Source organism: Colius striatus, chromosome 15, assembly GCF_028858725.1.
Source record: "Colius striatus isolate bColStr4 chromosome 15, bColStr4.1.hap1, whole genome shotgun sequence".
Classification (NCBI taxonomy): Eukaryota; Metazoa; Chordata; class Aves; order Coliiformes; family Coliidae; genus Colius; species Colius striatus.
In genome coordinates, this window is record NC_084773.1 from 955,453 (window position 1) to 1,235,060 (window position 279,608).

At 41.8% G+C, this 279,608-nt stretch overlaps 1 protein-coding gene across 1 annotated transcript; it reads left to right on the top strand.

Moving 5' to 3' along the window:
* The first annotated feature begins 19,474 nt into the window (after positions 1-19,474).
* On the top strand, positions 19,475-141,186 carry SLC6A11 (solute carrier family 6 member 11). The gene is made up of 14 exons (XM_062008171.1): positions 19,475-19,694; positions 24,076-24,210; positions 24,377-24,517; positions 25,919-26,009; positions 51,560-51,692; positions 76,180-76,314; positions 116,044-116,147; positions 125,154-125,278; positions 128,680-128,792; positions 130,169-130,306; positions 135,986-136,088; positions 136,950-137,050; positions 138,345-138,515; positions 141,034-141,186. The coding sequence occupies exons 1-14, from the start codon at positions 19,475-19,477 to the stop codon at positions 141,184-141,186; spliced, it is 1,863 nt and encodes a 620-aa protein (XP_061864155.1).
* Positions 141,187-279,608: the final 138,422 nt, after the last annotated feature.

The window sequence follows — 279,608 nt, forward strand, 5'->3', positions numbered from 1 at the left end:
ATCAATATTTTATAATAAATGAGATACTTTTGTTACAAGATGAAAGTAAGAAACATGTTACACAAGTTTACAATGTTTGTTTCCAATGTTTTGTTCCAAAAAACATTTGCACTGGATGCATGTTCATATAGATTCATCTGCTTCTAGGTGAGGCTCAACTTCTGCTTGGAGAGTAAAAAACAACCATGTGCCTTTTAGTGGGAGTGCTGGGACTGTGCAAACCCTTTCTGCTGGAAACTCCCAGGCTGAAAGGAAGGAGTGTGCCTGTAACAGCACTGAGATTCAAAGCAAGAATCTCAGGGGTGAGGGAAGAAGGTAACTTTCCAAAGGTCCCAGAGAGTTATGGGTGCATTTGCAGTAGGAAGCCAGTGTGCTAGAGGGAGTTCTGAGGTGCAAATAGTCTATACTTGATGTCTTGGTGGTGGCACTCAAATGCTCTAGTTTCACTTGAAGCAGTTGCACTCCTTGTGGAATCAAGATTGAAACTGCACACTGAGCACTGTTTTAAGTGCCTGACTTGTATAGTGAGTGCATGGACCCCTAGTAGTCACAGTTAGTTTTCTTCTAATTGAATGCCTTTTTGATGATACTAAGCTGCCTGTCCTCTAGAACATTGCTTCTCTTCCTGCTAAGAGGACAAATTGTGTTTAACTTCTGTTCCAATGATAAGCCACGTAAAACTTCTCTGCTTTTATCCCAGTGATCTAGCTACCAGTTGAGTATCCCTTTCTTGGTAAGAAGTACAGGAATGACTATAAAGATAGCAATTTCAATGTTTTCCTTCAATATGTTTTCTGGGTGCTTGAGGTAAGTTGATAGCTTGTGCCATAGCCCTCCTGTTCAGTTTCCACTCTGATATGCTCTGTCACTCGCCGATCCGTGCCCGCAGGCTTCAGAAACGCATTCAAGCTGGGTGTGACATATCCTCTTGGCTCTGGGAATGCAGAACAGACTTTTCTGATGATGTGTTCAGCTTCTAAAAATAACTACACTTCAGGTAGCTAGCATTTTTCATCTTTTGTTGAAGACTTCACTCTAAAGCACAGTAACATGATATAAAGCTCCCTATAAAGCTCCTCCATTTCTCCCTTTTGGAGACACACTTGGGGAATAAAAGCTGTGAGGATTAATCTAGCTCTAAGTTCTTGACCAAAAATGAATTAAAAAAAAAAAGAATTTCAGACATTTTCCTTCAAGGTGTTTCACTTTGTAACAGCTATTTATGAGCTCTGTGGTTCAATTCCTTGCACTCATTTAATTAAAAATGAATATAGATTACTTCCTGCGTCTCATCTCTGTAAGAGAAACTGGTGACTAGTCTGGGAAGAAAAGTCTAGAAGTTATGAGCAATGCCAATAAGCTTTATTTAGAAGCATTGAATGTGTGCCTACAATAGTTTCTAATCATTGATATTTTTGTTTGTTTGTTCCAGACAGTGTCTTTGAATATTTATATTAACTGTGATAATACAGGTTTCCATGTGCACATTCTCAATTATGGAGAAGTAACAAGGTTTAATGCTGCTTTTAAAACATTGAGATTTGATGTTTCTGTAGTCTGGCCATGCATACCAAAGCTAAGCAATAATTGCCTTGTCTTAGTGAATGCATCTCTCACAAGTTTTAATCTTTTCCTTGATGATTTCTGGTTTCTAAGTTTATTGTTTTGGGTTTTTTTAAGACTTTTGATTTCCATATCTTCCACATGCAAAGCTCAGATTATTCCACAACGAGTATTACAAGATATTTCCTTTGTACTAAATAAGATTATTTTCCCCAGAAGGCTACCAGGTATGTTTATTTCCATAATTTGGGTAACTTCTTTTATTAGCTGTGAATCTTCTCCAGTCCATGGGCATATCTAAAGAGAAATGGGTTTTGAAATGACTGAATATTGCTTTAGTCTTCTAGAGAGGTTTTCTGTGAAATGTAGCATTCCACTTAAATATAAGAAAAAACTATTTCACTATGAGGTGAGGGAGCCCTGGCCCAGGCTGCCCAGAGGGGTTGTGGAGGCTCCTTCCTTGGAGGTCTTCAACACCTGCCTGGACACATTCCTGTGTGACCTGATCTAGGTGACCCTGCTTCTGCTGAGGAGTTGGACTGGATGATCTCTGAAGGTCCCTTCCAGCCCTACCATTCTATGATTCTATGATTTTCCTGGTCTATGTTTAAATGCAGTCTTGACTTCTGGATTTCTAGTTCCACAATGTTCTTTACCTCTTGTTTTTAGTTCTGGAGAATCTCTGTGTGGTTTGGAATACTGATGAAACTATGTTGAACTGTACACACATCTCTGAGGTGGCTGGTCTACTTTTCCAATATGTGTGTGGGGGAAATCTGGGGAAAAAAAAAGTTAACACTTATATGTCTGCATAGGTTTGTCTGCATAACTGTTATTATCATAGAGTAGGTTCCTGCAAGTAAACTCTGCTTTTGTCTGGGCACAAGAACAACTTTCTGTGTTTTTTTACACTCTCTGTGTAATTTTTATTGTACAAAAGTATTCACTTCTTGTCTTATGGAGAATGGAGCTTGATTTAGTTCAGGACAGGGAATAATTATTTATAAAGCTCATCAAGCTACTCAGATATACAATAGGGTGTGGATTTAAAAAGAACATATCCCTCAAGTCCTGATCAGCATTAGCAGGATTAGCATTGTACATGTTCCAGAAGATTACAAGAAGCAAAATTCTATCCTTCTTCAAACTAAGAGCATCAAAATGAATGACTCCCATATACTAATTTTCAACAGTGACATTCTCTGTTAATCAGTAGTTCCTGCTGATCTTGCCCCTTTGCTGTGTATGCAAACTCACTGTAGGCAGAGTAGGAACATCTCTTGTCAGACTGCATTTCTTCATGAATCTCCAGAAATGCTGGCTTCTCACACAGTCTGACATGTGTAGCTGTCCCTGAGGTTTCTGTGAGCCTTGCTTTGTTTTCATCAGGCCTTAGCACAAAGCATCTACTTGTAGCTCATCAACAGTTCCTGTTGGTTGGTAGAATAGAGCCTGAGGCTTCCACCTGCTAGTCTTTGTTCTGATGTAGACTCTAACTCTGGTCCCACTGGCTTGTTGAATCCTTCAAAAATGCTTCTGACAATGTCTCATGGTGACAGACTGACTTTCTCCCTGTCTGTGCCATAGATCCTGATAATAGCATTGCTCCATTTGGTAATAATTCAGGCAACTTTTCACTCCTAGTGTTTATTCTTGCCTATCTCTTAGTCTATGCTGTTTCCTTGACTATAGCCTGTCCATTTTTGGCCATTTCACTTCCTATGTCTCTTTTATAACGTGTTGGGTAACTTGTCTGTCAGAAATTGGAAAGGCTGATGTGGAGGTTCATAAAAGTAGTAATAAAAGTATCTATTTTGAGCTTTCTTTGTTTGCCAAACCACATGAAAAAGAAGATGCTTCAACTGAGAGTAAAACAAGGAAAATTAGTAGAGCATGTAAATCCCCATGTTTCCATCAGAAGATATTTAGGAGCAATACTTGAAATACATGTGATGCTTTGAGTGTTGGTCTTGTTTGACGTTTTCAATCTAGCAATTTTCTGGTTGGGAGGTAAGTTTATTTTGGCTCTTCTGATTAAAACTATATATGTTACCCCGCTAGAGAAAAAATAGCTGTTTTTTGCTTATCCATAAACCAGAATATCACTAAGGCTGGGAATCAGACTGGTGGTGCTGCGTGGTTGCTTTTGCATCAATTCTTTGTTTCTTTTCTGTAGTTGGTGCATATTCCTTCAGGTATTAATCTGTCTTTATCTCGACCTAGTGAGGGGTTTTTTTTTTCTTGCTTTTGCTCTTCCAGTTTCCTTCCCCATTCTACTGGGGGAAGATGGAGCAAGCAACTGGGTAGGGGCTTATCTGCCAGGTGGGGTGAGCTCCCAGCAACTGATTTAACTGCAAACTATTAATCCAGGAGGACTGCTTTGATTACCTGCTCTGACCACTTTCCTTGTGATGAAATCTGTAGTACCAGGGATACCACCAAGAATTGCAGCTTTGGCAGTGCTGCTAAATTACTGTGTAATCTTTTCAAGATAGTTTAAAATCAGGGGTTTGCATTTTCATACACACAATCTGGAAGCAGAGTTAGGACCTCATGCTTCAGAACTCACTTTGCATTGGAGAGGAAAGCACTTCTGTAGATTGCAGCTTTACCTACTTGACCTGCTCTCAAAGTTGTTCTGCATTGTAATGCCCAGATTTGAATTTCTATCTCATGGTCTGAGTTTATCTCTGTATGATTGCATTTGAAATCAATAGTGATACAGTGTTTTTAAAAAGCTCCTTTTTTTCCCTCAATAGTATTTGCACAACACAAACTTGCCATAGATAGATCAAAGATTTTAAGCTACAGTAGTCTGAAAAGGCAATCTGTATTACAACTTTAATATTTCTATGCAAGTTAACTCAAAAATCCCTTTGATTGTCATTTGAACTAACACACTCAAAACCTTGATTAGTTTTTTATTATGCCAGGGTTAGTTTCAAGTCTTCCTTGTGTTGTTTAATCATATCTGATACAGGATGATGTAAATAATCTTATCCTCAACTTGAAAAGAGAGCAGAGTGGCACAGATTGGCTACTGGAAAATACCAGTTTTCTGTGTGTTTTAGCACAGTGATTCCAGGGGCTACAGAAGAAATAATTGTCTGTGGGCATTCTGAACACTTCACATCTGTGGATAATCTTTATATAACAAGAGACTTTTGGGTCTGAGTTGATAAGAAATCCAAATGACAGCATCCATTAAGTGTTTGAAGCTTTGGATTTTAGCCTTGGAAGGCTGAGGCTGCAGCTAGTGGTTCCTTGGAGGATAATGCAAAGGAAAGATGGGATTTCAACAAACCCGACAATTCCATGATGAGAAGCCCTTGGAAAAATAACTACAGAAAGCAGTCAAGGTGAACCTAATTTCTTCTTACAGTTCTTATTTTTTTCATATGTCAGTGGTGTAATTGGATAAAAAAAAATGAGTTAAAAGTATGTTGTTATGAGCACAAAGAACTGGGAATTCTGATGTTATTGCATTCTAGCTAATGGAATCTGTGGTTGTGTAGTTGCTTGGTTTAGCCTGTTACTAAGATTGACAGCAGCAACAAAGTGCACAGTGCTGGAGCACAAGCAACATTACTTCTTTTCAGTAATTTTGCTAAATGTGAAAGCGATAAACATAGAAGCAACTTGTCAGATTGGGAATCCAGTAGGAGGTGGGGGTGTTTGTGTAAAGAGACTGTCTGTAGTGTAATTGAGTAGACAAAGTGTATTCCTGTAGCAGTGTACCTACCAGAAAAGTGTTGGAGAATGTTAATGACTTTTAGTTGGTTTCATTGCCTGTGATATACTTTCTGGTCAGGGTGCAGGAGGAGGCTGGTTTCTACTTTTACACGCCTTTCTGTTTATAAACGGATGTAACGACATCCTAGGTGGTCCAGTGCTGTGTTTGGTTTGCATTGATACTTTTATCTTCCAAGGAAGTAGAAAAGGTCAAACAGTTAATGAACTTATTTTAGGGAATATCAAGTCCTGTTCCAGCCAGATATTCAGCTCCAACAACATTGGATTGCTGAGCCAAGGGCCCATTTTGTTGTCATACAGCTCCTGCTGAGAAACCCATTTTCTAGATAATAGTGACCACTCAAGAAGGGGGGACGGGGGGAGGGAGGATGGGGAGTGGAGGAAGGCTACTGCTTGGAAAGGTCTGTTACTGGAGCAGTGTTCAATAGCAGCATGTAGCAAGTAACTTTTGCTACACTACCAGCATTCTGTGATATCTGGTTGTATTGCAGCAAGCGGTTTTCAAGGAAGTGGGAGTGATGTGACCACTTCTTATAGCTGTTAACTTTAATTAGCTAATGTAAAAACCTCACTTACAAACAAGTATATCTTTTTACTCTGTCAACACACAAGAATTTGGCAATAGGAGGCTTTTCTTTTTAAAAATAAACTGCTTACCAAAGATTTATCAAGGAATGGTAGGTCTCAGCCCTTTGAGGGAAGGGTCAAACTGTTTCTGGAGTCTGTGAGATTTAAACAGATTCTTTAGGAAAGCTAACAGGGGAGAAACACTAAAGCACTTCTACTTCACTCAGGTAATGAATGCTTGTAGACAGAGAAGTTCTCTTTCCTGAGCACCCGTGCTATTACCTCTCACTAGTTTACTGTTGCAGATTGAAGAAGTAAGAGTTCTGCCTCCACATTTGTTGTCTGCATAGGCAAGGCTGTAAAACTAGTTCAGTTTTGGTATCTGATAGCATCCAAGCACTGATGTGAAAACTCAGCTTCAGCCACTGAGATGTGCCTGGTTTTGACACAGAATTTGCTGTCTGTACAGAATCCAATGGAAAGCTTATTAGATCACAGTATGTCTGGTCAGAGTTCATAGCTAGTAATGAAAATGAGCTAGTCTGGCTTGGTTTCTTTTTTTATCTGCCAAGAGTTTGTTCAGTTCTTATGAATTGCTCCTTACAGCAATTAGACATAGTGCTCCCAAGCTGAAAACACAAACACCCCCAAAATTTTGTGGATGAGGAATGGGCTTCCTATTTATAGCATGTTTTCCTTCTTTAGAATGCACTTGTGGAAATAGTTTGGTATAGTGTAGAAACACTCCCTATGCAAACAGTTACATTTAAACAGTGGTGCAAATACACAGCCTGATCTGGTACATGATGTAGTAGGTTAGTGGATTAAAAAAACTAGGTAATCTAAAGGGGAGGCTCATTTTAAGCCATGAGCTACAGAGCTAATCATATCTATAGGTATGCCTTGTTTGTGAGTATATTTTGAGTTAATCTCAAGTGAAGGAACTAAATGCAAAGTTTAAACTTAAGCTACCATTGAATTTCCCAGGATCTGCCTTTGGCCTCTGTGCAGTAGGAACTCCATTATCTGTCTAACAGAGTAATGTTCTTTTAATGAAAAGTACAAGGTTTTGAGCACATTTCAGATATTTCCTGATCTTAATAGTCTAAGGTATATAAACAACTTAGAAAGATATTCCCTTCATGTCAAATAATCTGCAAAGTAATATACAGGTAAGACCAGCTTAAATAATTTATTAATGGAATTATAATGCTACAGTTAAAACTGAATAAAAAAATAATTTAAGGATTGTATTTAGAAGTAAACTTACTTCATGATTTTTAATGTTAAATAGTACATTAAGTAATGTTAAAAGCCAAATAAAACTAATAGTTTAAGAAAGAGAATAATAAAATATTATGATCCAGATACAGATTTGAAATCAATTTTTGGAAAAGATGTATCTAATTACATTCGTGTAATTATGCCTTGCAAAAAAAACCAGTTTAAAATCGTGCTCTAAGAGGGAATTTCAAGCCTAAGTTTAATTAAAAAAAAGTGAAATACTGTCAGAGTAATCCAGCTGAGGAAGCTGATACAGTGGTTGTTACTCACCAATGTTGTTGATTATAGTGACAGTTTTCATGATCATAGAATCATCATGTAGGTATGAAGGGTGTCATGAGGCATGACATCTCCAGGATCCAGAAGGATTTTAAAACCTTGGGGGAACTGTTGCAGGGATGCCAGTGCAGGGCCACCAAGATGATCAGGGGAATGGAACATCTTTCATAGGAGGAAAGGCTGCGGGACCTGGGGCTGTTCAGTCTGGAGAAGAGGAGACTGAGGGGGGATCTTATTAACATTTATAAATATCTAAAGGGTGGGTGTCAGGAGGTTGGGACATCCCTCTTTTCCATAGTAGATAGTAACAGGACAAGGGGTGATGGGATGAAGCTGGAACACAAACAGTTCCACTTAAACATAAGAAACTTCACCTTGAGAGTGAGGGAGCCCTGGCACAGGCTGCCCAGAGGGGTTGTGGAGGCTCCTTCCTTGGAGATATTCAAGACCTGCCAGGACATGTTCATGTGTGACCTGATCTAGGTGACCCTGCTTCTGGAGGGGGTTTGGACTGGATGATCTCTAAAGGTCCCTTCCAATCCTACCATTCTGTGATAATTATTAACTGAAAAAAAATCTTAGAAGATATTTGAAAAAAACCCCAAAAAACTAGTGAAAAATTAACATTTATAGTGAGAGAAAGATGTGTCTTAATTTTTAGTTGTTTAGAATTTAATTGTGCAAGTTTTCTGATATAGTCCTGTAGCTAATCTTGGGAAACACATTGCTTGACTTCTCATGTCAGTAATACTGCAATACACTATAGTTTTGGGTTTATTTTGGCCATTATGTCCTACTATTGGTATTTAGTTTTCAGTGTCATACTTAGAACTGGGATGGAGTTTTCAGCCACTAGTTTTGCCATACTCCAGGGATATGTTAATGAGGGAGACCGTTATTGTTATTGAAAGGGAGTTTTATCAGGAGATATGAAGAACATAAATGTAAACAGAATGCTCTAGAATGCAACTCGTCAGATTTAATATAGAAATAGATGTGGGATGTATTTACTGCTAAAAGACCTAATTTAGAACTTGGGACACAGAAGGATTAAGTACCATCTTTTGCAAAATATAAGAATGGAGGTTTGGCACTGGTGCTGTTAATTAGTTATTCCTTTATTGTTGTTAAAGCAAGGTAAGACATTTCAATCAAAAAATAGAATAGGAAGATGTTTGTTTAGTGTAAATTGTAGATTCAGACAGATTTTTGGGGTATTTTACTCTACCTGACAATAGCTGATAATTATGATATAATAATGTCTTGTAAAACCATAGTCCTCCTTAAATTATCTATGGAAAAATAATATAAACCACAGAACTGAAGTGTATGTTAAGTTTATTGCATTTAGCTCCTGCCATTTCTTTAAATCAATGTTCTTGAATGGGTACTTTATGTTATAGTGAAGCTGTAACTTACATCTGCTTCAGTTAGAAATAGAATGGTGAATTTTGAAGGTGGTAAAAGTTGTTCCTGAGAGCTGCTGCTGTGTCGTTACACAGATTAGGTGCCATTCACTGCTATTTTGACCTTTAACATCAGATTTTGAATGCAGCTCAGGAACTTGCTTTGGCCTCTTCATTTTAATGCAACCCAAACGCTTCCTGAGTGAGCCATTAGGCAGCAGCCAAATTTTGTTTTAATCAAACGGTCTCATAGATGAGTTGTTTTCTGTGTCTGGCCAGGATTCTGATTTGCAAACATAAAAGAGGTCTTAGAACTTCAGGATGCTGTTAGCAAAGTAGCTCTGAAACACATACTTTGAGAAATCATGTAGAGCCACTCTGTTTAAAAAAAAAAGATGTGTATCCATGAGAGTGTACAGTGTGAACACTTTCATGGAACAATCAGGACAAATTTAGATCCATGTCTTGCTGGAGGTTGTCACTCAGCTTCCACTACTTAATATGCTGTGATACAATCATAGTTCTGCAAGAAAGGTCAGTGCAAAAAAACCCCAGTGTGCTTTTATAGTAACGTTTGGTATTGTGGTTTGTGTTACAGATTACAAAAACTGTGTTTAATAGGTGCAGTCTGTGTTGCACATTTATCATACTGTGAATGAACTCACATTATTATTCCTTTGTGTTGAATACTCAAGCAGCACACTATAAAGCAGCTGCCTCCGAAACTCTGTCTGTACAAAACCATGTATTGCACCTAGAAACTTTCTCTTAGAATGATGTTTCCACCTACTTTAAATGTCTCAAAGGATTGACTAGCTCAGCTGTAGAAGAGGGATTCTATAAACTGTTCCTTTTTCAAGGCTCTTGACAAACTCAGGATTGGACTGGTAAACTCTTAACAAACTTAGACTCAAATGGATTTGGTTTGTAAGTTTACTTCTATTTTAACACAAGCATCTGAAATACAGTACTTCCTTATCACTACTAACAAGGACCTGAAATGAGTTACATTAACAGCTAACTTCTGCAAGCTCTTACTGACTCTTTTAAAACAAACCTCAAGGGAAAGCACTTCCTGAATTCACAGAATCATAGAACTGTTACAGTTGGAAAAGACCTTTAAGATCATCAAGTCCAACAACTAACTTCACACTGAATTAAACCCTTCTATTCTATTATGTAAGACTATAATGTCTTTCTATTAGGTGTATAATGTTAGTGAGGAAATGATCACACTTACTGGAAAGATAAATGCACTTACAGATAGAGCCATGAGATATGGAGCCATATCTTATCAGATTCAGCTACTTCAAATTTACCATCAGTCAATTAGAACCATGAGATATGGAGCTATACCTTGTTAGATTCAGCTACTTTAAATTTACCAACAGTCAATATTTAAGATGTACAAAACCCTTTCAAACTGCAAAAAACTAAGCAAGTGACATATTCTGGCCCTCTTCATCAGAAAAAAAGGAGCCATTAGATGTTGAATGTGCTGAAAGGTTTGTTAATGTTGTGTTGGTCAAAAATGTCATTGTGTTTTCCTGCAGCATATTTTACAGCCAGTGAAAAGTTGAAAGAGTGTGATTGTGGATACCACTACAGATGAAATAGTTTTCCTCCTCAATTTTTACTCTTAAGTAGTATTTCACCTCAGCAACAGGTTTTGCAGAGTGCAAAACACACAATAATGCTCTCAAAAATGTTACACTTGTGAACAGCAGGGCTAATGAAAACCTGTTCTTTGTGAATATGTCACTGTCACTTATGCTCTTACACCTCAGGATGTCTGATTGCCTTGACTCCATCAGGAAAGATGTCCTTTTGTAACATCTGGTAAGGAGACTATAAGCTGCTGGTGACAGCTTTATTGGTATTCTCCCTGTTTTAGTTAACTAGACACTTGTAGTCACCAGGAAATGATGACAAGAATATTTATCTTTTAGCTGTGGATGACAAAGTCTATGCACCAGGCCTGGCATATACCTGTATTTTGTTGAAAGTGAATATCTAGACTATTCTATGTCTTGTCTCTTAGAACACTGAGGTGTTACTATTGCTGGGCATAGTGGGGTGCAGTTTTATGACATAAACTGCAATAGTCTCATCTACCAGATAAGTTCCAGTTTGAACCAATCACAGAGTATAAATCTACAGGTGTCCATCTGATGTCAGTTAACAGCTGACTTTTCACAGCTGTGAAGAGTATGGTAGTAAAAGGAGTTTCTTCAGCACTCAAGTACTGCAACATGATAAAGAAACTCCAAACCAAACATCAAATGAACCAAAACCAAATTAACAAAAGCAATATGTTCCTGATTAAAAATGCAATGGCAAAAAGCAAAGCAGTAAAAAAGTGCTAGGTGCATTTCAGCAGTGTACAGAAATGCAACTTGGCTGAACGTTCTGCAGTATCACATCATCCTGCTCTGCAGGAATCTTGTTGAAGGCAATTAATTGTTAATTAGCAATGTGCCAGTAGACAGTTCAAGAAAGGATTGTTTGCTGAGTTAGTCCAAGTTGTCATGTGTAATTTATGTGATAGAGGAGCTGCAGTAGCACAGTGTCTGTATGAATATATGAGGTGTGCTGTAGAGGATTTAACACACACTAATTCCTCTCAAACTCTAGATGTATCCCTGCTCAAATGCTTACAGTGCTAAGATGTAACCAAATACTGGATATGGTAGGGTGGATTTGATAAGAGCTGATCAAAAATTTTCAGGCAATTACTGACATACAGCTTCAATCTAAACCAAAATCCAATAAAGGAAACCTTTTGAAAATACAGGAGACCTCTTTTATAGTTGTGAGGCAATATATTGATGTTACCCTCCATTTCCAGTGCTATAAAGTACCAAACATAAAATGTGACTGAATTGAACAGAAATTTTGGGGTAACTTGTACATATTTCTTAGTATTTTGCATCACTGACAAAACAAAATCATCTTCCTTATGGGTTTACCTGTGTTTTGGAGCTTTTCAGATCTGAAACCAAACCATTCACATCTTATGACTGCATTTCTAATGGTAGCTTGCAGTCCTTCACTCTGATGGATTTTCAAGCAGCCTTTGGCAGACTGTATGCAGTGCTGCTGCCACCCTTCACTCAACGTGGGAATTGCAAAGGTTACCATATTTGTGAAGGACATTTAGATGAAACACTAGTCTTTTACTTCTGGGTGGATGTTATAGTTTAACCTTAGTAGACAGCAAAGTACCACAACTGCTCACTGTCTCCTCCAGGGGCATGGAGGAGGGAATCAGAAGGGTAAAAGTGAGAAAACTCATGGGCTGAAAGAAAGATTTTAATAGGTAAAGCACAGCTGCATGTGCAAGCAAAACAAAACAAGGAATGAATTCACTACTTCCCATCAGTAGGTAGATGCTTAACCACTTCCAGGAAAGCAGGACTTCATCATATGTAAGTGTTACTTGGGATGATAAATGCTGTAACATTGTCCTGCCTGTCTCTCTACCTCTCAGCTTTCATTGCTGAGTGTGATATCAACATATGTTCTGGAATAATTGGTCATTTGGGGTCAGCTGTCCCCGCTCCCAACTCCCCATGCACCCCCAGCCTCCTTGATGGCAAAGCAACAGGAGAAATAGAGAAGACTTTGAATAGAGCTTACACAGCATCAATACTTGCTAAAATATCTATATGCTATCAACATTGTCTTGGTCACAAATCCAAAACATAGCTCCATAACAGCTACTGTGAAGCAAATGAACTCTATCCCAGCCAAAGCCAGTATAGTAGGGAATTTACATAGGTCAGCATAGTAAGCTGTTGAACAGAACAAAAACCATTGATTTCCATCAAGAAGTGTTTCAGTTCCTTGACACACATTAAGAAAAAGCAAGCATAAATGAAGGCTTTAGAATCATAGAATAGTTTTGGTTGGAAGAGACCTTTCAGCTCATGGGGTGCAGCCTCTGTCCCAGCCCCATCACCCACCAGCCCATTGCCCTCGGTGCAGCATCCACCCGGCTCTGAAACTCCTCCAGGGACGGTGACTCCAGCAGCTCCCTGGGCAGCCCCTTCCAATGCCTGACAACCCTTGCAGGAAAGAAATAATTTCTTCTCATACCCAGCCTGAATCTCCCCTTCTGCAACTTGAGGCTGTTTCCTCTTGTTCTTTTGCTTGTTACTAGGGAGACCAGACTGACCTCTTACTATAATTGCAAGATGATTACATTTCTATGTTTTTTACTTTAACTATTGATGATTAGGTTAATTTATAAGCTGGAAAATGGGTTTTTTTGAGTTAATGTTCTATAGACTCAGTCTAAAGCTTGAAGTTTTGCAAAAATTGTGTATTAACACAAAGCCTGGGTAGATGGGAACATTACCTCTGGATGGGAGGAGATGATGCTTCCTGTTGGGTTCTCTCTTTCCCACCTGAGGTGCAGAGTTGTTAAGTTCTTTCAGCTTTGTAAATCCTTAAATTCTTCCCACATTAGCCTGGTGTTACCAGTGCACAAAGCAACTCCTTACCCTGCTTATTTCTACAGCAAGGAAGGATGCCTGGGATAAGATAGAGAACTTCAGCTGCCTACAGGGAGTATCTATAATCTGAATTCAATTTTAATATTCACTAAGTACCTTTAATAATACAAATCTGGGAATATTGGTATAGTTGAAAATGCATCCAGAAGCTCTGAGCACTAACTTTCCTCAGAGTGTGTTCCTTTTCCAGCTTGTAGCAGCTCCCTGTAGGTATGAGTTTGGCATACTGATGATACAGGTAGCTGCATGAAGATTGCAAGTTCAGCTTCTGATCTGGAAAAATGCTTACTGAGTAACTGCCAGTGGTAAGGCAGTTGTGGTGTAATATATCTGATTTTTTGAAGTCTCTGTTTGATTTCACTTGTAGATTAATTAAAACATCATTCCATTGGCATCTTCTCTTTTAGTGCTGTCATGCTTGGAGAGGTATTTTCCCCTTCTCACCAAACACTAGTGCATTTTACTCTTTATCTCTGTCTTGTTGGACACCTTTGGCTGCATGCATTTGCTCAATCACTGGAGGATGGTTATTTTTTTGTCAATATGTAGAAAAATGCTTCATATTGTCAGATAAAACCTTGACCTGACATTGAAGGGGGTCTCTGTTCAACTTGCATGGATGACTGCTAACTCTTGGAAGTTGTGTATAAGCCTCACAATTGGAGGTTCCCCCTAAGTGCTGTCTTGTCTGTAAAACTCGTGTTTAAAAAGCTCAAGGTGCTATTAACCACATTAGCACAGGTGTGTCTCCATAAAACACAACAGGAATGGTGCTCACTCATGTGTGGCAACATGACAAACCCATGATGTATACCACCCTTATCATGAGACATTAGGCCACCTTTGTCATCTATTAAAACACAAGCAATCACTCAGTAACCCTCAGAAAAGTCTGTCTGACAAGGCACCGAGGAACCCTTTCACAGCAAGATGCCTCAGAGGTGATCCAAAGATGAAGACATGTTAGCACAAATCTGCAGCAAAAGACTCATATTGTGGATTTTATCCCCACTCCTGTTTAGAAAATAAGATGGTCTAGAAGATAAACTGTGTGTAACAGATTATGGATCTCAGACTGACAGCTAGGGACAAGACAAGACCCGCAAAGAGCAACATCAATAGATGGAATATATGGTTTTCACAGCACTCTTGAGCTCTAAATTCAGCATTTCAGCCATTGTGAGACTTGAGTAATAAATTTGAGATGGATCTACAGTGATAGCTGTTAAGCCTTTCTAAATAGAAGCCTAGCAGTCAGTTGTTGCTTGCCTGAAAGTTGATCTGCAACAAAGAAACCATTTTTCCCCCATTGCAGAAAACTGAATAGGTACAAATTAAACAGCCTATTGCTTTTTGACTTAAGTCCAGTCTATAATAGCATAGCTAAAGGTGTCTGTCTTGTTCACAAATTGCTTCATGATCTTAGGCTCTTCATCCAAAATATTGTGTCAGATCACTATCAATAACGAAATTCTTATTGTATTTCCTAGCTTTTGTGTAGCTATTTACCTCTGAAGACTTTAACTTTGTGAAATCTTTACATAAGACTTGTGCAGACTGTGCTTATATCAAATCTAAACTGAAGCTTTTGAATCTGGAGAGGATTGTTGTTCCCTCCTCCCTTCAATTATATTTACACAGGGTTCTATATGGCTAAAACAACACAGGAATCAAGAGTTACAGTAGATAAATAAGGAGAAGAAATGGAACTAAACCCTTTCATCTCTGCAGCTCCAGAACATGACTTTTGCTCACATTGAACTATCTCATGAATGTTGCATTGATCTATTAGAAAATTAGCTCTTCTCATTGCAGCTTTAATCCTTATGAGAACACTTTTTTGGAGAGCTACTCATTGCTTCTTTTTCGTTTGTTTGTTTTAATTGGGAAAACTGCAAAAATCTGGAGGCATAGATGTGAGCCAAAAGATTACACAGTGTAGCAGAGCCTTCACTCTTGTCCAACTGTAGTTCCACAGAAAATGAGTCATCCTAACAAGGATTTCTAGCACAGGATAAGCAAAACATCCTGAGTTCCAAGGAAAGTTAGACATCCAAAGCATAAGAAGTGAAATGTGCAACTGTATCATGCAGGTTTCTTCATATTTCTTCATATTTCTTTATTCTTTCTGAATCATGTAGGTCTGGACACAAAAAGATTTAAACCTCACATTGGTATGTCTTAACACTCTGTGTTTCTGTGTCTTGAAAGTACAGAACAGTTACAAGTCCAAGAAAAGAATAAATGGAAAAAGAGTCAGAATATGATTGTGATAGTGACCAAAGCAGCTTGGGTACAGTACATATTCCTAGGTGCATCTGAGCTGTGTATTTCAGCATCCTAGCAGAACCCTGTGGGAATGTGGTTTTTATTTGGAGGTTCTTAAATTACTTCATTAGTTCCTCACTTTTGTTAATCTTAGTTTATAAATCTGAACAATTATAGTCTCAGAACATTTGATACTTCCCAGCACTTTTCTTTGTCTTTCTCTTTGGGTTTCCACTCCCACTCCTGACTACTCCCTACATGGAGTTTTAATTGTTCCCTTGAAGGTGTGGAGGTAAATCTGAATAAGGCAGAACGTGAATTGCTTCGTTAGATCACACCATTTTAATGTGGGAATTGAGAGGAATGGCCAGGAAACTTACTTCTAATGAGTGGATTGGAGGTGACAATTTTAAATGCTTCTGCAAACTGATGCTCCATTATCAGGAGTGGAGCAGACAGTGCAGAAGAAATCTACTTGAGCTTACACTACTTGATGTGTGATGCTGCTAGCCCTTGTACAGGACATGTACTAATGTTTTAGTAGTAGATATTGTTTTTGCTAGTAACAGTCTTCTGATATTGGTAACTATTACTCTCTCGTTTTACAGTATAGCCATTTACAAGGTTTGCTCTCATCCCAGTCACTGAGTTTAGCTCTGATTGCATACCAAGTGAACATCTCCCAACAGACTGACAGAAGCAGACATGGGGCTGTTTAGTCTAGAAAAGGTTTAGCCTGAGGGGGGATCTTATTAATACTTACAAATATCTAAATGATGGATGTCAGGAGGTTAGGGTAGCACTTTTTTTGATGGTATCTAGTGACAGGACAAGGATGGGATGAAGCTGGAACACAAACAGTTCCACTTAAATATAAGAAAAAATCATTTTACTATGAGAGTGAGGGAGCCCTGGCACAGGCTGCCCAGGGATAGTGTGGAGTTTCCTTCCTTGGACGTCTTCAAGACCCCCCTGGATATGTTCCTGTGTGACTGGAGGCTCCACCAGATTAAAGAAGCAGAGTTATCAATCCAGTTTAAAATGTGGCAAGTTTCATGTTGCTAACACTGTGCTGCATTTCAGTAAAGTATTCAGAAAGATTAGCAGATAGCAACTACTTCCATGAACTCCTCAGTTGGTAGGACACTGAATGGGAATCAGTGCAAGAATGCAGCAGCAGATAAAACACTTGTCTCCAGGAATTAATTGTTTCAAATACTGAACACATCAGAAGTGATTAAATGCCTTTTGCATCTGCCAGTCATCCTATAGACTGTTCTTTGGAGCAGGCCCCTTCAATTTGGTATCATTAGTCCGTTTGAAGAAGACTCATCTCTCTCATGTGTTGAATCATCAGCCAACTGTTTGCTGTCCCTTAGAACACTCTCAGGAATGGAATAAGAATTCAGTTTCAGCTTTGATGTTTGAGTATATCCTGTTCAGCCTGCTCAGCCTGGCTGCAATACAGAAAAACAATGCTTTTTTGGATCCCTGCTGAAAACTAGATGAAAAAAAGAGGAAAAAATGAAACAAGGAAAAACCATCAAAGTTGAGTTTGGTTTGTACAAAGCCAGGTTGGGAAAAATTGATCTTTTCCATCCTCAGTTAATGAATACCAGTTGCATTCAAAACAAAACACAAAAAGACCACCCAAAACCAAAGCTAGCATTGGTAATGGTATCTGTGGAGGATACCTTAAAAAAACCAATAATTCTACAGTTTTATCATGGTTTACCACTGAAAGTTTTTAATTTCACAGTATGACCTTGACTAGCACTATATATGTATGTATCAATAAGAAAAGAAATGACCTCATCATGACACCTCTTAGGTGGCAGTAGTTTAAGTGAGAGAACATAGGATGAGGTCCCAATGTCCCCTCTTGTGCTGTGTGTCATTTACAACTACACTTGTAAAGACTTCAACCATAGTAGAACCTGCAGTGTGTAAACACTCTGAAGCTGTGTGTATGGGCAAGGTTTAGTTTCCAAAGTCAGCTAAAGTGAATATAAAATCTATCTATGGGCATCTTTCCATTGTCTTCTGTAAATACTGCATAACAGTTTTCCTGTCAGTGTGAAGTTGGTGGAGCTGGAGGACAAGAGAGAGAGAACTCACATGGAAGAGCATGCTGGCTCTGGGACAGCATCCTCCAGCACTTTTAAATGGAATCCTGGATTTAAGAGACAGCATTCCAAAATATATCTCCTGTAGTTGCAGAGCAAAATGTTGGTGATGGTGGCTGCCATTGAGAGTTTGCTTCTGAGGGAAGACTTGAAGCTAAAACCTGAGTTAGGATTTGCCATGGAGGAGCTGTAGAGATGAATAATGGAGGAGGTTTGAGAAGCATGGGGTGGAAATTCTGTGAGAACAAGGGTGAGATTCTGTGATTCTGTGAAGTAACTGACCTACAAAACAAAACCAGGGGGTTTGGGGGGTGGGGGGAGAGGATGAAGAATATAAAATGGAAAAAAAAAAAAGATTCTATTAGAAACAAATTCTAATCAATATTTCTAATTGAAACAAGAGTCAGTGTACTTTTCCCCCCACCTATTCTTGCTTCTATTTTACACTTCTCCTGCTTGAAACATCCGGGCAGAATGCACTGCGTTCTCCCAGTGCAACTCGAAAACGTCCCCCCGCATTATTTCCACATTTTGCCAAATGTTCCCCCCCAACTTTTAAAGCCCAGCCTCTCCCGATCGTCTGCTTTCAGCGGGTTGCTTTCTTTTAACCCTCCAGGCCTGAGCTTCTCCGGAGCAGCAGGTCCCGGCGCCGGCTCCCCGCGGGCGGGCTCCCGCAGCCGCTGCAGCGCGGCCCCGGCAGGTGCGCGGCCGCCTCCCGCCGCCGGCGGCTCCTCCGCGCTCAGGTCGCCTCCCCCTCGCGTAAGCCGGAGCCGAGGGGGTGTGAGGACCGGGGCTGGGTACCGCCCGGTGCTTGGCCCCTAGTTGCTTTGCGCCGGGCGGGGGAGCGACGGGCTGGTGATGCTCGGATGGTGATGCTTGGAGGAGGAGGAAGAGGAGGAGGAGGGGGGAGCTGGCGGGACAGCCTGAGGTGGGCGGAGGGGGGGAGGCGGGTGTTATACCATCGCTCCGGGGAAGGCTGGGCATTTGCAAATTTCGGCTGCAGAGCTCGGGGAGCATCGTATCCCCGCCGGCCGGCCGGGCAGCAGCCGCACGAAAGGAGGAGGCTTCCCGGCTCCTCGTTATCCGCCGGATCTCCGCTGCCCCTGCCCCGTGCCTCCCGTGCAGCAGAGCGAGGAGCCGCAGCTCGTGGAGGTTCGCTCGGAGCCCAGCACTGAGATAGCGACCCTGTCCCTCTCCCAGCCGCGCAGGCATAGGCAGAGCCCTGGGTGAGTAGCCTGGGAGCATCCTTACTCCTCCAGGCAGGCCAGAACCATTCAGGCCCCCTTCTCCACATCCCTTTCTTCTGTTCTCAGTTGTGTGCCTGGAAGGTGCAGATCTCTGTCTTCTGGTAGATTAGGCAAGCTGAGACCTTTGCTCGGGGAGGGATTTTGAAAGTCTTTGCTATCTATGCTTTAATACAATGTTGCACTATGGAGTTGTCTGTCTCAACTTGGAAATCTCCTTCCTTTGTGTGTTAGCTTCTCTTCTGTTTTTATCTGTTTTCCCCCTTCATTTTCCCTTTTCTTTCCTCTTTACAACTTTTCTGGCCATATAGAGTTGCCTCCTCCACTTTCACCTGCCAATTTATGTAGGTAATAACAAGCCAGGGATGTGCTGAGGGACTTCTTTAGGCATTGAAGGTTTTTATTACTAACATGTGACTTAAAACATCTATATGTCTTTCTTTTGTTCTTCTCTAGGCTGAACAGTCATGACAGCTGAAAAGACTATTCCTATAATTAACGGCAAGCCAGAAGATGCTTTGGACCCAGAAGCCTCAAGCACCAACCTCGTCCACAGCAATGATAAGAAAGTTCATGAAAGAGGTCACTGGAACAATAAGGTTGAATTTGTGCTGTCTGTGGCAGGGGAGATTATTGGCTTGGGAAATGTGTGGAGATTCCCGTATCTTTGCTACAAGAATGGAGGAGGTAAGACGGTGTCATATGTGGATTTACAGTTTACCATAAACATGTGGCAAATAAACAGTTAGGAATGCTTTACAATGATTTCTTGCACTAGTGAGAGGTAGATACTCAGGATTTCAGTGCATCCCTTCAGGAGAGGGGAATATTAAGCATGTCAACTAAGAAAAAGGCATTGTGTTTCTCTTCCTGCTCTTCCTCAAATTTTATGTGACTTACTTTCATGAGTTGCTTTTGTGTTAGCAAATTGACATATTTTTCTCCTGTAAGATCTTTAACGCAGAAGCTGCCAGTGTTCTATTATAGTAGTACATTGTGTGTTTCTTCTGCATGTGAATACTGACCCAAGCATACTTAATTAAGTTTGTCAGATGTAGATAAGAATGTAGCATCTTATTTATCACAACAGTATGCTTTGGAGAGGGTGACTACTGGTTTGATAATGCTACTGAAGCTTACTTTTTGCTTCATTGTATGAAAATTTCTTTAACTCAACTACACTTTTTTCTCATTACTTTCCCAATCACTCCAGTAGAGTAGAGGAAGATGTAAAAGCTGCCTGTTCCTCGAAGAAGAGAGCAGACTCTAGAAAACTTAGGATAAGGATGTTTAATTGAGAAAAAAAAGCTCAGACTTAACTTCTACAGAAAGATAGTACTTGGTATGTATCGGTTGTAGTTAAGTCTAAATTAAGATATGTGACAGTTAAGAAGATGTATGTCAGCTGTGATTTGCAAAGCACTGAGGAAAGAAAAGTAAATAAAGACATTAGTTTAGAGTTCTGTAGACTAGATTCAACATTCTCCCCACTTGAGGCCTGAATCAGTGGTGTAGTGTAAGCATATAGGCTGGGAGAAAAACAATTTGTCCAGTGGCTGATATGCAAAGGTCTGTTCTTTAACAGATTTGATTGGCTAAAAATGCTGCACTAAATTTCATTCCCTTGTCCTTCAAAAGCTAGGCACAGTTATCTTAACACAGGAATGTTTTGCTCCTCTTTGCCTGCTGTTTCTAAGGCTAATACTGTTTATGCTCCTTTCTCTGTACTTTGGCAAAATTAAGATAACAAGAATTCCCGTTTCCAGAATGGTGCTACCAAGTACTGCTCTTAGTACATAGATATTAATATGGTGGATATGGTTCACAGGACAATTTCTTACTAATTGGCAAAGTTTCCTCAGAGAAATGTTGACAGAGGGAAAGATAGAAATATTTTTTCAGTATCCAATGAAGATTTCCTTACTCATATAGTAACCTCTATACACCAGCTTGTCAAAATGGGATGTTATCATTTCCTAAGGCTACAACATTAGGTAGAAAAATCTCTGGTTTGGGGTGGTTTGGTGAAAAAGGACTTATTTAATTCTATTCTTAAAGAATAGAGTGATGATTAAGTATGATATTTAATGTGTGTGGTTCAATTGGTCATCTCCTGACACCATGGGAGATTTGACACTGACTTCAGTTGTTTTCAATGAGGACTTGGTCTATGGCCTGGAATGCCATGCTGGAATTAGACCAGAGCTGGGCTTGTTTGATGCATTAGGTATAAATGGTGAAAACTTCTTAGTGTGTGGTAAAGACAGTGGTAAGGTGCAAGGCTAGTTATGAAATAACTTGCTAGATACAGAATGAATTTGTGTCCAGTTCTGGGCTCCCCAGCTCCAGAGGGACAGGGAACTGCTGGAGAGAGGCCAATGCAGGGACACCAAGATGATCAGGGGACTGGAGCATCTTCCTTATGAGAAAAGGCTGTGGGACCTGGGGCTGGAGAAGAGGAGACTGAGGGGAGAGCTCATTAATATTCACAAATATCTAAATGATGGGTCTCAGGAGGTTGGGACAGCACTTTTTTTGATGGACAAATAATGGGATGAAGCTGGAACACAAAAAATTCCACTTAAACATAAGAGAAAAACTGTTTCAGTGTTTCAGTGAGGGAGCCCTGGCACAGGCTGCCCATGGAGGGTGTGGACGCTCCTTCCTTGGAGGGCTTCAAGACCCCTCTGGACATGTTCCTGTGTGACCTGATCTAGGTGACCCTGCTTCTACAGGAAGGTTGGACTAGGTGATCTCTAAAGGTCCCTTCCAACCCCACCATTCTATGACTCTATATATCTAGAAGCAGTAGTATGGAGCTTCTGGAGTTTGACCTCGCTCCAGTACTTTGAGTCATAACAGATAATGTAGGCATTAGCTTCTATAATTTTAATTTGTTCTTATGGATATTTAGTGGTGTTTTTTTAAAGGAAAATACATTTCATGTTTAGAATTAAGGATTTCTTGAAATCTGTTTGCTATCTGGAAAAACTGATGTCCTCTAATTTCCATTACTTGTTGTAGAACTGTGTTGGAAAAATAGAGTAAAATGTAAACCTTTCACTTTCAACAAATTGCCATGTTGAACTTGCTGTGATTGTGTCTACTTGTTGACCAAGTCTGATTTGATGCAGGCCAGCAGTTTGCTCTTCCTATAAGGACTTTAAGCCACTTGCACAGCACAGAGGAACCACATTTCAGGTGCAAAGATTTCATTGTTTGTGAAACCCACACATACTGAGTTGCAGCTGAGATTCAACTACAGGCAAATTGCCAGGTTGAAGGGAAAGATCTCTCTTGATCTGCTGAGTCTGAAGAAAGAAACTGCAAATCAAAGCAGCTGCATGTAGTCATCTCAACTTCCTAATCAAAGTGACTGAAGCGTAACAGTTGTAGCGGTTTGTGGGTGTGCTGTGGTGTTTGGGTTTTGGTGTGGTTTTGTTCAAGATTGTGAATGGAATACCTTTTTGCCCTGTAGTTATTTTCCTGAGGTATACTCAGAAATATTTTGTTCATAGTTAATATTCTGGCAGAGCCTTAGAGAGTTATTAGAGAGATAACTGTTAAAGTGATGTTCATTAATGATCAAATTCATCTTCATGACCCCCACTGAAGGAAGGATATGCTGCTGTTGCTAATGCTCTGAAGAACTGATCCATGTGTGCACTGATGGAGAGCCCTGTGAAACACATCTTCCTAAGAAAAAAATGCATCCACCAAAACCTTTGTGTCTTTAGCATATCTTGTGCTGATTTGAAATGGAATGGATGGTAGGGTGCTTGCATCATTCAGTGAGAGCTTTACATTAAGTTAATTAATATTGTGGGATTGTTAGAGAGCAGTAGGTTGAGGCCTGGATACTACACATGATGTATGTTGTACTAACCTTTCTTTCCATAACTGTTGTTCATAACTATTTTAATATTATTGTTCTAATTAGACAGTCAACACTTTAAATTTCCTGCAGCTTCAGATAAATTATTCTGTACAGACCTTCATTGTGCTAATCTGCCTGATTAAAGCAGTAAAACTTCCCTGATTTAAGTAAAAATGGCACAATTGGTCATGTTGTGCTTTCTTGAAGGTATATATTTCCTCCCTTCTTTCAGTGTAAACCAGTATAGTTACTTTCTACCTCATCCTTTAGCTCATCAGAAAGCCTGAGTACTTGGGGAATGAGGAAAGAACTTTTTAATGCCTTATATGTTAATGAATTTTCTATGTAGCCAAAGGGCTGTGTTTTAACCCTTATTATTTAAGTTCAGTTTTATATGGAATACCTAACATCTATATTATTAGCAAGTGATGACATGCCCAGCGTGTCTTCTCTTGTTTCTTTGCTTCGCCATACTTCACAGTGATGTTCTTTAGGGGCTTTATCTAGTGACATGATCAGTCATTAAATAGCAGAGTGCTTTGCTGTGTTGTTAATTGACAACAGAAGATACATTTTGTCACTGTGTGCAGCACTTCAGCCTTGAATTGTACTATTCACTACCTGTGCTGAAGTTCACTGTCAGCATCTCAGAAAAATGTTGGTGCTTTATTATTTTCCTGCAATTTCACATTATTATTTCTAGCTGATAAGGCCAAGGCTGGCTTGCCTAATCTTGTAAGTAGTTCTGAAGTTTAACCTCATCATTCTCTCTTCATGATCCTCATCATCAGACTTATCCAAATAACATGCAAAGGACTTCTTGGATTTCATTTCTTCATCTCTGATTTCCTTAAAATAGCAGGGGAGAGATGACATTGTAGAGTGACTTGATGATAACCAAGGCAGAACTGTGTGGCTGAGCAAGACTATTATCTTTTCCGCATTTGAGACACATGAGCAGAATTTAGCCCATACTGAGGAACTTGTCTGATTGTCCTTAGTCTGTGACATTGGCTTGCAGGTTAACTTTTGATATTTGAGGTCAGGAGTAAATACTTTCTGCACTTTCAGCACAATGCTTGAGAAGTGGCTAAAAGGTAATCCTTCTTTTATTAAGAAAACCAATTTCTTACTAGACTGGCAAGGAACTGTACTCATTCTAACCAATACCCTCTCAATGTTTGCTTGCAGGTGCTTTCCTCATCCCATATGTGGTTTTTTTTATTTGCTGTGGAATACCAGTATTTTTCCTGGAAACAGCCTTGGGACAGTTCACTAGTGAAGGAGGCATTACATGCTGGAGGAAAGTTTGTCCACTATTTGAAGGTAACAGACAGTTCTGTGTCCTACTGCAAAAGAATACATTAACCTTGAAGTAAAACAAATTGTATCGAAATTGAAAGTGTATTAAAAGTAGCAAGCATTTGTTTTCAAAGTACCTGAAGAGTAAAGGTTTATCTATTGCCTCACCTCTTTTTTTTTTTGTCTCTAGGGATTGGATATGCTACTCAAGTTATAGAGGCACATCTAAATGTGTATTACATCATCATTTTAGCATGGGCTATCTTCTATTTGTTTAACTGCTTTACTACAGAGCTTCCTTGGGCTACCTGTGGGCACGAATGGAATACAGGTATGACCTCAGTAGAGATTACTGCTCTACCAATACTTCCAAGTAGTTGAGTTATATTTTACAAAGCTATTTTGGTAGAAAAGTCTGTGGAAGTGGGCCAGTCACGTCACACTACGCCACGATAAAGGAATCCTGGAGTGAAGACTTATTCATGCCTTTTGGTTTAGGTGATTGTATAAGCATTTGTTCCTGAAGAATATGTTAGATAGCAGAAGACTTTGGGTTTTGTTAATTTTGTAAGATAGTCTGGCTAAATCCCAAGACTCATTTGCAATCATATCTATTCTCCCTGAATACAGTAAGTGAATTCTACTGAAGAGCTTGTGACCTGATGACAGGTTCCAATCTTGCTCTTTTGCTCTAATGGAATCAGGAGTTTAAATGGAGAGGAAAATGCTAAACGTAGAACTTTGGATTTGCTTTTTTAATGCCAGATGTTGAGGGATAATGCTCATCAAGCTACTTCTGAAAATCTAGTCACATAAATAATCCTTCCTGCATGCAAACTAGCCTCTTACATCAAAGATGAGGTGTGTGTTTGTAAGGGCTTGCAGTATAAAGCTCTGCAGCTGTCCTCTCATTGATATTTTTTGTCTATAATTCTCTGCTTACTGCATTTGAAGATTACAAACATCTATGGGGTGGAATACATACCATTGCCCTTATGTCCATATGCCTGAATTTGTTGCATTTGTACCATATATTACCATCTGATTTCAAATCATGCATCGCTTGTATTGTCTTTCATGGGTTTTATTAATTGGTCATTATTGTGTTCTTTGAACACACTAAAAGCTCCCCTGAAATCTTGCAGTTCAGGGTGTGTGAAGGAGCTATCTTGGGCCCAATAGATGTGCAAGGCTGCAGTATCAGTTTTGGCAAACCTGCAAAGGAGCTTAGCCAATGCTGATTGCTGCTGAACTGCTACAGTGTCATAATAATAAACCAGAGTGATTTTTCACTTGCCATATTAAGACAAAGTGGAAACTTGTCGCTGGCAGTACTTCAAAACCCAGTTGTTACCATTGGCCCCTGAACCAGCAGTTGGAGGGGGAGCAGGCTGTGATTCCCAATCAATTGCCTCAGTTTCTCAAAGTGTCTTTCTTCTGCCTCCCATGTTTTGTTGGCCTTTGCCATTGCAGCGGTGCCTTTGGAAATTTTAACAGGAGAATGTAGTGCATTGTGTGGATATTTTTCTGGGTTAGGCCTGTGATTTGGTGATGAAATCACAGTGCTGCAGAAACAGCAGCTGTGGCATTTTAGTGCACCTAGAAATCCTTTAACCACGTACAGAAAATGCGTTATACAGCAGTGGCTTTGCAAGATGCATGAGCTAGAAGATGCACAAGAGGAAATGTACTTACATGTCAATAGAGCAAACTCTTTTTTGTTCTCTTATAGAAAACTGTGTGGAATTTCAAAAACTTAATATGAGCAACTGCAGTCAAGTCTCTTTACAGAATGCCACTTCTCCAGTGATGGAATTCTGGGAGTAAGTGCACATCAACTTTACATTTGGTCAGACTGTTTATTACCTTCCAATGTTTGGATCGTTTACACATGATTAGATACCTTGTAACTCTATAGCACTTAGCGTTGTGAGTTCAGCTGGAAATTTTCTCATACAGCCCAAGAGAGTGGGGATGAGAGTTTTAACTCTTTTTTAAGAGGATACAAGGAAAGGAATTCCATATCCTGAAAGAACATAGAACAAAATGTGCCACTTGCTTGGGAGCTTGGCTCCTGATGCTGGAGGAAAGAGCCTCAAACCCATACTAATGAGGAAGCAGAGGTAAAAGAAAGGATGATTCTAAATATTTCTTGTTTTTTCTGTTGTTACTTTTTTCCCCCAGGATGTTTATTCTCTTAGGAGCCTGAGAGCTGCATCTTCATCCTTGTTTGAGCTAATTAATAATTTTACTTTTGTGTCACAGAATTTTGAAAAGGACTTTGTGTTAGCTATTGAGCCATAGTAACAGGAGAGTTTAACTCTCTTGTGTCTCCTTGATTCTGAGTTCTAGTCAGAGTAATAAAGAGAATTATGCCTTTACAAAATATGGCCTGCTTTTGTGATGACACATATTCTTTTTCTCAGTATAAATATTTAATTAGAGCATGTGTAGTGGCATATTTGTTCCTTGCAGGGCACAGTGTGTGTCAAGAGAGTCACAGAAATGGGATGTTACTTTTAAACTGAATTCATCTCACAATTCAAAGTGCATTACAATATTCTGGGTTACTGAAATTTCTTGAGGGACATTTCTCATCTCATTAATTTCATTATTAAGATACAGCCTTATTCTGAGACTGTATTTTCAAAGCTCTGGTTTATGTTCAGGACAGCAACAGCTACACTTTGAAGGACCACAAATAAAGGCTACCATTGAAGTTAGAACTCTACATTGATGTAATTTTCTTGAATGTTTGTATGTGCTATTGTGTTTGCCTCTGAACCTCTTAGTCTTGCTACCTCTGTTACTTTAGCCTTCATGGGTGGTAGCTATTGCTTCAGTAAATAACACTGCATTATTTAAAAATAAAACACCCCAAAACCAACTTAAATCTGAACAAGTCCTGAAGATGCATACTTTCTCTGGTTAAAGTTGTTATTTTATTGTCTGTTAAAGTTTTCAGTCATCTCAACACCTAATACCTTAAAATAGACTTGCTCAATGCACTCTTCAGCTAATGTTTCAGAAGAAACAAGAGTTCCTTAGATGGTGCCTATTGTTGCTATGACCTCATCATGGTAACAGAAATATCTCATGGTTATCTTTGGGATAACTAGAACTAAGATTTCATACAGTTGGACTAAATGTGAACAGTATTTTTCTCCAGTACTGGCCTTATTTACCTACTGTGTTTATTTCCCTGTTCAATAATAACAAAACCACAGCAGTTGAAGGTGACTGCAGTTATCCATAGAAACAGGCAATGTTCAGTTGAGTTATACTAAGGGCACAGACTAGGTTTTATATGCTCATGTTTCTAGGGCTTTGGGGTTTTCTTGTTAGTGCTCATCTTTGGATTGTCCAAATTCCTGTGTTGATGTTATTTTGACACACATGCAGATACATTTTAAACTTATCTCCTTCTCTGAAAATGATGGTGAACAGATTCTTGGATTCAAGTTACAGTGCTTTTAAATCCTTCAAATTTTGGACATGTTAGCCTAACTTGATTTTGACTGAATTAGGAATGATTTCTGAGATTTGAAGGGATAATCAGATTTAGCCTTTTCTCGAACTTGTTTGCTGGTCTTGTGTATACAAAGTTGAAAATGCACACTCCAAAACTTTTAAAATCACAAAACCCAGGAGAGAAAGTAAATGTGCAATAATTTGTCCTTTACTTGAAACTTCTTTCTTTACTGTTCTGTGAACAAACCTTCTATAATACTAACATCTTACTGGCTAAAAGTAGTTTAAGATAGCAAAACTGAAGTTGCATAGCTTTTCACTCTTGGAAAATGAAAGTATTCTTTCTGCTAGGGAAGATATTTGCCTTGTTAAAATGTAAGTAGGTATGACATTGAATGACATGAATGTCCGTGAACACACTAGTTTAGGAGTGTCAGAATGAGCTTTATTAAGGATCTGATATACTGATTTGGTATTCCAATAACTAATTGGAATGAACACAAGTTCATTAAGTTATATGTCTTGAACATATCAGACGTATATGCCCAGTGGAGGTCTTTGTGTATAGTTGTGCAGTGCAAACCAGAGTAGTTAATATGAAGTAAATGTATTACTAAACTAGGTAATTTGTCCAGCAAGTCATCTTGTGCTCTAGATATAGATGTTACCAGAAATGTTATTTCACTTAGCCAGAGGTCTTGTTCACATGATGTTGTTTTAGTGCTTTATAAATTCTGGTTTCAGGAACCATAAATTTATTGAAAGACTCCCTTTGAAACAAACAGTAGAAGGAAGGCTGATGAGGTAGACTGCAGAGAGCAAATGCTCGTTGTTGTTCTCAGAACTCATGTGGATAGAGTGTGAGAATCTTCATTGTGGCAACAACCACTCACAGGACTGAGTTAATTTATATATCGATCAGGTTCCTTATAATTAATTCAGTTATGCCTGTGAAGGGAAAGGGAAGGCTCTAGGTTTCTTCTGAGCAACCACACCATTCAAAACCTTTACACTTTGCTCACTGCAATAGGTCTGTAACTGAAATTCCTCAATTCCACGGCCACGTAAATCCAATTCATTGTGTTAAAGGGTCAGCTGGGGGAAGACAATTTGTGGTTTGTGGTTGTTTTTCTTCTTTTCCTGGTCTGTTACAATCTATTATTGAGATAATCTGTGAACTATTAGTGTGGTTTTGTAAATAGTGATTCTATTTGCTTACTATATGTGATCTCATGTGTAGAACTGAATACTGCTTTTGTAAACTCTCAGGCTGTTGTTACATCTTTCCTTTGATAATCATGTCACATTACCATAGTCTTCTAAATTATACAATATACCTGTATTTAGATTTTTTTAATTTAAAAAACCCACCCTGACAGCACCAATGCTTAGTGAAGAATCACTATTTACACAAAGGCATGTTTTAGCACTGCTGTGTGTTTCTTTCAAGCCAGTCTAACAGTTGAAGGATATACAGGTTGCTGTGTATCATACAGCAAACTAGACTGGCATTATGTAGATTCCAGCAGAGGTTAGTAACAGAGGCACAAGTTGGATTTGGTTTTGTGTGTGTGCACACATGTAGATGAATACACAAGGCCCAGAAGGATGTCTTCTGGTTTTGAAACAGAGTGCCTTGCCTTGCCTTGCCTTGCCTTGCCTTGCCTTGCCTTGCCTTGCCTTGCCTTGCCTTGCCTTGCCTTGCCTTCCCTTGCCTTCCCTTGCCTTCCCTTGCCTTGCCTTGCCTTGCCTTGCCTTGCCTTGCCTTGCCTTGCCTTGCCTTGCCTTCCCTTGCCTTCCCTTGCCTTCCCTTGCCTTCCCTTGCCTTCCCTTGCCTTCCCTTGCCTTCCCTTGCCTTCCCTTGCCTTCCCTTCCCTTCCCTTGCCTTCCCTTCCCTTCCCTTGCCTTCCCTTCCCTTGCCTTGCCTTCCCTTGCCTTGCCTTCCCTTGCCTTGCCTTCCCTTGCCTTGCCTTCCCTTCCCTTGCCTTCCCTTCCCTTCCCTTGCCTTCCCTTGCCTTGCCTTCCCTTGCCTTGCCTTCCCTTCCCTTGCCTTCCCTTCCCTTGCCTTCCCTTCCCTTGCCTTCCCTTCCCTTGCCTTCCCTTCCCTTGCCTTGCCTTCCCTTGCCTTGCCTTCCCTTCCCTTGCCTTCCCTTCCCTTGCCTTCCCTTCCCTTGCCTTGCCTTCCCTTCCCTTGCCTTCCCTTGCCTTCCCTTGCCTTCCCTTGCCTTCCCTTGCCTTCCCTTGCCTTCCCTTGCCTTCCCTTGCCTTGCCTTGCCTTGCCTTGCCTTGCCTTGCCTTGCCTTGCCTTGCCTTGCCTTCCCTTGCCTTCCCTTGCCTTCCCTTGCCTTCCCTTGCCTTCCCTTGCCTTCCCTTGCCTTCCCTTGCCTTCCCTTGCCTTCCCTTGCCTTCCCTTGCCTTCCCTTGCCTTCCCTTGCCTTCCCTTGCCTTCCCTTGCCTTCCCTTGCCTTCCCTTGCCTTCCCTTGCCTTCCCTTGCCTTCCCTTGCCTTCCCTTGCCTTCCCTTGCCTTCCCTTGCCTCCCTCATTTCACTAGTACTACTAGAGCTTTTCTATCATCTAGAGTAGAAGGCTCAGCCTTTATTTATTTCCTACTGGAAGCAAATCCAATTCCACAACTGGTTTGAGGATTGCAAATAAAGACTTCAGCCTCTCTTCTGCAATATCTCTAGCTTTTCTTGCTTCTATGACCTTGACTACTCCTAAAGCTGGTGTTGAAGTCAAACAACAACTCACCCAAGTGCAGTGCTGACTGAAAGGATGTGTTGCAGTACCATGAAGCTTTTCTGGCTTGCAGGCTAGTAGTTAACTCTCCCTCAGTTCTGTGCTGTGGATACTGTTTCCTTACTACTCTAGCAGGTATAGATTCAATTCCCTACTTATCTGTAGCTATAAAATGGTTTAATCCTGCTGGAGAACCAGGAGGCAATGTCTGGAAGTTTGAGCCCTGTTTACTTGTTTCTGTGCCTAGAAATGTCTATCCCTGTTAATGTTTTAAGACTTTGTTGGAATTAGCAGACTTCCCATTGACTACAGGTACCAGTGTTGACAACTCTGGGAAAAATGAGGGGATTAAAGGATTTTTCACCTTCCTTAAAAAGATTTTGTAAACCATAGCCTTCAGAAGTTTCACATTCCGTCTGTGTTTATGGTTTTCTAAGGTAAACAGATGAATTAATCAAAACTCATGTTTTATTCTCCAAACTCTCTGATGCTTCATTCCAAAGGACAGGCAAGAGTCTGAACCTTTTCATTTCACATTCACACCCAGCAGTCAGTTGAAGACTGTTTATGGATTTTCATAATGTAACTTGATGAAAGGTTTTCTGAGAAAAGTAATATTCATAGATTCAAGGTGCAGCACACAGAACTCTTAGTGTTCAGACTTTAAACAGTTAATAATGGTAGTTGCAGTAATAACAGAGGTGTTGATAGTTTTGAATATGTTAAAGCAGTCCCATGAAAGAAAGCTTTGGCCGTGGATGAGGCTATATGTGTGTGTGTGTGTATATCTATATATATATGGCCTTGGAAACAGAATAGAGAGGAGAAGATAATCTACACTGTTGTTCCTTGTGCTTTCCTACGAGAGGAAATTGTCTGGCAGGTATAGTAGGCAAAAACCAATATGTCTGTGCTCTTTTGGCTGCTACTTCAGGCTGTCACCATGGTCAGGAATTTGAGGTTTCCAGTGCCTGGGAAGAGAGCTGGACAGACAGAGGACCCATGGTTTTGTGGTTGATTCCACCTCAATAGTTTTTTATTGGCTGTATAAAAACAACTTGGTCCTCTGTTAAAGAAGCTCTAGTAGTTGGCCTGTCATTCTCTGGAAGGGGTGACACATCCTTAGCATTTCCAAGTAAAGCCTAGTGAGAAAAAACATTGTTTTTGTCTAGGGAAAAGAAAAGGGACTGTTCTCAACAAAACTCTCTCCTTGCAAAGTCAAAAAAGACTTTTTCCTGTTCCATTCAGGCAGCGAATGACTGCAGGAGTCACACTGTAGTTAATCCCCACCAGGCTATGAGAAGTCATTAGCGAGTAGAGCCTGATGCTGCAGCTCTCAGTACTCAGAGACCTTCAGCACCTCTCGGAACTAGGCCCTTTGTGCATGTCGTGTGGAACATCGAGTTGTGCCAGACTTGCTCATTTGTGTTCGATTGGTAAGAGGCCATGTGAAAATTGCTTTTTGTTCAGAGTCACGTGAGCTCTTCACCTGGTTTTGCCTCTGAACCACTGCCTTTGCCTTGTTTCAGATGAAAGCAGTAAATGAGATAGGTGTCAAAATGCTAAGCTGATTTCTTAATATCAAGGGGTAAATGTTACCCTAAACCAGGCAAGTGAAAGCCCATGTCATTTGATTTTTGTTTTGAGCATTGTACATAGTACTTTTACTATAGAGAAAATAAAATACCTTGAAAGTGTCAAAGTCAAGTATTTGAGTATTAGGAAATGCTAGAAGTAAGATTGGGTGATATTAAGTTCACTTTTTTCTGAATATGCTCATCTTTAGTTGAAGAACTACCTCATATTTTGTCAATAGATGTGCTTTGTTCTTTCTAGAGGATGGTTAGGGAGCAAACGCTGTTTAGGCATTCAGTATATTGCTGTTGTTCTCTTTGTCCATTTTCTTCTGTTTAGTGGTTTCATTATTATTAGGTTTCTGCTCTGCTAACAGAGTTATTAATTTAATTAAGGCTTCCCAAGGTGCTCATGATGTCAATGGCTTTACAGTCATAGCTTTCCAGATTATTTACCTGTTCATTTAGCTTCACAAAGTCTCGATAGAGTAAAATCATTCCCATTTTAAAGGAAGGGGTCTGAGCTGCATAGAAAGTGCAAGTGTGAGTAAAACCAGTATTAGAAAACCAAGACTTTTTTTTTCAAGCTATTTAGCATTAGGGTTGCACAAATTTTAATTAATAAACAACAAAATGTGTAGAAATCAGCTTTGTCCAAAGATAAGTTAGTTACTGACTTCTGGTATCTTCAATTTTTTGTCACCTTTGCTCTAATGCCTCAATATTTAGAAGTCTCTCTTAATTGTATTTTGCTTGCAAGAAATTGAGTCCACATGCTCTGCTTTCATGAACGTGTTCTGCACAAGGTGGGAATTTCATCATCATCTTTGAAACTTGCTCTACTTTGCATAGAAGTTACATAATCACAGAGCATAGACTGGGATGTTAATATCTTGCTTCTCAGGTGATTTCCTTGGCCAGAAATTTTACAGGTTCCTCTCACTGTCTCAGTGCTTATTTAGATGGTTTAGATCAAAGAGGATACTTGAGGACAAGAAGGATCAAGGAAGACTATTCTGATACTTTATAGGTTAATAGAACACCCACTTTCAGTCTTTATGCCAACAACTATTTAATTGTTTATACACTACAAACAGAAGAGAGAAAGCTTTTCCTGAATCCAACTGCTGCAGAATTGCAGCAAGCTCGATAACTAAAGACTTCTTGGTAGAAAAGTTTGTAGCCTTTAGAGTAGAGGAGGGCTATGGCCTTGGGTTTTCAGCATGATGGGTGAGCTTTTTTGGTCACCTCCTATTCTAGTATCTTCTCTCTGTTTTTGCAAGTCTGCTCTTCATTCTCCTTATTTCTAATCTTAGTTCAGTACACTTTGAAAGGTCTATTCAGAGGAAATCTAGATGTTAGCATGCTTCTGAGACAGTGGTGAGCTACCTGTGGTCTTATTTCCTCAGCTGAGTTGTTACTCTCTGGTCCTGGCACCTCCATCACAATTGCTCAGCTTTAGTATCCTTCCCTAGGATCGCATCCAGTCCTTCTGTGACCATGTATATTTCCCACTGCTTTCTCTCCTTTATCTTGTCACTCATCCTAGTTTCTTTTCTTGGGTAGTTCAAGTTGTCCTTCTCCTGAAATCTGGTATTTTCCTGGTGTAACTTGAACTTCTCACCTCCAGCTGCCTAGTCTGAGTCATCCACCACTCCCCAAACTTGAATCTAATCCCAGGATGAGTCCCCACTGATCTCCAGTCTTGTCCATAAACGTTTCTCATCTGCTCCCTAAATTCACTGGCCAGCTACCCTGTAGATTGCCCTTTGTTCTGCTCATTGCTTCTCTCCCTCTCCCCAAGCCTATCTGTTAATGTGACAAAAACTGACCTCATTGTCCAGACAGTCTCAGTCCAATTTATCTTCAAGTCACCTGAGCTCCCATTCCTCCATGTGTTTTTTCCTTCCTGATATTTTGCAAAATGTGCAAAGTTGGTGAGTTTGAGTCCTGATTGATAATAAACTGAACATGAGCCAGTAATGTGTATATGTGGCCAAGAAAGCCAATGGCATCTTGGGATGTGTGGCCAGCAGGTCAAGGGAGGTTCTGCTCACCCTCTACTCTGCCCTGCTGAGGCCTCATCTGGAGTCCTGTGTCCAGTTCTGGGCTCCCCAGCTCCAGAGGGACAGGGAAGTGCTGGAGAGAGGCCAGTGCAGGGCCACCAAGATGATCAGGGCACTGGAACATCTTTCATATGAGGAAAGGCTGCGGGAACTGGGGCTGTTCAGTCTGGAGAAGAGGAGACTGAGAGGAGATCTTGTTAACATTTACAAATAGCTAAAGGGTGAATGTCAGAAGGTTGAGACATCCCTTTTTTTCTCTAGTAGGTAGCAACAGGACAAGGGGTGATGGGATGAAGCTGGAACACAAAAAGTTCAATTTAAACATAAGGAAAAACTGTTTCAGTGTTTCAGTGAGGGAGCCCTGGCACAGGCTGCCCAGAGGGGTTGTGGAGGCTCCTTCCTTGGAGGTCTTCAAGACCTGCCTGGACATGTTCCTATGTGACCTGATCTAGGTGACCCTGCTTCTGCAGGGGGGTTGGACTGGATGAGCTCTAAAGGTCCCTTCCAACCCCACCATTCTATGATTCTGTACAGCACTAGAGCATTTAGATGAAGGAATCTAGGAAGATTTTATCTGGATGCAGATGTAGTCTGTTGACGATGTGTACTTTTCTTTTCTTCTTTAATGATTAAGTTGTCAGGTTACTACAATAAATATTTTTTCCTATGCCTGTGTTTTGGGTGCAGCCAAAATTGCCATCAACACTTGTGAAGCTAATTGTAAAAACTTTAGTTTCAACAGTAGGAATCTGAATAAGTATATTTGTACCTGAAAACAGGTATTTATAATGGTTTTAACAATTAAAATTAATTATCTACTATTAGGAGATAACCTTTTATGTTTTAGAAAAATGACTTTAAAATATTACAAACACCCTTTCAGTGGTTAAAGCTATATAAGACATTAATCAACTTTGTTTTGGTTATGAAGGTACCATGAACAAAGTTTTCATTTACAGTTCTGTTTACTTACAATGATACTATTGCTTCAGATATAGTTCATAAAGCATTTACTTCAATATGTACTACTCAGAATGTCCTTGGGGAATTTGTATCATTCTGTTGCTTCCTGTGACAAAGTGTGTGAAGATTTTAGCCTACAGTATTGGCATATGTTATATTTCTGTAGCCACAATCATATATGAGCTATTTAAACTCCCTGGATTACACCATTGTAAAAGGTGTTGTTACTAACAGTTGGAAAATACATACAGAGAGCTGAGGGATGTGCTTAAACACCCATGACTTACATCTATATATGCATTTTTTGATACTGGAGGGAAAGAAATACTTGAGATAAGCACAGCTTGCTTTCAGGGAAATTTGAGATAAATAAAAACTGTGAAAGGTCTAAAATAGTAAAACCTTAATTGTGCCATGATGAGCTTGGCCAAATCACTCGATGGCAGAACAGGCCAAAATAACCAGGCATTTTTTTGTCTGGCTTTGTCAGGGCTTCATTGATTTCTCATAGATTTTTTCTGTTGTTGTTACTTATATGAGATGACCTCTACTGAGCCTTCTTTAAGTTACATCTGGTTTTGTGCAATTACAAGAGTGAGCTCATCCTTTCTGTCATTATGTGTAGCTTCATACACTTGCACCTAAGCCAACTTTTACATCTTCCAGAAGACTAAGAACAAGGAGTGACAATTTCTGCCTGAAACAAATTAGTCCCCATCACTAGCTTCCCTGAGGGGAAGAGCTCTCTTGTACATGACAAGCTGAAAGTTCCATTCATGTTTTCCAAAGGTGACTCATCCCAATAAGTATTTACTCCTCCGTTTTACCATGGGATTTGGATTTACTAGTTATGCAAACAACTAACATGTCATTCTGTTAAAAAGCTACAAAATTATAACTTCTCTTTTTGCCACAACCATAGGCCAAAACTTTCACACATTTTTTCTCTCCATTACTGAACAGTTTAGCAGGGAGGCTGGACTACACGATGTCTAACAAGTCCCTTCCAACCCTTAACGTTCTGTGATTCTGTGACACAAGGAAATGGGCTCAAGTTGCACCAGGAGAGGTTTAGATTGAACATTACTAAGAACTTTTTCACTGAGAGGATTGTTAAGCACTGGAATGGGCTGCCCAGGAAGGTGAGGGAGTCACCAGCCCTGGAGATATTCAAAAGACACTTAGATGAGGTGCTGAGGGATATGGTTTAATTTAATGCTGGGCCTGGTAATGTGAGGTGAATGATTGGACTTGGTCTTAAAGGTCTTTCCCAACCATTATGGTTCTATGTAACTCTTCCAAGGCGTATTTTTCGATACTTCTGGAATGCTTTAAATAAGTGTATGACCTTGTGAATAATAGACAGCCATTTTCAACTGTCCAAAAATGTGTCCATTAGCTTTGCTCACTGTCTTGAAATTGAGAATCTGATGGATCTTGGTGCAAGGGATTTTAGACATGCCCAGATAAGTCTGAAAACAATGTTAAACAGCAGTCATATTCATCTACTTCTTGACTGCCCCAGCACAGGTACTGTGGAAAGCAAATAGTTATATGCAGTTAAACAAGCCTGTAGTTCTTTTTGACTCCTGAGAAAGCATCATCACAAGTAAAATAATAATAATAAATGTTTAGTCACGTTTTTAATGGAATATTTTGAAGCATGGCTTTGTAGATTCAGGACATTTTTATTTTTACTCAAATGAAATGCTCAAAGGAGAGAGATTCTTGTGCAAAAAAAATACAGTGACCACAGACCAGAAAAAAATGAAACGACTGTTTTAATATTTTCATTGTTTTCCACTATATTCTTACATATCAGTAAGGAAATTGATTTGCAGTGTCAGGTGTTGCTGTGGAATTCCTCTAAAGATTACAGATGGGAAAGGACTGATATCTTCCCCAAAGTCCCTTCAGCAGCTAATTTGTCACGATTTCAACTCTGCTGACTGTTGGTGTTAGCTGACAAATGGAAAATGGAGCCAGTAGAATTTATCTTAGAATTAGAATACATTAGTGTTTACTTAGTTATTAATCACACTGTAAGTTGCAAGTGCTATAGGAGAGAGATATTTGATGAAGACTCAGTGCCTGTAAATGTGGACAAGGGACTTGAGACCTCCCAAAGTAGCTTTTCTCTTTTTTCTCTTTTGACATATCAGCTAGTCTTTATCTTTACCCTGTGCCCCTGCTCCTTTGCAGTTTCACTTGTGAGGTTTTTTTGCGACTAGGACTCAGCACAAGGCCAGTGAGTGGGAGAAAAATGTTGTCAAGAGTAATTTGATTTCTTTTTTTTAAAAGCCAATAACTGAACGATTTCCTATTGGCCTGTTTTGTGTGGAAGAGATCAGAGCTTGCCATCCCTCATTTGTTACACGAGTATGTAGGCAAGACCTCACTGTGAAGGAATGTGTTAAAAAATAATGGAACAGCTCACAATTTCTGTGGCCTGTAGCTCTTCTTTTATGAATATTTAATTGAGTGAACTACTGAGTACAAACCTAAGGGATGTCTAACAGGCTCAATGCAAATTTTGAGAGCCATCAGGTTGAATTACGTTTCTTCTAGGTGCTTTCAGTTCACAGCTGCTGCAGTGTGCTGTGTGCTGAGCTAATTTATGTCACTCAAAGTGAATAGAAAGGAGATTTTTGTCACTGTGTGGCCTCTTTAGAGAGGAGTAGGGGGAAAACTGCAATAAAGACTAAAGGAGTCATTGAGTAGAATAGATTGGGAGAGTACCAAGAAACTATAGAGCAGAGCTGAGTGGAACATTACAATAAAAAGTTATTTGTCAGGATTAAACTCAGACTTGGTTAAGAAGAAGTTGCCATGACTTCAGTGAAAGGTTGAAGGAGAACAGGTCAGGAACAACTAGAGGAGAAATGGAGTATTCAGTGTTTGTCCATCCCTGTCTCTGTCCCTCAATATAGATATACACAAACACATATGTATGTAGCTGCCAAGTAGTGTCATGTTGCATTCAGATAACCTAAGTACTGACTTGAATGAGACAGATTGACAGAAGAAATACATGGCAACATTTGCAACCAGTCCTAGACAATGTTGAGCAAAGTCTGCTGAGAAGTGTTTAACCTTTTAATTCAAGAAGAAATGTAAAAACAGTTAAGGTGGCAAAATCCAACCCTCTCAGAAATTTAAGAAGAAAGAACTAGGCTGAACAGTAGCAAATGTGGCTCAACAAGTAGTAACTCATAGTCATATGTATAGGTCACAGAAAATACACTGTAAAAGGCAAATATTTTAGAGGGAAAGCTCTAGAAAGGGATTCTCACTAATGTGACCACTGGGAACTATCTATCTGCTACTTTAAAAAAGCCAAGTGTGGAAATGAGTGGATTTCTAGGAGAGAATTTTTACAGTTTGGGAGAATTTTATTATAGTTTCTTTAATCTGTTTTATGTAGATTGTCCTCTAAAAATTGAAATACAATTTTCTAATCATGAAGTAATGATGGTTGGAGACTACAAGTAGCTATCCAGTAACATTTGCAAGGGTTATTTGTAGCACTTTTAGAAAGTTGTGGGTATATATCCTTTTCTAGAGTTTACAAGAAACATTAGAAAGAGAGGTTTGTACAATACACAGATTTTGGATGCTTTCTCAGTTATGAACATATGACTTGAAAGTGTCAGCTCATGCTGACTTCCAGGGAGAGTTCTGCACCCATACTCTGTGTTCATTTCAAAGAACATATACTCTTAGTGATTAAATCTGCTACCAAATGCAATGGAACATTACAATTGTTAACTTTATAGTCATATCCATGCCTGTTCTGAGGATGTTTCAGAGATTACCATGCTCCTGCACTGGGGGAAAAAAATCCCTGACACAAACAGCCCCATTTTTAGTTTCCTAAATATAAGAATCTAGAGGGAGAAAAAATACATAGTCTGAAAAGAATCCTTTCTTTTTAAGACATTCTCTCTCACAAAGATATACACCTACTATTTAGTAGATTATCTTTCTGTCTATCTAGAATCTCTATGTATTTTCTATATATTTACTATGTAATGGACATACAGGCTGACGAATGACCTGCTGCAGAGCAGCTCTGCAGAGAGGGACCTGGGAGTTCTGGTGGGCAGCACACTAAACTTGAGCCAGCAATGTGCTCTCATGACCAAGAAGGCCAACAGCACATTGAGGGTCATCAAGGAGAGTGTGTGCAGCAGCTTGAGGGAGATTTATTCTGGTGAGGCCTCATCTGGAGTCCTGTGTCCAGTCCTGGGCCCCCAGCTCAAGAGGGACAGGGAACTGCTGGAGAGAGACCAAGGGAGGGCTGATGAGAGGACTGGAGCATCTGAGGAGGAAAGGCTGCAGGAACTGGGACTGCTCAGCCTGGAGAAGACTGAGGGGGAACCTCATTAATAGTTACCAATATTTACAAGGTGTTTGTCAAGAGGATGGGGTGGTACACTTTTCCACTGTCTCAAGTGACAGGACAAGGGGTAATGGAAAGAAGACGGAACACAAAAAGTTCCATGTAAACACAAGGAAAAACATCTTTACTGTTGAGGTGAGGGAACCCTGGCCCAGGCTGCCCAGGGAGGGTGTGGAGGCTCCTTCTTGGAAGGTTTTCAAGCCCACCTGGACATGTCTCTGTGTTCCCTGATCTAAGTGGACCTGCTTTGGCAAGGAGTTTGGACTGGATGATCTTTAGAGGTCCCTTCCAACACCCACCATTCTGTGTTTCTGTGATATGGTATTAACATTATCAATACACTGCTCTTTCCTGTGGTGTCATCACATAGCCACAGCTCCACAGGTTAGCAAGCCTGTCCATGCAATAGCCAGTCATGCAGTACATCCTCTGAGTACTTGTCTCCTTCACTCCTACTAAGGTTTGAGATGGTATAATATGGATTCAAGCAGGAACAGAACCAATTTAATATGCAGTCTGGGTTATACACATCTCTAAATGTTGACATTCAGGCAATGCAATGTATATTATGTAGCACAGGGTGTGTATAAATATATATAGAATGTAGTATATATTGTTCTCTGGAGCTTACAGTCATATTTTGAGAGAACTTTTATATGTTCCCTCCTTGTAGAAAGGACTCCCACACATTTTTGTCAAAGTCCTGCACCAGATAGATTTTCTTCTAACAAGACTTTTTCATTCTGTGGATTGTTGCTCACTCAGAAAGTTTTCTTTACTTTATTTGGCAGCCTTTTAATCTGTAGTCCTGGAAACTGTAAACCAGGAGTTCTGATTTCTGTCTTCAAGCTGAAGAACATTTCAGAGCTTTGGTATCTCTAGTACACAGAATGCTGTTATACCAGTTATCTAGGGCAATATTGCACTTGTCTGTACATTTTCTTATGTCAAGAGGTAGTGAACCACACCAGAGAGAAGCAAACTTGGAAAACAGTGTGAGTAATAAGTGCAGCAATACATTGACTAGTGAAGTAACAAGAAAGCTCTTTTTATGTTCATTTTATTGGAATATTTTTTAAATTGTTGTTCTATATGTAATATATAAGTGCTGAGAATTTTACAGAGTAAAGTGCTAGACTTCTGCTTTCAGAGAGTTTTATATCTTTTAGCATGCAGCATAGATTTTGTAAGCTTACCATATAAGTACCATTATCAACAGTTATCTCATTAGTATGTAAGGCAGTGGAGAATGCTACCTCAAAGATTTAGCATCTTTTATATTCTAACACTAAAGTTTTTAATTCTTTATGAGAGAAAATCACTCAAAGAAAGGCGGGAATCATGTAATATCTATGACCTTACCTTTCTCTAGCCATTATTCCTTACTTTACAAGGGTTTTAGTGTGCTCAGCCACTAACCTGGAGACTATTGACTCAAGCAACAGAGCCTTCTCTGAAATACCACTGCTTGTATGTTTATGTACTACTATTAAAATAAGCATGCCTTCAAAAGCTTTTTGTTGCTCCTAAGCTGTTCCTTTTCCACCTTTGAGTTACATCATCTTGCTATGTGGATCAGCCTCTCTTCCAATTAGATAACAATTAGTGCAGATCAGACAGGCGCAGGGAAATGTTGCAGCTCCCTGAAAGAGATTTCGGCACAGGAAAGCTTCTGTGCTGTTCAGTAGACTGTAGCATTTTAACAGAAATAAAGGAGCAATTTCACTACTGGAGAGATCCTTTAAAGCTGCTTGCAATCACAGGAGTAGAAGCAGCACTGACCTGAGTGACAACTGGCATCACTGCTGCCTAGGAAGGGTTGCAGGGTCAAGTGAGCCTCAGCATTCCACTTTTAACATTCTCTAGCAGATAATAGGAAAGCTGTAGTGATTCAGACAAGAGGGAACAAATGTTCCTGGTGGTGAATCAACTCAAAATAGCTGTTTCTAATCCATTCCTGTAGTTCTGTGTTTGGTCACGGTCTGATCAATAAGTAATGTGGCACAAGCGTTAGGTGAGCAGCTGCCTCTGGTTTCTGACCAAAAGCAGTGTCACTTTAAACTTTTTTTTCTGTGTCCCTGGCAAACATGTCAGCCTTTCAGTGTGTCTGGAAGTACTGCAATTGTTATAGTTTTACAAATCAGGTTGATTTTGTGACAGTATCTACTTGAATAATCATCTGACAGTGCAACAGTGTCATTGTCTTTATGCAGATGCTTACCAGAATGTTGATTGCTGGCTAGCTCTCTGGCCTAGCAGTTCAAGCATCCACTAGTCTCAACGTTTTCAGAATTGAGTTAATATCTACTTGACTTTCTGCATGTTAGAAACTGTGTACTTGAATACTTTTGGGTATGAAATACAATTTGGAAAGAACTAAAGAATATTGACTACATGAAGTGCAGTGAGAGGAAGGTGAGAGTTTAGAAAACATGTCTTTGAAGAAACTTAAACTTACTTTGACAGAGGAATAGAAGATATCTGAAAGATACTGGTGCTTTTGTACTAAATTGGTGGGAGATCTGTAAGGCAATGGCACTCAAATATGCTATGTTTGTTGTACAAGGAGCTCAGTAACAAGGTTCACAAGGTAAATATGGACTGGGTCTTAAAAACCTGTAGGGATGAAAGAGACATACCAAAACATGTAATAGAAGGCCCACTGTACTGTTGCACTACTGCTGCTTAGTGGCTTCAATTTTATTTTCCTTTCAATCCTCACAGAATGCTCTGAGGACAAAGTCTGGCCCACAGTAAACAGGAACATTGCCACCTATGTTCCTGGCTGAACAGATACTGATGGAGAAGTGACCTCAAGAGGCTGCCTCCTCTGTTTGGGAGGGCTTTGATTCTGTTTTTGTTTTAATGAAAGATGTTTTGGAAAGTGCTCCAAATCAGAGAGAGAATATAAAGGAACCTTACTCAAATAGATTGAATCTATTCTTCAGCTTTCTAAATCATGAGATAATGCAATAAGTAGCCCAGTACATTCCTTTCAACAATGTGTTGGCAGCAGTTAATCCTCCTTCTATTCAAGAGCCTGGTACAGCTCCACATACTGGAACACTTTAATACAGACACTCTTTCCCAGGGAAAGGCAGTGTTCTCCCAGCTGATAATGTAGCATGGTAAGCTTTCAAAGTGTTAGTTTTCAAATTTGGATGGGAAGGTTACTTTTCAGCTCTGAATAGTCAGAAGTAGCAGGTATCTCATAATACACCCTTATACAGCAATTCCAGCAACGGAGGGGCCCTTCCTTCTGTCAGGTGTACTGAGCTACAAAGTTGAAAGTGCTTTAGTGCCTCCTCAAACAAATTAAGAACATTTTCTGTAAGTTTATAATACTTTTTGAAATAATTTCCTCATGGGATTTTATCTTTCTGGGTTTTACTGGGGCATGTGTATGCAATGGTGTTAATTGAAAGGACAGAGGTAACCGTTAGCAACAGTATGTTCCTGGAATGTAGGCAGCAAAAGGTCATTGCATGCTGTTCAGTTTCTTACTAAGTGTATTACTCTGTGTATACTTAAAGTCTGCTGATTTTTTTCTAGGACTCTTAAATCTTCCTGACCCTGTCCATGTTTAGTTGCTTTTATCCACACTTGCATTTTGATTCAAGTTAAACTGGATAAATAGGCTCACAATATTTGATACTATGTGCTGTAACCAGTATAAGTCTACACTCTATAGTAATAATGTCATGATTTTGTTCACCCTTGTGACCAAATAGCAGCTTTTCTGACAGCTAATAGGCAACATAAAGAATGCCACCATTCAGCTATGGCCTACTATTCCACTTAAATTTCTCTTTTATTCATTAGATTCTTGTAATGCTTAGCACTTTTCTTCCATGCTGAGAAAAAAAGTGAAGTAAAAGTCTTTCTTCAATACCATGTAGTCAAGCTATTCGTGTGACTCAGGGTAGTGACACCTTCAAACATGGTGTCTTTATGAGACACATTACAAATCAACTCTGGTTTAACTTCCATTTTCTATTTGCAGGCAAAATATCCTGTGTAGAAATTATAGTTTACTACTACTGAATTGAAACTCTTTCTCTGATTTGGGTTAACCTCTGCGATCCAAATTAACCCCAAATACCTACGGGGCTTGTTTCCCTCAGTGTTCTGTTCAAGATGTCCAAATGCCAGCAGTCCCCTGGCTTCTTTCCCAGGCTATTGGTTGGTTCAAGAAACTGAACAGCTGCGTATTCTTAAACAAAAACCATCAAAATCCCCTAAAACAGCTACTACAACAAAGCCCCAAACTCAATACCCACAATAAATCTTTCAGACTCTCAGCAATTTCTGCCTTCAATGAGATCTAAAAATAGTGAACAATTTGTATCTTCAGGTCTCTTTGCAGGACAAATCTTTTATACAACAAAGTTTCACAAAGTCTTAAGTTGTTGGCAACAAACTGTGTGCTGTTACTCTGCTTGAGATGGCTTGTATTAACCTGGGATCTTACTTTCTGTAGTAAGCCCAATGGTTACCTGCAGCTGCCTCCGCTTTGTTGTGCTGGCAACACTTTCAGTTATTAAGAGAACATTAAGAAAACCTTCCTGAATCCAATACTTTTTCCCCTAAGTGATCTGCAAGGTAAAGGAGCTTGCAATAATTCTTTGAAAGTAAGTATATTCAGGCTTTAGGCCAGTGACAGTAGTGAATTCTAGTAGTAAAGTTTCAAGCCATCCCAATGAAGTGTCTGTTAAGATATTTCTCCTCATTTACTTTGAGGGTGTTTTACTTAAAGATCCTGAGTTTTAATAATCTTGTGATATACAGATATATGGAAAAAGATGAATTATAATTCTATTTTTAAGGCAGGTATGAATCAAACCCACTGAAGTTAAAATGAACTCTCTAGATTCGACCTGTATTTTATGGTAGTGCTGTTAAGGACAGACACATGTGATTCCTTTTGGCAAAACATACGGAATTCAAGAAGTAAATCTAGGAGGCAATTACTGGAAAGTCTGCTTTTTTTAGAGTAGGCTTGGCACATAGTGGCACCTTTGCTAAGCCATATGACCACTGGTGTTATAATCCCTCCTGGGATGTTCAGATCTGACAGTTGAAAAGTTTTATCGCAGAGAAATGTCTTGAACTCATCCTTTAACTTGAGTTTCTGATTCTTGATAATGCAGTTATATAAACCAGCTTTGTCAATTATCTCCAGTGGCTTCCCTGAGACTGTCAGGCTCATGTAGTTATCTAAGCAGGGCACCTTGAGCTCAGAAAGTCACTGGGTTTTGGTTTTTTTCTTTTAGTACCACCCAATAATTGGAATAGAAAATCACTATGAGTTTCTAGTTTGCCTCAGAATTCCATTGTCTTATTTTACAAGAACATTTAGTTTATACTAGGGAATGTTTAGGGTGAGACTGAGACTCTCTGTTCAAGAACATTTTCACTTAACCAATGACCATGAGGTATTCACAACCTCTTCCCATTGCAACCTATATCAATTATGCAATGTGCATAAATCCCTCCCTTCTGCTCTGCTTTCATGTGTGCATTCACAGGTGATTAAACATTGGTGGAAACAACCTTCCCAGATTTGGCTATTCCTGCACATCTCACTGTAGGATCTCTCTTTTCCAAACACTTGCTGTTTCAAAACAGAGAACATGACTTTTCCTGCTGATTTTACTTCTCTTGCTCTCTCTCTGTCTTCTGCTACATTAAGGGGTGAGAACAGAGTAGTGTAGGGGATTTGCAGTGTTCAGAGAAGAAGAGGAAGACACAGTGGAAGCTACACTATCTCTTTTTTTTGTTGTATGTGTGGTTTATGCAAGGTCATGACAGCTTTTCCACAGAAGCTGAACTGCTGAGGAGCAAGAAGCTGTAATCAACATCATCATCCTCTGACCCCTGTATACATCAACCTCACATCAGCCTGACCTCTGTATACACCAACCTCACATCAACCTGACCTCTGTATACATCAACCTCACATCAACCTGACCTCTGTATACATCAGCCTCACATCAACCTGACCTCTGTATACATCAACCTCACAGCGACTTCATGTTTTAAAACACTCCTTCATTTTTAAAGTGTTCACCCATTTTCTTTTATTTAAGTTGGATAGTAAAAGAATAAGAGCAGAGATGAGACTGAATGAGATGGTAAGACTGAACTGAGGCTTTGTGAGCAGAATTTTGTGTTTTGAACGTGTCCTTCTTTGGAAAGCTGAATCTGTTGCTGCTGTTTGAGATGGTTTCAGCAGGAGAGCTATGGCCCTGGTGTTAGGGAGAGCTGCATTGTGTTTGCTGAGGAAATCACTGCTAGTCTCTTTCTCTACCTTTCATCTATTGTTTGTGCACATTTTATGTTATAGTTTCATTATAAGTTCTGAACTTGTTGCTGCTTACTTTCAAAGGGAGACAGTAAGCCTTTGTTCTACTTGAACAAAGAAAACACAAGCCAATTTACAGCAGTTCAGTCTATTTAAATTCTCATTATGGTGCTAACAGTTCAAGTGGATTGTTGTATTTTTTTAACTGGGAGCAGCAGGGATAATTGTGCTCAGGCTATTAATTTGCCATTTACTTTCCCTGACACAAAGGAATTGGGCCAAGAGTTTTGGATGGGTAAGGTAGGTGCCTCTGCTATTTGAGACTTCCCACAGAGCATTCAGAGAAGCCTGAGGGTTGACTTTCTTCAGACAGCTTCCAGAAATTGGCTGCTTTAAAAAATCCTGATCTCAAATCTTTGCTGACAACTGTGTTCTTAAGACAAAGTTATCTTTTGGTGTGTGAAAAAATAACAATAAACAATGAGAGAATAAGTTATAAATAACATTTAATTATTACAAAGTTATGATGCTATTAGGGAAGACCAACATAGTAATTTGAGTGACTGGCTGCTTGTCTTGGTTTTGTTTAGGCAGGGTTCATTTTCTTCCTGGTAGGCAGAGCAGGGCTGTGTTTCAGGTTTGTACTGAGAGTGATGTTGATAACACAGGGATAGTTGGTTATTGCTGAGCAGCACTTGCAGGGTCCCAAGGCATTTTCTGCTTCTCCCTCTGCCCTGACAGAGAGAAGGCTGGGATAGCTCAAGAAAGTGGGAGAGACTATAGCCAGGAGAGCTGACTCAACTAGCCAAAGCGCTATTCCATACCGTAGAATGTGTCGCCTAGTACGGAAACTGGAGGGAGTTGGCAGGGAAAGGGGATTGCTGCTCAGGCTTTGGTGAGCAATTGCATTGGGCATCACTACACTGAGTAAATGGTTACACTGACCAGATAAGGGACTCAAATGGGAAATCTCAGTCACTCAGGAATATTAAGGAAGGAAAAGATTTTGGAAAGTCACCAGAATGGGAGGTGACATCAAGGAGAGTGTGGGCAGAAGGTCGAGGGAGGTTCTGTTCCCCCTCTACTCTGCCCTGCTGAGGCCTCAACTGGAGTCCTGTGTCCAGTTCTGGGCTCCCCAGCTGCAGAGGGACAGGGAACTTCTAGATAGAGGCCAGTGCAGGGCCACCAAGATGACCAAGGGACTGGAGCATCTTCCTTATGAGGAAAGGCTGTGGCAACCGTGGGAGGATGTCATTAATATTTGCAAGTATATGAACAGTGGATGTCAGGAGATTTGGATATCCCTTTTTTCTATTGTATCTAGTGACAGGACAAAGGGTAATGAGATGAAATTGGTCACAAAAAATTCCATTTAAACATAAGAAAAACTATTTCAGTGTTTCAGTGAGGGAGCCCTGGCACAGGCTGTCGAGGGTGTCGAGGATCCTTCTCGGGAGGTTTCCAGCCCCACCTGGACACGTTCCTGTGTGACCTGATCTAGGTGGCCCTACTTTGGCAGGGGGGTTGGACTGGATGAGCTCTAAAGGTCCCTTCCAACCCTTACCATTCTATGACATATGAAGAGGCCCCACTGTATAACCCACACTGTGTGTAGTGGTTGTCACTACCGCTATACACGCAGAAAGTCCTGGGTTTGAGCCTAAGTGGAACCATCCTACTGCTGAAATAGATGACTTTGACAGGTAATCTGTTTGACAGGTGTGTTTGAGCCTCAGGTATGCCAATGTATCAGTCACATACTTCCATTGTGCTCCCTGTTTTGCAATATGGCAGCAGCACTGTGGAATTATTAATGAAGGCTTTCAACAGTACACAACTCCACAACCACATTACAAGACAGCTCAGTAAATATTGATCTCTCAATTAACATATTCATGGGTCTGGAAGTTGAGTGATTGTAGTCCTATGCACAACTATTGGCAGGAATTGAGTTCTGAGAGGTATCATGAGACTGGGCAGGTGACATTCATAGGGGAGTGGATGAGTGGTGTGATGAAGCTCATCATCCATACAGATGTGCACAAATCTTCTAGTGAAGAAGGTGTCAGCCTCTCCTAAGGAAATTTAGCAATCCTCCAGAGTCTAGTGCAGAGGTTCCAGGCTATCTGGGCTGGTCAGCTCATGTACAGAAACATGTGGGGTGTGTGTTACATGCAAGTAATCACTTGTAATGCTTAGCCCAGGCAGAGCGTGCTGTTAGTACAGCTCTACACCACCCAGTAGCTGAATAAGCTTAGAGGTTTCCCCATAATACTGGTTTTCATTACTGCAGCCATCTTACATGTGTTCACATCTCCCCATGTTGGAAAATTAATGCTACTTATGCATTACTTATTAATGCTACTTATGCTACTAACCTGCATCTTTAAGTCAAGATACTAATACTTCTCAAACAAAACCCACCAAACCAATGGTAGCTATGAACTGGAAATTACAGGTAATGTACACTTAAGGTGTCATGGTCTCACAATAAAGCTCAGGGATTTCCATCCTGCTGGTATGTACTGTGTAGATGCATCAACCACACATTTTACTGTGTGCCAATAGACTGAAAATATGCTCTTTCTCATCATAGGCTTGCAATGAGTGTATACTCTTTAACAATGTTTTCTTACTATCAGCAGCTGCATTTGTCAAAGGTGTTCCTCCTTAATCCTGACAGAGCAGAAACTTTATAGAGGGGTTGAGATCTTTGATCAGGTAGACTCTGCATGGGAACACTGATGTCCAAGTGAGGACTATTAAGTTATTTATTAACTAGTACTTTTCCATGACAGTAATTCATAGTTTGAGGCTTTTTAGTCCATGCATATAATCTTTTTAGTGAAAATCTTTCAGTATTTGAAAACGAAATAGGCCTCTTTGTTTTGTCATTAGGTTTCTGTGATGGACTGTTCACTCTTAACATGCTTAACACCATGGTTATCCAGAGCCTGTTGCCAGTACACACTCACTGGCCCTTTAGGATCAGGGAAAATACCTTCACCTGCCTCTAATGATGGAGTAAGAGGATGGAGAGAGACATCAACAGCTGGTGACATGGTGGGAAAACTGAAAGATCTGTCACCAAGGTTTTCAGATGCCCATATAGATGCTGTGGAATCTGTTCAGGCTTTCATACATTTCAAAGCTGCAGCTGCCAAAGTTTAATGCTTAGCTAAGACAGGGCAAAATGTAGCAGCTTAAAAAAACCAAACCAAACCACACACAAAATGCCCTCAAGCTCTATATCCTGAGGTTTCTTTTTCTTTTCCAATGAATATAGATGTTGCTGACCTTTCCGCTTGAAAAGGGCATAGGGGAGAGTGTTACATAAACTTTTTGCAATATAAAATGTTACATGCTTAAATGTAGAATTACTGCCACCTCATCTACATTTCCTCCCATCTAGTAACTAGCTTTGTTCTTCAAAGCTTCTGCCATCTTCTAGTTAGGAAGAGAAGTGATGAAAGGGATTTAATATGGATCATACTCAGCTAAGACCTGCAAAGAACCTAAACAACTGTCATCAATCAAACTGTGTTAGAAAATGAAGAGGTAGATTTTATTGAAGGCTGTATTTTAATCAGGATTGGGAGCAAATGTTTTAAATCTACAGTCTAGAATTAAAAAATGACACCACTGAGCCATAATTTATAGAATCATAGAATGGGGTAGGGTTGGAAGGGACCTCCAGAGGCCATCTAGTCCAACTCCTCTGCAGAAGCAGGTTCACCTAGATCAGGTCGCAAATAATTACACAGAAAGGTTGATGAAATAGATACTTAAAGTTCTTCTAAGCAGTGTGACAGATGTTTTGTAGGGTTTGACTTAGGATGGTGTCCAACCCCTTCATAAGTTCTCCTTCAAAAAGCAAAAAAGACTCCTGGAATTCTTAGCACACTTTGAATGTGAGGAGCATTACTTGCAAAAAACAAAACAACACAAAAAGTGGTATAATATGATTAAACAGAGTCTAGGCAATGACCTGTTACTGGGGAAAGCAAGAAGAACCCGATCAAATTCGTCCATGGGTAGCCCCAACATTGATTTGTTTTAGGCACAGACTTGAATTATATGATCATACTTTTTACACTCCAAATTGTTGACGTCAGCCAATGGCTGAATGAATTCAATGACTGAATGACAGCATTAAAGGCAAAAGGAAGAATTACTTAATATGGGCAATGCTAGGCTGGGGTTTTTTTAACTTAATAGTAATCTCTTTACAATAAAATATATTTAAGTAATTAATCATGTTATCTGTGTAGCTAAATGCACATTAATTACATTAAAATACAGTGATGAATATTATCATTACAGTGATTTTAACTATATCAGAGCACCTGTGTAACTCAAGTCATTTCTTTTTATTCACTGTGAGGGAGGGTGGTGTAAGTCTGGGGTCTCTGGGGCTGTGTAGGTAGTATCTAATACAGATTTTAGAGAAAGCTTTGCTCAGGATAATTTATGGAAGGTTCAGTGTTGGGAATTATGTGAATGTGTATATGTGTGCAAATAAATTTGTGGAATACATACATATGGAATGAGTCATGAGCAGTCCCCAAAGAGACTTGATTAAACTGATAAAACACATGAATGACTGAAATGATATATTCTGTACATGTACTAAGTAAATGACTAACTGTTTGCTTTATGTTGTTTTAAACCAACAAGGTGTTTTCAAATCTCTGAATGTATGGAATTTAAATCCCCATCAACTTCTGGCTTCACACACCAGTTAAATAACGCTTTCATTGTTCTGGAAAATGGAGATTGAAAAAATTATCTACAGAGTTTCTTTCAGGCCTAAGAGCAATTAGAAAATCTCAAGAGAATTCATGAAATCGTTGAGAGCTATAGGAATAAAGTTCTTCTCTTGCTTTTTTCCTCTTCATCCATACAACTAGGAGTACCCATGTTTTATTTATGGGCTGGTAAATAATTTACATTTCATTTAATCTGAGTGATTAGGTAAAGTAAAAATGAAAGGCAGAAAAGGACTTTGCATCTCCCAGATAAGAGCCTCATTCTTACATTAAAACAAAAATCAATCTTATGAATGAGATGCTAGACCAGCCTTCTGGAAACTAGCATTGAAGCCTGGCTCTGCAGGTTTCCTGTGAATACCAGCAATTACCTTCATGTTTCTGTTGCCAATTCCTTGTTTTAAGAAAATTAAAGAAACTCCTCATTCTCTTTGCCTTGTTTCCTAAGTCAGTAAATACTTTGGCCCTGGCCTGTGAGCTGTGAGGACTGTTCCTAAAATATATGAGGAGTTATGTTTTTAAAACTGAGTGAATATGGTTTCAAAGACATTATTTTCACACAGCAAATGCTGTGCCTATTTTTGCTCAATACTTTTCCCAAAAAAAAGGTTTGTTTTAAAAATAATAAATGAAATTTACAAAAATAAATGTCTCAAGGAAGAAAGAAAGGTTAGAACTTTGTTTTTTCTTGAAATAACAGTAAAATTGGGAAAAACCATTTATTAATGCCATGTTTTATTTTGGACTTATATCAGGTATTGATTCTGAGAAATTTGGGAGTTTTTCTTTGACTTCATGAAAAAGCTATTTAAAAATCTTTTTTATTTCATCATTTGTCCTAGAAAACTGAAACATTTCTTCATTTCTAGCCAGATATAAAATCCATTCAGACAATTCTGTCTTTTCCTTTTCTCTCTCCCATCCTAGCATGGTGCATTTTCAGTGATCAGGGGTACCCTTAGTTGAAGCTGATTTGGTTTTAGTCCAGTGTTTTATATGCAGTGCTGTTTTGCTTCAATATTACTATCTTTCTTTTTGTTTTCTTTTGTTTTTCTTTCTCCTGTTGTTTTGTTTCTCTGGGAAGACGAAGGGTGCTAGCTATATCTGATGGAATTGAACATATTGGCAATCTCCGCTGGGAACTTGCCCTGTGCCTCCTTGCTGCTTGGACTATCTGCTATTTTTGCATTTGGAAAGGAACAAAGTCTACTGGAAAGGTGAGGTTAAAAATTTGTGTACCAGCTGTATTATTATGACACTTGTGCTCCAAACCTGTGTTGTTATTGACATTTATTCAAATCAGAATGGTGGAATTTCACATGTGTTTTGCACTGCCGTAAGTAACTATGCATGGGGTTATGTACAATGGCATACCAGGTGATGAAGAATCATACTTTGCATTGTTCTGTTTTTGATGGTTTGCATTTTCCCTGATTCTGTTAGATGAGGCTGGCTATTTCTGTTGTGATCCAGTGTCGTGAAATAGAAGACTACTGACCAAACCTTGAGCCCAGAAATCAGAGTTGTGTTGAGTTCTGTGCATGAATTATCCAAAGTTTGAATTTTGGCCCAGACTGACAGGAGCTGAAACTCTTAGTGACACATATTTACACAAATTACACATATGAGCAGACAGAATTTAGAAACATAAGCAACCCACAGCAAATGTAAACTCAAACAAATGCAAATGGAACACCAAAAGAAGAAATGATGAAAAAACCTGAGAGAGGAAGATGGATATATTAGGGGAAAAAAAGAAACATATCTTGTATTCTTGTAACTTTTTAAGTGACTGTCATTTCATACTGGACAACCAACAGAGACACACTAATTCCCAGCCATGGAATGAAACATGGGATGATGGAGAGGTTGTCCCTGGGGTAGTAGGAGGTGTAGTTGTGAGGAGAATACATGATTAGTCAATTGAACAGACAGGAAAAGAGCTGTGCTTTGGAGTGAGGGAATGGGGGGCAAAAAATTGCTGTTGGAACTCAAGAATACAAGGGATAAAAAGGTGGTGGGTTGGAACATTTTATGCATTTCAATTCTTTCATTTCAATTCTTTAGTTTCTTCTTTTTATGCAGTTTCAATTCTTTACTACTTATTTCAGAAGTGTGTTTGGATTGTTTGTGTGTTTGTTTCTGCTTTAGTAGCCTACATTTATAAATGAAACGTTTGAAGTGTTGAGGTGGTTTGTTTGCTTGTGTTGTTTGGGTTTTTTTAATGTAGAAAATGCCAGAGTGAAATTTTTCAGCTTTCTCAACGACACACATCCTTCTTCCTATCACAATTTTGGCTGGAAATCTTTGCTGGATTCTGTCTTCATTTTCCAAATGTGTCAGTCAGTCTAGTACTGCATTTTTCATCTAAATATTTCCACACACAGACTCATGCAACCTTACTTTTATCAAGTCACTGTAGGAAAACTGCTGAGAAAGGCTGTCTAAGGATACATATAAGCATGAATAGTTTAGAGGAAAAGGGGTGAAAAATAAAAGAGAAAAATAAAGAGAAGCAAAGGTGATATAAGGGAATGACAAGATAAATGTCCATATGTCTTTGAAGTGTGCACTCCAGGGATGTACAGAAGTGGTTTAAAGTTGGTTGAGGAGCTACAGCTGGCAGCAAAGAAATGAAACTGAGCACAACTAATTTTCTTTTTTCCATCAGAAGCAATGTCTGAAGATGGAGATCTATTCTAGTGTACTATAATCTGACCCAAGGGTGGAGGAAAAAACATGCATTGCGTGCAAGGTTACCAAACTGTAGTGTGCTCAGGAAAAACAGCATTGCTAGAAATCATTTGCTGATAGTGATAGTCTCCAGTGAATTTTTGAAAGAAGGTATTTTACATTTCTGCCTTTCTGTGGTTTGCATACAGATTTTTATTCTTCATATACATATCACACGAGATTCCTTCAGTTGATACCATTTCCCCAGAAACAGATGTTGTGTTTTGGAAGTAATTAAAGGGAAATTCATCATTTTTTCTTTAAAGAAATCTATTTCAGCATGGTTTTGTTAACCATGACCCTGACAAAGTCATTTGAAACTGCCTGAGAAAAAACACGTGTCTTGCCCACTTGAAATGTGATAATAAGCTTTTCAACTAAGCAACAATAACTAGCAGTCTTGCAAGAGAAGTGTAAAGAAAATGGAATTATTGCCCAGCTTTACAAGGTTCAAGCTTAAAAAAAAAATTAGATCATGGTCCTGTAAGAAGCAGACTCATTTACATTATTTAGATTGTTTTATTCTGTGCACTACTTCTGTTTCCGAAATCACGAGGAGGCAGATAGCTAGATTCCTGAGTTCCTCAGGAGACACTGTGGTATTCACCGTTCTGTCTATGCATAGAATCATAGAATCACAGAGTGGTGGGGGTTGGAAGGGACCTTTAGAGATCATCCAGTCCAACGCCCCTGCAGAAGCAGGGTCACCTAGATCAGGTCACACAGGAACGTGTCCAGGTGGGTCTTCAGGACCTCCAAGGAAGGAGCCTCCACAGCCCCTCTGGGCAGCCTGTGCCAGGGCTCCCTCACTCAAACACTGACATAGTTTTTTCTTATATTTAAGTGGAACTTTTGTGTTCCAGCTTCATCCCATCACCCCTTGTCCTGTTACTATCTACTATAGAAAAGAGGGATGTCCCAACCTCCTGACACCCACCCTTTAGATATTTATAAATGTTAATAAGATCCCCCCTCAGTCTCCTCTTCTCCAAACTGAACAGCCCCAGGTCCCACAGCCTTTCCTCCTATGAAAGATGTTCCATACCCTTGATCATCTTGGTGTCCCTGCACTGGCCTCTCTCCAGCAGTTCCCTGTCCCTCTGGAGCTGAGGAGCCCAGAACTGGACACAGGACTCCAGATGAGGCCTCAGCAGGGCAGAGCATAGAGGGAGCAGAACCTCCCTCAACCTGCTGCCCACACTCTTCTTGATGCATCCCAGAATGCCATTGGATCCATTGCTTCTCAAGAAACATGCTATAAGGGTATTTTGTACTGATAATTCCTGTTTTCAGTTCTGTTCCTATAACTAGTAAGGAAAGCTTTTTACTAGAGGAGTGTGAGGCATTCCAATTGGTTTCCAGTGATACAATTTTTTTCTCCCAGGACACTAGTTCACTTTTTAGATGTAAGAATTTTAAAGTTCTTACACTTACCACTGATTCTAGATGAAGTCACTGGAAATCTGTGCCATTCCATTGCCTTCTCAGATCAGCTAAACAAAGAAAGAAAGGAGTCAGATGTTGTGGATTCTACAAATGAATAAAATGCTCATAAATATAGGAGTCAGAGCATTCTTCTGGGCTGCATTTTCCATATCTGATGTATTGGCACTTCAAAACTTCATATTTAATCTCATCCAACCATAGTCCTTCATTATGATCACAACAGATCACACTAGATTGGCCAATGACATCCTGGGATGCATCAAGAAGAGTGTGGGCAGCAGGTCAAGGGAGGTTCTGCTCGCCCTTTGCTCTGCCCTGCTGAGGCCTCATCTGGAGTCCTGTGTCCAGTTCTGGGCTCCTCAGCTCAAGAGGGACAGGGAACTGCTGGAGAGAGGCCAGTGCAGGGCCACCAAGATGCTCAGGGCACTGGAGCATCTTCCTTCTGAGGAAAGGCTGTGGGACCTGGGGCTGTTTAGTCTGGAGAAGAGGAGACTGAGGGGGGATCTCATTAATATTTACAGATATCTAAGTGATGGGTGTCAGGAGGCTGGGACAGCACTTTTTTTGATGGTATCTAGCAACAGGACAAGGGGTGATGGGATGAAGCTGGAACACAAAAAGTTCCACTTAAACATAAGAAGAAACTGTTTCATTGTTTCAGTGAGGGAGCCCTGGCCCAGGCTGCCCAGGGAGGGTGTGGAGGCTCCTTCCTTGGAGGGCTTCAAGACCTACCTGGACATGTTCCTGTGTGACCTGATCTAGGTGGGACCTGTTTCTGTAGGGGGGTTGCACTGGATGATCTCTAAAGGTGTCTTCCAACCCCTACCATTCTGTGATTGAATTTATTATCTATTTGTTCTTAGAAATATTTAAGTTTTACTTCTAGATTTTTATTGCAATATTTAAGATGTTTTTAAGCTAGCCTGCTCAATTTGCTATATACTTTAAAGCAATCAAACAATGGCAACAAAATACATTTATTCAAAACAGAGAATTTCTCAAAGTTTTATTACCTTTGAAAATATTTTCAAAGGAAGGTGTTTGTGGGACAAAATAGCTAGAGACAAGGAGGATAGGGGAAACAGAAACAGACAAAAAGAAGAATGGGAGAGAGACTTATCATCTTCATACAGCTGTGCTCTGTGAAATATTCAAGAGGTTGATTTACTCTTCCTCTCTGTACTCTGCATCCTAATGCACGGTGAAAACAAACCAAGCCTTAAAAAGATGTCATAAGCTAAAGCCATCATTCACCAACTAGCACTACCACACAACTCATCTACTCAGATGATGAATATTTAATATTTTAATATATTAAATCTATTAAATCCAACTTGAAGTTGAACTCCAAATGAAGTGCTTGTGACACTGTTAACGAGCTGCTTCAAACTTTTCCATTACTGTTCTTGAAAGTCATCACTTTCTTGTGAAACATTTTAGTTTCCCATTCCAACAGATGTGCAATATCAAGATAATTTTAGGTGATTCTAGAGGCTTCCAGGAGGAATGTATTTGTGCCTTCTCTGAAGATTTTGCCATTCATTATTCAGGGCCAGATCCGAAGCTATTTGTAAGCTAGCCTTTACATTTAGAATGTTGCATATACACTAAACACTTGAATAAGAAACTCAAAATCAAATGGAGAAAAATATGGCAAGATAATGTTATTGTAACGCTGTGTCTATATTGCAACTTCCCGAGCTTGATAATCCGAGATATCTTTCTTATACAGAAATATTTTCAGCAATTAGTATCAAATGCTTTTCATACTGAAGTGAGAATGTTGGAAGGCTGAAAGAAGTTAATTTTCTGAACATTTGAAGTATCATTCTAAACTCTGATCATTAGGACTTGGTTTTGTATTTTACTTTTGCTAGTTAGGATAATTCTGAGTCTTTCCATCACATATGTACCTAGTTGCAGAGTATTACTATTTTTTAATCTTCATGGCATTCTGGGATGCATCAAGAAGAGTGTGGGCAGCAGGTCAAGGGAGGCTCTTCTTCCCCTCTGCTCTGCCTTGGTGAGGCCTCATCTGGAGTCCTGTGTCCAGTTCTGGGCTCAAGAGGGATGGACAGGGAACTGCGGGAGAGAGGCCAGTGCAGGGCCACCAAGATGATCAGGGGTATAGAACATCTTTCATGGGAGGAAAGGCTGTGGGACCTGGGGCTGTTTAGTGTGGAGAAGAGGAGACTGAGGGGGGATCTTATTATCATTTATAAATATCTAAAGGGTGGGTGTCAGGAGGTTGGGACATCCCTCTTTTCTATAGTAGATAGTAACAGGACAAGGGGTGATGGGATGAAGATGGAACACAAAAAGTTTCACTTAAATATAAGAAAAAACTATGTCAGTGTTTCAGTGAGGGAGCCCTGGCACAGGCTGTCCAGGGAGGGTGTGGAGACTCCTTCCTTGGAGGTCTTGAAGACCCACCTGGACATGTTCCTGTGTGACCTGATCTAGGTGACCCTGCTTCTGCAGGGGGGTTGGACTGGATGATCTCTAAAGGTCCCTTCCAACCCCACCATTCTATGATTCTATGTAACATGAAATCTTCAAGTACCAGGGAACCAGTTCTTTTTGGGATTTTTTTGTTATCTGTTTATTAATCAGACTCAATGTCCTTGCACTTTAACCTTTGAGAAAGGGAAACAGAAGTTCCTCAGCTGCTTTTCCTAAACTGCTTGCTGATGGAAGTAATCATAATATTTCTTGTTATTTTTAATGAGAGTATGGGAGTTTCTTTCAGATAGTGATCAGTCCTCTGAGCTTATGGTGACTCTTCCATTGTAGCAACTTCACAATTCTTTTTGCAGTGGGGAGGCTGGCTGACTTAGAGTTACATAAAAGCACTATGGTAGTCTCTGTCTTATTCATTAGTCCATTCTTTTTATCTTCAAGCATCTTGCTTGCTTTTTGAATGCATCAACACATACCTGTCTGGTGTTAATATTGTAGGTTTACATTCCCAGCTTTGAATCTTTGTGATATAACTTATAAAAGCAAGCCATAAAGAAAAATGCCAAACTTGTAAAAGGGAAATTAATGTAATAGTGACTAACAGATTTGGATCCAAAGGCTGGTTTAGACATTGAGTATTTATCATGTAACAAATGCCATAAACTGCCCTTATCCATGTACACTGCAATTTATCTTTCTTATAAGACCCGTGTCAGTCTTATTGCAAAAACTTGGACCTCATGAACAAATAATGCAAAGTCTGCTGAAGACTTCAACAGGTCTGGTAGAAGATTATTTTAGACAAACATTGCCAAAAAGAAAGCTTCATTCTTACACAACAGTCATAACATTTCATATTGCCACATGAATATGTACTCCAATCATTTTCTTCACTTTGCCATGTATTGTATGGCAGTAAATTATATTATTAAATAATGGTTTGATTACAAAAATAAAGACAACAGAAAAAGCTTATGTTCCTTACAAAATAGTAAACTACATTCAGCTTTACAGTGCATTTCAATTTGTTCTCTGAAACTTTTCTGTAAAGTTTAGATAACATCAATAAGTTTAATTATTTCTGATATAATTTGCCTGCATAAGACTGATTTGAAAAAAAAAGCCAAAGTGGTTATCTGGAGGAAAATTGGTTTTTGGCTGGGAAAGTTTTAGTAAACACACAAAAAATCAATGTCTGCTGTAAAACTGTAGGTCATGTTTTGTCATTTTATGACTCAACACAAAGTCAACATTTTCTGATGTAAAATATTAAAAGAATATTGTTGTGTACATTTGAGACTTTGAGATTATTTAGTACTAGAATATCACACTGCTTGTAGGGTTTTATTGTCTTTATGAATGAGTTCTTTCTAGTATCATAAAAGTCTATAGATCTTTTGCTGGAGCCAAACCCAAATAGTTCAAAATCATCCTGATCTTAGAGTGTGCTAACTTTCTGCTGTTTCTCCACTTGATATACTTTAAAACTACAAGAGGAGAGGTTAATAAAAATAGAAGTTGATGCTGAAAGGTGAGATCAGGAAGGTTGTACTGATTTGATGCCAGAAAATGCAGAATGAGCCAACTCTTTCACAGGCATCGAGTGTCTACAAAACACTAGAGGAGTAGACCCAGGGTTAAGAGGCTGTCCCCTCTTTAAAAGGTGTAGATGTTGCTCTAAAAAATGTGCTTGTTTTTTCAGGACATAATCAACTTTGAAAATGCCTTGCACACTATATCATCAAGATTTCACTTGAAAACCTGCTAGAAAATGTTCATATGGTTCTGTTTATCACTTGATGCCCCTTTTCCCTCTGTAGGTACTCTTAGCCACAGCACAGAAAGCATTGCTGAAAGGTAGTGCTGTTCTCACATATGTTTATGTGCTACATAAGAAAAACCACTGATATAACAACTCTCTCTCCATAAATATGAGTTATCTATGATGCTTGATTAAATACTCCTAAAACAATAGACTAATAATTACACAGTATTTCCTCATTAAATGTTTATGACTTTTCTCCTGATTTATCATTGAGTGGCCTCATCCTGTCCATTGTACCTCTAAAAAAGACACTTTTGGGTTAAGAAAATAATTTGAAGTTCATCATTGTAAATGATTAGAAATGACTTTGCAAGCTTTTGTGGTGAGGTACTTATTGTATACAAACATGAAAGTATGAGGGGCTCTGATTTTTTTCCAGCTCTCACTTTCACTGTTGTATCTCACTTTTACCATGACATCACTGGAAAAGTTATAAACAGCTTAGCAAAGAAAGGAACTTCTTTTTCTGATTGGAGCAGTAGTATTGTTTTACCTACCACAAGTAACCAGGATATTGGGTTCAATAGATGTAAGTGATGGCATAATTTGCTCTTTTGCTCTTATGCTATTATTTATTTTCCTGTATATGTGCATTGTGTCTTAACTGGTAACGTTTTCTATAGTTCTTTTCTGCTTAATGGTTCTGATGGGAATCTGTCTCATTCTAAACATTACATTTGGCAAACCATTCACACAAAATCTCATATTTTTTTCCCAATATCAGTGTTTTATTTAAGCTTTACATACCTTACAAGGGGCACAAGCTGTGTTTTATAGCTGTGATGAAGTAAGATTGTTCTCAGTGGTGTCCAATGATAGGACAAGGAGCAACAAGTACAAGCTGGAACAGAAGAGGTTCCAAAGAATCACAAGGACAAATTTCTTCAGTGTTGAGGTGAGGGAGCCCTGGCAGGGGCTGCCCAGATGGGCTGTGGAGTCTCCTTCTCTGGAGACATTCCAACCCAGCTGGATGAGTTCCTGTGTGCCCTGCTCTAGGTGGTGCTGCTCTGGCAGGGGGGTTGGACTGGATGAGCTTTTGAGGTCCCTTCCAAGCCTTAACATACTGTGATTAATATGAAAGTCTTAAGCTGGACTTCATAAAATTAAGTTTGTAACTGCATAGCAGTCATTCTTTCCAGTTCTGACTAGTTTCTTACTCCTTAATTAGTTTCACTGATCAGTTTGATTTGATGAGCAGTGAAGGGCCAAATAAGTGCAAATTGTCAAGAAACTTTATGGAAGCCTATATTTGTTCAATGTGTTAAAAGACCAGAGATAAGATAGTAAGACATAGCCTGTTTGAGTGGGCCATCTTGACACAGACCTGTTAACAAGACCAGATAAATAGCTTGGTAGTTTTCACATTGTTAATCTTTGAACTTGATGGGCTGAAAACTGTAAGTCCAATTATAATTGATAAATAAGATGGCCAATAAAATGTACTAAAACATACTTACTTAGCATTCATATTTTAGCAAGACTTAACTAAAGATGTAGAGCCTTGTTTCTTTTTCTCTGTAGTGCTTCTCAAGACCTTCTATTGCAGGTTGCAGTTCTGATAGGCCTTTATCAATAAGTATCTGAACTGTTGAGAGCTTATTTCAAGAAATCAAACCCCTGGCTGTGCATTACTAGAGAGAAAAACATAAAGCTGTGACTGTACTGAACTATTGGTTACATTTTATTGCTATTTTTTTCTGTTGAGGAATATCCTGGTATTTATTTAAAATGCAAAATGTCAGCTGTCCAGCTCTGGCTGGTTGAGTGTAGTGTCATCTCTCACTGTTGAACCCCACATATTCCTCTCTTAAGCTCTTATTATAGCTTCCTATAGCCATGTCTCCTGCTCCACATGCATTTGCAGTGCTGGGGAGCGTAGGGTGATTGATGGGTATTTCACTGTTCATCCCCCAGATAACTTCATTACCCATGATGAGGAGTGTGCACTAATATTTTTCATTCCTGCCAAGCTCATATTTCTTTATATTTTGTGAATGATTTATATAGCTCTCAGGTAGTAGATATGTTTTCAATTTTATGTAGTACTTGCTCAGAACTTCAAGATTTGAAGACTTTTCTCCTTCATGTTGACTTAGATTCTGCACACCTTCTGCTGAGGCTGTCACTATTGGGAAGTATTCCCATGGCAAAAGACTGATCCCACAGAGCTTCTCACCACAAGAAATGCAGGGAGGGCCAAAGGCAGCCTGTACATGCCTGCTTAAGATAATAAATTAACCATGAGCCAGCAACATGCCCTCATGGCCAAGAAGCCAATGGCATCCTGGGGGCCTCAAGAAGAGAGTGTGAGCAGCAGGTCAAGGGAGGTTCTGCTCTCCCTCTGCTCAGCCCTATTGAGGCCTCATCTGGAGTCCTGTGTCCAGTTCTGGGCTCCTCAGCTCCAGAGGGACAGGGAACTGCTGGAGAGAGGCCAGTGCAGGGCCACCAAGATGCTGAAGGGGAATGGAGCATCTTCCTTATGAGGAAAGGCTGCGGGACCTGGGGCTGTTTAGTCTGGAGAAGAGGAGACTGAGGGGGGATCTCATTAGTATTTATAAGTATCTAAAGGGTGGGTGTTAGGAGGTTGGGGCAGCACTGTTTTCAATGCTATCTAGTGATAAGACAAGGAGTAATGAGAAGAAACTGGAACACAAAACGTTCCATTTAAACATAAGAAGAAACTCTTTCAGTGTTTCAGTGAGGGAGTCCTGGCACAGGCTGCCCAGGGAGGGTGTGGAGGCTCCTTCCTTGGAGGTCTTCAGTACCCACCTGGACACATTCCTGTGTGACCTGATCTAGGTGGATCTGTTTTGGCAGGGAGGTTGGACTGGATGATCTCTAAAGGTCTCTTCCAACCCCCTACTCTTCCATGATTCTATGATTAAGAAGGTTGTTTGTATGCAGAGCTCTTCTTTCTCTGTTCACAGACAGATCTCTACTTGGCCCTCCTGTAGCTCCCTTTATTCTTTTCCACTCTACACCTGTATAAAACCTGGTTTGGCTCCCTGGAGTGACGAGTTTTTCACTTGCATGCATGTCTATTCTGGTTCTGAGGTCAATTGCAGTGCACTCACTTTGAATCTAGGTTTAATGTCTTTGAAATATTTTATCATGCTATTGGCAGACCTGAATAGTGCTTGTTCATCTGCCTGTGGACAATTTTGTATTCAGTGAGAGAGGACCCAGTTTTACATCTCCTCCATAGCTGCAAATCTCTAGTGATGACAGAGCACTTATTAATTTACAGTTGTACAAAAAGGATTGGCTTATGGACCTAAACCAAGGAAAGTATTGAAGAGAATACACTGATCTTGCTGAAAATATGATCAGAAAGACAACTCAGTGTACCAAGACTAATTCACAGAAGTGGAATACCTGCTAGAATTAGGATGTTCCTTCTCTTTGCGCTGATTACCAGCAAGGCAGTGCAAGGTGTGCTCAAAGACTCCACATTCAGAGGTGGCCTTTTCATACCTTTTCCCCATCATTTTCTCTGCCCCCTCAGGAGTTAAGCTTTACTTGCCAGCAGTTGAGACTCAGTCACTAGTCCCAAAGAAAATTTATTTCTCAATAGCAGGCTATATAAAGGCCTTAATGGATTCAATGAGGCAGAAAGAAGGAGTAAAAGGACAGAAGAAGAAAATAAGAGAAAGATGTGTGGAAGAGAAAAAAAGAAAAGAACTGGAGCCCATTGTAGGAGCCCAGGAAAAGGAACTAGGAAGCAACGATTGTGTCTCCTGAAGTGTCTTTTGTTTCAGCCTAAAGTAATGGCAAAGAATAGCCCTTCATGGCAAGGCTTTAACACTCTGTCCAAGACTGATCTCTGTATTCAAAGAGGGAAAGTAGAACATTCATGAGATGCATGCAGAGTTCTTGCTCTCTGCCTCCTCTGTGGGAGGTTTTAAAACGGCTACTGCGATGTTTGTTTCGCTCTCCTGGGCACTGAGCATTTAAGGACACCTTGGATTTGTTAAAAAGTGAGACTTTTGTGACTCTCCCAAGGGTTTTCCTAAAGTTCTGTTTGGCACCTGGGGAAAGTATCAAATAGTAAACTTCAATCAGAGTTGTGTCCTTGCCATTTCACTCCTTCCCAGCTGCACCTTAGGAGCAAAGATCCACTTTCTATGAATACTTACTTAGACTGGATCTAAGCCCTGGTCCACAGCCCAGGCAAGTCAAAATTGTGTTTCAGTGCACTGAAGGACAGCTCAGGGCACATGCAGATGTGAGAGTTTTTGGGCAGAGAAATCATCTGATCTGTGAGCTTAATGTAGGGGGGATGGTGTGGGGGAAGGAGGGATGCAGGGGCAGAGAGTGGAAGACCAGCTGTGATGTTTGTAGCAGCAGTGCAGTGCAACCTGCTGAAAAATTAAAGGTGAGGCCAAAAAGAACAAATTAATATCAAGGCATCTCTATAAGAGAAAAGCATTGATTGGCTGAAGGTAATTCTCCATTGAGGTTGCTAAGCAATTTTAGCCTGTTATCAAAAATAAGTCCACTGACACAATTAAAAAAAAGACAGTAGAAATGTCTGAATTGTTTCATTTGTTCCTACATATTTCATTTCTCCTTTCACAGAATCTGCCCTTCCTTATCAATCATTTTACCCTTCACACCCCTCTTCCCACCCAAAACAAGAAAAAAAACCCCAGGGAATGACACCATACAAAAGAAAATCAAACAGGAGTCAAAATATAAGTGGCTCTGTTAGTTGTGGTCATTATTGATGCAGGCTAAAACTTCCAGGTGCATGACATGCTGCTTGTATAACTGTTGAGGCTTTATGAAGGTGTTTCACAATGCCATTTTACAAAAAGGCTTTGGTTGCCTCTGTCCTAGTCTCATGTGTGTACAGAAATCACTTAAGATATTGCTCTTGTTGGGTCTTGACATGTATTTGGAATATTACTTGCACTTTTTCTTCAGCAAGAGCCCACAAGGTATCTGCATGGTCCTTCAGCTTGAATATATAAACATTAGAGTTGGTATTTGCTTATAGTACTGACTCTCTTAGTGAGGCTTCAAGTTCATATTTCTTCAGCTGAAGTAGAATAGATAAAACTCCCTGTTTTCACACAGGTAGATTGTCTTCATCTGTTGCTAATCTATATAGCTTCAAGATCAGTTCACTCTTTGCATTTGCAAAGCAGTTTCTAGGTATCCATTCATATGGCTCTGTATGCAAAGTTACTTAGTATTCCATCAAATTACTGCCAGTGGGAAGACAGTCTCTTCAGTTTCTGCAGTCAGTATTGGGCAGAGTTTTGTCTTTATCTACAATGTAAAGATGTCTTTGTAGAAGACATTTTGTTTACAAGGCTGTTCTTGGGAGATTTACAAACTCTAATTCCTTATACCACCCCAGTGACAACTAACATGGATTGAATCCAAGCTCAGTCTTAAGAATGGGACAGCTTAACAGAATAAATTGCTTTGTAAGCAACAAAGGCAGCTTCAGGCGGCTGCTGGTGCCATGTTGGTAACTAAAACACATCCCCGAGAAGCGAGTTGGCTGCCATGCACCTGCTATTCACTTCTGCTGCTGAGCACTTGAAAGCTTGGTGTGGTTAAAAGAGAAAAGAAGAAAATCAAAATATCCTCTATAATCTCAGTCATGTCTTGTGTAAAGCATAAGGCACTGCTGTAACAGTCTGGCACAAAGAATTATCAGTACAAAAGACTTATTTGAGTTATTTCCAGTGGGTATAAAACAAGTTTGTTGCTGTCTGGGGTAACTAGCTGTAGTTCAGGTCAGTAAGAATTTCTGTGGTTTAGTTTTTGTGTCACTGATTCCTGGAGTGTCTTACTGAGGTTAGAATCTCAGTGTACCAAATCTCAGATGATCACAGTGAGATACCTTTATTCTCTAAAGATCTTGCCTTTACATCCACATAACAGGCAATCAGAGACCTCTGTTGAGCTGAAGGGATAATGAAGGAGCAGAGACATCAAAGCATTCACTTAAGATAGAGAGATAGAACTGTGACAGTAACATACTCTTTAAGTCACACTGTCTTCCAGCCTAATGGCTTCATTGTGTGATTCCTCTCATTTTTCCTAAGCATTGCATCACCTTTTCTTCTCAAACTGAAACTCAGCCTCAAAACATAAGTTACAGCCCACTGTCAGATCAGCATCCTACAGGACAGCCTTGAGGTGATTTGGAGGCTCATTAGTAGGGAATTTATGGTGTGATAAGCCTTTAAGTAAAATGAAGATGCAATTCACTGCATTATAACAGATGTAGTAGCTATAAGGAATGGAAATGTGGAGAGTTAGGATCTGGATGATAAGGATATTTGTTGGTTTACATGATATGGCATTTTGTTATATTTTTTTTGCTCTGATAGTTATACTTAATACACAAGTAGTACTGCAGATGCCTCTGGTGAGTATATTGCTCAGCTGTCACCGTCGTGATAAGGGCCTGTATCCCTCAGTGGATGACAGAACTTTATCTGTCATCCTGTGGCTAGACAAACACACACCTTCTTCAATAGTAAACAATAAGCTTTTTATTACTCTATATCCTGAACCTCTCAATAGAATTATGGAGTGGTTTTGTTTGGAAGGGACCTTTAAAGATCATCTAGTCCAATACACAAGAAAGTTCCTTTATTACAAAGATTAACAAAAGAGCTGTGAGTGTGCTGTAGGGATGGCTCTTTTACCTGTTTGTTTACAGAATACTGTTTTTTTTTTCCCAGCATTTGCTACACAAGATTAAACAATGCTGTGGTACTCTCAGAAAGCTGTGCAGAGCTGACTGACAAATGGTTTAGAGATGGCCACTAACATATCTGCTTGAGGGCTTGGAAGATCAACAGACTGCACATGAAGAAGAGAATCACATGTGACACTAGTGCACTAGGCAAAATTCCACACTCCTATTGTATTGCTGACTCCTGGTTTTAATATTTGCAATGATTTAAAATATCTAATGCATTCATGCATTTATTTGGTGACCTCTCATGTGCCAGCTGCAGTGTCTGATTCTCCTCTTACTCCTTCCCAGTTGAGGCCTATGTACAGATAGCATTCTCTGTTGGTCTTTGCTGACTGGCATCTTTTACCTTTTGTGGCTAGCTGAACAAGGAAACCTCACCTACTAATCCTTTTGGTAGACAGCATTGTATCCACTTCCCAGACTGCATGCAGTCCTCTTCTTTTTCCTGCATCTGTTTGAGTTTTTCCTACATCTGTTTTTCCTACATCTGTTTGAGTGGGGAGGTGTGTTGTTTTTTTGTTCATTTGATGGGGCTTTTTTAAGGACAAGAAAGGAAAATGAAGCAAGATAAGCAGCCAATCTAAGCTGGAGGTTGTAATGAATGTTCTGGTAAAGCTCTGTTTTACTGGAAAATGTTAATTCACTGAAATTAGTCACTTGTACGGGCAGCTAGTAATTAAGCGGGGACAACTCACCTCAAAAACCTAGTTTCATGTCCTCCAGCAAGGAATTAGAGTGCAAACAAACCTTTACTGTTTGCACTTTACTGTACTTTGGATCAGAGAAACAAGTTGGCCAAAAATTTTAAGTTAATTTCATTGCAGATTCAAGATATTACAAAGTTTTGTGTGACTGGAAAAACAACTTTTCTCCCGTTTTGATCTGTGCAACTTCATCTGCTCTACAAGCTGAGTATTTTTAACATATCACAGAATCTCAGAATCTCAAGGGCTGGAAGGGACCTGGAAAGCTCATCCAGTGCAACCCCCCTGCCAGAGCAGCACCACCTAGAGCAGGGCACACAGGGACTCATCCAGCTGGGTTGGGATGTCTCTAGAGAAGGAGCCTCCACAGCCCATCTGGGCAGCCCCTGCCAGTGCTCCCTCACCTCAACAGGGAACAAATTCTTCCTTGTGTTTCTTTGGAACCTCTTCTGTTCCAGCTTGTGCCCATTGCCCCTTGTCCTATCATTGGCCATCACTGAGCACAGCCTGGCTCCATCCTCCTGACATCCACCCTTTATGTATCTGTAAACATCCATGAGGTCACCCCTCAGTCTCTTCTTCTCCAAGCTCAAGAGCCCCAGCTCCCTCAGCCTTTCATCACAAGGTAGATGCTCTACTCTCTTCATCATCTTTGTGGCCCTGTGCTGAACTTTCTCCAGCAGCTCCCTGTCCTTCTGGATCTGAGGGGCCCAGGACACAATACTCCAGATGAGATCTCATGAGGGAATATGTCAGAACCTAGTGAGTGTTGCCTCCAGTGAGAGCTGGAAGGAATGTCTAAGGCAACTAAGAAATCAAATTCATTTGGCATTTTATCAGACTTCCACTTGTGCTTGTGTAACCTCAGTAACAGAACTGGAAATTGAGGTACTAGTAGAGGATACTTCTGGGATTGTCCTGTATCAGGAACAGTCACTCCACAGTAAAGGCTTTTAAAGCAAATTCAGATGTCTATGCATGTACGTAACTAATACCCATGTCTGGCTTGTTCTTGTGTAAAGGCAAACTAGAAAGCTTTCTCAAGTCTGAAAATCCTGGAAGGTTCTGAAAAGGAATGTAGCTTTGATTTATAAAAGCTTGAACTTTTTAAAGACCTTTTCAAATGGGAAAAAAAAAAACCCTCAGTTGATTAATTAGTCCTAATTTCTATTTAAAATTCTTCCTGATTGATTTTTAAAGTTGACTTTTACTTGATTAAAGAGCAGTCTTTAATTTTGAGATATTTGTGGCTCTGCAGATTCCCTAGTTGATGGGAACATAAACACTTTTCTTGCAGTGATGAGCTTAGCCAACATGCTGAAGTTTGCTCCCTCCCTATCAGTTCTCTCCCTGCCCACAGCCATAGGGCAGATCTTCCTCTTTGTGCATTTGAATGGTAACCAAAACAATAAATTAAGGTTATTCTTGTGGATATTTGTAGTTTCAGGATACCATGATTTCATTTTCTATTTTAGTTTGAAGCTGGCCCATTTCTGGTGGAGACAAAACAATGAATTTAAATCGATAGCTTCTTCAGGGTAAAAAAACCACCCAAAACAAAACACCCTTCCCTAAACAAAACACACCCCAACCTCTTGCATAGGTACTAGGGGCAATAATATCCTGATTTTAACACTGGATTTCTTCTTTTGTATCTACACTAGTGGAGCTCTATCTGCTTGGTGAATTGTAGTGCTCATTTTGCTAAAGGTTTTCTGCCACTGTCTGCAGAACACAAATTACACTGAAGACCTTGCCAGGCTTCCCAGAATTATTTTGGACATACTGTTTCTAAAGTTGTTGGAATTCTGTATTAACAGTATATTAACATGAGAAGTACACTGACAAAAGGATAGCATTGTCTTAGGCATGTTAGTGTTTAGAATGTTCTGGGGTGGCAGCCACTGCCCCCAGTTCAGTATCAGCAGCAAACTTGCTGACAGTGCCTCTGTTCCCTCAGCAAAGTCACTAATGAATAGATTGAACAGTACTGGTCCCAGCACTGAGCCCTGAGGGACTGCACTAGACACAGATCCTGCCCCATTGATCACAACTCTGTGCTTTCTTCCCTTCAACCAATTCACAATCTACCTCACTACCTGATTATCAAGCCCACACTGTCTCAGTTTTGCTGTGAGGATGCTGTGGGAGACAGTGTCAGATGCTTGACTGAAATCCAGATAAACCACATCCACTGCCCTACCACCATCTATCCACTTGGTTACATTTTCATAGAAGCCTCTCAGGTTGGCCATACAGGACTTCTCCTTGGTAAAGCCGTGTTGGCTGCTCCCAATGCCCCTCTTGTCCTTTAACTGCCTGCAGACAGCACCCAGGGTAAGTACCTCCATCCCCTTTCAAGGGATGGAGCTGAGGCTGACTGCTCTGGAGTTACCAAGCTCCTCCTTCTTACCCTTTTTGAAGGCTGGACTGACACTGGCTCTCCTCCAGCCCTCAGGCACCTCTCCTGTTCTCCATGACTTACTGAAGATGATGGAGAGTGGTTTAACACCAGCTCCTTCAGAGCATGCATCGGGGCTCAGGGACTGATATACCTTCAGATTGCTCAGCTGATCCTGAACCCAATCTTCATCAACCAAACACAACTCCTTCTTTAACCTGGCTTCCTCTGGAGTATGGGGCTCCTGAGAGCAGTCACCAGCAGTACAGGCAGAGGCAAAGAAGGCATTCAGGAGCTCTGTATTCTCTGTCACCAGGGCACCCATGTCATTCAACACTAGGCCTACATGGCCCCCAATGTTAGTTTTATCCACTATATATATGGAGAAGCCCTTCTTGTTGTCCTTGACCTCCCTTGCAAGGTACAACTCCAATGAGGCTTTAGCTTCCCTAGTTGCCTCCCTACACCCTCTGACAAGAGCCTTATATTCATCCCAAGTGGCCATCCCTTCCTTCCATGATCTATAGTCTCTCTTCCTCCCCCTATATGATCAGTTCTACTTTTTTAGATGCTATTGGCTTTATGATTAGTTTATTATTGAGCTGTGCATGCATATGATCAGTTCAAGAAAGAACTTGATTATCTATGTTTGCCATTATTTAGTTAGGCACTCATGTCACTGAATTAATGTAATAAAATCAACTGCTTCTACATGTTGCATAGGCATGCTCATGTCCTCATGATTATGTCTGAGCAGAGGGAAATTCTTTTCCAGAAAGTACATCTTAATCTGTGTCTTCCAGCTGTATGGACTGTGCAGTGTCTGCAGAACCACTGAAACTCCCTCCTACTAACACAGCAGTTCTTTTCTGAGGGAGATGTGGGGATTCTTCACTCTCTCACTGTATCCCAACACAGCGTTGACAAGTAGGAATAACCAAGGGCTTGTGTTGTGAAGTGCACCAGTCTAATAGTGTAGGTACAGCTATGTTTCAAGATACTTGAGATCTTTCAGGCCATTTTTATGACCACCTCTGCTTCTTTTTTCTTGGTAATCTAATGAATGTTTTAGAATCATAGAAAAATTATGAGTGGACCTTTAAGATCATCGAGTCCAACCACTCACCTCACACTGCCAAGTCCATCACTAAACTAAACCATGTTCCTCAACAGTTTATCTGTGTGTCTTTTAAGTATCTCCAGGGATGATGACTCCACCACCTCCCTGGGCAGCCCCTTCCAGTGCTTAACAAGCTTCTCAGTGAAAAAGTTCTTCCCTCCTCTGCAATCTAAACCTCCTCTGCCATAGCTTGAGTCCATTTCCTCATGTCCTGTCATTCATTACTGGAAAGAAGAGATTGACCCTCGGCTCACAATAACCCCCTTTCAGGTAGCTAAGAGGGTGATCACATCTCTCCTCAGTCTCCTACAGGCTGAACACACCCATTCCCTCAGCCCCTCCCCAGCACCCTTGTGCTCCAGCCCCTTCCCCAGCTCTGCTACCTGACTCTGGCCATGCTCCAGCCCCTCAATGTCCCTGGGGCAGTGAGTGAGGGTCCCAACACTGAACACAGCCCTGGAGCTGCAGCCTCACTACCACTGAGTACAGATGGAAAATCCATTCTTTGGCCCTGCTGGCCACACTATTTCTGATACAGGCCAGGATGCCCTTGGCCTTCTGGCCACCTGGGCACGCTGCTGGCTCATGTTCAGCTGCTGTCAATGAACACCCCCAGGCCCTTTCCCTTGGACAGCTTTCCAGCCCCTCTGCCCCAGCCTGTAGCTTTGCCTGGGGTTTGTGTGGCCCAAGTGCTGGACACAGCACTTGTCCTTGTTGAAACTCAGACAACTGGTGACAGATATTCATTTAAATGATCCTGGGCTATCTGGAAACAAAAGTAGATGTGGTAATTAGGTGGGAAATAATTTCAAGTAAAAGGTATTTAGAAAACCTGGTGCTAGTTAAGGAATATTTATGGGGAGAAGTAGCTCATCCTGTAGTTCACTCACTCCAGCCTGGACTGTGAGGTGCTGCAGTGCATTGATATTTTCATTGCTTTCCAATTTTAGCTGTATTCCCAGATTGCCCTGTTAGAGGCTGTTGGAGCACTAAGGTCTTCAGCACTGAGTCAAAACTCTGTATCTTTCCTCCTTTCCTTTTGAAAATGTTGACTACAGATAGATAGGTTTTTGAACACAGCTTTTGTTGTTGAAATGGAACTTGGGAAGTGCTGAAAAGTCCATAAAGTCAGACCCAATGTAAAGAGTCATTCTTGTCAAAAAAAAAAGGAAAATATTATTTTCACTCATTTGTTACTGTTGAAATGAAGCTTAAAAATAATGACTTGGGCTTGTTAATGGGTTTTTAAGTCGGGACAGATCTCCCTTCTACTCATTGGTCGATTGCCTTCACGTCCACATTGATAAAAATCAGGCCTTCCACATCTCTGATGGATAGAGATTTTTCCATATCTCAGCAAATGACTTCAGTGTGATGTGGTATTGGAAGTGTTTATTCTTTTCTGCTGTTATTGTGTCATGTAGAAGCTTCTGCTCCCTATGATCACTGTGCATTTAACAATGCTCTCACATACATTTATTGTCCTCTCATGGCTCTTTTTTTTCTGGCTCATCTTGCATTCCCAGTGAAATTTTCTTCTTTGATACTTAAATCTGAGCTCTCAAATATCATTACATTTTCTTGTTAGTTTTTTGACCTTCTTTCTACTCAAGTGAAACTGTCTGCAATCACACCTGGTTTAATAGCAGCTCAGAAGAAATTCTGCAGTTTGCAAGCAATCTGGTTGAGGGGACGATTCACAGCATTATTCTGCAGCAAATTTCCCTGTGGATAAGCAAAAAAAGAAAAGACCAAAGATGAAGCTGAATAAATCTATAAAACACACAGAAAAATTAGAAGCATCAGCCATTTTGCTGACTCTCTCCTGTCCTCTCCCCCCATCACATTTCATACAAACCTACTCATCTGGTATTCTGTTGGGTTTTTGCTTTAGTTTCTTTCTTTGCATAAGAATTTTCAGCTTTAAGATGTAGGCAGATATAGAAATTTATTCCTTCCTTTTGACATACTTTTAAAAAACTTGTAAATCAGCTGTCATTCCTTTCTACTCTTTTATACCCTTTTTCTTGTAAATCCAATTAACGTGGAGAACATCTCTCTTCAGTTGTCATTTGTATGTCTGTAGATGCTATAGTGTCATATCATGAAAAGACACTTTGGATGGAAAATCTCACAGTGTACCACGATGGTTGAAGAAGAAGTATTATTTTATAGTGTTGAAGTCTGCTGTTAGCATCTAGGAAGTTAGAATTTAGGAAACTGGAGAAGTATTTATGGAGCCAACATGTCTGAGGTAACTGGACACAATACTAAGATAATCAGGGGACTCATCTTCCTATGAGGAAAGGCTGTGGGACCTGCGGCTGTTCAGTCTGGAGAAGAGAAGACTGAGGGGGGATCTCATTAATATTTACAAATATCTAAATGGTGGGTGTCAGGAGGTTGGGGCAGCACTTTTTTTGATGGTATCTAGCAACAGGACAAGGGGTGATGGGATGAAGCTGGAACACAAAACATTCCATTTAAACATAAGAAAAAGCCTTTTACTGTGAGGGTGTTGGAGCCCTGTCCCAGGCTGCCCAGGGACACTGACCACTGTCTGGCAGTTCTGGTGTCTCTGCAGACACACACAGGTATTAACAATTTGGCCATGACTTCCATCAATTTCTTTTAAAAAAAAAGAGTTTTACATTCCACAGTTCATAGAAATTATAGAAATCACAGAATGGTGGGGTTGGAAGGGACCTTTAGAGACCATCCAGTCCAACCCCCCTGCAGAAGCAGCTCCCACAGGAATGTGTCCAGATAAGTCTTGAAGACCTCCAAGGAAGGAGCCTCCACACCCTCCCTGTTTAATCTTACATTTAAATGGAACTTTTTGTGTTCCAGCTTCATCCCATCACCCCTTGTCCTGGTGTTAGATACAAGAGAAAAAGTGCTGCCCCAACCTCCTGACACTCACCATTTAGATATTTGTAACTATTAATGAGCTTCCCCCTCAGTGTCCTCCAGACTAAACAGCCCCAGGTCCCGCAGCCTTTCCTCATGAGGAAGATGCTCCAGTGCCCTGATCATCTTGGTGGCCCTGCACTGGCCTCTCTCCAGCACTTCCCTGTCCCTCTTGAGCTGGGGAGCTCAGAACTGGACACAGGACTCCAGATGAGGCCTCACCAGGGCAGAGTAGAGGGTGAGCAGAACCTCCCTTGACCTGCTGCCCACACTCTTCTTGATGCCCCCAGGCTGCCATCGGCTTCTTGCCCACGAGGGCACGTTGCTGGCTCATGTTCAGTTTATTGTCAATCAGGACTCCCAGGTCTCTCTCTGCAGAGCTGCTCTCCAGCAGGTCACCCCCAACCTGTCCTGGGGCAGGAGCTTGTTCCTCCCCAGATGCAGCACTCTGCCCTTGTCCTTGTTGAACCTCAGGAGGTTCCTCTCTGCGCAGGTCTCAAGGTGGTTGAGATCCCACTGAATAGCAGCACAGCCCCTGGGGAATCAGCCAGTGCTCCCAGTTTGATGTCTTACTACATTACCTAGTTATCTGTATAAATCTTAGTCTCTTAAGGTTTTGATCTTTCAAATTCCAGTTCTTGGTACTTAACCTACTTCAGTACTTTGGTACTTAAAGCTCATGGCGGTCAATGAATTATCCATTGGATCTTTGGTCCTAATGTACTATTGGTTACACAGCTAAGTGTGCTTTAGAGCTGTTAGATGTCTAAGTAGATGCCTTTCCCCATACTTATAAGTCTAAAAATCTTTGTAAATTCAACTTTCAGTCATATTGCAATAGGAGAACTTGGTGCAAAAACTAGTATGCCAGAAATTTTTATTCTCTTTCCAACTGTCTAAACACTGGCATTGCTCTGACAAGGGTTTAAAAAAAGCATGGGAGCATTGGAATGCAAATTAAATACCAGGCAATTAAAGTCAATTAAAACAGGATGCAGTGTAATTAGACACAGTTGTGTTCACATTTATATTCAGAGAGGTTTGATGCATTGAAAGAAAAGAAAACAATTCAGGAAACTTTTAATGCCTACAGATGTGACGATGATACTAATAATGGCATTTCATTTTTGAAATGCCCCATCCTCCCTCACCTCATGAGCTCTTGAGAAGCATAACAAAATAAGCAACAGATACACTGGATGCAATGGAATTAAATGGCTCAACATACTGGAAGACATGAGCATCACCTACAAGTGGTTGCCTTCTCTCCCTCCTCTGAACACAATACAGCTACCTGTTGCAGTACAAGAGAAGTTTGCAGTTTCATCAGTCTTGTTAGCTGTATGAGCACTAGAACAGATAAACTGTCAACAATGTCATTTGACTCTGGAAGGCTCTACCTTTCTCACATACATTTCCTTGGTATCTCTTTCATTGTTGTTCTGGATATCTGCATTAGTATTTATTGTCAAAACTACTGAGCCAATTGCACTCTATTTATATTCTCTTTCTACATGGTAACCAGAAAGGAGGGAAAGCATTCATCTAAAGCTAAGGCACAACTACCCTCATGGTAAAAAAAAATACTCTTGAGGTTATTCTAGTCCTTGCAATAACATAATAAGTGTAGATGGGCTGTGGAAGGCATTTGGAAAAGCAAACAGAAAACTGAGGCATACACTCTACAAGCCCAGATGCTCTACGAAGGTGCCTGTACTTGGCCTCTCTTGAGCATTGAGATGAGTAGTTTCAGCTCTTCCTTAATAGAGCAGAGTAGGGAAATATACCCAAAGGAATCTGGGAATAAATCTGCCTCTGCAAAACATATTTACTTAAGTAAAATGTCTCAAGGCAGTGGCAGGAAGCACAAGCTAGCAGGCTGCAAAACACTCTAGTTAATGAAGCCTGATGCGATGACATGTTATTATTTAGTGTTATAATAGATAGGTGGAACAGGTACAGTACCATCCATGTCATCCAATACCTGCTGTCTGTCCTATATTAAAAGCATCTATTGATTTAAAGAAGTAGAGAAAAAGAGCTGGAAAACAATTGCATACAGAAACATGAAAACCATTTGCTAACTACTCCTTCCTTTCCACTCATTGTAAGACTCAGAACAGGACCATGTTGATTCCATGTGTTTCTTTTTTGCTTCTCATTAACTTATGATTCTTTTGAAACCTGAAGGTGGAGAGCAGTCTCTTTAGGACAAAATCTGTTTAAATTTGGCCAGTCATATCAGTTCACATTTGCACTAATAGTCAATTATAATAAATGTAAATCCTGGGATAAATCTTTCCATTTTGCATTTTATTGATCTATGAATTAATGAATTCAGGCTTCTGAGATCTATAGGAGTATAATAGCTATCTCCATCTCCTGGGAAAATCATGGGATGCTTACCTTCACCAAGCTCAGAGAGAGGGAAGTGTGTAAACATGTGTTGGGCAGACAGACACGTTTAAAGATCTGCCATATGCTTATAAGTTCCCCCATTTCTGAATGTACTAGCTGAGGCACACGAGGTGATTTCAAGATTGGGATTAAGTATTCAGAATGGGCTGAAAATCAAATTTTGGTTCATGAGTCATAAAAATGCATTTGAGAACCCTTTCATGGGGGCTTTCTCTGATGCATCTCTTTCGTTTACATAAGCATGAGACAGATAATGAACCTTTGAATTTAAAATGCATGGTTTTGAGGACTATTCAGGTTGTATTTTTCAACAAATGTTTCTCCCTGTTCTTACAGCTTGTTAAGTAATTTTAACTTGTGCAAGGCAGATGTGTAGGACTATTATCTCATGGCACTCAGAACATATTTCCCGAGGGTGCTTTGATAAGGGTACTACAGCAAATTGCAAGGAGATAGACGTAACGTTTAACCTTTAGTTTTGATGAAGGGTTTATTCCTCAAGCACAGACATGCAGGCAAAGCAGTCTTATGAGATGACAGTTTAGTAATGACTAGGTGACTGAGAATTCCTTGCATGTGTTGTTACATAATACATATAACTGTTAATTGCTATTCTGAGTCTGTTTCCCTGTATCTGTATTTGAAACAGCCCGTGGTACAGTGTACAGGTACACTACAATATAGTCCTGTCACCTGTCACAGAGAGAGGGTGAGGAACAAACTTAAAGAGAACTTCCAAACCAAGTATTTTAAAATGTTGACCTTTCTACAAGATATAAATAGCTTAGGAGGGAATATGGTTATAGGACAAAATTCACCTTCATGAACAAAGGCATCGAAAGTGCTTTTCCTCCAGAAAAGGATTGGATTTTTATGAAATAATCAGATGGATGTGGAGAGGAGGTGGTTTGGTCACAGTTGGAAGAGTATCTTTTGTTAATATTTGCTTCTTCTTGCCAGGTTGTATATGTAACAGCCACCTTCCCCTATATCATGCTGATGATTCTTCTGATTCGTGGAGTAACGTTACCAGGTGCTTCCGAGGGGATAAAGTTCTACTTGTACCCTGACCTTTCTCGACTGTCTGACCCACAGGTAGGATCATGGTCCATCTATTTGTTTTCCTCTCTGACTGGAAAAAAACTGCAAGGGTTTCTTGATATTTAACATTTGAATGCAGAGGATTGCTGGATAGTTGCTCCTTGTTAGAGGTTGGGAAGTGTGGATAAGACTTTGAAGCCATCACTACTTTCTTGTGTTGGAATGTATTGTTCTTTCAGTTGAAAAGTACCTTGGTTGATAAATCAGAACTTTCAGAGGTGTCCAGTTGCTGCTTCTGTTGCTGAGGGGCAAGAGCTTTGCCACTGGTTCAACGAGAACAAATTAAACTGAGTTTCATCCATTTTATTCCTCTTTGCTCATTCCAAATTTAAATCTCAGTCAAGATTAGTAGAGAAATTATTTATTCAGATGATTGCTTTCTTTGAAGCAGAAGTCTCTATATGCAATCAAGAAGGAATTAAGTATTCAGACCAGGAACTTTTGTCTTTTTTGTTGTTTCCAGAGTAGAGTTGAACGTGTAAATACTGGATTAAGTTGATTTTTTTTTCAGTGACAGATGAGTGCAATAAAACAGCTATTGTGTATCATTTGTCTGATATCAAAGTGGGAAAATGTCACAAGCTCTAAAAATCTGACAGGTCATAGACAGCATTTTACTTATCTAATTTGGCAACGTGAAAGACATTCTATAATGTTACTCCTAAGGCTGTTACAATACTAAATGGATCCTGAAACAGAGATAGAAAGCAAGTTTGGGAATATTTGTTAAAAATGATTTTTAATCTGCTTGCTGAAATGTGTCAGCTTATTTATTTTAACCTCTGCTTACTGAAAATGTATGTTTTATTGCAAGATACAGGAGAGGGCATCCTTCAGGTTATTGCTTTGAAGTGTCTGAAGTGAATGACCCATGTAAAGTTTACTTTTCAGAACTAATATTTCTATGGAAAAAACAGGTAGGAAGAAGAAGAATAATTTAAAATATAGACAATTTTAGCTGAAAATATAATTATTTTGCCACTTTTGGACTTGTTAATGTGTCCATCTTTCTATGTCAGTACAGACTTCCCATGGATGGGAAGTGCAAGAAGAGTTGCAGAGGTTGAGCTAGATGTGATCAGTGATGTGCTGTGGATTTCCAGTGCTTAGCTGTGGCCTCAGTTCACCTGAGGAATTAGCATGGGAACAGAGAAAACCAGGATTCTCTTGACAGACTCCCAGTTATTTGTTTGCAACTTATAACAGACTCAGACTGAAGTAAATATAGCAACCCAGTCCAATTTCAAGTGACTCTCCTGTGGCTTAACCCACTTTAGCAGAGAAGAAATTTGACTGTCATACGCTCGTCTGAGAACGTGGATGGCATCTGTTTATTTTGTCCTGTTGTATCTAATGTTTTGCTTCACTGGCAACTGAAGTTAACTATGGTCTTAAATAAGCCCTCCTGAAGTGCTCTGGTGCTACACTATGATGATTGCTCTCCCCTCCAAGTCTATTAACCTAGTACAAATAGGAGGTAGTCCTGCTGCTTAAGTGCTGACTCCTTTGCTTGGTCAGTGGTTTGCAAGGGGCCTGTTAACAGGATTTTACCCTATATGTGGATTTTTCAGTCACTGACACCACTGCTTCTGTTTGTCATTGAGGGAGGGCATGCTAACTTAACCAACATTATTGTCAGGCTACAAGAGGGTTTTTATATGCCAATTTACTATAGTGTTTCCATTTGTAAAGAAATGCATTGTTGCCATGACGATTTCCAAAGCACACAGTATTACTCTAAGTGCTCTGTGAAGTACAAAGAGCTGAAAGGACACGTGTGCATGTGTCATTTGTCCCACACATATAGCTCAGCTGATACTAGAGTGTCTTTTGGGAAAGCTTGATGGATTGCTTTACCAAGCCAACTTTCAAGGAGACTGCAACAGACACGTTGCCATGCTTCAGCCTCAGTATTTTAAGCATCTATTTGTAGGAAAGAAGCTGAAGTAGAACGTAATAGAGGTTGTGAACACTAATGCAGGTCGTTTTACAGTAGTATGTGTGAAGAGAAGGTTTTAGAGAATTCTTCTGATGAAAAAAAAAGCCATTTCATTGAAATGAAAAGATTTTGTTGAGAATATGCAACTGAACTTTTGAAGAAGGATTTCAGAGTTATGGGTGGCACCTCTGGTTGATTTTCATGAAATAAAGGAAGTTTGCCTTCTCAATCTTACAAATAGAATGTGCCACATCTCATTTCATTTAAAAAAATGAAAAGTGAAATAGAGTTGGGTCAGCTTCATTGCAGCTTTTAATGGTAATGAGATAGATATCTAGTCATTTTCCATTTTATGGAAGTGTAGAAATAATTAGTAGTGTTCCAATGCACCAAATTTTGCATCAAATAGCCACATTCCTTAAGCCTGTTCTAGAGATTTTTGCCAAGAAGCAAGTATTAGACAACTGAAGCAACATTGATGTTTGTGGTTTCAGTTTTCATCCTTACTCTTGCCCCTTTGGACTTACTCCACAATACCAAAGCATAATGCACATGTACTAGCAGAGCTTGTTTTCTTCTGGAGTTATGGTCTGTTTAAATAGCGTTCCAGGGAGACTACTGTATCTGTATTAGGGGAGCAGTATTTGAGCCCCAGTGCCAACTATGTTTACTGTGGATTAAATAAATTAAGTTTCTCTTCAAGGCTTGCTTCAGTTTGAAGTTTCTTCAACCTTTTGTCTTGGAGTAATTTGCATTCCATGGTTCATTATAGCTTTCTAAGCAGCTATTCATCTGTCTTTTCAGTTCCTCTTAGCTTTCAAGTGCTCTGTTCTCTATTTCATTTTTATACTCTATCTTTTCAGCAGACTGAATCCTCTTGCTCTGAAAATGCCATCTTTTGTCCTCTGTATCTGTAGAGTTCATACCAATCACTTTTCGTTGTATTTGTGGAGTACTATATTTAAGCTCAAGCAATGCTCTTCAACAGTAAGATCTCTTTAGCCTTCATGCTCAAGTTGGTTTGAAATACATATCTCTACATCAATCTGAAAAATCTGTTTATATCTTAAATACAAGGTCTTTCCTGAGTTACAACTCACATAAAAGAAGTATTATAAAAGTTAATGAGTTTGTTGTGGCTTTTGTGTGCAAATCTGAGTCAGAATATGGTTCTGGTTGTCTCTCAGCAGATTTAAGTCATTTAACATGTAAGTGTGCTCATGTGTGATACTCACTGCTACTTTTTTTTGGAAAACACTTTGTCTAAATTGGGATTTTACCAAACCTTTGTGCATAGGAGAGGTTAAACCAGTGAGGGACTAACAGACATAACAGTATGATGGATCAAAGGGCAGTATCACAGTGAATGATCTGGAAGATGTATGAACATATATTTGAACCCTGCTGTAATGGTGGGTTCTTAAATGAGGAGGAAAATGAAAATAAAGTCTTCTTGTTTATTTTGTGCTTGTATGCTACAGTGACTGGCTAAGTTCCTGTATTAATGAAGATATTTGTTACAGTGTCTGTAGGGGTTCACTGGCACACGGTCACTATTGTACTTTCCCCTGAAAAGTTGATGCTTACCAAAATGTTGACTATTTTTTATTTGGGTTTTGCAACTGAACAACACATGCAAATACATTTCTATGTGAAAGGAATACATGTTTTACTTTATCTCCAATATATTCTCATGTGAATGCTGAGCGTGATAAATGAATGGCAGGGCAAATTCCATATAAGATATGGGAAAATTGGAGCCATCATAGTTAGGATTGATTTAAAATCCCTCTGATCTTCCATTTGCACTGGGAAAGTGTTAAAATAGCACTAAAATTTTGGAGGGCAAAAACCTTTTTACGATTCACCTCTACTATCTCAGCCATGAGTTGAACTACTAGGTAGCTGTGACTGGGCAGGTGACTGCACAGAACTTCCAGGTGTTTTCTCCACACAATTTGAAAACAGATTCCAGAAGGACTTTTCCCAGAAATTTCCTTGGCATTGAAATCTGGTTTTCTGGCTTGTAGCTTGCTGTATCTTCCTTCTTGGAAATAAACACCAAACCACAAATACACTGTAGTGGGCAATCCCCCTAACCTGAAAAAAACCCCACTTACACTAGGTAAATCTTATAGGACAAAGATGACTCTTTTCCTTACATTGCTGTCTGTCTTGAAAATTTATTTCATAGAATCATGGAATCACAGAATGGTTTCAGCTGGGAGAGATCTTTAAGCTCATGGAGTGCAGCCTCTGTCCCAGCCCTATCAACCACAAGCCCATTGCCCTCTGTGCAACCACCTCAGAAACCCCTCCAGGGACGGTGACTGCAGCAGCTCCCTGGGCAGCCCCTTCCAATGCCTGACAGCCCTGGCACCAAAGAAACTCCTCCTCACATCCAGCCTGAACCTCCCCTGGTGCCACTTGAGGTTGTTTCCTCTTGTTCTGTTGCTTGTTACCAGCGAGAACAGATCAACCCTCATCTGGCTCCAGCTTCCTTTCAGGTGGTTGTAGAGAGTGAGAAGGTCTCCCCTGAGCCACCTTTTCTCTGGGCTCAACAGCCCCAGATCCCTCAGCTTTCCTCATCTGAGATGTGCTCCAAATCTTTTCCTAGCTTGGTAGTCCGCCTCTGGATCCCCTCCAGTACCTCCATGTCCTTCTTGTAGAGAAAGGCCCAGAACTGGCCACAGCACTGGACGTGCAGCCTCCTCAAAGCCGAGTTCAAGAGAATGATCACCTCCTTGCTCCTACTGACAACAAGCTCCTCCTGTGTTTTCCTGTGTGGCACTTAGGCTATGTTTTCATGGTCCATGTATTTCCAGAGAAAAGGAACATTTCAGTGCATCTGCTATCTGTTTTAGATTACATCTAAAAAAGATGACTGTTTTAGATGACAATTGCTTAGAATAAATGCCCATTAAATACTTTTTCTCCCCTGAAATAGTATTTTTTCTTGTATATATCTTAATTTTCAGATTAGCATGAGTTTATTTTGCTACTTATTCACTCTTTCTTCAACATCATCTTAGTATGTTTGAGCATCTATATAAAATCACACTTCTGAAAAAGATGCTGCTTGCCAAAGCTGTAAACAATTGCTAGCTAATTAGACTAATTATAATATGCATATGTGTGAAAGACATTTGGGAATAATATAGGTGTATAGGTTCTTTTCCAAACTGGGAAAGGATTTGCCAATTTCTTTTCCCTTTTAATTTCAGTGTTTAATAGTGCAGGGTTGTTTTAGCAATGAGAGTTGCAGGAGTAATGCCGCTCTGACTCCTCACCAGGATCTCTCGTCTTAGCAGGAGAAGAAATAACCCAGATAGATTCAGTTCTAGTACATGCAGCCTTGGAAGCCAGCAGCTATCATAATTGTATTGCCACCTTGAGGCCGAATGAAACTTATGTTTTCAAGGCAGGAGAAAATAAAAATGGTCTCCAAGCTTTAAAAGTGGACTAAACTGTTGCAATTAAATAGAGTCTTAAAGTTCTGTTTTGTCTCTCTTTTCTTTATCTTTTTTTTTAAGGAAAAAAGTAGAAGGAATTGTGATTTCAGTTTTGGGTGGTTTACTGCTCTAAACCTGGGTTTTAGGTCTGTGCTGTATCTAAGCATTACTGAGCCTTAAAATTGAAACCTAAGAATTTTCATAAACTGATACCTAATTGCTGGAGAACTTTTTTGATGCTTTTGTTTGTTTGGAATGTGATGAGTGAGAAACATGCAGCCTAATGAGAAATTTACCTCATAGGATGAGTTAAATAGTGGACACCCAACCTAGATCTCAAGCATAGAACTCAAAGAAAGGGTTGAGAGGCTCATCGCAAATCTTACCAGCCTTTCAATACAATTAAGTCTAGTAATACCTTATGCAATTTACTGCATCTTTCACCATTGTAAGAACTTGTGTAATCATTTAAAAAGAGGAAAAAATAGTAGCAATGAGTGGAGGAAGTTGCCCAGTTCACATCACACTCGTGCAGTCCTGTTGGCAGCTGTGCAATTTGCTCTTCTTTTTTCCCTATCATTTTCTTCCCATTCTCTGTATTCTTTGCTTCATCAGGTGTTCACTTTCTGAAACAGACAGTTGTGGTGCATGAACATGGGAATTGTAGAACACTTAAAAGAGAGTGAAATGCCAGAAATTCATACAAAGGCACAGGTATGAAAACTCAGCTGGGTTTACTCTGTATAACCACAACTCCCACTCTACCAACAGATCTTTGAACAGTCAGTCTTTAATCACTGAATCACAGAATCTTAAGAGTTGGAAGGGACCTGGAAAGATCACCCAGTGCAACCCCCCTGCCAGATATGAAATTTCAAGCCATTCATTCTATGAAGGAAACAAGTATTGCTGCTACTTGTGAGGCTCTCATGCTGCTGTTAAGTAGTAATCCCCTACTCAAACTTTTGAAATTCAACCTTAGAATCATAGAATGGTAGGGATTGGAAAGGAGTTTTAGAGATCATCTAGTCCAACCCCCCTGCAGAAGCAGGATTAACTTGAATTAACTTGAATGAATCTCCTCAAAGCCTACAGTTTGCACCATGCTTACAAATTGCTGAGATTTTCAATTGTTAGGTAAGCACAGGATATAGACTGGTACCATGTTTAGAAGTATTTTGCTCTAGAGTGTAGTTTATAATCTCCACGATGAGGAACTATTGCACTATGCACTATGGCTTTGGCATTATAAATGGTTTATGTGGTTTTAAAGACTATTCTTTAGAAGACCAAGAAATTGCTGTAATGTGGTGTTCTTGCTGAAAGGGAACAGGTGCTTAACAAAGCCATAAATCTCTCCTGGGATAGATGCTATTCCCATTTCTCTCAAAGAATGACTGAAGGCATGCCAGTCTTGTTCAACATCTTCATCAACCACCTGGATGAGGGGACAGAGGGACCCTCAGCAAGTTCCCTACTGGCACCAAACTGGGAGCACTGGCTGATTCCCCAGAGGCTGTGCTGCCATTCAGTGGGATCTCGACCAGCTGGAGAGTTGGGCAGAGAGGAACCTCCTGAGGTTCAACAAGGACAAGGGCAGAGTCCTGCAGCTGGGAAGGAACAACCCCATGCACCAGGACAGGCTGGGGGTCGAACTGCTGAAGAGCAGCTCTGAAGAGAGAGAGACCTGGGAGACCTGACTGATAAAAAACTAACTATGAGCCAGCAACGTGCCCTCGTGGGCAAGAAGCCAATGGCAGCCTGGGATGCATCAAGAAGAGTGTGGGCAGCAGGTCAAGGGAGGTTCTGCTCCCCCTCTGCTCTGCCATATCTGGTGAGGCCTCAACTGGAGTCCTGTGTCCAGTTCTGGGCTCCCCAGCTCAAGAGGGACAGGGAACTGCTGGAGAGAGGCCAGATGATCAAGATGATCAGGGGACTGGAACATCTTCCTTATGAGGAAAGGCTGTGGGACCTGGGGCTGTTCAGTCTGGAGAAGAGGAGACTGAGGGGGGATCTTATTAACACGTATAAATATCTAAAGGGTGGGTGTCAGGAGGTTGGGACATCCTTCTTTTCTATAGTAGATAGCAACAGGAGGTTGGGAGGTTGGGACATCCCCCTTTTCTATAGTAGATAGCAACAGGACTAGTAGCTAGCAACAGGACAAGGGGTGATGGGATGAAGCTGGAACACAAAAAGTTCCACTTCAACATAAGAACAAACTGTTTCAGTGTTTCAGTGAGGCAGCCCTGGCACAGGCTGCCCAGAGGGGTTGTGGAGGCTCCTTCCTTGGAGGGCTTCAAGATCCACCTGGACATGTTCCTGTGTGACCTGATCTAGGTGACCCTGCTTCTGCAGGGGGGTTGGACTGGATGAGCTCTAAAGGTCCCTTCCAACCCCCACCATTCTATGATTCTATGATTCTATGCCTGGGAGCACGTTTCATTTCACCTGCTCAAAGGAACATCCATACTGCTGTCTTGCAGTGATTCTGCACTACAGTGTTGGGCACACACATTTCAAAAAGTACAGGCTGAGGACATTCAGGATCTTCTCCTATGACAAAAAAAAGTGCTCTCTGTGGTGCATGAAGGACTTTAGCATTTGTTCACTGCAGAGGTCATTACACTGTGCAAAGATTTTGAAGTCTGTGGGAAGGGCTCCATCTAAATTGAATACACAATTGCTAAGCTGTTGGAGCACATGAGTGACTGTGACATACCTTTCTATGCCTTTGTATGAAACCCTGGGGTTTTTTTTCAGCAGCATAATATTGTGACTGTTCTTTAGCAAATGTGATTTCAGAAGCCCAGTGCTTGCCTTGCAAAGTTATTACAAGCCCTGAACAACTAGTTTTCTGCCTCTTCCTCATGTTTTTTCTTGTGTTTCTTGCTACTGCTACACAAGCAAGAGCAAGCTGTGCAGGCAGCAGCAGATTTTGGCAGTTAGAAGAGACCTGTTGAAAGAATGAGGTCATTTCATAATTTCACTGGGATTTCCAGGCTCCATGAAATCTCTTCCAGCCATTCCTGCAACCCCTTAGCAACCTTGGCAATAGAGAGACATCATCTGGGTATTAGGAAACCTAATTGCACTTTAATATTAGACTTTATGGCTGGTACAATGTGCCACTGGAGGGAGACAGGATCCACACATTAGCTCAGTGTATTGGCATAACAGGGAGAGATTTTTTTCACAGTTCTCAATGATGGCACCTGAAAAGAAGTACAAAATCATCTTGAAGAGCCATTTTGTTCAAAAATTAATTACCATTCTCAGGACTATTTTGAGGAATTGCAAATCCTACCAATGACTCCAGCCTGTCAGCTGCTCCACAAGTCAAGTCTCCCAGCAGGAAAAAAGCTCTGGTTAAAAACTCATTTGTTTTAGATAAGATTAAAAACTGGTGCAAAAAAACCCCAACAAAACTATGTGAAATATGGATGTTAATAAGGGATAAGGGACCTTTTGCACAGTGAAGATACTAAGTGAAACAAATCTTCCACACTGTTTCTGGGACAGTCACAAGTGGGTATATGATGCCATATAAATAGAGTCAGTGGAAATACATAGTTATTTTAAGAATTGCTAAGAGGATTCTTCTTAATCCTGTTATTCCAGAGGAATGAGAGTAAGAAATGACACAAAAAAAGATTCCTACACTAGTGGAATGATGCAGAAAATCTGTTACATACTGTTTAAAAAGTTGAGTGTTCCTAAAGGTTGCTTTTTGAAAACCTGTACAAAAAAATGTGTTCCCCTAGAAAGAGAGGTTCCCCCTGACATTACTGAGACTCTCTTTATTTCCACCTGAGAACTAGAATAACAGCTGAATTCTCAAAACAAACCAACAAAAGGAAGACTGGGCAAGCATCTGCAGAAAAGGAATGATGGCTACAATATATTGTGTACACAAACTGCCATTGGACAGGTATCATGCTGTAGGGGTTGACCCTGAGCCTGGAAAAGTCTCTGCCTTTCACAGTACATGGAGTTGGTTCACATACAGTTTTTCCTGAGTAGTCTAGAGGAGATTGTTACTGAAATTCTCCCCTAAAGTTAGTTTCTGAAGTAATGGAAATACAAAATGAGGAGAAGGCAGAAAGGAGCAGAAAATGTTCCTTCCTCCAGGGTGGAATAAGGAGGCTGGGGACTGCACTGAGCTGTGGGCTGTATAGTCATCTCACAACTGCATGTGCCTTTACTGATGCTCTTCCTTCTTTCTTACCATGCTTTTCATATCCACTAGCATATAGCTTGCATGACATTTGTGCATATATATGTGATTTATTTGCAAGGGTAATGTGAGAAATGGAGAAAAAAGTGATAGAAAGTGAGGAAAAGGAAGGTGGGAGGTGACTGGTGACATTGCTGGCACACTGCCCTAATGGATGAGGGAAAAGGAGCTGCCTCTCCCATGATAAACTGTCACCAGCTGCCAGGCATCTCACAGCAAGGACCCAGACCCAGAAGAGCAAATTGGAAAGATGAGGAGATGTGTGTATTGGCAGCTGTGCCTTTCTGATGTTATCTACTGTGAATGTCTATGCTAAATGGAGTGTTATCTCCTTATGGATAAAGTAACTCTGTTGTGTTAGTATAGTTTTTGTTTAGGCCATTGAAGCTACATTGATTGTCAGCTTACATAACATTGCATAATTGTTTCTTCCTTATGTTTATAAAATATTTACACACACACACACATATATATACACATACTAAAGCTATGTCATAAGAACTGGCCATGCAGGTGAATGGCAGAATGGGATAGTCAACATTTTATTAACTTCAGGTTCTGCTGTAGTGCATTAGATGACTTGGGGATAGAGTTCACAGTTTGTTCTCTGAAATAAGACTCATTCTGACATAAGAAGACTATTTCTCAAATAAGACTCTTATAAGAAAAAAATCTACTCCTGTGTTCATGTTAAATTTAAAGCCAGAAAAGTAATACAGGAATCCCTGCAAAGTTAATGAATATTTTTAAAGATCTCTTCCTTAACTGTGTTCACAGTCTTAGATTTCCATATGTTGACATGCTTTCCCATATGGATGTTTAAAGACAACTACCTTAAACACCGAGGCTCAAATAAACTGAGCATTCTGTGACCATTTGCATGAGAATCTTGGCTGCAAGAATGTTTTTTTATGCCATCAGGGAACAGAGGCAACAACATGTTTTGTCACACCACTACTACCACCAACCAAAGCTACTCCTTCAATATAGGACTGTAAATAAGGATAAGGAATCATAGAATGGTAGGATTGGAAGGGACCTTTAGAAATCATCCAGTCCAACCCCCCTGCAGAAGCAGGGTCACCTAGATCAGGTCACACAGGGACATGTCCAGGTGGGTCTTGAAGCCCTCCAAGGAAGGAGCCTCCACAACCCCGCTGGGCAGCCTGGGCCAGGGCTCCCTCACCTCAGCACTGAAAGTGTTTTTCCTTATGTTGAAGTGGAATTTTTTGTGTTGCAGCTTCATCCCATCACCCCTTGTCCTGTTGTTGGCTACTATAGAAAAGAGGGATGTCCCAACCTCCTGACACCCACCCTTTAGATATTTATAAGTGTTAATAAGAGCCCCCCTCAGTCTCCTCTTCTCCAGACTAAACAGCCCCAGGTCCCGCAGCCTTTCCTTATATTAAAGATGTTCTATACCCCTGATCATCTTGGTGTCCCTGCACTGGCCTCTCTCCAGCAGTTCCCTGTCCCTCTGGAGCTGGGGAGCCCAGAACTGGACATGGGACTCCAGACGAAGCCTCACCAGGGCAGAGTAGAGGGGGAGAAGAACCTCCCTTGACCTGCTGCCCACACTCTTCTTGATGCCCCCAGGCTGCCATTGGCTTCTTGGCCATGAGAGCACATTGCTGGCTCATGGTTAGTCTATTATCAAGCAGCACTCCCAGGTCCCTCTCTGCAGAGCTGCTCTCCAGCAGATCACCCCCAGCCTGAGGTTGTTGCATGAGGTTGTGCAAGAGGTTGTTCCTTCCCAGCTGCAGGACTCTGCCCTTGTCCTTGTTGAACCTCATCTGTCAGTCACAAAGAGAGGTAATAAAATACATCAAGTAAATTTGTTCCAAACTTATCAGGAAATCACCAAATGTTCATGCAGTTTGGAATATGGGTTGACTGAGCTTTCCTTTGCTTGATTATTGTCAACCCATGGGAACTTCTCAGAGGACATTTGAGTCAAGAAGGTGCAGCTGAACTTCTAAAGAATTGGTGGCAGAATCTGGTTCTGTGTTCACATATTGGTACTTAAACAGAAAAAAACCCAAAACATTTCACACAGACCAAAGCTTTAAAAAGCAATTTTATTTTAAAGAGGTGTTTTCCTTTTTCCTTGTTGCTATTATTATCACATTTTGAAACAAAATCTTGTTTAGGAATTAAAACCCAAATGCTTCATTAAAAAAAAACAGAGAAATAACATTTGGCTTCTCCAAATAACCTTTCAGTTTTTCACCAAATGCTTTTACAAATCTACAAATATTGTAAATTAAACTGAATCTTCATTCTTCTGAGAAATTGAGCATTTGACCACTGCCAATACTTCAGTAGCCCCCTGAGTGTCAAGGAGTGCAGGCCTTGAATACAACACCTAAATGATATTTCATTAGCACCCTTTTTTTTGTCTTGAACTTGTTTTTACTTCAAGTTTCTGCCAGCTCTGTGGTATAAATGAAAGGATTTCATTGCCCAGCTCTCTTTAAAAAGGACTAGGCTCACAGCAGAGTTTTAGTGAACATTGAGTGGCTTGTTTACTAAAATTTGCCAGTTGGGTACCCAGTTCTTGTCACTCTAAAAACAACTCATGCTTTAAAAATACACTAAATCCCTCTGTGTAAAATAATAAAACAACATGGTGACTCTGAGGGATGTTCACAAAAAGATATAGTGAAAGCTGGTACTTTCCCAGCCTGGAGGTCTAAATAACTTGTTTATCCATCTATGAAGGTGAGCAGAAAAAAGGTAGAAAATGATTGCAGCAGTTAAAGTGCTGAAAAAGGTAGAGTTGGTTACACTAATCTTTTGTTACTGTCTTATGGAAGAAGGTCAAAAAGGTGACACGTGGTTAGAGACTACAAACTGCAGTGATCTATATCTTAATCTTCACAACAAAGTAGATAAGGTGGTTCAGTCATCATGTTTAGCTTTACATGCCTAGCTGGCACGTGTAAGCAAGGTTACAACGTTGTAGATTCCTCTGTCATCACTGGAGGGGAGACAGTGCATTGGAAGTGTAGTTCAGTCACCCACCATCTTCATCAGTCTTATAAATTCCTTTTTGCACTGATTCTGTGCAGGAGTTGGAATGACCACAGCCACACAGCCAGAGCAGAGACACGTTCCTCAGCTTCAGTGAAGAAGGCAGAGGCTAAATAACGCAGGGACTAATTGACTCTCTCAGATATGTTGAGACTGACCAGAAGACCAGTATATACCAGTAGTGGGATATCACTGATAACTGTATTTTTGAGTTTATATACTTGCAGGTTTTAAAGTAGTCCAGGTCACAAACAGGTGATATGTATAGCCAGTGATAGAGTCAGTAGTTAACACAGTTTGTCAAACACAACTCCAATTGGTCAAATATTAAAGTTGTGCATTTGTTAGAGAGAGGTGGTTTGTTGATTGATTTGGTTTTTAGGGGTTTTTTTATATACAGTGGCTTAAATTTTCACTTAGGCTGCATAGTCATACAGGTGCCAGTAGAAGAAAGAACTGTATATGTATTACAGATCCACAGAATGGTAGAGATTGGAAGGGACCTTTAAAGATCATCCAGCCCAAACCTCCTGCCAAAGCAGGTCCCACCCAGATCAGGTCACACAGGAACACATCCAGGTGGGCTTTGAAAACCTCCAGAGAAGGAGCCTCCACACCCTCCTGGGCAGCCTGGGCCAGGGCTCCCTCACCCATCAGTAAAGAAGTTTTTACTCAAGTGGAACTTTTTGTTTTCCAGCTTTCATCCATTACCCCTTGTCCTATCACTTGTTGCCCCATCCTCTTGACAAACACCTTTCAAATACTTGTAAGTATTAATGAGATCCCCCTCTCAGTCTCCTCTTCTCAATTTTGAACAGTCTCAGGTCCCACAGCCTTTTCTCATAAGAAAGGTGCTCCAGTACCCTCAGCATCTTCAGCTGAACAGTGGAAGATTAAATGAGTTGGCAGCAAGCAGGGGAAGAAACAAACAAAAGTGCAGTCCCTTTTTGTCTTCTTTCCACCCTGTTGTATTAAGTGCTGTAGATTGAAGGTATCAGAGGCAAATTTTCCTTCAGGTGGAGAAGGATCATGAAAAAAGTGGGACAGACATAGCATCAAAGATATTTGTGGGTTAGAAGGACCTGTACATCACTCCATGCTCCTGCATGGGTATAAGGAAAAATACCTACCAGCACATCAGCTCTTTGAACATTTCAGATAAGCTTTTGAAATGAGCCTAGGAGACCAGCAGTACAATGTTTGTTTCCCAAATTAACTTCTCTAAGAAAAATCTGTCACAGGGAAAAGATGACAAGCTTATGCTTGAAGGTCTAAAACAAATTTGCTTTATTGGTTTGCCTTTCTCCATTCCCCTTAGCATTTATTTAGTTATCTAGGGGAATCATCCTGATTTTACATCTGTTGAGCCCCTTATGGAGCTGGCCTTTTTTAGTAGCCCCTTAACTAGTGATGTGAGGTTCTTTAAGCTGTCAGGTGGAGTCTCAGTGACTTGTAACTGAGAACAACCAGAAAACCCCAAATGCCCCTTTAAAAGAAACCAAGCCAAAAAACAAACCAATCAAATTTAAGATCTGAGATTTATTGCACAAGTTGCTGCTCTGGGCTTGCTAGGCAAACCTCAGAGATTCTTGGCACATAACCCTGGGTAGGTGCCAGGTTCTTAGTTTGATTCCAAGCAAATTCCAGCTACCATTCACCAGTAATTAACTCTGAGACACATAGTCAGAGGGTACATAACAAACTGATGATCTTTGCATCAATGCAATGGTGCCCTGCCAGTCACTGAGCTATGGCAGTGCTCATTCATCCCCAGAACCAGATTTATCCAAGTCCACAGAAGAAGTCAACAGCCAGTTCATTTACCCTACTGTAGCAGACCCAGTTCTTTCCTGGGAGTCTTGGTCATGCACCCTTGGTAGCAGTACTTGCTGTCTATTGCAGAGACCTCCCACATCTAGCTGGCCATCAGGTTTTGGATTGGAGGCTTCTTGACTTGCATGCAAATTAAGAGTGTGGAGAGAGATTAATGTAAAGCTTATTTGTTCTATGATTCCATAAAGTGTCTAAGTTAATGACTCTTGCTTGCTCAGTACTTAACCATTGATGAAATTCAAGGAGGAAAGGCTATGAGACAAAGAAACAGACTTTTCTGCTTGTGAATGTGGAGTCTTCAAGACTACAATCAACTAATATATATGGTTTCATGGCATGCTTGTATTGAGGAGACAATGCTCAGTATTCTGAAGCAATTTACTATTGGGCACTGCTGACACAGAATTGATATTCTAAAGGTTTGACTGTAAGGTAACCTTAATGGATTCTTACTTCTGCTTCCCAGAATCGCTGTTCTGCTTTAACTGAGAGTGATTAGTAATACATAGCCTTTTGTTTGAACTCATTTGAGTTTGTTGTACACAATGGAGCCAGATCCATTCAGCCTTAATTGTTGCTTAAAGACATTTATTGACTTTTCATTTCTACATGCTGCTTTGGTTTTCACACAGGCAGCTCTGTGTATCCTTGACTCATTCCTGTTACTTGACTTCTACATTCAAACAACTGGATAAAATTATTTATGTTTGATCATGATTTTACAAAATGGCAGAAAGGCACCAAAAAGTTCCACTTAAATATAAGAAAAAACATTTCAGTGTTTGAGTGAGGGAGCCCTGGCACAGGCTGCCCAGGGAGGGTGTGGAGGCTCCTTCCTTGGAGGGCTTCAAGACTCACCTGGACACGTTCCTGTGTGACCTGATCTAGGTGACCCTGCTTCTGCAGGGGGGTTGCACTGGATGATCTCTAAAGGTCCCTTCCAACCCCCACCATTCTATGATTCTATGAAACACCAAAGCTGCACCAAAGGCAAGAGTCAAGATGCTGTGACCTTGAGAGTTTCTCTGAGAACTCCAGTGGCAGAGCAATATAGTTTAAAGCCTGTTGGTTACCAGTGACCTGCAACCAGTAGATTACCTGTCAGGGCTAAGGGAGACAGTGGGACTCCCAGGCAACCTGGGCAGACAGGGCAAAAAGAAACCCACTTTGGAGAGTGTTTCCATTGCATTATACTCAAGTCATTTGAACACATAATGTTATATAACATTTTGATACAGTTGAACTAACCGGAATGCAATTGGAATGTAGCCATCCTTTTGTTATGTATTTACATCCAGATATGTGCCCTTTGCACATAAGCAGCTAAAACAAAAAAATGCTCGTGTTTGGCTGTCTTGGTAGGAATTTGAATACTTTCCATTCTATTGTCTTAAGTCATATTAAACAGAAAATGAAAATTCTCAGATGAAAAGAGGATTTAAGAAGGTTTAGTAAAGTAGTTAATGCTCTAGATTAACTATATGGCTTTTCTGAGCTTTCTGGGGCAATTTTTGCTGAGGTAGGATGGGATTATCCACTCTGGAGCTTTGTTGAAGGCTGAGTCACTAAAATGTGATTAAATGATAATATCATTACACACTGTCTTCTCTGTCACTTTGGATTCTTGACCTATATTGTCAGTGACAATATTCAACCTTGCACAAGATTTCAGTTATGATTTCAGTTACCTATGTCTTGAGATTACTATTTTTTAAAAGGATAATTAACTTCTAATTGTGCCTTTCTTACTTCTTCTGCCTATCCATCCAGGTTTCATTGTGTTTGTGAAAGGTGATATTTGTTTATGTGGGCAATGTGAAAGGAGTGTTGTCTTCAATTAAGCATTTGTTTGTGTAACAGAATGGTAGGTACTAAGTTGTCACTTGGCACCTTTGATTAGTTCATTAAATACTGGGTTTAGTCAAGGGATTTTCTAGAGACATTCCAGTTACATTTTAAAACCATCTTTCACTTTTCCTTTTGGCCTTTAGGCAATCCTGATTTTTCAATAATAAATAAGCTGTAGTGGAGGTACTCCTTGGATGGTGGAAGCTGTACCACAGTTCTGGTGATATTATAGGCAAGTAGTTACAGCAGCTTTTCCGAGAACCATATTGTATTTGTGATGCTCCTTAGAAGACTGATCTGCTTATTAAACAGCAACAGCAGCTCCATAGGGTAGTATATGGCCAACAGTCACTGGTGGAGGGGTTTTTTTGGTAGAAAAGTAAGAAAAAAAGACAGCTTTTACACACTGTCAGACCTGAAACTAGAGCACTGCCCTCCTGGTTCTGCAGCCAAGGCACCATTCCCTGTTTGACTGGCAGTCAGCCAGTAGCTCAGGAGGTCCTCCTGGAAGCCTGCCTTGGGTTTGGCAGAACTCTATGAAAATGGAGATGTAGTGGGTTTAGAAAAATACAAAAGAAAGTGCTATTTCACACAATGAATAACTAAATGGTGGAACTCCCTGCTAGAGGATGTGGGAGGCCGAAAGTATAAATTCATTCATTTAATTACAGATAGGTCAATTGTAAACTCTTAAACATAAGAATTCACGTATAACCTGTGGTTCCAGCTTGCTTCTGCAGGAGAATTTCTATCCAGCATCTACTGGCCAGTTCCCTTTCCTGGGGTGGCCACTCTGCAAGCACAGTCTCCCTTGTCCCTGTTATAAAATGATGGAGTATATGCCAGTTAGTACACGCTTGTTCAACTAGAGAGCAACACATTAGTGGTTACAGACTCATAGTGTAACCAGTATCTTTAACCCTTTAATAGCAATTCTTTGTCATTTTCATTATCCTGTGCATAGTTTGGTGGCGAAAATCATGTCAGTTGTTTAGGCATGGAAACATAGTAGCCCTTGTTTGGGTACTGGCATTATCATGTGAGAGATTAAGAGAATTCTAGAAATGAGTGTGAGAAAACATCTAGATGGTGTTAGTGGAATGGACAGTCACAATGCTAATTTTTTCTGCAGAGCAGGGAGCATTAAAATCAAAGAATCATGGAATCACAAAATGGTGGGGGTTGGAAGGGACTTTTAGAGATCATCCAGTCCAACCCCCCTGCAGAAGTCTATTCACCTAGATCAGGTCACACAGGAGTGTGTCCAGATGGGTCTTGAAGACCTCCAAGGAAGGAGCCACAATATAAGATGAAAACAAATAGGTAGTAGACCCTGTAGCCCAGTATGCTGTCCCCAGCAGTGGACCTAAGAGGATTCCTAGGGGTATATATCTCTCTTGGACTCTTTGGACAGCCAGACATTGTCAGCCTAGGTGATTCCCTGAGGTCTCTGTGTCTTTTCATGTTCAGAAATCCTTAATGGGTTTCTCTTCCATAAACACTTTTAGTAACCCCAACATCCCTTGGCAACAAGTTCCACGGGTATGCTAATTGTATCAGGAGGAATTAGCTCCTTTCATTCCTGTTGAAACTTCATGTGGTGATTGAAGTGTTCTTGCACTGGAAGTAACAGTGAATAAAGTATCCCTACTCTTTCTTTTCTTCTCACATATCATTTAACTGCACTGACATCCCACCTCAGTTTAAGAAGTCCTAGCCCAGTCATTCTCTTCTCATACAGCAACACAGAACAGTTGCAGCTTGCAGGTATCTTTGGACATCTTGTGCTCCAACCTCCCTTCCCAAAGCACATTTGACTAGAGCAGGTTGTTCAGGACCACAGAATCATTCATGTTGAAAAAGACTTTAAAGGTTAAGTCAAACTGTAAACTTAACATTGCCAAGTCCACCAAGGACCATGACCAGTTGGATTCCAAGTATCTCCAAGGATGGTGACTACATAAGCTCTCTGTGAGCAGCCTGTCCAATGTCTGATTGTTCTCACAAGTGTTTTCTTATGTTTTAAATGGAATATTCTGTGTTACAGTTTGTGCCCATGGCCTCTTGTCCTTCCATCAGGCACCAATGAGAAGATGGTGGTTCCCTCTTCTTTCCTCTCTCCCATGGAGTATTTATACACATTATTATGATCCATTGAGCCTTTTCTCTGGCCTAAACAGTCCCAGCTCTCTCAACCTCTCCTCGTGTGTCAGATGCAACAGTCTCTTAATCACTTTTGTAGCCCTTCACTGGACTTACTCCAGTAAGTCTACGTGTCTCATGAACTGAGCCCCCAGCACTGAACACAGCAACCCAGACATGTCTCAGCAGTGCTACACAGGGAAAAAGGATCATCCAGCTCTCTTTATGTGCTGGTAATGCTCTTCCTCATGCTTAGCCCAGGATGCTGTCTTTGCCCCAAGGGCACACTGTTGACTCACAGTCAGCTTGTCCCCTTGGACCTTCCAGAAGGTTGTCACCTAGCCTGTATGAATATATGAAGTTGTTCATACCACAAAATCCAAAGCTATTTTGGGTTATCTGTTTCATCTTTTTCTTAGCCCTTTCAAATTCTTTTGTGACTAACCATAGTGAGAACTTCAGAGTATTCAAGATGTGGACAAATGATGGATTTAGTCAGTGTTATAATGTTACCTTTCTTAGTATTCCTTGTATTTATTCCTTAATAATGCCTAGCACTTAACTTGTTTTCTTGGCCACTGCTGAGCACTATCACTGAGCACTATCCACTGGGAACTATCTAACATAACCACAAGATAATACTTCCAAATCAACATTATCATCCACTAGCCCATCAGAGTTACTTTTTCTTGTATAAATTCCTTGAAATGTCATTGAATTTTATCTATAATTTAAAAAAGGAGAATTTAAGCCATGCCAGCTTATAACATCTACCAAAACTAGCCATTATTCCTACAGGTCTGTGTGACTCCTTATCATTTCTCTTTTAACTATTACCTTTGCTGGTCTAGTTAATTGAGTGTCTCCTTTATCAGTGACCTGTGAAGAAACTGAGCCCCAGAGGCACAGATCACTGCAGTATTCCACTGATGGCCTTATTCTTCTGTAAAAATTATTCCTTTACTCTTTTCTGGTGTTTTCTATCTCCTCATCATTTATTTTTCCAGCTATGACTTACTTTCTAAAACCACAGATGCTTGATTTTCTAATGAGCTTTTGGTGACAGATTTTTTCCAAGAGACTTTGGAAGATCAAACTAGCTGTCCACTTGCAAAAATCTGGGAGCAGTAATCTCTCTTGGTTGAGGTTTATCCTTTCTGTAGTTCCTAAGCTTTACCAGCAGCTTCTGCCATGTTTGTCGTGCCAAGTGTAGAAGGAACAGAAAGAGCAGAGGGAACAGACTCTAGAAACAGAGATCAGTTCTGCTCTGTTCATGTGATAGGAGCTTGATTTGTTTCTTAATTTTTGAAATGCAGCTGCTGGTGGCACAAGTCCAGCAGTTGGGCCACAGTCCAATGTTGAGATGCTCACCCATGTCACTATGCCAGTGTAGTTGAGAAGGGGAAATATGTTCTTCACCTCTGGGCAAGTCAACACTGCAGACTTTGCTTAATTTGCCTTTGGGCCTCTATGCTTTTGGTAGTGGCTGGAGAAAGACAATGCTATGGGTTAGGAAGCAATGACGACTGCTCTGCTTTCCATGAAGAGTCAATAGACAGATCCTTTTCTTACCATCACTTCCTGACTGCAGTCACTGAAAAAAGGTGATGTGAGTAGAAACTGCATCCTTAGAAAATATCACTGAGACTCAATGCCATCCTTCCCTGTGGAGCTGGAGAAAGGCAGCCATGTAATCTGATCTAATCTAATCTGAGAAAGCAGGAATCAAACCTTTGATGCCTCGATTGCCCCAAACAGTCTTGAATGCTGCTGTTACTGTAGAAAATGAAAGAATAAACAAACAAGAAGAAAATATTATGATTATATTTGAAAAAAGAGCTGTGTCTACTCTGTTCTTGCTCTGCATTGACAGTGTCTGTCAATCTCAGCACACTCCAGGGAAGACAGCAGGGTCATTATTGCAGAATGCAGCCTGGGAAAAAATGTGGTATTGGTCCATAGAGCCAAATCACTTTCATATATCTCTTATGTATATCACATCCTATATATCATATATATGTGTGTCTCGTATATATAACTTATCCAATATGTATATATTGTAACCCATATATCCCTTTCCTATATCTTTCAAAGAGTTCTTTTAATCTGGACTTAATGAGATCTTTGTGTGCATATGCGGAGACAGAATTAGACCTTGGGCATGCATTACATGCCAAGTCTTGATCTTGTGTCTTCAGACTGACTTAACCAGATGGTGCAGTGACATACACAGGGAACTTCTCTGTCTTTGTAACAGTGCACACAAGTGTAAAATCTCTATATATGCTTATTTTGCCATAGTGGCTACAATTGTCCTCATCTAAATGCCACCATTAGAGTTCCTTCTGCAACATATTTGCAGTCAGGAAAATCTTTCATGTCACAAAAGGGATTTTGGAAATGCATAAAATATAAGGAATGGAGATAAGCTTTTTCTGAGATAAATGTTTATTTCCTACTTAGAAAATCTGAAGACATTCCTGAGGGATATTTTTTATTTAGATGAGAATTTCTATCAGAAATTTGATGATTCCAGCTCAGCTCAATTTTAAAGTCTTCATAATGTAAGGGATCAGTGGTTTTTTCCTTTAATTTTATGCTGTGTATGTTGTCCTCAAGCCCACAATTTGCCAAGTGCTAGGCTGGAGTGGTAGAATGTGTATTAACTCTTTACATATTTCAAACTTTAGCTTGATAAATAGCAAGAAGAGCAAAGCAGCAAGTCTTTTGGTTGCATTTCTTGTTTTCAGAACTTGGATTCTGTAGAAAACTTCTTTCAAATCTTGGCCCTTGAAAATCCACAGGAAAATGTCCATTAAATTTGGTACTCTAACATGGCAGAAGCTTTCATAGAATCACAGAATCTCAAGGGTTGGAAGGGACCTTGAAAACTCACCCAGTGCAACCTCCCTGCCAGAGCAGCACCACCTAGAGCAGGGCACACAGGGACTCATCCAGCTGGGTTGGAATGTCTCCAGAGAAGGAGCCTCCACAGCCCATCTGGGCAGCCCCTGCCAGTGCTCCCTCACCTCAACACTGAAGAAGTTTCTCCTTGTGTTTCTTTGGAACCTCTTCTGTTCCAGCCTGTACCCATTGTCCCTTGTTCTATCATTGGCCATCACTGGCTCCAGCCTCCTCACAACCACCCTTTACACTGTTTTCAGTGAACTGTAAAAACTTTAAAGCATTCCATAGTGAGGTAGAGTATTTTTTTCTTCTTCTATCCTGACTTTCCTTTTCCTTTTTGTTTTTAAATACTACATAGTGCTAGATGTGAGTTTTCCTTAAAAAGAGAAATGTCCATATTGTGAAGAAGACATTAAAAGATATTAGAGGTGAAATACATAACTCTGAGTAGAACCTTCAGGACTTAAAACAGTCTGGGATCTTTAGCTCCCACAGTTCCCACTGAAAATCACTGAGGGCTCCTGAAGACCAGAGTTTGTGCATTTGATATTGGTGTAATGCTTTTAATTCTTCATATAAATGACAGAGAGAAAACAGGCTTCTCAAGATGGTATTTTATCCCATTCAATGGTTGACTTTCAAGAAGGGGCCAATCTCTCTCCTTTGGCTACAGGTGGAGAGTACACTCTTAATTTCAGCACTCATTAGACTCTAATCTAGGTGGCAGACAGACCTTGTCACCATAGCTATGTTATAGTCACTAGCTGGAGGGGGCAGGACCATTGCCTGACACAAACCCTTTAAAAAATAGAGATAACTTTTGTGGGAAGCTGATGCTTTAGGTGCAAGTGGCTTGTTCTATGGGCAGAAGTTCTGTTTTCTGAACATAAACTGAGTCCAGACTCTCTTCCTTGCATCATATTAGGTGTTAGAGCAGGGAGAGAGACTGTGAGCCACTTTTCTGCCTGCTCCAGGTAATAGTGTTTTGGCTTTGTTCCAGTTCAGATACGCATGGATAGCTTCTTCAGCCCTGTAGCATAGCATCCCCCTTGCATGGATGGAATAGTTGTAGCCTGCATATGGCCATAGTGGTTTTTTACATTGAAATTTGTTGTGAATCTACTGAAAAACTAGTACAGACTCACCTACACTAAGCAGCCATGTTACTGTGGAACTGGTTAGTGAACACACATTGGAAAGGAAAGGGATCACTAGAATGCTGCTACCTTGTTCTCAGGACCTTGACAGTTCCACTTCTGCCTAAATGAAAACCAGTGTTGTTTAAAAAGTATCTTTAAGCAGTGATGTTACAGCCTGTCTGCCTCAGGTGCAGGTTTGCACAAAGCATAAGGCTTTTTGTGGTCTAGTACAGTGTTCAAAGATGAGGGAATCCTTCTTTCAGGAAACCTAGCCTCTGTTTTTAGAGTGGTTCATATGCAGTTCAATAAGGTTATGTACTTTGAGTAATATTTAGTATGTGTTCTAGTTATTACTGGGTATGAATAACACATGGCACTGGGTTACTTCATCAGTACATTTGAAACCTTTGGATCAGCATTCTACAGCAGTAACTGTGTAAATAATAACACATACACAGTACACAACATTTTACTTCTCAATCAAACTTTGCTTCAGTCAGGGTTTGTGTATTATTTTAGCATTCATCACTGGGTACTTTCATGGTGCCAAAATTGCAGAGCTGAATGGAAATCTCCCTTGTGGAAAGCTCAGTTGAATATGAGGTTTAAGTTGCTTTCAATAAAAAGAATTCAAGATCAAATAATGATCATGCTTCTATTACTGTATTTTCTTTTACTTCAAACTCTGTTCTATTATTAAGTATTCTGAAGAAGGTTGCTTAAAAAGAATTCTTGATCATGATTTTTAAAGGAGCTTGATTAAATAATATCAAACCCAATGTTATACAACCTAAGTACTCTTTCCTCTTAATTTCCAAAGGAAGTGAATTCTTTGACTAAAGATTCAAGACCAAAGCATTTACCCTTTTAAAAAATTTCTCCAGTGTTCCTCAGGCTTTAAAGACACTGAGTAAGAATCTTAAGAAAATAACAGGAGTAAACAAAGAAGTTATCAGAGAAGGATTCATTTTGTCACTCTGATATTACAGTCAGACAGCTGTATAATAGTAATTAGGTACTTATCTTGACAGTATCAACTTGCTGAGAGAGTATGGAATCCTACTAATAAAGTAAATATGAGCCAGCAATGTGCCCTCATGGGCAAGAAGCCAATGGCATCCTGGGATGCATCAAGAACAGTGTGGGCAGCAGGTCAAGGGAGGTTCTGCTCCCCCTCTGCTCTGCCCTGGTGAGGCCTCATCTGGAGTCCTGTGTCCAGTTCTGGGCTCCTCAGCTCCAGAGGGACAGGGAACTGCTGGAGAGAGGCCAATGCAGGGACACCAAGATGATCAGGGGATGGAACATCTTTCATACGAGGAAAGGCTGCGGGACCTGGGGCTGTTTAGTCTGGAGGAGACTGAGGGGGGATCTCATTAACATTTACAAATATCTAAAGAGTGGGTGTCAGGAGGTTGGGACATCCCTCTTCTCTATAGTAGATAGTAACAGGACAAGGGGTGATGGGATGAAGCTGGAACACAAAAAGTTCAATTTAAACATAAGGAAAAACTGTTTCAGTGTTTCAGTGAGGGAGCCCTGGCACAGGCTGCCCAGAGGGGTTGTGGAGGCTCCTTCCTTGGAGGTCTTCAAGACCCACCTGGTTCCTGTGTGACCTGATCTAGGTGACCCTGCTTCTGCAGGGGGTTGGACTGGATGATCTCTAAAGGTCCCTTCCAACCCCCACCATTCCATGATTCTGTGATTCTGCTATGTTTGCTAAAACTTTTGTCTCCCCTTCACCCTAAAAACCAACCCCAGGGCTCTATTTTCTGGGAAATGTAAGGCAGATAGAGTACTTGAAGAAAAATAAAGGCCTTCTAAACATCTGAGTTTGGGTTCAGAATGCTCCAGAAATTAGTCAGGATGACTTCACTCATCGATCCCTCTGTGCCAATGAGTGCAAGTATTTTGAAACTCCTCTGACTGTCCATAGATCTTACAGTGTATGTGAGACCCACCAAGTATGTCATTCTGAAAGCATTTGGTGGTAGTGTCTTAGCAAAGAGGAACACTAATCAACACCCTCATTTTAGAAATTAGTTAACTGCAGTTCCTGCATTCATTTCAAGAATGTGAGCATCTTCACTTATCAGTTATAGGAAATGACATTAAGCTTGACTCGACTTGCAAACATGCCCCAAAAAAGACCTGATGGAGTCTGGTGACTCTAGGCCACTGAAAATACACTCTCTATTGAAAAGAGAAAGAAAGGCAGTGGCTGTTCTTTGTGCTTTTTCATATCATGCACAGAAGGAGAAAAATGCCTGAAGTTTTATATAGTTCAGCTATATGAGAAGGCAAAACTTTTGCCGCTTTTAAGGTGTGCTACAAGAGAGCTAAACAGCACAACTGGAATGTGTGGGTGCTCTGGTAGTCCAATAACTTCTGGACTGCTGGACAATTTTCAGTAACCAGGAACTGTCAATACAATCAGGCTTCATGACAGGGGAATGATGGAGCCCAGCCCGCTGACCTGAATTCTCTGTGCGTTCAGTGTGCTATTACAAAAAGTGAGTCAGTGAAAAACAGATGCTGCTCCCAAGAGATATTGAGATTTAATGATATTTTTGCCTCTTATCAATACCTTTTCAAAAAAGGTTTCCAACTTGCTAAATTTAAGCTCCCAATGTAAAATTTCTTATCGCTCAGACACAAAAGAACTGTTTCAGTCGCTCAGTCATGGTTATTTTTCTCCCCAGAAATTGTGCTCATAGAATCATAGAATCACAGAATGAGGGGAGGTTGGAAGGGAGCTTTAGAGATCATCCAGTCCAACCCCCTGCCAAAGCAAGTCCCACCCAGGTCAGGTCACAATCCTTATCATAGGTCACAATCGGGTCACAATTCTCATCATAGCGACATAAAGGTTTTTATACCAGTCAAATCTCTTGATTATTTCTGTGTATCTTATACTATCAGCCATCTCCTTAGGTTATTTTCCAGAAGTAAAGTAATGGAAAACTGGTATTTCATGGGAAAATTCTATGTTATGAAATAACTCTCTCCCTACATGTGTTCTAGGCAAGAGTTGTAACTGTTGTCTGTAAAGGAGAACATGCAAATTGTATCATACAGTCAGTTTAGGGCTCACTACCACTGTGGATGGGGTTTTTCCTTTGGGCAAAGTTGGACTGTTAGTGTTTATTTTCAGATAAAGATAGGCCTGGCCAAACATTTGTTCTTTTATTTGATTTTTTTTCTTTCTAAACATGAGAAAAGAACTATAAAAATGATTCCTGGGATGTTGTACATCTGCACAGAAGAAATCAAGCGAGGCTTAAGTTGGTGCTCTTAAATCAAAGTAACTTCTTTATCAAGGAACATCAAGCAGCCATCTGTTATTTCTCTCACACCTTGAAATTTCTTGGATGGTCAGGACAGGATAACTAATAGGCATTGAAATACTACTTGGAAACAGCAGCTCCAAAGGTTTCTGCCTCAACAATGCTATTTCACACACCTGCAATTCCTCTTTGTGATGTTAATTTGTGTCAGATTAAATGTCTGAACGGGTACCCCGAAAAGGGTGCTTCCCCAACAGTGTGCTTTTACATCACTTGCAGGCAAAACAGGCTTTCAAGTCTGTTTCACTGTGGAAAACTGAAGTTACCTGAGCATTTAGTGTGGTGGAATTCAGAGTCTTCTTGAGATTTGAGATGCCAATGAGAAATGGAGATAATACAGAGGTTAGAAATGGAAGTATTCAAACAAACACCCCAGCATTAAATGTATCTGAGTCTTGTGCCATTCAGAGTGTGGGTGAAGCAGGAGACACAAGTTATTCTCTTAAGATATTAGTTCACTGTGCTGCAATTTCATGAAATAATAGATTTACATCTGAGAGTTGTTACTTTCTGTTGTTTCTGTAATGATGTTGAATTGGAAGCAAAGTTGTGTAGATGGCTGTCCTCAGCAACTTGTCAAGTTAAAAGGAGACAGTTAGTAAGAAACTGGTAAAATAATGTTACCAAATGCAGTATGTTTAGTACCTTAGTTCTTGCAAGGTAGGGATTAGTTGGGGTGGCAGTTTGTGTATTGTATCCTGCTATCAGAATAGGCTGACTGGGAAGTGAATCCAAAGCCTCTGGTGTCTTTCCTGTCTCCTGTTGTACCATGCTGAGTGGGGTAACTTTGAGGATGTCAACTGTCAAATCCACAAAGTGCACTGAAATCAGTTTGGAAACCAAAGGCACTTTTCAAAAACCCACAAAGCCTTGCACTTTGCTCACTGCCCTTCCCTCAGTCACACATGCAGACCTGCAGTCTGAAATGAGCGTTCAAGCCCCAAGTTATCTCAGGTAACACTCTGCAGGGAAGAGGGATTTTTAGGATATAGAAGTAATCATTTCTTATATTAATGAAGATACACCCTAACCTGTATGAGCCCACTCAGGATTATACAAATGGGGAGGTACAACAGTACTTTGTGGCTGCTAGTTCTGGAATCACACCAAGGCAATTAAGATACCTCCTAAGTTTGGGGTTAAGGAGTTTAGGAAATTAAACCAGTCTCCTAACAAACATTATTTCAGCCATGAAAAGCAGTCAGAGTGAGTGAAAGAATTCTTCCCCTAAGCCCCAGAAGGAATCTCAGTATGCTTTACTCCAGCAACTGACTTTTGACATTGGCTGGCAACACAGAAACATACTACTGGTGTGGCTGCTGTATTGAGAAAAGGTCCTGTTCCATTTTAACAGAGTGGTACTTGGCTAACAATGATGCCTCTGAAAATTAGCATTTAAATATGTGTAAAGTAATCTGAGCTATAGAGTTGGTCTCCAAAGGCAGCAATGAATAAACAAAACTTCAAGTATTTAGGTCCTTCTCCCCCTCAGCTCACCATTCTCATAATGAATATACTGTATTCATCCTGTCTGTAAGTAACATTAGCAGAAGGTAGGAGAGAGACTGCCTAGCAACCCACAGAGATCCCAAAGAGAGGTGGAAAGGAAGTGATTTTCATGTAATTATTCACTTCTACAAAAGCTGTTGTCAGGTAGACACTAGAAACATAGCTGGTTTATTATTCTCCTAACCTACTTTTAATCTTTTGAGAATCACTACCATTAAAGAGGGGGAAAAAAGAGCTTAATTCAGCCATTTTCTGCCTGGCCGTTTAAGTTGTGTTTTCCTGCTCTAATGAAGGCTCTGCTTTCAGGAGCTGTGTTGTTTAGAAACCCCTGGGTAGTAAACTTCAGAAACAAACTAAGTCCTGTATCCAAAACTCAGCTTGCTTTTCTTTTTTCCCTGCTTCTCCACAATACACGGTTCATATTTTGTTTTGGTTTGGTTTCCCATTTAATTACCTTTCCCATTGAGTTGAGAGAGCATCTATTTATTTATTTATTTCCCAAGAAGGCGTCTGGGGACATGGGGCAGGGGCTAAAGGGTTTATTTACTTTAGGTAATACAGTAAATACAGTTGGTGCCAGCATTCTTGGATCCATCAGGTTCTTTTACTCAACTTTTTTGAACAGGGGGACCCCAGCTTTGCCCTCAGCTGCAATTCCTTGGAGTTGGCTGAGGCTGCATGGAGATAACAGGGATATTTTAGTACTGCTCTTGCATCTGGATGAGCCTAGAAGGGTTATGCCTCACTTGTAAAACATCATACTAAACTCTCTTTTATGTGGATGACTGTCTGAACAAAGTTACCTGAGGACAGGGTGCATTTTCAGTAAATAGTCTGATTTATATCCTTATTTTTCACCATCACACCTGTAGCATAGGTTCACTAAGTGCAGAATGGATAACTGGAGACATTGAAAGCTCTGTTTAAAGATGTATATTTAATGGAGGATGTCAGCAGATTGGGGCAGCACTTTTTTCTGTTGCATCTAGTGACAGGACAAGGGGTGATGGGAAGAAGCTGGAACGCAACAAGTTCCATTTAAGAATAAGGAAAAACTCTTTCAGTGTTTCAGTGAGGGAGCCCTGGCCCAGGCTGCCCAGGGAGGGTGTGGAGGCTCCTTCATGGGAGGTGTTCAAAACCCACCTGGACACATTTCTGTGTGACCTGACCTAGGTGGGAGCTGCTTCTGCAGGGAGGTTGGGCTGGATGAGCTCTAAAGGTCCCTTCCAACTCCCATCGTTCTGTGATTCTGAGTCATTCTATGAATACACATTGAATTACTCCTGAACTGTAAGAGGCAGCAACATTCAGAGTGGTTATCTTGACAGCAGTCACATAAGTTCTTAGAAGCTTTAACTTCTGTCTTCATTCTATTCAGAAAAGTTACTTTAGAATGGCATTGTAAGAGTCTGGTTTGCTCACTGGTTGTTCCAAGATCTCAGTTTCAAGCGGGAAGCTGTGTTTTCCTAAAGTGAAAAGCTTTTCTTTGTGAACCCCTGGGGTTAACTAGTTTCATTTTGCAAAGCAACTTTTTGTCTGATTTCTAAATAGATGTGTCTTTCAATTGGGTGTAAAAGATTTGTACATTTGTTTTTAAAACTACACACACATTAGGATCAGAAAATAGGTCCTTTTGGGTATTTTGTAGTCAAACATGAAAAAATATGTAGTTACAATAACTGTGTTGATTATGTGAGTACATTTAAATACTAAAGTTTATTCTTCCCTGTTTGTTTTTGTCTGCAAGGATTGATAGGAATAAGGGACATTATCAGTGTACTGCTAGACAGGAAGGGAGTGGGATGTATGCAAGGAATGTGTTTATTCACTTAGAACATCTCCATCTTCTGAGAGTTTGGGTTATTTCTGAGGAGAAACCAATACTTTGAACTGAAATCTGTATTTTGTGCAGTTGCACAGAACAGGCATTCAGCTGATTTTTTTGTCATCTGCTATTGGAAAAAAAAAATCATTTGATTACAAGAGAGTGACTAGAGAATAAATGAAAATGGTTCATTTTCATGCCTTTGAATGCAAATTTCAGTTGATGGCAATGAATTGTCTAGAGTATAATCATGTGCACTTATTGCCATGCAATCTAAAGCCATGGCACATTCCTGCTCCCTATGACTGCTGGGGCAAGACGTGGGTGCTTTGGCCTCTTCTCTTTGCATTTGACAAAGCATTCTGTGTTGAAACTGAAAATCCCCCAAGTGAATTTCTGTCTGTCTTTTCTAGTGGGGTGACAGGTGAATGTTTAACATTCTTCATCATGGTTAGCATATGTGGACCAGAGGAAGCATCAAACACATACTTGTTGCTTTCCTTCCAGTGTGTATATATCCAGCCTCATAAGCAGCTCTACTTGCCATCCTGGTGCTCCCTCCTGCTATTGCCAGCCATGCTACACCATGCCAAATGGAATACATAGTGATGTAGTTGAGTGTTCTTCATAATGAGAAATTTGGGGAGAAAAAAATTACTTCAGTTGGAAAAAGATCAGAAGTAAAATACTCAATCCTCCAGTGCTTCCTATTTTAACATTTTCCTTAAAAGATACATCCATCCAAACATAAAGATGTCACTTGTAGTAGAGGACTGTAATAAATGGCAATTTAAGAAATGGCCTGGGAATGATTCTTAGAGTTGCATGTTAACCTACACTGGGTAGGCACACTTCAATCTGTAGAGTAATTCTTAGTTTCCTAGTGTCTTCAGAAGTTCATCTTGGTGATACTGTCATTTGTTTAAGAGACATGAGATCTAAGACTGGAAAAAAACCAGCCTTGTAAATAAGAAATTATAAAGCTCTCTCCCTAGGAAACTTCAGGCTATGTGATACTTTCCTGTGACAGCAGAGAGTATGTGCTCTCTATGTTCCTCATATCAAAACATGATTTTGAGTAGCGGTCCAGTGGTCCTGCCATCCTGCTGTTTGCTACAGCAGAACACTTATGGTGAGGAGCCTCTGCATGTGCAGGATTTGTGCATTAACAAGTTCCTCTGCAGGGAAAACTGTTCTATAAGAACTGTGGTTTGTTTGTTTAATATAGCCAAGTTATTCATGCTCATTTCATATGCACAATCCCAGCTCTATTTAATAGTATCAATGGAAAATGAAGGCCTATTAATCATGAGAGGAAAGAAGGGTTCCAGTCTGACCTTGCAACAGGGTCAAGATACCTTAGGAGAATCTGTCCATCCATCTGATTGTCCTCTGGATTGCATTTATAGGCTCACAGCACGAGCACCTGACAGCAGAAAGGTCAGCTTGATTTTAGTTTCAGCTCCTATTCAGTCAGATAAGTCAGCTAGTAACTGTAAGCAGTCTTTAATGATGAACTGAGGGAAAAGAAAGAATCAGACTGAGATGAAAGGAGAAGGTGAAATAGGGACTCTTGGTTTGTTCCCAAAGTTGTCAGAAACTTTGGTTTTCATCATATTTTACTCAGTGCTGATATTTCATTTTCCTAGTTTTATGTCAGAAGTTCTTAGATTTGCTCTGACCTGTTGTAGCAGTGCTTGGAGCTGTAGTTGGCATTGCCAAAGGCAGCAGCTCCTTTGATGCTCTTCTCTAATTCAGGTGTCAGGAGGGGAGGAAGGAAGACTATGTTAAGGCACCAGCTGGCAGACTCTTTTGAAGTGGTTTGATTCTCCAAAAGTTCCTAATAGTGCTCATAATCAAACATGTTGTAAACTCCTTCATGTCCAACAGTGATACTCTTTAAGTGCAGATGATGCTTCAAGATTAAAACCTAACATTCTTACAGTTTCTTACAGTCCTGTCACACCTAAACCAAGACAATAAATGAAAGGATGTACAGTCCTTTTTCCAAAAGATGAAGCCAAGATCTTTACTTTGGGCACACTGTGTGAGCTCCATTACTGGTTTCCAGGCTCCATTTGCTGTCCATCTTTTTTTCTACACTGTATATGTTTTTACTTTTGGGGTTTTTTTTGTCTGATCTTGACTTAATCCTCTTGTTGTGGGTTCCTCCACTCACTGACTTTGCCTGCCTTTGATGGTACATGAAATATCCAGATAGCTTCACCGACTTCCAGGGAGCTGGGATGTGCCACTATGGACACACAAAACATGTGCTTTAGAAACCAACCTGAAAATGCTAAACCTCACTATCTGCTATGGGCAGAGATGTTCCACAGCTGTAGTGCATGTTTGATGTTTTCCACACACCCCCTACTTATTGTGAGAGGCACTGGCACATGGACATTGAACCTGCCATGATGGAAGGACTCAAACCCTGGTAATGCACCTATTGAAGTCTGTTTGGCAGCAGGTGACTTTATCCAGGCATTCTTGCTGTTGTGCAAATCTGCAGCCAGTCTATGCCTTTACAGTCTAGGCATTTACCTTGAAATTTCACTTATATCCTGACAGCAAAGGCTTTGTTTTTGAAATTCTTGTTTGAAACCAAAAGCAAACTTCTTTTTAAACACTGCCAAGACTCATCAAAAGTAATGCATAATTTAAAGAAAACTGTAAAGTGATTGCTCATTCTCTGATAACAAAAAGTGAAATCAATGACTATCAGCACTTGGAACATCTAACAAGTGAGCCCAGCATTTAACTGGCCTGGGAGATCTCCTGTATTCTCAGAGTGTTTCATTATGGAATTGTCATTAACCACTCTGTAGTTAAGGATGCTTTGAGCTTTGCAGCTGAAGTGGGTGTTCAAACTCACTGTTAGGAATAATAATTTAAAAAAAAGTGCATATTTATGAAAGTGCCCCATAGGGATGCATATTTCAGCCAATACTCAGGCACTGTGTGGCATTAATCACCTTGATTTGGATAAGAACACTCCAGGAAGCAAACTGTGTGTGGATGCAAATATAAGCAGCCCTTACTTGTTTATCATTTCTAACAGGTCTGTTAACTGTAGGCCACAGGAAAAGTCAGGGAAAGAGAAACAATATATAGGGTTTGTTTAACAGAAGAATCCTCAAGGTGTTTGTTGTTCTAGTTATGTATGGGAAACATGGATGTGGCAGGGTTTTTAGGTCAGCCATTACATTGAGAACACCTTAAACTGGCACCTGAACCAAAGAATCATCTGTGAAATATAATGCAGATCACTGCAAAAAGAGAATGGATGATGTGTGTGTTTACACACACAGACCTCTGAACCTGCAATATGTGAGCACCCAAAAGCACACGTGTAAGCTCAGACTAGTACTCAGGACCCACAGCTACTGCTCAATGTCCTTGCTGGCTCTGTGAGTTCAGACAGCAGTGCTGTTGGGAGGAAATCTTGACAGAATCACAGAATATTAAGGGTTAGAAGGGACCTGGAAAGCTCTTCCAATGCAACCCCCCAGCCAGAGCAGCACCACCTAGAGCAGGGCACACAGGGACTCATCCAGCTGGGTTGGAATGTCTCCAGAGAAGGAGCCTCCACAGCCCATCTGGGCAGCCCCTGCCAGGGCTCCCTCACCTCAACAGGGAGAAAGTTTTCCCTTATGTTTCTTTGGAACCTCTTCAGTTCCAGCTTGTCCCCATTGCCCCTTGTCCATTGGCCATCACTGAGCACAGCCTGGCTCCAGCCTCCTGACACCCATCCTTTATGTGTTTGTAATCATTAATGAGACACTTCTGTGACAGGTGAGATACAGCTCTTGTGTCAGGGCCAGTTGCAGTGACACTGACAATACTGTTTTCCTGTTGATATAAAGCTGGGAGCCTTACTCTACAGCAGCTGTATTCATTCCTGTTACTTTTCTTTGTGTGTAACCAGGCATATGCTTTATTGTCTCTTCAGAGCTCTTCTGGGTTTTCTTGGTGTAAATCCCATCATATCTTTCAGGCCTATATGTGGCCTTTCCTATTTGGTGCCACAGTGACAATAGCAGTAGTGTTCCACACAGTGGTTATTCTCATCTGTTAACTTAGAGCACAAAAAACTACCTTCAAATCAGGGTAGATCTGTGAATCATCCACCAGTATTCACACAGATGGGCATAGAGACAAACGTTTGAACAAACAACTATAGGAAATGGTTGAGCTGATTTAATGTTGCACTGGGTCCTTCCTAAAAAATCCTGTTCTCTTTTGCTTTTCCCATTTTTACCATTCTTTGAGCAACAGATTGAAAAATTAAAGCACAAACTGGTGTCTATCCCAAGAGCTTCTCCACCCAGCCCACAAGCAATGTAGGGTGACCAGGTCCTGTCTTCTTTCAGGGCTCAGGCACACAGGTGGGAGATGCCTGGCTGTGGATTTGAACATACAACCTGCCACAAACACCATTTCCAAGCATCACAATTTCAACACTTGCCTCCCACTTCTGCCCAAAGTGTTCTCCATGTGTATTTGATGCATATATCCTGTGGGCTAATACACAGAGACGTGCACAACGAGACAGAACAGTGACATTCTATGCATAGCTTCCTAGCTGAGGTGTAAAAGGAAGGTTTTCAGGTGACATCATGTTTTTTTTTAAAACTACATATTTTTAGGTGGATCAGGCTGAAAACAACTACTCAATTTTCCCATGTTCCCTAGTCATTAAACAATTTTATACCTTCAGACTTACATTCAGAGATTTCTCATGACTCTAAAAGCTTGTGGAGGTGCCAGTTACAGTTTACTCTTGGAGATGTTTCCTTCAGTCACAGGAGGATACCGTGATAGGTGTGTAGTAGTGTATAGTAAGGGATATAGAAAGTAAAGGAGGGGTACAAAGTTAGAGAAAAACCTGGAATCTAATGCTAGTCCTTCAGGTGTGCAAAGACTGAGGGGAGATCCCATTAATATTTACAAATATCTAAATGGTGGGTGTCAGGAGGTTGGGGCAGCACTTTTTTCTATAGTATCTAGCAACAGGACAAAGGGATGAAGCTGGAACACAAAAAGTACCACTTAAACCTAAGGAAAAGCTATTTCAGTGTTTCAGTGAGGGAGCCCTGGCCCAGGCTGCCCAGAGGGGGTGTGGAGGCTCCTTCCTTGGAGCTCTTCAAGACCCACCTGGACACGTTCCTGTGTGACCTGATCTAGGTGACCCTGCTTCTGCAGGGGGGTTGGACTGGATCATCTCTAAAGGTCCCTTCTAGCCCCCATCATTCTGTGATTCTATGATGATGGAAATAATGTCAACATGTAACAAACTTTCCCTCTGCCTTATTCAGGGGCAGCATCAGTTAGACCCACTTCAGAACAGCTGTGCAGTATTTTGTTTTATTCTTCTCAGCCATTGCTTTGCCCTCTATATATGCTGCTTATCATTTAGGCTGATTGTCACAAAAACAGCTCTGCCTTTCAAAGTGACTTATTTCTGCACTATGTGCTTCATAAACCTCAGATGTGTTGTTTTCAGTGTATGGCATGACCTCATCTTACTTAAGTGAAGATATATAGTGATTTTCCAGTGAGAGGCCGTCAGTCTTTTGGGGATTTTCAGTTTGAAGTAGGTAGACCAGACCTTGTGGTTTTCTTAAATCATTCCAGACACGACTTTCATTCACCTTAGTTGCAACAGGGAGTGCTCAGTGTTTTTGTGCTGCAGTTCAGACACCCATTACATAAGGACTACTCAGCTAATGAACATTTGATGAAGGGTTGCTTTAAGAGATTTATGGACATAACGTCACACAGCAACTTTACAGCAGAGACAGGAGAAGAATGTAATTCTCTAGAGCAGTGTTCTGTTGTCTTCACTACAGCACATCCTCCTTCTTCCTTCTCTGTTCTTCTTCATTCATTACATGTGCTACAATCATAGCAACAAAAGGAGTGAGTGATCCTCCAGACAACAGGATCCTCTGTTCAACAAGCTCGATTCATCTCCCTGGGCAGAGAGATGAATAGCCATGTAAATGAAGATTGTGTCCTAGACCTACACACAAGAAGGCCAAACCAAGGTTACCCAGGCAGACTTAATATCTGGGTGTTGCTAGCTTTTGAGAGCTTGACTTTGCAAAACAGTGCTTTCCCTTTTTAGTAGAAAAAGTTCTTTTTGTTCTGTTTTGTGGAATTGTGTTTGTACCACCACAAGCTCGTCATCAGCAGGCCACAGCTGAGACCACTGCTTGTGAGCTAATGGTGTGAACCAGGAAAGCTGTGAAGTGTGAGAAAGCCTCCAAGTGCAGCTCCAGGCAGAGACAGCTCTGCTTTGCTTGTGGCTCAGAAAATGGGAAGTGGAGAGACTCTCAGTCTCGCTGTCATGCCTCAGTTTCCACTTTGAGAAAGCAAGCAGTGCCTTAGAGCTGAGGCTTGTTTACTTTGCCTTCTTACTTTGGGAACACAGCTTCATCACACAGGCTCACTGAATGGCCCCACTTGGAGGCAGCAAGCATTGTTTCTGTACAGGAGTTGTGGCAATAGGTGTGCTGATGGATTCAGAGTTGGCCTTTCCCTTCTTCTAGCTTGCCTGTGCTGTTGCTAACGTAATACTGGGCCTAGAATGACTAGAAAATGCTGTAACATGGGTGCAAATATGAAAGCACAATCACCATAAAGGTTCTGTGTTTTGGCACTTGGATTTTTAAAAGATTATGGTACAATAAACAAAGGTTTTGTGTTTTAATTGTAATCAGATTTTGGCATGGAAACATTTTAAGTATGAGATTAAAAAAGTCAGAAGAAAAGCTTAGCTCTGTCTTTTGAGGTAGGAGCTATAGAAGGCTATGAAACATTTTCAGTCCCTGTATTTATGAAGGTATACTGCTGACTTGACTTCAACACACAAAGTTTATAAAGCATGAACAGAATGTTCTCTGGTATGGGACCTTCTTCTGGAATTCATTCATGCCAGGAACACATCAAGCCCCATCTCATTTCAGAAAAACCCTGCTCCTTTTGTCCCAGCCTTTCACCAGCTGCTGGCTCCAGAACCCTTGCATTGCAGCTTACTGCCAGTGTCTCCTTTGTCTCTATCCTTCAGAATTTCATTGTTCTTCAGAATCGTGCTACATTCATTCCATGTACTTGGAAAATGTTACAACTTCCAGTCAAAGCCAGACACTGCAAATTCAGGGCTCTCAGAGATAATCAGTAATGCTTTTGTTGCCCTAAGCCAGATGGATGACACCTGCACTTGTGAGTGGTATTCTACAAGAGCCCATCTGCACTAGAAGTTTTAATGAGAACAACTTCCCCTGAGGTACAGTTTATGAATGACTAAGACTGGGTGTGACAGACTAATAAACACTTTGTGTACCTCAACAAATTGTCCAACCATGAATGAGTACTGCAGTCTGATGCTAAATGTCAAATGGTCTCTAGCTGTTGGGGCACAAATATGAACTGACCTATGGTATTAATTGCATGGCTTTAAAACATTGACACCTCTGGGCTTGTGACAAAATGCAACAGTTAATCCATCTCTCATGTTTTCTTTCAGCTGCCAAAAGTCTACCTGTGGTTTCTAAATTTATTCCCCAATTTGCCCCAAATTTATTCCCCAATTTGCCCCTTCCTTGATCAATTGCAGATGTTTTTTCCCATTTCAGAATCTTGACATTGAAAAACTAATAGTCATCACCAATTAAACATCACTGGTTCTCTGAGTGTACATCCCAAAAGGAGCTACACTGCTTCTGTCCTTCCATTGAGTAAATAAAAGTACCTCCTCCTTTCTTATCAAACCGTAGCAGTACGTTCTAGATTAGTGTCATAGAGTGCAACAAAAGCAAAGGGCTCTTCACTCTGGTTCAACCTTTACAGCATTTGTGAGCTTACAGAATGTTTACTTCTCCACATGTATTTGCCACTTTTTGTGTTGAAGCACTGCCAGATGTCACATTCTTTAGAGGAGACTTGTTTTCTGTGAAGGAAGCGATATGGCTTATGGCCAGAATTTTCTCTGCTTTTCTAATGAAGTACACAGGACCTTCAGAGGGATGTGCTCTCTGCTCCTCTCCTCCAGCAGCTCTATTCTTCTTTGCCCCCATTTCCACTAGGACATGCTGTCCAAAGGATAACCAGACTTCTGGTGTATGCCAACAGGAAAGGCTACTGCTCATCTAACTGCTATACAGTGTGCTGCAACAATACATTGTGCAGGAACTGAAATGGAAGGAAGCAGCATGTTCTACATGGGCTGATCCAGTTTCCTGGCTTTTGTTTGTGCTTAAGAAGACCGTGCATTTTCAGTTGACCTATGCTACTTTCAGCTTTTTGGGAGCTTCTGATCTTGTTAAAGAGGCTGTCTATCAAAAGACTTTCTCTGCCCAGTTTTTTCCTTACCAAGTGGTGAAACTTTGCGATGTAATCAGCTGTATCTTATTCAGGATGACAGCAATGAAACCATTTAAGCCACTGATGTAAATCAAATGTGATCCTAATGCTATTCCTAAAGAGAAACACTCGTAACAACTTCAGAGACCAAGGTCTCACTTAATCACTTGTAAAACAAATACATCCACTTGGTATGTTTATATTTGATTGCTATTATTAGTATGGAAATCATTACCTGCATTACTTCTTTCCTGTCTCAAACTACAGTAGCTAATGGTTGCACAGCTATTGCCTCTGGTTATCAGTCAGCATTTTGTTACTTCTCTGAAAAGCACTTCAGTTGCTCTGCTTTAAAAAACCTTAGAGAGCTCATTTATCCCAGGAAACCAAGGGTCAGAATTTATTGGATTGGAAATAATAGTGTGGCTGTGCAGATGTGGATTGTTCATGTTTCTTTCGTGGCAAAATCAGGAGTTAAAGGAGTATATTGACCTATGTTGTCCTCTAGTGTTAATGCACCTAGGCTCCACTCAAATGAAATGAATTGTTTTGTTAGTGTTTTAAAAGTGAAAAATATCACATGTTATATTAATGTTTTGAGATTTCTCTGGGGAGAATAATCTCACTGTGTTAGTTCATATTTCCGCGCCCCCTTCCCCCACTTTGGTTTACAATGTCATTTGCATAACTTTAAGATATAAATGTTAACATAATTACATTATAAAGCTCCTTACTTGCTAAAATCTACTTCCTTGCCAAACTCTGCAGGACTTTTGTTTGTCAATTGCACAGTGACCAGAACATCTATGTCCTGGTGCCATTAAGTGCTGTTAACAAAAACCTTTCCCTGGATAGGTTGTCTCTTCTTGCCTGGTTTAATTTATATATTATCTACAAATGGCATAATTTTTCTTTAGAGTATCTTTAAATAATAAGTGAGAATGAAATACATACAGATGATTCTGTTTAGGTTGCAATTACAAACATGTTATAGTGTTAATAAAACCACTAAAGAATTTATACTGGGTGATATTCTTTTCCAGAAAGTCTGGGTCTCAGACTAAGTTAAACTTCTAAAGGTCAGCTGAGTTACTCCTTGTTTTTACCACTGGGAATGAAAGGGGATTGTAAGTAACAGCTAATGGCACCAAACTGGGAGCACTGGCTGATTCACCAGAGGCTGTGCTGCCATTCAGCAGGATCCGGGCAGGCTGAGAGTTGGGCAGAGAGGAACCTCCTGAGGTTCGACAAGGGCAGAGTCCTGCATCTGGGAAGGAACAACCCCCTGCACCAGCACAGGCTGGGGGTGACCTGCTGGAGAGCAGCTCTGCAGAGAGAGACCTGGGAGTCCTGGTTAATAACAAACTAACCATGAGCCAGCAACGAGCTGTCCTGGGCAAGAAGCCAATGGCAGCCTGGGATGCATCAAGAAGAATGTGGGCAGCAGGTCAAGGGAGGTTCTGCTCCCCCTCTACTCTGCCCTGGTGAGGCCTCATCTGGAGTCCTGTGTCCAGTTCTGGGCTTCCCAGCTCCAGAGGGACAGGGAACTGCTGGAGAGAGGCCAGCGCAGGGACACCAAGATGATCAGGGGACTGGAACATCTTCCTTCTGAGGAAAAGCTGCGGGACCTGGGGCTGTTTAGTCTGGAGAAGAGGAGACTGAGGGGGGAGCTCATTCATATTTACAAATATCTCACTGGTGGGTGTCAGGAGGTTGGGGCAGCACTTTTTTCCATTGTATCTAGCAACAGGACAAGGGGTGATGGGATGAAGCTGGAACACAAAAAGTTCCATGTAAATATAAGAAAAAACTGTTTCAGTGAGGGAGCCCTGGCACAGGCTGCCCAGGGAGGGTGTGGAGGCTCCTTGGAGGGCTTCAAGACCCACCTGGACATGTTCCTGTGTGACCTGATCTAGGTGACCCTGCTTCTGCAGGTGGATTGGACTGGATGATCTCTAAAGGTCCCTTCCAACCCCTACCATTCTGTGATTCTATGACTTTTCAAGTTGTGACTTAGAAAAGGTTTGTCAGACACTATTGCCCTGTACACTTGCCTCTGAAAATTTGTAGTCAATGTATTCATGAAGGTGATTCCTTCTTCATCTTTTTAAATCACTCTATTTTAATAACTCTTTCTGTCTCCAGGTGTGGGTGGATGCTGGTACACAGATATTTTTCTCCTATGCGATCTGCTTGGGGTGCCTGACAGCCCTGGGAAGTTATAACAACTATAATAACAACTGCTACAGGTAATATCTTCCCCATTCTATTTTTACATTCATTTTGAGGGGTGGAAGTGTGCACATACTTAACTTCACTTAGAAACTTCCCTTTTCCTTCAGCTACCTTCCTGAGCTATCATAAGCACATGCACGTGTTCTTGTAGAAGACAAAGAGTTTTTATAACTGTTTCAGAGACACTCTTCCAAAACTGGGTGTTTTCATCCCTTTTGAACATCTGACCCTTGCACAGCCATAAGCCACTCAGTACACACCCAGAAGGGTGTATAATATATGGAGTTTCTATACATGTAAAGTTGCACATGTGAAATGTTTCATTGTATAATGTCTACCTGCTTTAAAAGAAGAACCCTACACAAAACTGTTATGAAAACTCACCTGAGTTTGGTCTGTGCTCTGTTATTTTCCCCCATAGTTTAGTGTCTCCTAGCTAGAGTAGAAATGGGTTTCATTACATTGCTTATCTTTATAGAAATCAGTGAGGAGATTGCTAATGGCTTCAGTAGGTTTAGTCTTCCTTGGATCAATGTCACAATGATATGACTCACACAAGACCCCCATTCCATTTTACTGGCATGGGCAGGAATATGAGCACTAGTTTTTAATTCTGGCATCAGTAGTTATTGAATTAGTTTCCCTACTATTCAACAACCTTAAACACAAGACAGTAAATGACAGTTTGGTTGTACTGACTCCATTATGATCTCCAGACAGAGAATTCAAATTTCATTTTTCTGTAAAGGAGATAATACAGCCCAGAAGCAAAAGAAGCCCTGACTCACTACCCCCAAAGCCCCAAAACTCTAAGGATTTAAATTTTAAGATACAGTTTTACTTTTGAGAGTTCAGGAGACACCTTTAGAAAAAGAATGGGTTTGTGACCTTTCTCTGTCTGCCAGAGAGACACCAAATAGCAGGACCCTCCAGCCAGAGAGGGAATTGGAATGCTGAAAACCAGACATGAATGTGTCCCCTGGTGCAATGTCTGTGGAGCAATTAAGTGTTCTTTGCCATCTGAACATGTAAAGTGACTTAGTACCAACCTAAGTTACTCTCTGCTTGACTATGACAGCCAAAATTCCATATGTTTTGTTGCATGAAGCAATGGAAGTCCCCTGCAATCTTCAGTGCTGACTGACAGGAGGTTGTAGTGAGGTAGGGGTTGGTCTCTGCTCCCATGTAACAAGTGGCAGGACAAGAGAAAGTGGCCTTAAGCAGAGGAGGTTTAGACTGGCAATGAGGAAGAACTGTTTCCCTGAGAGGGGTGTGAGCCCCTGTGCCAGGCTGCCCAGGGAGTTGGGGGAGTCCCCAGCCCTGGAGGGATGCCAAAGCTGTGGAGCTGAGGTGCTGAGGGCCATGGGTTAGGGTGGGCTTGGCAGGGTGAGGGAGTGGACTCAATGAGCTTAAAGAGCTTTTCCAACCAAAATAATACTATTGATGATGTTATTTTTCAGAGTAACAAGAAAGATGCCACAACAGAGGCTAATGAATGAGTGACCAAAGTGTCTCCTAATTAGCACAAGGGATGCCTTAACAAGGGTGCTAATGCTTTTCTCATTTAGTTTTATTTCTTTCCAGTCACATTCCATTTAGAGACTATTCTGTCATTGCCTCAAGGACTACAGCAATCTTTTTACTAGGTTTTTGTAACTACTTACAAAAAGCAGGTGGCTTGATGTGTGATCAGAGAGCTTATGTAATTTTCCTTCTCTTCCTCAGCACACTAGCTGAGGAAGAGCTTGTGAAGAAAGAGTTCAGCAGCTCTCTTTTAAAGCACCTGAGGAAGATGCTGCAACAGAATGCTTTTCACTGGATACAAGCTGTCCTCTAACAAAATCTTTTCACCTATTTCCTGAGTAGGACAGATTTCATTGAGTGCCAAAGTATGATTCTTAAGAAGGCTGAGGAAAGGATCAGGACAGAAGTTAATTACAGAAAGCATCTGAGTTAAATAGGGCTGTAAACAGAGCAAGACATACAAAGCAGCTATGCAGTGGAAAGTAGGATGAAATTGGTATTCTAACCAGCTCTTAAAAAAAATTGAAAGCAAGTCATGGATTTGCCTTTCTCAATACCCACAACGTGCTGTCTCATTGTGACATCTACCACCACTCTTTTTGCACTGTCTTACTGATTATTATTTCTTCTAAGGGGCAGCTGCACTAGAAAACATACAGGTGTTTTAGTGGGATATGGGAGAATCTAAGCTGCACATGGGTTTTTCTTCTTAGTAACCTGATCTCTAATCCATTAACATGGTAAATGAATTGCAAACAAGTCATTTCATGTCTTTCAACTGGAAATGGATTTTTAATGTTTCTACTTATATTTTGATGTAATATATTCATATGGTTCCACTTCGGATTTACAACAGTTCCTATCAAAATTGACTCTTGGGAAAAGATGAAATTAATGGCAATAGCATCAGCTGGCAATGCTTTCTCCATATACATAAGAGAACCTGGGAGTGTTAATTGACAGCAGCTGAACAGGAGCCAGCAGTGTGCTCAGGTTGCTAAAAAGGCCAAGGGCATCCTGGTTTGTATCAGAAATAGTGTGACCAGCAGGGCCAAGCAGGTGATTGTGCCCCTGTGCTGGGGAGGCTGCAGCTCCAGGGCTGTGCTCAGTGCTGGGCCCCTCACTCCCTGCCACAGGGACACTGAGGGGCTGCAGCTCCAGGGCTGTGTCAGTGCTGGGCCCCTCACTCCCTGCCACAAGGACACTGAGGGGCTGCAGCTCCAGGGCTGTGTCAGTGCTGGGCCCCTCACTCACTGCCACAGGGACACTGAGGGGCTGCAGCTCCAGGGCTGTGCTCAGTGCTGGGCCCCTCACTCACTGCCACAAGGACACTGAGGGGCTGCAGCTCCAGGGCTGTGTCAGTGCTGGGCCCCTCACTCACTGCCACAAGGACACTGAGGGGCTGCAGCTCCAGGGCTGTGTCAGTGCTGGGCCCCTCACTCACTGCCACAGGGACACTGAGGGGCTGCAGCTCCAGGGCTGTGCTCAGTGCTGGGCCCCTCACTCACTGCCACAGGGACACTGAGGGGCTGCAGCTCCAGGGCTGTGCTCAGTGCTGGGCCCCTCACTCACTGCCACAGGGACACTGAGGGGCTGCAGCTCCAGGGCTGTGTCAGTGCTGAGCCCCTCACTCACTGCCACAAGGACACTGAGGGGCTGCAGCTCCAGGGCTGTGCTCAGTGCTGAGCCCCTCACTCCCTGCCACAGGGACACTGAGGGGCTGCAGCTCCAGGGCTGTGCTCAGTGCTGAGCCCCTCACTCACTGCCACAGGGACACTGAGGGGCTGCAGCTCCAGGGCTGTGTCAGTGCTGGGCCCCTCACTCACTGCCACAGGGACACTGAGGGGCTGCAGCTCCAGGGCTGTGCTCAGTGCTGGGCCCCTCACTCACTGCCACAGGGACACTGAGGGGCTGCAGCTCCAGGGCTGTGCTCAGTGCTGGGCCCCTCACTCACTGCCACAGGGACACTGAGGGGCTGCAGCTCCAGGGCTGTGTCAGTGCTGAGCCCCTCACTCACTGCCACAGGGACACTGAGGGGCTGCAGCTCCAGGGCTGTGCTCAGTGCTGAGCCCCTCACTCCCTGCCACAGGGACACTGAGGGGCTGCAGCTCCAGGGCTGTGTCAGTGCTGGGCCCCTCACTCACTGCCACAGGGACACTGAGGGGCTGCAGCTCCAGGGCTGTGCTCAGTGCTGGGCCCCTCACTCACTGCCACAGGGACACTGAGGGGCTGCAGCTCCAGGGCTGTGCTCAGTGCTGAGCCCCTCACTCCCTGCCACAGGGACACTGAGGGGCTGCAGCTCCAGGGCTGTGTCAGTGCTGGGCCCCTCACTCACTGCCACAGGGACACTGAGGGGCTGCAGCTCCAGGGCTGTGCTCAGTGCTGGCCCCTCACTCACTGCCACAGGGACACTGAGGGGCTGCAGCTCCAGGGCTGTGTCAGTGCTGAGCCCCTCACTCACTGCCACAAGGACACTGAGGGGCTGCAGCTCCAGGGCTGTGCTCAGTGCTGAGCCCCTCACTCCCTGCCACAGGGACACTGAGGGGCTGTAGCTCCAGGGCTGTGCTCAGTGCTGGGCCCCTCACTCACTGCCACAGGGACACTGAGGGGCTGCAGCTCCAGGGCTGTGCTCAGTGCTGGCCCCTCACTCACTGCCACAGGGACACTGAGGGGCTGCAGCTCCAGGGCTGTGTCAGTGCTGGGCCCCTCACTCCCTGCCACAAGGACACTGAGGGGCTGCAGCTCCAGGGCTGTGTCAGTGCTGGGCCCCTCACTCACTGCCACAGGGACACTGAGGGGCTGCAGCTCCAGGGCTGTGCTCAGTGCTGGGCCCCTCACTCCCTGCCACAGGGACACTGAGGGGCTGCAGCTCCAGGGCTGTGTCAGTGCTGGGCCCCTCACTCACTGCCACAGGGACACTGAGGGGCTGCAGAGCCGGGCACAGAGCTGGGGAAGGGGCTGGAGCACAAGGGGCTGGGGAGGGGCTGAGGGAATGGGGGTGTTGAGCCTGGAGAAGAGGAGCCTGAGGGGAGACAGGAGCCCTCTCTGCAACTACCTGAAGGGCAGTTGTAGGGGGATGGGGGGTCAATAACTTCTCTACAGTAATGAATGACAGGACAAGAGGAAACGAGCTCAAGTTGCCCCAGGGGAGGTTTAGATGGGACATTAGGAAGAACTTTTTCACTGAGAGGGTTATGAAGCATTGGAAGGGGCTGCCCAGGTTGGTGGTGGAGTCACCATCCCTGGAGATAATGAAAAGATGCATAGCTGAGGTGCTGAGGGATATGGTTTAGTTTAGTGTTGGGCTTGTGGCAGAGTGAGGTGAGTGGTTGGACTCAATGATCTTTCCAACTGTAATGATTCTATGATGATTCCATGAGAAAGTTGTACTCATATTTCCTCTAAATTATAGCAAGCAAAGACTTCCTAATCCATCCAGATTTTAAGGGCTGGATTACCTTCAGACAACCTCAAGAGACGGAAGAGGCAAATGTCCTTGCTTAGCATTTGCAGCCCCACTGCTGTGTGCTGAGCTGCACATCCACAGCACCATACAGGTGTGTGACCCCAGGGGTTGGCTGCTCTGGTGCTGCTGTGGTGCAAAAGAGAAATGAGTGATTCCACACACTGTCAGGAAATGAACAAAGCTTTTCAAGAAATGAAGATGTGTCTTCTATCAAGCTTCTAGCTGAAGAGGAAAAAAGGAATGGGAATTGGTCTTGAGAGGATCCACAACAGTAAGGGTGTAACTGAGGGGTTAAAAAAGGCTCTATGGCCTCTTCTCTAATCAGAGAAGCTCCTTAAGGAAGGTGGAATCAATTTTCAGCAGTGTCTGGCCTGTCAGGCAGGGAGAGGATAAGGGATGCAGGTCTTGGGGATAAGGGATGCAGGTCTTGAATTATTCAGGTGATTGGCAAGCATTAATTTGGAAGAATGTGAACTATTCATAAACATTTGAAGTTTTCCTTTCATTTAGAATCAGTTTGGGCTTAAGTCAGGCTCTGCTGCCTTCCTACCAAGGATGCTTATAAAAAATTGATGGAAAATCAATGGATCCAGACCCTCCTCTCGGGTTTCCTTCCTGTAGCAGTAAGAAAAGAGACTGATCTACAGGTTACACACTTCTATCTAAGGGAAAAACAAAACCCAGGAGTTGAGTCATTAGTAAATTTTCTGCAAAGATTAAGGAAGAATGGAAATGAAAATCAGAGATTATGGTTTGATAATTTGCACCTACACCTGCAACTACTTTGTACCGTGGCACTGTTGTTTGTGAGTCTCCCCTGTGAGTGGAGGAGTGGCTGTTCTCTCACAGATGGTGTACTTACATAGCATTGCCTAGCTTCAACCCCTTGGGCCCTGCCCTTGGATTTTCCCTTATGAGGAAGCAGCAGAAACTGCCAGGGGCTCTGAATGTGCACAGGGAGAAGTCTGTCTGCACTTCAAGCCTTTTTCTCATGGTTAGAAAACAGCAGCTCTCAAATGCCCTGCACCATACCATCCACTAGAAAAAAAAAGAATCTTGTTGTTTAGGCTGCATTTGAAGCCTGGGAATTATCTAAAATAAGTCTTATCTGCAGAAAACAGGCTGTTCCAAATATCATCATCATAGGACTGGTGAGCAACTAGATCCATCACACTCAAACAGTATGTCTTTCCTCCTGCCTATGCCCCCCTCCCTGCCAGGGATTACAAATTACACCTTTCTGACATCTCTTATCGACAGAGTTTCATCACATTGAACTCACCAGCTTCTTAGGTGAGATAGGCTGGAGTGACAATCTCTCCAGAGCTACTTCAGCACTGAAATGCTCTGAGAAGAGTGCTTAGGAAGAGGATCTTTTTCTGTGTTTTATTTCTCTGCAAAGCACAAAGAACCCCATGCTCCTGGCTGCTTTCTTCTGGATTGCTATTTTGCTTTAGTGCTTCCAAAGTGTGTAACCAGTCTGGCTGTGCCTCACTAAAGGAAGGAATTTCACATGAAAAGCATATGAATAACATAACATGAAGCACCTGAAATAACAGGTTAGAATTATGACCATTTTCAGAAAGTTAAAGGACCTACTTACCCCCACTACTGAGCAAACAGTGTTAGAAACAGTCCATGCACAACAGAAGTCGACCTCTCCGTGTCCAAGTTGTGATCTTGAATGAATGAGAGTATTCATTCTTTTCCATTTCTGGACAAAATATGGCAATTTATAGATGGTATACCATATTGATTTTTGTTTTCTCTATGAAATGATTATGGAAACATAAAAGCATTCTCAAAATTAACTACAGATATGGTGATGGGAGAGAGACAAAGCCTTCCTGGGCCCAGTGGTTGTAGTTCAAGTGATTGCACATTGCAGTATGGAAACATTCTGCCATTTAGGATGTACGTGTCTGATGGTAAGGTGAGTCAAAGTCAGTGACAGGAGAGCTTTGAACAGATGTGAGAGGCAGTGCAAGGAAGGAATAAGATGATGGAACTTGTCACCTCACCTTCAGCTTACTAAACTGATGAGATAAAGCTACGGGACAAAAAACATCAGATGCAACAAGCAAAAGGACAGAGGAGTTACCAAAGAAGAATGTATGGCAGGACTTCAGAGATATAAATCATCTCTGCTTCTCCAAAAGACACTACAAATCTGTGATAAAGATGGGAATCATTATTGAAGATGTGGATTCAGAACCAGTTGGATTTTACAGGGTCATTTCTTCTGATGGATAGCTTGCACAAAAATGACCTTCAGAGCCGTAGTAGGATGGGAATAAACCAGACTATGGTATAGGCTTGAGAGAGCTACAGGGCTCACCTGGTGTTTCAGTGTAGAAATGCTAGTTTACTTTCAGGCATCCAGGTTAGATTATTGCTTTGTCAAGTCTCTCACAGCAAACACACTTAAAAGGCTGACTGTCACGATAGATAACGTTCTAGCTCAGCCTGAAGTGCTATCTGGAAGCAGGGTGAGCAACGATATCTCACTGTGCTCTGGGGAAAGAACACACCTTTCTGCAAGAGTATTTTCTCTTTTTAAAAAGTGATTTACTGTTGTGGCATTTCCAATCTGACAACAAAAAATATTTCTTTATCTTGGCTTTGTAATTGTCATTTCTTGATATGTTGGATGAGATGAGTGTCCCTGCACTTCACCTATTTCTTAGACACTTTTTTAGACATGAACATGCTTCTTAAAACATGTATGGTGCTTTTCATTACTGCTGCTTCTTAAAAAGGGCTTATAAACCCAACTGGAGAGTTGGGCAGAGAGGAATCTAATGAAATTCTACGAGGGCAAGTGTAGGGTCTTGTATCTGGGAAAGAACAACCCCATGGACCAGTACAGGCTGGGGAATGAACTGTTAGAGAGTTGTGTAGAGGAAAGGGACCTGGGGGTGCTGTGGGCAGCAGGATGAGCCTGAGCCAGCAACGTGCCCTCGTGGCCAAGAAGGCCAATGGCAGCCTGGGGTGGATTAGAAGGGCTGTGGGCAGTAGGTCAAGAGAGGCTCTGCTCCCTCTCTACTCTGCCATTCTGAAACCACATCTGGAATAGTGTGTCCAGTTCTGGGCCCCTCAGTTGCAGAAGGACAGGGAGCTGCTGGAGAGAGTTCAGTGCAGGGCCACAGAGATGATGGAGGGGAGCATCTCCCTTGTGATGAAAGGCTGAGGGAGCTGGGGCTCTTCAGCTTGGAGAATGGGAGACTGAGGAGTGACCTCATTCATGTTTACAAATAGTGGTTGTCAGAAGGCTGAAGGCAGGCTTTTCTCAGTGATGGCCAATGACAGGACAAGGAGCAATGTGTATAAACTGGAACAGAAGAGGTTCCAAACAAGTACAAGGAAGAATTTGTTCCCTGTTGAGATGAGGGAGCCCTGGCAGGGGCTGCCCAGATGGGCTGTGGAGGCTCCTTCTCTGGAGACATTCCAAACCCAGCTGGATGAGTTCCTGTGTGCCCTGCTCTAGGTGGTGCTGCTCTGGCAGAGGGGTTGGCCTGGATGATCTTTCCAGGTCCCTTCCAATCCTTAAGATTCTGTGATTCTGTGATTTCATATGGATAGATATGGCCAATATACTGTAACTGGAATAGAAATAGCTGAGGTCTGAAGGTGGGATTTTTTTTCTAGGAAACAAACCACTACCATTTCTATATCCTTTACAACCAGTTCATATCCCCTGGAACATATTATTACAACTACTGTACAAAAGCTCTTAACACCATTCTTACAGAACTTTTTATCTTCTTTGAAAGAGTCTACTGAAAAACAGTGAGTACTAACAGGTTTGCAATTGAACCAGTTAAAACACAGGCAAGGATATTATGATGGTATCTTCCTGCTCATGTCTGACTAATTCCTCTGAGGCATAGTATCAGCTCAGAGCTTATTCTTAATGAGCAACTTCATGTCTGTTCCTGCAACTTAGGGTTGTCTTAGCCCTATGGCTCAGTCTGTGAAAGAAACCCAGGCTCTGGAGATCAACTGCAGTGTTTTTTATTTATATTTTCAGAGACTGCGTCATGCTCTGCTGCTTGAACAGTGGCACAAGCTTTGTTGCTGGTTTTGCTATCTTTTCAGTTCTTGGATTTATGGCTTATGAACAAGGCGTGCCCATTGCAGAAGTTGCTGAATCAGGTAAGTTCCAGAAGCAGCTTTCTGAGGTCACAAAAGATGCCCAGAGATTGCTGTCAGAATACTTAGTCTTGTCTTATGGATGAGTTGAGTGCTTTGCAGCTAGCTTTGGAAAAATCCTCCTAAAAAGCTGTTACCTGACTCATTAGAATAACTGCTATATGAACAGTCTGTAACTTTTTTTTATGGTCATGCATTTATGTGTGTAAAAATATTAATGTTACCATGCACAGGGCCAAATTCATAAAGTCAAGGAGCTATTGTAACACAAACTTACTCCAGCTGATCATCCAGAAATTGTTTAGCAGAGATAAATTGCTCAGTTACACCCTCGAGTGTTTTATCCTCATGAAAGCAGCATGCAGTTCTCTTTACAGGAGGCAGACTGAAATCCAAACAAATATTTGTTCCTTCTGAAAAAGAAAAGAAAGATGTTGCTATAACAGTAATGAGAAACCAGCTGCTTGGGGGAAATCTTTGGAAGCCCTCTGAAGTCTGTCTCAATATACAAGGTCCTGTCCTGGGTTTGGCAGGGATAGGGCTCTTGTGCTGACCTCACACTCCAGAGCAGTGGCACCAGCCAGTGCTCCTTTGCTCTGCCCCTTTGCTGTCCTTACAGCTGCTGCTTCTGTCCTTCTGTTCTGTTCCATTGTCCTTATCTCAACCCACAGAGCTCTACCTTTTCCTCCTGATTGTCCTCCCCATCCTGCCAAGGTGAGGAGGGGTGAGCAACTGTGTGGTTTGGTTGTTGTCAGTTGGGTTTACACTATGACAGTTCTGTTTGGCACCCAATGTGGGGCTTGAAGGGTTGGGAGGAGGATAGATCTGACCAGAGCATGCTGGAATTTATCATACAGATTTCTCACATTAGTTAAGCAAGGTAGCTGGTCACAATGCTCATCCAGTTGTTTACATGGTGATGGTATGCAGGCTCTTTCCTGCTCTATGTGTTCCCTGCAGTGCCCTTTGTCACCTCAGGGAGAGTAACGAGGACCATGATTCTGTTCTATTAGATTCTTCCAGCTTATGATATGATTGTATTGTTGGTTATGAGGCTTAGCTGGTATTTGTATACAGCATTGTTGTCACTCCCATACCTCGGGCTTTTCCCTTTAGAATTCATTAGTAATGTCACTCAACCTATGGAGAAGGTAGGGAGGGATACATTCTCCCACCCTTTTACCTCCCTTTTCTCCTTCTGGCTAATTACAACAACATTTGAGAAGTTTGGATGCTCATCTCAATCATCCTGCTTTTACTGTTATGTCTCCTGAATAAGTTTCACATCTTATAGAATCATAGACTGTTTTCAGCTGGAAGAGCCCTTTCAGCCCATGGGGTGCAGCCTCTGTCCCAGCCCTATCACCCACCAGCCCATTGCCCTCAGTGCAGCATCCACCCAGCTCTGAAACACCTCCAGGGATGGTGACTCCAGCAGCTCCCTGGGCAACCCCTCCCTTTGCCTGACAGCCCTGGCAGCAAAGAAACTCCTCCTAAAATCTTGCTTAGGGTTGTAAAATTTGTTAAGAGTTTCACCCAAAGATCTGCCCCAAGGCTGGATAGTAATGAATGGAATGGCATGTGGGAGAGTATGAGCAGTTATCTAGACAACTTCTTATCTCTTGTGGTTTGGAACTTCACCCTCAAACAACTACAAGACCCTAATAGAGTGACAGAGTATTTGAAAAGAAAATGTGGCAATTCCAAAGTGTCACAACTGACCCCACTGTGCTGGGCTCTGGCTGGTATCTACCAACTACTGTATCTAGTGACAGGACAAAGGGTAATGAGAAGAAGCTGGAACACAAAAAGTTCCATTTAAATGTTAAAAAAACCCTATTTTACTGTGAGGTGAGGGAGCCCTGGCCCAGGCTGCCCAGGGAGGGTTTGGAGGCTCCTTCTCAGGAGGTCTTCAAAACTCACCTGGACATTTTCCTATGTGACCTGATCTAGGTGGGATCTGCTTCTGTAGGGGGTTGGACTGGATGATCTCTAAAGCTTCCTTCCAACCCCCACCATGCTGTGATTCTATGATTCTGTGTTTAGGCAGCACCATCAGGGGGAAAGGGAGAACAACAGACCAACAACTACCCCAGCCTCAATGATATGCACTGTAACTACCCAAATCCCAGCAACAGCTCTTCAGCACTTCTATGGATGTAACATCTTGAAGCATCACATAAAACTCAACAGGACAAAAAGAAACAGGAGTGCTGCCCAGAAAGAAGAGCAGTATAGTGGTGAACTACTGAGAAGGAAAATCTTTCATGAAGTTAGTTAAGGTTAGCAGGAAAACTTCAAAGCAAGTAGAGCTTCACTGACACTGTTGTAGAAAATGTTTCTCCTGTCCTAAAGCCCCCAGGAGAACTGGCTTATACTATTACAGAAACTGTAGAGAAAAGGTTAAAAGACTACAGCAACTCTGGAAACTATAGGGGCTTGTAAATACTGTGTTAAATAGCAGTAGAGTGTTGACAGGTCAGCACTGGAGGTACTGCAGCAGGAGCACAGAGGTACTCCTTTATCAGCCTTGTGATACTGCTTTTGTATCCTTACTTTGAGAGCTGGGTAACTTCAATTAAGGCATATGGGCTAGGTGAGAAGTTATTTTGGCAGATCTGAGTAGTTGCCAATGCTATTGCAAAGATGTTCTGGTTTAAAGATCTCTGTCAATACACAGCCAATGGATTAATGTTATGTACTAGCAGCAGGACTCAGAAATGTAAAGCAGGCTTTGAACAAACAAGTAGACATTTGGCTTGCACCATGTCTAGCCTCCAAGATGTAAGTTCTACCACTAACTGCACCCTTGCACAAGTTGTTAGCTACAGTGCTGTCTTAGGGAAAAAGAAGTGACTCCAGAGTGATATAAGTTACACAAAGCAATCACAGGACCACATGCTGTTATTTATTCAGGCTTGTGAATCTCGCTGTACCTCCACACAAAGAAGAAGGAGAATGTGAAGGACAGTGATGTCTTGACCTTGGATGTGCCAAGCAAGCCTTTGTTAGTGATTAGCCTCATCTCCAAATGTTTAGACTGTTTGTAGAGACTTGGGTTTGTCTAGGTCTTTAATCCTGTGTGTTGCTCCTCTTATCTGCCATGGAAGAACAGTTGTGGTGGGTTGACCTCTGCCTGCAGCTAAGCACCCACATGGCTGTTCACTCACTCTCCCACCCCTATGGGATGGGGAAGGCAGTAGGAAAACTGAGAAAACTGGTGGATCCAAATAGAGACAGTTTGTAAGTGATGCTATGCAAGTGCTGTCCAGCCAGTGCTGCTGTCAGCAATGCTCTTCCACCTACAAATCCAAACTGCTGCACAGGCTGTTGTGAAGAACATTGACTCCATCTCAGCCCCTGGACACAATATAACCTGTTTCTTTTCGTTTCTTCCTTTGCAGGACCAGGTCTCGCATTCATTGCTTATCCTAAAGCTGTTACCATGATGCCTCTTTCTCCTCTGTGGGCAACTCTGTTCTTCATGATGCTTATATTCCTTGGATTAGATAGTCAGGTATGAAACACTGTTTGAATACTCTGTCACACTCCCTAGCATGGGGACATCACCATCCTTGATGTAAACAGCATCTAGCCCAGTGAAAGAATGAACCTTAATTTCTTGCTTAAAACCACTGAGTCAAGCTTCTTATTTTTAAATCCTGGTTATGAAATGCTGGAGATTCCTTTACAATTGACTGTGCACACTGATTCAGGCTGACTGCAGCTTTAGTTATTAACATGGAAATCAGTTTCAACTTAAATACAGCTGGTTAAAATTCACAGTTCAGTAATGCACCAGTTTGCATTAGCACCTTTAGCAAGTCACAATTAACTTTGAAACTGAATATTAGGCAGTGATAGAATCCTATGGTGTAGTATACTTCAAGATACCATAGCAAGAAACATGGGTCATATTCTGCAGGTCATATTCTATGTAGGAAAACACAGAAGTTGCCCTTCCTATGTGGCCATCAAATTGTGAAAGCTGTCACATGGCAAATACAAGGCAGCTGGTGTTTCAGCATGCAGCTCAGCTCATGGCAGGCTTTGGTTCAGAAAGGTTATGATTGCATATGGGAGAATAAAGCTCTTCAGTACCTATTTTGCATGACTTTTCCAATCATTACATTTGGCATTTTAGTAACTGCTCTTTTTTGTGATCTATCCATATCCAAATTTTTAAATCTTTTTAAAAAACAAACATTTCCTGGATTTTACCCTGGACTGTTCCAGTGAAGCAGATTTCATATTGGCTATGCTTGGGCATTAATTTTACTGCCTATTTTGGAAACCTTGCACCACAGCCCTGAGTCAGAAGCCCAGGCCTCTGCTTGCTGCTGACTTTTAAAGTTAGTAAGAATATTCCTTCCCTCCTTCATTGGATGTACTTAGCTTGGGCACTTCACAGCTTTGTTGAATTCCTCTCTTCTGCAAAATGGAGAGAATTTCTCCCAAATCCCTGCAGTTCATTTGGCAGTGCTTGAATGAGCATAGCACTGCATATCATTCCTTTGAGTGACAGAAGTGCAGGATGCTCAGGGCGAAGTTCTGCTGCCACCCTATGAACTGTTTGTACATTGTTTAAGTCTCATTCAAGCCACATTTGAAAGATTTAATTTTTATCTAATCCATCTGCTACAAGGCACATCCATTCTGAGACAATGATTGTGGATTCAGCTGTGTGGATTTGGTGGTGATCTGGAAATCCATCGCTTTGGGCTCTTTAATTCTGCAATAACGTTCCTCTCAGCTTGAGCTTCTGCTTATAGAATGTCCTCAGGGATGAATCTGAGGAGAGAGGAGGATATTTGAAGTGTTCTGTAGCAGATCCAAACCCCAACAGTGGATGAGGCACGTGTCTCATTTGTACTTTCCTGTCCTTTGTTCTAGTTTGTGTGTGTGGAAAGCATCGTGACAGCCGTTGTAGATATGTACCCAAAGGTTTTCCGGAGGGGCTACAGAAGAGAGCTCTTGATTCTTGGCCTTTCCATTGTGTCATACTTCATTGGCCTAATCATGTTAACTGAGGTAAGATAAGCCTTGTACTACTACAGGGGGAAAAAAAAGAAAGGTGTTTCTGTTTATAATCACAACAGATGAAATGCACAAACATTTGCTGTAGACAAATTTCACTGTCAGGAATATGACTAGAAAATACTTGAGAGACTCTTCTCGACTGCTCTGTAGCATTGGAAATGTGAAATGTATCTCAGTTTTTCAGCTGAGTTCAGGAAATATTTCAGTAGACAAGGAAATTCCATCTGCTTTGCACCAGCCAACCAGGTACACTGGTTGTGGTTTCTGCTTCCATACTCTGGGCAGACCAGTTTGAAAATAACTATGAATTATGTTTGATACCCAGCCTGGTGATGGACTCTGGGACCCTTTGGTACTTTGTAAGGGGTATTCTGGCTGCTCAGTGCTGCCTTACACAGAGAGTTGTGTCAACCATCTTCCTCTCCTTCACATTATTCTCCCAAGACAGGAAAAAGTGAGGCAGAGTCCATACTCTGCCCATATTCTTCTGCTTGCTGGGCCATTAGAGCCTCCCTGTAGCAAGAAGCGAGGCAAAGAAAGAAGTTTCATATCTGAGGAGCTGTAGAATTAAATGTGTAAGGAATGTTTCTCTGAGGGAGCCTGGCTGTGCAAACCATAAAGAGCCACATATCTCTCCTGTGCAGCAACCTTAGGCAGGATCTCCCAGTGACACAGTCTCCCAGGACTTCATGAACTCACCTGGGGTCACTGACATTCCCTCTAGAGACCCACAGTACCTGGAGCATGTGCTTTGAAACTGAGCAAATTTCACACCAAAAGGATGTTAGGCAATTGTGAGCATGTTATCCTGTTGTGCTCTGTGTGAAGGCTTTCACAACAGATAGAATAAATCAAATAGTCAGAATATATCAGCTTTAGATACACTTTAAAGGAAAGAATAACTAAAGATGAGAAGGAAAGTGGAGACTAGGACATAATGAAACTTTTTTTTAGAGACAGTTTGTGTGAGACTGATAAGTTACATTCCTCTGATAAGAGGTGTGACACTGAATGAAACAAATGCAGTTCAGCAGGTTTATACACTTCAGTGAAGACAATCAAAATTCACCACAAGAAAAAGTAGTAATTTTATGCAAAAGAAAACAGCTTGTACAAGTAACTGGACAAGGAGGAGATGATGGCCGCTGATGTTAAAAGCAATTTTTGGTGGAGTTACACAGTCAGGACTTGATAGCAACTTAATCCAGTACCTGTAGGTGACTTGCTACGAAAACAAGTCACATATCACAGAATCACAGAATGCTAAGGGCTGGAAGGGACCTGGAAAGCTCATCCAGTGCAACCCCCCTGCCAGAGCAGCACCACCTAGAGCAGGGCACACAGGAACTTGTCGAGGTGGTTTGAATGTCTCTGGAAAAGGAGCTTCCACAGCCCATCTGGGCAGCTCCTTGCAGTGCTCCCTCACCTCAACAGGGAAAAAGTTTCTCTTTATGTTTCTTTGGAATCACTTATGTTCCAGTTTGTACTTATTGGCCCTCGTCCTATCATTGAACATCATTGAGAACAGTCTGGCTTCATCCTCCTGGCATCTTGGGGACATCAAGAGTGTATCCAGCAGGTAGAGGGAGGTTCTGCTACCCCTCTCCTCTGCCCTGATCACGTCTCATCTGAAGTACTGTGTCCAGTTCTGGGCTCCCCAGCTCAAAAGGGACAGGGAACTGCTGGAGAGAGGCCAGCACAGGGCCACCAAGATGATCAGGGGACTGGAGCATCTTCCTTCTGAGGAAAGGCTGTGGGACCTGGGGCTGTTTAGTCTGGAGGAGACTGAGGGGGGAGCTCATTAATACTTACAAATATTTAAAAGGTGGATGTCAGGAGGATGGGACAGCACTTTTTTTTTTTTCTGTAGTGTCCAATGATAGGACAAGGGGCAATGGACAAAAGCTGGAACACAAAAAGTTCCACTTAAGGAAAAACTTCTTTACTGTGAGGGTGACGGACACAGGCTGCCCAGGGAGGGTGTGGAGTCTCCTTCTCTGGAGGTTTTCCAAACCCACCTGGACATGTTCCTGTGTGACCTGATCCAACTGGACCTGCTTGAGCACGGGAGTTGGACTGGATGATCTTTTGAGGTCCCTTCTAACCAAAACGATGATAATATCAGCAAGGGTGTATCATTACTGCCTGTAGGCACATCAGCCATGTAGCAGTGGCTACAAATGTGAACTGTTTGTGTAAAAAATAAATGGCACCTGCTCCCTCATGACCAGTCCAAGGTGTTTAGACTGATCACAAATAATGAGGCTGAAAACCAATAAAGATTTCTCTCCATCAGATAGTGGTGTTCTTGGAGTTTTTCTAATAAAATAGTTCTGGCTTTAAACTGGAATTCAGATTGTCAATTGGTTTAGGGAAGCTTTGACACAGCTTCCTGTGAGAACAGACATCAACACTGGTTGAATAAGAATTCCTTCCAGATATTTGTCCTTGTAAGCTGAGCATTGAAGCAGAGAAACCTTACAGGGACCAATTTGTCTGTAATGCTTCTTACCCTCAGTGAGGTAAATGACCTTTCCTATGTAGGTGGGGGGGAGTCTTGGAATAATTCCACACTGAGAGGTATTTTATCTAGAAAAGAAATACAAGCATGAAAAGAAATACAAGCATGAGGAGCTGAAGAGAAAGCACATTCTTCAAAATGACAGGAATACCCTTACAGGACTTTTGTGGGACTGTTTTCCTTACACTGTATTGCCTTGGTTGATTTATCTCTAATTCTCCAGTTTGCTGGACCTGATAGTGAGTGAGTTCTCCGTAGCAAAGCTTGTGAGATTTTGGGGAGCAGTCAGCTGACAGAGCTGGCTAAAAGCAATGTAGCTAATTGCCAAAAGAAGCATCTGCATTAAGAGGAGAGGAAAAAGAAATTACTTAATTACAGATTTTTTACTTCAACATTGTTATAGTGGGCTGACATTCCCCATTGCTTCTACTGTAACTTTTTGCTCAACAGAAAGCTCAAAGGACAGAGAAACCCCTTTTTCTCAGTATTGCTAGAGACCTAAGTTATTACTGAGAGATGTCACTTATTTCCATCATGGATCAGGCAATCTCAGCAGCTGTGATCCCATACAGAAAGGACACACTGAGGGAGAATGCCTTGCTCCATCCTTCAGTAAGATGTCAAAGCATTATGCATGAGTGAGATTTCCAAGGGTAAATATATATCTCAACTCTGTCCTTAACTTCTCTGGCATTTATAAACATATATTCCCAGATTTTCTTTCAGACTTTGGATGAAGGAACTGAGGCACTGTCAGCAAGTTTGCTGCTGATACTGAAGTGGGGGCAGTGGCTGCCACCCCAGAGGCTGTGCTGCCATCCAACGAGAGCTGGACAGGCTGGAGGGTTGGGCAAACAGAAATCTAATGAAATTCAACCAGGGCAAGTGTTGAGTCTTGCAGCTGGGAAAGAACAACCCCATGGGCCAGTACAGGCTGGGAAATGAACTGTTAGAGTCGTGTAGGGGAAAGGGACCTGGGGGTACTGTGGGCAGCAGGATGAGCCTGAGCCAGCAATGTGCCCTCGTGGCCAAGAAGGCCAATGGCATCCTGGGGTGGGTTAGAAGGGCTGTGGGTAGTAGGTCAGAGAGGTTCTCCTCCCCCTCTCCTCTGCCCTCGTGAGATCATATCTGGTCCCCTCAGTTGCAGAAGGACAGGGAGCTGCTGGAGAGAGTTCAATGCAGGGCCACAAAGGTGATGGAGTGGAGCATCTCCCTTGTGATGAAAGGCTGAGGGAGCTGGGGCTCTTCAGCTTGGAGCAGAGGAGATTGAAGAGTGACCTCATGAATGTTTACAAATAGGTAAAGGCTGAATGTCAGGAGGTTGGAGCCAGGCTGTTCTCAGTGATAGGACAGTGACAGGACAAGGGGCAATGGGTACAAGCTGGAACAGAAGAGGTTCCAAAGAAACATAAAGAGAAACTCGTTCCCTGTTGAGGTGAGGGAGCGCTGGCAGGGGCTGCCCAGATGGGCTGTGGAGGCTCCTTGTCTGGAGACATTCCAACCCAGCTGGATGAGTTCCTGTGTGCCCTGCTCTAGGTGGTCCTGCTCTGGCAGGGGGGTAGGATGATCTTTCAAGGTCCCTTCCAGCCCTTGAGATTCTGTGATTCTGAGATTATTCAGAAAAGGTATTTTACCTTACAGGTAAACTTTCTCCTTCAGGTCATTCCCTAACAGCATTAGTTTTGCCAAAACAGCATTAGCTTTGCCAAGTGCTTGCTTGGACACCCACCCAGTTTTATATACAATAACTTTGAAATATTCTTATGTTCCATAGGATTTAGAATTTCAAGTCTAGAGAGTCCATCTTAACTCATCTTCACTGAGTTAATGCAGAGTAAAACAGGGGGAAAACCTAGGTATAGTTTTTATTTATCTTGCTTCACGTTATTAGGGTTCTCTTCCATTTGAAGAAAATGATCTGAGCTGTAACAGATGAAATGTACTTCCAAATAGCATCACATTTCAACTGAAGAGATGATCTCAAGCTCCCGTTTCCTTCACATAGCTTTCTGCAAAGAGGAAAGTCTTGGGATTCCTTTATATTAACAATGATCTTTTGTGAATCTCCTCCTCATTATTGTTTCAATATTGAACATGTATGTGACAGATAATTAAGTATCTTGCCTAGAAAGTAGCGTAATATTATTCACATAATCACATTAGGTTATCCATAATGTTATTAATTGAACTCCCCTCACCTTGCCTGGAGGCAGAGGAAGCCAGTCAGCTCCCTGAACAGTTCTGGCTGTTGTAAGCAAGAGAAAAAGCACAGGAAAAGAGGAAAAGGATTATGTGACAACTGAAACAGCTGAGTCACAGTCAAAGTGTAAGTGAGGGTGTCTCAGTTAAAAGCACACTTACCTTTTTCATATTGTCTTCTCACGTGGCACCACTGGATACAGAGCATCCCAGATGGCTGATGGCACAGTGTGTGGCTGCTGTGCTAACTCAGGACAGCGCCTGCTTTTGGTTCCTCTCTGGAAGTGCAGATGTTGCCACTTTAAAGTCATCTGCAAAACAATTTTTAACTTGTCAGGAAAACATTTTTCCAAAGCTGGCTGTGGGTTAGGATGATTTTTATTTCCCTTTCTTTTTGGTCAAGAAATAATGATTCATGTAAGCAATGTGGCTTAAAGGTTGTGAGCTACGTTCAGATGTTGTAGGTCAGTTTACTCCTTTGAAGAGTGATTCTAATAGCTTCAGATTCTCCCTTCTTTCCCCACATTTTAACTAATTCTTTAAATATTAACAGCACAGACATAAAACCAAGACCCTGCATCTTCATGTGCAATGATCTAAAGTTTGATGTGGTAACAGAAGAAGCTGAAAAAGAAGAGTAGAGACGGGAGAGCACTTTGGAAACGAGTCAAATGTAGTTCTCTCAGCTCCAGGACTTACTACCTTAAGGCAAAAGCACAGCATTCAACTGGCACAGGAAGTAATCTTTAGTGCTATGGAAGAAAAAAAGATGTCACAATTACAAACCAAGGAAAACTGTACATTCTTTGTTTAAGAAGGATCCAGCTTTAGTGGGAAGATTGCCAGGGAACCAACAGATTGACCATGTAATTAAAGCCATATTTGCAATGAAATATTCCTCCTCATGCTAACACAGTATTTTTTTGCCTTCTCCTGTTTTTGTCTTTCAGGGTGGGATGTATGTCTTTCAGCTCTTTGACTCTTATGCAGCTAGTGGCATGTGCCTTCTTTTCGTTGCCATATTTGAATGTGTCTGCATAGGCTGGGTTTACGGTGAGTTGCTGAAGAACTGCTGTGGTTTTGAGTTCTCCTGATAGTTCTCTATTGGTGTAAAAACAATGGAGTCAGACCCTCCACATTCCCATGCCCTAACAAAAATCAGGAATGCCCTTTTTTGCCATAATAACATGGATAGTGGAATAGATTTACTTATTTTTCCTCCTTGGTCCTTGTCAGGACTGAACCCCTCCTTCCATCCCCAAGGAAGTCCTTAGCTGCCTTAGACAGCACAGGTGCCAATAAGTCTTTCTTATCTCACAAAGTGTCTGTGTGGGGCATGTTCCCTTCCACTTGACACTTGGGATCAATCCAGGGAAGCTGGAGTTCACGCCTCATTAACACAGCAGGGCCATAGCAGTGTCCCTGGCTCTGCTGTTTGTATCTGTCACTAAAGTCAGGAGAAAACCACCAGGGTGCTGGGTACATTCATGATTACACCCTCAAGCATTTTATGCACATGAAGGAGTGACAATTTTCTTCTGTAAAACAACATATGAAGCTCAGCTCACACGTGTCCCAGCCATGCAGGGATTCACACGTGAGCTGTAGTGTGTGTATCCTCATTCACTGGGCTTGCTCAGACTGTGAGTGACCAGAAGCCATTTCTGTTTGACAGCTAGCCCACTCCTATGCTTTGTGTTGGTCAGTAGGCAGTAGGCAGTTGTAGCAGTAGGCAGCAATCTCTGCCAGCCTCTGGAGCAGAGGGCAGAGATGTGTTAGGGAACAAGACAGCAGCTTTGCTCTTTGCAGCTCTGCCAGAACCAACGTTTGTCTCTACTGTTTTAACCACTGACCTATACAACCTCTCACACATACACTCTACATCTACTTTCTGTTTGGGATTCTTTTGGACAGGCAGCAATCGCTTTTATGACAACATTGAAGATATGATTGGGTACAAACCACTGTCACTGATTAAATGGTGCTGGATGGTCTTAACTCCAGGTATTTGCGCAGTAAGTACAGAGTATCCAAACGACTGGGTTTAGACATGAACAGGGCCTTTGGTGAGTGTTTTTAGAGTTCTACTGCTAATAATAACCCACAACTGCTGGGAAAAAGGCCTGTTGATTTGCAGCATATGTTTTCATTAAAAACACTCTGTAGCACCTGCAAAAACTGTTAAATAGTCTGTGAATTGTGAGACATCTTATTATATAAAATCATAGGAAGAAAATAAACTCAGGGCTGTAAATGGAGATTTTTTTCACTTCATTGCTTATGTCTACCTGACATAACTCAAGGTCTTCCAGACTTGTACTGGTTATCTTGCAGCCTCCCATTTCTTCTCTCTCTTTATGTGAGTAGTCATTTTTCAGAGAGGACAGGATGTTTTTACTTCTAGCAGAAGTACTAGAAGAGGCTGAGAGCAGGTCCCGTATGCCTGAAGTGGAAGGAATTTGCTTCCCCAGAAGCTAACAGTACTGGTGATAACTCTGTCGGTCTGCTGTGGCCAGGGATAAAGTTACAAAAGGAAGATGATCAAGTTGCCTATAAATTTGATTCACAAGTATATGAGGATTAGATACAGAAACCTTTTGGTTGGCCACTGTGTATATGAGAGCAGCTGCCAAACCACAGATGCTGGGGCTCCTGGAGAGCCACGTTGCCTTGAGCTCTGCCAATTCATTTGCAAAGTTGACTCATTTTCACCAACCCCAAAATGAACCTGGTACCACTTGCTCTTGCACACTCTTCTCACCACTTTGGGGAGAAGTACACGGCAATGTTTCTATACTGCATACCTTTCATAACATTTCCAACTGCTCGATTAGACACCTGTCGAGTTCAGACAGATCTATTTGAGCTCTCATGAGGATGAAAGAGTTGGCTTGCAGAACTCCAGACAGTGGATTAAGGCACCTTTGAAAATTTTGTCTTTCCTTTTCTCATGGTGGCAGGTTGGAGAGAACACAGCTTGTGTTTCTTAATCACAGCTGGTTCACGGTAGCAAAACTTAATCTTTCCTGCCCAGGTACTGTTTGTCATCAAAGTGCAGGTTTTATTGTCATCAAGAGGTAAATAGGGTTTAAACATGAAAGGTTGTTCGTTTCTGTGGAAGCTACTGAGATACGTTATTTAAGCTGTAGAGAAAAGAAGACTTTGGTGGTTTGTGTTTTCCTTGACTGAACAGCTTCCCTCTGCTTTCTGTGTGCATGAAGATTGACTTTGCCTAAGCAGCAACCATCTTCTCCTTACAGAGGCAGTGTCTTTTTCCAAATACTACTAATGCATTTCTGTTTATTTCAGGGAATCTTCATCTTTTTCCTGGTGAAATACAAGCCTTTGAAATACAATAATGTGTATATATACCCTGACTGGGGCTATGGCATAGGGTGGATGATGGCACTCTCCTCCATGATCTGTATCCCTTTGTGGATCTGCATTAAACTGTGGAAGACAGAAGGCACTTTCATGGAGGTAAGATATATTTTCAGATCAATTATACTAAAGAAAGAAGTGGGAAGGGAGCATGAATCCTTCACCTTCATGAAGCTAAGCACAGTTTAATCAAACCAGCAATGCCATGTACCTTTGGCAGCTTGGAGTAGGCCTCACAGACACTGGTGGAAAGAGATGTCTGAATTTTCTCTATTTTCTTCTGAATTTCTCTCTGTTTCTGCCTTTTTTGCCTTTACTGACCTCAGCCTGTGGTAAACTAACCAGTACCATCACTTTAAGGTGCTCTGTTCCTGCTCAATTACTAGCTTAAAATGTCTGTAACATCAGCTAAATCCCTCAAGAAGGTTTGTACCAGCCATTCAATAGTCAGCTGCCTCCTTTCTATGGTTTTGGTAGCTATGTTTGTGCTGCCAGGACTTTTCTCCAGGTGCTGGGTAGCAAACACTCACATAGGTTTACTGGGCAGGTTTCCTGATTAGAGTTCTCTAAGTGAGAAAAACAGGCAAAAGAAAATACTCAGTGCAACTTACTAACATTTGGTATCAGGTTCTCTCAGGTCCAGGCTGAGATTAACATTGTTAAATCTCAAATGTAATGTCCAAAGAAAGATGGTAGAGACTGTTATAATGGACAAACCTTATTCAGCTGGTTGAGATTTCTCATAGTCCAGGAAAGTCTGCTTCTGTCATCTGAAGCTCCTTAGACTAGTACTTTAGTCTCTGTACTAGTACTGTAGTACTGTAGACTAGACTACTGACTTTTACTAGTCAGTAAAAGTAGGTATCCCAGTGTGTTGCCCAATGTTTTGCCAAATGATGGGGGGCAGCTGAAAGGACACAGACATCAATAAAAACATTAATCTTAGTTTAATGACCACTTTAAAAATGATACAGAAAATAAGATAAAGCATTCAATCACAACAATAAGCTATGTAACTCTCTTAAGCAGAAACAAGCATAAGTGAGGTAGTGCAGCTAAACATTACCACAGGGGAATAACCATAGTGATTAAGAAAGACACATCAACAACTGCCCTAATATGTGACCATCATTCAGATCTGCAGTCACTGGGGAGCCCTGGTTGCAGCAAGGAGCAGGAGAGCTTGTCCCAGCAACTGGGAGCTCCTACACTGTGCCTCTACTCATAGGGGAGATCTCCAAAGTCCTGAATAAACAATACATAACTTCATTGGCAGAATATCTGGCTTCATCCTCCGTTGAGATATCACCTGAAACTTTCCCAAGGCTTCAGGAGGAACCACGGGAATTTCCTTATATTCTGGGTTTTTTCTTCATGTAACTTTTAACCGAGGCTGATCATCTTTTGGACTGGATGATCTCTAAAGGTCCCTTCCAACCCCTACCATTCTATGATCCAGTTTCCCAGCCTTGAACACAGCATCTGTACACATAGGAACAGATACATCAAAGCAATAAATAGGTTCTCATGGACATTCTAACTATGCCCTTCACTAATACTTAGGGACTTTATTCTCATCAACAATTGTATTCCATCCAAGCTACTTCTTTGGCTAATAACCATGCATATTTCATTAATGCAACAGTTAACAGTAAAGAAACTACTGTCTGTAAGATTGTAGCAAGTGCAATTATGGAGGCTTAATCTGGAGGCCAACTATTATTTGAAGCCTGTTTCCCAGACCCTGGCATATCACCAAATATTGCCACTCCCTATCTTAATAGAGAAGAGATTTTATTCAGTCCCTTTCATACTTTCTCAGTCTGATATTTGCCAGAATCATACCTATGTGAAGAGTAAACCAGTAGGAATGTCTGTGTCTAGGGTGCCTGAGGATGATTGACTTGTCTCACAGTGTATAGAATCACAGAATGGTGGGGTTGGAAGGGACCTTTAGAGATCATCTGGTCCAACCTCCCTGCAGAAGCAGGGTCACCTAGATCAGGTCACACAGGAACGTGTCCAGGCGGGTCTTGAAGCCCTCCAAGGAAGGAGCCTCCACAACCCCTCTGGGCAGCCTGTGCCAGGGCTCCCTCACTCAAACACTGACAGAGTTTTTTCTTATGTTTAAGTGGAACTTTTTGTGTTCCAGCTTCATCCCATCACCCCTTGTCCTGTGACTGGATACAACAAAGTGATGCTTCAACCTCCTCATGTTACTGCTGTAGAAGAGAAAGCTCTCAGTTGAATGCACATATTTTCTTTCATTCATTGTTGTAGCTTAACACACTTCATCAGACTCTCATTTATTCTCTTTTTTCAGTGTATATTCTTTGACTCTACCATTAGGAACAACATGTCCCCAAATAAGAGACCCTAACAGAGCATTGTGCTGTGTTTGTTCATGGAAGAAAACTTGAGATCAGCATGGAAAGTCACTTTAACTTTGTCTTTGCCTTCATCCTCCAGCCTTTGTTCTGGTGTGGTTTGTAAAGAACTGTGTGGCACTGTAACAGGGAAACGAGAGGCAAAGGGGGGCTTATAGCCAACCTGTGTAACAATTGTGTGTCTTTGACCAGGGAAAAGGTAATGATTTCCAATTTCTCAAATTCTCTAGAAATTCAGGAAGTTGATTACACCTAGCTCAGACCTGAAAATGAGAGGGAAACTTGGAGGAGGAGCCTACATTGCAGCAATAAACGACTGTGACGCCAAACTGAAAGGAGATGGCACCATTTCCACCATTACAGAAAAGGAGACACATTTCTGAAAGAACTGTCTTTTGGGTTTTTTTTTTGCTTGTTTTATTTGTTTTTTTATAAATAAATAAATAAATTCACTTAATTATAGAAGCTTGTTTTGCACAAACTTTTATTAACCAGTTAATTTCGAAGTGAATATTGTATACTTGTTTAAAAGTGATTTTTTTAAATTACTATATAAGTAATGGTTATGTAAAAGAGAAAGAAACAGTATTATATGGTACCTTAGTGATGACTCCTTGTAATATAGTGACTTCAGTCCATGTTTTTTTAGAAGTTAGAGGGACCTGTATAATGTGCTGTAAATCTTTTCTACTTGGATTTCTGTCAGGTGTAATGTTGTATGGATACCTGTGTTCTAATCTGTAAGCATTTCAGACCATTTCAGCATTTAATGTATGTATATAAAGGAGACCAGAATGTCCTTTTGTCTCTATTGGAAGAAATTGTGAGGGGCTGGGGGGATGACTTGTAACTGCTATCCCATGTTACTGTCTACACGTGGGCTGTACCCACAGGTACTGAAGGAAGTCATTCCAGCCAGGGCCTGTGGCTTTGGCACCAAGGTCAGCCTCCCCTGGGCCAGTGCTGTTGCCAGGCTGAGGTCTGCACTGAATAAAGCTGCTCTTTCAGGGAGACCTTTGTGAAGCCAAGAGGAAGCACCACCACCTCAGCTGCTCTCATTACCTTCCCCCCACCCTCTGTTTGCTTCCTTCCACGGGTCTGAAAGTGTGGTGGAACTGGCCCACTTCTCAGTCACTTCTTTTCTGGAGATTGGATGGAGAATATTTCACAAGAGCTGTGAATTTTGCTGTTTATCTCTTAGTGGTCTCCAGGAAACCTCTACATCTTTTTCATTTACTTTCTGGGTGGCCAGTACTTCATTTTGGTCAACACTTCTCATCTCCTGGAGTGAAATGTGTTTGTCTGTGCTTTTGCAACAGGAGATGAAGGTTTCTTTACATACATGGATATGTTCTGAGTGCAAAAAGAAAGAGCAGGTTTAGAGCTCTGCATGCCTTGGCCTCTCTATCTGTTTGCCAGTCTGTTTCTCTGTACAACTATTCACTCCTTTCAGAAGAAGTCAAAGAATCACAACATGTAGCAGTCTATAGCTTTTCTCATCTTCAAGATACTTCCCAGATACTCTCAGATTAGGCATTGATTCTTCCACCCTGAATGATGTCAAGGCTTGCACTGAAGTCAGAATGGGAGCTATGTGGTGGAACAGGTCAGAGTCACCGGTCCTTCATCTCTACAGGAGTCCCCAAGGGTAGTTTATATACAGTGCAGATGAAGGAATGAAGACAGGGATGTTGTGGCTTCTCTGTTCTGCAAAGGGAGCTGTATTGGGTTTGTGATATCAAGCCCTTTCATTGTATGAACCCATCCCCTGCGATATAAGATAGATTTTGTACATGAACCCAGCTGATGAATGGTTGTTACCATGAGGTGTGAAATGCTAGTCTCCGTACCAGAAACCCTAGACTGTCTCTTGCATTGGTTCTTTTGTTTTTCCTACCAATATTCTAAACACTCATTTGTTCTGGACAGCTTGTTTTTTTTCCTTGTCTTGTTTTTAATTGAATGGCTGTTTGAGAAGCTGGGGAGGAACATGGCACTACACTGCACAGTAGTGATGGGGAGAGATAAGCGTCAGCCTGAGACAGCTCTGATGACATGTCATAAAATCTGCTGTCTCCTCTGCAATTCACAGTCACTGAAGCTCAGATATCAGCATCCAGATTTGCTAGAAACAAAAGTGGCTGCTGGCTGCCTTCAGAGGAAAACATTTCACTAGAAGTCACTACATCTTAATACTACATGGAACTGTACATGTGGTCAGTATTTCTTTGAGATTTTGCCTCCTACAAAAGCATCTCCATAAAATCCCTCTGTATCAAGTCACATCATTAAATCTAACAGATCTATTTCATTTGACTTTATCTTATTTGTATGGGTTTGTTTGGTAAGGTAGGAGTCCAGGAGATAACATCTCTACCCCAGTTTTACCTGAACCCTTGTAAGTCCTGTGTGCCTTTGCATGTCTCCATGGGTAGGTGTTTAGGAAAGGACGTTTTGAGGGAGTCTACCTGTATGAAGGTACAGAACCATCAGCTTGTGAATGCTGGACTGCCTCACAGGGAGTCTTCAGCTTGGCAGCCAGAACTGGCAGTTACCAATGAAAATCCCAGTCCCATTGGAGAAAGATAACTTCTCAGTGCTCCCAGAACTGAAACTGCAGATTGAGTTATGCACAAGGAAGCAACTGGAAGCTACATTTTGATGCTGAAAAAATGCCCATTCCAAAACCTAGGAACAGATAGTTTTGAAAGTCCTAATGAGTCACAGATATTTCTGATCCAGTCTCCCTTTCTGGTCTTTCTCTCCAGCCACCAGAGTTGCAGGTCTAAGTCTCCAAAGCCACATATGGACTTTGGATTGGCTGGGTTGCCTCCCAGAGTAAACATCAGCACATTTTCTTATCAGTGAAGGAGGTGCAACTGTTGGTGGGACTGTTAAGTTGCACTTGGCCTTGATTTCAGACATCTTTAGCAGTCAGGACTCCTGATGGATGTTTACAGTACAGTGTGCCAAGAGGTGGAACCCAGAGCTGGCCATCCATAAGACAGGAAAGGAAAATCCCAGACAAGTCAGGATTGCCCTTTGCATCTCAAACTCACACTGCTGTGGAAAGAAAACTTGACTTGTGCATTTTTAGCCTTGGTGTGCTTCAGAGGGTCATACTCATCCAGATATCTCCACAGGAACAACGTGCTCTCTGTGGAATGTGCTTCCTATTCTGCTGCTATGAGCCATTTCACCTGTAGCTTTATACACATACATACGGTTTGGCATGGTCTAAAGTATGATACAGTATCACTAACATGCTGTGACTGTACATGTGTGCATTTAGTATCTGATTTGTTTAACACTTTACTGATTTTCTCTTTTTTTAAAGAACTATTTTTTCTTTGGTGGGGTTGGGATGTGGGAGGGTGAATTTCCTCATAGTATTTGCCTTTTGTTTGGGTTGGTTGTTGGGGGTTTTTATTTGAAACTATATGAATGGGACAAAATGCAAGAAAACCAGCGATATCATGATTTTTTTATGCAGTAGAAACAATATTGCCCTTTTCTGAAATACCTGCAGTAGTATTGCAAATAATAAAGTAAAAGTGAACAACCACTAAGGTTTATGTAACATGTTCCACAAAGAACTATTCTGTTTGGTTTTAAAGGGCACAAGAGTTGGTGTGCTTACTTGTTTTCAAAAATTAAAGGAATTGGGCAGAACCTGTTGTGTGTATTTTAGTTTATATCCATGCCTTTATGTGACCCTTACCCAACAAATGAAACAATCACAGCCACCTTTGTTAGAGCAGACATGTCCCTTAGTGTTCAATGGGGAACTTGAAAGAAGAGGTTTAGCAACTTGTTTAAGCTCATCCAGAAGAGTTTCCCGACCTCACATCTTAATTTCACTGTTATTTAGTAGAAATCCATGTTGCCATAAGAAAATGCCACTTTCCTGCCCCTGCCCCATCTCTCCCCACTGCTGGCTGTGTTTTGTGTTGCTGCCAGTGTTAGGAGAGCCTTGTGAAGAGCCACTGCAGGTACCCATCCTGCTCAAGCTTCACTCAACAGAAGCCCACAGTTAGTTCCCTAACTGCAACTTATTACCTTGCTGCACCAATGCTGGTGCTGCAGGGACACGACACAGGAAGGTGATTTTTGTGTCCCACCTGCTATACAGACATTATGCAGGATTAAAATAACCTTCTAACCATGGTCACGGTCACAGGCCAATGCTTTGTCCCTTTGATGATCTTCTTTACTATGATTTTAGGCTTTTGTGCTTTTCTGTACACCTGGAGTGCTGCATTCAGCTCTGGGTCCCCCAGCATAAGGAAGAAATGGACCAGAGAAGACCAAAAAGATCACCAGAAGGCTGGAGCACCTCTCCTACGAAGACCGGCTGAGAGAGTTGACGTTGTTCAGCATGGAGAAGAGAAGGCTTCTGGGGAGACCTTTGAGCAGCCTGCTAGAACCTAAAGGAGCCTACAAGAAAGCTGGAGAGGGACTTTTTACAAAGGCCTGGAGGGTTATGGCAAGGGTTAATGGCTTCAAACTGAAAGAGAGCAGGCTTAGATGAGATATTAGGAAGAAGCTCTTCCCTGTGAGGGTGGTGAGGCACTGCCACAGGCTGCCCAGAGAGGTTGTGGCTACTCCATCCCTGGAAGTGTTCAATGCCAGGCTGGAATGGGCTCAGAACAACCTGGTCTACTGGAAGGTCCCTGGCAGGGGAGCAGGAACAAGCTAATCTTTAGAATCCCCTCCATCCCAAACCATTCTATGATTCTTATGTCAGTGTACAGGGAAAAACGCTTGCTTTAGTACAGGATCCACTGATGAAACACCCTGATATTCTACCCTAAGGCACTCAATGATACAGCAGCCTCCCAGGCAGCAAATGAACCTCTCTTCTGAAAGGCTGTTTCTCATCTTGATTAATGAAACATGGCATAATAAGGCAAATGTTCTATGGATTTTGACAAAGCCTTTCAGTTCCTCTCTGACTGTACCTAGTACTCCACCCAGCAGCAAGGATACCAGAGAAAGGACGTGTGCCCTTTAGCCCAGGGTTTGTGTCTCTTCACCTGCAGCAACAGCCCATGGCAGACCTAGGATCCAGTCAGGCAGCATTACAAGGTTCTTGGCCCAGATTTACTACTAATTATGGAGTAAATTTGAACATAGCAGGAAATTTGGCCTCACATGTTGATCGCTCCCTGCTCAGGGGAATACCTGAACTTGGTCACCCTCAGTGAGGCTACAAGTTTAGTGAGGGCTTCTAAAAACATTCCTCTCTGGCAAGACCAAGAATCCCCCAGTGGATTATAGAGTTGCACACTTAGATGGAAGGACATGTGCAAATTTGCACAAATATAGGTTTAAAGAGGAGGATAAAAAAGCGTCTGAGGTTCTCTTAAAGAAGGTTTCGAGGAGACTGAAAAGCTTGAGAAGTCATAATACACAGCTACTCAGACTCCCCAGATCTGTATGGCTACTAAAGGGTGAGTGCTAACAGTCCAGCTCTTCTTTCTAAAGCTACTCCTAAAACAGAAAGTATTCATTACAATGTAAGACAGCAAAACAGACCAAGGCTTGGGTGTTAATTTGAAATGAGGATCTGAGGGAAGAAATCACTCATCCCTTTTCTTACTTACTTTCAATTTTGCAAGGATCAGATCCTTCATCTTTTTTAAGCTCTGCTAAGAGCTGCAACCAACCAGCCTTGATGAGCATCCCCTCAAGTCAACCCAAACTCCAGTCACACTCTTTGTTGTCTGGCTGGGCTCACATTGATTGCACAAGGATCTTCTTGGGCTTTCAAGCTAATTTTCTTCATCTGCCCTCCTCAGTTGCCTTGATCCTCACCGGTGCTTGCCAATCCTGCAAACAGAATAGCTTTGAGCTAGATTGCTCATACTCCCAAATCAGAAGCCCAAGTATGACACATCATCTTAAGTGGAAGGAGCAAAAATGTTTGCATGTTCCAAGAAACATCTCACCAGCAGTTGTTTCTAGTGCTATTGTAATGCACGCTGGAAGGGGATCCTTCTACATCGTGGTGAAGCCCATGGCTTTTAAAATGAGAGTGTCTTTGCTACTGTGGTATTCCAGTTGAACAATAAAAGAAGCATAAAGGTGCCCAAGAGTTCCTTCCTATAAATGGTCAGTGACAAACTATGATGCTATGCTTTCTGTTTCTGTCAGCTTGCTGTAACACTGTCTGTGAGCCAGCTCCACTGGCCATTCCCAGCACTTGCTGCAGCTCTAGAAGCACAGCAGCTTTTCTTTAATACTGTTGTAAAATATCTTACCAGAGACACTTGGGAGCTCTGGTTAATTTTAATTAATAAATTAAAACACATATTTCTCATACCATACACAGATGAATCATTCCTCTCCTCTTCCCAAGGGGCTGAAGACTGTCTGCAATTAAGGCACGGCCATGCTCAAAAGCACAAACTACAGCTATTTGGGCTGACATCTCCAGGGCCAGTTCTAAGTTTGGTTGCAGCCAGTGACGTAGAATTGAGCTGAATTCTGATTAGCATTGGTGTCAGGAAGCCTTGGCACCCTCAGGCAAGAGCAAGAGGTAAAGCAGATCAAGGCAACACAAAGCATGGTAGAGACACAGCCAAGACATTGTACCACTTGTGCCTCCACCAGCCCTGCGCATTGGCAAAAGTATGACGTGGTTTATTCATATGTGACATAAGAAGTCAGAGCTGGTTTTGTGCTTACATCCTTCCCTCTGTGAATCAGCACAACCTTGCTTGTGAGCAGCTGCTGCAGAGCAACACCCTGATTTGGGTTCTCTGTAAGCAGGGATGTCGAGCCACTGCTTCTGTCTATTCCAGCCCTACATTTAGCTTGTTCTCAGATTAATCTGGGAGAACAAGTGTATAAACGTCAACAGAAATATGTCAAAGAATTATTTTGGGCTTTATCAGGTTGTTTGGTTTTAATTGGGGGAAAAGGGCCCTTTTCCAATGACATTAATCGTCTGTGTTGAAATGTAGGCAAATAATAAAAGACAAATACCATAGCAACAGGTCAGTAAGCAGAGACCAAGAGAAAAATAGGCTATTAAGACAGGCAAAGGACAATTAATCTCTTTATATTGTCTGCAGGGAGGAAATAATAGTGTATTGGAATTGATATTTAAATCAACTTTTAACATTTTCTGTGTATTTTTAGATATTCTTTCCAGAAAACTAGCCCAGGTTATGTTTAAAGTCTGGGCTTGTTTGCCAAGCTTTCTCCTCAGACTTCATGGAAAATATCTTGGGTTCTTGTAGCACAGGCTGCTGCTTCTCCTCCTCTTCCCCAACATTTAAGGTCTGCTTCTTCCTTAGGCACCACTTTTCTCCTTCTCTACACAGCTGTGATTTCTCTTCATCAAAGGTCAGAATACAACCTCTGCTTCTGCAGGAGCAGGAGGAACTGTTGGCATCAGAGGCTAGTAGCTGATTGAATGAATTAAGAGTAATTGACAACCCATGGTGACCATGATAGGGGCAGGAAAGTGATATATGAGAAGGTAGGGAGCTAGAAGGAAGAAGGCTTGTGGATGTGCTGCTGTGGGGTGCTGTTTTGTCTCTTAGGACTACCTGTGGGTCTCACCTGTCTTCTTCAAGCATTCAGCAGGTAGAGATTATCAAGTGTGGGGTGGATGACAAAGTTTTGTTTCAACTGGCATTATACTTTCTAGAATTAGTAGGTTTTTCATATATTTCTGGACTGGATTAGAAGCTTTTGTTGAGGAATGATCTGAACTGGATTTAGCTTAACTAAATGTGCAGGTTGTGTCTTGGTTATTCCCACTTGTGCCAAATTCAACCTCTCAGCTCGTGTATTCTCTATCTCACTCATGTACACTTTAAATTGCAAGCCTGCTTCATGTATTACAGTGTTGTTGCTGGTTAAGAAAAATCCTGTTTAAATCATTCCAGTAAGTGTTTAAAGTTCTTTGGAGTGAAAGGAATATTTTGTCAAATGTTCTCAAAACCCTGTATGTTCCAGCTGGGAACTGTAATGCTTAGTCTGGTGTTGTCCTGTTGTACATCACCAGCCTGTGTGGGCCTGGGTGCCCTCTGAGTTGGGATATCAACACAGTGTGAGCACAAGCTTTTACTTTATCTTTTCTGCTGAAGGGCTTTAGTTCACCTATATTTTTGTAGTGTTCTGGGGCTTTGTTTGAAAATATCCAACAATATAATAGCTCTGTATTGTTAGCTCTGCTTTTGGAACAAGTATGCAGGTAGAATGGGGTGAAGGTACTGAATATCAGAACTACTTACTACAAAAAAGCTACTGGGGCAACTTTATGGACTAACAGAACTGTGTGAGGAATATCTAGTGCTGTCTCACACTGGGGTGCTGCTTTCTTACAACAGCTATTGTTCTTCGTTCATGTGCAGTTGGCTGAACCACAGACCACTTCTTCCTAAGATGGAAATAATGAATGAAATATCTGACTTAATTTCCCCTGGCTGAAACTTCTAGTTCAGAACTGAAATCAGAGAAAGTAGCTTATGATGTCAGCAGTGTCTCTGCTGTAGTGTGTCGAGGAGCCTCTTGGGAAAGGTTTTCCTCGGTGAGGCTGAAGAGTAAAAATCTTGGCTAACAGCAGGCTCCTTGGCTGTTAGATGCTCTGGAAAGGTGCTTCTGAGCAGCATTTTGGTGGGGCAGCAGGAATAGCTTTTGCTTAGAGTTGGTCTAAACCCAATGAACCTATGGTTGGTACATAAAAGCCATCTGTGTACCCTCTGTTTGCAGCAGGCAAGCAGAATTTGGTTCTCTCATAGTTTTTTTTTTACCAGGTCTTGACATGTACTTGACACAAACCACTTCAGGGAATTTGATGTGCCAGTCCTTTCTGTAGTTGCAGCCTGTTTTGATGCAATTCTGCTTCTGTTCACCAAAAGATGTGGTTTGTGTATCATTAGGTGGCAGCACACGCCTACACAAAAGCAGTTTGTTCTCATAGCTCGCCAACTAAACCGTGGCACAAGGAGTCAGCAGAGGTTTCCTTAGACCCCCAACCCCCAAAGAATGTGTTTATGGTCTTTGCAGAGACATTGTAAGAATCTCTCTTTATTAAATAAAAGGTTTATGCTGAAGCTGCCACTGTGATGTTGGAGTTTTCAGCAAAGCTGCAGTGATACAGATGTTTAAGATGCTGGGAAATAATGTGTGACATAAGGAGAAGTGACAAGCCCCAACAAATCCTGTGGAAAAGAGAAGCTGGATGTGTGTAGGAATATCTTTTTTGCTTGGTAGCTGAGAGGCAGTACTACCTTATCCAAATTATCATCTTAAGCAGTTGTAGTGTTCTCAAGAGAAAAACCTTTCAAACCATTTTCTTTAGAGCAAAATGAAATTGATTTCCATGTGAAATAGAGAAGACAAAGAAAAACTGGATGTTGTACTTCAGACAGACTAGTAGCAAACAAGGAATCTGCTTATCCAGAAACAAGCAGTGAGGGGCACCACTGTGACTTAAAAAATATAAGGAAATATTAGCAATGTGGTCACTTTATGCTCTTATCTGTGCCTGAGAGATGGTCTAGATCATAACACAATCATCTGTGTTTTGTTGGATAATTCTCATAGTCGCTCTTCTCTCAGTCAGGTATTATCTGTAAATACCTGTGGTGTGGCACAGGCTGTGGAACAAGGCTCCCAAGCCATGTTGTGAGACTGATGAGCTTTTTGGTACTCACCTGTGTGCCTGCACTGAAGGCATCTTTCTGAAGGATGCTGTGAGGTATCACCAGTTTGTACATCTGTGCATGTAAAATGCAGGCATCAACTGGAAACATTAGCCAGTGTTAGCTCCTGCCAAGATGAGTTTTTTCCAATTGCCCAAATCCTCTGCTGTCAAATAGTTAAAGCTACTGTGTGTCCCTTAGTCCTCAAAAATTGTTAGATTTGTACTAAGACAGATGGAATTAATTGCATCTTACATGTATATAGTTTTTACCACAAAGCAATTTCACTTCAGCACTGCTTGCTTCTATAGATACTCATGGATGTTGATCTCTACAACAGTTCTCTGACATTCCACGACCACAGTTTTCTTATTAGCAGTGGAAAGAAGTGAATTTTAGACTGTACCAACCGAGGTAGAAGGGAAGTATCATCTTGTCCTGCATCCACCACTGTTAAAATGCAGCTAGAAAGATTTTTTTCATGTGGTCACTCATTCAATTTGGATTTTTTTCAAGTTTTTTACATTTCTAAATGTAATTAAAATACGAGTTGCTTCAGGCCTTTGGGAAGACTTGTAGAAAACTCTTATGGATCAATGGGTCTCAGAGGAACCATATTTCAATTGCAAACAAACCAATCCCCCTCAAACAACAAAATCCTCTTCCCCCCCCCCCATCAGTTTACCCAGCAAAATCAATTTCTTTACGAGGTCACTCTTTCACATGAATTATATGTATGGGACTGTTGCTCTGATCATACAATTACAGAATCCTTCTGGTTGGATCTAGTCCAACCACAAATGTCCAATTGCCTGGACCTCAAAAGTCAAATTTAAATTTGACTTTTAGTCCTCATAGTTCTTGCTCTGTCTGAATCCTGTGAAGTATTTCTGAAGAATGTCACAGAGTAAAGTCCTATACACAAAACTAAGATGCCTTCACTGTCAACCAATCCTCAGTGATGATTGCGGTTCCTAGATGCTTCCTTGAGTGTGAATTACAGAATGTTAGGGGTTGGAAGGGACCTTTAGAGATCATCCAGTGCAACTCCCTTGCAGAAGCAGGGTCACCTAGATCAGGTCACACAGGAACATGTCCAGGCAGGTCTTGAAGATCTTCAAGGAAGGAGCCTCCACAACCCCCCTGGGCAGCCTGGGCCAGGGCTCCCTCACTGAAACAGTGACATAGTTTTCTCTTATGTTTAAGCAGAACTTTTTGTGTTCCAGCTTCATCCCATCACCCCTTGTCCCGTTGCTAGCTACTATAGAAAAAAGTGCTGCCCCAACCTCCTGACACCCACCCTTTAGATATTTATAAATGTTAATGAGATCTCCCCTCAGTCTCCTCTTCTCCACACTAAACAGCCCCAGGTCCCGCAGCCTTTCTTTGTATGAAAGATGTTCCAGTCCCCTGATCATCTTGGTGGCCCTGCACTGGCCTCTCTCCAGCAGTTCCCTCTCTCTCTGGAGCTGAGGAGCCCAGAACTGGACACAGGACTCCAGATGAGGCCTCACCAGGGCAGAGTAGAGAGGGAGAAGAACTTCCCTTGACCTGCTGCCCACACTCTGCTTGATGCATCCCAGGGTGCCATTGGCTTCTTGCCCACGAGGGCACGTTGCTGCTCACGTTGAGTTTATTATCAGTCAGGACTCCCAGGTCTCTCTCTGCAGAGCTGCTCTTCAGCAGTTCGACCCCCAGCCTGTTCTGGTGCAGGGGGTTGTTCCTTCCCAGCTGCAGGACTCTGCCCTTGTCCTTGTTGAACCTCAGGAGGTTCCTCTCTGCCCAACTCTCAAGCTGGTTGAGATCCCACTGAATGGCAGCACAGCCCCTGGGGAATCAGCCAGTGCTCCCAGTTTGGTGCCAGCAGGGAACTTGCTGAGGGTCCCTCTGTCCCCTCATCCAGGTGATTGATGAAGATGTTGAACAAGACTGGCCCCAGAACCAATCACTGAGGAACCCCACTGGCCACAGGCCTCCAACTCCACTCTGTGCCATTGATCCCCACCCTCTGGGCTCTGTCATCCAGCAAGCAAAATCAGAGAATTAATAGTTGAAGCAAGCCTCCTCTCTCCTGTGAAATTCAAAGAAGATATCATTAATACCTCTGAACACAGATTGGTATACAGATGTGAGGTGATGAGGTGTATTTGATGAGCAGCAGGCAAAGCAAAAGTGGAATAAGGTGCAGATACATATTTTGAACATGTGTGTAGGGATATAAAGGAAAAGCTTCACTATGTCTGTGTATTCTCTGTAAAGCAGACTTGAAAAGCAGCTGTCAGAGAGGAAAAAAAAAGCCACCTGAGGTTGGACAGGGTGTTGCTAAAAAGAAGCCAGTGAAGGAACAATTCACACTGAGGCTTTGACTGAAGAACCACAGAAGTTAGTGGGAGGTTCCTCATTAAGGCAGTTGTGCAACTGGACCCTTGGTGGTCTGTCAAGGTCCTTCATCTCTATGAGAGCTGTTTGAAACAGCTCATTAAGACATACTGGTTAAAACTCAGCCTTCCTTCAAGACTCATTAATGCTTCCAAGTTTAATCTGGGACCAGAGTCCTGAGCATCTTCAAATCATCTGAATTGGTTTGTCACCTCTGACTAGGATTTTTCTTTCAGACATGAATAAATATGTATTTCTTGAAAAAAAAATCCATGGGAAGGTAATTACAGTGCAGTTCTGAACAGAGAGCTTGATCTGCAGTCATAAGGAGCCCTTCCTTCCATCACTGCTTATAAACAACAGTCAAAGATGGTGATGATTCAAAGCTCCAGACTCACTCTGCCTTTCTTCTGACAAGCTTACCCATTGTTTCTGATGTGTGGACTGAGAGCTTTGTGGCATTTTGGAACGTTCCCACTGCACACAGTATGTAGTGCTGTTTATTTGAATACCCTCATTCCTGTGGCAGCCACTGACTCACGAGAAAAAGCTAAGAGCAATATTTGGCATTTGTTGCCTGTGCAGCACGATTTGCCTGGTTCATTAACCTTCTTTATGTAGATGTAAATTCGGAGCCTGACATGGTTATTTTTGGAGTGCATGTCAAAACTAGATTTGTCTGTCTGACCAACATTTGCTTCTGAAAATGTCTAAAAGGGCTTCAGCGACTTTTGTCTTTTAAAGGAAATGTTGTGTTGTATGTTAAGCTGTGTCTGGGTTGTATGTCTGAATCTGTAGCACTTGTAAATATACATAGGAAAAGCAGGAGACAAAGGAGAGCATGCAAAGATCTCTGTGATATTATCCCCTACCTGTTTTACCAGACATAGTTTCTGCTTGTAGATTGGAGGAGGCTGAACATAAATTCTGGTGTCACTTGTAAATGGATTTGATTGGCTGTACACATGCAAGCATAGATAAAGAAGGGGGAGGTTTATCTTCTTGTAATCATGTGAGAAAAGGCTCTGTTTATGCTTTTGTGTACATAATACAAAGTTCAGCAACAACTAAATGAAGTCCTCATGTGCTACAGATTGCATATGTGATGCTGGTGTGCACAGTCGTGCTTTCCCTGCTGCACGAAGAAAGTTTGCAAAGGAAACTCTTAATTATTATGGAACAACTGCATGCCATGCAGTGCTTTACCTGGGGCATACCAGGGCCTCTTTTGATGTACCTAAAAAGACTTCATTTTAGGCCTGTGTGAGGCAGCTGATGAACACGCTGAAAGCCAGGGTGTTTTCTACTAAGTGATAGTGTTGGCTGATAGTCTGCCTGTTGGCATTCTAGTACAAAAACTAAAGAGTGATGGGGAATGAAGCTAAATGCAGTTGTTGACTGATCACCACTAGTGCTCCCCAGGACTCAGTGCTGGGGCTTGTTCTATTGAACATCTTTATCAATGATCCAGATGAGGGGATTGAGGGTACCTTCTGTAAATTTGCTGATGACACCAAGGTGGGTGGGTGCATAGATCTGCTTGAGGGCAGGAGGACTCTTCAGAGGGACTTGGACAGGCTGGAGCAATAGGAAGAGGCCAACTGTATGAGATTCAACAAGGCCAAGGGTAGGGTCCTGCACTTGAGTCACAACAACCTCAGACAATGCTACAGGCTTGGAGATATGTGGCTGGAAAGCTGCCTGCTAGTGTTGATTGACAGTCACCTGAACCTGAGCCAGCAGTGTGCCCAGGTGACCAAGAAGGCCAAGGGCATCCTGGCCAGTATCAGAGATAGTGTGGCCAGCAGGACCAGGCCGGTGATTGTCCCCCTGTGCTGGGCACTGGTGAGGCTTCCCCTTGAGTGTTGTGGTCAGTTTTGGGTCCCTCACTACAAGGAGACATTGAAGTGCTGGAATGTGTCCAAAGAAGGGCACTGGAGCTGGTAAAGGGGCTGGAGAACAAGTCTGCTGGAGAGCAGCTGAGAGACCTGGGGTTATTTAGGCTGGAGAAAAGTTGTGAAACATTGGAACAAGCTGCCCAGGGAAGTACTTGAGTCATCATCCCTGGAGAAATATCCAAGTCTTATAAGTGTGGTGCTGAGGGACGTGGTTTGGTGGTGGGTTTGGTAGTGTTAACAGTTGCACTTGACTGTCTTCAGGGCCTTATCCAACCCAAATGATTCTGTGATTCTATAATAGTTCTACCAACCCTCAATACTTTTTCCACATTTCCCCCTCCTCCTGTGTGCCACAAACTGTGGGGAAGGGAGGAAGAGAGAAATATCTTGGCTTCTTACATTGGTACTTTTCAAGGTTTCATCTCAGGGTTTGCTCTGATACAAGCTCTGTCTCCCCACTCCAGTGGCGTCTTTGTTGGAAAAGTTGCATGTTGTGAACGTTGACTTTCCACCTCTCTGATGTACACTCCTTTGGCCTTGGGCTCGATTCATAAGTGCACTTTTCCTCTCCTCCCCACAAAAGAAATTGAATTAAGAATTAGACCCTCAGTGACCTCTCTTCCAGAAACACCACACAGTTCAGTAGATGTATCAGTCCCCTGCTAGACTGAGTCTCCAGCTGCTGCCAAGGTGCAATTGGATTTGTTTCACCTCATTTTCTATTGTGACCTTAAAACTGACCCCTTGCTCAAAGAGTCACTTGGGTTTCTATAGCTCTGCGGTAAAAATGTTTTCAGACTACTTGGAGACCAAGCTAGGAAGAAAATGTCCCACATAAGCCTAGGGAGGATGTAGTTTTCCCTGTGATTTAGTATCTTAATGGGAGAGGTTAGTTACAAAGATCTGAAAAGCTTTCAATATCTGAAATATGAACACAGTCACCTCTGCCAGTCTTGTGTACTGAGGCAGATATTCCCTTCCTATCTCTTCTTATACTGCTTGGACTACCAGTTAGACTGAGGGTCTGGACCCAGATAGAAGTATATTCTCCATGTCAATACACAACTTGTTTCAAACAACTCTTTGCCAGATAGAGCATGGGTCTGCCAAGCTGCTGCCCAGAAGTATGCTTTAACTGTGATCTAACATTGAAGTAGGTGAAGAGATTGTTGCCTGTTTGTATGTGCTAAATAAAACACCAAATAAATCTTCTGCATGGTTATATTTAAGTAAGAAGTTGCACTTTTGTTGGAATGACAACACATGCCTAAGTTGGTCCAACGCCTCCTTTCTGGTATGTGACTTCTACCTCCACATTTGAGCTTCTTGTATTTTAAGTGTGCTCTGTGTGGAGAAGGGCAAAAAATACCTTTGAACTGGTTCTGTGTGTCTCTGTTGGGTTTTTTTTGACCAGCAAAGAATGAATTTAGGTGGGCATTCTCTACTGCTCACAAGACAGCAGCTGCCTTCCAATCAATGTCAGCTTGGCCTGCAATCACAAACAGTTTTTCTTGTGACAGAACCCTCCTGCAAGTCCACCCTGACTTACCCTGTTACGTTCCTTTTTATGGGATTTAAGGAAAAGATGTGTACAAGGGTCTATTTTTGACCCTTGATTTTTGATCCAGCTGTTCTTACATTAAAAACCTGTGTAAGAAGACATAACGTTTTCTCATGTTCTAATTCTGCAGTCCCTGCAGAGTATCTAGTTATTTTATAAATGCATATGATTAGGATTCTGTGAGGTGACAGTCTTAGAAATCACTCAGAAGTGGATACTTGAGCCATGCTTTTAAGAAGTTTCAGGTATCCACAATTTCCATATAGTGGAGTGTTCTGCTTTTCTCAGCACTAGCAGGCTATTTACATCGATACATTAAAAATCAATTAACATATCCTACTTTAGGCAATCCAGTCTGATGTCTTCAGCTAATATATCTCCTTCTAATGTTTCAGTTATTTATATGATCATGAAAGGAAATGTTTTTAAAGCTGGTAGTACAACTGGATGGAGAGCTGGCTGAATGACAGAGCCCAGAGGGTGCTGATCAATGGCACAGAGTTGAGTTGGAGGCCTGTGGCCAGTGGTGTTCCACAGGGATGGGTTCTGGGGCCAGTCTTGTTCAACATCTTCATCAACCACCTGGATGAGGGGACAGAGGGACCCTCAGCAAGTTCCCTGCTGGCACCAAACTGGGAGCACTGGCTGATTCCCCAGAGGCTGTGCTGCCATTCAGCAGGATCTCAACTGGCTGGAGAGTTGGGCACAGAGGAACCTCCTGAGGTTCACCAAAGGGAAGTGAAGGAACAACTCCGTGCACCAGGACAGGCTGGGGGTGACCTGCTGGAGAGCAGCTCCAGGAGAGGCACCTTGGAGTACTGGTTGATAATAAACTAACCATGAGCCAGCAACGTACCCTTGTGGGCAAGAAGCCAATGGCAGCCTGGGGGCATCAAGCAGAGTGTGGGCAGCAGGTCAAGGGAGGTTCTGCTCCCCCTCTGCCCTGCCCTGGTGAGGCCTCATCTGGAGTCCTGTGTCCAGTTCTGGGCTCCTCAGCTCCAGAGGGACAGGGAACTGCTGGAGAGAGGCCAGTGCAGGGACACCAAGATGATCAGGGGACTGGAGCATCTTCCTTCTGAGGAAAGGCTGTGGGACCTGGGGCTGTTTAGTCTGGAGAAGAGGAGACCAAAGGGGGATGTCATTAATACTTACAAGTATTTGAAATCTGTATGTCAAGAGGATGAGACAACTCTGTAGTGTCCAGTGAAAGGACAAGGGCTGATGTACAAAAGCTTGAACACAAGGTTTCAGTTAAAAATATAGGGGTTAACTACATGATTTTTTTGAGGTCCCTTCCAAACCTTAACGTTCTACAATAAGGAAAATCTCTTTATTGTTGAGGTGAGGGAGCCCTGGCCCAGGCTGACCAGGGAGGGTGTGGAGGCCTCTTCTCAAGAGGTTTCCAAACCCACCTGGACATGTTCCTGTGTTATCTGGTCTAGGGGAACCTACTTGAGTAGGGGGTTGGAGTAGATGATCTTTAGAGATCCCTTTTAACTCCCACCATTCCATGATACACAACTAGAGATTTAGCTGCTATATGCTGCAACAAGCCAGAAACATTTCTGTGCCACTGGATGTCACTCTAACAAAGCTCAAAGTACTTTGGCCATGTGAATCTTTACACTTCCATTTTGAAACAGGGAGAAGCCTGTGAAATTCTGGATTCATCAGCAAAAGCAGGAGAAAAGTTTGCAGAAGTTGCTCTATTACCTATCCATGAAGCCACTGATGTATCAAGTGTTACACTGGCCAAAAGGCACCTAGGTTTGGGTTTGTTTGGTTTTTATTTAGTGAATAACCAGGAATGACAAACCACTGGGTTTTTTTCCCCAGGATTTCTTTTCTAGAGTCTTACTTGGTTGCTTGGGTTGTTTTGGGCTTAGAAGCTGAATGTTCAAGTCAATGAAATCCAGTGCTCTCCTCAACTTTCCACTTTCAAAGTGTGACAAGAAGTTGTAGGTCAATTTGTCAGAGGATAATTTAGCTTGGGACCAAGAATGCTGCCATTATGAACTTCACATGTAAAATGTCTCAGTACAAAAAGAATTCATCCAAGGCCAGAACAATAAGTAATGGCATTAAGCTGCTGCATGGAGAACTTGAGTCACTAATCAGCAAAAGCTATAAGTGGAGGATGGACTCTCTTAACAGAGGTAGAGAAGAATCCTCTCAAGGTGCTAGGGAGAGTAGAAAAGAGCTATATCCTCCACTGTGAAAGACTGTAACAATAACTTAGATAATGTGCTGTAAATTATCCAGGTACAGCTGATCCTTCCTTGAGACACAGTGACATCGTGGTCACATTTGTTGTGACTCTACCACTCTTTGCATTCTGTCTAGCCCATGTAAAGCACTGAACATGTTTAGTTTCACAGATCAAACTACTTCTCCCTCTCTCTTTCACCTTAGCAGGAACAAAGTAGTTGTCTTCCACCATCCTTTTACATTTGATATGAAAGAGCCTGGAAATGTTTGCACCGAGGGTACAGCCACCACTTTAAATACAATTACTAGTGCCTCCTAAAATATATCTAACACCAAATATACACAGCTAGAAAATCCAGCAAGTGCCACTAAAATATGTACCTGCTATAGCAAGCAGGAGAACTTTCTCATGTGTCACACAATAGAACAGGATGGCAGGGTACTATGACAAATTTAAATGGCATAATTAGTTGACTGAGACATACAACTTCTCATTTAAGTTTGCCCTACTATGGGTAGTTTTGGCATGTAGCAAACCATTTCCTCACAAATGTTCATACAAGAAGAAATCTCAGAGGGATCATTTTAGAAATGGGAGTTTGGGGCTCTTTTTGAAGAGGTGATAACAAATGAGGTCAGGATGAGGTTTGCATTAGTGATATAAGCTAGCTTCAGTATACTGAAGTATACCATTCTTCTTTGTCACAAATGACCTGCAGTTGCCTTAGTGGCTACAAGGGAAAAGCTGTGAATGCCATTACCCAGCTCATCTCTGTGAAATCAATGAATGTTTCCCTGATGATACATAAATAGCTCGACCCTTCTAATAAGTATCAGGAAGGAGCCTTCATTTTCCCCATGTGCCTCTTTATCACTTATTTAAATGGGCAGAGAGTCCTCAGACATTTACAGATTTCCAAAACCTCATTAATACAAAATGCCAGACACACAGACCTCTACCCTTGGCCAAAACCCCCAGCTCTCCTCTCTGCCATTGCATGGGTGATGGCTGCCATAGAAGATGGGAGTTGGATGATGTAGTTCTGTAAAAATTTCCCCTGAGATTTTATACTTTCTCATTACTCAGCTCATGGCCATGAGATGCCCCTACAGAAGCTATCTGGATTGATGTGATAGTGTCCACTAAAACCACTTACACCCATTTAGGAGGATTGGATAGGTTAGACTCGGTTTCAAAATGAGGTTGTGAGTGAATATGGCAAGAAGAAATGCTGAGAAGGGAGCAAGATGTGCATGTCACAGCCTTGTGAATTGGAGTAGAAATGTGATTTGACTTGTGATTTTTTTTATATAGTGTCAACTTCTACCCCAGGTGGGGAGAGATTCAACTATTCAAACTGGAAAGAATGAGAGGCTGCTGACAAATTCCTCTGAAAACTATCAAAGAGCAGTGGGGCTTTTTTTCAGGGTTCTGAGATACTCTCTTCCAAACACCTCACTGCTGAGGAGCTGGGGGTAGTATTTACCAATACAAATTCTTCTCAGCCAGGAGTGACACAGTGCACACTTTTTTTTCAGAGGTGTTCTGTTTTACTCACTGAATAACGTCCTCATTTACTCATCCACGTATTAATACCTTGCCTCACTTTGGCAACTTCCTCCCTAGGGTGCTAGAAAGGTTCTATCTTTTCCTGCACCTCACCATAGTGTGATTAAAACAGTAATAAAAATAAAACAAAAATTAATCTGCAACAGGTAGTTGTGGTCTATTTCAAGGTATTTTGGTTATTTTCTTGATTAGAGGCTTGATTATATTGGCTGGTTGTTGGCCCATTTAATTGCAAGTTTTACAAACCACAGCTGTCTCAAACTAGTGGTCATGAGTGTCATTGCAAATGACCTGCTTGAGGCAGTGATGGGAGTCCTTACTAGCAGTCCTTTTAGGAAAAAGATGAACTGCTTGCAGCAGTATTCTCCCCATGCAAAATTGCAAATGGAATGGGTTGTTCTTTGTGGGACACAGCTCTGATTGAAGCCTTAATGATGTAGGAGAAACACAAGAGACACTGCCTGAATTTTGGTCTCCTCGGGTCTAATTCATGCATGAGACATGATCTGCTATATTCATTAGGTTGGAAAACTGCTCCATCTCTAGTGAAAACACAAACCTTGGTCCCACAGAACAGAAAACAGGTCTCTCATAATGTCCAACCTGGTTTGTTTCTTAAAATACTATTTATAATGTCCAACCTGGTTTGTTTCTTAAAATACTATTTATGAGTTTAAAAGATTGACTTCTCCAACTTGTCTTTACTCAAGGCCTTATTTAAAGGGCTTTATACAACTGAGTGAGGATTGCCATTGATCTTAAGGGAGGCTGTTCATTTGTGAATTGGAATGTGTATTGTACTTGCCAAGATTTTTACCCAGCTTCATATATTGGCTTGGTAATAACACCAGAGCCTTGGGCCTGTGCAAGTAGTTTAAAGACCTCAGCTCCATCTAAACAGATTTCTAGTGTACATAAACATCCCCTGAGCTGGGATTACAAACAAAGCCAGGAAGGAGCCAAGGTGAGGCTATTTTCTTCTTGAGGCAATGGATTTGCCAGCTCTGCTAAGCAATACCTGTCCTCATGCATATATTTATTTTCATCACTCTCATAAATCTGGATGAACAAATCTCCTAAAAAGAAATGTGCAGGGTGAGTAGCCTGAAAGGCTTTCCATGAAAAGTTTCTGGTGACTTTAAGAAAATCTGCTTAAAAGATTTCATGAAAATCTTCCTGCTTAATCTAGTAGAGTTCTTAAAGCAAAATGGTGAGATTGTGCTCCTGGGCTAGGTTTAATTTTCCCTCTGCAGTGGATTGTGAAATGTTTGCAGGAGAGAGCTCTCCTGGTGAAGCTACAAACTCTGTCCTCAGCTCCATGTAGTTAAAAGATTATCAGGTTCTTGTGCAAATTTATGATCATGCCCATGTGGACTGAGGTTATTATGATTACTAAATTTGCCTTATAATGTCTGAATCCCTGTCAAATCTGTAACCTAAGAGCCTCCTGTGCACAAAAAAATCATAGGATTGTAGAATGGTTTGGGTTGGAAGGACCCTTCAAAGATCATCTAGTCAACCAACCCTTCAATGAGAAAGGACATTTTCCACAAGACTGGGTTTCTCAGAGCCCCATCCAACCTATCTTGAACACTTCCACTGATGCTCTCTGGGCAAAATGTTCTGTTGTTTCACCACCCTCATTATAAAACAACCAAACAAAAACCAAAAACTTCTTCCTTTAGGAAGGTAGATTGTTATCCCTTGTCCTACTGCAACAGGCTCTGCTAATTTGGAGATCATCCAGTCCAATTCCCTGCTAAAGCAGGTTCTCCTAGATCAGGTCACACAGGAACATGTTCAGGTGGGTTTGGGAACCTCCCAAGAAGGAGCCTCCACCCCCTCCCTGGGCAGCCTGGGCCAGGGCTCCCTCACCTCAACACTGAAATAGTTTTTCCTTGTGTTTAAATGACATTTTGTCTTTCAGCTTTTGTCCATTACACCTTGTTTTGTCACTAGACACTACAGGAAAAGGTGCTGCCCCATCCTCTTGACAAAGACCTTTTAAATATTTGTAAATATTAATGAGATCCCCCCTCAGTCTCCTCTTCTCCAGACTGAACAGCCCCAGGTCCCACAGCCTTTCCTCAGAAGGAAGATGCTCCAGTCCCCTGATCATCTTGGTGTCCCTGCACTGGCCTCTCTCCAGCAGTTCCCTGTCCCTCTAGAGTTGGAGAGCCCAGAATTGGACACAGGACTCCAGATGAGATGTCATCAGGGCAGAGCAGAGGGGGAGCAGAACCTCCCTTGACCTGCTGGCCGCGCTCTTCTTAATGCCCCCAGGATGCCATTGGCTTCTTGCCCATGAGGGCACGTTGCTGGCTCATGGTTAGTTTATTATCAACCAGTATTCCAAGGTGCCTCTCCTGGAGCTGCTCAGGTCACCCCCAGCCTGTCCTGGTGCATGGGCTTGTTCCTAGATGCAGGAGTCTACACTTGTCCTTGGTGAACCTCATGACGTTCCTCTCTGCCCAACTCAGCCTTGGGCAAGGACTGTACAAAAAGTGGGAGACTGAGCTGCACTTTCTGTAGTTATAAATCTCAAACAATTAATTAATGATATCTATGTGTATTTGGATGCATATGAATAGGCGTGTGTGAGTATGCATATGGTCAGAGGGCCATGTGTGTACACACATGTGCTGCATGGAAATGCAGTAATTTCCTATCCACAGCTGTTTTCTCTTTAATGATGCTGAGACTGAAACATCTCTTACTCTTGTTTGTTTTCTCTCTTGTTTATTTCTTTAAAAAAACCCCAAACTTAATCTATGGTGCTTGAGGGTTTGATACTGATGATTCTGATTTTGAGTGAGATCTGCTCTACATACAGACTGACTTGTGAATGCATTCTGCAGTATTCCAGGAGCAGTGAGCCCAGGAATCGTGAGCACTGTAAGAACTCACTGGAATTTTTCTGAACTGGTTCAAATCAGACCCAATAGAGCCTTACTGTATTTAAATATCCCATTTCCAGTTAAAAGTAGAAAGTGATAAGCATTAGGAATTGAAATATCCTAATTTTAGATCCTTGCTATGCACACATATAGAAAACAACATTGTCCTTTAAAAATCTTTCTGAGTAGAAGCCTAAACAGAGCTGAAAGGTTTTGGCTGGTTTTTTGCTTTGTTGCAATGGTTTGCTGGTATCTAATTGTCCTGTCACTCTGATACAATGGGAAAGGTGTTGAGATAAACACAGTAAATGTGAGGTTATGCAGCATGGAGTGCAAACTGAAAGTCATGCAAGTCTGAGCCTTGAATGCCTGATCCCAATTCAGAAGGCATTTAGCCTCATTTTTTTTCTTTATTACAAGTTTGTAGTTATTTGTGGCTTTAGAAAGAGATTTCACACAGCTCTTATCAGTGAGAGGCTGGCAATCATGCATAACACACTGCATTCTTCCAAAGCACAAATATTGGTTTTGGTAAAGCACTTTATATTGTGTTGTAACACTTCAAAGTAGAGCTGCTTCTCTTAATAGAAGGAAAGAGATCATAGACATTTCTTTTGTCCTTTTTTCACTACAGAAGTTTTAGAACCTACAAAAGAAAATGGATTGACTTTGCATTGTGGTAAAAGTTAGATAGTTCATTTCTGCTTGCTGTCTGAAGCTCATACCAACCTGCAGTTCTAAATTTTGCTGCTGAAGTCAATAGTGTCTTTAGGCTACTCACATTGCCTGAGAATCAAGCCTTTCAACTCATCATGTTGACCAGTTTAGATGTCTTCATAACTTAGCACACTGTCAAAAATGAAGTGATATCAAAAGATGCTTAGCCAGTCACATGTGTGAGATGATGTGCAAGATGCAAGTTTTGCTTAGGCCCAGGAATGCTTGATCAGTGACAGCTCACTTGCCTAGTGACTCCAGGTAACCTTGGTTTTTTTTCACTTGCTCTGAGTCAGCATGTTGCCCATGATCTCATCATTTCTCTAACATCTTCTCGTTCATGTTGGTGCTTACATTAAAGCTGTTTGTGGAAACCTCGGGAGCCTCAACCTGGGATAGTGTCAGTATTGCATTGCTGTGTAACAGTTACATGCAGTTTTCATTGGCAATACTTGAGGGATTTCTTCCCTTCTTAGAGTAGATCTTCCAGCAGCTTCCCTCAAAAAGACAGTTGTGATTCTCTGGCCTCTGCCCACCACAAAGCAGGTACTGCAGAAGTCGTATGAAATAAGTCTAATAACTTGTAACACAAGCTTTAGAGGATGAGACTGAATGAAAAGCCCCATTAATGATGTATTAATTACTGCCCTTGCTAAGCTATTCTAACAGCTGATTGCTCTCTTGTACACTTACAGTGTAAAGTAATATGATTGTGGTTACATCTCCTACTCTAATTATAGGAAGGAGCATTTATAGCTCTCCAAAGTCCTTTTCAAGTCAGATTTCTTTGCTATTTGAAGTATTGATTTTCCTTTTTCAAATCATTGAGATTTTTAAATGGCAATTGATGTCAGATTGAGTGACCTGCTTTGTGGCAGGTCTTACAGAAAACCAACACTGATCACTGGCTAGCAACAAATACTTTGATTCCATCAATACATCCCAGCTCTGTTACAGGAGCCATTCTGCATGGACAAATGTCAGTCCTGTGGTATTTGGGCTACCTACAAATATGCCTAATGTGTGTCAGTATGGGGAGGAGAAGCAAAAATCCTAATTTAATCCTTGAAAATAAGCCAATAATTTAATAGCTACAGAAACCATAATTAGAACTCATTAGCTGTTAATAATGTGTTTAGAAGACTCTAAGCATTACTGATGGTGAGCTATCATCCACCTGACTTCATTTAAATGCCAGACAAGCTTTGAGGATTTGTGCAAGAAGATTCAAGGTGACAGTGGAAAATCTAAGAGAAAATAATTTCCTAATCCTGCATTTCCTCTTATTTGACCACAATTCTTACTACTAGATCTTTAACTGGAAAGGTTCCTTTTCCAAACTCCAAGGGATTCACTTCTGAAGGCTGAAGTTACAAAGCACAAGCCTTCATTAAAGGTTGTTCGACTTCTCTTTGATACTTGTTCTTCTTTCTGCAATGCACATCATTTTACTAATACATCTTCACTGCAACTTACAGGTTAAATCTTGAGCTACCATAATGGGATCAACTGCCTATATCATAGAAGCATTTAGGAGTTTGTGTTGAATCTTCTATGAACTTTTAACAACAAGAAGTTATTTTAGTGAACCGTGCTCCCTTTACTTCAGGAGCCTTTGCCTGAGAGAGGTGGAAGGAGATGCAACCATCATCCTGAATGTAGAGGTAGATAACTGAGCCTGTGCAAATGTAGAATATAGAAGTACCCCACTGCAATAGGATAGATTAATTTCTTGGTGTAAAATTAGCATAATAAAGTAATAAACACATGAAGTACAAATTTCAAACTCACAGATGCAAGTAGGATTGCAAAGGTTGCTTTTTGTCTGTGATAAGGAGTTTCAGAAGTACTCTGAGCAGCACCTGGGGGCTCAAAACATCTTTATAGACGTTACAACCTAGGACCATATTACTCAGTTACAGCTGGGAAACAGTTACAGGTTGGTGTAAATACCAGACACATTGAACATGAGTGCTGGAGAAATGCCAGGAGGTGTTCTAGCAGCAGTCTTCACCTGTCAGTGGCAAATGTGGCCACCTACACTCATTACTTAAGAACGAAGAATTTTCTCTTTGTTCATGTGAAGCCAGAAGAGCATTAGATTTAGTAGCCTACCTGTTCATCTCAGTCAGAATAGCTTCACAGGAGAAAAGTCAGAAGAGCAATAAAACAATGTAGGTCACTGAGGTGGCTGCATGTCCTTCTCTTTATAAGATGGTAACCTACACAGTAAACGTTTCCTCTGTGTAATTGGCTGCTCTCCTTGTAATGCACCAATATCTCAAGGCTGTATATACATATTTTCAAAGTAGACTTGTCTGTTTGTATTGGTCTCCTACAGAATTAAGATGTGGTGCTACATCTATTGTTAATACTCATGAAACAGTTGAGCAGATGCTCTGTGTGGGGTTTTTTCTTCCTACCCCTTACTGTAGTTGCTTATTTAATTATACTTTTTTCTTCCATGGAAAGTGAACATAGGTATCTTTCTATCTAAGTAGATGGTAGGTGGGAAGAAGAGACCTTTCTGTTTCACTTGGAAAAGAAAGATTGTGAATTGTCTTGCCTAACAAGTCAACAATGCCTGCATGTGCCAATCTCAGTCATATAGGAAGCAGCTTTTACCATGAGGAATCATAGAGCTCCCAGGAAACGTTGCTTATTGATGACAAAGCAACTTCTTTAAACATTTTGCTATTTTAAAAAGTTCATCTGGCAACATATTCAACAGTTTTAAACCTCTCCTCTCTGTGTATAAACATTCTGCTTATGTGAATCTTGGAAAGGCTTCAAAAAGGCTGCCTAAAAAGGCCAAGCAAAATATATTGTGCTTTTAGAACAGTAACTGTCATGAAAGCTAGACTAAAAGGAAGTGTGAAACAAAATTTAGAGCTGATATGATGATCAAAAAAGTCCACCTGGATGACTTAACATCTATAGTGCCTCTTCTCATGAAGAAAACACAAAGGAGGTTGTGGTAAAGTAGGAGTCAGTCTGTTCTCCCAAGCTACAAGTGACAGGACAATGGCCTCAATAAATGGCCATTAATGGCCTCAAGTTGTGTCAGGGGAGATTTAGATTGGCTATTAGGAAAAATTCCTTCCTCAAAAGAGTTGTCAAACATTGGAACAGGCTGCCCAGGGAAGTGGTTGAATTACCATCCTTGGAGGTATTCAAAAGATGCATAGATGCAGTGCTCCGGGACATGATTTAGTGGTGCACTTGATAGTACTGGGTTAATGGTTGGACTTTATGATCTTAAGGTCTTTTCTGAATTAAACAGTTCTGTGATGCTGTAAATATGGCATGTAGTTTTTGCAAGAGGACCAAACCACTTAGTCAAAGTCACGATTCTGTTGGATCTTCAATTGCAACTCAACTCGTTGCTGTAAATAACAAGTTGATGCAGTATAAGACCAAGGCTGAAGGAAACTAGCAACAATGCACCAAAAGTAAAGACAGAAATTAACACAGGATTCTGACAGTCCTTTGTATCTGGAAAGCATGATACAGAGTCCTTAAACTAAATCTATCAGTAACTAACATGGAGATCCTCCATAACTTGTGTACATTAATAACTTGAAGCTTTTGAGATTATTGGCAGTTTCTTAACCAGGACAAAAACCTTTCAAGCACCTGGTCCATCTGAACTATAAAAGCAAGCAGGGCCTACAGTGAACCAAGAGATAAATTTACTTGTACTTCAATATTTCTCCCCAAGCTATTTCTCTGACCTAGAAACAGCTTTTGACCGATCAGTTGTTGCATTAAGTATCCAGTGGTTGTGGAGAAAATGATCCACTCACCATTCCCTCTCTATAATTCAGAGAAGTGTTGAAGTAAAGTTTTATTTCTGGAAATGTATAATCTTCTTACATTAGCCTTCTGCCTTTGTGGAAAGGATTACTTCCAGAGAGTAGCTGGGTCTGTGACAGGTTTGCAAGAAGAGAGTGGCACGGGTGGTGTGTGCTCCCAAATTGACTCCCCAGTTGCTAAGTAACAGATGTTCAGCTTTCAAGTGAGTGGAAGCAGCTTGATTGTCTGGCTGAAGGAAACTGCTGACTTCTGTGCAGCGTCCTTGGACAGCCTTTCTGAAGGGTTTAGTAGTGAGGAAAGCCAAAATCTACTGCTCTGAAAATAAATGTCATAGATATACATCAATATAACATGCTTTAAGTGTGTTGTTTAAGATATTGTATGTGATACATAGCTCAGGTTCTAATTAAGCCAAGGGAGGTTTAGATTGGACATTAGGAAGAACTTTTTCACCAAGAGGGTTGTTAAGCATTGGAAGGGGCTCCCCAGGAAGGTGATGGATATATTTGAGAGGCATAAATGAGGCACTGAGGGATATGGTTTAGTTTAGGGATGGGCCTGGTAATGTGAGGTGAGTGATTGGACTCAATGATCTTAGAGGTCTTTTCCAATCACAATGATTCTGTGATTTTCTGTAAGCAGCAACACCAGGACAATGTGGTGTCTCCTTGCATGGGAGGGAAATAATTGTTCTGCAGAGGAGGTTGGTGGTTGAGCACTGTGTTTTCCATAGACTAGTCTTAGATGCCAGGCAAAGCTGGCAATGCTACATTTCTGGAGCCTGGGAATGTGCACCTTTTGATTGCAGGCACTTCACTCCAACTCTGGCCTTGAGTCACATAAAGTGTGAGAGTTCTTACCATGTTGATAGCTAGTTAAGCTGTTAGAATTTATTTAGGAAAATGTGTCTTGGGTCATAGTTAAACAATGTTCACTTCCTAAAACTCTCCTATGGTAAGTGACTCTAGAAATCACATTCTTTGGATGTCATTGATGCTTGATGCTCTTGATTAGCTTCCATTAACTGTCATTTGTAACATCTTGATCCAGATAAAAAAAACTCTCACATTTCTCCATAGCATATGATAATATGGCATCTTCTTGCAGCAGTGTGATTGAGCTGGTATCTCTGCAGGACACCTCTGCAATTGCTATTGTTATCAATCATCCACTGAAGGCAACAGGTATTGTTCATCAGGGCATCAGGTCAGCTCTTCCTGAGAGTCCTCATTTACAAAATGTAATGATATCATGGGTTTTAGCAGAAAACTTTTCAACTGAGGATTTTGGGGGTTTGTGGTATATGAATGCAAAACTAACTTTTGAAGCTATTCCAGTAGGTAGTTAACCTCACCAAAACCCAATGTAATATAGATCCCAAGTAGAATAGCAGCTCGCTCTTCAAGGTGATAAAAGATTTGACTGTTGCACTCATTTTGCAGCAAAAGAAAAGACATTGGGGCTTTGTGAAATGTGAGATTCATCTAATCCTTTTATCTTGGATTGAAATCTCATCCTACAACAACATTCAGATGATTGAATCAGAAACAGCTGCAAAAGGAGGAAAGTAAGCAGCTTTAACTCTGTGGTGGGTAAAAAGAAACTCTTAACAGGTTTTTGAAGACATGAGTCCATCCTTAAGTGAAATAACAAATCAGCCATCTATAGCTCCAGAAGAGAAATAGAACTGAGTTTTGCAGATCTGTTGTCCTATTGCAATTCCAAGAAAATAAATACTTAGCATAAATACCATGTGCACAGAATAGTGCATGTACTTTTTGTGGTGCAGGGTCAGCTATTTATTCCAGTTTAGTGAAACACTTCAGCCAGCACCTCGTCGTGTTTGATGTGTATGTGAGAGAAAGGGCTTTGTGCTAACCCAGAAGAAATGCTAACTTATCTACTACTATAGTAAATTGATCCAAAGTTAGAAATTAATATATGATAGACTAAGGTCTATGGGCTTCACCTGAAAAATCACACTGGTGAATGGACTTTGACTCTGAAGGCCTAATGTAAAGTACATTGAAATCACTGTAAGGGAAATGGTTTTTTAGGCTGTAGTTGTGGAAGTATACAATCAAACTTCTCCAAAGACTGTGCTGTCAGCTATCTGAGAGTGAGAGATGGAAAAAATATCTTAAAATTAATCCACAAGAAAATACTGTGCAGGATAAATGTAACTTGAGCAAGATGATTGCTCTATGTCCATGCTCAGGAAGAACCCAGACCATTCCTTAGAGCAATTTCCAATGAAACTGTGATTCATTTTGTCTTTCCTTAGCTACAAAGTTACCTATGACAAGTTGGTTACTTCATATTGTTTTGAAGAGCAAGGGGGTAACCAGCACTGACTGATGTTTAGTTGCATCTTTTGTCTAACAGCTAAGCAGGAGTAGCTGTCCCATAGTGCTGTTCAAAACCCTGATATGCCCATTCAGATGTTAGACATGGAAGTATACACAACCTGTAAGTTATAATTTGCTGTATCTTTTGCCCCAAGGATGCTTTGGACTATTCTCTAGCATACAATTGCAATCTCCATTTTCTCTAGACATCTACTGAGAAATTGCTTCCAGATCTTGGATATGAAAAAAGAAAGGAAGGGAAACCAAACATCTTGAACAACCAAGTCTTTGGGGAAATGAGCATTTTGTGGCCATTTTTCGATTTGTAAAACAAGAGCCAACATTATTTCACAAGCAAAGTATCTCCAGCTGAGCAAAACACTTGAGTATATGCTTAATTTTAAGCACATGAATACATCCACTGGCCTTCAATTACTGCTATGCATTACTATGTAAAATCCTGAGCTCTTTTCTCAGAGCTTTTACTTATTTCTTCTAATCAGGCAAGACTCCCAATAATTCTATAACACACTTGAGGCATTATGCAAGCTATTTATAGATGCTTTCAACAGAAATAACTTGGACAAATCTATCATGCAGCGACTTCCAAGCAGCAGCAGCAGGGTGCAAAGTTCTCTCTGCATCTTCTCCATGAATTACAGAAGAAATTGAAGGGATAAGTCAGGCAACTTAAAATCTCTTAGGTGTCTTGTGTGCAGCTGACAGTAACATGCTGATGGGTAGAGCTGCATTTGCTGGTCTCTGCCTGAAATGCAAATTGTATTTGCAAAATACAGCCTGGTTTGGAATGAGGAGGTTTCATATCTTCAGAAGATAATGGATGTATTTATCTAGAACAACCTAGTATAAAAATAAATTTCTAGTTCTTTTATTTTGGCACAGGAACAATGAGATGTGGGATGAGGAAATAGAGCCTGAGAAACTCTGTATCAACTGCTCCCAGCTGAGCCCAGGGGGAAGCTTGCAAAGTTGTATGCTCCCGAATTTTCCAGTCAGGATTTGATCTAAAAATGTTTGAAAATGTATTTGTTTTCATCTTGGGTTCCTGAGGAAATGCATCTCATGAGGTTTTGTTGTTCACTTTTTCTCATCATGCCCTCAGTAATCTTTGTACTCAGTAAAGTTCAAGTAGATGTGATAGAGGAACAAAGCACTTAAGACATTATATTCTTTAACAATAGCATCATTAATAGGTTGGCTGTTCTCTCCTTGCCTACTTCTTTTCAGAAACTTTACAGGAGTTTATTCTATTTTTTCCCAAAGCAAAAAGCTGTACTGCCATGTTTTGATATAAGGAAGCCAACATGGAAGAAAGGAATTAAAAGCCTTCAGTCATGAGAAACTCTTGATTCCTTTTGTGGCATCAAAGCAACCAAACGTGAAAGAAACTTTGGAAATCACAGCCCTAAAATTGCCATCATTTTTGTAATGTATCTCAGATCTTAACTTACCACCAGTTTCAATCCATGCAATAGTATTCGTGGGAGAATGGGAATATCTGTTCCACTGAATAACCCTTCCTTCACTTCCCAGAAGTGAACAAATCACTTGTAGGGGGCTGAGTAACAAATGCTCTAGTTTGCTTCAAATTCTTTCCCACTCTTTCAAATTCCTTTATTATGAATGTATTGATATCTGGCAATTTAATGGGACTTTGGTTTTGCATTTCCAAGCATTTTGGCCTTTTTCCCTAGCAAGATCCTTGGGCAGTATCAGGCTGAGGCTTTAGTTTGGTTGCTAGATTTATAGTCTTAAAGTTGATGTGAACTGCATGCTCAGAACAGTTAGCACATCAAGGAAGCCAAAGTTCACTCCTGAAGAGATTATAAAAGGTGAAGAGCATGTAAAGGTCAAATTTGAATGAAAACCCATTTGACTATAACATTTGAACTTTAATTCCTTTCATACTTCTGTCATGACCTTGCCTAAAGGAAGGTGATGGTACGCTTGTCTTCTGCTGTTTGTAATGCTGGTGCTTGTCCATTCCATTGCAAACATAGTGTGGTGAGGGTTGGAAGGGACCTCAAGAAATCAGCCAGCCCAACCACCACCTAAAGCAGGTTTGCCTTGATAAGTTGGCACATCCATGTGTGTTTGGAAACCTCCAGAGGAGGAGGCTCCACACTCTCTCTCTGCAGCCTGGGGTAGGACTCCCTCTCCTCAACACCAAAGTAGTTTTTCCTTGTGTTTAAGTGGAATTTTTTGTGTTCCAGCTGTTGTCCATTACTCCTTGTCCCGTCACTGGACACAATAGAAAAAAAATGTCGCCCCATCCTCTTGATAAACACATTTTAAATGCTTGTGTTAATGAGATTTCCCTTTAGTCTTCTCTTTTCTAGGCTGAAAGCCCCAGGTCCCACAGCCTTTCCTCATAGGAAAGATGGTCCAGTCCCCTGATCATCACCAGTAGTAAGATGGAAAGACAGAAAAAGTTTGCAAGACATATCACCATAAAAATCAATGTTTTTGTTAGGCTGATTTCACTGAAAATAGAGGCAGGGAAGGTTCTAAGTTGCTAAGGACAAGGCAAAACATGAGCTTCGTATAAAACCATCTTTGGACTTTATCTCTTTGCTCAGGTGCCCTGCTTCAGAGAAGACTGTTTATGACATCACATTCTGCACAAATGGTCATCTGAAATGTGCTGAAAATTTCTGATGCTATTCAGCTACTGGTTGTGCATTTAAACTAGCTGTAGGATTGTCCATCTGAGAGCTGAAGAGTAATTTATCCAATTTAGTATCTTTCCACTCAGAGCAAAGCAAAGTGTAGGGAATTCCACAGGACACCTACTGATGAAGAATAGTGGAAAGCATTAATTATGGAATGAAAATGATAACTCATTTTCTCTCATCATTAGCCTTTGCTTGTATGAATTAGGAATAATTACAAAAAGGAGTGAAAAAAGAAAAGGGGAAAAAGAAATGATACAGACTGTGTATTGACACTGAGTTCAGTACGACTATGCTTCTGTACTATAAATGAGCTACCTAGTCACAATCTGTGTCCAAAACTGCATTGGAAAGGATCCCAAAGGAAATGTTTCATTCTAATCTTCCATCTTTATATATGACTTGATTAGCAACCTGAGCTGAGCTTCAAGAACAAAGGCAAGCCCTGGTCCATAGAACTGACTGTCGATGCTGTGTGCTTGCTATTTCCTTTGCTGGGATTCCATCTGTTGGGAGCTCAGTGTTGCCATTCAAAAGGAGAACCATGCACAGACCCGAGGAGAGTGCTTTACAAGAGCCACTCCAGTAGTCTGGACTCATCCATACCTGCTTAAAGTACTTCATTTCAAACAATCCAGCCCCTGAAAATTTTCAGGCCAGTGCCTACTGGTCACAGTATGCCCATGGTGCTGGGCTGTGGAACAGCATTTCTGTAGGCAGCAGCTTGGCAATCATTGTTATTTCAGTCCCTGTGAAATGAAAAATAAAGACTGAGAGGCATTTTAGGTACTTTGCTGAGATACGTTCCAAGAGAATGTGACCTGCGTAGGTGTGAGAAGGGAAGCTTGGTATCCCAGAGGGATGTTTTTGTTTTCTCAAGAAAGAATGAGATATCAACTACTGCTATTAACATAGTTGTGCAAGTGAGTGAACAGGAGTCATGGGACTAGAGTCCTGAGCTATCCTCCAAGGATCTATGCAGTGGAGTTCTAGTAGTCACTCCTCTAAACATCATGACATGTTGGGATAGATGCAGGTGTAATCTTAGGACACCCAGCAGAGCTTATCAAATCCCTGTAATGTTGGCATGACCATAACAGTTAAATTCACATAACTGCTGTCTGATATGTAAACAAGGTTGGTGTGTACTGATTGTGTCAGACTTCTGCTTAAATCTGGTGCATGTGCTTGAGTTCTGGCTGTGCTGGACTCACATATGTAGGATTTGGTGATGTGTATCTCCTAAGATTAACTCTTAGGGGAGAGATCAGCAAATGCCTTTAAATCTCATCCAGAAAATCCACAGTCGCATGTTCACTTGGTGCAGAAGTAGACACTCTGTGAAATAAGGTAGGGAGTTGAGTCTCATTTGTGTTTGAATATAGGGGACTGACATGTGAGTAATCCAAACTGCCTTTTCACCCAGCTCCTGCTAGTTTCTCTTAGTTTCACCTTTAGTTTCTCACTTCCACCTGAATCATAGAATCACAGAATGGTAGGAGTTGGAAGGGACCTTTAGTGATCATCTGGTCCAACCTTCCTGCAGAAGCAGATCCATCTAGATCAGGTTACACAGGAATGTGTCCAGGTGGATCTTGAAGACCTCCAAGGAAGGAGACTCCACAACCTCTCTGGACAGCCATTCCTCTTAACCAGCATCTGAAGCCATCCCACTTAACCAGCATGTGCTTGGTCCTACTGCAAGCCTGAGTTTTGTGCTACAGTGTGTTTCTTCAGCCCTGAGCTTGCACTCTGTGCCCCCAGAAAAAGCACTGGTTGTAGCTTACCCTGGCCTGCCAACAGCTGACCCTGCAGCAATGATCACAAGCTCCTGCTTACCGTGAGCAGAAAGGGACAGGCTGTGGCGTGGATCCTGCAGTGCTCACTGCTTCACTGGGAAGGCAGGATCAGTCCTTGTGTTTTAGATTGCTGTGCATCTTGAAAGCATTAAAGAGGTGACAAAAATCTCAAAGTGGTCTTTCTCTCTCATCTCCAGAGGCAGGCTCGATTCTGTGTGCTCTCTACAAATGATGTGCATTTAAGTATGACATGTACTCGGTGTGTTAAAATTCTTTAAAAGCCATGAAATGATTCCTATATACATGCCTGCATAGAAGCACATACACCACTTCACATGCAGACACTAAGAGCCCATTTTACTTTCCAAATAATGCTTTCAACCCCGAAATCAGGCACGCATTTTAGTCTCCACTGTAATTATAATCAACGTTGTCTTCTAGGAAGATAAAGAGAGAAGAGTGGGAATGGGGAAAAGGGAAATGTTACAAGGCTGTTCATTAGGGCTTGATGTATTTAAAGAATTTACATTTTTAACCAGTGGCAAATTTACTTCACACTAGATAAGCTCTGAGGATCCTTTGGGATAAACAGCATGAAAGCTGTCATTTTAGAACAATCATCTATTTTCTGTTTATTGAAAGTTTGCTTTTTTTACCACGGTGTTTTGTGCGTGGCTGGAAATATTTGTTCCAAATGATAATTGTCAAAGAGCTTCTTCTGCTTGGGATTTATTTGTTAGAGAGAGATGCTTCTGTTATGAAAATAGAGGGAGAAGTGCCAGTTGATTTCCTTGGGCTGCAGGTTGCAAGCTGAGAGGCTGCCTGCCTTCCCTGTGTCTAGGTGGAAGGTTCTGTATCTGTGTGCCTACCAGCCACATGCAGAGGCAGGAAGGAATACCTGCCACAGTTAGATGGGGAGAGCTGTGGATGTATGACTTTGATGTCTGTAATTGAGGTTTGATGTCATGGATGGTCAGTTGTATCCCATGAGAACCAATTGATTCCCATGTGGAATTAGCAGATGGTCTCATTCTTCTTCTTGTCAAACAATACTTAAACCACAGTCACTGCAGAGCCAACCTGGACTGGCTCTTTAGGGCCCTTTGGTTTGGAATACATTTTAAATGATGCATTCTGACATCAGCTTGTAGAGGGGCATGTTCACAATCTTTTACCCCTAGCCTTAGTCTTGGGTCAGAAGCATGGTGGCCACCCTGGAACTGTTTGACACGGCAGCGCAAAGTAGAGCGAACTGAACCTTTACTTCTTTCCCATTGTGCTGAAGTTTGAGCAAGAGTCATCGCTATGATGTTCCTCAGACACCATGGCTAGCACTCAGGTCCTGTCTGTGTGTTTTCATGCATTTGCTGGGCTTAGAAATCCTAGTTGCTGAAAGAGATGCACATCAGCAGGTTCTAACTGTTCTGAAAGAAAAAAGCCTGAAATGAGACTGCCTCATATGTGAACAGTCATTAGGGGGTGCAAAAGTGTGAATGTCCTAAAATTTGCTCAAGCACAATTAAGACACAGTGCTAGGATCTATGTTATATCATGCTGGTTATTTGTTGATCTATAACTTACTGTCTCTAAGTCCCATTGATACTTACTGTGTAGACCATGGGAGCTGAAAGCACCAGGGGTTTTGTCCATTTTTTTAAGCTTTTTAATATTAACTGTGGAAAAATCTTTATGAGCCCAACAACTATGACTTCTGTTCAGTCCAGCAGAGAAAAATGAAAAGGAATTAAGTTCCCTTCTCAACTCAGTAACAACTTTTCAGTAGGGTATTAGTATGTTCTGACATGACATTGGGGAATGATGGCTCAAGAATTTACCACTTGCCCAATGATATTCTGCTTGCTTAGAGACACATTATTTCTGTGCTTGTTTTCAGTCTAGATTTAGGTAAGTCCACTTGCATACCAATATGCAATTCATGGGCTTTACACTCTTTGTTGCTACTGTGAAGCTGTATTCATAAAAACCATTATCAAGTTTAGATGTCTTTGGAGCCCTTGTCTTAACCTGAAAGACTTGCTAAAATATAGTCCTTCCTCCTCTAAGTGTATTGTTCAACTGCTTGTTTGGTTGGTTTTGGATGCTGTGAACTGTGACAATACTTTCTTAACTTTCCTGTTTAACTGGTAAATGTAGAACATGACTATTACACTTAGTGGTTGTTGATATAGGCTTTCTGAAAGTCACCAGCAGAGACTGCATATAGTTGGTCTTGTTGTGTGAACTCTGAAATCACACCCAGCAATGGTTTCATTGCAAATAATGACTTTTGTGTAGATTTGAGAGGATCAGTAAGATTTCTGATGCTGTTTGTTTGAAACCTGTGGTTCTTTCAATGGACCCATTGCTATGTGTTGCTCCCAAATACCCTGAGCTGACAAAATAGTTACACATTTTGGAAAACATTGGCTTTCACAGCAGTAAAAGCATTAATTAAATTGTGAGGTAAGAAAACAGGGTTAATAGTGTCTGCCATTATCACAAAGCATCCTTGAGAACCAAATATCAATGCGAAAATCAGTAGCGGGATGATCCCAGCAGGCTTAGTGCTGTTGCTAGGCAACCCTTCACATTAGCTTTAAGGCACTTGTGCTGTGATATGATTGGGGTAGAAATCAGAGTCACTGCTTTCTTTAGAAAAAATAGTAATGAACATGTTTGGTGGTGTTTTGGGGGAGAGCAGTAAGGAGACTCATCTAATATGTACTGCAGCAAAATGCAAAGCATAACAAGAAACATTACTGTCTCTGTCTTCAGATAGGATTGTTTTACAGAGGACTTGGGATGTGGCCTTTGACGTGCCCTTATCTGAATAGTGTTGAAAACAAGAGAACTTTGTTATTTTCCAAAGAGGAAAATTGTAGAGTCACTGTGCCCTGCTTACCAACAGACTCACGGACAAATGGGAACTGTAAACGCTGATGTATTCTTCATGGAGATTATTCCAGCCATTGGCAGGTGATAGAGAAGCTGTGATTTACCTCTGAACTGCAGCACCTTGTACTAGTCTCACAAGTGTATACTGTAGGCAACATAATGACTTTGGCCTGCCTTCCACTTTATACGAGTAACACGCTGCTCTCAACAACTAATTGAACTGTGGCACAGTTCAAGCTAAGTTCCTTCATCTTTTTAATACTTCATTTTCTTTTTGTCACATCTCCTTCATGATGTGCTCTTAACAGAGTTTTAGAACCTGGGGTGCATTTCATTGCAACTGTTAATCCTGTAAAGTCTCATCCTTAGCTAGTTAGAAAAGCTCTGCAAACTGTTGTTGTAGAACAGTAGTGAGGTAGGTTTTCTGCTGCAATACATGGGAAAGATTGTCAGCCTTTGGATACACGTGATGAAATCTTGAATCCAGGGACAAGCCAAAAATTTGAGTCACAAGTGACAAGGGAATACTTAAGATACTTTCTTCTTCATCCTTTTAAGCCCAAGTCTTTAAATTCAATACTATTTTCTACAATGACACCTCTTTTACTGGAAAACATGAAGGATTTTCAAAAGAGGTTGAAAATCATTGTTTCAGTGAATAGGTTCAATCTACTTGTGCACTCTCTTCCTCTGCAGGGACAGTACTTTCAACTTTGCTTACATGTTAGCTTCTTCTGTTGCTGGAACAGTGAATGTTTTGCTCTCTACCTGGACATTTGTGAATCAAAAATTATCACAGAAGGCAGTTATAATATCAGATCTTTATAATATCAGACATTTCCAACTTAATTTAGACATTTTAAGGAAAGTATGATCAAAGGAGCATCTATTTTTCTTTTTACTTCATGGATGGTGCTTTGGCATTACGGTGAGTCTTTGCTATTGCTTTGCCAAGAGGCTGTGACAGGAGCCTGTAGCCAGCTTGCTCCTAGGAATCCTTAATTACCATCAATGATCTTTACAGGAGAACTGAGGATTGCTCCTGCCTGAAGCAGATTTGTCTATTGAATGCTGGAGATCTTTTGCTACGGTGAACTTTCAGTTACTAGAAACATGTTAGAGCTGAAGCTCTGAGTTTGTTACAAATGCCTGCAGCCATCCCATCTTCTGTAGCCCTAAGAAGGTCTTCACTGCCTTTTCTTTAAAAAGCCATTGAAACCCTGGAGTGTCAGGCTGCTGATGGAGCTGATCGAGCTCTGTGTCCATGGCATGGACCAGATTCTTCTCTTACACAGCTAAATTTCTCAGCTTTCTGATCTTCCTTGCTACCTATAAAGAAAGAATCCGTTTGTCAGCGGATTACTGCTAGCTAATTGATGCTACATTGCATTCCAAAAGAGAGCAGAGCTGTAAGACTTCATAAGGACAGCCATGAAAGATTTCTGTACAAAATAGAACACATTGTTAGGTAGCAAGATTTAATGTTCATTTCCTGACCTTCATCCCTTTTCTGGCTTTAATTGCACCAGAGAATATGCCCTAGTAGCACACAGAGCCCCAGCTACGCCCTCGGCGTTCCCTGGACGTGGCTCTGCTCCTAACAGGGGACTGACGTTGATTTTGACAGCTTTGTCCTGTAGGATTTTTGTCCATGCACTATATTTATACACTCTAGTCTGTAAGCCACAAGAAATGCTTGCAACATGAAACTCTGCTGTCTCGTGTGACGGGAGAATCAGCAAAAGCGTCGGTTCGGTGATTTGAAAGAAAGAGCGAGTGTCCCACGTCATGCTTTGAACAGAGGCAGGCAGGCAGATACTCATACAAGCTGTTTGTCTGTCTCAGGCAGACATGCTGCATTGTATTTTGTGTTTTAATACTCAGAGAGGTGAGTGGTGTGGGCTCAAGAAGCCCTGCAGGCCAGTGTGATGCACTGTAAAATGCCATGGCAAATGCTGGTGCCATTCTTGCTGTCAAAGGAAGAGGTCTGGTGATGCTGTGCTCTTCAGATGGGGCACTCTACTCTGGATGTCAGGTTTTGAATGAGGTGGGATGTCAGGAGTTCTCTGTGTGAAATGAAAATAGACTCCCACATACCCTCACATAGCTGAAGACAGCAGTACAGAAGAAAGCTTAAGTAAAACACAGCAGGCCTACACAAAAAATCTTGCTGTATTTTCAAATGAATAAACCCATGGGTCAGAGCAACGTGTAGCTTTGAAGCTGGAAGTAGCTCTCTGAGCATTGCTACTGAATGAATGGGATGTGACTGGGGTGAGTATGAAGCAGTTTGATAGACTGAGAGAACTGGAGCTGAGGAAATCAACATTTCTGGGCTGCATAGAGACCTTTTCCCATTTCTTCAGCGTAGTCAAGTACAGTATAATGGCCTGTCCAGAGATGTACTCTCCTTCCCAGGTTTTACAAAGACTGGCTATGAAAAGATTTTGGATGTGGAGATTGTATGGCCAGGAACTGAATTTGTGAGCCATGTAGCTACAATGAACAGGTTTAATATATTCCTGGTGTTTGAAACTAGTCTGGGGCAGTAGCAGGATAATTGAAATGCCTTTCACTGATTGGTTTCAGTCAAAGTTTTATCATGATATAATCAGAGTGAAAATAACTAGGATCTACCTCAACATATGAGTAGGGGCAGATGAGTGTAATGGCATGGAGTTCATTTTTAAGCTACCTTCACACAACACAGGGACAATTTTCTCTTGTCACTCCTACATAGTCTTCTAATTTGTTCTTACCAAGCTGTGAAATCTTTTGTTCCACATCTTCACTCATGTCCCATGCTAAGGTGCAGGCAGAACCTACTGTATGTTTTCAAGTGGACTACAAATCTACAGAAGAGAGCCTCCTCTTCTCTTCTCTTCTCTCCTCTCCTCTCCTCTCCTCTCCTCTCCTCTCCTCTCCTCTCCTCTCCTCTCCTCTCCTCTCCTCTCCTCTCCTCTCCTCTCCTCTCCTCTCCTCTCCTCTCCTCTCCTCTCCTCTCCTCTCCTCTCCTCTCCTCTCCTCTCCTCTCCTCTCCTCTCCTCTGTAAGCAGGTGAGCCAGTCTGCTCCTACTGCAAAAGAAGCCATGCACACCAGTGTGTCTTATCACTTCACTGTTTTCCACATAGAAATACTTGGGTGAGAATATAAAGATGACAGGTAGATGCATGGGAATGCAGTGATTTGCCAGGCACACAGAGCACTTCTCCAAAAGACTCCACCTAGCAATGGAGTTGCTTCTGAAGTTGGTTGAGCAGGCCAAGCTGGAGAGAATGAACTGAGGAACTGGGGTGACAGAGGAAAGGAACATATTAAGGTAAAAGCTGATTGTTTAAAAACAGGTTGAAGATTTGATCAATTTTGTCTTGTTATCTGCACAATATATGCAATGTATGGAATTTTCCAGGTCAGATCTTGAGGTCTAGTCTCTAACTTTTCCCTAGCAAACTAAGAAATTCTGTCCACATATCAAGTAGTAGCTGAAGATGTTCCTGTATCTGCAAGTATGTCCCTCAGTAAAAAAGAAATCAATGAATAATAAAGTCTTTCCCTGCTTTGCTTCTGTTACTGTCCAAGGGTATAGCAGTTCAGCTCTGCCCTGTTTTATTCTGTGAAGTGCAGAAGAGCGGTAACAGAGCCATCAACATTTGCCAGCCTCTATGTTCAGTTGACCAGTGATTAAAAATCAAGCCAAGTTTCTTCACAGTGCAGCAAAATCCACAGTGCAACAGCATTCTGACTGCAAAAATCAAGAGAAAAGGTTAATATTAAACTCACAGTTGAGAGAGGAAAGAATATTAGAGGTGACAGGTTGGCCATGAGCTCTGCTTTGAGCTCTGGTGGGAGGGGGAAATAGAACAAGGTTAGTTCTAACCTTGAAATTAACCTTCTTCTATTTTTTTCTCCTGCCAGAAGAAGGCCTACAGGCCAGGATGTCACCTCGAATTCTTTGTGTGTATTTCAAACACATCCTTTGACCCCATTTTTATGGTTTAGTCTGTGGAGTTATCCAATATAAAGCAGCCGCTGTGCTGATTAGTCTGTTTCACTGGGACTAGAGGAAAGACTAAATATTAGTTGCGGGTTGCTTTAGAATTCTTGCTTTGTTTCAGCTGAACCTAATTCAGTTGTCTAATATTCACCATGCTGTTTTTTTTTCCTGTGGCCCTGCTATTTTTTTTTCCCTGGCTATTTGTTCCTTCTCATTTGCAGTAATCTGATTTCATTTGTTCAGCTCTTGGCATAGTATCCTAATATAGTCAGCTGCTGCAATGAATATGTGGAATTTCTGCAATCTGACTAAATATCAATAGACTATTGAACTTTTATATTATGCATCCTTGTAATCAAGTCAACTGCTTGAGAATTTGCACATCTATGCATCTAGATGTGGAAAAAATAGTCTGTGTTCGTGTAATTAAAGTCTATGTCATAACACTTACACACAAAAGGGCCAAATTAAGGTTTTGAAGGCAAGTTCAATTCCAGCACTTCCTCTTTGTTTAGTGCTTGACTTTGCAACCTGAAAGCCATTTGTAATGTCACTTTTTTATTCATGATATCTGCACAAATCTGAAATGCAGAATTGTCTGAGGTCACAGTTCCTGGCTGGTGAGGTCTTTGTTCACTACTGACACAATTATTAAAGGTGTCAGTAAGGGAGAGGAAGAAAAAGCTCTACTGAGCTTTCTCAGTATCAGCTTTGTAATAGGATGGGAACTGTGAGGAGGCAACATCAGAGACCTGAGGGAACGATGGAGGTAGCACCAGATGGAATAAAGATTCTACAGTTAGAACAAAGTGGGGACTAAGGAAGCATAAGTCTGGATAGAGAGACAGGTAAGGAGAAAGAGAAGATAGTATCAGTGAGGTCAGCCCCCACTCAAAATCTTACCTAGGTTATTAATATTCTGGTTCAAGCTCTGATATTGCTCTGCTCTCTTAGCTTCCCTGCTTGCTCTTCATCTGATTTTGTGAGCCACTGAGGACAAGAATTGCTGTGTGTTTGGTGCCTTGGAACCCCAATACAAAATCCCATCTCTTCAGCTGAGATGCAGCAACATTGTCCATGGAAGACATAAAAGGAAAGGCAGGTTGAGACTGAGCTGTGGGACCAGCTGCAAGAATGTGGAAGACAAGATCAATATTAAACAAAGAAAAGATGTTTTCTGTGTCAGAAATGAAGTTGGTCAATGTGGGGTGAGAGAGGCTGAAAAGAGATGGAAGAGAGGCTTTGAGAAAGTGTTTGCCACTATTGAAATATGAACAATCAGAATTGTAGCAGAAGGGCATCTGTGCTTGAATTGGGCCATTCAAATAAAGATGTAGAAATCATAAGTGAAATAACAAAAGATAAATTGTAGAGGTGACTTGACTTTTGGCTGTATAACTTCTGTTGCTAATTCTGATCTGGGACACACTTGAGCAATTTTCACTAACAGGTTTATGTTTGCTGAACACTTCTGCATCAGGGGCTTACAAAAACAACAGGCAACTCTCTCCTTCTTAGGAATGGAAGATCAAAGAACATTTGCTGACCAAAACACAGAGACCAGAGCTGTATTTCTCCTTCAGATTGCTCTCAAAAGTGAAGCAGCAGCTTGTGGTGTTGGTAGTTTACAGCATCTCATGACATACTGTGGTTGTTTTCAGGGGGGTGCGTGGTGGTTTGGTTGAATGGATGTCTTTGTGCAATTCATCTGGAATGACCACAGTGTGGTGGCATGTTCCACACGAAACAATTCCCTTTCTGCATACTTCTTTATTTAAATTAACCATGGAATAACTGCTAAAACAATGACATTTCTAAGTCTATGTGCTACCTCCTCTTATATTATGTTCTCTTTCTACCCAGATGCTCCATTTTTCCAGTAAGGCACCCAAGCTAACTGAATATGTCTCAAGTCTCTAACCTAGAGAATAAACTTCCTAATTTTTTCCTGTTATTCTTGTCCCCAACCACACTTGTCAATTATGTCAATCTACTAAATTCCACCAAAAGAAATGCTCTTTTTCATCTTTTGCTGCTCTCTTTGTATATTCATGCCATGTCTACATTTTCTCAGCCTTCTTACATAAATAACAGCCAATTCTTTCTTTCAAAGTGCTCAGAAAGTTGTCCATAGCTTTATGCTTCCCTGATGGCTATGTCCTCCTTCTACTTCATTAATAAACCTGTGCCAATGCCTGGAAAAGGAGAAGACAGGAGAGTTTTGAGTGTGACTAGTAACATTACAATCCATGATGACTGCCCAAACCACAAGGCCATCCTTGTTTATACTCACTCATAGGATCTCTGTCCTTGTGTTCTTAAATCCAAATTTCCACCTAGGCCAACAAAAATTCCCAGGCCAAACAAACTGAAAAAGTGATGAAATAAATGTCTTTGGGCCACTTCCACACTCCAAGCAAGGAAGAATCCAGGTGAAAATGGAGAGGAGTGGAACTGGGTATACTGTCTTGTCTGCAGCTAAGGGAACTTAGAGCACAGGGATGTTTTCTTGCCAAAAGTCAGATGTGCATTGCTGGATTTTTAATATCACCAGTAGAAAATGTGCCTTTGCCACTAAGAATCAAGAGTCTTGACACTCTATATGTCTTGGCTTCCCACTGTGTCTCATTTCTCATTGAAATAACTCGTTGTTCTCTCTATTCTAGCACAAACACTAACCTCACCAAGCCAAGCATCTCCTCCTTTCTTTTTATCTGAGTCAAATACTGGAAGTGGGAAGAAGAAACAAATAGAAAAGTGAGTTCAGACATGCAGGTTTTGTGGAGCATATATGACAAAGGAAGACCAAGGCAAAGAAGAAACAAATGCTATAGAGTAATGCGTGAGTTACTGACACAGCTTTGTGCCTCACAGGTCCTGTATCCCTTCTTGCCATGTACTTCTTATTCCTTCATGAAGACTCAAGTGAAAAGGCATCAGGTAACAAACACAGACAATACCCAAACTCCTAACCAGGGATCTGATGACATCACTAGCCTGTGGTACTGCAGCTGCATAGGCACTTGACAGCTTGTGTTGTTTGGGGTTTTTTTTGGGGGGGGCTCAAAACTAGGGTAATTTCTCAGAAATGAATCCTTCTTACCAGCTACAGGATCATTTCACTTGATTAGCATTAGCACCTAGTAGTGATTACTTGCACCTTCTGCTTTACCATTTCCTACCTTTCAGTGCCATAGCCTCTATTTCAAACACTTGAGTCTCTTCTAGTATCTGACACACTCACTCTCTTCCCCTTATTTCATGCTCTAGTTTGTTTTCTAATTCAGTTCTGCCATGAGGAGCCACTTCCTCCTTGTGATAGAGAAGCTGTAATGATAATTGTCTTTTGCAAAGCAATTCAAGGTAACTAATCAGAGTAATGATAGCAGCAGCTGCAACTTCTAATGAAGCTACAGACTCAACCCCATGGTAATCGTTGTCTTGAAGAAAGAACTTCGGTCCAATAAATTATCATCAGTGCACAATGGGCTCTTTGTCACTTTTGGGGGAGAGCACAGGAGTTCACTCATTTGATGGTTGTCGTATCAAAAGGCTTATATTTAATACTTGCAGAACTAAGCCTGCTATCTGAAGCTGCTACCTTAAAGTTCCATCCTTAAAGCAGTGGACCATGTGCTCTGCCAAATGTACTGTGCCAGATAGTTTCAGCAGCTCTCACTCTCAGAGGCTCACAGAAAAGCACGCAATACTTGCAGCATAATTACTGCAAATGCCATGAGGGCAGAGCTCATTTAGGGCACACAGGAAAAGCTGATAAATGATCAATTTCTTAACTGGAATAACTGGTGGGTAAGGTAGGAATGGAAACAGGCAGACTGGAAAGCACTACTGAATTTGGAAACTTATGTGTCTGAACTCTGGCTTTAAAAGTGGAATGATAGTTGATAGCATCACTGAAGAAGTGTCCTCAAAGTTATTGAGTCCTATGTTGCACTTAGATCTTGGACTTTGAGCTAACTTTGCTTACTTAAAGAGCTGCCCCCACGTGTTACCAGACAGCTTTCCTGTCCCTCATCTAAAGCCACATTGGGCATTTGAAATATGACTTGCTTTCAATTCAGAAAACCAAGTGGTACTTTCTGCCAAACACTGGAGCAGACTAAGGGACCACAGCAAGAACCCCAAACACTGTGGTCCCAAATAGTTCACCAGCAAAACTGCACTGAAAGTTTCCCCACAGTCAGAAGCCCTGCAGAGGGTGGCATTTGATTCTTCCCTCAGTGGTACTTCTGCACTTTGTATGAGGCTTGTTTCCAGGGGAGGTTCAGGCTGGATGTGAGGAGGAATTTCTTTGCTGCCAGGGCTGTCAGGCATTGGAAGGGGCTGCCCAGGGAGCTGCTGGAGTCACCGTCCCTGGAGGGGTTTCAGAGCTGGGTGGATGTTGCACTGAGGGCAATGGGCTGGTGTGTGATAGGACTGGGACAAAGGCTGAACTCCATGAGCTTGAAGATCTCTTCCAGCTGAAATGATTCTATGATTCCATAAGTGTCATGAAGATGGAAATACTGTATCTTCTATTTGTGTATATTGCCAGATTCACAGCCCAGATTACATAAGTGCTTCATCCCTGGGTTATGCATTGGGCGCTGCACTTCTGAATGATGCAGCACAGGGTGCTACTCTAAATGCACACAGGGACACATGTCCTTGCCTATTGCAGGCTCAAGTGATTATTTCTTCTGCATTGCCTTGTGATGATGAACTTTCTTTGAAATCCTAAATGAGGCCATTTCCAGTGTAAACAATCTGTCTTTAGCTGGAGGTACCTACAAAAATGCTTTGAGGAAGTTCCTACTGCTCTTTCAGTATCATGCTGAGAATATTTTGTGCTGTTCCCAGCAGATCTTACTATTATTTCTGTAAATATTTGCTCTGAGGAATAGCAAATAAAATTTGGGAAGGCTGTAAAAACATTATTCAAAATCATGGTTAATATTCAAAGAATGTCCTTTTGAGTCACTATCTGCTCTCCCCTTCCCTCCTTTTTGCTTTCTGGTGCAATTATGTGTGAATCTGAATTCCATTTCTACATCAAAAAAATATGACAGGTGTACATACACCCAGACAAGCATATCTCTATTATTTGTATAGCAGCTCTCTCTAAGGACTGAATGCTCTCTTAGCTGCCATACATGAACAGAAGAAAGTACTTTTTCCAGAGAATGTACAATATAGTGACAAAAGGCAATATAATGTTTAAATAGTAACCAAGAGATGAGGTGGTCTCTATTTTGTAGATAAAGGATGAGAAATAGCTTGTACATGATTACAAGATTAATTCCAGACCCAGAAACCACAATTCAGTCTTCAGTTAAATCCAGTAATGGTCAAGTGAGCTGGTGTTAGTGCATTCCTTTCTGTAGCAGGCATGATGTGCAAGTGAAAAAGATCATAGACTCATAGAATGGTCAGGGTTGGAAGGGACCTCTAGAGCTCATCCAGTCCAACCCCTGTGCCAAAGCAGGTCTCACCTAGATCAGGTCACACAGAAATGCGTTCAGGTGGGTTTGGAAACCTCCTGAGAAGGAGCCTGCACACCCTCCCTGGGCAGCCTGGGCCAGGGCTCCCTCACCTCAACATTGAAAGAGTTTTTTCTTGTGTTTAAATGGAGCTGTTTGTGTTCCAGTTTCATCCCATCACCCCTTGTCCTGCACTAGATACAATAGAAAAAAGTGATGCCCCAGCCTCCAGAAATCCAGGATTTAGATGCATGAAGGGGGAGCAGAACCTCCCTTGCCCTACTGCCCCCACTCTTCTTGATGCCATTGGCTTCTTGCCCACATGGGCACATTGCTGCTCATGGTTACTTTATTGTCAACCAGGACTCCTAGACCTTTCTCCTGTAGCTGCTCTCCAGCAGTTCATTCCCAGCTTGTCCTGGAGCAGAGGATAGTTCCTCCCCAGGTGCAGGAGTCTGCACTTGCCCCTGTTGAACCTCAGGAGGTTCCTCTCTGCCCAAAATGAATGTAATAATGAAATACATAATAATAATAATAATAATAATAATGTTAATAAATGATATAATAATTTAGTGCATTCCATTCAGTCAGTCTGTAACATCTTGTGTACAAGATCACAACAATCCATACTTTTAAGAAAAGTTCTTTGATTTATATTTAACATTTACTTATTTTTTTAAAGCATCTTGAATAAACTTTTATAAGCATGAAACTAAACTAACATCCATGAAAATAAATTGAAGAAATTTTCACTCTAGAATTTAAGTTTAGGCACAGGAAAAAAAGGTCTTCTCCAGTGAGGTGATCCAGCCAAAGAGCATCAGGTTTTGAATTTCCAAATCCTGAACTAGCCACTTCACAAAGTGCACGTCTTAGAAATTAGATTTTAATAAGCTTTAAAACCCTGATTGACTTGTTGAATGTGCAACTTTTAAAGATCATGCTTTCCAACTTTAAGAACTGCTGTTATCATGGTTAGAAATTCATTTAAGGTCCATAATGAAAGACGAGATTCCCATATAATCACTTTGCTCCAGTAGATGAGCTTTGAGAACTACACTGCAAATGCAAAACTCATGATATTCCATGAAGCCTGGCAAGGCTTGTGAATTAATCAAAGAGATCATTGATAAAAGGCTTGCTATTGCTTAATGCTAATCACCATTTATCTCTTTGCTGGGAAAAACTCATCCCAAGAGGAGGTCAGAAGCTCCACTGCTATCCAAGGAGCTATTGCTGCTTACATGATAGCTAATGCAACACCCTGCCTTCTACTTACATTTGCTTTAAAACAGATTGAGCTCCACCTAAGCTCACTGAAATGTTTCCTTTTCTGAGGTCTGTCTCCTAATTCTTTCTGTCCACTCTGCAGCTGCTCCCACCTAGGTGTTTGTGAATACCTGTTGGGGAACAGTGAAGAAAAGGATTTGGTATCCTGAATTAACCTTTTCACCACTAATATCTGTGATTCTCTTTTTGCCATCTTCTCTCTCCAGTTCTTATAGCAGCTCCCTAATTACAGCACTAGTGTTAGGATGAAGGGGTTTTTTAAGTGTTCTGACATCTTCCCAAGTCTGGTGAACAGATCTAATAATTAGACAAAGGGATTTTTCTGCTCCTGCCCACCCGCAGCTCCTTCTCTGACTGCTGCTTGCGGTTCTATTATTATCTGGCCTATTCCAACAATGTTCTTCCTTTCAAAGGATTTTGAAGAGTGCAGCAAAATATCACGGAAATAATTCAAGTGTATGAGCTAAAGTCAGAAAGAAAGGACAATGGACCTTATGTTCATTTCAGCACATAAACAATCCCAAAGAGCTTTGTGCCTTAACATACCATTCTCTAATAACATAATAATTGTATGTGCCTATATTTGGAGCTACAATGAAGCCTTTGCTTTGTGGTTATTCCTACACAGAGATTAAATTGAGATAATTTCTGTGGATAAATAAGCATTGTGTTAGTGATTTTAATTTGTTTTTAATATATTCTGTGTAGGTTCTACTGGTTTGATTTACCTGCTTGGAGTGTTCAGCTGGATATTTTCCAACACAGAATATTTAACACTCTTAAGTTTTCCAGACTAGTACAAAGAACATATTGGATTTATTAACCATCAATATCTGTAATGTACATTTTATGTTAGAAGGTAACAGTTTCTAAGTCTTTCCAAAATATCATAGAATCACATCTGCAGAAGCAAGTCCACTTAGGTTGCACAGGAACATGTCCAGGCAGGTCTGGAAGACCTCCAAGGAAGGAGCCTCCACACCCTCCCTGGGCAGCCTGTGCCAGGGCTCCCTCACTGAAACACTGAAAGAGTTTTTTCTTATATTTAAGTGGAACTTTTTGTGTTCCAGCTTCATCCCATCACCCCTTGTCCTCTTTCTAGGTATAACAGAAAAAAGAGATGTCACAAATGGAGGGAACCAAGCATGTAAAGTCTATTTTTTAATGTTGTTTCAGTTGTTTAAATGTTGTTTTGCTTTGTAAAATAGTGTATTATCCAATGAAGCAGAAAGATAGAAGTGTATGAGTCTACACGTTGCTCTTGTCCTCAGCAGTGCTACCTCATCGTCATATGTCACAGTGCACTGAACCAATACAGGGAAGTTGCACTCTGTCAGGTGTCAAGCTTGTAATTCCTCCACACATCAGTGTAGGAGGGAAACAAACTAAACTCCAAAAGCAGTATTTCTTATTTCAAGTGATGTCATAGCTCAAAATATCACAAAACTATCAAGTAGGGAAAAGTATCAGCCTACAGTGCATAAAACACAACTGCATCCTTTCCTCGTTTTACAGACTGTTTAAGCTGGATAAAATATTAAGTACAAGGAAAAGAGTAAAAATCTCTTGAGTCCAGGCTTGTTCTTATTTCAAGCTGTCCAAGCCTGGTCTGATTCCAGACACAAGCCAGGTTTTTAGGACAGAAGTTGCAGGAAAGATCAGAAGTCGAAAGAAGAACTAACTTTTTTCCAAGACAAAAACCTGACACATAGAAGTGTCTTTATTGCATCATTTTCAGCAAGCTGAATAGAAATTAAAAATTAAATTGTGGGGGCAGAGGAAATCATGCAAAAACTTCATGTGCCATATAGAGACGAGATGCTATTTTGAACTAAAATGAAAGAGACCTTCCCCCACCACTAAAGTGCTGTTAAGTGATGCAATTCATTACTAAGAAGAGTTTCTAGAGACCAGGTTGTCTCTGATTCCAGTCTATCTAGAGGATAGAGACTGGTGGTGTCAGAGGAAAAAAAAAAACAGGCCCTTTCCTCACCTGGAGATGAATTATCTACATGATAGTAAGACTTAGCTAGGTACCACTGGCAACTCAGCATCTGAAGATGACATGAATGGATTTGCAAGGAGCTGTGAGTACACCAAGGCTTATTAAAAAGGGAATGTCCTTCAGTATTCTGGATTGGAGAGCAGAATGGTGCAGTTGGTAATTGTAACGTGCTTTTTAGGAAAAACAGGCTGGGAAGGTGAGGTAGTGGAGTTGTTCTTTATGTGACAGCAACTGGATGTATTGAGCTCTGCCCAGGCAGGGATGAAGAGTGAGTCAAAAGTTTATGGGTGAGAATTAAGGGGCAGGCTAATGTGGGTGACACTGTTGTGGAAGCTGACTACAGGCCATCTAATCAGGAAGAGCAAGTGCATGAGGCTTTCTACAGACAGCTGAAAGCAGCCTCACAGTCACAGGCCTTGGTTCTCATGGAGGGTTTCAACCACCCTGATATTTGCTGGCAAAGCCACACAGCTGAGCACACACAGTCCAGGAGGTTCCTGCAGTGTGCTGATGACAACTCCCTGACACAGGGGGTTGAGAAGCCAGCAATGGGATGTGTGCTACTGGACCTTGTGCTAACAAATAAAGGTCTGGTTGGGGATGAGAAGGTTGGGAGAAGCCTTGGCTGCTGTGACCATGAGGTGGTGGAGTCAGGATCCTGTGTAGAAGATGCAGGACATTAGGAAGGATTTGTGACCCTGGACTTCAGGAGAGCTGAACAAAGATACCTCTTCAAACACCTGCTTGGAGGAGGTTCCTGGGCTAGGACTCTAGAAGGTAGAGGTGCCCAAGAAAGCTGGTCAGGCCTCAAATACCACTTCCTCCAAGCCCAAGATTGGTTTGTCCCCACAAGTAAGAAATCAGGAAGAGGAGGTAAGATGCCTGAGTTCCAGAGAGTTACTGGAACAATTCAAATGGGAGAAGGAAGTCTATCAAAAGTGTAAAAGGGGTCTGGTCACTTGGGAAGAGTATAGGAATGTTGTCAGACTATACAGGGGTGTAGCAGTAAGCCTTTTGGAATTAAATCTGGCAAGGCATGGAAAGGGCAACAAGAAGGGTTTCTTCAAGTACATTCACAGCAAAAGAAAGACTGGGGAGAATGTGAGCCTGCTGCTGAATGAGGAGGGTACCCTGGTGATGGAGAATACAGAGAAGGGAGAGCTACTGAATGCCTTCTTTGCTTCAGTCTTTACTGCTAAGACAAATTTCCTATTGAGTAGTCAGAGAGGGTGTGGACACTGCCCTTCACACTGTCCCATTCAGATCCAGCATCACCTATTTTATGTTCCTTTGTGCTTTTGATACCTTATCTTCTGAGTTTAGTTTAGCAATTTTTGGCTTATTATCATGACAGTAAGCAATGTATTTAATTTTGCAGATACTTTATAAGATTGCAGTTGCTCAATGGCTCTCTAGGATAGCCACTTAAAATGCTGTTTCTGATGTCTGTCCTGTGACACACACTCTTACAAAGCATAGAGCCCTGAAACTTCAGCTTAGACAACAGCAAAAGACTGGATTGTTTTTGCTTTGGTTGCTTTAAGTACATCTTAGTGCTTCTTTTCAGTGAACTTGGCAAAAATTTGCTTTCCATTCCTCTCGTTTATTCTTTGCCTTTCTAATTAAAACCTTTTACAAGGCCATTCTCTTCTCATACTTGTTTAATTCTGAAACTTACCATATTAAAAGAAATTACTAATGCATTTGGATTTGTATCTAGTAATGAAATGCAAAGCTTTTTGCTGTGGTGGCCTTCAGGTCTCTAATTTTTAGTTTTATTAGCAGAAGAGCTAACTCCTTAGATAACTGCCTAGTATGACTGGAAATGAACCTAAACTCTCTCTTAGAGTTTTTCTGTAAAATGTCTCAATCTTAAGCTCTAAATATAACCCTAGGACATTACTAAGCTATCCTCTTTGGCCACCTCTGTGGGCTACTTCTTTAAGGCTTTGGATTTGAGAAAGTCAAAGGTTTTTCTAAGTGTTATCCAGCTGCTGCAGGTAACCCATTTGCAGTTTTCAAAGGTTTTAAAGCAAGAAAGTCCTTCCCCTGCCCTCCCTTGAGGAAATCCACAACATGTACACTTTACACTTTAATGGAAATACTCTCAAGGGAATAAAAATACAGTCTCAAGGAGTTTGGGCTGTATGCTAAGGTTATGCTTCCAGAGTGATTTCTCTATTTTGTTCTTTAGTTATTGGGATTTTTTTTCTCCATCACTTAGACTGAGATGAACTAGGATTCATTCTTCTTTAACAAATACAGACATGATTTAAAAGAAAATAGACTCAAAAGGCCAGAGCTCTCCCTCTCTCACCGATAGTTCAGTAATACCTAGGAACCACATGTGAGAATGAAATTGCTAGAGCAGTAAAAGAAAGTCATTTTATGTAAATGTACTGATAACATGTCTTATTTACAAAGCATCTATCTTAGTATACTGTCTCAACCCCCCTGTCAGAGCAGGACCACCTAGAGTAGATCACATAGGAACTCATCCAGCTGGGTTTGAATGTCTCCAGAGAAGGAGGCTCCACAGCCCAGTGGAGTGCTCCACTCCATCATCTTTGTGGCCCTGGGCTGATCTCTTTCCAGCAGCTCCCTGTCCTTCTGGATCTGAGGGTCCCAGTGTCCTGTTTGTGATGAGATTTTAAACAAGACCAAAAGAAAAAAAGAGATGCCACTGTGTGTGTGACAGAAAGGGCAGGATGTGTAGTGGGATTTGCACTGCTAAATGACTTCACAATGTTTTATTCAGGTATACTGAGGCCAAAGAGGAAATATCTTCCTGTTCTCTCATCATATATATATAGATTTCACTTCAGGCATCTTACTGTACATTGCACATTGACAATATATACATCTGGCCTGGCTTTGAGGCATTACACAGTCACCCATGTCCAGGAGTTTACCTGACTGCAGGGAGATTCATTGCCTCTCAAGTTCCCTTAGGTACTAGAGGTTGAGACACAGTCCTTCATGGAAGCTGAAGGTGTCAGGAGGCTGTGCACATTTCTACTTAGTGCACATTTCTATTTAGTGATCCTCTGGTCCAAATAGTATATTGATTTTATTTCACCACCTAAACATTTGTATTTGCTCCCCAACAAGGTGTGCAGTTTATACATTGCATGGAGTTATTTGACAATGTTTGAACAAGCATCCCCTACTGTAAATCTCAGTTCCAAGTTTCAGCTGTTTGCTGCTAAAGTTCACTCTCATATTTCAGTGTACAGGCACTTGTGATCAGTATTGTTACTTTTTGTATCTTTAGGTGCTTAGACCATCTACAGTTTGTCCTCTCTACAGGTTAACTCAAGGTAATAGACATCAAAAATAATTGGTAAAAACACTAAACAAACTCAAAGGGTGACAGAGGAAGGTGTCTGTGTGTGCTCAGTTTAACACCAAACCACCTTCACATAGCACCAGGGAAAAGATCATGGACTTGGTCTGAAACTCAAGTGCAGAAAGGCAGTGGATTGTGATTTCATTCACAGAAGGTGTTACCATAGCTTAAACTGACATGTCCAACACAAAGATTTAATTGCTGTGTTGAATTTGCACTTTCTATTTGCCAAACACCAACGTGGGAAACGAACAATGAGGAAAATTGTCTCTCACTCTTTCTCATTAGCAGCCACTATCGTGCTTCAGGTTGTCTTTGCAGAGACTGCTTGTAACTTGTGTTTCAGTCTTATGTAATAATACCAACAGCAGCTTGTGTATGTACCTTACAGGGGAGCCTGCTACCTTGTTGTGCTGTGCCTTTTGCAGGCATTGGCACTAATAAGCCTAGATCAAGATGGTAATATGATGCCAGTGTACAGAGACAAATAGCAACAGAAATTGCCAAGAAATAGAAAATTGAGTGATTTAATCCACAGTTCTCACTACCATGCAGAGCTTGCAGATGCAGCTATGTGAAACCTCTGTGACAGAGCATGAAGCTATTTGTTGGTGACATGGTTCTTACTTCACAGTAGCCTCAGAATAAGGAAAATCAGTCTAGTTGTTTAACATTCCTCAGGGTAACTGATCTTGAGTTCATGCTCCACAGGAATTACACAAGGCTAGGGCCTTCTGTGGACACTTATTTGGGTGCAAATTTGCTTTAACTTATTTCAGGCATGAGTATAGTCTGGCTTAAATATATACCTTCTGTGTCGATGTTCTTCTATGCAGAGCAGGTTTCAGCTGAACTTTGGTGCTAGGAAGGATATTTAATTGCTCATATGGCCTTCATTCCAGTCAAGTTTTGCAAATATATATTCATCTTATTGTGTCTCTGTAGGGACTCCCAAGACCAAATGAAGAGGATTAGAGAATTACATGGCTGGCAGTAAATTGAGAAAGATACAAATGCCTTTGAGCACGGAAATAACCCACCAAGACCAAGTTAAGAATCTGGCTCAGAGTTCAACAAGACTTGACTAGGTAGGAAAGTTTCACTTTTTATGCTTTCAAAGTGTTTCTCTGGATGTGAAAGCCTATGGGAGTATATTGGACAAGTAAAGTGGATACAAGGGAAAGAGATGTTGAGCTTGAGGGAGAGCTGGTCATTACACTTGATTTCAGACCATTAATTTCAGAAAAATCAGAAAAGCATAGTTATGGTGGGTTCTTTCTGCTTTTCCCTAAGTCAGTTTGCTTAGTCAGGCTATGATCCACTGGGCTAACCACTGCCTTCCCCTGTGCTCCTAATACTTTGTCCTGAAGAACACATTCATTCAGCTGTCTGAAGCAGTGTTCATATGCAGTTTCAGGAGGACAAATCTGTTCCCAAAGCTAATAGACCACTTTAGTTGCTCCCTTCCCTGGTGTGATAGTTTTCTCCTCCCGCTGCCTGTGGCATTTGATCAGTGTGTATACATGAGGACAACCTCACTGCTGTTCTATACTTTGTGAATTGCTTTAATGCAATTGTCAGTGGTAGGTGTGACAAGACAGAAGTGGACTGAATGCTGATGGCAAGCTTCTACAAGCTCTGTCACCAAATATACTTAGGAACCCAAAGCAGTTAGAAGACCAAGTCTTCTCTGAAGTGCATTAAACAGAGCTTAGCAACACAGACACGTTTAAACAGCCTTTGACGCAGATGTGAGCATTCTCTGATGTAATTGGAACCTGAGTTGCTGCTGTTAGCATGGCTTGAATCCAAGCTCCTTAGACTTGCCAAGCACTGGGCTTCTAATTAACTCCAGCCCTGCTCTGTGTTAATGCAAGTCTACAAGTTCTACATTCAAGCTGTGCATGAACAGCACATTGGGCTCTCCTCTCTCAAAAGGCAGCATAGAGGCACCAGTGAAAGAGTTTCTGCCTGGGTCAGAAGAAGTTTGGGAGAGCAGTGCTCAGATTTGGGCAGTCTCATGGAGAATGATGGTATGTTCTGGAGGCCTCAGCAACTGCTGCACAACTTTCAGCAGCAAAGCCCATGATGGGACACAAAAGACAGAGCTGGTTTGTTTGTTTGCTTCTTGCCTTGATGTTGATTTTTTCTTTCCCCCCCTGCTATTGCCCCCTTTTCCATGTTTATGCCAAGTTACAGATATTTTGTTTCAACTGTGATATACAGCCATTAAAATTCATTTTTGACTTCAACACAAGGAAAGTATTAAGTGAAATTTTCCTCATCCTTGATGGAGTTCAATTTTTTCGTAGCCTATCAGTGTTTCTCAGACAAGCCAAGTGTCACATTGAGGCACAATTTACATATTCATTAAATGATTTGTATTCAGGAGCATTGTTTGATGTTTTCTGGACAGTTTTTCATACTAATAAGTGTTTAACTCTAGAGACTATGCAGGTAACCTGAAAAATGAAAGCCTACCATAATTTTTTGCAAAATACTACTTGCAATTCCTAAATAAACAAATAAAGGGGCTCTGAATTAGTGCATTTCTTTGTTTTATCAAACAGGTTACTTGAACAGCAATGGAATACACTTTTAAAAAAGAAAATCATTAGGAATCTCCTTGTTTCTCAGGGGACATCTATTTTTCCTTCTGCTTCTTGGCTGTAGATCAAATAGATATTGGACCGTTGTTTTTGAGCAATAGCAGGTTCAGCTCTAAGCTTGATTTCTATTACTATTTCTCATGCATTGAAAATGTGCTCTTTTGCTCCTCTAGCTGAATTACATTTTGATTCTCAATGTATACATTTGTCAATCAATAAGTATGTTTGCCAGAAAATGGACTCTGTCTCCTTTATTGTCGTAACTAGATTCTCTCATTTTTGTATGTTAAACACTGAGTGGAGTGCTCAACTGGTAATGCAAGAGCCTGAAGTGCTGACTCCTCCATGGAAGCACTTGGGCCTCACCAACCCCAGGCAATGCTGAAGACTCAGGGCAGAGGGGCTGGAAAGCTGACTGGAGGGAAAGAGCCTGGAGAGTGTTAATCAACAGCTTGCCCAGGTGGCCAAGAAGGCCAAGGGCATCCTGGCCTGTATCAGAAATAGTGTGACCAGCAGGCCCAGGGCAGGGATTGTCCCCTGTGCTGGGCCCTGGGGATGCTGCAGCTCCAGGGCTGTGTCAGTGCTGGGCCCCTCACTCACTGCCACAGGGACACTGAGGGGCTGCAGCTCCAGGGCTGTGCTCAGTGCTGGGCCCCTCACTCACGGCCACAGGGACACTGAGGGGCTGCAGCTCCAGGGCTGTGTCAGTGCTGGGCCCCTCACTCACTGCCACAGGGACACTGAGGGGCTGCAGCTCCAGGGCTGTGTCAGTGCTGGGCCCCTCACTCACTGCCACAGGGACACTGAGGGGCTGCAGAGCCGGGCACAGAGCTGGGGAAGGGGCTGGAGCACAAGGGGGCTGGGGAGGGGCTGAGGGAATGGGAGTGTTGAGCCTGGAGAAGAGGAGGCTGAGGGGACACAGCAGCACTCTGACACTCCCTGACAGGAGGTTATAGAAAAATGAGAGTCAGTCTCTTCTCAGTAACGAATGACAGGACAAGAGGAAACAGCCTCAAGTTGTCCCAGAGGAGGTTGAGATTGGAGTTGGGGCAGAACTGTTTCCCTGAGAGGGGTGTCAGTCCCTGTGCCAGGCTGCCCAGGGAGCTGGGGGAGTGCCCATCTTGGAGGGATTCCCAAAGCCATGGAGCTGAGGTGCTGAGGGCCTTGGGTTAGTGGTGGGCTTGGAAGGGTGAGGGAGGGGTTGGACTTGATGAGCTTAAGTCTTTGCCAACCCTAATGATTCTATGGTTCTAAGCCAGGTGAATTGTAAAGAACTAATGGATGCCATTAGGAATTCTTCTGCCCAGTGAAGGCTGGTGTCTGCATCCTCCCAAGCCCCAGTGGGTTTGCTGTGAGTGTGGCTGAGGCAGCACTGACAGAGCTGGCTGCAGGGCCTTTACTCTTAGCTAACTTCCCAGAGTGCAACCGCATCTCAATCAAGACCCACAGCCTCAGCCCTTGAAAGGAAAGAGTAGCTCTCCCACATGTCTAGTCTGTTGAGCATTTCTCTGAGCCATACTGTTACCCAGCAATAGGTCTGTGAGCAGTAGAAGATAGTTGTTACATGTACTCTCTAAGGTTTTCTACTACATAGTTACACAACTGTGCTGTGACGTGGAACCATCCATGCAAAAGTGCATATATTGTGTGGGTCTAGTATGAAAATGAGCCCATGAGGAACTGAATGTTCTCTTTACTCTTTCCCTCTTTGCCAACACATGCTAAAGGCCCATCCTTGCCTGAGATTCTTTGGGTGGAGCAGTGCCAGATGGACAAGGTATGCCACAGCAACCTGTATGAAGGTGGGTGCTGCCTGGAATGGCCAGGCAGCAAGGACTGGGTTGAGGGAGCTCAGTAAAGCATGGTAATAGAAATGCTGGTCCCATGCATGCTCCAGCAGAGACCAGCTCATCACTTCCCCATGATGCACTTCTGACCTTGAGTTGAAATGACAAGAAGTCTTAGGGAAACAAGGCAAAGAGAAGCAGCACTACGAAGCACTTTGTGAAGACAATGTGCTGTGGTAGAGGGAAAACCCTGTGCTGTTCCTTGCACACTAAGAAGCATTCTGAGCACAGTCCATTTTCAAGGGAAATCAAAAAAGCAAAGTAGTTTAAAACATGCAAGTTAACAACCTTTTCTGTGATCCTTTTTAAAGGCATCCCCACTATGCATTATCTTGTTTTGTGGTTGGATCTTTGATGAGAATCCTACTCTCAGGAGATTTATCACACAGAATCCATGTTGCATGTGAAGTTTTATGGTTGACTATACCTACACTTTGCACAATGTGCTTGAAGAGCCATTTTAGGAACAGAATGGACAGTTCTTATTATTGAAGTTGAAAAGGAGGTCTGAGTGAATCCTTGGGAAAAAAACAGCTTATTCCTAAACTGTTCCACTGACTGGTGGAGAGGGGCACAAGCCTTGTTTTCTCTGTTTGAAGAGTGCAGGAGTTTTGCTTGTTGGTTGTAATTAATTATGAGAAAAGGCTGAGGGACCTGGGGCTGTTTAGGCTGGAGAACAGGAGACTGATGAGTGATCTCATTAATAATTACAAATATCTAAATGGTGGTTGTCGGGAGGTTGGGATATCTCTTTTTTCTGTTGTATCTAGCAACAAGACAGGGGGTGATGGGAAGAAGCTGGAACACAAAAAGTTCCACTTAAACCTAAATTAAAGCTATTTCAGTGTGAGGTGAGGGAACCCTGGCCCAGGCTGCCCAGGGAGGGTGTGGAGGCTCCTTCATGGGATGTTTTCAGCCCCACCTGGACACGTTCCTGTGTGACCTGATCTAGGTGGGACCTGCTTTGGCAGGGGGGTTGGACTGGATGAGCTCTAAAGGTCCCTTCCAACCCCCACCATTCTGTGATTCTATGATTGGGGTCAATCTGTTCCAGGGCTAATGGTTAAAAGTAGCCACTACAGAAAAGCTCAAGAGCCCTTGTTGTTCATTTCCAGACTCCAGCTTTTCCTTACAAGGCTTGTAGGGAATTTCCTTGTGTAAGGAATTATCTCATGCTGGAGAGTTCATAGAACAGCCCTTTGTGAAATACTTTCAGCTTAAACAGAGAGGATAGCATGATGTTGCTGAGTAACTGTCAGAAGACTGGAAGGTGGCAAACAAGACAAAAAAGTGAGTGTTCTGCTCACAGAACCCAAAGAGCTGTTTCCTACAATACCTAACTCTGCAGTGGCATTTGCTGCTGTGGGAGACTGAGCAAATTGGGCAGGACTCTTTGTGGATCCACAAATGGACTAGCCAAATTCATAGGGAAGTGTTGCTGACCACTGAACAAATTGGGTTCATACAAACTTCAGTTCAAGACAGACCAAACTGACCTTAGGTATGTATTACAAATACCCACTGGATTAGAGGGGTCTTTGGTCTGGCTCTGGGTAGCAAAGCACGTGAGGATATTTAGGGTCTGTATTGGCATGTGCACATATATAGGTCTGCCATGGGCTGCTGCTCATAGAGTAGAGTCAGGACAAGATGATTTCTTGATGTATTCAACAGGTCAGACTGGGTGCTGTATAGGGTTTGCCAGAACCACACACATTTTTGTCTTTATATGTGTGATTAAATTCATCTGCTTTCAGCAGCAGTGGTTCAATTTGCATTTGCAATTATATTGATTTTGCATGTAAATTAGATACCTGCTTTTCACACACACTCACAGATCTATTTTTTACCTTGTGATTGATGGGAAGTGAGGGCCTCCTTTCAGAAACAGGTTAGTGGTAGAGGAGGAAAGTGCCAAACATAAAACCTCTTAAAAGCCTTTTATTTGGTTGCCTTCCAAACCACAACAGCTGCAGAGCGTGATTAACTTCATGTGGTGTCAGTTGCATTTTTATCCAGCTTTATTCTGTGTTTGTTTTCTCTCAGACATTTGTCCTTGCTGAGACTGCAGCTGTGTGTGCCCTGTGTGGACCTACCACTACAGACATTTCCCTTGGGGAAGGAAGCCAGCCACCCAGGAAGGGGAACCTCTCTGCCCTTTCCTGCCTCATGATGTCTGTCACCTTCTCCACTGTGAGCCCACTGAGTTTTGCTCCACAGAAAGGACAACTAAATGCTAACATCTCCAAGTCACTCTCTTCAGGTAAGACCTCTCTGAAAATGTCTTTGGTGGCCCATGGAAACAGATTGCAAAGCAAGCACTGTGTCTTTTGGAGTAGGAAGGTGGAACAGTGTGGCACTTGTGACTTCATTGCAGTCAGAGGACTCAAGGTGTCATTCAGCCCAGACTCTGAGTTGCATCCTAGCTAGCTGTACTACATGATAAAAGGTGATACTGTCACCTTGAAGAAGAGGTTGGAACAGTTTTTAGTCCAAGCATTGGCTCATTGTCTGCCCTGGGTTTCTTACCTTTCTTTGGAACAATACCCTTTTCTATAGTTAGTGTGGGACTGTGATGTTTCACAGCTGATGTTAGAATCTGCCTAAAAAAACCCTTAGGAAAACTCGAGGAGGCTGTATGGGACTGGGCATTCAAAGACCTGGTCTAGTTCTGTTCTGGAAAGAGCAAATCATTAACAGCTTTCTGCCTCTGAAAAGAAAACCAGATACAGAGCTTTGCCCAGGTTGTTCTGAGCCCTTTGGAAGCTCTGAGAGTATCAGTGCTACACTGTCAGACTGGAGCAGATAAAGGAGCACTGGTTCCAGGATGCCATCAGGTCCCACACATGACAGCAGAGCTACCATCACTGAACTCTCCTGTATGTGCTTAAGAACACTTAAAACTGCAGCCTGCTTTTTAAACCCAAATGATGTTCCTTGTTGCAGCTTTCAGTGTGAGCAGGTAGGGATATGGAAGTGGTAGGTGGGCTGTGTCGGAATGACACACTCCCCAGTGTGCTGATGGATTGATGGAGCTTGCCAAGTCTGATGTCCAAACAGTACAGCAGTTGTATAGAAGCAAGTCTGTCGATCAAGTCCTGGGCTTTTTTCAACTAGGATATCTCTGACTCTCTGGAATTGCTGTGCTTTTCAGTCTATTCTGTATGAAATGAAGTGGCAGGCTGCTGCTTTAAAAAGTGGTGTAATATTCTAATCTATTCTCCTGCTCCAGTCTGTCTTTCACAGCCACACCATGACTTTGTTCACTCCATCTTTGTTCTCTCTGACTGAAATGCTGTCACTGTAGAACACAGAGCAGGACACTGTTCTCCACAGCAAGCATATATTTGAAAACATGGCTATTTAATGACACCTTCATCACTGAATAAAAATCTTTCTTTCAGCTTTTGGTACAGTTCAGAGAGCTCCATGTTTTCACAGGTCTTTTGTCAACTGAGCTCCTCAGCACAACCCCTGCTACACTTACGTTACATTCACCCACTGCTCTGTTAACATCTCATTAAACTGCACCCCAACAGTGGCTTTCTCCTTGCTGCTGTAAGGACAAATGTTTGAAGAATAATAACTTATATTTGCATAACTCCACTCATACAGACATCTGAGATAAGAGCTGTTCAGAACAAACAGTAGCAGCTACACAGTCCAGCTGAGGGTAGCAGGAGAAAATGAGGTGGGAGTGACTCAGGGATGGTCAGAGACTGACTCAGAGCCTGACAACAGTTACTTTATTGGAGAACATGCCATTATAGTTTCATGGAGCCTATGTTAACTCCTTTCCTTCTACATTTCAACTTCATTTGTCCTTGCTTATCAACATAGAAAAGTGTTTACTGGATTTCCTTAAATGTTTCAGGCAACAAACAGCAAATATTTGCCTTGGTACTGCCAGCTTCTCTCAAGCTTTCATGACTACCATGCACACAGGTCTGGAGCAAAGTGTCCATCAAGGAGCACAGCAGTACCTGCCTGTGGCAAAGAACAAGCCAACTACCAGACCCCTGTAGGAATAAATAAGCTCTACAGTCCTGTCTCATTGTGGACACACAAGACAATATCTTCTCTCATGCACACCTGCCTTTCTTATTTTTGTCCTGCTCGTGAGCAGAACTGCCACAGCTGTGAACATGAACTCTGAGTTCACTATAGCCTCTGTGAGGAATGTCACGAATTCTAGTGCCCAGCAGGCCCCACAACTTTAACTGGAGGTTCAGGGAGTATTTGTCTTTTATGTGAGGATCTTTAGGATCTTTGATGCATCAAGAAGAGTGTGGGCAGCAGGTCGAGGGAGGTTCTCCCCCTCTCCTCTGCCCTGCTGAGGCCTCATCTGGAGTCCTGTGTCCAGTTCTGGGCTCCTCAGCTCCAGAGGGACAGGGAACTGCTGGAGAGAGGCCAGTGCAGGGCCACCAAGATGATCAGGGGACTGGAGCATCTTCCTTCTGAGGAAAGGCTGTGGGACCTGGGGCTGTTTAGTCTGGAGGAGACCGAGGGGGATCTCATTAATACTCACAAGTATTTAAAAGATGTTTGTCAAGAGGATGGGGCAGCACTTTTTTTCTCTTGTATCTGATTACAGGACAAGGGATAATGGACAAAAGCTGGAACACAGAAAGTGCCACTTAAGAAAAAACTATTTAAGTGCTGAGGTGAGGGAGCCCTGGCACAGGCTGCCCAGGGAGGGTGTGGAGGCTCTTTCCTTGGAGCTCTTCAAGACCCATCTGGACACATTCCTGTGTGACCTGATCTAGGTGAACCTGCTTCAGCAGTAGGATTGGACTGGACGATCTCTAGAGGTCCCTTTCAACTCCCACCATTCTGTGATTCTGTGACCTCTAGCTCATCCATCTTTTTACAGTAGAGAAAACTCTTATAGCAGAGTATCTGCAAAAACAAGAACTGTAAAACTGGTTGAGGCCATTCACTGGCCTTTCAACTGAGACATGGCAGTGTCAAGCCAGGAAGAGCTGGTATCACTGACAATACCAACCTGCATTTAACTTGGCTTTGCTCTACCATGAGTTAAGAACAGTGTTTTGAGTGTGAAACACACTGGTGCTTTCAGTGGCATTTTGGTGCTTTCGGTTACATGTGTCCTGCTAGACTATCTGACTGGGTCCGACTGTGGAACTCAAAGAGACTGGTACCATTTGGCTGGTCAGAAACAAATGGTGACAAAGAACTGAAATCCTCTGATCACAACTTTTAGTCCTTTCTTTTTTTGGAGTGTCCTGTTCCCAAGTCACTGAGTGCCCTTAGGCATTATGGTTTGAAAGGCTTGTGTGTCGTGAAGGTCTCATGGGTTGATCCTCAGAAAACTAAATCAATCTACACATAGGAAGATTTCTGTAGATAGCAATCCCTAGGAAGCATTTTCTTTGCTCACACCTGTGGAAGAAGTTAACAGGATTTATGTTCAGAGCTTTCTCTTCTGCTGCCTGCCTTCCAAGCTGTTCTGGCTTTGCTTCCAGCTCTCTCCATCTTACGTCTGCGATGCTGAAGCTTTCCCAACTCTCTCCTGTGTTATTTCACCCTTCCTCTCATTGCATGGAAGTGAAGCTGCCTCAGAACCTCAGGGATCATAGAGAGCAGACAATCCCTTAAAAGAGCACGCTATCAGACATGAAAGAAAGGTTGCCTTCCTCACTTGTTACCTCTGAAATCACCACAAACAAGTGTGATCAAAAAGCCAAGAGAGCAAGAGGAAAACCAGATATTTTGACTGTAACAGTCAGTGGTCAGGGTATGTGGGATTACTGTGACACAGTGCCTGCAGAGACAACATTTTCTATTGTGGAGGGTGGGTCAGTACTTGTTTCCTTCTTCAGCCTGACATTCTCTAATACTGATTAGGTCTTTCTAACTGCTGAAAGTACGAGAAAAGTCAAAAAAGCTACCAAAAACAAAGGGATTTCCCACTCCATCTCACTTGATTTGCAAATGCTTCAACTTGGATTTTTGCAGTAACAATAGTTTATAATTGTGGAGTTATTTCAGCCAAATACATTAGTGTGCATTAAATTCTCCAGCTTCTTATGCTCCCTTAGGGGATGCTGCAGACAATGTGTTTCACGGATGGGTAAACCGAAGCTGCAGAGGAGGCAGGCAAGCTGTACAGTTGAGATTATAATGCCAGCATCTTAGGTTCTTTCTCCTTCCTGGGACTTTAATTCCTTTTCAGAGCATGAAGTGAATTGAGGGGAAAAGCCTTACCTTTCACACTTTTAAAGACAGTATGATTTTGTAACACCAAACACCACAAACAGTAGGGCAGCACAGGGCAAAGCGCAGTGAGAAGCAAAGGCACAGGACATTGTCTACCTCAGCACCAGAAAGCAAAAGAATATTTCCCTCCTGTTTCATTTTGACTTGATTTGACATCTCATTTCATCCCAACATCTCAGGAAATCACAGTCCAATTTTTCTATGTCATAGTGTAAGCTATAAAGAGCACTATATATGTTTTGCATGTTTTGATTCAGAATAGAACAGAGTTAACATTTATAGGCTTTGCCTAGCAGGGGCTGCCTCAAGCATCAAAACTGCCTGTTAGGTCCCCTCCCAATTAAAACAAAACTGGATAAGCTTTACTATTCCTGTGTTCTGCTGCCTTTTCACTTGACTGAGCATTACTGAATGCTGTCTCTCCGTCAGTCACATTTCATCTCATTCTTTTGCCTCTAGCTCTTTTGGTCTAGAATTGATTTTCTCACCACTTTAAGCAGCAACTGTGAGATCTGTATATTGGTGCATTCCTTACAGCTTTATACAGTGATGGTAGTGGGCTACATCCTACATGTAGCTGCTGAATGTCTTTATTCCCCTCTTGAAGGTAACAGAAGCTACAGACACTCCATAATCTTAGTGGATTCTCAGAAGTTTGCATAATGAAATCCAATTGTGATGCTTCTAGCAAATGTTTCCATGAGTGTGTAGGCATATGTATGTATAAATACATACAAATGTGTACTGGCATGTGTGCATCTGCATGGAGAGATGCACATGTTTCCCAACTGGAAAACTTTGCTTTGTAAATAAGGTTGTCAGCCGTGGGAAAAAATATGAAAAGCTCTCAGTCCTTCAGACAAAACTTAACAAAAGTGCATTCCAATCATGGTCTGTTAGTTTATTTTCTAAATAACTAAAATAATCTCTGATTTAATTTGTGATGTGAATAGAAGAGCTGATTTCTGCACCATCTTTCATAGGAGTTGCTCAAAGGCCTTGTATCACTGTTGTTATTTTACTCAGGTAAGCTGTGCCTTAGACATCCTGCTGCAGTCCATTCCCTTCTCTAAGACAAACAGGGCCTGTGGTATTGTTATGGCTTCCCTTTGGTGTGTTAGAGAAGCTGTGACACTTTAGGTGGTTTTGACACAGTAAAGAAAAGAAGTAAAGGCTAAAGTGTAGAAATGGACTAACGTCCCTCCTTGAGTTAAATACTCAATGCCCAGGACACATCACCTCTGTACTCACCTGGATGAGTTCCTGTGTGCCCTACTCTAGGTGGCCCTGCTCTGGCAGGGGGGTTGCACTGGATGAGCTTTTGAGGTCCCTTCCAGCCCTTAGCATTCTGTGGCATGTAGATTTATTCACGTAGCATCCTTTAATAACTGAGTTCAAGATAAAATGAGGATTTGAAGTTTATGTCCACTCCAGAACCATGGTGACTTATTCAAATATTTGAAGTATTAAAGGGAAAGCAGTTTTGTCTCTGTCAGAATGCCTACATCCCCCCACTAGTCATATTAGTGCAGAGGTCCTGCAAGGAACCAATCAGGTAGATACAATCCAAAGGGGTCAGAGACAGGCAGCAACCCAGAGTAACACAGAGAGCCCCACTTGGCCATATGTTTCACTAAGCCATTCCAAGGAAATAGCTTTTATGCAGAAAGTGTCCTGAGGATGATGTCTTGAGCTTTTGGCTTAGTAAATGGAAAGATAGAAAAACAAGCAGTGAACATAGCTTATGTCAAACACAAGTAATACAGAGACAACAAAAGGCAAGAGGAATCTTTCTTTTTCTCCTGTATTTTGCACTAGCTGAGATACAGAGTATCAAACAAGAGTGGTGGTCCTGCCTTAAGCTTTCCAGATCTGTCTCATTCTTGCTGCCTGAAGCAGTATTAGCCCATTCTGGCTCAGTGCTAATTTAGACCTTCTAGCTATAACAACAGTGGCTGGAAGAACAGCTCCTGGGTAGCCCTGTGTGGGCACGTATGAAGCAGTGTCTGGGTATGTATGCAACACTCAGGTTGTGTATGTGTGTGCACATAAATACTTGCAGATACAAGGAACAGACAGGCAGAAATATTTGCTGGTATGGTGTGAAAAGAACAATGTGAGTATCTCTCAGAAGCCACTTAGATTGCTTGAAAGGTTGTACGATTGCTCTCCAGCAAGAAATGCTTGCTGAATTTGGCAGCTGATTTACCTGTGCCCTGCTGTTTGCAGCACTCAAGATAGAATTCTTTCCCCTATATTTGTTCTAGATTCATCATTTTGACGTGCAACAGCATCCTTTGAGTGGTATGTGGAGCCTTCTTTCAAGAATGAGTGAGGATATCTGCAGGCAGCTGGGGAGTGTGTGTGGGAGGATCGTTTTTGTTTATTGACTTTTCAGTGTGCTGAGGCTTAGCAATGCCAGAAGAAAAATATTACCAAGAGTAGGGAAAGTTTGTTGAACAAAATGTATTTCCTTTGACTTCATATTCCTGGCTGCAGTTCTGCATGTAACTGCCCTCACTTAATTCTAGTTAATGCCACAGGGGGCTGGGCCTCACATTGCTACTACTGTGTAAACTTGATCGCTCTAATGACATAATGATGCTGTGCATTAATTTCAAGCATCTCTTTGGATAGTGGAGCAGAGCAAACTGTCCTTTCCCAGTTAAGATGAGGAGCAATAAGGGTTTTCTAGAATCAAATATGTTCACTGCAGTGAATGTGGTCTCGTAATTGTCATTTTTAGTTGTAATCATTCTGTTTACAGAAATCTTATAGAAATGACCTGGAGACTAGGGGGAATAATTGAAAAGGAAATCTCTGACAAACAACAATGAAATTCAAAGGTTGCAGTTGGGGATGTTTATGTGCCTTTAGTGTTTCTATGCATTAACCTCATTCAAAATGCATTTTCTGAAGAAAACAGTACCATTGACACATATCTTTTTCCTTCCACTAGAAACATATACTTCCTACTCTAACAGCTGATTGTTTATCTGGACATCATCAAGTGCCCAGGTAGATCATCAGCAGTCCTGAGTAAATTTTTAGAGCATTCTTCCCCATTCTTCTTGTTAAGATCTGTAAATATTGTAACAGACCAGGAGTTTTTGCTCTATAGCACCTTTAGGAAAACTGGAATTTCTCATAGACTCTTTGGGCTTCAGGTGCAGCATGTCTTGCAGTTGCTCCTGACCATACAGACATGGGGTTTTTTCCATTTCAGGAAAGAACTGCTGTAATAGAAAAGATCTGGGTGACCCTGCTTCTACAGGGGGGTTGGACTAGATGATCTCTAAAAGTCCCTTCCAACCCCCACCATTCTATGATAAATGCTCCTTTTTTTTCTTATTTTCTTATTTTTTTCCCTAAAAATTCATTTCATCCAATTGATGTGAATTCCCTTTTTAGCAGCAAAAGATTTCTCTCTTTTGGTACTGGTTACAAAGTATTGCTTCAGCAGCCCGTACAGTTCTCTACTGTAAGCACAGCTTGACTTGGCACCAATTGTGCCGTGAGGTCAAGTCATAATTGATCTCTTTCATTTACTGAAAGAAATTGATTAATAAATTATCTCAACCAGACTTAGATTTGTCTCAAATTTACAATATAAACATTTCTGTATCAGATATTTCATAGAATCATAGAATGGTGGGGTTGGAAGGGACCTTTACAGATCACCCAGTCCAACCCCCTGCAGAAGCAGGGTCACCTAGATCAGGTCACACAGGAACGTGTGCAGGCGGCTGTTGAAGCCCTCCAAGGAAGGAGCCTCCACACCCCCTCTGGGCAGCCTGTGCCAGGGCTCCCTCACTGAAACACTGACATAGTCTTTTCTTATATTTAAGTGGAACTTTTTGTGTTCCAGCTTCATCCCATCACCCCTTGTCCTGTTGCTGGCTGCTATAGAAAAGAGGGATGTCTCAACCTCCTGACACTCACCCTTTAGATATTTATAAATGTTAATGAGATCTCCCCTCAGTCTTCTCTTCTCCACACTAAACAGCCCCAGGTCCCACAGCCTTTCCTCGTATGAAAGATGCTCCATTCCCCTGATCATTTTGGTGGCCCTGCACTGGCCTCTCTCCAGCAGTTCCCTGTCCCTCTGGAGCTGAGGAGCCCAGAACTGGACACAGGACTCCAGATGAGGCCTCAGCAGGGCAGAGTAGAGAGGAAGAAGAACCTCCCTCGACCTGCTGCCCACACTCTTCTTGCTGCATCCCAGTATACCATTGGCTTTTTGCCCACAAAGGCCCATTGCTGGCTCATATTTAGTTTATTATCAGTCAGGACTCCCAGGTCTCTCTGTGCAGAGCTGCTCTTCAGCAGCTTACGAGGCTTTCTTTGCAAGGAATAAATGGTCTTTTTTCAGAGAATGTTTTCATTAGGCATCAATTTTAGATGAGAATCAGGATGACATGAATTAGATCCTAGACCCTATTGGACCTCTCAGCTTCCTCTGGCTATTAAGGGATCTAGATGATTCTTCACAAGGACATGTCTACATTTAATCAGATCAATGCTCTCACTTGTCTCAGAAGTAGCATCTTGTATTCTCTTTGCTGCAAATGCTTTTGGTCTAGGTGAAGTAAAAATGGAGCTTCCATGACAGCTGCATTGTTTCTCCTAAGATTAGTTGTTTCATATGTAGTTCTTAGAATCCTCTGATGATATGAAACTAATAAACAACAAAAAAAAACCCACCACCAAACCACAAAACCCACTAAAGCACAATTGAGTTGCAGAGGCATGAGATTAATGACACCTGCCAAAGCAATTGCCATGGCTACTGCCAGCTAATTTACAATCCCCTCTCATGGAACATAGGTCACTTAATCCAGAATCCTGCCCTCTGTAACTCTGTATTTCATGGACTTGTTCAGAATATGAAATTGCTCAGGAGAACCTTTTATGGAAGGGGAGAAAATTGTGCTCAAAAATAGGAATCACAAGAATTATTGTCTCATGCCATGAGAAACAGCCTTGCCTCAGGCAGCATCCATTCTATTATCTCTGACCCCATATGAAGTTCAGCATATATTACAATTTCTCTAAACCTTAAAATACTTCAGCCTCACTAGCAGTTCAATTAAAGTTCATCTTGTGGCAACTTGAACAATATACTAGAAAATAAAAAGTAGCTCCCATTCTTCCACAGTTTACTGCCCTTTAGGGACATTGGGATTTAAGCACTGGTTTCAGACACAAATTTTTAAGATATTGTTCCTCCTTAGGCTGATTCTCTGATGGCATTTCATTACTGCTGTTTCCTGTATCCTCCTTCATTTCCCACAGGAGATATCACTTTTCACTGCCTATCCCTAGGAAATTGTGAGGCCAACAAACACAATCTTCCCAAATTAGAAAGGTGGGCAGCAAACTAACAAAGTGCCCTCGTGGCCAAGAAGGCCAATGGCATCCTGGGGTGGGTTAGAAGGGGTGTGGGTAGTAGGTGGAGAGAGGTTCTGCTCCCCCTCTGCTCTGCCCTGGTGAGACCAGATCTGAAATAGTATTTCCAGTTCTGGGCCCCTCAGTTCCAGAAGGACAGGGAGCTGCTGGAGAGAGTTCAGTGTAGGGCCATAAAGGTTGGAGGCAGCTTGGAGGAGACTGAGGGATGATCTCATTAATGATTACAAACACATAAAGGATGGGTGTCAGGAGGCTGGAGCCAGGCTGTGCTCAGTGATGGCCAATGATAGGACAAGGGGCAATGGGCACAAGCTGGAACAGAAGAGGTTCCAAAGAAATACAAGGAAGAACTTCTTCAGTGTTGAGGTGAGGGAGCCTTGGAAGAGGTGCCCAGATGGGCTGTGGAGTCTCCTTCTCTGGAGACATTCCAACCCAGCTGGATGAGTTGCTGTGTGCCCTGCTCTAGGTGGTGCTGCTCTGGCAGGGGGGTTGCACTGGATGAGCTTTAGAGGTCTCTTCCAGCCCTTGAGATTCTGTGTTTCTTAGAATTTTATTGTACAGGAATGTAACACAGCATTTGAATTTTCACCTGAATTAAGTAATACATTTACTGCACTTTTTTCCTAAAGAGAAAGAAGATACTATTCCCAATGCTGAGACACTATAGGCCTCCAGCTCCACCTGGAGCCTCCACTGACCTCATATGCTCATCAGCCTCGAAGCCTCATGACACGGCATTTAGGGACATGCTTGGTGTCCTTGGCAGTTTTGGATTAATGATTGAGCTCAGTTTTCTTAAGGCCTTTCACAGCCTAAATGATTCTATGATTCTGTTGAAGGTCAGCTTAGGCATAGGAGCTGTAGCTTGCAAGAGTATGAATTCCCTGCTCAGTCAGAGCCATGCCTGTGCTGCACAGTGGACATATTGATCTTTACTTATTAAGCTCACTTCCTAGCTTGACCTCAAACCTGTGTCATCACCATGAACTTACCTGATCATCTGGTCTCTTAGCTGACTCTGCCACCCCCAGACCTGCCCTGCTTGTCTTGCTCAGGTACTGTAGGGCTTGGCCCTGGCTGGTGAGGCCTCAGCCTCGCTGGTCATGTTATCTCTGTGGGCTTCTGGTCTTTGGGAGAACCTCTGACTGTTGAGTGTTGTCTCTATAACAACAGAGAGAAGAGCTAAACAGAAAACCTAGTACAAGCTCTGTTAAACAAAAGATCTTTGTGGTAAAACTCTGTGAAGGTGAGGCAGTTTCAGTTTAGTGCACATGTGATTGGAAGCAACGTGTATAAAGTGATATTCTTCAGTTCCATCTCTTGGAGACATTGATGTGTTCCACAAGAGGAGAAGCTAGAAACTCCAGCAACTCTTCTGAGCAATGTCACCATAGCAAATACTTGTGGTGTATCCAGGCCAGCTCAGGACCTGGAAGACGCCTCTGGTGACCATGCTCTGTGTGCCTTTTGCTCTGTAAGTCAGATCTAAACAGGGAACCTCAGTGTTTGAATTGGTTTGATCACATAGAACATAATGAAAGAAAAGATTTCTCCCAGTGATTAAAAAAAAGAGCTTGGTGGATGTTTTCAGCTGCTCACAATTGGAGCTTACTGTCTCCCTGTGTTTTAGCATGAGAAGTCTATGCCTGGAAGGCAGCAGCTCTGCTTTGGAGGGGAGGCAGCTCTCTAGCCCTTCCACAGCATGTGCAAAATGTTTGCAGAGGACCTTGATATCTCAAAAGCATTCAGTGTAAGTCTGCAGAATGAATGTATGCTGACTGGCATTGCCTCAGTTTGGTTTGTTGTTTGGAAGGTCATCACCAGTTACTGTAAAGGAGGCCACTGGCAGGTAGAAAGTAGTGACAATTTGAAGGAAGAAGGGAAACTTGGGAAAGATGAAGCTCAGTTTCAATAGGAAGTCTGTTACTGACTCCTCAGATCCCTCTGTCCAGCTTGAAAACTTCACATGTTTTAGCTTTCTGCAAATTTAATAGTCTTCCAAAAGTTTGACTCCCATGATGGTTTTCTCCCTTCCCTCCCTTTAACGTACAAGGCTCATGTTAACCTTTGTGGGGTTTCTGTATTGTGCTCTACCTAACAGCTTTCCACTATTTGGTTTCTCAGAACATGTGAAAAAAGACCAAAACCAGATCTGTTTGCAGTATTGGAGAGTGAGGGTTTGTTTGTTGGTTTGTTTCCACTGGAAAAGATGTTAAACAGGAGAAAGGAGTTCATAAAGGAGAGACATGTAGGGGAAATAAAGGAAAAGGGCCATCTGAAAGAGACTATACTGAATTGGAAGCTGTGCTGCTGAGCCTTGCAGAGCAGCTTCAGGAGTTTTCAGCAAAGAAAGGCAGCTTGGCAAGCAAGAAGGATTTTGTTGTGTTTGATAGACATGAGCTGGTGTACCTCAGTAATTCCCACCTACCTACCTATTCCTGGGATACAGTTTAAAGCCACAATGACACACAGCGTAGACAATTCTCCAGATCCTGTACTGGGAGCTGGCAGCCTTCCAATTCAAACAAGGAGCTTTAAGTAGCAGTGATTAATTCATCAAACCAACAAACTGGAAAGCTGTATCTCACTGAATGCCTCATTAACCTAAACCATATTAAGCTGCTAACACTAGTTAAAGTCACATATAATAGTGACTGACACTAAAGGGAACACCAACTGTCACATTCACCCCTTATTCACTCCTTAAATACTTGTGCTTGAGCAATCTGATGAAGCAGGGAGGGGTACATGGGCTCACTTGGAGAGGGTCTCACAGGAATGTGTAGAAGCTAAAATCCAGGCTTTCATCTCTGCAGAGCAGAGCAACATCAGATACACTGTGAACAGTGGTATCAGATGCACATATCATTCCTAGGAGATAAAAAAAAACCTCACATGCCAATCAAGTACATCTGTACCCCTGATACACAACTATGTTTTAATTAGGGCTTGAATCAGAAACCTTTGAGACTTACTCACAGGATTTATGTATTTCCCTTAACTGTGGCCAGGACAGCAAGGAAGAGCTAGTTAGCTGCATTAAATAGTGATGATTCCAGTTGCTCTCCACGTCTGTGTTCTAACAGATTGCTCAGGGCAGAAAAACGGTTCTTCTGCAATTATTTCTTTACCACTCCTGTTTGCAACTGAGTTGATACAAGAGTTGACAAGTGGTGTATACTTTTGGTACATAATTGAGTTGAAATGCAGCTTTAAATAAATTCTCCTAAAACACCTCTTGGAACAGCTTGTAGAGTTATTTTGTGTACTTGATTTTCCATAGACTTGACTGTCTGGGACAATGAATTTTCTTTATTTAAACCAAGAATCCTGTACCTTTGTTTTCAGTCTCTTTGAATAAACATTGGTTCTGTGTCAGGATGAAAGCTGAAAAACATTCTATTTCCCTTTAATTGCTTTTATTTTACTTCATTCTTTTAATTATTATTATTCCTGCTGGGAAAACCTTATTACAACTACTATTTTTTTCCTTCAACTGCACTGGTTCAGTGTGTGCAGAATTAGACATGAGTGTCCCATTAATGTTAATGGGGAATTTACACCTTAGTGTCCTTTCCCATCAAGCTGTAATTTGTTCTGTCCTTTTGAGTCTTCCCATCCATAATCTCTTTGCTTCACTACTTGGCATTCCAAACCTAGCTACCTGAAGCTTGGTAGCTTACTCACCATAGTTAAATTGAATTTGCAACTATATGTGCTTGTAGTTAGCTGAACTGCAGGCTTGCACATAAAATTCTACTATCTTCTTTACACATAATAGGCTGCTTACATTAGCAAAATCCCTGCTGTCATACCACCAGTCATCCCCTCTAATACTGCTTATTGCCCCCCTGCCTTTTTGTTATCTCCTTCTCTTTCTTCTGAATAAAGCAACATTTGCCCACCAGCAGGCTTCATTTAAATGGGTGGGATATCAGGTTTGTTCACGTTTTCAGCTACCATTTCAATACAAATAGTTATTACCTGACTGTAAATGATTGCCATTAGTTCTGCACTGTGTTCTGGTTATCAGAACTGCTGCTCACTGCCTTTTCATCGAATGCAGCAGTCTCTCCACAACTGCAGTCTTTGGACAATCACTTGTGAGCAGTATTTGCTAAACCCAACCCGCTTTCTTTCATTTAGCAGCCAGTGTTGGAAGTTGCTTGAAGATACTCTTCTATTTTACAGATTAGGCATTGATCTAGCACCTGCTGATTTACACTGACAGTGTGGTTTTCTTTTCTTGCCAAGCTGGTATAAATTTCCAGTGATATGATTCTCAAGAATAATCTGTGGAGGTGCTCAATGTCATTCCCCAGCTAGAATGCTTTGGCCTTTGAGCAAGTGAAGGTGGACAAAGGAGTTTTCTGTAAACATGCCTCATGTTGGGGTTTGTGGGAAGAGAGATTACAAGCTCATCGTGGTTAATGGTTGATAAAAGATGAACTTCCAGTCATCAAAATACTTTGAACAAGACTTAAAAGGCAAATAGATAAACAAAAACAACATCTGTATCTAATTACTGTATGAAAGCAAGAAGAGTTAAAAAAAAACCCCAAAAAACAAACTGCACAGGAACTGCAGAACTGCCAGGATGATGCTTCTCTGTCCCTGTTTGCCCTGCTTGAGAGAGTTTCCTGGGAATTTCAGTCACTGTGGGATGGATGTTGCTTGTCAACAGCGAATGGAAAATGCAAACAGCACTTGCAGTCAGGCTGTAATTTTGTTTGGTTGTATGAGTGACTTACTGCAGCTCCTATGTAACAAAGTCCCCTTCATTAGGAAGGATTAAGAGGTATTTTTGGGAGGTTGCCCACAGCACTGCTTTGTTCTCTGTGAACTCGGGACGTGTCTCTGTAAATTTGGTATGCAGCATGCAGAAGGAGATTGTGACATTTGGAAGGATCTATCTTCCCCTCTTACTCTCCATCTCTTGTCTTTGATTCAGTGCATAGGATAATGAAAGATGCTATCCTGCATCACAGAACTTCCTCATTCCAAATATGTTTTGTAGGGAATATCATTTACCAATAATATTCTGTGCAAGCACACTCTGAGGGGTCAACACGACACCCCTAATAAAGCAACCCGAGGCTGTAACTATGTAATGATTGGAATACAAGCTGCATATTATCCATACCTTGTAGGGGGAAGATATGTTCAGGTTTAAGGAGGATGATGGGTGATCACTGTGCCAGGATTTGGGAAGGAAATGTCATCAAGTAACATTCACAGGCAAAATACAAAGTGAGGGGAAAAAAACCCAGAAAGACTACTGAGCACTGCTGATGGCAGATGCTGGTTGAGCAGGATGCAAATTGCAATCAACCCCTTACAAAAATAACTGGAACAGACTTTGTCTTCTATTTGGAGAATTATCTTTTTGCATTTGCTGCTGTCTCTTTTTTTTCTCTCCCTCCTTCCTAGCAGTTTTTTTTAAATGATTTTCTTATCAGTACTTTAGGATGCTCCATGCTCTCACGAGGCAATCGATAGGCAAATGGTAGGAAAAAATCCTCTACAACTTTCTGAGAAGTGGCTGCCACCCCAGAGGTTGTGCTGCCATCCAACGAGAGCTGGACAGGCTGGAGGGTTGGGCAGACAGAAATCTAATGAAATTCAACCAGGCCAAGTGCTGAGTCTTGCAGCTGGGAAAGAACAATCCCATGGGCCAGTACAGGCTGGGAAATGAACTGTTAGAGTCGTGTAGGGGAAAGGGACCTGGGGGTGCTGTGGGCAGCAGGGTGAGCCTGAGCCAGCAACGTGCCCTCGTGGCCAAGAAGGCCAATGGCATCCTGGGGTGGGTTAGAAGGGCTGTGGGCAGTAGGTGGAGAGAGGTTCTGCTCCCCCTCTACTCTGCCCTTGTGAGATCACATCTGGTGTGTCCAGTTCTGGGCCCCTCAGTTCCAGAAGGACAGGGAGCTGCTGGAGAGAGTTCAGCACAGGGCCACAAAGATAATGGAGTGGAGCATCTCCTTTGTGATGAAAGGCTGAGGGAGCTGGGGCTCTGTAGCTTGGAGAAGGGGAGACTGAGGGGTGACCTCATTAGTGTTTACAAATATGTAAAGGGTGGGTATGAGGAGGTTGTTCTCAGTGATGGCCAATGATAGGACAAAGGGCAATGGGTACAAACTGGAACAGAAGAGGTTCCAAAGAAATACAAGGGAAAAATTCCTTGTTCAGGTGAGGGAGCACTGGCAGGGGCTGCCCAGATGGGCTGTGGAGTCTCCTTTTCTGGAGACATTCCAACCCAGCTGGATGAGTTCCTGTGTGACCTTCTCTAGGTGGTGCTGCTCTGGCAATGGGGGGTTGCACTGGATGAGCTTTCAAGGTCCCTTGCAACCCCTAAGATTCTGTGATTCTGTGTGACTTTGTTTTTTCCACTCTTGAGATTCACTAAAGAGTAAAAGAACCAAACCCACTTTCTTTCAGCACCAAATGCCACCAACCCAATAAATAAGACTAGAAGCACTTACAAGAGTCAACAAATACACAATAGGAGGACAAGAAAGGTGCCATGCTTAAACAGAAAAGACAGAATTTGATGTTAATGTCTCATTAATTTAAAAAAAAAAATAAATTCTTTACTTTAGCTGTTTTAAACTTATGTTTTTATACATAGAAATTTCTGCAGCTTGCTGACTTGCTAATCAATTGCAGCTTGTTTCTTTCTCCCAAAGTATTAATTCAGAGGATTAACAGACTAGTTAGACTTCTGATCTCAGCTATTTAAAAGATAATGACCTAATGCTAAAGCATCCTCCAAAGTCACATTGCTAGTTAACCTACAGGCTCCAGGTTGGAGTTTTTTTAGAGGAAAATTGAAGCTGTGTTAGGTCTCTGTATCAAGAGTGCAAACAAGGTCTTTCAGCCACAACCCTTGGCAGAACACATCAGGTCTTTGCCAGGTGCCAATCGAGTAGCATCATTTCGTTTGTAATCATGAATGTTCTGGACAAGGAAGAGAATTTTCTTTACAGGATAAAGTACAAAGTAATTTTGGGCTGATGTCACGTGGCATTTGAGAAAGGGGCCAAGTCCAGGTCAGCCTTAATCAGTCCAGGAGACTGATAGCTCCCAGTAGCCCAGTAAAGGGAACTCAATTGCTGAGCTTCCCACTGCACTAGCTGTTACACATCTAGCACTTAGGCAAATGGTGGTGTCTGGAATGCATATACTTGCCTCTGTCTGACTTCCTCATCATCACTAGGAGCAGTTCTGTTCTAGCTCTGACCTTACCAGACCTGGCAGCGTACAAGAACTATTGAGAGGCAAGACATTTTAAAGAGATGATGTGCTTGATAGTGCTTTGCTCATTGTAAAGCTACTTGCACATTTTACATAAGCTTTGACAAGTAGGTAGTTTTTTCTGCCACAGGTTGGAGGAACTGAATTTTAGTAGTGTCACAGGGTTTGATCTTTACCTTTTCTTTTCAAAAGGTTTCAGTTAGAAACTTTAGTTAGATTTATAAAGGGTGCTTAAAAAGTAAACAAAAGGACCTACTCAGGTCTAAAAACCCATACTTTGTCCCAAACCAGACTGCCTTTGCTGGGTAGCACAGGTATGTGGCTCAGAAACTTCTTGCAGACTCTGTAAGCAGAAAAAACCTCTTCACATCCATAGTGCTTTATATAGCACCTGCTTTATACAACACCTTTTTATAGCCTCATTTTGGAAGACACTAAATCCTCTTTCCTAAAAGCACCAGTGATGCAAATGAATAGCAACCAACAGCAAACTATGCTGAGTGAAAGCCACTCTCTAGCAAGGGGGCAGAGCAAGACAACAAAGCAAAGGGAAACTGAAAATCAAACTCCCTTGCTAACTCCTGCACACTGTGTCCTCCTGCCAGCTCCTGAGTTCTCCATACTGCTATAAACTGTACTTTTCTTTGGTAGTCTGTGTCTTCCTTCTCTCTTGCATTACATTGCTTTAGACAGTGGTTCCTTAGTGAGGACACGTTTGTGTAAGCATCCATAATGTCAAGAGGACAGACTGCATTTGCTTTAAATACATCTCTAAACTTCTTGGGCTTTCTAGGAAAGCTTCCTACACTATCACTTCCAAATGGGCACAAAAATGTGAGAGTTTTGTACTCTTTCCTAATGAAGTTTGTAGTTAGCTTGGAACTTGAACATGCCAACTAGTTATCAATGCACTACAACAACAGGTTTGTGTTTGTATAAAGCTTTCTCTTGGTGTCATCTGTAGTATCGTAGTGATAGGTAGCTCTGTATGGATTATCTTCATGTTATATACAGCCAAATTAGCAAAAGGCTAAACCATTTGACTAGCAATTTGTGACAACTGGAGATAGGATGAGGGACTTGAAAGATTAAATCCTGCAAATTTGATTTATGTGAATAACTTTAACTGGTCTGGATCCTAATTTCATGCCTTACTGCCTTAATCACAAAATGAGCCTTTCTCTGGGCAGCAAAACAGCTCCAGAGAGAAAAGAGAAACATAAAGCCTATCTTACAAAAGTCATAACTTGCATACTGAGAGCCCTCCAAGGGAAAGGGCTTTTAGCCTTCCTCTCCTAAGCAGCCATTTTGGGACCATAGGTGGTATCCACGCAGACTGTCACTTCAGCTTTCCAGCAGGAAATGTTTTCTCTTTTGGCTGTTGGTTTTGCTATGATTGTGCACAGTTTGTTTTCAAATGACGTTCACAACATGGAATTAAAATACAGTGTGTTCAGAATGTAGGACAGAATGGTAATTTAAAGGCAAGAAAAGGTCTGGAAAGCCTGTAAGGGATATGAGAGAGGAGAAGTGGTTTCCATGACAACAAATCCATCAAAATCTTTGCATTCATATTGATTCTAGTGATGGATGAGCCAATTTGGGGGCAGGGTAGGAAAAAAGAAAAAGGAGAAGAAATATTTAACCCTGATGAGGAAAGCATTTTCCTCAGGAAAGGAAGAAGAAATATAGTGACAGAAGTCTTTTATTTCCTAAAGTCCTTAACTCACATCCCAGCTACAAGAGACTTGATGCACAGCCTGGCCAGCCCAATTTGTGTCCCTGTAGTTTGGTTCTTTTTCTAAGGTGTTTTGTTAATTGTGCCCCCAGCTGAGCTAGGCAGGGGAGATACTGCATGAAAGGGACTGAAATTGTCCAGGTAAAATGACAACAGACAAGGGAAATATATCTCTTCTGACAGAGCTCAAGCTCTGAGCTTCTCTGAGCAGCAAGTGCCGGTGCAGCCACAGAGCAGGGCAGGAATGAGCTGCTTGTGCTGCAGTGGAGCAGCCTTAGGACAGCTTGCTGCTGTGCCCTGTTGTTCTTAGAAGACTTGCTTCCCTTTTCATCTGTCTTAGCTGTTTCTGCAGCTCTTGCCAGGCAGTTGAGTGACACACTTCCTCCTATGCCAACGTGAGCATTCTGGTGCTCTCTCAGACAGGTAAGAATACTTTAGGAGCACAGATCCAGCTGCTTTAACAGCTTTTTCATCTTTGGGTCATGATGTAATTGGAAATGATGCCCTTGTAAGCTATTACATACTTCAGTGCTTTTTAAAATCTTCACTGCACATGCTCTTTAAAAAGCATGCTGCTGTAGTTCTTAGTTGTGAGTATGAGGAGAATGAAACAGGAATAAGCAACTTATCAAGGGACAGAAAAAGTGCTTTGTCCCATATGGATGCATGCTTATACCACAGACACTTTAGATATCACCTGCTTCTTGTGGTCACTGACACAAAGCAACCTGAGTTTTGCTAACCTGCATAACTATAGTTATGCAGTAAATCTGTAAATGGCTTTGAAAAGAATCCTTTAATTATGGTCATTTACCTTTCATCAGTTTACATTGTCTGGTAAAGAAATGGCCACTTTATCTTTTAATGAAGTAAATGCTGTTGCATCAGGACTGAAACCTTTTTGCAGTCTTAGGGAAGACTGTCTAGCTTATATTTTTCATCCTATATAGAAAAGGCAAGAAGAAGTGTATTCTGCTGTAGCACTGAAAGCAAAAGCAGAAAAACAGAGCCGTGCTACCATTGCTCAAGGCATCCAGCAAAAGCCCAGTGCAGATCATGCAGCAGTTTATTGCTGAGACCTCTGACATCTAGAGCAACACTTTCCAGAAATCAATGCCCAGGTTCTGATCTTATTCTGCACACTAACATCCATTTCTAGTAACTGTCCCACAATAAGGTGATACATATACAGATGAGGGAACTAACTGCGTTAGCAAGAAAAGGCAAAGGCATGAACAAAAATGCAGACACACAAAGCTACTACTCAGCGAAGCATTGGTAGGGTTTGAAACATTCAGTGGATTTCTAGAGGGTGAGTTAGGGAGAGATGTAAGAACTTTGGCCAAGGAATGATTAGCTGAAGGCTGGGTTACTGGGAGCTGAGCAGCTAGCAGCTATAGGGACAGTACAGAGGCTTTGTTTGCAGAGGTGTGGGGTCTTGAAAGATCTGCTGCCCCAGGTCCATTTTGCATGCAAAGTGGTTAACCATAAATCCTACTGTCTTGAGCTTTTTCATTTCCAGGCTGAATTAATTTTAGTCCTCAAACAGAAAACGAGCTGTGATATCAATAGAGTGTAGTTCAAAGTTGCCACTTCTAGATGCTATTGTTAAAAATATGGGATCATGAAAGGTCTTTAATGCAGCATTTGTCATTTTTGCCACTATCACCTACGTTGCTGTGTTTGGTATTAAGATTGAAACTGGAGCAAGAGCTCTTCAGTCCGGTAATCATCTCAGTATGGCCTGTGGAAGGAACTACATGATGGGATTGCCCTGAGTTCTCTGCTAACAGCAGCACAAACGCACCAACAATGCATCATATGAGACTGTTTCCTCATGTAATGTCCTGAAAGCAGCTCTTCAGGTTCTTGTGGCCTTACCCTCACTGTTCCAGCCTTACTTAGGTTTTGTGGCTGACTGATCTTCACCATATGCCCATCTCTAGCTTGAACTAAGAAGTATCTTTAAAACAGACAATAAAAACTAACAAGAGGGGTGACAGTGATGGTGAAAAACATAGCTTGGTTTCCATGCAAGAGCAGGTCACAGACCAGGACTTGGAAAGTCTTGGAAAAAAAGATAAAAGAGAAGTAATATCCATAAGTAAAATCACAGATGGTGTAGAGATGAACTAAGACAACAAATAAGCATTCCCATAATGTAAGCAAGGGGAAACCAAGGAAATCTGCAGAAAGCAGATTTAAAAGCTGCCAAAAAGAATGTGTTTTTGTTACAGGATTTGAAATGCCTTGCTAGTGCAAGTAAAAAATAGAAATAGCTTTAGGAATAGGAGGATATCTGCTTCCTTCTCTGTCCTGCTTAAAGCTGAGGTAGGAAAGCAGGGCCTGAAGTGACCACACCTCACAAGAAGCTGGGAAACTCTTGTCTGTAGGCTAGGTGGTAGCATCTTGGTCACAGAGAGCTAATTGCCAAACCTGTCCTGTTCCCTTTGTCCTCCAACCTGTTCTAGGCATAGCTGCTCAGGGGTAGACAAGGCATCATTACCCTGTTGAGAATCAATGGATGGCCACATCACTATCCTGGGAAAATGGTAACTTTCCATTTTCAGTTCCATATTTTGAAGGTCACATTGGCTTGCAGTCCTGCCACTTCCACAGTAAATGAAGCTTCAGTTGCATCTATAAAGAGACCATCAGGTTTCTGATTTTAAGTTAATAGAAGCCTTATTTCTCTGGTGGACTCAGATAAATTTGCAACTTCATTTAAACTTGTCTAATTGAACTTTTAGGCTCTTCTGAGACCCACTGAAAGATGAGTATAGCATTACATAAACTGCTCTCATTACATTGACTTATCATAGTACAGCAGCAGTTAATCAACATCATTTAGTTTTAAGCACAGGATATGTTTTAGGTAGCTGTTTACAATATTCTTCCTGTCTTCCTGCAATATTCTTCCAAATCTCTAGATAGTCTCTGTGGATTAACTAACAGAGTTTCACATCACCTTGTGTTATAATAACAGAAAGGAAACAAAGCAGGCAGATGAGGGGGCATGGTGCATATCCCAGTGACAAGTCAATGTCAGTACTCTGTTTTCACCATTTAGTTCATGTTTAGGAGGAAAAATCTTCCCTCTCAGACAGGGATAGAGAGATGGACAAGCAGTTCAGGTCCTAAGTACAAGAGAAGAATTCAATGCCTATATATCCAGTGACTATGTAAAGTTGTGAACAGGATTTTTACTGCCTCTCAGTCTACAGAGATGTTCACCTCTAACAATTTCTCAGGTTTCTGATGAAAAAGAGCAGAAAGCTCATCTGCAGTACCATGACACAGTTTCCTTGAAGGCAGTGGGTTTAACTAGGGGAGAATCTAAATCACAGTAGTTAGCACTGCTTTGATATTCACAAATTATGCTCTTGAAATGGATCTAAAAATCACAGTTATCCCTCACGGGAATAAACAAGGGGCTCTCAAAACTCAGCAGGCATTATGCAGTGTGTTAGAGTGGTTTCAAGCACACTGGTGAGCCTAGCAATGAACTGACTCTGTGCCATTCTTTGTAAGAGCTCTAGAAAAAATGAAAGCAGAGGTTTGTTTCAAAGGTAATTGGGGTAGGCTGTTTAGCAGGTTGTTTTGCACCAGCATAGTAACCTGACAGTGTTAGTGGAGCTGACTCCAGAAAGTGATAATTGTATTGAGTCCTGCTTACAAGAATGACTACACTTAAGCACACCTTAGACCTTAAAGCGCTCCTGGAAACTGAGGAATCCTCTAACTTCCAGGATTAAGGCAGGTGAACGAGTATTGAATGTCCATTTCACAACTCTGATAATTGTGCCAAACTCCTTTGGTCGAAGGCTCCCAGTTGGCAGAAATCCTGCACAATGGAGAGCAGCTGCTGGCCACTAGTACCCCATGCAACATGTGGCCATGATTCCTTGCACTGTAGGGACTCTACTCATCTCTTGTTTGGGCTCCACAGTGGGAATGAGTCTTCCTTAGCACCCAAGCATGCCCTCTCTAGCATCCCTGTTTTATTTATCTTTTACTAAAACAGTCTTCTACAGACAGAAAGAGTGTATTCAGTTCATTTATTTGTCTACAGATTAGGTGTATTATAGGAAGCCTAAAGATAAGACTGTGCCTTAATAGTCAACGTGGGAAAGATTTGGCCCTAGGGAGTCCTCTGTTCTCATAAAGACAATACAGCTGTGTCCTTTACCAGATGCTGCGTGGGAAACAGCATCTGAGGGACAGAAGCTGGGGAGGGGAGGTAAAATATGAAAAAATAACATCAACAGTATATTTTGAGATAGTCTTAAACTAGTGAAGAAGACACACCAGAGTCAGGAGCTGGAAATTTCACACCCTTTGTTAGTCCTGGAATTAAGCAAGGGATGTGTGTAAATTGTTGTCTCTTTTTAAGGACAATGGTGTCTGAGACGTGGTGTCTGATCTCAGGCTCTCAGGTGTGAGCTCTTATTGCTCATTGGCAAATCACTGACTCCAGTGACAATAGTCACATCTGTAACTGCTGCAGGAAAACTAAGGAGAGCCTGGAAGTCACACACATCTTCAAAAATTGCCAATTATAATGAAAACATGCATGCAGAGTACCTAAATGAAGGTACAACTACATCCAAAAATATGCCAAGAAGAGTATCATTTTCATATTTCTGTATAATGGTGACTATTCATGTGATGCTAATGGTAAAATCTTAACTATTAAGCCAATTACTAAGTTATGTTTCAAAAGCTGAAAGAATAGACCTTGAAGAACTCTGTGAGCTTATCATTTAATGCAGGTGCAATGTTCCTAACAAATAGGCGTGTTTGAGCTCACCTGCAGTAGTTTTTAATTTCCTGTACAAAATATGACAATATAAAAAGCAACCCTTTGGACATCGTGCACTTATCACCCAGAGTAAACCTGAAGCAAAAACACCAGGTCCAAGTCCAACCTAGTTTAATCAGGTATGAAAATGGGGGTTTTTTCAAGACATGTGCTAGTGGCTTTTGGAGTTTTGTTAGTGGATTTTAGTCCACTCTGCCTACTGTTTATTACTTCAATATAGAAACATCTGGCTAAGCCAGGCGTTAATGAGACTTGCTCTGTGCAAGTTGATGTGTGTGTGCATGTTAAATACAGTGTACTGGGAGGGTTTTTCCCAAATAATCAGCCCTGATGCTAGCATATAGCTTCAGGAACACTACCAGTGTTACAAATAAACCAAGGAGGAAGCAGTGTGAACATACTGCATTGTCAATAGGAAAGTAATGTCTGTAAGAAATATGATGTTAGTTTACGAAACAGTATTTAAAAGGTTGGAATCTACAGACAAAAAGCCCTGGATATTGTTAGTGATAATGAGAGGTGGTTGTTAGATGATAGAGCTTGGAATCATTCTGAACACTTTGAATTTCCTTTAAAAGTGTTATTTTAGGGGAGGGGAGGTTGACACATTACCGTTGGTATTTTCCAGAACCACTCATGAGCTGACACGTTGACTCTTTATGATTTCCATGAAGCCATTTGGAGCAAAGTGCATATGTACCAATATCAGTTTTAAGTGGATTAGCACAGAGGGTAATGAATTTATGAGAAAAGTAACCAGGATTTGTGTTAAAGTGTGCCTAAAATGCTTACAGTAAAGGAGAAGGGAAGAGTCAGTCATGACATTTCAGGGAGCATTGAAATCAGAATATGATAACAATATCAGGGCTGACAGCTTTCAGGAAAAGGCTGTTAAGCAATGTGCTTTGCAGCTTTCTGCAGTAATAATGTCTGAAACCCTCAAGCAATGAGCACCCCGTGAGGGTGTGTAATTGCTACCTTCTGTGGTCCCGGAGGTTTTGATATCAGCTGAGCAGTCGTGTGTGTGCCTCAGCCTATTGCCAGGGACTCCAAATTACATTACAGACTCAGAAATGTGCAACACTTTGAGCAAATCCACATCCAAAGCCTGGAAGGCTATTTGAGTGTAGAGGCATTCCAGATGGGAATTTAAATGCTGCATTTCATGTCGTACTCTTTAGCAGGTTAGTTTATCCCTCATTTGTTTGCCATCTGTCATTTGAAAAAAGAGAAAGGCTGGTAACTCATCAGTCTACAAAAGCAGAAAAGATTGCTACCTCAAAGCAAAGATGAGCACTATCAGAAGCATTTGCAAAACAAATACCAATGACAATGACTCAATGAGGGCAAATTTTGCCTTGTAGTTGTTGTTTGAGTTAGAAAAGTTAAGACTTTACCTTGATTTCTTCTTTGTTTCCACACACACAGCTGATTGGGTGTGAGAGTGGGTACATCTGTCTGGCAAATCTGTGTTATGAACAGATCATGTGCCAACAGGCACAGAAAATGGACCACAACTACAATCTATTTACTCCATTGGCAAAGAATGTTTTCAACTGCATTTATGGTTTCATTTCTGTCACTACCAATTTGGGAGAGAAACGTTGTACATAAAACCTCAGCATAGTTGGGAAAAGGGCAGCAATTTATGTGCCAAATGATAATGATCTTCTCTTTGCTCACCTGAATTTCATTAGGGAGCTAAACTACAGTGAGTTTTCCAAACAGTAAAGGAATGGCAAGCACCCAGAAAATCAATATAAAAGAAATGCAATGAAACAGAATGTCATTTCTATTGACAGACGTTCCTCTAACTGACAAAGCTGAAATATTGTAAACTTCAAAAGTTGCTACCTGTTTTGAAAATGTAGTTAGATTAACATTAAAGTTCTAGGACCAGAGAGACTATCATCACAATCTTGTGCAATTTTAGATTTCATGAGATAATTCTTCTGGTCTGATAGAGTTGAGCAGAGAGGAACCTCATGAGGTTCAACAAAGACAAGGGCAGAGTCCTGCAGCTGGGAAGGAACAACCCCATGCACCAGCACAGGCTGGGGGTGACCTGCTGGAGAGCAGCTCTGCAGAGAGAGACCTGGGAGTGCTGGTTGATAATAAACTAAATATGAGCCAGCAATGTGCCCTTGTGGGCAAGAAGCCAATGGCAGCCTGGAGGCATCAAGAAGAGTGTGGGCAGCAGGTCAAGGGAGGTTCTTCTCCCTCTCTACTCTGCCCTGGTGAGGCCTCGTCTGAGTCCTGTGTCCAGTTCTGGGCTCCTCAGCTCAAGAGGGACAGGGAACTGCTGCAGAGAAGCCAGTGCAGGGACAACAAGATGATCAGGGAATGGAGCATCTTTCATATGAGGAAAGGCTGCGGGACCTGGGGCTGTTTAGTCTGGAGGAGACTGAGGGGGGATCTCATTAATATTTACAAATATCTAAAGGGTGAGTGTCAGGAGGTTGGGACATCGCTTTTTTCTATAGTAGATAGTAACAGGACAAGGGATGATGGGATGAAGCTGGAACACAAGAAGTTCCACTTAAACATAAGAAAAAACTGTTTCAGTGTTTCAGTGAGGGAGCCCTGGCACAGGCTGCCCAGAGGGGTTGTGGAGGCTCCTTCCTTGGAGATCTTCAAGACCCACCTGGACACGTTCCTGTGTGACCTGATCTAGGTGACCCTGCTTCTGCAGGGGGTTGGACTGGATGATCTCTAAAGGTCCCTTCCAACCCCACCATTCTGTGATTCTATGATAGATTAATAAAAATTTCTACTCAAATAGGCAAACTTAATTGCAGCATCACTGTTGTAGTCTGATGGTAACATTTGTGGTTCCTGACACAACACATGAAAATATTTTAGTGTTTTGGGGTTTTTTTTAAGACACTGATGCCTGTTCACAGTGAGGAAATATCAAGGCTACTAGGAATAATATTTGATAGCAGCAGAGGAGAGGACAAATTTATCATAAGATAAAGCTGCCTCTAAAGAACTATGAGAGATTTGGGAAATACACATACTTTAGTAAAGCCTTTTACACCATTTCCCAAAGCATTCTCCCAGAGAATCTGGCTGCTTGGGATTTGAACAGGCACACTCTTTGCTAGATACAGAACTGGCTGAGCACAAAGAGTGGCAGTGAATAGAGTCAAATCCAACTGGTGGCCAGTCACGAGTGGTGTTCTCCAGGGCTCAGTGCTGAGGCCTGTTTTATTTAAGATATGTACCAATGATCTGGATGAGTGGAACAAGTGCACCCTCAGTGAGTTTTCAGATGACACCAAGATGCATGAGACTGATCTGCTTGAGGGCAGAAAGACTCTACAGAGGGATGTAGATCAATTTGCAGAAGCCAACGGTATAAGATTCAACAAGGCTCAGTGCCAGGTCCTGCACTTGAGTCACAACCACCCCAGGTAACACTACAGGCTTGGGGGTATGTGTCTGAAAAGCTACCCAGAGGAAATGGGTCTGGGCTTGTTGGTCAACAGTGGCTGAACATGAGTCAGCAGCATGCACAAGTGTCCAAGAAGGCCAAGGGCATCCTGACTTGTATCAGAAATAGTGTGGCCAGCAGGACCAGGGCAGTGGTTGTCCTTCTGTATTGGACACTGATGAGGCCACATCTCAAACACTGTGTCCAGTGCTGGGCCCCTCACTAGAAGAAAGACATTGAGGTGCTGGAGCGTGTCCAGAGGTGGGGAGGGGTCTGGGACACAGCTTTGATGGGGAGCAGCTGAGGGAACAGGGATGTTCAGCCTGGAGAACAGAATGCTGAGGGGAGACCTTCTTGCTCTTTACAACTCAGTGACAGGAGGTTGTGGTGAGATGGGTTTCAGTCTCTTCTTCCAAGTAACAAATGATAGGACAAGAGCAGATGGGCTGAAGTTGCACCAGGGAAGGTTTAGATTGGACATTAGGAAAAAAATCTCCTCACTGAAAAGGTTATCAGACATTGGAACAGGCTGCCCAGGGAAATGCTGGAGTTATCATCCCTGGAAGTATTCAAAAGACATGTAGATGTGGTACTTAGGGATATAGTTTATTGGTGAACTTGTGTGAGGTTTACAGTTGGACTTGATGATCTTGGGGATTTTTTCCTCCTAAATGATTCTATGACTTTATGATTGTAATTTGGAGAACATACTGTAAGTGGCAAAAATGAATTCAGTATTATTCACAAAATGCAGCTGTAGGGGGAAAAAAAGCAGAGAAAGAAAGATAGAGTGAGATTTCATTAGTTGTATTTGTGGGGGAACATATGTAGTGGTTTATCCTTTGAGGAGATCTCTATGTTCAGTGTGACTAGCTGGGTACAAGAGCTACGTGCTGAGCACATTTCTTTGAGGTTTTTTCAAGCTTTGCCCTCATCTGCCCTAGCTTACTCTGGCTGACCATCTCCAGATCTGATCTGGGGGAATCATATTGTCTAACCTCTGCATTTCTGACCTAGAATAGATGTAATTTACCTTGGGATGTAAAGCCTGTGTGTAGTCACCAGCCCCACAGGGTTCCTGCTGTTAAGACTGGGGGAATTCCAAATGCTGCATTTGTTACTAACTCTCTCTGCAAGGGATGAAGATGTCATGCATCAGCCTAGACCAATGTGAAGGGTACAGACACTTATTGTTTCCAGAGGAGCTAATGGGAAGGGCTAACTCAATCCCTTCATGCTAATGGCCAAATCCTTCCCTGCACCATACCATTTCAGGAATGAGAACATGATGCCAAGAATCCATATTTTTGTTTGACAGAATTGCTTTACTCATTTTCCTCTTCTTTTGATGCTCTGAGAGTTCAAAAGGAAATGATGGAAGATTTGTGTTTCATGCATTCCCTGGACCTTTGAATCTCAGATCTGCAGATATCCATGGGGCTATCTGTTAGAGCAGGGGTCATGTACACCCAGGGGATTTGGCCTTCTGGGTACAGAACTCTGGTGCACTGTACCCATATCCTGGCAGTACTGGCTGTTGTCATCTCCCTCACAGCTTAGCAGCCAGCACAGGTTAATGTAGAGATGACCCTGCATGGAATATGCTACACAGCAGGGCCTTATGGTGGCAAGAGACAGACAGCTCCTTCTCCCACCTTCCCAGCTGTGCCCAGAAGACAGCTTCTCTCCTATACAGATGCTTAAACTCCTACAAGTCCAGATCCTCCTCAGCAAATTTCTTTCTGGGATCCTGGTCTTTAGGTTTGTGATGACTTAATTACATTAGGCTGTGCAAATTCACAGCTTGCTGACACCTTAAGGCTTATTTTGGGGCTACTTAAAAACCCTAGGACATAGATTTAAAATGAAGAAGTTGCTATAAAATAGAAATTTAAAGTTATTTATGTTGTATATTCTTTAAAACTAATAAAAATGTAACAGTAAAGGGTTGATATGAAATCTGCTGCAGAACTCATGTATGGATATGCTTATTCAGCAATTCCTATCAAAGCAGAGCTCAAATGGGATCTAATTTACCTGGAAAAGGAGAAATGGCTGTAAAGACAAGAATCTGAACAAGAACTAAAGATGAGGCTCTACTGTAGACTTTGCAATGTCTTTTTAATTCCCTTGTGCCTCAGTTTCCCATTCTGTAAAACACAGGGGTACAAATTTAGCTGGATGAAGCCTAAGGAATGGAATAAGCAAAACAGAAATCTCTTCCTTGGGATTTTCATCTGGCCAGACATATAAATTGCAGTAAATTCTAAATTAAGTAATTGAAAAGACAGAAACTAGTTGATAACAGTAAAGCATTGTCAGTCCAGTACACAGACAGAAAAATAAAGTACAGGATGGAAGGACTGGGTAGAACACAAAGTGATTGTGGTTCCAGGAGAATAAGCTGTTACACAGAGTGATACAGAACTGGGGTGTTGTGTTATTGTGGAAATAAAAAGGCAAAGGAGGGGGGTCCTAAGTTGTAATGGAAACTGCTTCAGGGCCAAGGACTGCTGTGACTCCAGATGTCAGTAGTTTGTGAAACATCATACAAAACAACATAAAATGTAAAAAATGCATCTGGAACAAAAGGTCTTGCTGTCTCTCTCCATGCCTCAGTGAAAAGAATGAGAAGAAAAACAAAGTCACTTAGCAGCTGGGGTTTCTCAAACCTTGCCGGAGCTCTCCGTTGGCAAAGCAGTCTTATCACTATACAAGCAGCACCCTACCATTAAGCAAATAGGGTCTCTCTCATCCCACCACTACATAAACAGTCCCCTACCATGGTAAAAGCATCGTTTCATTACCATGCAACGTCTCGCTGTTTCTAAGGCAGTATCCCACTACTGCATTACAGCTCCATTACACAACAACGTGTCAGCAACATCTCCCATTAAGGGGCAAGTTTAAGAAAGCATTACTGAATTAGACAAACAGGCCTGCTAGGTGTTCTTTTTCTTAAAGCTTCTCTAACTTTCTCACATCCTCATACTTTCCATCAGAGGTTCAGACTGACTTTGTATAACACTACTGATAGGGGACCAACATTACAGGTGAACTTGGGTCACTGTGTTCAAAGGTCTTACCTTGTGTATGAACTACACAGCCTAACTGCCCACTTTGTCTTTTCTAGCACCCATCTGGGAACACTGATCATTCTGAGTAAGAACATTCCTTCCACAGTGGGGTCATTCCATCTCCATGCTGTTGGACTCAGGTCTTTTAGTAGAGCTAATACTATTATCTATAGCCTGGACTATTAGTGTGGACCTAGTTTCTGGTAAAAATACATAATAGAATCATAGAATGCTGTGGGCTGGCAGAGACCTTAAAGATCATCTAGTGCCAACCCCTCTGCCTCAGGCAGGCACCTTCCACTCAACCAGGTTGTTCCAAGTCCCATCCAGCCTGGCTTTGAGCATGTCCAGGGATAGGGCAGCCAAAACCTCTCTGGGCAACCCCTTCTAGAATCTTACTACCCTCACAGGAGAAGAGTTTCTTCCTTACACCTCAGCTAAATGTCCCTACTTTGAGTTTGAAGCTGTTACCTCTTGTCCTATCCCTACATGCCTTTCTTATCTCCATGCTGAACAACCCCTGTCTTCACAGGAGAGGGGTTCCAGCTCTCTGATCATCTTCACGTCTTTTCTATGCTTCATAGCTTGCTTAAAATGTAGGTTGGGTAAACTTTGATACAGGAGGTTTTTGTACACGTCAAAGACGGTCTTAGACATTCTGCCACTAAGAAAACAAGTGACAAGGTGGAAGGAGCAGGCAGGACTTAGATTTGCCATATTTCTAAATGGAACAAAATCATACTCTGAATTTTACCTGTTAGAAGTGACTATTATCTCCTAACTTAAGCAAAAAATAGCAAAAAAATGAAAGCAGTAAGTCATTCAAAACTGTGAAATAAAAATCTGGGCAAGCTTTGGAGGAAACAGCGATATATTTTATTATACCAGCTGCTATTATTGGTAGAAGAGTCAGGTTTAGGAGCATGCAGCTCCTGCTTCAGGTCTGAAACAGAAACAGTCTTTGACTTCTTTCCAGATCTGGGCCAATAAAAGATATTAAGTCTCCCAGCATGCCTTGCCTTATTCATATGTTTAGGCATCTTCTGCTACAATAAATAGTAATAATAGGATATTTCTGTAAGAAAATGACATTTCAACAAGGTAATATTTCTTTTATCAAAACATCATTCAAGAAAAGTGGCTGGTTTTGTCAAACTGGCTTTTTCAGCAGGCACAGACTTTCAGATTCTGTATAATAATTCAATTTAGCAGCAATTATCAGTGTCCCAAAATCATATGTAAACATTGGTTAAATGTGATGGTAGCTTTCATTGGGAAAAGCTTAAATGTGCTGGAAATAGATCAGAAATAAGAATAAGACCAGATACAGCAGAGGAATCACCTAGAGCCAAAGATCTACATCAGTCACAGCCACGGGACATGGCTGAGGCAAATGGTGTTCCCAAGTCAACTGGAAGTTTTAATCTGTCAACAATGGAACCATTGGTAGCTGAATTAAGAGACACATATCATAGAACTGTAGAATGGTTTGGGTTGAAATAGATCTTAAAGATCAAATCATTCCAACCCCACTGCTATGGACAGAGACACCTTCCACTAGACCAGGTTGCTCCAAGCCCCATCCAACCTGCCCTTGGACACTTCCAGGGATGGGGTAGCCACAGCCTCTCTGGGCAACCAGAGAGCTTTAAGGTCCCTTTCAACATAAACCATTCTGTGATTCTACCATGATTATGTAGGCAGCAAGTTATTAATTATCTGTGAATGCTGATAGTCTAAGGAAATTGCAAGATATTGAGGGGTTTTTGTATAAAAATATGAGTATACATTTCCTGAAGAACCACAGGACAATACTGACAACAAGAGGCTAGATTTGGAAAGGAAAATGAGCTCTGAAGAGGGTTATTGGTTGTGTTGGAAAGCATTACCAATCTACTACTACTACTAACACTTTTCTCACTTACAAACTCCATCAGAAAACTAAAACTAGGTATTTTTCACCTGATGTTAGATATTAAAGCTGTGTATATGTCCCAAAACATGTCATAGTAAAACTGTGTCTTTTAAGAACGTGATTGTCTGCTTTGATATGGTGGGGTGGGGGGAAGGGGTGGAGTTTTTCTATCTTGTTAAAGAAAATGCTGTTATTTGTGTTAGGATACAGACTCAGAAACAATCTTTCTATGGGAAAATTAGTTCCATCTCTAAGGAAAATGCTGCCAAATCTCTGCACCCATTTCCAGTGGCAGAGCACCTTGATCCTCCTGCAGACTGTAACTAATTATATGAAGTGATTCACAAGAATAACATTAAAGTATCTTTTTCTCCTCTCTCTGGCAAACATCCATCAGCCTCTGATATGCTGCCAGGAACTCCACCTGCTTTCCCTTTCAGAGTGCAGAGCTTACGCTACTGTAGCTCCCAAATTTGTTCCTGATTGTTTCAGTTGCCAGTGAACCTGGAGACCACTGCAGTTTTCCTAGTGACTTTGTATCAGCTGTCTGTTTAATGGTAGCAGGGGATGTCTGTTTAATGGTACCATGGGATTTCTATCTCTATTTCTATTCTATGGGTTTTACCATAAGGTTTCTAATAGGATTTCTAATATCTCATTCCCCAGAGCTTAGAACTGCATTTCCATTTCTAGTGCTGTATAGACAACTAATTCTCTTATTGAAAGTCTTATATTAAAGGGTTCCAGGCAGTACCTAGAGTCAGAGGTATCCTTTCATCAACAGTAACCTTGAGAGAAATTATTCACTAAACTTTACTTTCTGTTAAATATAAAATGATGGCGATGAACATTCAGTTGGAGCACGTGGGATTTGGACTAGTTCTGTAATACACTACTTGCTTTTACTCATTCTGTAGCTTACTGCTTGGCCTAAGCCCTGTACAGATTCACACTCAGTAACCCCAGTGCCCATGATGAGCTTTGACACCTTGCAAGCGTGTACAAAATCCATATTCTGCTTGTATGGATCTCTTGAGACTGGAGAGAAACAAAGTCATTTAGACTGACAGTTCAAAACCAGTGTGCTTAGGGAAAGTGTCCTTTGAAAGCAAACATCCCCAAACTGACTTTGCTGGATATAAAGCACAGATATCCTCCTTTTTCAAAGGGATTAAGCCTACATTATTGAGGAGTAGTCAACAATGGACTTTTCAAATGAGATTTTGAAATGAATTTGAAACAACAGACTATTAGTTGATTGAAAGGGATGGGTAAAGCAGTACTAACTTTCTTATCTGTGTGATCTACTGTGGAGAGAACTTCCAAGAGAGAAAGCTACACAGTCTGCTTTAAATAACTTTGTTAGTTTGAGCAGTAGATGGTTATCTGGCTTTCTAAGATAGCTTTGAAAAAAAATGCAATTTTGATTTCAGCAGTTAGAGCTCATTTTAGTGGAAAATTATTAGGTAGATCTCACCAAACCTAAATCAGAATATCTTCACCAGTTCAGCAAGGTGCCACCCTTAGAAACTGTATTTCTCTAGCCTGTTTGTGTTACCTAAATACCTTGCCCTAGATTTGCCAGGAGATAATAAGTAGAGTACCATCTTCTCCAGTGGAGCCCTGCAATGCTGGCAGTAACCTGCTGGAGAGCAACTTTATGGAGAGGTACCTGGGAGTTCTATTGGGCAGCAAACTAACCATGAGCCAGCAACGTGCCCTCATGGGAAAGAAGGCCAAAGATATCCTGGGATGCATCAAGCAGAGTGTGGGCAGTAGGTTGAGGGAGGTTCTGCTCCCCCTCTGCTTTGCCCTGCTGAGGCCTCATCTGGAGTCCTGTGTCCAATTCTGGGCTCCTCAGCTCCAGAGGGACAGGGAACTGCTGGAGAGAGGCCAGTGCAGAGACACCAAGATGATCAGGCGACTGGAGCATCTTCCTTCTGAGGAAAGGCTGTGGGACCTGGGGCTGTTCAGTCTGGAGAAGACGAGATTGAGGGAGAACTTCATTAATAATTGCAAGTATTTAAAAGACGCATGTCAAGAGGACAGGGCAACACTTTTTTCCATGGTGGCCAGTGACAGGGCAAGGGGAAATGGGCACAAAAGCTAGAACACAAAAAATTCCACTGGAAAAGGAGGAGAAACCTCTTTGGTGCTGAGGGGAGGGAGCCCTGGCCCAGGCTGCCCAGGAAGGGTGTGAAGGCTTTTTCTCTGGAGGTTTCCAAACCCACCTGCACATGTTCCTGTGCCCCCTGAGCGAGGGGAACCTGCTTGAGCAGGGGGTTGGGCTGGAGCAGCTCTGCAGGACCCTTCCAACCCCCACCATTCTGGGATTCTGTGATCCTCCTGAATAGGGAAGTGCCTGCATGCTCTTGGATGCTTTTCCTTCACTTCAAGAATATTGTCAATGGCTTGGTGAGGACAGCTTCCAAGACATCTTTACAAATGCGATACAACACAATGTACTCCAAATACTGACATGACCTTTACATTATTAAGACATCTTCAGTTGTAAGGCTTATGATTGCAATTGTCTCAAATGAAAATGCCTGTCAGGACTGTATAATTGCTTTTTATTATTATGTCTTGTGATTTTGCATCTCTCTTCCACATGATATTTTCTTACTACAGTGTTGCTAAGTATTCACTAAGTATTTTAATGTCCCTGTGCTTTTGCTTATAACCATCAGAGAAGCACTTCTTGTTTTTTACTGGTGCTGTCCTGGCAGTCTGCTGTCCCAGCCATTTATTGCATCTAAAATATTTCTTACTTGCCAGATTATTTATATCATGCTTCCAAATACTATGGCACCTGGGGAGGAATCCACAAACTTCTGACATCCAGTAAAAATACTATCAACCTTGAACATGTTTTTTTAAAAGCTACCACCTTCTCACGTTTGTTTTTCCATCACACATGTATGTATGAGTGCATTTGTGTGTGCAGCTGCTGAGGTCAGAGAAAGGGGAAATTGAAATATTTTTAGCAACTAAATATCTCCAGTTCCAAATCCCTTACCAAAGACAGACAATCTATGTGATGGCAAAAATAAATGAAGGTAAAGCTGAGTATCAGTGTTGCAGTTGAACTGCTTGGTGGTGATGGAAACAGTAGAACAATGTGAATTGTACAGCTGACATAGTGGGGACTGACAGTCCTCACAGAGAGGTCTTGGATGGACCCAGTTTCAGGACAGTTTTCCCTGGGGAGGACATTAAGCATCCTTACCTAAAAGCAGGTGATCTGTTTCACCAAAGAAGTTTCTTTTATGAAACAGGGTTTCATTCAATGACTCTTCAGGACATTTCCTAAAAAAACCCACCCATATATATGTGAAAACAAATTAAAAGAGTACTTTGATTTTCCTGTCATAGAATCACAGAATGGTTTCAGCTGGAAGGGACCTTGAAGCTCATGGAGTGCAGTCTTTGTCCCAGCCCTATCAACCACCAGCCTGTTTCCCTCAGCGCAACACCCACCCAGCTCTGAAACCCCTCTGGGAAAGGTGACTCCAGCAGCTCCCTGGGCAGCCCCTTCCAATGCCTGACAGCCCTGGCAGCAAAGAAATTCCTCCTCACATCCAGCCTGAACCTCCCCTGGAGCAACTTGAGGCCATTTCATCTTGTTCTATTGCTTGTTACCAGGGAGAACAGACTGACTCCCACCTTGCTAAAGCTTCCTTTCAGGTAGTTGTAGAGAGTGAGAAGGTCTCCTCTGAGCCTTCTTTTCTCCTGGCTAAATAGCCTCAGATCCCTCAGCCCTTCCTCACCTGAGATGTGCTCTAAATCTTTTCCTAGCTTGGTTGCCCAGCTCTGGATCCTCTCCAGCACCTCCATGTCCTTCTGGTAGAGAAGGGCCCAAAACTGGAAGCAGTATTCTAGGTGTGGCCTCACCAAAGCTGAGTACAGTAGAATGATCACCTCCCTGCTCCTGCTGACATCCTGCATGAACCCTACTTGAGACTTGAAATAGCCTAGTTCACAAGAAAAGAATTCTAAACCATGAGCAGAAATATTGACTACCTGCTAGAAACTGCAGATATTTGCAAAGGTTTCCAGGGCACCTACATCTCTCACCTTCCAGGTCCAGGGCTCACAGTTAGTAATATAAAATCACTAAGAACTGAAGAGCTCCCTCACTGGCATCTCCTACAAATGAGATGATGACTTGCTACTATATCTGTTTAAGAAACTGCCATCACTTATGTCTTGACAGGCATTTTCCACAACATAGTGCTGGCAAGTAGGAAAATGTGCCCTTCTGTGCAAAAGCTGGTGTGTTATCTTAAATGATGTTGTAGTAGGTCTAAGCCCAGAAGTGAAAGACTGTAGCTGCCAGCTATAGCTCCTAAGAGTGGCAAGCCCATCTCAAGACTGTGACTTATGTCTCAGTGCAGAACATATATTCCCAACAGAGCTACAGGAAAGGAACACTACAGCCACTAACACTGAATGGTATTCTTTGTAGAATGCTGCCACCTCTGAAGTCAATGAACACTAAATTCCTATCAACACTAAAGTGGAAATGTAGTAATTTAGTTAGTACTTGTGCTTTGTGAAAAATCCTTGTCCAAAGCATAAGGAGAAGTGCAGTACTTCAGTCTCTTTCTGATCCTGCTTTCTGCCAAAGCTAAAGTAAGGTTCCTGGGTATGCCTCAGGGAGGGGGAGGGGGAGCAGGAGGACTGTTTCATTTGTTTGATATTAGAGGAGGGTGACTATTATTTATCAGTATTATGTTATGGGACTAGACTTGACAGCTGGTGTTAGACATCATCCATTAGAAACATGCTGAACAGTCTTTTTAGAAAGTGGTAATAAGCTCCTGCAGACAATAACCAAGAGAGGCAGGTGCTTAACGTTATTTAATCTTATCAGAGAGCACATGCATTTGACAGGGCTTACTTTTATGACTGGTAAAAACAGAAACAAGCAGAATGGAGAAATGTCACTAGAAAACATGGATGACATCAAAAACAAGAAAATATGAAAAGAGCCAAATTTTTTCTGAACTCCATAAGTCACTGGGTAGCAGAAGCTAGACACACTGTGTGTAATCTATACTCCCTTTGACTCTGTTCTGTGCTGCCATGTGAATCAAGAAGGCATTAGCACACACAGCTCACTCATCCTTCCAAGGAAAGAATTGCAGTTACAAGATCTTTTAGAGTTACAAGTTTGGGTTTACAAGACTTTTGTGTACTCCTGCCCACTGGTACAACTACAGTAGAAGATATGCCATGTTTCTATATCTGAGGGATGTGATCAATCCCAAACTATTTGACTTTCAAAACCAGAAACACATTGTTCAGTTTTATCTGAATTATGAGTCTTCAAACAAAGTGGTCTCATGAGAATTTTATGCCATCCCATCAAAACCTGAGAACAGTTTGGATTCTAATATATATTCTAATGTTCAAGTACGTGTTCTTTTTCTCTACATGAATAGCTAATTAGTGTTATCAGCTTAGGTTTCAACTTATCTTTTACCTACAGGACATTTATTTTAAATGTTCTTATCAGAGCAAACCAGAAATTATCTTTACACTGGCAATCTCTTTAGTGTGGTGAAAACACTCCTGTTGTGCTTCTATAAATAACTTTTAATAAATTGCACTCTGACTTCCTCAAATAAAGCCTGACAACTATGAATCTGAGCTTTTGAAAGTCATCAAACAACTGTCCTGCTTCATGAAAGACATAAATGGACACTCTGCAACCATGTCTCACTCAGCCTGCAAGCCTTCTTTTTTCTTTCTCAAACAACATGGGAAACCTTTTCAAAAGAGCATAGTAATTTTGAGTGCTCAGCTTTAAAGCAATCCTCTTCTGATCTGTTGAAGATAAACACTTGAAATCACAATTTCCTTTCAACAATCTTAGTTTGCTGTATATTTCACTAATAAATCCAATTTGAACTACAGCTAATCTCCCACTGATGCTTTTCTGTCAAGAATTAGAACAAATGCCCATTGCTGTTTGAAAATGGTTGGTGATTTACAAAGAGGAGTACATGTAGAGTTTTAAGGTGAAATTACACTAAGTGAAATGTAACCAAGTGGCCAAGCAAGATTGCACAGTCCCAACGTGTCCCATGCCACAGGGAGGGAGAATGGCTGATAGTTGATTTGTCTGTTGGAGAAACCAAATAACAAGTTACTACCTGGATTGCCTGAGATCCAGACAGTGTCATGTGCAAATGGATAGCTGAGACTGCTGGAAAGCAATGCCACCCCTCACTTGTGACAACATCCTGGAGTCTCCTTCCACACAGGTCTTAAGATATCTGGTATGTAATATGTGGCTGCTGCCCAGGTAAAGAATGTTGTATAGGTCACAGGACCAGGAGAACTGGCCAACTTGCAGTATGATAAGTGATATTTAGGTATTTTCCTTGGTATGGTAGGAGCATAGTTTGCAGATTATCAAATGAATGTAAGGTTGCTCGTAACAGCAGAGGAGAATGTCAACAAGCACTGCCTGAGTGAAAAAACACACCTCCAATGTTAGTACCAGCTGATGTGTGTGTGAAGAGAGAAAGGTGAAATGTGTCTGGGAAGAGCTGGCTCGTCTCGGGTTGGTTATGGTGACAGCAATGATTCAGTGTTTTAACCCACCCTAGCTATTTTCACGGTGTGTTTATTCCTTAAGACAGATGGTTTCCCCACATATTCATCTGCTGTGATACCTGCATGAAATCTAGTATTAGTAGCATAGTGTTTGAAGTCTCTAAAACAGGTGACTTGGCTGTTGTGGGTGAGGCTGATGTAGTTGCACCACATGTAGGTCAGAGGACATACTCAAAAGGCTTATGAATGAGTTTGGAAGCACTTTAAGTCTGCTTAAACAAGGTGAGGTTTACACCTTTATTTCTTTCCAGAAACCTACTTGATTAAGAGAATGAGGCTTCTCTGTGGCTGCTGAATGGCTCTGACTGTCTTGGCAAGGGCAAGAAAGCTAAAGACTTTGTACATCTGCATCTGTAAAGGAGGAATGAAGAGAAGCCAGTGGTTGTGAGGAAGCAGGTTAGAGGCCCTTCTCCAGATCATGAGACTACACCTCTCCCCTAGGCAGTCTGCAGAAAAAACAAAAAGACTGGTGAGTGCTGAAGATGTATTTTTACTCATTGCAGGAAGGGCAAGAGGAAACACATTAAGCTCTACTGCATTGTTTTCCCTGTAGACTGGCAAAGGCAACCAAGTTCAGCCATGAGCAGGGTACCAAAGCAGATTGACAGTACCAGAGTCTCTTGGGTACGTTTGTCAGTTCTGCTCAAACAAGCTGCCTTGGCTGGGATTTGGGAACTCTTCCTTTTTGAATGACATTTCTGAGTTATTGGTGAAAGCTGATAGAGTTCCCTTCACCCTGAGCTCCTCACACATCTGGAGAGTATGCAGAGATCCATGTGGGCATGGTTTGTTTCCTGGCAGTGGCTATGCATGTCAGAATGGCACTGCACTGCTGCTACACGCCCATGCAAAACAGCAGGTGCTTTCCAGAGGCAAGGGGCAGAATTACTGTGACTGTGTAAGGCAGTTGCATAGCTGCCAGACAGACTAGTATGTGTTCCACAAAGTCTGCACAGGCACAGACCCCACATATTTCTGTCTACACATTTCATTCAGAAGTACTCTTGCCCTATAGGAAGATATTGGAGCAACTTTGGAAGAATCACACATCTCTACTGGAAACTTGCTTGCTATTTTTATACCACTAGCTTGTTCTTGAGTTAAGATGACAAAGTGGCAAGTGGAAGAGTGATTTCCCTTCCCAAATTGCTGCTGCTGCTGCTACTTTTCCAGGTACTGCAATGGGACTGGAGTGCATGGTGACCAGGAAATTATAGGGTAAGGCTTGAAGAGACTTAAAAATTGATTTTCTTAGCACAGTGAGACCAGTGCTGACTTCCAACAGTGCTTTTGACCTACTGGGATATGTGTATCTGAGTGTGTGCATATATGGTGTTTAGTTTTGGGGTTTTTTGGACATATTAAATTCTTCTTTAATAACTTTATATACACAATAATAAACTAGCAAAATGTGAGAGACCATGCTAACAGAACCATACAATCACCATCATCAGATGGTAAATGCCAAGTTAGAGCAGGAATACGTAATACCTGTTTATGCTCCCTGTGAAAATCAATTCTCTTGTAGCTGCCTAATTGCTTTTCCCCTCTCCCTCCTGTTTAGCCAGCTAAAATTGATTTTAGAACTGCTTTTGTGAGGAGCCTCCCATTTATCAGGCCAACTGAAAAGAACATCAGTAGAACAACCAGGCAGTTCATAACAAGTTTTGGTGGTAGGCTACAGATATTGCATTTGGGGGTTGAGTTAGGTCCCAAAATAAACTGAAACCGAAAATTCATTATGGAGAACTTCAATGTCTTTGCAAGGATACAGCTTTGAAAACTTCAGAAGAGGACACAAAATGCTTTAGCAGATTTTTGCAAAATGATAGTGTCTCACCCTCTCCTCAGGAAATTAATCAGAGTGTAATTAAAATGTATTTCCAGCTGACGAAGTTCACTTCCTCCTTTGTAGATTTTTGTCACATCAATTGAACCTCAAATTCAGAGTCATGTTAACTGGACAGCTGTTCTCATAAGCTGCATGAAGTGGCAGTATCTACTCTTATTTCTGTTGTGCTTTCTGTAGTCCTGCGTTATGGGACCTCCTTATACAGAGACAACATGGGAGAGAAAAAAAACCAACACCACAAAAACCCCCAGTAGATAATACTACAAATCAAGCAGAGACTTCATAAGTGACAGTGAAATACACACAGTCCCCCCTTAGAATTGTGACTTTTGCTGTGGTATTCCCACCTTGCAAAGTGGGACCAATGGAGCTGATCAACCTAAGGTAAGAAAATTGATGAGATAAAGAGTTTGACAGGTAAAGAAGGAGCTGTGCTTCAACCTGTGTACACAAGCAAGGTAATACAGGAATGAATTATTTCCCATTGTTTGGCAGATGTTTAGTCATTTCCAGGAAAGTGGGCTTCACTGTGCATAATAGTTATTTGCAAAGACAAAAGCCATGATTCTGAATATCCTCCACCTCTCCTTCCCCCTTTCCTCCACTTTTATTGCTGCATATGACACCATCATATGGTCTGGAATATGCCTTTAGTCAGTTGTAGTTAGCTGTCCTGGCTGTGTCCTGTCCCAACATCTTCAGCACCCCCAGCCTCCTGCCTGGCAGAGTAAGAAACAGAAAAGTGTGAGACACAGAAGAGGCCTTGATGCTGTGTAAGTGCTCTTCAGCAGCAACTGAAACATCCCTATGTTATCCAAACTGGTTTGGTCACAAATCCAAAAAACAGCACCATACCAGGTACAGTGAAGGAAATTAACTCCCTCTCAGCCAAAACCAGCACAGTAGGAAATGAAGAACAATTACAGCTGCAAGGAAAATAAGTGAAGGGCAGGCAGAATGTAATTACCCAGGCTGGAATATGACCAGAACACTGGGGCTTAATGTCCTTAGTCTTGTGAAAAGAATAACAAAAAACACTTGCAGTGCAGCAGCCAGAATCTCTAGTTTTGCTTTATCTGAACCTCCCATGGCACTGTTCCCAGCACTGTAGTAGCCACAGGCTGATAGTCTGCCTAGGGAACTGGTCTCCATTGCCTTTTGATGTTTATTGCCTTAGGTATGAAGACAAGGAAAGTGACAGATCAATTCAGAGACACAAACAAAAGCATCTAGGTAATTCAAATGGACATACTGTCAAGCTGCAAAGCACAGCATCATTGAAACAAGTGGCTGCTGGGAATCCAGATTCTTCAGGTGACTTTAAAAGTTGTTTGAACATCCTACTGGAGGAAAAAGCACACTAGAGAAAGAGTGATAACTAGAGGCATTGAGATACTGTAAATATTGCACTGTTGAGCTAGAACTAATTAATGTGCATAACTAAGCTGAACAGGCATTGCAAACACATCACTCAATATAGTCACAGTGCCAGGAGAAAATGCAAAATGCTGGTAGGCTCCTAAAAAGGCACTGTGCTGATTTAGGCTCATCTGGGAACAAAGGACCATGACCAGCCATTAGTACCAGGGCTTTTGGAACACCCTAAGGACAGGGAGGACTCAGTTGCCACATTGTGTTCCCAGGCAAAACAGACTTGCTACTCAACTTGGGGAAGAAAATGGGAATTCATTTAGTCCACCACCAACAAATTAACCCCAAAACTTAACAAACAGAAAACAACCAGCCCATTAAGACCACCTCCCCTCTGCCCCTCTTGGGCTCAGAGCCCTGATCCTGGTGTCTTTATCTCGTCCCCCCTAATGGCTCAGAGGGACAGGGAATGGGGGTTTCAGTCTGTCCTTTCCTGATGTTTTGAGAACTGCTTACTGAAAACAGCACTGCAGTTTCTTCCCCCTCTTACCAAACAAAAAGCAACTCCCCACAGGTGCTCAGTCCATTAAATGGCTGTGCATACTAAAATCACAGTGAAGATTTTCTACTTGTATGCTCTGAACTAATGTTACTGCCTGACACACAGATGAGGGTATCTCAGCTTCACAAAGAGTATACCCTGTTACCAGAAGGAGATGGCAGAACTTGCCCTGTGGAAGAATTTGTCTTGATAATACAAATTTAAAGCCTGGATTAACTCACTGAGAGTTTTTGTTCTCTTCCAAAGCAGATGTGTTTGTATGTTTGTTTTATAACTGTGAATGGCTTTATCATCCATATGAATGTCTGGTGTTGCTTTGAATGTTAATCAGTTCTTCACCTCATCAACACAGCACAGCATATGTGTTCTTTGGTGAAAAACTGATTGCCATTTCACAGACTTGAGGAATCTATTTTCAAAGTCCTTCTTAAAACTTCTGATATGAGTGATTATGTTAAGTTGGTAGCTTGTTAGAAGACAGGTGGGAGATTACATTCTCTTGAGGAAGCCTTTTGTAGTAGAGAAAGATGGAAGTTTTGTTTTTATGAAAACCACAGAACTCATCAGAGACAAAATTTCTTGTTCTCCTTTCAGCTGCCTTGCACTTCCTAGAATGTCTCCTCTGAGTTGGTAAGAGAAAAGTTCTTTTCACATCTCTTATTTACATAGCTCCACCAAATAGTGCCATGGTCCCTTGAATTTTGTCCCCAGAAAACCCGCTTGGCTCAGAAAACGAGGTCCTATGTATAGACATGTACTTGGTGATGCTCTTTCAGCAAACTAGTTTGAAACAGTAACTCCTAGAGAGAGAAGAACTAGATTTCTTTTCTGTAGTGGTGTCTAACTTCTTGAGGTATGAAATCTGGAAGCAGGTTTGTCTATAACAGTCATGCATTGGACAAATACTGCCTGCATCTTCAAGGCACACTATGAACTGAGGTCTTGGGTACATAGAAGTGTTATAAGAATGAGGTTAACATTCCTCTTATAGGGAAGAACATACTTCTTGACAGAGGAAAGTATGATTTTGCTACTTGCAGCCTTTCAACCTGCTGGAGAGCATGTGAAGGATGGATCTTGTGCTTATATAGTTATCTTTCCAGGGTTTAATTCCCCTCTGTATATTCAAGAAACCAAACCTTATTCACACCAAGCAGTATCTATATGAAGCTTAAGATTCTGCTCAATGAGTGCACACTGCCTCAACACAGGAAGATGTCAGTTGCACAGCCAGGAGAAAATTGCTGATGAGATTCAATTAAATGGTACAAAAGGACTCACTCAGTTGACTTAGTGCATTGATAAGCACATTTCCCACAGGTAAGATACAGTAACCCCTAGCAGTGCAATGATCAATGAACTGAGTACGACATCCTTTGTGTTTCTCAAGTTCCCACAATCTGAAACAACCCATCCTGACAGATTTTTCTGAAAAGAGAAAAGAGAAATCCCTTCCTATAGGCTAGAGTGATATGCACAAGCCAAATTCTTGGTAGAAGTGCCTTTAAATCAGAAAACTATGTATTTCAAGGCATGTGTTTTGTGTACCTCAAAAAAAGAGAAAGGTGTATGATCTCACTAATTCCTTTGTGCTGTTCACTGATAACTCAAGGGGCAGTTTAAAGGTGAAAAATGATCCTGTGGGGAACTGCTGTCTTCTTCCTGTGACATATAGGATTGAGTTTGGCCTGGGCTCTGTCTATACAGCCTGTGAAGTAGCTTCTCTCCCTGGGATTTGTGTTGCTGCAGCATCATACAACCATGAGAAACATCACCATGTAGCATGGCTGCATGAGACACCGTGTTTCTGTGCAAGATGCCTTCCTAGGCAGCAAGGTGCTGCTAGTAGGAGGGACAAAACCCCTTTGCTAAGTGCCACATTAATTGGCCATGGTTTGCAGTGTGAAAATAATGTTAATTGCATTTTTTTTAAATAAGCTCTTTAGCTGATATCAATAAACTGTAAAGATCAGTCTTAGTGCTAGGATCCCTGTTGGCTCAGAGCACAACGTGTTGAGGAAGGAAATTGTGAAAACTTTTTTGGATGACAGGACATGTTGGCACTGCCACCATCTTCACAGCTATTGTCCCTGATGAAACTGGCTTTTGCTGCTTCCTCAGTCACACAAGACCCTCTATAGCCTCTTTTCTCTTTTAGCTGAATGCTGTGATGAGAGGCACAGTTCTTTTGTCCCTGCTATACTTAGTATCTGTCCTTGTATGCAATAGTTTTCTTTCCCTTCCAGATGTTATTAAAGTCCAATAACTGCTCTTGAGAGCCAAAACAGATGTAAGCTATTTTTTAAAACACAATTCAAGCCAACTTTCTTTGAGATGTAAAAATATAACAAAACATTATGAATGCCCTTTAATGCCATAGAAATGCAAAAATAAGTGCTATAATAATCATTAGATTATTTGTCATCATCTGTCAAGGCCAAATCCTAGCTCTAATAATCACCATGGTTATGCTCCAATGCAATCATTATCAGGGACCTGCTCCAAAGACCATTGTCAAAGTTAACAAGAAACTTTTTCCCACTGAGTTCAGGGTAATTTGGATCAGGTGGCAAACTGTGTAAGCTTGCAAAAGCTGCCTTTGGTCCTCCCAAAGCCAACACTCACAACAGAGAGGTTGCTCTTGGTGCAGATGCTTCAAGAAAGCAATCTCTACAGCACTGCTTGGGGAAGGCTGGCCAGCCAGCTTTTCCTTGCCTTTGTTACCTCTGGTTGCTGTATCCCTTACTGTCACCATAACAGCTGAGGTAATGCTGATCAGTCTCAGTATTGTTGTTTGTGCTTGAGGAGCCTTCAAAAATAATTAATTGCCCTGTATTGTCTTGGCAGATCAGAAATGCATTGCAGCTTGGGCAGAAACTTACTGAAAAATGGCAGCAAGACCTTTTGTTTTCCCAGCTTCCCCACTCCATGCTTGATTAAAGGCATAAAGGAACACAAGTTAAATTGTAACAACTAAGTACTTCAAAATCAAGTTTGCAAAGTTTTCATTGCTGTTTGATACCATGAAAAGTGAAATGTGGGTAGCTTGAGGAATGATACACATTCCTGCTGGTTTTCATCAACAGATAATTAATAGCAAGTTAGAATCAGAATAGCATAGTTCATCCTAAAGGCTCCACTTGATAAAAAGTTTCCTGAATACTGTGTTTAATTATACTCATGCAGTCAAGTTCATATGAGGATGGACATTCTTTAACCTTTGCAGTGCAGCCACGGCCAAGAGGGAATCTTAAGATTCAGCTGATCCCTTTCCAACAGTCAATACAAGCACGTTTCTGCTCAGTAAATAATCACACTGTGCAGCACTTACATTTCTTATCCAAGTCCTGGCTAGCCATAACCTTGATGAGGTTTGGAGATCTGATGGTTTAGAATCAAAAGGATCACAAGCCTTGAAAGTTTAGCAAATTATTGCCAATAAAGGACAATTGCTACTGCAGGATAAAGTGCTTGAATATAGTCTTTATTTGCTGTGAGTTAGTTATCTAATATCTAGCCATCAAAAAGTGCAATATTGAAAAAAAACCCCAACCCAATACTGATCATAGGGTTGTATTTTCCTTTTGGAAAAAACCCCAAAACAAAACAGGTGCCTTTTGGAAAGATTACCCTCTGAAATTGCTTAAGCAGTTGACAAATAGAATGATCAGAGCAAAAGTCTGTTATCGTGTCATCTAGAATAGCATTAAAAGTACAGCACTGTAGCTTGAAAGATGTAGCAGTATTCAAAGTAATGCACACACAGTGACAGCAAGAGTTCTTAAACCTGCCAAAACAAGTACTGGATTGCTTTGTACTCATCAGTGCAACTGCCTTCTTCCTGCAGATAACAGTTTACAGTTATGTTCGTTTTCACTTTCCTCAACCAAACTATCCCGTTCAGCCCTCAAACCCCTAATGTTGCCCCTCTTATCTTGCTCAGTAACAGCTCCTGCCAAATGCTCACTGTTAGTCTCTCCAGATTAGCCAGTTTACACTAAATTCTGGGAAGGGACAGCTTAATCCCATTGGCAAGTTTGTCCCACACAGAATTGTTAGATCCCTTCTCAGAACCAACTAGGCAGTGGGATCCTCCAGACGTAGGCCCTTTTCTCCCAGAGATTCCCGCGTTAGCACATGCAGCCAAGCCCAGGCCCACTCAGTTTGTCCTTCAGGGGAGTCAGTGCACAGTCCCACTAGGGAGACAGGTTGATGCCTCCAGGAACCTTGTATTCAACAGATTCCCCTAGATCTGTGCCTGTGAGTCATCAGCTTGCGAGCACAGCAGGAGAAGCCTAGCACGTTTATAAATAACCTGTGGGAAACGCGGGGGAAACCGCAGCTTTCCTCCCTCACACGAGCTTCTTTAAACAGGAGCTCCCTTTTCTGAGATGTTTGTGAAGGACTGTGAAGCATCCAACAGCATTCAAAAGCAGATACTCGGTGAGTTCAATGGACAGACAGAGATCTTCCCACACACAGGTACCAAGAGCAGTCCAAGTGTCAAGAGCGCCACAAGTTTGTGTGGCCTGTGCTGAAACCCGTAGCTTTTGGTTTGAGGTTAGCTTGGACACACCTGCATGCCTTGTAAGTCAGTATAACTGCAGCCCCCAAGTCTCTGAGTTATGCTAGAGCAGTAGCAGATGTTCTTCAAGTCAATAAACTATAGCATGACATCCAATTTTAAGTAGAACTTTCCACTGGGTCCTGTCACAGATCTCCTAGCTAAAGCTTAAGCAGACATGATGACACTGCCGTCAGAACAAATCACAGACTTTTCCCTTCAAGGGATGTGGTCAGGAAAAAGCTGTAGGTAGGAAGGGTTAGCATTTTGGCTCTGTGATGCCACAGCACCCAATTTCTAAGCATGTTGGATCAGCAGGGTAATTATACCTTTCCAAATCTCTCATGGACCATAATCAGACCAAATGAAATTGAGGTGATCTTGAAATCTGCTGCCTCGGAACAGGTGCGTTGCTGAAATGTAGATCACATGCAGTAACCAGAAACTCATAAGCACCAATTTGGGAACCACTCTGGTAGGATTTGCTCTGCAGAGTGTTGGCTATTAATGGAATTTGCCACAGAATTGATTCTTTTAATGATGAGTTACACTGCAAAATTGGAACTTTCAAGTAAAAAGTAACACATCTGGGCTAATGCCCCTCATTCAAAAATGTGAGGAGAACTGGTGCAAAATCTACCCACAGCTGTGGATGGCTACTTTGTGTAGCAATATGTGGAGTCAAAAGACAACAAATCCCCCTGCACTGGGCCAGCACAAGGGAAACCTCAAGTCATATGGCCACAGCACGGCAGGTAACCCACAGATGTCTCTCCACACAACGCCAATGGAGTGAGGAAGGCTGTAGTGAGGAAGGCTGTAGTGAGGAAGGCTGAAGCCTCTGTACTCATTGCACAGCCATGCCCAGAGGAAAGCAGCTGTCCTGTTAGAGATCTGATCTTGAGTGAACTGAATAATGTCAGTACTACCCTGGGAGTAGGTCTCAATCACTGAAAATATCCTGTATTTTTTAAGAAGCCAAGTCAATCAGAACCCATACTTAGCCTAAACACAAGGACAATGGGACTATGATGAAGACAAGGGCTAATCAAGTCCTAATCAGTAGCAAAATCTATAACCCTGAAGTAAGAGTAGAGATGCCAGAGCAGTAGTTATTCAGTGACACTATAAAGTGGAGAGCTAGAATATCATTAGGTATTACCTTTTCAAACCACATGGGCAAAGAAGATTCCTGATTATTATGGTGGATTACAGGACAATCCAATTATCAGCCTCAGCATAAATACTCCTTGTAATTAATGGTGAACAGTGTTAAACTCTGATAATGTGCTTTCCACATTAAAAGTCACAAGCAAGTCATTGAGGATTTTGAGCACTGTAGCAACCCCTCCACCATTACCTGGGTTTCAAAATGGAAATTAGCCAATTTGGTGAGATGAAGCCTCTCCATCTGCACATCCTAGTAATAAACACCAGTGTTTCTCTTTCTATTGAAGTATGACTATCGTGTGTTGAACATTAGTTTACACATCATCCTTAAATTCACCTACAGCAATGTAGATATTAAGACAGACAAAAATCTGGGCTGGGTTCATAATCCACTGATGGGGTAAATGGTAACTGAAAATCCCCTCCAGACCTGCCTGGGAGGAAAAGGAGTCTCAGTCTTTCTGTCTTGACAAGTATCTGCCAGCCACACTGCTGGTTTTGCTTCCAATTTTGTGTATCATAAGACAACAAATGTTAGTGGACATTGTGAATGGTGCTTCATCTTCTAAAGAGCAAACACTGCAGTGAAACATATAGGAAAATACCTGGGATTGACTCTCCTACTGGGGTGGTGGCTACAAAAGAAACCTGCTGCAAAAGAAACCACCTCACCTTGAAAAACTCTCTAAAAGGTGTTCTGTTGGTTCAGTCCTCTGGCCAGTTGTCACTGCCATTCACTCCTCTCAAAGAGTCACCTGGGAAGTCAAAGGTAGCAATGTTGTTTTCTTCCAGCTGTTCATGTTCATCGGGTACCTGGGATACTGCTGTCCACGGTGAAACACCTCATGCCATGGGAGAGCACCTGCTCTGTGATCCCTGGTGGTAACATCACCCAACTTGTGCCTCTGCTGGGGAATGTGGCCTCAAGAGATAGCCAGGCACTTCTGACTCTGAATCTTACACTGAGAGATGTCAGACTGAAAAGCATCCCAGGAACGGGCTGGTTCTGACCGTTTCTTTTCCCACACTTTGTCATTTTTAAGCAAGTTTTCAAACACGTCTGTCTCAGCACTTACAAAACACAGTTTGAAGTCTTCCTGTCTGAAATAACTTCCCACTTGGGAGTACACACCAATCAAACTTGGTCAGAAAACTCTTGCAACTCCCCAGACTCGCCCCTCTTGACTTCTTTGTGCAACTTTTGTTAACGCAGACTGAGGGGAAACCGGCAATGGCCAAATGTTCCAGGTACCCCATCTCCAGCACGGGTCTGCCTGACAGGGTCCCTCAGACAAGGATGAGCTGGGGAGAAGCATCGCCTCCACGCAGAGTGATGGGATCTCAGCCCGCGGCCAGGTGAGGCAGACCCAGCCTGCGGAACAGGGGCTTGCGCTGCGGGGCAAGGGTCTAGCGTGAGGGGCAGGGACTCGACCTGCGGGGCAGGAGCTCAGCCTGCGGGGCAAGGGTGCAGCCTGCGGGGCCGCCGCCACGCCTGCCAGCGCTGCCGCTGGCCAGAGGCCGGTCGGTGTCCTCGGGGGCGGGCTGGGGGCGGAGCGGGGAGGCGCGGGCCGGCCCCGCTGCTGCGCGGCCGCTGCTGCGTGGGGAGGGCGCGGCGGAGCGCCGGGCGCCGAGCTTTAAATGAACATTACTATCGCTCGGGGAGGGCAGCGCCGGTGGCTCGGGCCGATTGGCGGCGGCGGCGGCAACGGCAGCTCCTCTTCTTCTCCTCGGTCGTCCCCCTCGTCCTCCGCCGCGGCAGCAGGTAGGGCGCGCGTCTCTGGGAGCAAACTTGGGCCGTTCCCCGCGGCCGGTGGCCGAGGCAGCGCCTGAGGCGAGGCGCTGTCCTGCCCCGCCGTGCCCTTCCCCGCCGGCCGGCGTCCTGCTGCCGCGGGGCGAGGAGCCTGAGGAGGCGCCGGAGCCCTGTCGCGACAGGGGACGCGGCCCCGCGGCGGAGCTGGGGGCGGCTGGGGGAGATCGCCCGGGGAACGGCCACGGGCGGCCGCCTGTTGCCGTCGCGCTTAGCGGCGGCTCCGGGCGCCGAGGAGGTTGGCGGTGACACTTGGTGTGTTTCGAAGGAGCGGGCTGCTGAGATGTGATAAAGCTTCACGTACCCGCGTGTGCGCCTGGGAAGGCACGGAGATGCCTGTGCGCCGAGAAGGGAGAGCAGAGGTCTGCGTGAGCTGCGGGGATGCTCGGGCTCTCCGGGCGGCGCGGGGCTCTGCTCTCAGTGCGAAGCTCAAGCAGCCTCATCCTAATAAAAGTTATTTCCAGAAGGTGGAGTGGTTTATATTCTTTCGTTTAACGTTAGGTGTGTTGCAGTGCTCCGCTAGTTTTGTAGCGGAGCGTGGATTTGACAACACAAAGTCGAGTGTTCTGTTTCTAGCTTGTTGCTAATGGCTGTAAAGGTTCAGTTAGCATTTCAGTTCACGTGTTATCTTTGCTCAGTTGCTTTAGAACTCGCTTAAACTGTATTTTCAACGGAGATGAGTGAACTTTAAAGAAAATCAGGTCAGGCATAGATTCCGGGCATCAAACCCTTTTCAGGTCCCAGAAATAGCCACAGAAGTAGCGTGACCAATGCTTCTTTCATGCACAAAGCTTTTCAGTTCTTATTGCTGTTGGAATTTCTAACAGCTCCTGGAGCCCCTCAACTGGGTAAGCTTGCATTCTGAGGCAGTTATACCAGTCTCCCCTGACTGTACGAGGTTTGAGTTTCTGAGAGAGATTGTAGTTCTTATAATAACAAAATTTGATTAGCACAAGCTTTTTATTTTTGCATTTTTGGGGCTTAGGTCTATGAGACAATGAAAAGGAAGACGTTTGTGAGGGAACATGGATATTAGCTGTTATAGGGTAAAAATTGTGCTTGGATATTAATTACAGAGGGAACATTTTATTCCTAATATTCTCTACTTCTAACAGCAGAATTCTTAAGTTATTGTACGTCTTATAAAGTCCTGAAACAAGAATTGACAAATATTTATCATGTGGTAAATGGGTCAGATGATAACATCTTCCACTGGATCTCTCACTTCTGCATTGGACAGCTTTGGTTGCTAAGTAGCTATGAATTTCTAATCCCAAAGTAAATGATGTCATAATGATGTCATCATGTCCTTTCACTTGATTGATTCTCATAAGAGAACAGTAATGAGATTTGATATACATGTCCCATCTCTTTAATATTCTTCCTCTGCTTCAGGGGATTTCCTGACCTGCCTGGCAAATTCCAGTGCATCACACTGAGCTCTAGTAAAAAAGAGTTCTTTTGGAGACAAGGTGGAACATTAAAGGGACAGTGGCTGATCCCAGTCTCCTTAAAATCTGAGGAACTTGGCAGCTTATGTTTTAAATGTGTGGTTCTAGATATGAAGGGCAATGTTTTAAAGCTTAGTTATTAGCCTTGTGTACAGGTGTGAAAGTGACTTGAATTTTAAAGGCTCTTGGCTTGAGCTGTTCAAATTGTCTTTAACTGAGTATGTGGAACTTCACCGCTACTGAGGATCATATAAATCTAAATACTTCAGCTGGGACAGGGGAGACAGAGAAGAGATAAACTGATATCTTGCTTCAGTTGCCAAAATAAATGTCAATCCTAATGGTAAATAGATGAAATCTGTCAGAAATTGCCCTGTCAATGCTGTGTTAAGAATTGACAGCTCAGTATTTTTTTTTCTCTAACTAGGTAGATAAGTTAGAAGCATTTTAGTATTGACACTGGTGTTGTAGAGAACCCCCTGAAAGAGAGTTCTAAGGCTTTAGAGTTTGTAAAATGTGTAAGAAATAGATGGTCTTTCTTTCTTCTGAGGTTAAAGGTACCAATGATGTCGTCAGATGACGATCAGCATGGACTGGTAGTTTTTACAGGTTATTTTTATCCTGTATGTCCATACAAGCATCGGTCTGCATGAGTTTTAGGCAGCTGTTTTCATGATTAATGCTTGTTTTGTGATCATAAATGGTTGTTTTGTGACTATGAATTTCTTCATAGTGAGTCTGAATTAGCCTGGACAGGGCTGTATGTACTTTATATGCATAAGTCTTACTGTTCCATACACAGATGGAGACGGGAGAAATCAGGCCATTTTCATGTCTGCTTTATTGAACATGTAGTTTTGTTTGGTAAAGGCAAAAGCTGAGTCTGTCTCATAACGTTCAGAGGTTTCACACATCGATCTGACTTGATTCATGGGTATCATGGGTTGCTAAAATGCATTTCAAAAGTCAACAATGATTTGTTAACGTGGACGAGTTGATAGTTAATGTATTTACTGAAGCTACTGACGGCTAATACAATGCTTCTGTTGCTAAAGTGCTGCGGCTTTGATGGCACTGTTAAGTATAACAGAGTAGTAATTGAACATGAGGACTGGGAACAAGTAGGAAAGTGGTGGGGGAAGACGTTTTTGATGGTATGTTTGAATCTATTCACTGTTTCAGTGCAATCCAAGCTACAGATGTAAAAAGGAAGTTTCTGAATAATCTGTAAGAATTCTGCACTCATCACCCAACATGCAGTGACAAATTTCCACGAGCTTTAGATGCTTTCTGGGATGACTCAACTACGAACAAGTGATTTGGAAACAAATATATTGTCTCTGAAGAGAATCCTCGGTGACAATTTCTTTTCAAGTTAACTTAGGATTTTCTGCTCCCCCTGATTTCTTCTAACTCGTGCTTGCCTTGGATGTTGGAACCGAAAAATGAATTTGGACTTGGGGTTATAGCTGTGCTTTTCAACTGCATGTTAGATGGTCATCCATGGCATGTGCGTGGTTGGGCTTTTAACATGGTGACACATTGGGTTATGTAAAATGGAGAGAGCAGTGCACCTCAAAGGCTTTCTGCTGTGTGTAATGGAAGGTTGATGCTGCAGTCCTGACCTCTTTGAACAGGCGATGACAGCACAGACGTGGCCAAATAGAGAAAGATAGTGAATGCTTTCAGAGTCATGACAGATCTCACTTGAAAGACAAAGTCAGTTGTAGCAGTGGCTCAGTAAAATGATGGATAAAGCAACGGAGTCTTTTGTTGTACAGATAGCAGTAGGAAATGCAGTCTTTAGATTTTTGTTACCTGCTGCAAGACTGTGTTCAGATCATGGCTGACTTTTCTGGTATGTGGCTTAAAAACCCTGCAATTGATATGCTTCAGAACTTCTAACAGCTGAGATATTTTGTTCCTCTGCCTCCAGAAGCATGTCCTTTGACTGTTAAGTGTGAGGACAGCCAGCATTTCAGCCCCGGCTACTGCTTTTCTTGTAAGGTCTGTGTGAGAGTAGAGTGAAATACAAAGTGGAGTATTAGATGATTGACTCTTTTTATTTAGATTTTTAAGGGGGAAATAATATCTATAAAGCCTGAGCCTTTCCTAGGCCACTCATGTAAGCCTTTTGTAAGAGCAACACTGACAGCTGGATATTTGCAATGTGTTTTGTTCAGTCAGATTGGAAGGTAACCCGGTAAGTAAATTCTTTGACATCTGTATCTTCTTTGCCAATTAAAAACCCCCAAAAATCTACCAGCTTCTCAAGGAGTGCTATTTACAGGATGCAGACAGGATTTGGTCCCTCAGCTACTAGGAAGTGAAATCATTTTTTCAATGTAATTTTGTATAAGTGCTCTCCCCTGCTTTCCGTTACAAAGGGATTTGGAGAAGGAAAGTCACACAGTGTGACTTGAACAGCAGATTGTTACTCTCCTAGATGCCCTTCTTCTTCTCCCCCCTTTCAATGTATTTTGCAATAATTTTAATTGTTCAAGATCTGGCCAACATACAAGCTTGTGAACACAGAGGATGCTGACCAAGTCCACAATAGAGCTGATGTCATCTGCAAACTAAGGGCTAAAGGCTACAGTCGGTTGCACTGGTGTAGTTGGAACAACGTTAGCTTGGGAGGTCATGCTTTGGCTTCTCCCTGGGGAAACAGACCCAAATCATTTACATCAGCATTCTGGTATTTCCATGTTCCATCAGACTTAAATGTGCAGAAAATGCCGCTCCTTTAACGACATTTTTGCTTTATGTTGGGTTAATGACAGCTCTGTTGCAAAAGAACCCCGTGAGTGACAGGGAACCCACAGTGTATAACAGGTACAAGTACTTTCACTTCAGCTGTAGGTGATGCAGTGCTTTGAGTAATCAATTTGGTGTCTCAGAAGCCCTGTGTTTATCTTACACTGTAGGAATTCTGATGTGCCACTGTTGTCTGTATAAAAAAACCTCAACAAAACAAAACAACAACCATCCACCTCCCTCCAATAAAACCCAACGACAACCAGAAACCCCTGACAGAAATAAAATCAAATCCAATTGTGGGCCTTACACACTGGTAGCTAAAATTATCTGTTGGACACAAAAAGTCTTTTTATTTCATACTTAAATTAAGCATACTTAGGTATTATTATGCCAAAATCACTCTGCCACTCAAACTTAGTCCTGAAAGAATTCATCGTTCAAAACCAGAAGCTGTGTCATTAATGGAGTGATTTGTTAAGCTGGAAAATGTTGATATCGTTCCAGTTTTGATCTTTACAGTTTAAAAGATGTGATATGCTGTTGGTGAGCTTAATGCTGATTTTAGTCTGAAGTGATCTGAGAATAATCTTTGTGTCAATTCGATCCTTTCTGTGTAAAATAACAGTAATTTTAATATTTAATTAGAATGGTGTTCTAATGGAAAGCAATCTGTGAAAAAGCAGCACTTTTGATACCAATTGTATTCATATGCTGATCAAGAAATGCCTACACAGTCGAGGTTCATTCTGTAGCTTTACAAAATCATGTAGAAAGACAGAAATCTAGGGCAAAAGAGAGGAAGAAAACGGCGTGTCAGTGTTGAATAAATACATCACAATGCTTTCTGTTGAAAAATAGATGTTTTCAGGTACCACTCCATGTATTCCTTTCCATACAAACTACAAATTCATTAGGAAATTGTCCCAGTCTGACTTTGAATTCTACTCATGAAAGAAAGTCTAGGGTTTTTTCCCTTTTTTCTGGGGTTAAATGGATAAGACTAAGCTCAAGGTACAAGCTATTTTTGCAGAGAAGTTTCCTCAATGTTGTTGTCACTTCTGAGCAGTGGGGCTTGGAGGGATATGTGCAATCACCTTTCTTCTGAAATGTGACTTAGAATATGCCCTAGAAGCTAAAGGGCATATGCCACCAACTGTTCACCAGTCTGAACCCTAGAATGAGTTACTTTGAGGGTTCTGTGATGTAGCTCAGCAGAATGTTTGCTTATTGCCTGGTTTTTTGTTTGATTTGGGTTTGCTGGGAGTTATTTTTTCCTGGATGAAATGTAATGGAGACTCAGTGTGACAACTGTCACAGTGCTCAGAGAAAATATTTATCAAGGTGATATTGCTAATTGACATCTTAATTCCAGGCCATGCCAACTCACTCTGTGACTGTGTTCTCAGTGAAGTTGAGGCGAACTGAGGCAGCTGTTTTAAAAACAAGTCTCACAGGAATAAAACATGGCCTCCAGTTGTGGATGCAACAAGGGGGGGCACTGTTTAGTGTTCTCTTTCTCAATTGTTTTTGAAGGCTAATGAAAGCCTAAGGAGACACTCAGACAGTCACACTAGCACAAATCCCTATTATTGCTCTGATGATGAGCTTTGATGCTGGAAATTTTGCATGCTGCATCTTTGTTGCCTTCTGTAAATGCTACAAATAGCAGGAAGGGATAGATAAAATGACACAGATGCTTTAATTATGATTTGATTACAGAGCAACCAAAGGAGTCTATTCTGAGGAATATGCAATTAGAGAAAATTCTGAGGACTATCTAACCTTCCGAAATTAAAATTAACTGGGATTATTTGAACAGGGTTTTAACATTTCTGAAAGAATAACATTCCTCAAGGATTTTGCTGGTCTTGTGTGATAGATCCTCTCTAGCTTAGCAGATGGGTTTCAGGGTAACACAATGTCATGTTCCTCAGCTGCTGGTTGGCTTCATCTAGCAGTCTCATCTTAGTATCCCTAGCTGATCACGTACAGGAGGGTGACAAAACCTGCATTTGAGCTGGAAGTTGGCAGCCCTCCCTGGCTTGGAGAACAAAAGAAGAAAAAAGGAAGAGCAGTTTAAGCACTGCTGGATCATCTCTCTGTATCTTCTCTGTGAAAACTGAGTTTTTCAGTCTCATGGGAAGGAAAATTCGACTTGTGTGACATTATGTGGATTCCAAAGGGAAGGCAGAGGTGGAAAATTCCATGCCTTTTCCTCTTGCAAACTGTTTGATAGCAGAAAGCTATATGATTAAATATCTTAAGCTTCTTTGTGGGCTTAAGTGTCACAAATGACTTCATTTAATTCCATTGATTTCAGTAGCTGTCAAACATGAGTAGAATTCAAACTCTGTTCCAGAGCTGAGTAGCAACATACCTTCAGGCTCAGATGTAAAGGCACTCAAACCTTATGGAAATTCCATTCTCAGATAGTAACCATGCTTTCTTCACTGTCCTGAAATGGGTTCACCTGTTTGGCCAGGCAGCATCAGCCTGGAGACTGCTACCAGGCATGGAGTTGATGAAACCCTCCAGCTGGAGGAACAGCCAGGAGAGGGCATGGGCAGGTCAGGAGGCTTTCAGGTTGCAAACAGCACCCTGTATGCATAATGACAACAGTAGCTGTGAACAAGAAGTATTTTACTTGCTTTTCTGCAACACTTCAAATGTTCATTTACCAGTAGTAGAAGGTTGTGGGTTTTCTTCTCTTATTCTCTGTTGTATTTAATATTTAAAACTTGTGCTTGTGATTCAAATGCAACATCAGTAACTCTGTCTGAACTACTGCTCCCCAGCCTGAAAGAAGAGGACCTGCTAGGAGTTCTCCTAGGCTCTAGTTTGGGGGACAGTGTTTGCTTTGTAGCTGGAGTGTGGCAGCAGCCACACAACTGCCTTAGGGAGCATCATGAGATCTGCTATTCCAGCCGTTCACAGAGGCTGTGTGAAACTGGGCTATGTTAATCTCAGTGCCTGGATGTTCTGTGAATGGATAGGGGTTTATGAGAGTGGCACCAGCATCATCTCCCTGATGGGTCTGTTCTGAAGCCTGACCTTGCTTTTGACCTTGCTTGCCTTCAACAGCAATGGATACACCTGACCTGACACCATGGCCAGCACAGCTGAGGATAGATGGTGTTCAAGACACTTAAAGAGTTACAATTTCTGAACAGGTGCTGAGCACAATTAAGCTTAAGTGTAGCTAAATTGGACTCAGCAAGCTGTCAGACTTCTCTGTCAATTGTAAAGGCATTTTCTAGTGTAGTGCCTTCTTTATTTATTTTAACATTTCTTTTTAATAGCCTTCTACCCTCAACTTCAAAGCATTTCTGTTCCTACTGACCTAGGAGTATTTCACTGGGATTAAACATCTAGCTAGCAACTTAGGGATGATTTGTCAAGGGTCTCTTTAATAAATTAGGTTATTTATTTTCTGCCTGAAATTCCCTGGTTGGTGTGTAAGAGAAACTTTGTATTAAGCTCTGCAAAGCTTAATGAGGTTGCTGTAATGCTTTGATGTGGAAATGCTTAAACGCTCCCCCACCAAAAAAAAGAGAGGTATTTTTGATAGAGAAAGCTTACCACAAGTATCTAGGGAAAATGTATAGAAACCAAACATAGATTATACCATGAAGATTATAGATTTTTATAATAGCCCTTTAAAACTTTACTATTGATCAAATGCTTTTCCCAAACTGTTCTGCAGGTGGTTCCAAACTCAGTCCTTTTAAAAGATAGTCATTTGATATCAGTGACAGAGCCTTTGTTTCCTCATACCTATTATGAAGCCATTCTTCATCAGCAAACTTCCTGAGCTGAGTGTTGATTTCCCTGGAATTAGGAGGCTGTGGTGATCTGGCACGACATTCATCTCGCCTAATGAAGATGGTTATATAAGAGTCGCTTCCTCTCTGCTGATGGAACTGTATTTCCCATGCCACTGCTGGATTTCCATGTTGCTTATAGATTAGAGAAACTGAGTTTGCTGTGTTTTCTGCTTTTCTTCTTGTATCTATGCTTGAGGCTTATTAGCACAAAGTAGCTCTGAGCCATGGCTTGGACACCAGAGATCCTGAAAGCCTCAAATAGCCGTAATAATGGAGTTGGATGAAGGATGCTGGTTGCCATGGGAACAGTGCATGTGCCACACAAGATAATGTAACTGCTGTAGTGCAGAGATCTGTGCTGCATATTGATTGCAAGGTTTTCTTGAATTCCTTATAAATTTTGTTCTCTGTCTTCCACCTAGCAAGTGAGAGAAGCTTGGATTAAAGCCAAAGAGATTTTGCTACTTCGAAGAAGAAGTTGACTTTTGCATGTGAAGGGTGAAGAAAGGGTCAGAACTAGTTGAGAGTACTGTTGAGTTCACAGCCTTTCCTTGTTGAGCTGACAGTGTCCTAATGGCCATATTAAATGCAAGTTAATGAATTGTTGGAACTGAGGCACTATGTGTGAATGTCATGAGTTAAAAGTGACAATAGAAGGCCTTAGGAAACTGAACCTTCACCTATATAATGTTTGATAGGGTGGCTTGTCACTTGGACAGCTGCACACTATCACAGTTCCCCAGTGTACCTCTTCATGGCTGTTGCTGCTATGCTCCTGAAAAGCTCATTTTTCTTCCAGCTGGTTGAGGACAAATATAATTAATGGCATGGCTGTGCCATGTGATTAAGAAATATCTTTACAGCCAAGAGGACAAGTGCAGCATCAGCTGTCTCAAAGCTCAGGGAAGGTAAACCTTGCAGGTTTTAATTTGGAGGAATTCTATGTAAGCAAGGCTGGAGCTTCATTTTTGTTTAAATGCATGAAAATCATACTTTTTGTAGTGGCAATGTCTACTAGGTTACTACAGTACTAGCAGGTTGCTAAAATTGTCAGCCATCTTCATAGCATCACAGAATGGTAGGGGTTGGGAGGGACCTCTAGAGTTCTTCTGGCCTTACCTCCCCTGCTAAAGCAGGTCCACCTAGATCAGTTTGCACAGGAATGCATCCAGATGGGTTTCAAAAACCTCCAGAGAGAAGGTCTTGCATAAAAATGAATGAAGCAGGAGTGGTTTTGCTGTAATTCTGCAGCCTAAATTTTCTGCAATAGCAACAGAGAAATTCTAATAATTGTCCCAATAGCCCAGATCCTCCCTGGCACAGACCAGCAAAGGTCTGTCAGAGGTTACTTAGTGAAGTATTGCTTCACTGCAGGTGAGTCCTGGCATATGACCTCAACAGAGGCTCATATTCTGCTCCAGGGTCCTCCTTCCATTACTGAAGAGTTCTCTAGGCCCCCACTGTTCCTCAGGGAAAGACAGTTGGGTCAACTGTTGCTCAGTATGATTGTGTAGATGAGATAATGCAAATTAAAACTGTCCTTGTGTCCTAGGAGGTGTGATGCCAGAAACTCTTGCTTGCCCTCAGCAGGATAACTGGCAATTGGCCACTTGTCTTCTCTCTAATGTTACTAAATCAAACCTGTCACTCTCCTCCTCCCAAGTTATGTGTGGGGATATATTGATTCAACAGAGGCTGTGCTGCCATTCAGCAAAATCTTGACTGGCTTCAGAGTTTGGCACAGAGGAATCTCATGAGGTTCAACAAGGACAAGTGCAGAGTCCTGCATCTGGGGAGGAACAACCCCCTGCACCAGCACAGGCTGGGGGTGACCTGCTGGAGAGCAGCTCCAGGAGAGGGACCTGGGAGTTCTGGTTGATAATAAACTGACCATGAGCAGCAATGTGCCCTCGTGGGCAAGAAGCCAATGGCAGCCTGGGGACATCAAGAAGAGTGTGGGCAGCAGGTTGAGGGAGGTTCTGCTCCCCCTCTGCTCTGCCCTGGTGAGGCCTCATCTGGAGTCCTGTGTCCAGTTCTGGGCTCCCCAGCTCCAGAGGGACAGGGAACTGCTGGAGAGAGGCCAGTGCAGGGCCACCAAGATGATCAGGGGACTGGAGCATCTTCCTTCTGAGGAAAGGCTGCGGGACCTGGGGCTGTTCAGTCTGGAGAAGAGAAGGCTGAGGGGGGATCTCATTAACATTTATAAATATCTAAAGGGTGGGTGTCAGGAGGTTGGGGCAGCACTATTGTATCTAGCAACAGAACAAGGGGTGAGGGGATGAAGCTGGAACACAAAAAGTTCCACTTGAACATAAGGAAAAGCTATTTCACTGTTTCAGTGAGGGAGCTCTGGCCCAGGCTGCCCAAGGAGGGTGTGGAGGCTCCTTCTCAGGAGATTTTTCACACCCACCTGGACACGTTCCTGTGTGACCTGATCTAGGTGGGACCTGCTTTGGCATGGAGATTGGACAGGATGATCTCTAAAGGTCCCTTCCAACCCCTACCATTCTATGATTCTATGACATATACCCTGCAATGTTTTTCTTACATCTGCTTTCTCAGGTTTTTCACTGTGAGGAGTTTGTATCAGAAGAAAATTTCTGATGGCTATCAATAACACCCCAGCAAGAAAAACCATGCTGTTGCCACTGGAGACTTATTGGAAAGTCTCTGCTTATTTTGTCTCTTTGTTTTATCTTTTTACTTTTTCAATCCCTGGAAAACATCCTGTTAGAGGAGATATTGGGCAATTATTAATCTTACAAGGTGTTTGGAGATGACATGTATTGCTTCATACCAACCTGCTGCTATTTGAATCTTTGGATGTTGTCTGAATGTACCTAAAAAGCATCAGAGCTTTAAGAAATGTGCATTAGTGAGGTTTTCTAAGTTTAATAAGGTACTTCTCCAAGGTAATGTTTGTCAGAAGTGTGTCTGAGAGGACATATTTAGAAATGCTAGGCCTCCAGGAATCATTTGCAGGGTTGCATGACTTTGATTATCAGTATGGGTCATCTCAAATGTAGTGTCCAAAAATCCATTCAATTTATTCTTGACTCCTATTTCTGGTTTCAGACCCTATCACCACATCCCAGCAGAGTAACTAGTTTTACTGCCAATTCAAAAATCTTACTGTACAGGATCAGCTTCTCTGGTTGTTATGTACAGCCAGAAACTGAGATATCCTATAAGATGCTTGTTTATAACCAAGGTTCCTGCTTTGTAATGTACAGACAGTTACATTTTAGACCATTTAAAAACAGTAAGTGCCTAGTGGCACTGCACTCTGATGTGATTAGTTAAAGTTTGTCTTTGTGGGTGAAATTCTTTGCCTTTTTTGAAACAAAATGTGTTGAACTTAGTAAATGAAGTCATTAATGGACTCAGACATTAGACATCACCTTAGACAGCAGTAAGACTCCCACCTGAGGCAAACCTGACTGTAGTGATGCCAGTCATCACCATTTGGGCTAAACCCTTCCTGCTGCACCTCGTTTGAGTAGTGCTTCTTGTCCCCTCTGGTCACTTCTCATGCAGCTCTTATGTATGTGAACACTGGCACCTCCTGTCAGATGTCCAGGGTTTAGCAGATGAGGCTTGCCTATGTGCATGTGTGCTTATAATCACACACACATCATACTCCATGTATACATGTGTGGGTGTATATATGTATATGTACACTCTAGAGTCCTTATCTTTTCCTACTGTCACTTATGCTCTTTTAATGAGGAGATGTTGTTTAAGATGAAGGCTTGGATTAGAAAGTGCTTCAGCTATGCTAAAAGTGAACAGACTGGAGCTGAATGTCAGTTGTAACTTTTGTTTTGGCCCATGCTGTGCACCCAGCTGGAAATGGCTTGTCGCCATGACAAGGTGGTAATATGGTTCTGAATGAACGTGTAGCAGTGGCACAGTTACTGATTGTCACTTGTTTGTCCTTGGACTATCTGGTAGTGTCCTGGTGCTGTCACATTTTAACTAAATGCTTGGCTTTTTTGGAGAGGAATGTGTGTAAGTGTCTATAAACACAAGTAGCAGCCTGGAACAAAGGAAGCCAGTGAACACCACACCTTTTGGTGTGCTGATGTCTAAAAGTCTGTGGCCTTGCACTCAGGAATTTTCACAGTGAAAATGGTGCTAAAGTTGATAAAGGCAGGGGCTGAGTTTATAGTACAACATCTTTTCAGCTTACATTTCTTTCCTAAACAAAGTAGTTTGAGGGACAGATTTCAAACACACATGAAAGACAAGGAACCTGCTGCTGTTATTCTATGGAAAGCCATCTAGGTTGCCATCTAGATTGTCCCTCAGGTGACTTTGCTTGGTTGAACACTACTGAATCTGGAAGTTGCCACTGAATGTTATGGTCTTGTGTAGAACATTCTGCAAATCTACCTTGTTTACTGCACTAAGATTGTGTGGAGTGAGTGATTGTGAAACAAGGATTAGCACCCTGCAGCTGGATAGATTTTAGGAGCTCAGGTCTGATAAGAAATGCAGCTGCCACCCCCTTCCCTATCCTGCCAAAAACCCCAAAACCCACAAAAATTGGCATGTGAGATGGTTGCTGGATTGAATACCATACTGTTCCAACACTCAGCATGTGTAGTTGACAAGGGAGTAAGGATTAATATTTCTAAAGAAACCAGCAGGAAAATGAGCCAAGCGCTTGCCTTGGAAAGGTCAGTGACTTGAATGGATCAACAGTAGTTTTTACAAGTTGTGAATCTGGCCCTGGCATCTAAGTCCCCCAAGGAGTAGAGGAAGGATTTTGCTGTTTTTTTCCAAATACAAGCAAGTGGAGAGTCTCTCTAGTTTATCATTCAGAACTCCTGTTTTCAAGCGCTCATAGCAGCCTTTAAGCCTTCAGGATGAAGCAGCAATACCTGACAGTACATAGATATATGTGGTAGAATTTCATCTTCATGGCTGGCTGAAAAAGGAGATCGATGGTTCTGCTTGACAGAGACACTCGAAGGACTGTGAGGAAGATTGTTTTCCCACATTTGCATTCAGCCACTCCAAGTATATCAATTTTACACAACGAGAGTTTCCAAGGAGGTGCTACATTTACAGAAGCGGTTGCCAAGGGTCTCCAAGGGACTTGACAGATTTACAGACTAGTGACAATCTATTAGTGTAGTCTCAATGGAAATTGGACTTGGTATAAAAGATAAAGAATGGGAGGTGCTCAAGGACAATGTTCAAAAGTAATTTAGAGAGGCCATGGAACATTTTGATTTGTCTCAGCGTAATTCCTATCACAAAAGGGAGCTGAACTGTGGCTGGTGGAATTTATTCATTATAGCTTTATACTCTTTTATATTGAAAATTGAGCATCAGCATTATATTCTACTCCTGTCTGTCTTTATGCAGATTACATAGTAATCTGCATCTTTGTAGTTCAGGAAGGTGAAATATTTGGGATGGGAAGCAATGAAATGAAAATTACCAAAGGATGCTTTTGATTTTAAAAGGCTATGTATATCTTAGTCAAAGGGGTCTAGTGATGAACAAATATGGGCTTGGGAAATGCTCAGATGGACCTTTGAAGAAGTTCATAAATTCCCTAGGTGATTTTTTTAAAGTCTAGTTGAACAAGCCCACACAGTGTTATTTGCAGATCACGTCTGTGCCAGCACTGACAGTATTAGAAAGGCAACCCTATTTAGATTGTTCTTTATATAAGAACTTGCTCCCTCGTCTTCTGAGTAACACAAAAGCTAGTTTATTTCTGAGGAACAAATGCTTTCTGAGTGAATCCTGTAAGATACTGGTTTTCTTTCGTGTGGCCACTGTATTTTCCTTTTGCAACAGAATTTGCAAGGGCAGAGCTGCTTACATTGTGATTTGCTTCAAGGGCTAAAGAAAAGCATTGCTGAGAGGTGCCTAAGATATTGCAGCCAAATATGTGAATGTCCATATATTCACTAGTTACAAACCATGTGTATTGTAGCTGCAGATGAATTCTTTTCCCTTATAGATGTACTGACATTAGAGGTGAAATGGAGCGGTGGGGGAATAATCTTCCTTCTTTAAAGGTCATGCAGATGTTGCCTTGAAATGCATTGTATTCAGGCTGACCAAAAAGCTATTGCAGCTCATTTTTTGCCACAACATATTGTGGAGATTAATCACATTAATGTATTTACAGTCAAGATTACTGGCTTCCTAACTCCATGCCGACAATCTAAAAGTGTCATTGATGATGGGTATCACCAACAAACATGTAGTAAAGCAAACACAAGAAGTGTGTGGATTTATGGGCAATTTTCTTCCTAGGAGGCAACAAAAGTGTGCAGACTGAGGACAGCCAAGCTGTTAGAAAATGTGTTCCTGTTGTTGAAGCACAGAATGAGGAAAAAAACCCTGTAGTTGCACAAAGATGCATCAGTTGTACTTCCCTTGTGGATAGAAAGACATGTAAATAATTAACACTACAGAGGCAGGGCCATACTGAAAAGAGCCAAGCATTATCCCCTGGTGTCCTCTTTGGAAAACTGATGAAGATAATCAAGGCCCAAGTCCCTGCCTGCCTTGCAGCACCTGAGAGACTTGTGGCAACAATGGCAGAAGCAGTGCTGAAACGACTGCTGCTTGGTGCTGCAAAAGTGGTTGCTTCTGCTTGGACCCTTTGGGTTTAAAGAATGGTTGAGAAACATAACAGTGGGCATTTTTTGATCCTTTGTGTGTTATTTTATTGGGTCCCTTGAAGTAAGGTCTGAGAAGAGCTTGCACCTGAAGCACTTTGAGTAGCAGCAGGTAACAACCTCAATTTGTGGTGCCTTAAACTTTCCACTATTTCATGCTTGGATCTGGCTTAGGAGCATAAGAATCACAGAATGATGGGGTTTGGAAGGACCCTCTAGAGATCATCCAGCCCAACTCCTTCCTAAAGTAGGTCCACCTTGATCAGGGGGCAGAGGAACATGTCCAGGTGGGTTTGGAAACCTCAGGAGAAGGGGCCTCCACACCCTCCTGGGCAGCCTGGGCCAGGGCTCCCTCAGAAGAAAAAGTAATTTGGAATGTTGTAGCCATATTAATAAAAACCTTATAAAAGCAAACAAACAAAAAAACCCCAAAGCAAACAACACAACCCATAAGAATTGATGTTTAAGAACTAGCACTGGGTCAGAAAGAGGAACACAAGTGATTATTACACTTAGCATCTGACACGTGTCAGCCTATCTGTGTCTGAAAGCAAAACTCCAGTTCTGTTCATCAATGCTGTATTCATGCACTTCCAACCCTTAAGATTCTGTGATTCTGTGAATGAATGGCTGCTGTGAGAAGATTTACATGATACCATACATTCTGCTATACTTACCAAAGAATCACAGAATCTGAAGGGCTGGAAAGGTCCTGGAAAGCTCATCCAGTGCAACCCCCCTGCCAGAGCAGCACCACCTGGAGTAGGGCACACAGGAACTCATTCACGTGGGTTTGAATGTCTCCAGAGAAGGAGACTCCACAGCCATCTGGGCAGCCCCTGCCAGGGCTCCCTCACCTCAACAGGGCAGTTTTTCCTTGTGTTTTTTTTAGATCCTCTTCTATTCCAGCTTGTACCCATTGCCCCTTGTCCTATCATTGGCCATCACTGAGCACAGCCTGGCTCCAGCCTCCTCATACCCACCCTTTATGGATTTGTAAACACTAATGAGGTCACCACTCAGGCTCCTCTTCTCCAAGCTGAAGAGCCCCAGCTCCCTCAGCCTTTCATCAGATGGAGATGCTCCACTCCATCATCTCTGTGGCCCTGCACTGAACTCTCTCCAGCAGCTCCCTGTCCCTCTGGAACTGAGGGGCCCAGAACTGGACACACTATTCCAGATGTGGTCTCATGAGGGCAGAGTTGAGGGGGAGGAGAACCTCTCTCCACCCACTGCCCACAGCCCTTCTAACCCAGCCCAGGATGCCATTGGCCTTCTTGGCCACGAGGGCCCATTGCTGGCTCAGGCTCATCCTGCTGCCCACAGCACCCCCAGGTCCCTTTCCCCTACACGACTCTAGCAGTTCATTCCCCAGCCTGTACTGGCCCATGGGGTTGTTCTTTCCCAGCTGCAAGGCTCTACACTTGCCCTGGTTGAATTTCACTAGATTTCTGTCTGCCCAACCCTCCAGCCTGTCCAGCTCTCGTTGGATGGCAGCACAGCTCTGGGGTGGCAGCCACTGCCCCCACTTCAGTATCAGCAGCAAACTTGCTGACAGTGCCTCAGTTCCCTCAGCAAGGTCATTAATGAATAGATTGAACAGTACTTGTCCCAGCACCAACCCCTGAGGGTCTCCACTAGACACAGGCCTCCAACTAGACCCCTCTCCATTGATCACAACTCTGTGCCTTCTGCCCTTCAGCCAGTTCACAGTCTACCTCAGTACCTGATCATCCAGAGCTAGTTAAGATCACAGTGATTTGTAACAGGATTTATTCTGTGGTCCTAGCTCTGAATGGTTGTTGCACAACAGTTTTTCTCCTTGATATCCCTGCTGTTAAGATGGAGGATTTGCACACAGCCATGAAAAATGAGTGTTGCTTTTCCAATGGGAAGCTCGTGTAGTAGAAATCAGGGAACTGGAAGTGGTTGGAAGCACAGATGAGAAAGCCCAAGGATCTTTGTAGAAAGCCAAAGCTCTGCTGACCTTGATACACTTACAGCAGTGGATGATGCAGATCTGTGTGTTTAGACATAGGTATGGGAAGCATAAAATGTTGACTGAGCTGCTGTGACATTTTGCAGAGGAATGTCTTTATTTTCACCAGGAAAGATGAATCTGTTAATATTCTGTCTGGAGTATCACAAAAGAATGCTGCTTCCATTTACTTTGTATGGAATTAATCTAGTCGCAGCTACTGTTGCTTCCACAAAATATTTCTAGTTCTTGAACAGCAAACTGAAATAATCTCCAATTTAAAACAAGGCTCTCTGTTTTATTTGAATAATGATGACAGCTTCCTTAAAATCTGCAGTGAAATTCCATCACTGATTGGATGTGCAGAGTAGTCTGAAATGGATGATATACAATGAAATGAGTTGAGTTTGAGGACATCTAAACTGTCTCACAAATAAATGTCTCCAACATGATGGTTTATTTCTAGGTAACTTTATTTAGCAGGAGCATGAGTTGTCTCTGCCATGTAGCAGTCAAGATTCACAGTTTTCATGAAAAATCTACCACTACAAGAATAAAGACTTCCTTTGTTTTTGGGGGGAGGGAAAGCACCCTTCAGGCTGTTGTTTATAGCTGCTGACATGTAATAAAACACGAACATATCTTTGCTCGTGGAATCTCAGATTGGCATCCTTACAGGGAGGGGGAATCTTCAAGGGTAGCTTAAAGCTGACACTTTGTCATCTTGCAGTGATAAGCCCTAAAAAGAGCTGTTGTATGTGCTGGAGTATGTTATGCATAATAAAAATGGAATAGTGGAAGAGTTAGAAATGGTAGTTTGTATTCAGGAGCTGAATTATGCAAGGTATGGAGTGCTGCCTTGGGTGGAACGTTCTCGGTTAATGGGAATTTCTTTGCTAATAAAAGACTTCAAGATTTGGTCCAGTGGATCTTAAAAATGGTAATGCTATTTGTGGATATGATTGACAGATGTAATCCCTTTCCCACTCTCATCTACATCTTTCCATTCCTAGTCTGTGCCAGCCATTAGACGAAAACATCATTAAATCCAGTGTTTCAGAACCAAAGTAGACATTCATCACTCAGCAGAGGGTTTTTTCTTAGAAGTCTCAGAAAGATAGACACCTTAATCCCACAGAAATGAACACATGTTTATTTTTGGCTCATTTGAAAAACTCAAACACATGCATACAACCCAGTGGTGAGCTTTCATCAACGCTCTTAGTGACAGATTAATCTTTGACATTCCTGTTGCCAATCCTGAGAATGAATTGGAAACATCATAGGTTGGTTAAAAAACAACCATGGTTGCTTTTTTCTTATCTATTAGTATTACTGGTTTAACTCTTTTCTTTCTTTTTAATTGTACTACTTGACACCCACAAGAGTTTCCATAGCAGAAGAGAAACCAACTTTCCTCAGTTTCCCCTTACCTTTCCTTGAGGTGAGTGATGACTTGCTGATCACCATTGCACAAACTTTCTTCTTCCTGAAAAAAACCTGGGGAAAGAGACTAAAGAAGATCTAAAATAGTACTGGCCCTTCTAAAGTGTGACAAGCAAGTAAATATTTTGCCTTCCTGACCAATGTACCAGCCTTGCCCCAGTGTGGTTATTCCATAAGGTTATTGGGAGGGTTTGGTACCTATGATGCTGTGTCCCTTTTAACCAGATAGCCACCTAAAAGGTCATATGGTTTGAAGATTGAATGATGGAAGTCTAAAATTGGTGATAATGTAGCCTATCTGTACAGTTTTGAGGCACTTCAATGATCATTTACACAAGTGGGAAACAATATTTGGAGTTTATTTGCTCTAGTGAAAGAAAAAATAGGGATCATGAGGGTGAGGGAGCCCTGGCACAGGCTGCCCAGGGAGGGTGTGAAGTCTCCTTCCTTGGAGGTCTTCAAGACCTGCCTGGACATGTTCCTGTGTGACCTGATCTAGACTGACCTGCTTCTGCAGGGAGGTTGAACTGGATGATCTCTAAAGGTCCCTTCCAACCCCACCATTCTGTGATTCTGTGGTTTATTCTGCCATGCTTGGTGGAACACAGCAGCTGTCTTAAGTATGACCTGACACTTTTCCTTCTTCTCCCAGGATGTCCAAGGTCCACTGTGTGAGCTGGTTTTGTTATCTGTCTGTTAGAATGAAGGCCTTCTAGAAAAAAAATAACAAGTGAAGAAATGATGTGTGTGTCATTCAGGTTTCTAACTTTCTCAGCTTCTTCCCAGCTGATCATTGAAAGCAAATTTTTATAGCTACCAGGATAGGACTGTTTTTCCTTACTGCAATGACTTTATAGCATGGTGTGCTGTTTGATTAGGCTTGTTAAAATTTGCTCTGTTTAGCCAAATGCCCTTTTCCTTCAAAGTAACACAAGGCCTGGGTAGAAGCTGAGGATATTCACAGCTTAACAGAGCCAAGCCTACTGTTTGCACAATCCCTGCAGTCTGGCACTATATTTGGAGTTAGTCCATTATGACTGCTTTGGATTGGCTTTAGAGCTCGATCAGAGAAGAAGACATTTCATCTGTGCAATGCAGATAGAAACTAATATTTGTCTGTGAAGAAATCTGACTTGTTTTGACACTGTTGTTTTGTTACACTCAAAGGAGTGTACGCTTAACTTCTGGGCATTATCTTTAGGAGTCCCCATTTCATGGTTAAGACTTGAAAGATATGACTTCTGGGGAGCTATGGTATGTTGCATACTTTCAGTATTGTGCAATATAGAAAGACTTTTTCTTCTCTTGGAGAGAAGATGCAAAGAATTGCTGTGGTCTATAGGCAAAACCAAATAGGTTATGTTTTTTTCTTTAGGAAAATGAATGCATTTTAAAGAGGAGGTGTTTAGTAAAGAATAAACAAAAGTGTAGGAATATAAATCATAGCTTTATTATATCAACCCAGGTTTTATGGTATTGGGTTCTGGGGAAAATAAGAGAACTTGCTCTGTGTGTGTTGGTATGAACAGGTGCAGCAATTGCCTTTGAAATGAGTCCAAGCAAGTAACATTAAATCCTCATTTTACACCTCACTGAATGCTGTGCAAAGAGCAGAACTTCCCAGCAGCATAAGCAGATATAATTCCATTGATAGCTTTGGCACTGAGCCTATTCACTTAAATCAGTGAAGTAGTATCTGCTCATGCATCAGTAAACAAACCCTATTTTATTATATAGGTCAGTATTTGTTTTGGGACAGTTCTTCTCTTTGGAATACTTCCCCTTCCAAGGTTAATGCTGTATTCTCAAGAAGAGCTTAGATTTCTTCAGCCTCTCATTTCTGAGGCTGGAATAATTGTGGGACCACTATTTTCTTCCTTCAATTGAGACTTTTGAGGCCTGTGCAATTGGGAAAAGGTTTTTAATTCCAAACTGTCAGAGTTTTAGCCAGGCTCTTGGTGTGAAGGGAAGAGCTCACGAGATAAATGGGTGAATGCACCTGCAGGAGTGAAGCCTGAGTGACAGTTTTATCTTCTTTACAAACCCTGTAGGGCCACAGTGTTCACAGCTTGCAACCTAGAAACAAAGTGGTTAGGGAATCTATCTAAAGCCAAAGGGTCTGGTGAGATGTGTGTGGCTTTGTTCCAGTCTTGGTAGGTAAATGAGAGTCTCTGGAAAATTGTGTAGTTACCTCTAACTGGTAAATAGTAATCTTACAAAGCATCAGCACTGACTTCTACAAACTCCTTGTCCCTGGGGTACAGTGGTGATTTAGTCATAGAGTTATAACAGCCTCCTGTGAATGAAGAGCTGCCTTGGGATTCTCTGTGGCAGGTAAGGAGACATTATGCCTGACGTCCACTTCTTACCCTATTCCAGGTACCAGGGACAGTGGAGGGAGTGAGAGGGATTTTTGTGCTGTTTTCCCTCTGCCTGTTATCTCAGAGTTCTGCAGTGAGGGCTGTGTTGCTGGGCACTGGGCTTGCATTAGGCTCACCCTTTTTTTCCAGCTATGGTGATACTGAATACAACTGTCTCTCGTTCTGGTTTGTTTTCAAATATATCAAAGTCAGATCGTCTTTTGAATATCTCTGTTAGTTTGCCTATTCACAGAAACTGGGAAAGTTAAGTGCTTACTAGGGTTTTCTCAATTGATGTGAAGCCTTGAACCAATTATTAACCTGGGAAAGAATCACCCCATGTACCAGTACAAGCTAGGGAATGAACTGTTAGAGTCGTGTAGGAGAAAGGGACCTGGGGGTGCTGTGGGCAGCAGGATGAGCTTGAGCCAGCAACGTGCCCTCATGGGCAAGAAGGCCAATGGCATCCTGGGGTGGGTTAGCAGGGCTGTGGACAGTAAGTCAAGAGAGGTTCTGCTCCCCCTCTCCTCTGCCCTTGTGAGACCACATCTGGAATGGTGTGTCCAGTTCTGGTCCCTCAGTTCCAGAAGGACAGGGAGCTGCTGGAGAGAGTTCAGTGCAGGGCCACAGAGATGATGGAGTGGAGCATCTCCCTTCTGATGAAGGCTGAAGGAGCTGAGACTCTGTAGCTTGGAGAAGAGGAGACTGAGAGGCAATCTTATTAATGTTTACAAATAGGTAAAGGGTGGGTGTGAGGAGGCTGGAGCCAGGCTGTGCTCAGTGATGGCCAATGATAGGACAAGGGGCAATGGGTACAAGCTGGAACAGAAGAGGTTCCAAAGAAACACAAGGGAAAACTTCTTCCCTGTTGAGGTGAGGGAGCCCTGGCAGGGGCTGCCCAGATGGGCTGTGGAGTCTCCTTCTCTGGAGACATTCCAACCCATCTGGATGAGTTCCTGTGTGCCCTGCTCTGGGTGGTGCTGCTCTGGCAGGGGGGTTGCACTGGATGAGCTTTCCAGATCCCTTCCAACCCTTGAGATTCTGTGATTCTGTGAAGAACTCTCTCTTTTGGATTCTTTTTTAATTGAAATATTTGAAGTGAGGCAAAAAGAAAGAAAAAAGGACTTTTAACCCTCCTCAATAAACAGAATGATCTCCTCCCTTGAAGGTCTCTCCACAACTCTTTGCTTCCATGAGTGCTTTCCTCCTGGTATTACCACAGTATAGATAGAAACTGAAGAGAAGAAGCAGAGCTATTTTTGGCTTGTCATGAACAACAGAATGGTTAAGCAAGTAAAACAAAGTGTAGAACAGCCCCCAGCTAGTATTATGTTCAGCTGTACCACATAGTAATATAGCTGTGAACAGAAAAGCTGTGGGGTAGGGCAAAGGGACCATACTTGCTTTTTCTCAGTGAGGTCTTTCAACTTTCAGGTTGCTGTGGTCAGACAGCTAATAAGAAAAAAAGGAATAAGACTGGGGGTAGCTATGACATCTCTAACCTATCTTAGGAGACACAATATGGAGATGGCCATCCAGCCCACCTCTCCTTGTACTTTGCCTTGTGTATGGCCCTGATTCAGCTATGTTAAACTTCTTGGCTGTTACCTTTGTTTCAAGCATGTCCTTATAGCTCACTAGTTTAAAGGAATTCTCATCCATTTGAGTAAAAAAAGTGCAGAACTGGATTTAAAGAGGGAAAATATACAATTCTCATCACATTTTGATTTCAGTTGTGAAAAAATAACATCTTTTGCCTGTGTCATCACTGCTGTATATATTTAATAAGAAGTATTGCTCTACTACAGAAAGCTGCATTCTCAGAGCAGTTATTTACTTCACATTTGGAAGGTGACATTCCCAGCTAGATGACCTAGAAAATTGTTTTCAAAAAGTAAGAAAAATTAGTCCAGGAGGGCTATTGAACACCCAGCACGCTCCATGGCAGCAAGTTGCTGAGTACCTGGCAATACATGACACTGTAACGAGTGTTCAGCCTGGGTGATGGTGACAAGTGATGAGCTACTCAGAAATCTCTTCCTTTTGAGATCATAGAATCACAGATTGATGGGGATTGGAAGAGACTTTTAGAAATCATCCAGTCCAAGCCCCCTGCAGAAGCAGGGTCACCTAGATCAGGTCAGACATGAACGTGTCCATGTCGGTCTTGAAGACCTCCAAGGAAGGAGCCTCCACACCCTCCCTGGGCAGCCTGTGCCAGGGCTCCATCACTGAAACAGTGAAAAGCTTTTTCCTTATGTTTAAATGGAACTTTTTGTGTTCCAGCTTCATCCCATCACCCCTTGTCCTGTTGCTAGATACCATCAAAAAAAGTGCTGCCCCAACCTCCTGACACCCACCATTAGATACTTGTAAATATTAATGAGCTTCCTCCTCAGTCTCCTCTTCTCCAGACTGAACAGCCCCAGGTCCCACAGCCTTTCCTCAGGAGGAAGATGTTCCAGTCCCCTGATCATCTTGGTGGCCCTGCACTGGCCTCTCTCCAGCAGTTCCCTGTCCCTCTGGAGCTGAGGAGCCCAGAACTGGACACAGGACTCCAGATGAGGCCTCACCAGGGCAGAGCAGAGGGAGAGAAGAATCTCCCTCAATCTGCTGGCCACGCTCTTCTTGATGCCCCCAGGATGCCATTGGCTTCTTGTCCATGAGGGCACATTGCTGGCTCATGTTTAGTTTATTATCCCAGGTCTCTCTGCAGAGCTGCTCTTCCACAGGTCACCCCCAGCCTGTGCTGGTGCAGGGGGTTGTTTCTTCCCAGCTGCAGGACTCTGCCCATGTCCTTGTTGAACCTCAGGAGATTTCTCTCTGCCCAACTCTCAAACTGGTCCAGATCCTCCTGAGTGGCAGCACAGCCTCTGGGGAATCAGCCAGTGCTCCCAGTTTGGTGCCAGCAGGGAACTTGCTGAGGGTCACTCTGTCCCCTCATCCAGGTGGTTGATGAAGATATTGAACAAGACTGGCCCCAGAACCCATCCCTGTGGAACTCCACTGGCCACAGGCCTCCAACTTGATTCTGTGCCGTTGATCAGCACCCTCTGGGCTCTGTCATTCAGCCAGCTCTCCATCCACCTCACCATCCACTCATCCAAGCCACACTGCCTGAGCTTTCTGATGAGGATGTGATGGGAGAGTGTTGAAAACCTTGCTGATCTTGGATGAGCTTGCAAAGCTGCCACTGCAAAATTCACGTGGCTGGGACTTTTTGGGAGCTTTGACAAGCTAGGCAAGGATGATCCACTGGCATACAATACACTTGGTACCTCAGACCCCTGCCTTTGTTTTTCTCATTTTCAAGAGGTGCTTCTCATGGCATGTTGTACTCCTTCCCAAACTATTTGAAGTTAATGAACCTTGAGACATAACCCAAGGATAGGAAGATGTTGATGTCACTTGGGGAGCTTTTGTGTAGCAGTTTTCACGTGTGTGTCAGTTTCTTCTTTACTGTCCTTTTTTTCTAAAGGAAATTGTTCTGTAATTGTTTTTTGGTTTTGAAAATATTTTATTTGTTTGTCTACTTTTGCTCCTAAATATGACAATGTGCCTTACAACAGCAGTGCAAAGGGAATTGATGCCCAATTCATATTCCAAAATGCATAGGATTCTTGCTTCCCTTTAGAATTGTTTATCAGAAGCTAGTATTTGGCACAATTACCCCTGTGGCTTTGGGACTTTTCAGCTAAGAGTTGGAAACTTTTAAATGGGAGGTAACTAAACAGTTGCTGTTCAAAGCATCCTTGGAGATTTACTCCTGTGATTGCTACTGAGTCCAGCTATTGTTGTGATGGGATCCTGGGAGCTGAAAAAGAGCATAAAAGTGCCTGTAGAGCAAATACATGGGAAATAAGGCTTATAACTACATTGCTCATTATTTGGTGCTTTGGTTTAACCCCTTCCTGGAGCCTGGGTTATGCAGCTACTCACATCTGGGGTAGGATTCCTCAACTGTTTGTCAGAAAAGGACTACAGATAGACAAAGTGCAATTACCAAAGCTGAAATGTTGCCAAGACTCTGGATTTACTTTTCAAAAAGTGCCAAGGCATCTTTCACAGTCACACACTGTGGCACTTTACCATTTGGATGGGACACAGGGATAGGCTTGTTGTGAAGAATATAGTTGCAGGAATAATTTGCCTCACACATAAATAGCATCTGCATGTGGTAATATTCCTCAAGAGAAGAGAGACAGCTGAGCTGCCAAGCAGTACAGATAAATTGCATCTGAAAAGAAAAAAGTATTGGCTACAGGAGGATATAGGTAATTACTGCCAGATGTTGTTTCGAGTTTCTTTCCTCAACTGAGTAGCCATGTATTACAGTGAAAGTAACTGAAACTGCTCCAGACCTATCTGTAAGTTATTTTGCATTCTCAGTGTTAGCCTTGAGTTCTTTGGGACTGTGAAGGCCTTGGTCTGAGCATTTGGGTTGTTCACTTTCTCAGAACCAATGGCATTGGCTAAGCTAGAGAAATGACAGACAAATCCCATTTGGGAGGCTGTTGAGCATAGTGAAGCAAGCAATATTTTGAGTGTTAATATCAAATACCTGCATTATACTTAGCAAATGGTAACTGAAACAGAAGATTGTGATGGAAAAAGGATTTTCCTTCAGTTCTACAGCAATGATGCTACTCCAAGATCTCTGTAAAGTGTGAAATTGGATAAGAGGCAGAATGAGGAATGGTGGAAGCGGCACAGGAGTGTGTGTGGGCTGTAAGGGATGAACTGTTACACTATGATACAAAGATCAGATCTTTTCCAGAAAGTTTAGTCAAGAACTAAGTGCTTTATCAGTAAGCAGGGAATGCTCAAGTATGAATTCATATTTTTGTATGTAAATTTGACCTCTGGCTCTCTGAAGGTCAATGGAACAGGACTTTGCAAACCCCAGGAGGCACATTAGCAGTGAACAGCATCCAAATGGCATTTCAAACACTAAATACAGCAAGTCACTCTTCTCTTATACCCCATCTGTTATTGTTCTATCTCCTCATATGACAGTGTGTTTATCCTCATTAGACTTATTTCATTTATCTAAGATTTCCACATTAGAAGAGTGAAGGAATATTGGTGCAGTGTAATTCACTGTCTAAAAGACAAGCTTCCAAAATCTCACTGAGCTGCCCTAGAGCAGTCAGGGTAGTATCCAGGACCTCACTTACAAACTTTTTCTTGACCTTGTGCATTATTACTAAAAGCCAAGAATAATCTGTCATCAGGATTTGAAACCTGGTGGTCTGTGCTGTAGCAGAGAATCCATCTTGCCTATTCTGGTACCCATGAAATTACATTGGTTTCCTCACCATTGTTCTTTGGTTTTGTTGTCTCTCATCACTGCTTCATGTAAATTTTCTCCACCTGGCATGGCATCATAAAATGAGCTGATTCTCTGCCTTCACAAGGGACTGACATAATCCTTCCAGCTCAGGAGAGCATAGCCAGTGTGTGAGCTGTCTGGAGATAAGCAGTTGTTTCTGTTGCCTTATCTACTGTGACGCTCAGACACTGCTCCTTTTTGCCTGGAGATCTTCCCCAATCCGTTAAGAAACAGGGGCCAGTTATCACCTTTTAAACAGAACCTATAGGTAAAGAAGTGCATGCAGGCACTGGAAATACAGAAACTCAGGGATTTCCTACACCACAAAATCCTCTTACTTACTACAGCACATATTCATCTCTGGCTGCTGCCATTGTTGTCCTAAGCAAACATGGAGAGGATATCTGTCTGGGTATGCACTCTGCCTCTTCATATTGCTCTTGGTCACTTTTGCCCATCACTTCAGGATTTCCAGACAGGAATGGAGGCAAAGATTTTTGATCCCAGCTGTCCCAGGGATGAGTTAATTTTCTCCTACTGCAGTGTTTCTGAAATATGAATTGTAGAAGGAAAGAATAGGAACTGAGCTGAGTTTCAGAAACACTCATTCTTTAGACTTTTATCAGTGATGTAGGGTTTTTCCCTTGCAGTGGTTTGTGGAGTGTTTCTTTGACCAGTTCTCCTCCCCCAGTTGCAACATGATGGCCAGTGAGAGTCTTTTTGTGCTTGGCATTGGTGCTGCTCTCTCTAAACTTCTTTCTATTGTTATATATACCATGACTTCTGTTGGGGTCCATGATCTCTCAGATAAGTTAAGCTTGCAAATGGCAGCTTTGCCTAGGGGTGTCCAAAGTGTGTCTGAGTTTTTGGACTGGGGGGAGGAGCTGTGTGTGTTTATTGTGGTTTTTGTTCTTCTGCTCCTGCTTCAGAGAGCTATTCTTGCTAGATGGAAGATATAATGTCTGTATGAATTGCCATTTAATCAGGGTTGCTAATTAAGTCTTAGCTCTTTAATGCTTTCATGGGAGAGCTGTATATGATTTGCAGTGGCTGGAATTGCAATTGCAGGCAATTAAACTGCTCTTGGTTTGGTAGGACCTGAAAATGCAGCTTTATGAGTGGTATCCAGGTGTAGGAGAAATCTTGCCACGCTTTTCTTGATCTGAAGATAGTTATTTTTAAAAGGAAGTAATCTAAAGCAATGAGGCACTGAAGAAGCACATTCATTTCAGATTTTAAGTACACTTTTTTATGTGTATAATTACAGTAACACATCCACTTTTATGACACAGTTAACATAATTGTTGGTTAAATATAAAGCCCATTCTTAATAGAAATCTTACTCAGCTTTTCAGCATTGTTTGTTTAGATTTATACTGTAACTGAGCAATTAGGTTTCTTAGTTGTGGCTATCTGCTATCTTTGCAGATGCCACCAAAGCATCCCTACTTATGTGTCCTAGCAACACTTTGCAATCCAGTGATTCAGACTTAATACAGTGGATGATCTTAAATGAGAAATTTTGCAAAAAATGACATAACTGTAAGATCTAAGAGCTGAAGTGGGAGAAAATGTGTGGAATGCTTTTCAGGTTTATGCAGTACAGATAAAACCAAACCAGAAACTAAATACTGCAAAAAATAGCATGCAGGTCTGCTTAGTGATTAAGAATAGGCTGGGATTTTTGGGTTTTGTGATCCTTCAAACACTGTATCTTGGTAATTGGTAGCAGTGATACTTAGTAGTGGTCCCTGTAATCTTTGGTCTTCTAGGAGCTGGTTCAGTGATCATGCCACAAACTTGCATCCAATGATATGCCATTTCTACATGGCATAGGGGACAGAAGGGAGAAGAAAAACATTCTTCATATTTCTTTTTCTTTAGCTGAATACTGCTTGGAAAAGTAGACTTCTCAGGAAAAAAAAATAGTAATTCAGAGAAACTTCAGGGACTTGAGACAGGAGAGAGCACAAGATGGACTTAAGAGGTCTTAAAGCACAGTGTTGTATAATCGTAGCCTGCGAGATGAAAGGAGGTTTTTTACTTCATGTTCAGCAGCATCAACTTTTTCCTCACCACTCAGTCACTTCTCAGTAAGGCAGGGGCTAGTCAAAATGGAGATGTGACAGTGCTGAAGTAAACAGATAATGGTGAAGTCTGTGAATGGGTACATTACTGTTGTTAGGAAAACCATCAAATCTCCCTGAGCAAAACTCAAATGACTGGTCTTTACCAAGGACACAGGTTGGGAAGCTTACATTTCTTTTGTGTATTAATGCAGTGCCCAGTGTTCTTCATCTGTGTGTCACTCAATTGCATTGCTGAAGCGTGCTAAACTGTCACATTGGGATCATAAACTGACAAATACCAATTGAAAGCAACAGAAGCCACATTCTGCAGCGATGCAAATAGTGTTGAAATTACCAGTGCCAACATAGTCAAGCAAATAAACCGAACTCAGCAAATTAGCCAGGGTACTAGAAATGCTACAGTGAGTAAGTTGATGAGCTTATTCAACTGGGCTGCATGCAGTAGCTGAGCCAGCATTTTCAGAGATGTTTTAACTATCTTGATGCTGGACTGCCTTGTTTAGTGTAAGTAAACACTTTCTGTGTTTATAATAACCAGCTTCTGCTGATTTGTTGTGTGGTACATGGAACATGTACCACGAGCATTCTGACTGTTCCTTGTCTGTGCTCAACCACAGTGAAGTAGCCTGATGGGGTACCATTCTGACTTCAGTCCACTCTGAACTACTTTCAATTAGATATGTGAAATCAATGTTAGAAAAGCAGAAATGATGATTGGAACAATTGATGACAAATGGAGGCTTGTTCTGCTTTGCATTTGAAACCTGTTTTAGAACTGGGTTTAGCTGACTTTGTCTTTCAAGATTCTTCCAGGTTCACCCTGTGCAAAGCTTTTAGTACACACCGGTTTGAGTTTTGACATACTACTGTCACTTCCCTCTTGCAATCAAAGTCCTCAGGTGAAGGGGGAAGTTGTTTGCAGTAGACATAGTCAGACTTCAGATGCTAGAAGCTCTCCAAGAACCTGGATAACACAATTGCTACTGAAGCACTCATTCAAATACATGGGAACTGGTGAGACAAACCTTTTGAGTACTGTGAATTTTACTCTGACGTTGAGCGAGAAAAAGGACAGGCATTATGTAAGCTGTTTTATTAAGTTCACAGTCAACAGATGAATGACCTTCTCAAACTTGAATATTGTACATCATAGACAGCCAAACTGACCTCGATGTGGGAAGAGATTACACTTTGAAATGGTTACAGCCATTCAACCATCTGATCCTCTAGTTCCAGAGAAAGTGCCTGTTGCACACTGTGGACATCTTTGTGCTATGCAGCAAGATATGGTCTTTCTGAACAGAATGATATTACAATTCCAAGTTAATCAGTTCCTGTTAGATGATTATGGCCATTTCACCTTTCTGAGTATCAGTTTATGTTTGCTGTAAAACAGAGAAATGATCCTAGATGGCTTTATAGTGCTTAAAAGATGTCACATGTAACGTTCTAACAGTAGGAAATTATTGCTGGTGAGAGAACTCAAAGGCATCATGCAAGATCAATATTTCCCTACTTTGTTCCAGTGTGAAACTGATTGTTTTTCTAAGATCCATTCCAGGTGTTTACCTATAAATCTGCTGCCACTTTCCAGAGTTATCTGGACAGGACTAAGACACTAACTGAAGCAGAATGCATCAATCCTGAGAAACCCCTGCAGCAGGATTAAGTGAGATCTTTGAAGGGAAGAGTGTGGAGTAGAACATGTACTATGATGTGGCAACAGAGGAATGGATGCTAACCCAAGCCTAAATAACACAGTGGGACTGGAAGCCTGCTGATGAATAACATTGCTCATCTATTATCTGTACACAGCTGAGAATACAGATTTTCTTGATTGGAAAGAAAATATGACTGTCCTAATTTTCAGGCTGTTTTATCCAATAAATTAAGAGAGTATTATTGCATCTGTGATTGCCTGAGGACACTTTTCTCAGATCTGCACTTGAGAAATTCTGGCACACTAATTTAATTTGGGCACACTGGAAATAGGGGTCATTTGTTAATACTGGGATGCCAGAAATGTGCACTGTAGCATATGTGTGCATGGCCTTT

What these genes read in the sequence shown, in the direction of transcription:
- SLC6A11 (XM_062008171.1), top strand. Translation starts at nt 19,475, where the DNA reads ATGACAGCTGAAAAGACTATTCCTATAATTAACGGCAAGCCAGAAGAT. An exon ending in TGGGCACGAATGGAATACAG is followed by an intron (nt 24,518 to 25,918) that starts GTATGACCTCAG and finishes GTTCTCTTATAG; the next exon opens with AAAACTGTGTGGAATTTCAA. An exon ending in TAACTCCAGGTATTTGCGCA is followed by an intron (nt 137,051 to 138,344) that starts GTAAGTACAGAG and finishes TGTTTATTTCAG; the next exon opens with GGAATCTTCATCTTTTTCCT.